This window comes from Mobula hypostoma, chromosome 17 (assembly GCF_963921235.1).
Source record: "Mobula hypostoma chromosome 17, sMobHyp1.1, whole genome shotgun sequence".
In the NCBI taxonomy this organism is placed as follows: domain Eukaryota; kingdom Metazoa; phylum Chordata; class Chondrichthyes; order Myliobatiformes; family Myliobatidae; genus Mobula; species Mobula hypostoma.
In genome coordinates, this window is record NC_086113.1 from 23216102 (window position 1) to 23460713 (window position 244612).

The following is a 244612-nucleotide window of genomic DNA, read 5'->3' on the forward strand; positions in this document are numbered from 1 at the left end:
TTCACTGCCATCACCCATAACGTGATATTACTGCGTCTATACCATAAGGAGCCACATCACGGGCAAGCTTCCCTGGACGATGTGGAACATAATGTGTGGGTACTGTGTCTGATGTCACCATTTACTTTGCCTTTTGGAAAGCCACTTTACACTGCTTTGTCCATTGTCATTTCTTCCCAATCTGTAGTGATGTGTTCAAAAGTGAAAGCACAATAGCCATGTTTGACAGGAACCTATTCTTGCAATTGCCAAATCCTAAAAAAGATCACAACTGTGACATCTCCTTTGACCTTAGGGAACCTGCCATTGGTTGATTTTTTTTCAGCACACTTGTGTATAACTTGTGAGTCAATGGTGTGACCACAGTAGGTGATGCTTGGTTTAAAGAATTGTTACATCGTGCTCTGATCCCATAATCTTCTAATCTCTTTAACACTGTCTTGAGATTTTGGAGGTGATCATTGTCATCATTATTGGCAACAATGATATCATCCAGGTAAAACTGAGTGCCCTGGGCTGCTTGGCAGTACCTGGTCCATAGCTTTCTGCCACTGTGCAGGTGCAGTTGCTACTCCAAACATAAGTCTATTACAATTATATTATAAACCCTTAGTGAGTGTTTATGGTGAGAAACACTTTGGAATGTTTTCTTCCAGAAAGGCTTGCAAAAGATATCCTCTATCCTGGGCAGTGGGTGATGGTGACCTTAAAATCACCATAGATCCTGACAGACCCAGACTTCTTAGCTATTGGGACATCTGCCCTTGCCTATGGGCTCCTCTGAACCTTGGAAAGAATTTCTTCAGACTCCAAGTGATCTCGCTCCGGCTACTTTATCATAATTCCCTCCGGGCTTGACGGAAAGCTCAGAGACTTGGCCTTGACACTGCCTTGTGCAGCTGGATCCTGGACTTTCTATCAGATCGCTGGCAGGTGGTAAGAGTGGGCTCCTTCACCTCTGCCCCTCTGACTCTGAACACAGAAACCCCTCAGGGCTGTGTCCTAAGCCCCCTCCTTTACTCCCTGTATACCTATGACTATGTTGCCACCCACAGCTCTAACCTGCTAATTAAATTTGCTGACAACACTACATTGATTGGCCTGATATCAAACAATAACGAGGTGGCCTACAGAGAAGAAATCATCTCTCTGACACAGTGGTGTCAAGAAAACAACCTCTCCCTCAATGTCATAAAAAAAGGAGCGGGTTGTGGATTACAGGGGGAATGGAGACCGGCTAACCCCTATTGACATCAATGGATCTGGGTTTGAGAGGGTAAACAGCTTTAAGTTCCTTGGCACCCACATCACCGAAGATCTCACGTGGTCTGTACACGCCAGCTGTGTGGTGTAAAAGACACAACAGCGCCTCTTTCACCTCAGACAGTTGAGAAAGTTTGGTATGGGCCCCCAAATATTAAGAACTTTCACAGGGGCACAATTGAGAGCATCTTGACTGGCAGCATCACTGCCTGATATGGCAACTGTACCTCCCTTAATTGCAGGATTCTGCAGAGAGTGGTTCGGACAGCCCAGCACATCTGTAGTTGTGAACTTCTCATGATTCAGGACATTTACAAAGACAGGTGTGAGAAAAGGGCCAGAAGGATTATTGGGGATCCGAGTCACCCCAACCACAATCTATTCCAGGTGCTACCATCGGGGAAATGTTACCACAGCATAAAAACCAGGACAGCTATTTCTACCAGGCCATCAGACTGATTAACTCACACTGATTTGAATGTACATTTCTATGTTACATTGACTGCAGTATTTATTATAAATTATTATAAGTTACTGTGATTCCACATTGCACATTTAGACAGAGATGTAACGTAAAGATTTTTACTCCTCATGTGTGTGAAGAATGTAAGAAATAAAGTCAATTCTGAGAGGAGAAGATGGTGGCGCGACGCAACGCGCAGCGGCCACTCCGGTGATGAATATCTGTTATCTGTCCAGTAGGGTGCCGTGCACAATCCTGATTTGATGAGAGCATGGAGGAACATCTGGAGAAACTTCTGAAATGCCTGCTTTGCTGCCGCTGCTACTGTGTGATCCAGAATCTCCGGAGGGGAAGGCCCCGAGTCCTCGGCTTTGCTTGTTGCTCGGCGGCCGGGGCCGGGGTCAAAGTGCTCGGCAGAAATGGTGCTTGGTGCTCGGTGTCGGCGGGCTGGTCGGAGGCTCGAAGTTTTCGGACGGACTCAAAGTCAGCTGTGGTCTGGTGCTTCCAGGATGCTGCTTCGACAAGTTTGCAGCGCTGGAGGTTCATGGCAGGGACAGTTTCTCCCTTCTACCATCCGCATGAGATGATGGGCTATCGGGACTTTGAGACTTTTTTTTTACCGTGCCCATGGTCTGCTCTTTATCAAATTATGGTATTGCTTTGCACTGTTGTAACTGTATGTTATAATTATGTGGTTTTTGTCAGTTTTAGTCTTGGTCTGTCCTGTGTTTCTGTGATATCATACTGGAATAACATTGTATCATTTCTTAATGCATGCATTTCTAAATGATGATAAGCGAGGGCTGAGTGTCCTCATAATCTAAATCTAAATTCAATTCAATTCAATAAGGAACCAGATGGGCTTTGTAAAACTTGGGTGTGGCATTTTCATTTAACTTTATTTTACCCTTGATATGTTTGAGTTTTCCAATGCCATCTTTGAACATTGCTGTTGCATCATCCCCAGTACCTTTCTTAATTCACTTTCAATTGACTCTATTGCAGTGAATGTGGCATGCAAATGGTATATGAACCTTTAATCAAGTTGTAGTTATCTCAATGCTGGCCCTCCTGTTTTTACCACATACAAGCCATTGTGGCTTATTGGTTGTTGTATTTCACTGATACAAATGTCATCCGCACATGAGTTACATTTTCTCCATTGTAAGTTCTTAGTTGGATATCTGCAGGCTTCAGTTCTGTATCTTTGAAAATCAAACTGATTTTCTGGAATGACTCGAACAGCTGAGCCAGTGGCCAATTCCATTATAATTAATTGTTTGTCTACTTCTGGTGTAAGCTATTTTGCTTGTCCCTTGTTAGTTTTCACATACAGTTCTCAAGGCTGCTCAGTCCTGTGTCACTCTGATCATTAACAGATTTTTCATCAGCAGCAGGCAGATTAGTGCTCTTTTTGAAACTGTAACTTGACTTTTTATCTTTTTCTCTTCACTGTGCAGGCCACTTCATTTTGTCTGCCCAACATGCTCTTTGTATGTGTCTTACTTTGTTGCATTTTCTGCAAGTTTCACCTTTTATTCTGGTGTACCTGAGCCTCCGCCACAATGGCAACATGAGTTTTTCAGCCAGATCGGTTTCTGTTTAGACTTTGCAATTTTGTTCACCCTCACTTTCATTCCCAACTGTATCTCAGTTGCGTCTCTGTCTGATGTGTCCTTTGATACCACAATTTCAACAGCTCTTTTAATTGTGAATTATGCTTCAGGTGTGTCGAAGCCCGGGTCCTAATGCGAGGTACAATACATTTTTTGGACAATCTAAATGCTGGCCCAGATAGACTGGAAGCCAGGGTGTCGAGCAAGGTTAGGTTGCTCTGGGTGCCAAGCTGAATTGGAGAGATCAAGAACGTCTTCTCCAGCAGCAAAATATAAGCCCAGAGTGATTCTCCACAACGGGGCTGGGTCCTAGTGAGAGGTTCAGGCAATTTTAACACCAACCCAGATAGCCTGGAGTTTCCTTGCTCTGTGAGGCTAAGGCCGTAAGACTGCCCCTGGCTGCTATGCTTTGTGTCTGGAAACTTTGTGGTGACTTGCCCTGCTAATATGATGAACTGAATACTGAGCCAAGGAACCTATTCCATGCTCCTCTAGGGACTTGGATCTAAGGATTCAATTTGGTTCGGAATTCTGTTGTTGTTGCTCATTCTAATGTTTGCATGATTTATTTTGTTTTTTTTTCTCTCTTTCTCTGTGGGCACTAGGGGTTGGTCTTATTCTTTGATTGGGTTCTTTCAGGTTCCTTGCTTTGCAATTGTCCATCAGCAAATAAATCTCAAGGTTGTATAATGTACACATTCTTGGGTATTAAATGCATTTTGAATCTTTTGAATCTTTGAGTTAGGAACTGTTTTTGAATGTTTTATTGTAAGATTTCACAAACTAAATGATCTCTCAGAGAACCATCACTGAACTGGCAATCTCATTTTTTCAGCCAAGTATGCTGAAATGGATTCCTCTTCCTTTTGATTCCACTTATGAAACCTAAAGTCTTCTGCAATCAACAATAGTTTTGATTCTAAGTACTCCAACATTATGATCATATCAGCAAAGCTCCTTTCAGCTGATTTGGTGGGAGCAGTCAAACTTCTAAGCAAACTGTATGCTTTTCTACCTATTGCACTGGGCAACACTGCACTCGCTTTATCATGGGCTGTTTCACTTGCGTCGAAAAACTGCTCAATTTTTTCAGTGTATTTCATCCAGTTATCTGTTGTGCAATCGAATGCATCTATCTTTCCAATGTTGCTAGCTATTTCTGCCTTTTAAAAATGTATTTATAATTATCACCTGGCACTCCTTATGTACAATCCTGTGAATTTCATCCATTTTCTGCCTTTTTTTTTAACTTGACTGTTGTTCTCCCCGTTAAAGAGAAAAAATGCTTTGCCTCAGCAGGTAGGTAGTCATCTCGGGTTCACTCTAAAACTACCTCACCACCACTGTTATGTTTTGTAACTTCAAAAAAGTAATCAAAAGGAAACACAGGAGCCAGTATGCCGAATGGTTTCGGCCCGAATCACCGACTACTTTTTTCCACAGATGCTGCCTGGCCTGCTGAGTTCCTCCAGCATTTTGTATGTGTTGCTTGGATTCCCAGCATCTGCAGTTTTTCTCTTGTTTGTAGCCAGTATGAATGTGTCTCTTTGGTTTCTATTCTTTAGTGAGACACGCATAGACGAGGGGTGATTGATAAGTTCGTGGCCTAAGGTAGAAGGAGATGTTTTAATAACTCCAAACTTTCTGCATAATCACTCAGAGTTGAACTGCATGTGTATGTAACGAGAGCGTCTTGGACCTCCAGGTGGTCCACAGCAGGGGTGATTGATAAGTTCGTGGCCCAAGGTAGACGGAGATGAGTTGTTCAGCTCTCGTTACGTGCACATGCAGTTCAACTCTTTGAATGAAAATGCAGAAAGTTTGAAGTTAATAACTCATCTCCTTCTACCTTAGGCCACAAACTTATCAATCACCCCTGCTGTGGACCACTTCTGGAGGTCCAAGACTCCGACTTCTACAAAGAAGGGATCCGTATGCCCTACGACCACTGGACTAACTGTGTAAATGTAGGAAAATTAAATGTGCTAGGTTTTCTAGGTTTTCTAAAATTGACTCCTTCTACCTTAGGCCACAAACTTGTCAATCGCCCCTCGTATGATGTGGTGGTGTAATGACATATGCCATTCATGTATTTTTACATGTAACCTGTAATAAATTATGTAAACAAACTAGGAATGCTTAATCAGACAACATATTTACAATATTATTCAAATATTACTGAAATATTAAATACACTTGTTGCTGTGCAGGATGAATAAGTTTACCTTTATCTTGGTACGCATAGTTTCTTATAAAAGTTGTTCTGGCGATGAGAGGGATCACAAATGACCAATAATCTGTGGAATTAGATCACTTTTCTTTTACTGGAAGGTGCCCAATTTATACTTTATACTTTATACTTTATTGTCGCCAAACAACTGATACTAGAATGTACAATCATCACAGCGATATTTGATTCTGCACTTCCCACTCCCTGGATTACAGGTCGATGGTATATATAAAAAATTTAAATTATAAATCATAAATAGAAAATAGAAAATTGGAAAGTAAGGTAGTGCAAAAAAAACCGAGAGGCAGGTCCAGATATTTAGAGGGTACGGCCCAGATCCGGGTCAGGATCCGTTCAGCAGTAATATCACAGTTGGAAAGAAGCTGTTCCCAAATCTGGCCGTAGGAGTCTTCAAGCTCCTGAGCCTTCTCCCGAAGGGAAGAGGGACAAAAGGTGTGTTGGCTGGGTGGGTCGTGTCCTTGATTATCCTGGCAGCACTGCTCCGACAGCATGCGGTGTAAAGTGAGTCCAAGGACAGAAAGTTGGTTTCTGTGATGTGCTGCGCCGTGTTCATGATCTTCTGCAGCTTCTTCCGGTCTTTTTGAAACAATAACAGAAAATGCAGAGAATATATAGCAAATAAATTTTGATTTCACTGTAAGAAATGAAATGAATGTCAGCTGGATTCTGCAACTCACAGGAAAGGGTAATTACACTATAAACAAGAAGCAATAACAGAAACCTAACAGAGCAATATGCTTTTGTTCATTTAGAAATACAGTATGATAACAGGCCTTTCCAACCCAACAAGCCCAATTACACCAGTGAGACCAATTAACTTACTAATCCGTATGTCTTCGGATTGTGGGAGGAAACCAGATCACTCAGAGGAAACCCACACAGTCATGGGGACAATGTATAAACTCCTCTCAGGTAATGGCAGAAATTGAACTCGGATGGCTGATATGGTTATACGCTACCGTGCCGCTCTATAGATTTATGGATTGCAAAGCTGAACAAGTAGTGGAAGCTGATTTTCTGATGAAATTCAGAAGACTTACGAGCTGTGCAGTAAAATGTTACAGTGAAATAATATGGGGCTGGGACTTACTGAACAGTTCTATCAGAGAAATTCTCCTTCTGTCTTGATAACTTATATGTCATCAGAAAGACAGATTGGTAACCCATGAAAATGTAACGCATTTGCATCTCAGCCCAAATTTCAGAAGTAAATTTCAAATTCATCATGTTCTTTTTTTGTAACATGATTTCTGTTGAATGGTCTATGCAATCATGATCGGTCAATGCAGAAGCCAGCTGTTGTGACATCAATCAAAAGTATCAGAAAGAACTAATGTTAGATTTCTTAGAAAGCTCCAAAGCAAGCATTTTTCAGATATCAGAGGATATTGCTCTGTGCCTGGAGAGATTTTCATTCTCATTATCTTGAAATCTTTCAGTTTTCAGAATTTACCTTTCATCTGATTCACTCCTGTAGTGTTTGCAATCACAAGGAGGTGAAATTTTCGTGAAGTTCACAGCAGATTTTGTTTTTGATTAGATCACATCTGCCATGAGATGACAGCTTCTCCAAATGGAATATCTCCAAACCCAAGGCAAACAGATAAAGAACAATTGCAATTTGATTTGTTTCAAACTCAGAATTAGCATTTTGGACCATCCGACATATATTGCAATTGTACATAATTAATTTCAGTTTACTGGCCAATATATCTAAAGAATGCCTCAAGGTTAGATCAGAACAATTTACCAATTCCCTTTGAAAACAAGAGTGAGAATTGTCTTTAAGATTAAACATTAAACTGAGGTCTCTTCTGTTTATTTGAGGTGAGTACTGTATGAGTCATCTTCCATTTATGCTCTAGGGTACTGGAGGATAGACAGTCATGAGGTTAAGTCGTAATGCATTGTTGACTTGTTCACTGATGCATGCATGAGGATTTTCTTTAAACTCAAAATTCAAAGTAAATTTATTATCTAAGTACATACATGTCACCACATGTAAACCCTGAGATTCATTTCTTTTGTGAGCATTAACAGTAAATACAAGAAACATAATAGAACCAGTGAAAGACTGCGCCCAACAGGACGGACACCAACCAATGTGAAGAAAGTGAACAACAAACCTGTACAAATACAAAAAGAAAGATAAAAAATAGATAATAATAATAACAGCAATATATAAATAAACAACAAACATGGAGAATATGAGTGAAGAGTCCTTGAAAGTGGGTTCACAGGTTATGGGAACAGTTCCATGACAGCAAATGAAGTTGAGTAAAGTTATCCCCACTCATTCAAGGGATTAACTATTCCTGGACCTGGTGCTGTGGACCTGAGGCTCCTGTACCTTCATCCTGAAAGCAGCAGTGAGAAGAGAGTATGGCCTGGATGGTGGAAGTCCTTGATGTTGGATGCTGCTTTCCTGCAACAGTGCTCCGGATAGATGTGATTAGTGATGAAGAGGTCTTTACCTGTGATAGGCTTGGCTGCATCCACCATATTCTGCAGGCTATTACATTCAAGAGCACTGGTGTTTCCATAGCAGGCCATGATGGAACCAGTCAATATACTCTCCACCACACGTCGATAGAAGTTTGTCTATGTTCTAGATGACATGTTGAAGCTTCGCAAACTTCAGAGAAAGTAAAGGTGTTTTCTTAGTAATGGCATTTATGTGAAGGGCCCAGGACAGATCCTCTGAAATGATAACACCGAGGAATTTCAAGTTGCTGACCCTCTCCACCTCTTGTCCCCCCATGGAGATTGTGAAGGAGATGTTGTTGCCAGTCCGAACTGACTGGGGCTTGCAAGTGAGAAAATCAAGGATCCAATTGTACAAGGAAGTACTGAGGCCAAAATCTTGAAGCTCATTGATTAGTTTTGAGGGGGGATGGCATTGAATGCCAAGCTGTAATCGATAGACGGCATCCTTACGTATGCACCTTTGCTGTCCAGATGTTCCAAGGTTCAGCGAAGAGCCAATTAAATGACATCTGCTGTGGGCCTGTTGTTAAATTGGAACAAATCCAAGTTACTTCACCACCAACCTCTCAAGGCACTTCATCACTTTGGATGTAAGTGCTGTTGGACAATAGTCACTGAGGCAGGTTGCTACATTCTTCTGAAGCACTGGTATAATTGAAGCCTGCTTGAAGCAGGTGGGTATCTCATACTGCCGGAACAAAAGGTTAGAGGTATCAGTGAACACTCCAGCCAGTTGATCAGCACAGGTCTTTAGTACTCAGCCAGGTATCCCATCTGGGCCGGATGCTTTCCATGGGTTCATCCTCCTGAAAGATACTCTTACATCAGCCTCAGACACTGAATTGTCAGGGTCATTGGGGGTTGTGGGAGTTTGTGATGGTCAAAGCAAACGTAAAAGGCATTGAGCTCAGCCTTGCTATCACCTATGTCACTTGGTTTCACTAGTTTCACTTTGTGGTAGGTGATAGAATTCAAGCCCCGTCACTGCTATCGAGCATTCTTCAGTGATTCAGGCTTGGTCCAGAATTGACACTTCGCACATGAGGAGGCTTTCTGGAGATCATATCTAGATTTCTTGTATTTAATTTTGTCACCAGACTTGGATGCCACTGATCTGGTCCTCAGCAGATTACAGATTTCATGGTTCATGCAGGGTTTCTGGTTAGGGAGGATTCGGAATGATTTTGTGGTGACGCACTCATCTACAACTGATTTTATAAAGTCCGTGACAACCATGGTGTATTTGTCCAGCTCCTTGAACATAGGCCTGTCTACCGACTCAAAGCAATCCTGTAGCCGCTCCTCAGCCTCCTGCGACAAACTCTTTGTTGCCCTTATCTCTGGGGCCTTGTTCTTTAGCCTCTACCTATTTGCAGGTAGGAGAAAGACAGTTAAGAATCAGCCTGAAATGCATTCTGGACAAAGAATGGAAGGCATTCCTAATTATAGCGTAACAGCGGTTGAGTGTGTTGGGACCTTTGGTGCTGCAGAGGATATGTTGATGATAATTGACAGTATTTTCTTCAAATAAGCCTGACTGAAGTCTCTGACAATGATTTGAAAGACATCAGGGTAGGCTGTTTCTTGTTTGTTAATTGCTGCACTCAATACATTGGGTACTTGCATAACATCTGAACTGGCATGTGAACTGCAGTAGGATTATGGGGGAGAACTCCCTTGATAAGTAGAAGTAGAATGGTCAGAACTTAATCATCAAATGTTCCAGGTCAGGGAAACGAGTGCAACAAGACTGCTATGTCTGAGCACCACAAAGAGTTTGTCATGAAATGCAGACCCCTCCCCCCCCCCACCCTTTTGCCTTCTCAAAATCAGCAGTCTGGTCCATCCATTGTATTGAAGACCTCGGGTCTTATCAACATATCTGGCGCATCTGGGGTGAGGCATGTCTCGGTGAAGTTCAGAACACAGTAAGTCCGCATTTCCCTCCAATACAGCAATCTTGCCCTTGATTCCTTAATCTTGTTCTCCATTTGCTAACAGCCCTGAGATTCATTTTATTGTGGGAATATACAGTAAATCCAAGAAATATAATAGAATCAATGAAAGACCGCACCCAACAGGATGGACAATCAATGTACAAAAGACAACAAAATGTGCAAATACAAAAAGAATTAGTAATAATAATAATAAAAAAGCAATAAATATTAAGAACATGAGATGAGGAGTCCTTGAAAGTGAGTCTATAGGTTCTGGGAAGTTCAGTTCAGTTATGGGGTGGGTGAAGTTGAATGATGTTATCTGCTCTAGGTTGACAGACAATAACTGTTCCCAAACCTGACGGTATGGGTCTTGAGGCTCCTGTACCTTCTTCCTGATGGCAACAATGAGAAGAGAAGAGAGCACGGCCTCGGTGGTGGGGGCCCTTGATGGTGGATGCCGATATCCTGCAACAGTGCTCCATGTCGATGTGTTCAATGGTGAGGATAGCTTTACCCGTGATAGACTGGGCCACATCCACTATTATTTACAGGCTTTTCCCTTCAAGAGCTTTGGTGTTTCTGTACACCAAAACAACATGTACAAATCAAAGATCTTCTAGCAATTTGCCCCGCTAAACCATACTTGCTCTCCAACAATGAATTTCATGACAAAACCCGAGAAAAAATAATTAGAGTTAGATGCGGTTCACTTCTCAAACCTTGGGAGCCACATCTCAGACAAGCAGATATCGATCATGAAAATGATCACTGCCTGGAAATCTCCACTATGGTTTTAATTCAATTCAGTAAAATAGGTCTGAAGATCAACATGTTAGACCTGGCACAAAACTTATGGTCGAACAGGCAGTAGTGGGCCCTGTCCTTACTTATGCTTCTGAGCGTGGAAATCCTACCATCTCAGAGTGCAGGAAAAATACTCCAATGCTGTGTCCAAAATATCCACTAAACTCATTAGAAAGATCAGTGAACCAGTATCCGCATTCTCTCCCAGGCCAATGTCCCTAACATTGAGGCCCAATTTATTTCCAGTGAACAATAATGGGCAGGCCACATTATTTACAGGCCTGACATTATACTCCCGAGAAAGACGCCGTTCCGAGCTCTGCCCTGGAGATTACCAAGTGGCCAGAGAAACAGATTTAAGGATGTACACAAAGCTTCCTTAAAGAAGTACAGCATCCCCAGTGGCTCCTGGGAGCTTCAGACTCACAGTTTCTCAATGAGAAAAGGAAGCCTTTGAAATGGTTTTGAAAATCTCCAAGCCATGCATTGAGAACACATGAAGACCCTGGGTAAATGGAGTAAGGAGCAGACACCTCACATCTGCTTACTCTTCTACCCCCTCAGCCACATTCTGTCGTATTTGCAGAAGAGAATGAGGTCTCTCCTACAAAACCCACAAACCACAGTGAAAATAAGGCAGCTTTGCCCACAGAATTGCCCAGGAAGAAAACGATGACTTGTTTCATTTTTATACACTTCCTTTACATTTGACGGCTTGGTTCAGTGAACATGACACAGTTCTCCTGAGTCAAGCTGAAATATCACTAATATCCCGATATTATTACACCTCAAGGCTGTTCCTCCCATAGAAATGGCCTCATTTGGAATCAGGTATATTGGCACATTCTTGGGGGAGAAACACAGCAGACTTATCCCTGCTTCCTGGATATGTTAATGCAAACTGAAACAGCTGGCACAATCCCTTACATTGCTGATCCTTTACTTCATGCCTCTTCAGTATGAAAGACTCCTCCTACCCGAGACATTCTCTCTTTTCCCCTCTGCCATCAGGCAGGTGAGACAAAAGCCTGAAAGCACATGCCATCAGGCACAAGGACAGCTCCTGTCCCACTTTTCTCAGGCTCTTGCATGGACTTCATGTATGATAAGATGGACCTTTGGCCTCACAATCTACCTCATTATGATCATGCACTTTATCATTTATCTGCACTGCACTTTTCCAATAGCTTTTACACTTTATTCGGCTCAATGCAATGTCGAATTATTTGATCTCGTGAGACCATGGATTTGCGCCTTGGAAGGTTTCCAGGGCGCAGGCCTGAGCAAGGTTGTATGGAAGACCAGCAGTTGCCCATGCTGCAAGTCTCCCCTCTCCACGTCACCAATTTTGTCCAAGGGAAGGGCATTAGGACCCATACAGCTTGGCACCAGTGTCATCGTAGAGCAACGTGTGGTTAAGTGCCTTGCTCAAGGACACAACACGCTGCCTCAGTCGAAACGCGAACCAGCGACCTTCAGATCACTAGACAAACGCCTTAACTACTTGGCTACCTGCCAACACATATCAAAAATACTTATCATGTGCTTTTTAAGGGGAATTGCAGAAATGTAAATCTGCCTTTCTTTACAATCCAACTTTCAACAGTTTAATTATACCTCTGATGTTGAATTGTTTCAATGGCTTCACTTCAGAACCAAATAACGACCAGATACTTGTTGAATCTTGTTGAATGAATATTGCTCACGTATTATTTGATAAGTGAATTTAAAGGTAGAATTTGAATTCCACAGCATACACTGCTTTTTAGTGATGTATTGTGCGTGCTGTCAGTTTGAATAAACATACGAGATTGCTGTAATTACAACAGCTTTAAATGAATGAATCAAATTCCTGTCAACATTTATAACACATTAGAATTAGGTGTTTGATTCGATCACCATATAACGCAATCAGAATGCTCGGAGTATAAAGGAAGCAGTGAATTGCTCTCTAAAGATACGAAAATTAAACATTCATTCAATGTGTATTTTGTGCCTGGTACAAAAGAACAATTATGTTCATGAACAAATTCTTTTTTAAACTCATCTCCTTAGTTTACTGTGAATAGTAGCACAGATTTTAATTATTCTATATGAAAAGATGATGAAAATAAATTCTGTAAACCATCCAAAGGAGTCTGGTATATATTTGAACAGGGAGATTTTTTTATGGGTTATGGTTAAGGTATGTGTGTGAGAAATTGGATTGCCCTTTAAAGGAGGCAGTACAGGTAAAATGGGCTGAATGGCCTCCCTCTATGCTGCATCATTGTATGATTCAAAATATTCCCTTATGACAGAGTGTGCCACCACCTGGCAAGCTATATGAACTACACCTTCTCCTGAAAGCATCAGCTTAAAATATTTTTAGCAACACACATCAAAGTTGCTGGTGAACGCAGCAGGCCAAGCAGCATCTATAGGAAGAGGCGCAGTCGACGTTTCAGGCCGAGACCCTTCGTCAGGACTAACTGAAGGAAGAGTGAGTAAGGGATTTGAAAGCTGGAGGGGGAGGGGGAGATGCAAAATGATAGGAGAAGACAGGAGGGGGAGGGATGGAGCCAAGAGCTGGACAGGTGATTGGCAAAAGGGATATGAGAGGATCATGGGACAGGAGGTCTGGGGAGAAAGACAAGGGGGAGGGGTGACCCAGAAGATGGGCAAGAGGTATATTCAGAGGGACAGAGGGAGAAAAAGGAGAGTGAGAGAAAGAATGTGTGCATAAAAATGAGTAACAGATGGGGTACGAGGGGGAGGTGGGGCCTTAGCGGAAGTTAGAGAAGTCAATGTTCATGCCATCAGGTTGGAGGCTACCCAGACGGAATATAAGGTGTTGTTCCTCCAACCTGAGTGTGGCTTCATCTTTACAGTAGAGGAGGCCGTGGATAGACATGTCAGAATGGGAATGGGATGTGGAATTAAAATGTGTGGCCACTGGGAGATCCTGCTTTCTCTGGCGGGCAGAGCGTAGATGTTCAGCAAAGCGGTCTCCCAGTCTGCGTCGGGTCTCACCAATATATAAAAGGCCACATCGGGAGCACCGGACACAGTATATCACCCCAAATAAAATATTTTTATTCCATTTCTCCAACTTCTGGTAATCTCTCCACCCCCCTTTACACTTTCCCCATTCCTCCTTCTGGTTATGCTATCTCCTCTTCTCTTTGCTTCACCTGCCAGGTTCCCCTCTTCCTTGATTCACTGCCCTCTTTACTAGATTCCTTCTTCTTCAGTCCTTTACCTCTTCTAACTATCATCTCCCAGCTTCTTACTTCATCCCTCCCTCCCCCACACACCCACCTTCCTGCTCACCTGGTCTCATTAATCACCTGTCAGCTTGTACACCCAAAGCCATGATTTTCTGGTGTTTGTCCAGACTACCTATGAGTGAAGCACAAGAATTTTTCAGCATAGTCTGGTCTACCTGTGACCCAAGCACAAGGATTTTTCAGCATTGTCCAGGATATCTATGAACAAACAATCAAGGTCCACTTCACTGAATGCCAAGAACAGAGGTGAACTTACCAGGGATGGAGAAACAGTCAGGGACTACTGGATTTCCTTGACAACAACTTTGTCATTGGTACGAACGGCCTTGACTCCTTTCCCCATCAGACTAGCCAATCGAGCCTTTTTGCCAAACAAAGTTGAAAAAGTTATATGCCAAGTAAATCAATAAGGCCTCGAGCAGAATCAGAATCAGGTTTATTGTCACTGGCATGTGACGTGAAATTTGTTAACTTAGCAGCAGCAGTTCAATGCAATACGTAATCTAGCAGAGAGAGAGAAAAAAATAATAAATAAAATAAAACATAATAATAAATAAACAAGTAAATCAATTAAGTATATTGAATAGATGATTTAAAAATTTGCAAAAACAGAAATACTGTATATTAAAAAAAAGTGAGGTAGTGTCCAAAGCTTCAAAGTCCATTTAGGAATCGGATGGCAGAGGGGAAGAAGCTGTTCCTGAATCGCTGAGTGTGTGCCTTCAGGCTTCTGTATCTCCTACCTAGTGGTAATAGTGAGAAAAGGGCATGCCCTGGGTGCTAATAATGGACACTGCCTTTCTGAGACACCGCTCCCTAAAGATGCCCTGGCTAGTGCCCAAGATGGAGCTGACTAGATTTACAACCTTCTGCAGCTTCTTTCAGTCCTGTGTGGTAGCCCCTCCATACCAGACAGTGATGCAGCCTGTCAGAATGCTCTCCATGGTACAATTATAGAAATTTTTGAGTATATTTGTTGACATGCCAAATTTCTTCAAACTCCTAATATAGTCGCTGTCTTGCCTTCTTTATGACTACATCAATATGTTGGGACCAGGTTAGATCCTCAGAGATCTTGACACCCAAGAACTTGAAGCTGCATCACTCTCTCCACTTCTGATCCCCCTATAAGGATTGGTACGTGTTCCTTCATCTTACCCTTCCTGAAGTCCACAATCCGCTCTTTCGTCTTACTGACGTTGAGTGCCAGGTTGTCGCTGCAGCACCATTCCACTAGTTGGCATATCTCACTCCTGTACACCTCTCGTCACCACCTGAGATTCTACCAACAGTGGTTGTATCATCAGCAAATTTGTAGATGATATTTGAACTATACCTAGCCACACAGGCAGTACCCCTAGAGGAGCTTCAATCATAGATTCACAATCTCATTTTCCACATCTGTGAAGAAGAGTATGGGTCAAGGGATCTTAGAGATTCGTAGACTTGGCCATCTTCAAGAAACGTAACCAATCTGACTGAGATAACTAGGTAAGAACCTCCTCATTGTCTGTCACAGGGTACATTGTCGTCACCCAGTGGCCAAAGAATGACAGTATGGATTTTATCTCTCTAGAGGAACAATGGATATGAGTGAAAACTCCAAGTGATATACAAAATGTAGTACTAACAAGGGCTTTTGTTCCCACAAGTGACTTTTAATCTGTTAATCAAGTGGGATTGATGAGCAGTTTCTCAGCTTTGGCAGCCCAGAGAAAGGTACTTCCATCTTCGATCTGTTTCTTGAAGGTGTGCAAGTTACAATCAGGTTCTATAACAGACCCAAGCTCTGCTCTTCACCCTTGACCTTTCTCAACATAATTCACTCTACTCCAAAAATGAAAGTTGATCAGTTTCCCCCTTGTCATGGAGATTATCTCCATTACCTCCACTCCAACATCCAGATCACTCCCACCTTTCATCAACTTGCCCTGTGCCACCTGATGGTGCTTATTGAGCGTGCATATGCTTGGAGGCAAGCTCGAAGTACATATTGGATTGTACATTGAAATAAGAGAATTGACCTCACATTTCACATCCACAAAACAAAAATTCTCAACCAATCTGCCTCTCTTCTTTCTTAAATATCTGTGGCTTTAGCTGGGATAGAAATCCCAACAAAGATGATCCAATACAATGATACCGCCTCCACCCCCCCCCCCCCCAACCCTTTTGTCACTGCTGGCATCTTGATCTGGTTTTTCAGCTTGCAGTTTGTGCAGTTCAGATTCAGGTTCAGCTTGTAGTTTGCCCAATGTACGCTGACTCCGGATCAAACGGCTAGGATTCAAGATTCATTTATTATTAACGAATGTATAAACCATACCATCTTGATACTTGCCTGCTCACAGGTAGGCCCAAAGCAAGAAAACTAAAAGAACCCCATTTAAAAAGAAATAAGAATAAAAAATAAAAGGCCACCACTCGATGTGCAAGAGAAAGAGAGAAAATAGAGCACAGTAGCCGGGGCAGTCTTCATAATGGAGAGAGGAGTGACCATTGAGGAGAGTGAGTGAAATCGGCTCCAATTATTAAACATAGAAACATAGAAAATAGGTGCAGGAGTAGGCCATTCGGCCCTTCGAGCCTGCATCGCCATTTATTATGATCATGGCTGATCATCCAACTCAGAACCCTGCCCCAGCCTTCCCTCCATACCCCCTGATCCCCATAGCCACAAGGGCCATATCTAACTCCCTCTTAAATATATCAATGAACTGGCCTCAACTGTTTCCTGTGGCAGAGAATTCCACAGATTCACCACTCTCTGTGTGAAGAAGTTTTTCCTAATCTCTGTCCTAAAAGGCTTTCCCTTTATCCTCAAACTGTGACCCCTCATTCTGGACTTCCCCAACATTGGGAACAATCCTCCTGCATCAAGCCTGTCCAATCCCTTTAGGATTTTATACGTTTCAATCAGATCCCCCCTCAATCTTCTAAATTCCAACGAGTACAAGCCCAGTTCATCCAGTCTTTCTTCATATGAAAGTCCTGCCATCCCAGGAATCAATCTGGTGAACCTTCTTTGTACTCCCTCTATGGCAAGGATGTCTTTCCTCAGATTAGGGGACCAAAACTGCACACAATACTCCAGGTGTGGTCTCACCAAGGCCTTGTACAACTGCAGTAGTACCTCCCTGCTCCTGTACTCGAATCCTCTCGCTATAAATGCCAGCATACCGTTCGCCTTTTTCACCGCCTGCTGTACCTGCATGCCCACTTTCAATGACTGGTGTATAATGACACCCAGGTCTCGTTGCACCTCCCCTTTTCCTAATCGGCCACCATTCAGATAATAATCTGTTTTCCTATTTTTGCCACCAAAGTGGATAACTTCACATTTATCCACATTAAATTGCATCTGCTATGAATTTGCCCACTCACCCAACCTGTCCAAGTCACCCTGCATCCTCCTCACAGCTAACACTGCCGCCCAGCTTCCTGTCATCCGCAAACTTGGAGATGCTGCATTTAATTCCCTCATCCAAGTCATTAATATATATTGTAAACAACTGGGGTCCCAGCACTGAGCCTTGCGGTACCCCACTAGTCACTGCCTGCCATTCTGAAAAGGTCCCGTTTATTCCCACTCTTTGCTTCCTGTCTGCTAACCAATTCTCCACCCACACCAATACCTTACCCCCAATACCGTGTGCTTTAAGTTTGTACACTAATCTCCTGTGTGGGACCTTGTCAAAAGCCTTTTGGAAATCCAAATATACCACATCCACTGGTTCTCCCCTATCCACTCTACTAGTTACATCCTCAAAAAATTCTATGAGATTCGTCAGACATGATTTTCCTTTCACAAATCCATGCTGACTTTGTCCGATGATTTCACCACTTTCCAAATGTGCTGTTATCACATCTTTGATAACTGGCTCCAGCAGTTTCCCCACCACCGACGTTAGGCTAACCGGTCTATAATTCCCCAGTTTCTCTCTCCCTCCTTTTTTAAAAAGTGGGGTTACATTAGCCACCCTCCAATCCTCAGGAACTAGTCCAGAATCTAAAGATGTAATTAGTTTATGTAGCGTTGGCAGCATCAGCTGAATCAATGAAGTACCCTGGATCAAAAGACCCACCCCCAGTTTGTTCTGCAGTGTTTAAAAGCAGAGGCTGTATCCAGATTAAATGAAGCACACCAAACTGTTTCTAAATGTCATAAGGTATGCTCAAATACAAGACTTTGATGCATGCGTAAATGGAGCAATTTGATGTACAGTAGCAGCTACGCGATAAATATATTTCCAACACCCTTTTTGTGCACGGTGGGGGAGTTTTTAAACATTATTTCAAATCAGTGTCAATGACTGTCAGTGCTCAAAGTGTAAACAGAACAATGTTAAATTTCGTATCCATAATCATTGGTTTAACTGATGAGAATTAGGATGGAAATATTAATTTCCTTAATTAATTCATGGTACTAAGTGCATATTAACTGCAACAAATCCCCAAGATGACTTAACAGTCAGAACATAAATATATAGTTAAAGCTAATAGCAAAATAATATTTACACACATGAATAATTCTATTTCAATTTTATAAGACAGTCTGATAATAGTAATGTCACTTTATGTTCCAGGCTAATATTTATTGCTGCCTCCTCATTTTTATCATGTTAATTCCTGCAGTATCCATTAGGTTATTATGACATTGTGAATCCACTTTTAATTTCCATAACCATTGAATAAAAAGATGCCTTCAAATATTATGATGAATGTTATGGTGAGGTTGTATAAGGCATTGGTGAGGCCGAATCTGGAGTATTGTGTTCAGTTTTGGTCACCAAATTACAGGAAGGATATAAATAAGGTTGAAAGAGTGCAGAGAAGGTTTACAAGGATGTTGCCGGGACTTGAGAAACTCAGTTACAGAGAAAGGTTGAATAGGTTAGGACTTTATTCCCTGGAGCGTAGAAGAATGAGGGGAGATTTGATAGAAGTATATAAAATTATGATGGGTATAGATAGAGTGAATGCAAGCAGGCTTTTTCCACTGAGGCAAGGGGAGAAAAAAACCAGAGGACATGGGGTAAGGGTGAGGGGGGAAAAGTTTAAAGAGAACATTAGGGGGGGCTTCTTCACGCAGAGAGTGGTGGGAGTATGGAATGAGCTGCCAGACGAGGTGGTAAATGCGGGTTCTTTTTTAACATTTAAGAATAAATTGGACAGATACATGGATGAGAGGTGTATGGAGGGATATGGTCCGTGTGCAGGTCAGTGGGACTAGGCAGAAAATGGTTCGGCACAGCCAAGAAGGGCCAAAGGGCCTGTTTCTGTGCTGTAGTTTCTATAGTTCTAGTTTCTATTTGACAGACCTTTTAAATGCTATAGATATGATTCAAGTCCCTGAGCCATTACTGACTTTTCCTAACTGAACTTCTGTATGTCATTAAAAAAGCACTCAGTAGATTTTTTCACAGCCCATGACCGATGGGAAGACATAACATCTGAGGAGCAGAGTTGCATGGAAAACAGCTCCTTTTTCTATTTCTTTAGTTTGGAGTGACCGCATCAAACCTGTAAGTTTGAGAGTAGTAGGTGGGCCTGAAATATACCCATAGAACATCTCCTCTTGATAACACACAACGGGCTGCCCTACCCAGGCAGGAGGGGATTGGACAATAAAACGATATTCTGACCTTAGAGACTCACAGGAAAACTAGCCAAAAAACCTGCCAGGAGCACTTTAGTATCATATCAGCAATAAAACCTTAGGAGGTTCTGGTCCATGCCCCAACATCCACTATAGAAATTACTATTCATTTCTTTGTTATCTCTAGTAAACTCTTGAATTTACTGTATGTCCCATGTTCAACTTTCCAAAACTCTGCAGGTGTTGCTCTCTATTCTACATTTATTTGAGTTACCTTAGTGTAAAGGTTAAAATGCCAGACTAGTAGCTAGAATGCTGGATCAATAATTCAAAGGCATGAGTTCCAACCCTACTATGGCACCGAGAGAAATTAAAATGATCATGAAAGACTAGGAAATTTCTGCAGATGTACGGTGGAGAACATTGTGACTGGTTGCAACACGGCCCGTAATGGAGACTCCAATGCACAAGGGGGCTCAAGCAGCTTCATCATGGGCATAGCCCTCCTGACTATCGAGGACATCTGCAGAAGGTGATGCCTTAAGAAGGCACATCCATTGTTAAGTGTCCTCACCACCCAGGACATGCCCTCTTCTCATTAGTACCATTAGGGAGGAGGTACAGGAGCTTGAAGACCAAGATTCAACATCTTAGAAACAGCTTCTTCCCCTCTGCTATCAAATTTCTGAGTGGTCCATAAACATTACTTCACTACTCGTCTTTTGCACTGCTCATTTATTTTTTTTTATTGTGCTTTTAACAGTTTTATGTGTCTTGCACTGTACTTCTGGCATGAAACAAATTTCACCACATAGGTGAAATGTATATTCTGATTCTGATTCTCTTTCTAAAATGATTCTGGAATTTTAGAAAAGCTCTTCGGCAGGAGGAGAGCGGGAGGAGAGCGAGCAGCGCGTCGCGTGTGCGCAGCCCTCCAGTGAAAAATGATATCGTATCCTTTAAATAGGGGCCGTGGACAATTCTGATTTGATGGAGATGGACATGAAAGCACAGAGGAACATCTGGAAAAATTTCTGAAACGCTCGTTCGCTGCTGTCGTTACTGCGCAGTCGGGAATCTTTCGGAGGGGAGGCCTCAAAATCCCCGGCTTTACCTGCTGTTGGCGACCGAGATGGAGGTTGAATCGTTCGGATAGAGATGGCGCTCAGTACCCGGTGTCGGAGAGCTGATCAGAGATCGAAGTTTTCGGATGACTCAGAGTCGGACCGTGGTCGGGCATGGCAGGAAGAGTTTTTCTTCCTTCTCCCGTCTGCATGAGATGTGAGACATTTGAGAGACTTTGATCTTTTACTGTGCTCGTGGACTTCTTCATCAAGTTATGGTATTGTTGCACTGTTGTAACTATATGTTATAATAATGTGGTTTTGTTAGTTTTTTCAGTCTTGATCTGTCCTGCGTTTTGTGATATCACACCAGAGGAAATATTGTATCATTTCTTAATGCATGCATTACTAAATGACAATAAAAGAGGACTGCATGTCTTCATAATCTAATCATGAAACAACCAAATAGTAAAAAAAAATTCTGATTCACCAATCTCTTTCAGGGCAGGAAGTCTGTTTTTACTGGGCCTGGTATATAAATGACCCCAACTGACCTATATGACCATAAAATCATAAGATCATAAAAAATAGGAGCAGAATTAGGCAATCGGCCCATTAAGTTTACTCCTCCATTCTATCATGGATGAATTATTATCCCACTCAGCCCCATTCAGCTACCTTTTCCCTGTAACCTTTGGCACCTTTACTACTCAAGAACTTATCAACCTTCTCTTTAAGTATATCCAATGACTTGGCCTCCACAGCTGTCTGTGACAATGAATTCCCTCTAGTTTAAAAAATTCCTTCTCACCTCTGTTTTATGGGAAGTTCTTCTATTCTGAGGCTATGCCCTCTGGTCTAATCCAAATTCTGTCAGACTGTCAATTCTGATTTCTTGCCCCTGCTTGAATTTAGTTGAACTTTAACTGTCAACATCTCCAGTTACCTGACTTAGTTTCTTTATTTGTGTTTTTTTTCTTTTTGGACGTACTCCTGTGAGGTGTCTTTCTGCTGTTTTAAGAGTACTTGTCAGTACCTCCAGCTGAATTTTGTCTTTTTGTGTATTTTCCCTCTAGCCATCAGTCTGTGGTTTTGTATTGCCATGTGCTCTTGTTTGTTTTCATGTCCCATGTGCTCCTGTCCCCACTCCTGCTCTACTCCAGCCCCTGTATTACTGAGTACTCCGCCTCTCACCTGTTTCTCATTATTACCTGTTTTGCTGCCACTTCTGTCTCATTGTGCTCCACCTATCATCTGCCTCTTTGTTTATTGCTCAGTGTATTTTAGTTCTGTGTTTTCACCTGTTTGTTGCTAGATTGTGCCAGTGAGTTTTCCTGAGTCTTGCCAGTGTTTGTATCTGAACTCTGTTCATCTGAATATTGACTCTGCTTGTTTCCTGATTCTGGTTTTTGGATTTCTCTGGAATTTTTGATCTCTGCCTGAACTTTGACACTGACTTTATTGCCCCTATGGATTTGCTACTCAGTAAGTATCACAGTCTGCACAGTACTTGGTCTGTGATAGGGTCCCTGTTTCAGTGCCCTGCCAGTACAATCTGGCCAGAATGGATCTAGCAGACCCTGGTCATCTGAGAGCTGTTCTGGAACAACAGGGAGTGATGCTGGTGAGACACCAGAACCAGCTGGACTCTGTGTTCAGGGCTGTGGAGTCACTTTCTGCAAATATAGCTGATCTTGTGGCCCAGACTCAGTCACTCCAGGTGTCCCAGAGTGCCTATCAATGTTCTGTGACTGCATCTTCTGCCCTTCCCTCTGTGTTCTTGCTTACTCCTCCTGTCCAAGAGCCTGGTCTGCCTCCAGAAAAGTACTCGGGTGAGCCTGGTACCTGCCACTCTTTGCTTTCCCAGTGCATCCATTCTTGATTTACAACCAATAACCTTTCTGACTGATTGAGCTAAGGTGGCCTATGTCAACACCCAACTGTTTGGTCTGGTGAGAGAATGGGGAACAGCTGTCTGGGAGGCAGGCTCACCTTTCTGCATCAGTTCTCAGTTATTTTCTGAGGAGATGAGAAGTATTTGATTGCTCCAAACATAGGAGAGGGGCTGCCTGTGAAATGCTGCACATGCACCAGGAGTGTAGATCTGTGTCAGTTTATGCTGTAGAGTTCTGGACCCTAGCCAGTGGCTCTAACTTGGAGGCACAGTGCATCACCTTCCTGAATGGCCTCCCTGAAGACATCAAAGATGAGCTGCTCACCAGGACTTTTCTACCACCTTTGAGGCTCTGTTGGATTTGGCCATCCGTATTAATGTTTGCCTTCAGCAACACTGCAGAGGGAGGGGTTCCAGAGGGTCCCTGGGGGCACTGGGTGAGTTCCAAGCTCATCAGTCTACATTGCTGTGCCATTTGCCCCCATCTACAATTCCTGTTCCAGAACCTGAAGCTATGAAGGTTGACTGTACCTGCCTGAAAGACAAAGGAGAATCAGCACCTGTTCCTGTCTGTACTGTGGCCAACCAGACCACTTCATCTCCACCTACCCAGTGAAAGCCAAGCGCTCACCAGTAGGATGAGGAGTACTGGTGAATGTGACCCCTGTCCAGCCCTCCTTGACAACACTCATTCTCATACCTTCTTCCCTGGAGTGGTGTGTCCAACGGTGAGCAGTCTCCATCTTGGTCAATTCTGGTGTCGAGGAGTGTTTTATCGATTCTGGCTTGGCTGTCCAGAGGGGATTACCCATGTCTGCTCTCCAGTGACCACCAGTGGCCAATTCCTTGAACAGTTAGACTGGTTAACATCACCCATGTCATGGCCCTGGTGAGTCTCAGATTATCTGGCAATTATCATGAACAGTTATTGACTCTCCTCAAGCTCCCATTGTCCTGGGCTATCCCTGGTTAGTTAAACACAACTCCCACATTGTCTGGCTCAGTCGCAAGATTGTAGGCTGGAGCCCATTCTGTCACTCCCACTGCCTCTGCCATGCTCAGATTCCCTTGTCTCCAAGCCCAGATCCCCACAAAGAATTGCTGGACCTTGGTGCTATCCCTCCTGAATACCTGGACCTCAAGGCTGTGTTCAGCAAGTCCCAGGCCACTTCCCTACTGCCTCATCGTCCATATATGTTTGCACAATTGACCTCTTGCCTGGCACAGCTCCCCTAAGGGGCCGCCTGTATTCCCTGTCCATACTTGAAACAAGCCATGAGTAAGTACATTCAAGAGTCTCTGGCTGCAGGCATCATCTGGCCGAATTCCTCCCTGCTGGTGCAGGTTTTTCCTTTCCTTAAAAAGAAGGACGGCTCATACGTCCATGCATTGATTACCAGGAACTGAATGAAGTTACTGTTAAGAACCATTACCCTCTTCCAATCTTGTCCTTGGCATTTGAACTACTGCAAGGAGCCTCAGCTTTCACCAAGCTTGATCTCCATAACGCCTACTATCTTGTCCACATCCACAAAGGGGACGAGTGGAAGACTGCCTTCAACACCACCTCAGGTCATTGAGTATCTGGTTATGCCATTTGGTCTCACCAATGCCCCCGCTGTCTTCCAAGTCCTGGTAAATGACATTCTCAAGGACATGCTGAACCAATTAGATTTTGTGTATCTCGATGACATTTTAATATTTTTTCTAAGTCCCTTGCTGACCACACAGGTCCCATCTTCAGAGTTCTCCAGTGCCTTCTGGAGAACCAGCTCCTTGTGAAGGCTGAGAAATGTGAGTTTCATCGCAATACCGCCTCCTGCTTGGAGTATGTAATTTCAGGTGGTTCCATTCAGACGGACCAACAGACGGTCAAGGCGGAGGTCGAATGGCCCCAACCTTCGACTCGTCAGGAGTTGCAACGCTTCTTGGGCTTTCCTAACATCAGAAATTACAGTACACTGGCTGCACCACTCACTGCTCTTACCTCATCTGCTGTCAGATTCTCCTGGTCCCCTGCTGCTGAAAAAGCATTCGCTGACCTGAAGGAACCTTTCACTTCTGCCCCCATCCTGATTCAACCTGACATCAACCGGCAGTTCATTGTGGAGGTGGATGCATCTGACAATGGTGTGGGAGCTGTGCTCCCTCTCTCAGCACTCGGCCAAGGATCAGAAGGTACACCCCTGCGCCCCCTTCTCTCACTGCCTCACTCCCATGGAGTGGAATTACAATGTCGGAAACCAGGAGCTGCTGGCTGTGAAGCTAGTTCTGAAGAAGTGGAGGCATTGGCTGGAGGGAGCAAAGGTGCTAATTCTTAGTCTGGAATGATCACAAAAATCTGGAATATATCCGTACGGCCAAGTGTCTCAACCGTTATGAAATACCTTGAGGTGCATTACAAGATAGGCCGAAGCCAGCATAGTTTCATGAAGGGAAGATCCTGTCCCACCAACCTATTGGAATTTTTTGAGATAATCTCGAATAAGGTTGACAAGGGAGAGGCTGTGGATGTTGTGTATTTGGATTTTCAAAAGGCCTTCGATAAGGTGCCGCATATGAGGCTGCTTAATAAGATGAGAGCCCATGGAATTATAGGAAAGATATTGAAATGGGTGGAGCATTGGCTGATAGGTGGAAAGCAAAGGGTGGGAATAAAGGGATCCTATTCTGATTGGTTGCCGGTTACTAGTGGTGTTCCGCAGGGGTCGGTGTTGGGGCTGCTTTTTACGATGTATATCGATGATTTAGATTATGGATTAAATGGTTTTGTAGTTAAGTTTGCGGATGACACCAAGATAGGTGGAGGAGCAGGAAATGTTGAAGAAACGGAAAGGTTGCAGAGAGACTTAGTCAGTTTAGGAGAGTGTGCAAAGAAATGGCAGATGAGATATAACGTTGACAAATGTACGGTTGTACATTTTGGAAGAAGAAAAAATTGGGCAGATTATTGTTTAGATGGGGAGAAAATTCAAAAATCAAAAGTGCAAAGGGACTTGGAGGTCCTTGTGCAGGATACCCTAAAGGTTAACTACCAAGTTGGATTGGCGGTAAGGAAAGCAAATGCTATGTTGGCATTCATTTCAAGAGGAATAGTGTATAAGAGTAAGGAGGTGTTGGTGAGGCTCTATGGGGCATTAGTGAGACCTCATTTGGAATACTGTGTGCAGTTTTGGACCCCCTATCTTAGAAAGGATGTACTGATGTTGGAGAGAGTTCAGAAAAGATTTACGAGGATGATTCCTGGAATGCAGGGGCCAACATATGAGGAGCGTTTATTAGCTCTTGGATTGTATTCATTAGAGTATAGAAGAATAAGAGGGGATCTCAGAAACATTTCAAATGTTGAAAGGGTTGGACAGAGTAGATGTGGAAAGATTGTTTCCCTTGGTGAGTGAGTCCAGGACAAGAGGCCATAGTCTTAGAATTAGAGGGTACCCAGTTAAAACAGAGATGAGGAGAAATTTTTTAGCCAGAGGGTCGTGGGTTTGTGGAATTCATTGCCACATACAGCTGTGGAGGCCCGATCATTGAGGGTGTTTAAGGAGGAGATTGACAGGTATCTAATTAGTCAAGGTATCAAGGGATATGGGGAAAAAGCCGGAAATTGGAACTAGATGGGTGAATGGTTTAGCTGATGGGGGAGCTGCGGAGCACTCGATGGGCCGAATGGCCTACTTCTGCTCCTTTGTCTTGTGATCTTGTGAACTCCTGTCAAGCTCGTTGGTCCCTATTTTTCTCAAGATTCAATTTTACTCTGTCCTTCCACCCTGGTTCCAAGAATGGAAAACGTGATGCCCACTCCCAAAGATATCCTTCCTCTGAGACCCCTGAGGTACCTGATGTCATCCTCCCTGCTCACTGTCTTGTGGGTGCAGCACAATAGGACTTTGAAGCCATGGTGCAAGCTGTTCAACAGAGCAAGGCAGCCCCTAGTCAATGTCCCACTAACAGTGTTTATGTTCCCAGCTCTGTCTGCTCGCAGGTATTGCAGTGGGGTCATTCTTCCCAGTTATCCTGTCACCCTGGAACCAAGCGTACCTTGGCCTTCATCAATTTGTGGTTCTCGTGGCCCTCCATGGGAGATGACATCCGCAACTTTGTCTCAGCCTGCTCGGTCTGTGCTCAAGGCAAGAACTCTAACCGGTCACCTGCAGGTCTGTTACAACCCCTGTCTATCCCCAAAAGACCCTGGTCCCACATTGCCCTGGATTTTGTCACCAGTCTTCTCCCATCGGATGATAACACCACCATTTTCACAGTAGTTGATCGTTTCTCCAAGTCTGTACACTTCATTCCTTTACCTAAACTCCCCTCTGCCAAAGAAACAGTCAAATTACTAGTACTGCATGTTTTTAAATTACATGGTTTACCTGTAGATGTTGTGTCAGACAAGGGCTCAATTCACATCCAACTTCTGGAGGGCATTCTGTAATCTTCTGGGTGCCTCTGAGCCTGTCTTCAGGATTCCACCCACAGACCGAGTGAGCTAAACAACAGCTAGAGATTGTATTGTGGTGTCTGGTCCCCCAGAACCCCTCTGCATGGAGTTAGCAGCTACCTTGGGTCGAGTACACCATAAACTCTCATCTGTCCTCATCCGCTGGTCTGTCCCCTTTCGAGTGCTGCCTTGGCTACCAACCTGCACTGTTTACTGCCCGGGAGAAGAAGGTTGGCCTTCCATTTGCTGAGGTATTCATCCGCCATTGTTCGTGAATGTGGAGGCACACTCACTCTGCCATTCTGTCTCTGCTAGGATCAAGAGTCAGGCTGACCGCCTGTTTCCTGATTCCAGTTTTTGGATTTCTCTGGAATTTTTGATCTCCGTCTGGACTTTGACGCCGACTTTGTTGCCCCTCTGAATTTGCTACTCAGTAAATATCACAGTGCACACAGTACTTGGTCTGTGATTGGGTACCTGCTTCAGCGCCCTGACAGTACTAGATAATGATAAATATAATTATCATTGCGTATTGTGTTAAATCGGGCTGTTAGAGAAAGAGCTTGCACTTATTAGGTGGCTGATTAATAGACAAAGGCAGGCCAGATTGCTTCCATCCAAGGAATCACTTTTCAAGGCATCTTTGCTTAAACAAATACAGCAACCAGACTAAACATGGAGTTCTCCACAGGCAGCAAACAAGAACATTGAGTATCTGTATTGGTAGTGGGGAGTGTGTTGGCAAGAACCACTCTTTTCTTTGGATGGTTAATTGCTCTTATCATCAACAGCACATCTGATATTCAACACTCCCTCACTGAGTCTTGAAATGGAAACCTCAGACTGCAGGATAGAAACAGCAGGGTGCTGGGCCCTCAAGCCTGCTCTGTGATTCAGTAGCATCATGGGTGACCCTTCCTAACATCCACTCTCCTATCTAATGTCATATCCCTTAATTCCCTGAATACCCAAAAAATCTGTTAATTTCAGTCTTAGCATCCATGTCCTTCTGAGTTAGAGAATCAGGCTGACTGTGGTTAAGAAGGCATATGGTTTATTGGCTTTATCAACCGTGGGTTTGAGTTCAAGAGCTGAGAGGTAATATTACAGCTATATAGGATCCTGGTCAGACTGTGCTCAGCTCTGGTTACCTCACTACAGGAAGGATGTGAAAGCCATAGAAAGGGTGCAGAGGAGATTTACAAGGATGTTGCCTGGATTGGGGAGCATGCCTTATGAGAATAGGTTGAGTGAACTTGGCCTTTTCTCCTTGGAGCGACAGAGGATGAGAGATGACCTGATAGAGGCGTATAAGATGATAAGAGGCATTGATCGTGTGGATAGTCAGAGGCTTTTTCCCAGGGCTGAAATGGCTAACATGAGAGGGCACAGTTTTAAGATGCTTGGAAGTAGGCACAGAGGAGATATCAGGGGTAAATTTTTTTTCTGCAGAGAGTGGTGAGTACATGGAATGGGCTGCCGGTGACAGTGGTGAAGACATATACAATAGGGTCTTTCAAGAGGCTCTTGGACAGGTATATAGAGCATAGAAAAACAGAGGGCTATGGGTAACCCTAGGTAACTTCTAAAGTAAATATAGTTTGGCATAGCATTGTGGGCTGAAGTTTTGTGCTGTAGTTTTTCTATGTCGGCTGGTGGCGCAGTGACGTCAGTGACGGACTTTGGAACAGAGGTTCCCGGGTTCGAATTCAGTCGGACCGTTCTCGAGTACACTTTCTATCCATGCCGGGTTGAGTGTTGAGCTCGCAACTCGACCTCGTAAAATAAAGAAAAATACTGTACCGCAAAATGTCTGTGCAAGGAGTGACACCCCACACAGCCTTCCGATCTACACCTTGTAAGGCATGAAAATGCCCGACACTGGCCTCTCAGGCCTGAGTCGACATCATCATCATTTACTATGCTGTTTCTAATCCCAAATCTTTTAGATTAAGAAACATTCCTCATGTCAGTTCAACCCATTGCCCTGAGATTAAGTCTCTGATTAGAGTCTTCACATTACCAGAAGAAGCCACCTTTGCATTTTCCTGTCATTCCTACTCAGAATCTTGTAAGATAAATCCAGAGAGTTACTCAGCCCTTCTATGCATGAGACTATCCCTTCATTAGTTGGGGTTCTAGGGAGTCCTCAATTCATCCCCTCTTAAAAATTAGTATCTTGTATACACTACTGATATTAACTTGAATTCCAATTCCACAGATGTAAAGATGTGACTTGAACTCGTATCTCTGTAATGCTAATATAAGCCTTTGTCTGCTAAGTTACCTTCTCTCATCACAACACTGAACACAACCTATGGACTTGCTTTCAAGGACTCTGCAACTCATATGACTTGTATTTATTAATTATTTGTATTTGCACAGATTATTTTCTTTTGCACATTAGTTGCATGTCAGTCTGTCTTTGTGTGCAGTTTTCACTGATTCTATTGTATTTCTTCTACTGTGAATGTCTGCAGGAAATTGAATCTTGGTAGTATATGCTGACGTATATGTACTTTGACATATATGTGTTTGGCACGTGGCCAAGTGGTTAAGGCGTCGGTGTAGTGATTTGAAGGTTGCTTGTTCGAGCCTCAGCTGAGGCAGCGTGTTGTGCCCTTGAGCAAGGCACTTAACCACACATTGCTCTGCGACGACATCGGTGCCAAGCTGTATCAGCCCTAGTCCCTTTCCCTTGGACAAGATCAGTGGTGTGGAGAGGGGAGACTTGCAGCATGGGCAACTGCTGGTCTTCCATACAACCTTGCCCAGGCCTGTATATATACACACACACTTTGATAATGTTTACTTTGAACTAACATGCTACTGGTTTGGTGGAACATAAATGCTAATATGAATAGTGGGCAGGTTGACCTGCCCCTGTGCTGTGTGGTCCATGAAATTATGATAAAACATCCTTTATAAAACAGGTAAATGCTGGAAATACCCATCAGGCCAAGCAGCATCAGTGGAGAAAGGAAGCTGAATAAACTTACAGGTCAATAACTCATTAGCAGAATGAAAAATAAATTGAATAAGCAAGTCTTAAGATGGAAACAAAAGTCTGGAGGATGTGAAGAGAAAGGGAGAACAAAAGAAAAGATATGGGATGGAAGTCAGGAATGAGTCACTGTAAAAGGGAATGATGTTTCAAAACAAGGTTTTAGGCATTCTGTGCTTCTATTGCATATTTTCAATATCTACAGAGATTATTTTTAGAAAGACGTTAAGTCAGTACTGTGGAGACTAAGCTATCTGATGAAGCTATTATCAAAGCTCCAGGGTGCTAAAACTGAGGTCTAGCATCATGCTGAATTATAGTTACAGCTCTGCAAAATGTTACTGTCATTGCTGTCTATTTGTGTCTCTGATGCTATTCTGATGTCATATCACAGTTAAGTGACTCTCAAGAGGGTATGTGGAGTATGCCAATTTGAAGCTAACTTTACTTCTGAATGTCATTAAAAACTTGGTTAGATTTTGTGTCCTCAGACGATTAGACAAAACACTGATAACATACCAATCTTTTCATTGCTATTTTGATATTTCAGGGAAGATATAATTCAGTTTGAATAGTCAACCTGAGCATTGAGTTTGTGAAATATGCTAAGAGGGCATCTTTGTATTTCAACTACATTAACAATCATTTGTCTCTGTGGACGGTTATTGCCAAGCACAATGTGGCATCAAACAATTCTTGATATGACAAAAAAATGGTCATAAAGGGTATGTTTTAAAGATTGTCAACAGCGAAGAAATAGAAGTGGAGGAGGAAGAGGTGGAGAGAAGAGTTTTTGGAAGAATATTCCTAAGTTTCATGCCTTACAACTGAAGGCATGAACGTTAGTACTGGAAGAATGGATGTGATGTGCAGTTTGGAATTCAATCAAATAATCTAACCATCTGGTGTCCCCAGAGAGGACTGAGAGCATGAGCTGCCTTGCGGAGAAGACCAGGGATGAGGTGCAGGGTCATGAACAGCTCCATTTCAAAGTGTCGAGGAAGATCAAAGCATCTGGGCAAAAGTGGAGGAGATGAGCAGTAACTCTTCATGGAGGCCACCGGATTGACAGCGGTCAGTAGCTGGATCAGCAGCAGACGGTCACTCTTCACAGAACTGAGTTTATGCAGCCACTCCTTGATGCTGACAGGAGGTGTTTTCGAAGTTTGGAAATTATGTGATTAGTGGATTGTACTTTCCTTCAGTTTTTGGTGTTTTCTTTCTTGATGCCGATTTACACAGGCAGGCGATTTATTACTTTTTGTGCAAGGGAGGAGTTGGAGATTTGGGATCTGATGTTCTTATTGACGTTTTTCTGTGTGGGTGACCTGTTAGCTTTTGTGTGTGAGAGAGGGGATTATGCTATTATTGTTTATTTTGTGAGGAAGGAGTTGGAATTTGGGGTTTTGACGTTTCAGCTGCCATTTACTGTGTGGGTGATATCAGTTTTTCATGCACGGGAGGGGTGGGGGATTTGTGGTTTGCGAGTTCTGTTTCCTTTTTCATGCAGGGTTGGGGGTTGATGTCTTTTCTTTCAACATCTCCCATGGTTTTTCTATATTTCATGGCTATTGAGCAAAGACGAATAGTGGAGTTGTATTGTACACGCACACTTTGACAATAAAATGAAATGTTGAATCTTTGATCATGCATAATGAAGAGGGTTATAGTGATTAGAGATGTGGAGAAAGGAGCCCAACTGGGATCTGACAATGACACTTGGATTTTTTTTAAATTGAGACATTGCCAGTCAAGAACCCAGTGTAAGCTATTGGGTAATGGCTAAATGAGATTAAATGTTAATTGGGATAATTGTGATACATTTTTCTATTGGTTCTTGAAGTTCTGAGTGCAGGAAGATAAGATATACCCACGACTATTTGATTGTCACTGAGCAGTTTTCAGAAGGAGGTATAGCACACCAAATATCTCAGATGCTTTTGAATCCCAATACAGCACCAGGTCTGAGAAGTGTCATCTTAACAAAAGAACCACTTCTTTGCTTTCTGGTGAATGCATTTTTCATCAATACCTGCATGCCAAATTACACTTTAGAAAATGCCAAGGCAGCGTAGATGTGTCACTTTGGTGATGCAATCAGCATTTTTGTAAAGTAGAATTAAATACTGGTTAAAGCAATGCCACATAGATACAGGCCCTTCAGCCCATCTAGTCCATGCCAACCACAGTGCCCATACAGCCAGCTCCAAATTCCTGCTTTTGGCCTATATCTGTCTAAGTCCCCCTCTCCATGTATCTATCGAAACTCTGGAAGAATGCTGAACTTGCCTTTACCACAGATTCAAGTGTATCAGAGGTGCATGTTTAGCAAGGAAGAACAAACCAGAATAAAATAGCAAAAAAACAAGGTTTGTTAACTGCTGCTTATGATTAGTTGATCATTTTAGAGCTGGGATAGAGGGACGAGTACTACAGAGAATAGGTGCTGGGCACACTGGATATATCAGTAACAAGAGTTACGAGCCTCGGTCTGCAGAATGGAGTACTTACGAGTCACAATCGGCTACCTTTACCTCATTCAAATCTGCAAGGCCCAACTTACTTGCCAAGAATGTGCTGTATGCAATCAACAAGATCCTTATGACAAAATCAATCACATGGTTAGGCCAGAACAAACTCCTGCGATGAAATCTTTGACATACAGCAAAGCCATTTTTGTTACATTCAGAAGCACGTAGAAAAAGAATTAAGGGTGAAATAAATGATAAAACAAAGGAAAAATTGTTAAAACACATCAACCATACTTAAATTATGTATAAGTGCTGTTCCATGTCTAAAATAGTCACTGTCAACACAACCTTTTTGTACAGTTTCAGCTAACACACTGTCTCTTTCTGTGTCAGCACTGGCCAGTCCATCTGTGATTTTGTGCTCTTCGGGTTGGAGAAGTCCAGTGGTGATCTGACAGGTTTGCTGACTGGATTCTCTCAGCTGATTTTGGGCTTGTTAATTCGGAAACACGTGCCAGAATACTGTATTACTACAGCTTATCTAGGTGCTTGCTATAAAACTGCTGGCAGTTCTTCATCTAGATCCATCCCTGCGGTAAAATGCTTTGGGCTAACTTCATCCTTGGCCATATATTTTGAACAAGTGGTGCAATAATTAGAGTACATTGAAGATGACTGGACTGAATTTTGCTCTGCTCTACTCTCTCTACACCCACAACTGTGTGGCAGGGCACAGCTCAAACACCATCCATGAATTTGCAGATGACGCAGCCATTGCTGGCAGAGTTTCAGATGGTCACGAGGAAGCGCACAAGAGCAAATGGTGTGGTGTTGCAACAACAACCTGGCACTCAACATCAGTAAGACCAAGGCATTGACTTGGAATGTCACCAAAGATTCTCGCAAATTTCTATAGATGTACCGTGGAGAGCATTCTAACTTGATGCATCACTGGTTTGGAAGGGCCACTACACAAGATCGGGGAAAAAGCTGCAGAAAGTTGTAATCTCAGCCAGGTCCAGCATGGGCACTAGAGTCCCCAGCATCCATCTCCAAGGGCCCCCATCACCCAAGACATGCCCTCTTCTCATGGCTATCGTCAAGGAGGAAATACAATGTTTCAGGAACTGCTTCTTCCCCTCTGCTGTAAAATTTCTGACTGGGCAATTTGTAATTTTTAGTTTTTTATTACATATTGTAATCTACTGCTGTAACAAAACAACAAATTTCGCGACATCTGCCAACGATATTAAACCTTAGTCTAGTATTCTGATTCACACTGTTCATCAACCATAGCTTACTAAGTAGCAGGCTTTGCACAATGGAGGATGAACAGGATAGATAAAGCTGTTTTACAAAAAGGTTCCATGATCTATTGGTATAGTAGCATAGACCTGACAGACTGAATAACCCACCACAGTTCTAAATTTACTGCCTCTCCTACAGCATACCTGGCTGGGCTCAGCACATCGATATTAGAATGTGGAATGTGACTGAGATTCTTGTTGGGGCATGACCCTACTGTAGTTGCTATCTGGATAATCCATGCAGTATTCATGAGTTCTTTGGTGCCGGTAACACACATAAAGCTGGCAACAAAGCACTTTTTACTGCTGGCTGCCAATTTCCAAACAACAGCAGTACCTGATAGAACAATCTAATCTATTAAAAGCCAAAGCACATGAGATACTTAATTTTTAAAGGTGCAGTAATTCATCTAAATCCTAAAATTCACCTCGCATTTGGGTGTTATCCTCAACCTCTGCAAGCTCTAGAGGAAATCTGCTCTTCTGAGTTTCTTGACTACTAACCTAGCCCCTACACCAGCTCTCTCTGCTTGAATACTGGCACTGGGAATTCATGGAAAAAATATGGGTGCACAGTAGTTTAAATTAGTCAAAACTAATAAGGAATCAGTGCAGGCAAGCACATTTTTTTTAAATTTACATAGCTGCTTTCATGCCTCTTGCAGAACTTCCAAAGCTCCAACAGTCAGAGAAGTATTCTTGAAGGCAGGTCACTCTGAAATGTGAGAAAAAAAGTCAGCTAATTTACATGTAGCTAACTCCCACAAACAGTAATATGATAACAACCAGAAATGATGTATTACCATCATTGATCGAGGGATAAGCATCAGTTAGGGACTTGTGCTCATGGGATTTTTTACATCCGCCTGAGAAAACAGAGGCGACATTAATTAATGGCTTATCTATAAGACAAAAACTAAAACGTGCATTGTGTGCCAATAATCTCCTGATACAAATATATGTCATATTTCTCCCTCTATCACGTCCCAGTTTTCACTTCATTAACCCCCCCCCCCAACACCTACCCATCTTCTCCCTCAGCTGCTTTCATCTATCACCTGCCAGCTTGAACTCCTCCCCCTCCTCCCATTTTCTTATTCTGGCTTCTTTCCCCTTCCTTTCCAGTCCCAACGAAGAGTCTCGGCCTGAAACATCGACAGTCTATTCCCTCCATAGCTGCTGCCTGACCTGCAGAGTTCCTCCAGCATTTTGTGTGTGTTGCTCTGGATTTCCAATATCTGCAAAATCTCTTGTGTGTTTTAGGTGTCATATTTTATGAGCATTCACCCAGCCCATTTTCTACACTGACCTGAAAGGTTCCTCTGCTAACAGTGTAGAGTTGTAAAACAATTAAGTCTGCTGACTTCTAGCATGGCTGATAAATATCTTGTAAGCTAATAGGTTGAACATGGTGTAAAGACAGTGCTGTGGTGAATTTATCTGTGTGGGCACGTGGCCAAGTGGTTAAGGTATTCGACTAGAGACCTGAAGGTCGTGAGTTTGAACCCCAGCCGAGGCAGCATGTTGTGTCCTTGAGCACACATTGCTGTGCAACGACACTGGTGCCAAGCTGTATTGGCCCTAGTGCCCTTCCCTTGGACAACATCGGTGTCGTGGAGAGGGGAGACTTGCAGCATGGGCAACTGCTGGTCTTCCATACAACCTTGCCCAGGCCTGCGCCCTGGAGAGTGAAGACATGGTCTTGCAAGACTAACGGATGCCTTTAAAGGTGAATTTATCCATCTTATCTGTTGTTCTGGCATTCATCTCTGCTACTCTTAACAGCATTCTAATTAGCATGTAAAATTTAATATTTTTATGGACTTCTCCCCTGCATCAAGGACATCTTTGAAAGGCAATGCCTCAAAAAGACTGCATCCATCATTAGGTACCCCCACCACCCAGTACATGCCCTCTTTTCATTGCACCCTTCGAGGAGGAGGTACAGGAGCCTGAAAACACACACACAGGTTTTAGAAACAGATTCTCTTCCTCCTCCATCAGATTTCTGAATGGATAGTAAACCCATATACACTAGTGAATTATTCTCTATTGCTCTATTTTTCACTACTTAACTTATACACTACACACACATATATACTGTGTGCGTATGTGTGTGTGTGTATATATATATATATATATACACACACATATATGTGCAGTATGTTAGATTAGATTATGAGGACACTCAGTCCTCGTTTATTGTCATTTAGAAATGCATGCATTAAAAAATGATACAATGTTCCTCCAGAATGATATCACAAGAAACATGTGATATCATATGTTTACATATGTGCATATATATATAAAATGCTGGAGGAACTCAGCAGGTCAGGCAGCATCTCTGGAAATGAATAAACAGTTGATGTTTTGGGCCGAGACCCTTCATCAGGACTGAGAAGGAAGAGGGAAGATACCAGAATAAAAAGGTGGAGGTAGCGGAAGGAGGCGAGCTGGAAGGTGATAAACGAAGCCAGGTGGGTGGGGAAAGTCAAGGGCTGGAGAAGAAGGAATCCGATAGGAGAGGAGAGTGGACCATAGGAGAAAGGGAAGGAGGAGGGGACCCAGGGGGAAGTAATAGGCAGATGAGAAGATGTAAACGGTCAGGGGGAAGAATAGGGGAAGAGGGAAGGTAGTGAAATTTTTTTTTACCTGAAGGAGAAATCCATATTCATGCCTTCAGGTTAGAGGCTACTCAGAAGGGATATAAGATATTACTCCTCCAGGCTGAGGGTGGCCTCATCTTGGCACAAGAGGAGGCTATGGACTGACATGTTGGAACTGGAATAGGAATCAGAATTAAAATGTTTGGCCACCAGGAAGTTCTGCTTGTGGTGGATGGAGCGGAGGTGCTCGACAAAGTGGTCCCCCAATTTACAATGGGTCCCACCAATGTAGAGAAGGCCGCATTGGGAGCACCAGACACAATAGAAAAACCCAGCAGATTTGCAAGTGAAGTGCTTTGCCTCACTTGGAAGGAGTATTTTGGCCCCTGAATAGAGGTGAGGGAGGAGGCGTTTGGGCAGATGTAGCACTTGGGCTGCTCACAGATATAAGTACCTGGAGGGAGATTAGCAGGGAGGAGACCCAAGTGAGGGCAGCATCAATAGCGGAGGGAGGAAAACTCCATTCTTTGAAGAAGGAGGTCATCCCTGATGTCTGAAACAGAAGGGCGCTTCCTGGAAACAGATGCGGTGGTGGTAAAGGAACTGAGATGAGGCAATAGCATTTTTACAGAAGATAGGGTGGGAAGAGGTACAGTCAAGATAATCGTGGGAATCAATAGGTTTGTAAAAGATGTTGTTTGACACTTTGTCTCCAGAGATGGAGACAGAGAGATCAAGAGAGGGGAGGAAGTTGTCAGAAATGGACCAGGTGAATTTAAGGGCAGTGTGGAAGTTAGATGCAAAGTTGATGAAATGATGAGCTCAACGTGGGTGTATGAAGCAGCGCCAATGCAGTTGTCAATGTAATGAGGGAAGAGCTGGGGAGTGTTACTGAGGAAGGCTTTGAGCATGGACTGTTCTACATAGTCGACGAAGCTGGGGCCCATGGCTACCTGTCCTGTCCAGTTTGGAGAAAGTAGGAGGAGCCGAAGGAAAAAATTCTTGAGGGCAGGACCAGTTCTGCCAGATGGTGGACGGTGATGGTGGAGGGGAATTGGTTGTTTTTCTTTGTTAAGTAAGAAGCAGAGAACCTTGAGGCTTCTTGATGAGGGATAGAAGTGTGTAGGGACTAGGGTTTCCTTCCCTCCACTACTGATACTACTACTACTCCACTACCTGCATTTCCTCCATTTCCCAAACATTCCTGCTCACCCCAACTTCCCAACGGCTTAACAGTGGTAGAAATCCATTTGTCCTTAGCTACCACCCCATGAGCCTCTGCATCCAACACATCATCCTCTACAACTTCTGTCACCTCCAGAGAGATGCTCCCACTAAACATATCTTTACCTCCTCCCCCTCTCTGCTTTCTGCAGAGATCCCTCCCTCTGCAATTCCCTTGCCCGTTCATCCCTCCCCACTGATCTCCCTCCAGGTACTTGTCCCTACAGGTGGCCCAAGTGCTGCATTTACCCATACACCTCCTCCCTCACCTCCATTCGATGTCCCAAACAGTCCTTCCAGGTTAGGCAGCAAGTCACCTGTGAATCTTCTGGGGTTGTCTATTGCCTCTGCTGCTCCCGATGCGGCCTCCTCTACATTGCCGAGACCCATCATAAGTTGAGGGACTGCGTCGTAGGTCACCCCCGCTCCATCCGCCACAAGCGGAACTTCCCAGTGGCCAAACATTTTAACTCTGATTCCTATTTCAGTTCCATCATGTAAGTCCATGTCCTCTTCTAGCGCCAAGATGAGGCCACCCTCAGGGAGGAGGAGCAACAGCTGATATTCTGTCTGGGTAGCCTCCAACCTGATGGCATGAACATTGATTTCTCCTCCTAGTAAAAAAAATCCTCCCCCACCCTTCCCCTATTCCCCAATCTGACCTTTTACCTCTTCTCAACTGCCTATCACTTCCACTTGGGTCCTCTCCTCCTTCCCTTTCTCCTATTGTCCGCTCTCCTCTCCTATCAGATTCCTTCTCCTCCAGCCCTTGACCCTCGCCACCCACTTGGTTTCACCTACCACCTTCTAGCTACCCTCTTCCCCCGCCCTTTCATTCTGGCATCTTTCCCCTTCCTTCGCAGTCTCAGCCGGCCCAAAATGTCAGATCTCCCATGCCACAAATTGTGGGATGTTTTACACATTCATAGCATTGAATGGCAACACGCTCAGCATGAGTTTCGTGAGAGAAACCAGCCCATTGAGCATTTTCAGGGGAAAAAATCAATTGTAGTTGCACACATACATCCTTCGTTTTGTATAAGACCGCAGGTCAGAAAAAAAAGATGTACTAAAATTTAATAGGATTTGACAAGTTGATTTCAATGATCTGTTAATAATGCATGCAGTGTTTAAAATTCTATCCCAGATAGGCTGCTGCTATACAATGCAGTCAGTAACTGGGTAAGTCGCTCCTTCAATTGTAACGACCAGCAGTGGTATCAAAAGATTTTGAGAAAGATAATAGGCTATCCCTTTCCCTTCTGAACATGTCTAGGGTGTTATGTTCAATCAATGGAATCAAATTCAGAGGCAGACTGTGCTTAGTTCCATTAGCTCAATCAGCAGGAAAGAAATTTGTAGGCAATCTCAGCTCTATTCTTGAGAGATTTTATACTAAATTTTACACTGAATTTCCCAGTAATCTCCTCAACTAGCAAAAATATTCATCTTTGTCTATCAGAGGATCGTAGAGAGAATACCTATGCAGTTAAACAAGAATACAGTTTAATAAAAACCGGGTGTGGGGCTGGTTTGATGAGAAGAGTCTTTGCAACTCAGGCTACGCCAGGCAGTCTAGGATTGTTATTTTCCTCCCGGTCAACAATGTCATTACCACAACATGGAAGCAGAAAGAAAGGTGCCCCCACTTGTTGGGAACAGCAGAACAGGCACTGCCCATCACCATGGAAACAACTGAACAGCGAGCATGGAGAGAGTTAAGCTGCTGTCGTGGGACAAAGACCAATATGTGTCTGTGGAATTTACAGAACCAATGATTTTACTCAAACATATACAAAGGCGAAGAACTTCAGCACTTCAAACACAGAGTTTGCTTCATATGATTGTAGTTATAATCTTTCTTTTTTTTCATTACAATACATCACAATGGTTACTAATACTAAATGATTATGCAGGCCCAGCAGATGTTATTATATTCCCAACCTGGGCTTGATAATTTTTGTGGTGGCTTTATTGCTCCTGCCTGGCCTTTATTTCCCCTTATTTTTTTCCTCTGTACAACAATGAATTGAGTATTCATGCTGGCTGTTCATCTATCATTGCCAGAGTCATCATCTAGTTACAGATCCCATTGTGTCTAGTATTAACCACAGCACCTACTTTTGAAACCTAATATTGACCATAGTAGTTTAGTTCCTTGGTCCACACTTCACTCCTGTAGAATGGATACTCAGTAAAATGACTACAACTGCTGCCATTCACAAACAGATCAGCAGCATCCATCACCAAGAACCTCCACCATCCAGGAGGTACAGAAGCCTCAGGTCCCACATCAACAGGTTCAGGAACAGTTATTACCCTTCAACCATCAGGCTCCTAAACTAGTGTAGATAACTTCTCTCAGCTCAATACTAAACTGATTCCACAACCTATGAACTCACTTTCAAGGGCTCTGCAACTCATGTCTTAATAATATTTATTTATTGATTGATTTAGTATTTACCATTTGTTGTCTTTTGCACATTGTTTGTTTGTTTGTCTTTATTTATGTGCAGTTTTTGAGGACTGGAAGATTGCAAATGTCACTCCGCTATTTAAGAAGGGGGCAAGGAAGCAAAAAGGAAATTATAGACCTGTTAGCTTGACATCGGTGGTTGGGAAGTTGTTGGAGTCGATTGTCAAGGATGAGGTTACGGAGTACCTGGAGGCATATGACAAGATAGGCAGAACTCAGCATGATTTCCTTAAAGGAAAATCCTGCCTAACAAACCTATTGCAATTTTTTGAGGAAAATACAAGTAGGCTAGACAAGGGACATGCAGTGCATGTTGTATATTTGGATTTTCGGAAGGCCTTTGACAGGGTGCCACACATGAGGCTACTTAACAAGATAAGAGTCCATGGAATTACGGGAAAGTTACATACGTGGATAGAGCGTTGGCTGATTGGCAGGAAACAGAGAGTGGGAATAAAGGGATCCTATTCTGGTTGGCTGCCGGTTACCAGTGGTGTTCCACAGGGGTCAGTGTTGGGGCCGCTTCTTTTTACGTTGTACATCAACGATTTGGATTATGGAATAGATGGCTTTGTGGCTAAGTTTGCTGATGATACAAAGATAGGTGGAGGGGCCGGTAGTGCTGAGGAAACAGAGAGTCTGCAGAGAGACTTGGATAGATTGGAAGAATGGGCAAAGAAGTGGCAAATGAAATACAATGTTGGAAAGTGTATGGTTATGCACTTTGGCAGAAGAAATAAACAGGCAGACTATTATTTAAATAGGGAGAGAATTCAAAGTTCTGAGATGCAACGGGACTTGGGAGTCCTCGTGCAGGATACCCTTAAGGTTAACCTCCAGGTTGAGTCGGTGGTGAAGAAGGCGAATGCAATGTTGGCATTCATTTCTAGAGGAATAGAGTATAGGAGCAGGGATGTAATGTTGAGGCTCTATAAGGCGCTGGTAAGACCTCACTTGGAGTACTGTGAGCAATTTTGGGCTCCTTATTTAAGAAAGGATGTGCTGACATTGGAGAGGGTATAGAGAAGATTCACTAGAATGATTCCGGGAATGAGAGGGTTAACATATGAGGAATGTTTGTCTGCTCTTGGACTGTATTCCTTGGAGTTTAGAAGAATGAGGGGGGACCTCATAGAAACATTTCGAATGTTGAAAGGCATGAACAGAGTGAATGTGGCAAAGTTGTTTCCCATGGTGGGGGAGTCTAGTACGAGAGGGCATGACTTAAGGATTGAAGGGCACCCATTCAGAACAGAGATGCAAAGAAATTTTTTTAGCCAGAGGGTGGTGAATCTATGGAATTTGTTGCCACGGGCGGCAGTGGAGGCCAAGTCATTGGGTGTATGTAAGGCAGAGTTTGATAGGTATCTGAGTCGCTGGGCATCAAAGGTTATGGTGAGAAGGCGGGGCAGTGGGATTAAATGGGAGAATGGATTGGCTCATGATAAAATGGCGGAGCAGACTCGATAGGCTGAATGGCCGACTTCTGCTCCTTTGTCTTATTGTCTTTTTCAGTGATTCTATTGCGTTTCTTTGCATCTACTATGAATGCCCAGAAAAAGTGAATTTCAGGGTAGTATATGTATGTATTTTGATAATAAATTTACTTTGAATTTTGAAATTTGAACTGCAGCCTGACAAAGTGGCTTGACTAATCACAACATTATACTTTGCTTGAAGTAAACGTATCACAAGATATCATATTTGCAAAGCCTGTCACCACATTAGAGAAAAAAAACATGAAAAATTTCAAATAGAATCCAAACTTTTTATTTCTTCCTGTATATGTGAATTATTTCTGTTTTATTTTGTGTGCTCCGTTTGTCACCCCACGTGGTTCTTTCATTTTCAGTCACCTTGCCTACATCTTGCCTCTCTGGTAGAAGTAATTGAACTGATTGCTACTGAGTTGCTATGGGAGCCTCCTGTAACTGCAGTGATCTTGATTCACCTTTACAGTTTCCAGTTGCCAGAACTCTTGCTCAGTTACTGACCTGTCCATTGTTCTGTGTGCGTGCGCTGTTCAACTGGAATGGATGCGACACTGAGACGACAGAACGCAGCCTCATCCTTGTTATCTGCCGCCATTATTTCAGAGTTAATTTGGAATGAGCTTTAAATGCTAACCTTGTCAGTGACATCTACTGTATATCCTATTAATGACTGAATTTCAAAATACAGTACTCATAGATTATGTGAATTTCTCAATTGAATAGACTTGATCATAACTGATAACTTAAAGCAGGAGAATAAGTCAATTTAAGCTGATGGTATCCAATACAAGGTTACCCCAAGGCTATTTATCCTCCTCTTACTATGCAGGTTTAAAGTTGCTTTGAAGTGAAGTGTTTATACTCAATAGCTTTAGATGTTCTTTTGATAGTATTGATCTCTATCTAGCATTCTGAGCAAGAGATACAAGAGCCCTTTCTAAATTTCTCTATTAATTCTATCCTCGTATTAACTCCAATATTCTCATTATCTACCCAAGAGATGATTCAAAAGCAAATGTAAAATTTATTCAGTTGGTTTCTGAAAGCTAAGAATTAGTCCTTAAGGTATATGTGTTATCTTTTCTGGTGTTCTTGAGGTCTTGCAGTGTTTCTGGGGATAGAGCAAAGGTCACAGAAAGAATTTGAGAGGCAGACAATCATTTGGAAGCTAATAATAAGATATCATTTTATCTTCAAAAGCAAAATTCTATGCAGAGCATAACTTTTGCAGTAGTTTGACCTGGGATGGTAAATATAAAAGGTAACATTTGTCAGAAATCTCAAGCTTGGGTATTGGAAACCAGGTGTCATCTACAGGGTGCAGGACAGAAACAATGGCATCCACCACACATGAAAGTCTTATAGATTCTGTTCCAATGTATATGATGACATTAATCATTTCAAAGAGAATTAATCAAAGGGACATTAACCATTCATGTAAATGGAAACTGGGTTAACACAGGAGGGCAAAGCAGGCAGAAGGAATTCCTAACAGTGGGAGGTGTAGTAGGCTAGGAGGAAAATTATGCGGAACATGAACACGGGCCATGATCACTGGGCTGAAGAGAGTTGAGTGGGACTTTGCCGTATATTATACCCACTCACATGCACTGTAATACATTGATGTAGACATAAACTAATATGTGGAGCTGTTAATTAATTATGATGTGGAGTTTCCCATTATTCAATCAAATTGTTGATATAGCTTTTAAGTTCTTATATTTTAATTTCTAACACCTCTCACTCCTTATTTCACACATTGCCATCCTCTTTCACCTTTCAGGCCATCACAGAATATTTCACAGCCAACAAAGAACCTTTGAAATATAACTACGATTGGAAAGTGAGAAATATGGCAGCAATCAATTTCCGCATAGCAAGACCGAACAAACAAAAATGGGACATGACCCTCTCAACCCTTTGGAGCAAAATGGAAATTCCTTTGCTCTTTTAAGTAATAAAAAGGGCTGGATGGTTTGGAGTTTGTAAAATGTGTGCAAGATAGTTTTTGGCAGCAATACATAGAGGTACCAACTAGAGAAGGGGCAGTGTTGGATCTCCTGTTAGGGAATGAGATAGGGCAGGTGACGGAGGTATGTGTTGGGGAGAACTTCGGGTCCAGTGGTCACAAAACCATTAGCTTCAATATAATTATGAAGAAGGATAGGACTGGACCCAGGGTTGAGATTTTTGATTGGAGAAAGGCTAACTTTGAGGAGATGTGAAAGGACTTAGAAGGAGTGGATTGGGACAATTTGTTTTATGGGAAGAAGGTCATTTAAAGGTGAAATTTTGAGGTTTTCAAGGGATATTGCAAACTTGGTTCGGAAAAAGAGAGGGATCTACAATAAATATAGGCAGCTTGGAGTAAGTGAGGTGCTCGAGGAATAAAAAGAATGTAAAAAGAATCTTAAGAAAGAAATTAGAAAAGCTAAATGAAGATATGAGGCTTCTTTGGCAAGTAAGGTGAAAATAAATCCAAAGGGTTTCTACAGTTATATTAATAGCAAAAGGATAGTGAGGGATAAAATTGGTCCCTTGGAGAATCAGAGTGGATGGCTATGTGCGGAGCCAAAAGAGATAGGGCAGATTTTGAACAATTTCTTTTCTTCGGTATTCACTAAGGAGAAGGATATTGAATTGTGTAAGGTAAGGGAAACAAGAAAGGTAGTTATGGAAAGTATGATGATTAAAGAAGAGGAAGTACTGGCGCTTTTTAGGAATATGAAAAAGGATAAGTCTCCGGGTCCTGACAGGATATTCCCTAGGACCTTGAGGGAAGTTAGTGTAGAAATAGCAGGGGCTCTGATAGAAATATCTCAAATGTTATTAGAAACGGGGATGGTGCCGGTGGACTGTCGTATTGCTCATGTTGTTCCATTGTTTAAAAAGGGTTCTATGAGTAAACCTAGCAATTATCGGCCTGTGAGTTTAACGTCAGTGGTGGGTAAATTGATGGAAAGTATTCTTAGAGATGGTATATATAATTATCTGGATAGACAGGGTCTGATTAGGAACAGTCAACATGGATTTGTGCGTGGAAGGTCATGTTTGACAAATCTTATTGAATTTTTTGCTGAGGTTACTAGGAAAGTTGACGACGGTAAAGCAGTGGATGTTGTCTATATGGACTTCAGTAAGGCCTTTGACAAGGTTCCACACGGAAGGTTAGTTGGGAAGGTTCAATCGTTAGGTATTAATATTGAAGTAGTAAAATGGATTCAGCAGTGGCTGGGTGGGAGATGCCAGAGAGTAGTGGTGGATAACTGTTTGTCAGATTGGAGGCCGGTGTCTAGTGGTGTGCCTCAGGGATCTGTACTGGGTCCACTGTTGTTTGTCATATATATTAATGATCTTGGTGATGGGGTGGTAAATTGGATTAGTAAGTATGCAGATGATACTGGAGTTGAGGATAATGAAGCAGGTTTTCAAAGCTTTATACTTATAGGTTATACTTTATTGTCACCAAACAATTGATACTAGAATGTACAATCATCACAGCAATATTTGATTCTGTGCTTCCCGCTTGCAGAGAGATTTAGACCACTTAGAAGAGTGGGCTGAAAGATGGCAGATGGAGCTTAATGCTGATAAATGTGAGGTGCTACATTTTGGTAGGACTAATCAAAATAGGACATACATGGTAAATGGTAGGGCATTGAAGAATGCAGTAGAACAGAGGGATCCAGGAATAATGGTACATAGTTCCCTGAAGGTGGAATCTCATGTGGATAGGGTGGTGAAGAAAGCTTTTGCTATGCTGGCCTTTATAAATCAGAGTATTGAGTATAGGAGTTGGGATGTAATGTTGAAATTGTATAAGGCAATTGGTAAGGCCAAATTTGGAGTATTGTTTACAGTTCTGGTCACTGAATTACAGGAAAGATGTCAATAAAATTGGGAGTGTACAGAGGAGATTTACTGGTATGTTGCCTGGGTTTCATCTCCCAAGTTACAGAGAAGGGTTGAACAAATTGGGTCTTTATCCTTTGAAGCGTAGAAGATTGAGGGGGGACTTGATAGAGGTATTTAAAATTATGAGGGGGATAGATGGAGTTGACGTGGATAGGCTTTTTCCATTGAGAGTGGGGGAGATTCAAACAAGAGGACATGAGGTGAGAGTTAAAAGGCAAAAGTTTAGGGGTAACATGAGGGGGTAGAGAGTGGTAGCTGTCTGGAACGAGCTTCCAGCAGAAGTGGTTGAGGCAGGTTCGATGTTGTCATTTAAAGTTAAATTGGATAGATATATGGACAGGAAAGGAATGAACGGTTATGGGCTGAGTGCAGGTTGGTGGGACTGGGTCAGAGTAAGAGTTTGGCATGGACTAGAAGGGCCGAGATGGCCTGTTTCCATGCTGTAATTGTTATATGGTTATATAATAGCATGGGACATTTTACATCCATTGAAGAGCGCATAGGACTTTAGTTTAGCATCCCATTTGAAGTATCGAGCTACAGCAATGTGGCAGCTAGGGTGAAAAGCTGCAGAGGTTGAAATTTTTAACAAAGACAAACAATACTGGAACAGTGCGATGCATCAGGCAGCTTTGGATGAGGAACACAATCTAAATTTTGGATCAAGGACCCTTCTCAAAATTGGGAAAGAATCAGAATTGGAATCAAGTTTATTATCACTGACATATATGGTGAATTTTAGTGTGGGCATGTGGCCAAATGGTTAAGGCATTGGACTAGCTACCTGAAGGTCGTGAGTTCGAGCTCCAGCCAAGGCAACATGTGTTGTGTCCTTGAGCAAGGCACTTAATCACACATTGCTCTGCGACGACACCGGTGCCAAGCTGTATGGGTCCTAATGCCCTTCCCTTGGACAACATTGGTGTTGTGGAGAGGGGAGACTTGCAGCATGGGCAACTGCCGGTCTTCCATACAACCTTGCCCAGGCCTGCGCCCTGGAGAGTGAAGACTTTTCAGGCGCAGATCCATAGTATCGCAAGACTAACGGATGCCTTTTATATGGTGAATTTTGTAGTTTTGTGGCAGCATTACTAAGTTACAAGGAAAATAAATAAATAGTGCAAAAGGGAACAGCAAAGTAATGTTTGTGAACTGTTCAGAAACCTGATGGCAGAAGGGAAGAAACTATTCCTAAATTGTTAAGTCTGGGCCTTCAGGATCCTTTACCTGCTCCCTGGAAAGTAGTAATGAGAAGGGAGCATGTCCTGAGTGGTGAGTGTCCTTTATGATGGACGCTGCCTTTGGAAGATGTCCTTGATGGTGGGGAGGCTTGTGCCCATTAAAGTGAGAGAACGATCATATTAAGTGCCACGGTAGCATAACAGTTAGCGCATCACTACGACAGCTCGAGGATGCTCCGCAGTTCAGAGTTCAATTTCGGCACTTCCTGTAAGGAGTTTGTATGTTCCCCCCATGAAACGCACGAGTTTCCTTCGGGCGTTCCGGTTTCTTCCCACATTCCAAAGACGTACCGGTTAGTAAGTCAATTGATCATTGTAAATTGTCCTGTGGTCAGGCTAGGGTTAAATGGGTGGGTTTCTGGGCAGCACGGCTACTGAGCTGGAAAGGTCTGTTCTGTACTGTATCTCTAAATGAATAAATAGGTTGCAGAGAAGAGGAGGTTAGATAAAACAGAAAGAATGTCTACAATAGGATACAAATCAACGCTGTCAAGGTGATAATCATTTTTGAAAAAGGCATTTGGAGACAGAAGAGAAGAAAAAAGGAAATTGCAGGTGGAACAAAAATAGAGAAGTTACCTAAAGTTGTTCTATTCACTCCTGAGTCCTGAGGATTGTGATATCCTCAGACAGATAATGAGGTGATGTTCCTTGTCCGAGCAATGCACTGGAAATCAAAGAAGGAGAGCTCAGAGGAGGTGAATAGGAATTAAAATGACAGATGACTAAAAGCTTTAGGTCTCCATCCAGAGTGAATGGAGCTGCTCTGCAAATTGATCACCCAGTCTTGTTTGGTTAAGGAAGCCACGTCATTGGTACCAGATGCATTACACTGAACTAGAATAAGTCTGAATGCTTAGATGGTGGGCAGGGGTGTTGTGTCCTGTACCTGCATAGAACCGTGCCACGGAGAGGGTTGTGGTTGTTGGAGATGGGAGAATGGATAAGGACTTCACACATGGAATTGTCCATTCAGATGCTGAAAGGTGAGGGGAAGGAATGACATCTGGTTGAGGAGTTCTCTTGGATGTGGCAAAAAGTTATGGAGGATGATCTGCAGAAGAATTGGAAAGTACGGGAAATAGTGGAGAATGTGAGGTAGGGGAAAAGGAAGAAATCTTCACAGCACCAGTATGATAACTTTTGTCATCAGTGTGGATACGGAGAAATCTAAGGAGTGGAATGGAGTTCTTCTAGAAGGCAGGATAGGAGGAGGCCTTACAGTGGATATTGGCAGCTTCCTCGTTACCTGAGATGGAGAACTACTGTAGCACTCCTTCAATGCTGCTTTGGATTGTCAGCCTGGATACTTGTGCTCAGCTCTCTGGGGTGATCCACAACTTTTGAAATCAGAAGCAAAGTGCACTGAGCACTATCCTCATCTCTCATAACTTGTAGCCATAATATCATCCACCTCCAGAAGTGAAAATCTAGCATTCCAGATCGATTATCAGTGATGGTAGGGCAAAGAGAAAGGAAAGAAACTGTTCAGCATTTTGCTAGGTTAGGTTGCCCACAGACATAAGCCAATATATTAATTTTGCTAAATTATCAGTTTTCCAATAATATGTAAGCATCCCTGGCTCAAGGATACTTTATTTTTGTAAAGCTCTTCAATGTCCTGCTAACTTTTCCTTTTGAATGCTGTATGTTTGTAATTTTATTTCAGATTCTGATTTTAGAGTTTTCTGCTAGAAATAATGGTTTAATTTGAAACAGGAAAGCAGCCTCAGAAATCACAGGTAAACAATAGGATGTTTACCACGGCTGTGAGTTTTATTCTTCATATAAATTTTACCTTTCAATTAACAATTTTATCATTTGAATATGAAAAGAAATGCCTTGTTCGTGTGATCCGCCTAGTGGCCATGGTAAAAATAGAATTCAATGGAAACATTTGTACATAAAGCAAGTAAAGCCAGCAGTGGATCCTCTCAAATGCTTAGCATAGGTGACCAAAGATGAGTTTCTAAAGTATTGTAGATACAAGAGATTCTGCAGATGCTGGAAATCCAGAGTAACACACACAAAACTCAACAACTCAGGAGGCATCTATGGACAGGAATAAGCAGTCGATGTTTCGGGCCAAGGCTCTTCATCAGGACTGGAATAGAAGGAGGAAGAAGACATTCTAAAGTATCTTCTCCCAGTTTTGCTACACAACAACCTAGGGAAAAGAGAATGAATGCATTTGGAGGAAATCTTATTTGTTCTCTCAGCAGGTGCAAGTAATGGAGCAATGTTGAACACTGGTTTGAAATTATCTAAAAGCATACTTGTGATCTTAAAAAGTTTGCAACTGTTGTGAAAGAAGCTTCGATGATAACTTTCCAAGGGAGTTTACGCAATTACAGCGAATTGCAGTTAATTGAGCTACTGGTTAATCAGGCCAGCTGTTTAATGGGGACATCTCATAATGAACAAAAACAAAATCAAGAAAATTGCCGGCATTCCCTTCATTCATTTTGGACACTATGTCACTTAGTTGGGTAGGAGACCATTGCCGAATAGTTTTTAACTAGTGTCAGTTTTTATGCACTTGCGTGGCAATTAGACACTACTCTGTGCTTAGAATGATCAGTTTTTTTAATAGTGTCAGTTGCGTGTGTTAGAGTTAAAAAATTAGTGATTTTTGTTGCTGGTCATAGGTAATAAATAAGGAATAAAACAATTCAGAACTGTTTCGCCCATTATAGTTTCAAGCATTCAGGCTTGGATACCCCAGAATTGACTGGGAATGAAATTAAATGATTTCACTACTTCAACAAGTTAGGAATTATGAAGGTACAAACAACAATCTTGAATGTTACAATGAAAATTAAGATTTGGAGGATGCAATCATTTAAAATAATTGTATAAAACTAGTTCATTATCTGTACTGGATGTCTCTACTGATTTTATTCACTTACAGAAGAACATGGCAGATGAATACCTCTGTCGATAACTATTCGGAACTAATACATGATTTTATTCACTTACAAAAGAACATGGCAGATGAATACCTCTGTCGATAACTATTTGGAACTAATACACATATTTATAGTACTGCAGAGATATTGATAGTGTTCTAATTTGTACTGTAATTCATTTAAATACATATGTTGTTACCGTGTTAAACAGTACTTTATCTTCTTTTTCCTTTTAGTCATATCCATGAAATTTCAACAATTGGGGCAGCCACTTAATCGGGCCAAAATGTATTGGTCACGATGTGTCCTAATTAACCAGAATCCACTCTACTTGCAGGGACACAGCACAAGACCAGGAAAGTGAATAACTCAGATGGGACTTCCCCAAGCATTGGAGTGTTGAATGGTTTCTTTCTGGATTATTTCATGAAGAAAGTAGTGGACTTTAAGACCTGAGGAGTAAGCAATGCAAAATTTCTGCTGAAATGCACTAAGCTAATTAATGATTCAGTATGTCTGACCATGCGGTGCATTCAGGCCTGAAGCCAGGTAATCCATTAATTTCACATCTATTGCCTTGCTGTGTTCCACTATAGTCCTTTCTCAAAATAACTTATCAATAAAAATTATTGGTCAGGTAAGCTTGGTGAAATTTCAGTTACCATGGAATCAGAATAACATGGCAGGGTTCTGCTTTGTCACAATGAGCTCTGATTCATACAGTTTTTATATTTGAAGTATACGTTTGGGTCAGTGGCAAATCATTATTTATTAACTTACTGACTTAGTCCAACTCTTGGAATAAAATAGTTTTTGAATATTGGGGTCTTTTCAGAGTAACAGGAACTTGCTATCATAAGAAACTACTGTGGTGAATAGTATACATGTATTTAAAGGAAAGGCAGGTTAACACTTGTGAGCAAAGGGAATAGAGACAGACGTAGATGATTAAAGAGGCATGAGAACATCATTAATACTGGCAAGGTCAAATGACTCATTGCTCCACTGTACTGTACACTAATATACAGCACTGTGCAAAGGACTTTGGCACAGTATTGTATTTTTCAACTTGGAGTGAAGAGAAAGTTTGTAAATTTGGTGGGAGAAAAGCTCGGGTGCCTAAAACTTTCGCACAGTACTGTAGTAATTTTAAGTATTGCACTGTACTGCTGCCACACGAAAAAACTAATTTCATGACATATGTGTGTGTGATGATAAACCTGATTCTCATATGGGTCTCTGTTGTGGACTGAGAGTGGGAAAGGGGGACAGGGAGGTGGGAATTATGGTTGGGAAAAGAAGGGAGAGGGAGGGAGCGGGAAGTACCAAAGATACATTCTGTAATGATCAATAAACCAATTGTTTGGAATAAAGTGACCTTGCCTGGTGTCTCAGGGCAGGGTGTGTCTGCACCCATCCCACCCCTGCCCCTGGCACTTCTCCTCTGCCACCTGTCCCACACCCCTCACATGGTGCTCCACCCTCGCTATTTCCAACATCCTTTGCTCCCACCAGATTTACAAACTCACTCTTCTCTCCACTTTGACAAATACAGCACTGTGCAAAAGCCTTGGGCAGTCTAGCTATATATGTACATGCGCCTAAGACTTTTGCATAGTACTTTATCTGAGCATTTTCATTGCAGAAAACAGAACTTTCCCAGTTGATAATATGTGACACTGTACACATAAAGTCTGGATAAAGCAAAGTTCCCTCAGGACGTGAAGAATGATATAGGTGCAGAGCTGGTGGACATTTATAGCCTCAGAGATGATAACAGGTTATGGGATCAACAAAACAAAGTGAAGAAGAAGCATAAACTGAAGACAGTAATGAATAGCTATTCCAGACTTCACTGTGAAAGCAATAATATGATACAGATTAAAAGGGCCATTGATCCTTAAACAATAGCTTCTTATTGTTGAATAATAAAATACAGTCTTCAAACAATAAAACATCATCAGGAAATCTACCAGAACCATGGACCGTAGCTCCTGAACTTCCACATTTGTATGCAATTTCTTAAGATAAGATCATAAGACATAGGAGCAGAATTAGGTCTTTCAGCCCATCGAGTCTGCTCTGCCATTTCATCATGGCTAATCCACTTTCCTTTTCAACCCCATTCTCCTGCCCTCTCCCTGTAACTTTTCATGCTCTGACTAATTAAGAACCTTTCAACCTCTGTTGTAAATACACCCAATGATCCACAGCCACCTGTGGCAATGAATTCCACAGATTCACCACCCTCTGGCTAATGAAATTAATCCTCATCCCCATTTTGAATGGTTGTACTTATATTCTGAAGCTGTGACCTCTGGTCCTGGACTCCCCCACTATAGGAAGCACCCTCCTCACATCCACTCTGTTGAGACCTTTCAATATTCAATAGGTTTCAATGAGATCTTCCCTCATTCATCTAAATTCCAGTGAGCACAGGTCCTTGCCATAAAATTCTCCTCATATGATAACCTATTCTTTCCTGGAATCATTTTCATGAACTTCCTTTGAACCCTCTCCAATGTCAGCACATCCTTTCACAGATAAGGGGTCCAAAACTGCCCACAATGTTCCAAGTGAGGTCTCACCGGTGCTTTATAAAGCTTCATCATTATACCCTTGCTTTTATATTCTTGTCCTCTCGAAATGAATGCTAAAATCGCATGTTTTCCTTACCACTGACTCATTTATTCCTGACTCTATGATCCAGCTGGAACTTCTTTGCCCATTCTCCCAATCTAAGTTCTTCTGCAGTCTCCCTGCTTCTTCACTCTTTGCCTCCTGCTAATCAGCCAATCTTCTATCCATGCTAGTATCCTTCCTGTAATACCATGGGCTCTTATCTTGTTAAGCAGTTTCATGTGAGGCACCTCATTAAAGGCCTTCTGAATATCCAAGTACACAACATCCACAATTACGCAGGAAAACTTCAGCAAGAACGGTGGGAACTCCCAATGTTACTGCACAAAATCTGAGTTTGTGATCAAACATCTATGAGCTACTGATGACTCTTAGACATTCCCACTGGACAGATATTCCTGAATCACATTCAATTATATTAGAGATTGGCGGACCATCAATAGCATTAACCACTAAGTACTGGGCCATTAGAACTTAAGAAATAGAGGGCAGAGTACTACACCCTCCCACCACCTACCCACCCAACCATCCACCCACACCGCTTAGGCAGCTCTAACACTCGTGTTTGATACAAATTTGATCTTAGGTCTATTTTCACACCTGACCCCTATAACTTTGACTCTCCTATAGATCAAATATCTATCTCAACTTTAGATATATTCAATTCCTTGACAAAACTAACCCACCAAGAGCAGAATCTCCACTCTGAAATGATAACCTACAGTTCAAGATTTCTCTTTTGAATGGGAATTATGTTTGCCAGATTAATCTGGGACAGCATGGCCTATTCCTTGCTGTATCTCTAAATAAAAACTAAATAAACAAATAAATAGATTAAAATGAACAAATAAAAAATAAACTGACTTCCATCCAATGAAACGTATGGAAAAGTATTAATCAGCTTGCCATCACTTCCTCAGTCCCTTCCCACTTCCCCCAGTGTAGCAGCATGGGTAGCCTTTTAGGTCAGTTTAATACCAATTTTTGACTGTCAACTATTACACAACCTGGTTAAATTTCATGACCAAACATTTAATTGAAGGACGTGAGTGAACCCGGTGGGTCTTTAGTACTTTCTAATACTTCAATTGGTCACCATTAGAGAGGTTTTAAATGTTTAGAGGTCAACAATCTAGGCCTCTGGACATTAATGACAACAATCACCACTCTGTCATGTTTGACAGGTTTTCCTGGCTTGTTTTTCTTCAATTACACACTCTCTGGACCATCAATTGGTGAAATACTTTTACTGAAGATAAGCAATAACTGTTCCGGTTTAGATCCAAACTAAATCCTAGCAAGAATACTCACCATGGGATAGAGCTTTGAAACTGCTCAGATTTGATTGAAAGGACTTGCAACTTCGGTGTTTATGAATCTCCATCTAGTGGTAGAAACTTACAGCTGCAGTAACACTGATGTGCGGAATACATGGCATAGATTGCCATTATCATCCTTAACCACCTCCTCCCAGTCAACATAGAACATTTCCTCATACAGATTTTTTTCAATATAGTGGTTATCATTTTCACAAGACAACTCCAAAAGAAATGCAGGAAACAGCACCAATTACTGCACTTGGCTTTTCATGACCTCAGTAAAGTCTCTGTCTCTTTTCAGCAGATCAGTGGAGCACCCTCTTCAATTTGGACTGACAACATGCAAACTGTGAACTTCACTTTCTGGTCTAGAAAATACCCAATCTCAGTGAACGTTGCTGTCCAGTGAAGCTACATCATTTCCCAACACATTTTTAATTGTTTCTCATCCTCCCCTCCAATTGCCTATCAACTTGAAAACTGCTGATTTACAATGCAAACTCTTCAACCCAGAACACCAATGTTTCAGCACCAAGGACAGTGCAACCTCAGAGATGGTGCTGCATACATTCAGGTGCCAGACTCCAAGTCAACGTCAACTCACTCACTGAAGCAAATGAGGGAATTGGCTTTCTACCAATTGTCCATAAGACAAAGGTCCACTACACTGCCTTCTGCCAATAAAAGTTCACCGTGACATTCTATAAATGTGGTTTCATTCACAGATCTTAAGTGAGATCACTGAGCAAAGACGTACATCCAAAATGAAAGTCAAGGTTGCCATCTCTGTGTCAGCAGAGACTGTGACTCGCTGATGAAAAAGGTATTTGAATACCAAGACTTCAGACCTGCAAAATTCATGGTCTACTAGGCAATAGTTGCCCTTTTGTCAAGAGGTAGGAAGGACAATAACCTGAGAAAATTTCAAGGGGCAGTATTTATGTAGTAGCATTACAAATAGTAGTGTGCTTCTGAGAATTGGACTACTCTTCGTGGACACCTTAAGAAAGTGGACAGAAACCACCAAATTTGTCTGTGCTAAATCTTCCAAATTCATTGGAATGATAAGAAAACCATTATCACATGTCCTTCCACATCTCCGGCACTAAGGCCCTAGTTACACTCAGTCAATTCTTTTGTGTAAACCACATCATTTACGTGGCTAATATCATACTCAAAAAACAAACACTGGGATGGGAAGAGATTACCATGGAGATGAGGGAAAAGATTCAGAAACACACTCCAGGTTTCCTTCTTTTAGAGCACGCAACACCCTCAGTGATTCCTTGTGATACCTTTACATAACTGGTGAATGTAGAGGAGCAACAATCAGATGTTATCAAGAATCCCAGAGTAAACAGTGGAAGGAGCACACTACCTCACAGATTACCCATCTCCTTGTCTTAGAACACTATAACACAGTACAGGCCCTTCAGCCGCCAACATCATGCTGGAATTTTAACCTACTATAAGATTGGTCTAACCCCTCTCCTGCATAGACCTCCATTTTTCTTGTTAGCCATCTCTGATGGATTTGCAGTGGAGCCTGCAGCTCCCACATTAGCCTCAGCTGTCATATCAGACTCATGGAAAATTGGACTGGATAGATGTCACCCTTGAGCCTGCCTGACAGAAGACCATGAATGTTGCACTGCTGCCTCACTGCAATCTGAGTTCAGTCCTGACGTCCAGTGACATGGGTTTTCTCTCACACCCCAAAGCTATGGTAGTTGGTAGGGCATTTTAGATTCCTTTTGGTGTGTAGAAGTACCTGAAGGGATTTAGTGGGAAGGTGGTGAGAATACATCATAGAGAAATCAGTGGGAAATAGAAATGCTGTGTGAGCCAACACAGACTTGAGGAGTCAAATGGCAGCACTGTAAGGAAATAGGAAATAAGAAATAAGAAAAAGCACCTAGAGCATAAATATTGATAGTCTCCAGTCCACTAAATTAATTTCTCTGTCAGTAACACTGTTTTCTACAGCACCCCATATCACTTGGCTGGATGTACGCTTCCCACAAATCCTTCATTTCATTGAAACAATCACCCAGTGTAACACTCACACAATATTGCACTACAATATCAACCTGGATTTTTATTCTCGAGGTGCCAGGGGAGGGCTTGAACTAAGAATCCTTAAATACACAGTCAATAATGTCAACAGCTGAGTGAAATTCTATGGCATGAAAAATTAAGCACACACGTAGTGGCCACTTTATTCAGTACACCATCTCATTAATATGCTAATCTAATCAGCTAATCATGTTCCAACCACTCATTGCATGAAGACATGCAGACACAGGCAAGAGATTCAGTTGTTCTTCAGACCAAGCATCAGAATGGGGAAAGAAGCGTAAGTGACTTTGACCGTGGACTGATTGTTGGTGCCAGACAAGGGGGATCAAGTATCTCAGAAACAGCCGATCTCCTGGGATTTTCACGCAGAACAGTCTCTAGAGTTTGCAGGGAATGGTGGAAAAACATCCTTGGGAGTGGCCGTTCTGTCCACAAGTATACCTTGTTAGTGAGAGGTCAGAGGAGAATGGACTGGTTCAATGTCAGTAATTCAAATAACCATGCATTACAACAGTGGTGTGCAGAAGAGCATCTCATAATGCACAACACATCAAACCTTGAAGTGGATGGGCTACAGCAGCAGAAGACCACACCGGATTCCACCCTGTACCTAGTAAGGCAGTCACTGAGTGCAATTAGACTTTTTCAGTTTGTTCCGATTAATGGAATATGTCTTGACCCTAGGGTGTACTGGCTCAGAACAGAGGAAGCTGCTGTCTGGAAGGAGTTTGTACGTCTCCCCATGAACGTATGCGTTTCCTCTGACACGTGCTCCAAAGACGTATGGTTAGTAAACTGCGGGTATGTTATGTTGGTGCTGGAAGCACACTGATACTTGCAAGCTGTCCCCAACACATCCTCAGATTGTGTTGGCCGTTCATGCAAGTAACGCATTTCGCTGTATGTTTTGATGTGCATGTGACAAAAAATCTTAAGCAACTGATTTGATCTTTCCAAATATAAGTAAAATTAAAACTATCTTGAGAAACTAAACAAATGCCTTTTGTCATCCACAGCATGTCACTAAGGGCTGCAAAACACGTAAAATCATCTGTCACTTAGAATTCATTATGAATTGCATAGTTGAAGGAAAAGCATCAGAAAAGCATTACACGAGTAGTGGTTGTTAAAAATTAGGATTTATTCTTTAAATAATATTTTGCTCCATCAGTTTAACAGAAATCTGACTCTGGTCATTCTGGCAAGAGTACAGGGAAATCAGACACACTCAGTACTCCAGGTGAACATCTAAAGAGCCATAGCTGGTCTGCAGCACTTTCAACATTCTCTCTTGTATGGAGTCCACCTGCTCAGAAGGACAGTAATCATCCAAGCTGGACCTGAAACAGTAACAATGCATGGGTTATTGAAAGCATCTAATGAATTACAGAAAGGCTGAAGGAGTTACTCACTTAACTATAAATGATCTTAACCCCCCCCCCCCCCTTATAGATGCTGCCAGACCTACTGCTTTCCTCTGGTGCCTTTGTGTATTGCTTCAGATTTCCAGCATCTGCAGTCCCTTGTCTCTGTAAATTATGTACATTTTGCATTAAGGGCAAATATCACCTTAGACATTTGGATTAATGGAGGCTCAAGAGATCGTAAAAGCTGGAATCTACAAGCGAACACAAAATACTGGAGGGACTTAGCAAGTCGAGCAGCATCTGAGGAGGCAAATGGGCAACTGATGTTTCAATAAAATCAATGGCAAAGTAATTATAAAAAGGGACCGCAGGAAGTTGTCAAGAAGTCAGCAGCAACTGTAGAGTGGGAAAAAAAAGTTTTACGTAAAGATTGTCTTGGAGACAAAAGACACTGCAGATGCTGTATCCTGGAGCAACAAATAAACTGCTAGAGGAACTTGGCATGTTGATCAGCATCTGCGGAGCCAATGGGATGGGCAACATTTTGCATTGAGATTCACACCATTTGATATGAGTGCCGAGGGACAGGGCCAGTATTAAGAGGTGAGTAGGGCAAGTCAGGGATTGGCAGTGAATGGTGGAACCAGATGAAGTAGGGGCGATAGGGTGATGGAGCCAGGTAGGGGATGGAGACTAGTGATGGAATTGGAGATGGGAGATGAGAGACAGAGGAAGGGAGAGGGTTAGGCATGGGAATTGATAGGTAGAGACAGGCAGGAGAGGGAAAAATAAAAAGGGTCATAGGAAGTTTGGTGGGGGAGGGTGGAGATGGAGTTAGAGGTTGAAAGGTGATAGTTGAAACACAAGAGGATACAGATGCTGAACTCTGATAGATAGAGTAAGATGAGGGACAGATGATGGACGGGGGAAACACTGGGGATGAGAGAGGAGAGCTGGTAATGAAATGGCAGATGGAACCAGGTGGGGGAGGGGGAAACTTGGATGGATCAGAAGGTGAGATTGTCAAACAATCAATGAGCGAAAGATAAACGGTGCAATTTTTTTAAAAAACAAGTAAATAAATATTATTGAGAACATGTGTTGTAGAGTCCTTGACAGTGAGTTCATAGGTAGTGGAATCATTTCAGAGCTGAGGTGAGTGAAATTATCCCCAATAATTCAGGAATCTGACAGGTTGGAGTGTGAATAGAAATGGGAGCTGAAATAGGAGTTCCTTGTAAGCATGGGCTCAGGATGGTAATTGCAGGGGAAAGATGTGTTGCTGAATGGTTTCCCTGGGTATACCTGGCATTCACTAATGTGGGAGAGATCACATCAAGTGCAGTAGACGAGACTGGTGGAGGCAAATGTGAATCTCTGCCTCACCAGAAAGAGCCATTTAGGTTCCTATGTGGTGGAAGGAGAAATGCTGCACCTCCTTTTCCAGGGGACAGTGCCAGAGGATGAATGAACCAGGGAGAGAGCAGTTCCTATAAAAAGCAGAATGGGGGTAGGAAAGGGAAGATGAAACTGGTGCTGGGATCCTATTGCAGCTGGCAGAAATTAATATTCTTCTTGTCACCTAATCTCACCTTCCATTTTCTCAGACCTCTCCGTAAACTGCCTCTAGAAATCTTTGATAAACTTCAAAGTCTTGTTGCCTACTTTGCCATCTGTCAAAGCTGTCAGTTTCATTCACCCACCCCCTTGCCCAAAGACTTTCAAAAGAATCAATCAAATAATTGAATATAAAGTATACAAGATCGAATAAAAACATTAAAACCCTTAATTAAAAGTTAAATTAAACAAACATCATTAAAATAACCACCTTATTCTTGCTTTTCTTCCCCATGGTCCTGAAATCACCACCTTGCACCCAGTCTGACTTGGTGCAGGATTGAGACTAAATTCTTCAGTGTAACTCTGGGGAATTTCAGTGAGTTCCCGCTCAGTGCTCGACTGCCAAGTTCAGAAGCAGAGAGTAGCCAGGAAATCTCTGGCTTAGTTTAGAAAGTTAAGTTCAGGAGTTCCACGTTTGCACGGGAATCCTTGAATTGTCAGTAATGTCATATGGAAATTTTGGCAGCTCTACATGGAACCTTACAACAGAGCAATATACTTCTGTCAGCATTGGACTGAAGCTCATCTCTGTGAAGAGGAGACAGAGAATTAAGCAATACCACTGACTATCTGGTGTAGTAAATGCATGCTTCTGTGGAAGACAGTTTTATTATATCCCACCAATCCGGGTTCACCCTCTTTAAGACATTGTGCTCACAGACTGAATAAGAGCCAAAATCATAGCATAAATCTCTATGTTTCACACCCTGCTCTGCATTGAAGTAACTTTCATACCGTGCTATTGTTATCAGAGTTGGCTTTGGTAATGTTTCAAGGAGCTGTTTCACAGACGACATGAGATTATCTATCTCTTCCTCTGTGCTAACGTGATGTGGGAGCTCTGAGTAATCACAGGTCAGACCTGCCTGGTGAACCTGAAACCAAGAAGCAGTCAACATGTCAATACAAGCTGAAACAATGAGGCAGAAGGAATAAATTAGATGCAACAGGTGCAAACTTTAATTTGCAACTGAACCATAAACATAACTGCTCCCACCTTGTGAGTAAATGAGGTAGTTACTATTTTACAGGGAGAGGGAAAATGCTCATTTTAAAGTGGAGCGGAGAAAACTCTGAAACTGGTCTTATGATTCATGGGGCAGTGGGGGGGGGGGGGGGTAGATGACGGGCGTTTAATGAGAGACCTAGCAGGGGACAGGGTCAAATTCAGTAGCTCGAAGTTCAAAGTAAATTGATTATCAAAGTACATACGAGGGGTGATTGATAAGTTTGTGGCCTAAGGTGGAAGGAGTCAATTTTAGAAAACCAAGCACATTTATTTTTCAACATAGTCCCCTCCTACATTTACACACTTAGTTCAGTGGTCGTGGAGCATACGGACCTCCAGAAAGTGTCCACAGCAGGGGTGATTGATAAGTTCATGGCCTAAGGTAGAAGGAGATGAGTTATACAGCTCCTGTTACATGCACATGCAGTTCAATTCTCTGAGTGATTATGCAGAAAGTTTGAAGTTAATAACTCATCTCCTACCTTAAGCCACAAACATCAATCACCCCTGATGAGTTATTAACTTCAAACTTTCTGCATAATCACTCAAAGAGTTGACCGACATGTGCATGTAAAGAGAGCCGTATAACTCATCTCCTTCTACTTTAGGCCACAAACTTATCAATCACCCTGCTGTGGACACTTTCTGGAGGTCCAAGATCCATATGCTCCACGACTGCTGGACTAAGTGTGTACCTGTAGGAGGGGACTATGTTGAAAATAAATCTGCTAGGTTTTCTGAAATTGACTCCTTCTACCTTAGGCCACAAATTTATCAATCACCCCTCCTATATGTTGTCATATACTACCCTGAGATTAATTTTTGTGCAGGCATTAACAGTAGAACAAAGAAATATGATAAAATTAACGAAAAATTACACACAAAGACTGAAAAGCAACTGGTGTGGAAAAGAAGATTAACAGTGCAAATACAAAAAGAAACATACTAGTAGTAGTCATGTGATCGCTTGAGCTGTTAAGATTTTCTCCCAAGGAGTTGGGTACTAGTGGGTCCTCAGGTGCTGTAGAGGCCGATCTGGGATCCACATATTCTGGTGCAGTGTGGACACGAATAAATGATGGCTGTGGTTAGTGTTTGGGGGGTTTTAGTTGTTCGTTCTCCCCTTTCGCAGCTGCCACTTGTTCTCTGCGGTACAGCAGAGGTCGCTGTCATGTAGTACTGCTCCCTCTTGAACAGATTTCCTCCAGGTGTCCTCCCAGTTCTCAGATGTAATATTGAATTTCTTCAGGCTGATTTTGATGTCATCTTTGAAGCGTTTCCTTTGCCCACCAGAGGTTCACTGACCTTTGTTCGACTGGGAGTAAAGGATCTGTCTGGGGAGACTTGAATTAGGCATCCGAACGACCTGACCTACCCATCGGAGTTGGTGTTGCTGTATCGTCGTGGAAGTTCTGTCCATGTTGGCCTCCTTCACTATGCTAGTGTTAGTGCGTCGGTCCTTCCAGCTGATCCTCAAAATCTTTCCTAATGTTCTTTGGTGGTGGTGTTGTTCCTGAGATGTCAGGTGTCCACTGTTGTTGGTCCAAGATTCAGCTCCATATCGTAATGTAGGAAGGACAACTACTCTATGGACCAAAAGTTCTGTTTAGACCTGTAGGATGTGGTCTTCAAAGTCTCTTTTCCTTAATCTTGTATAGGCTCCACCAGCACTACTCAGGCAGTGGTTAACCTCTGAGTCAATATCTGCTTTTGAGGAGACAGTGTTGCCAAGGTAGGGAAAAGAATCTACATTTTCAATGGTGATATTGTCAACTTTTATGGAGGGACAGGAAAATGGTTGGTTGGGAGGTGGCTGATAAGGACCTCTGTCTTTTTTATATTTGAAACAAGCCCCAGGGCTCTACATGCCTTGACAAAGGCATTTGGGATACATTGGAGGGCTTCTTCAGAGTGTGCAGCAATGGTGTTGTCATTGCATACTGAAACTCCGTGATAGTGGTGGTACTGGCCTCGTTCTTGGCCTTGAACTGGTCGAGGATGAAAAGCCTGTTATCCATTCTATACACAATTGAGACAGGAAGTAATCAAATAACCTGAATTGAACAGAATATGAAAGTGAGTCCATAGGTTGTGTTTAGTGATCAGTTAATCACACTAGTTCAGGAGCCAGATGGTTGAAGGATAATAACTGTTCCTGAACCTGGTGGTGTGGGACCCAAGTATCTCCTCCCAATTGGCAGCAGAGAGAAGGGAGCATGGCCTGGGTGGTGGGGGTTCTTGGTGATGGGTGCTATGGCAGTGCTCATGTAGATGTGCTCAATGGTGGGAAGGGCTTTTCCAGTGACAGCATCTCTGCTGGCATACATGGCTTGGCATCATTATCACTGAAAAACTACATTTATATAGCACTTCTGACAGACCTTCATGTTAACAGGTGCTTCGCAGGACCAAATAATAATCTGCTCCTGATCCATAATAAACATTAAAATAGATGAGGGTAAAAGCTTGAAAAAAGATGTACATTTTAAAAAGCCAATCAAAAAAATGTGCTTAAATTTTCACTCATATTCCTGCCTTTCAGTTTGGAGTGTCAACAGCCAGGGGCACAACTAAAGGAATTAGCAAAAGGCTCAGAGGTGACGAGCGTTCACTTCAGCTTAAAACACAAGCTGTGATTGGAATGCACTAGACAAAAGGCCGAATCTGAACAAAGCTGAATCTTTCTCAAGACAATATAGGAATGGAAGCTATCTACAGGACTATGGGGAGAGATTCCGGTTCCTGATTAATAACCAATATTCAGCATAGACACGACAGGCTGATGGTTTCCTTCTGTATTGTGTGTGTCGATAGAAATCAATTCAATAGAATGAAAAATTATGCAAAATTTTCAGTCCTGTCAAAATGGATTGTGATCTTACACAAGACCTTTATTATGAAGAGAATAGTTAAATTTAAATGTCTTCTGGTTTCAGTAGTCTTACAACAAGGATGATAAAACAATTATCAGGAAGATGAAGGCAGCCAGCTTTCAATGCTTGTGCCCAGTTGCCTGTTTAACTGCGTGGCTTGCTAAGCCATTTAGAGAACAGTAGAAGAAACAATCACACCCTGATATGGTCTGAAGGCATGTGGGAAATGGATGGGGCAAAGACTGATTTCTTCCCCTGAAGATGTGACTGAACTAGGTGGTATGTTTGTTCCCTAAATGACATTCAGTGCTCCTATCATTTTATTCTCGGTTTCTTTAATTAACCAAAGCTAAGTTCCCTAGCTAGTGAGGTGGGTTTGAAGGTCGATGTGGCTGAACTTACCATTTCATAGTCAGGTGTTCCCATTCTCTCCTTCAGGCTGAACACGAGCTCTCCAAGCTTTTCCATTCTACAAACAAAGCCCAAACTCCAGTGAGACAATGACCGTGACATGCAAGGATGACTTTTTGGAAAACAAATCAAAATAGCGCAATGTTCTGAGAAGCAAGCACAAGCTATGGAAACGGAAGAGTAAACTACACAATATTTTCCTTAAATCCTCTTGTTTGACCTTCATTAACTGAGTTTTGAAGTATTTTCCTTCCCTCTAATAGAATTATAGTTTTATCTAATACTTAAATTCATCTGTTCATCTGATACTAAATTCATAAAGTATTTAGCTCAAATTCAACAACATTTAATTTTTCTTTAATCAATTTTTTTTTTCCAAGAGCATTCACATCATTTCTAAAGTGTGACATTCAGATTTACTACAAGTAAGCAGTTAGGGGTTGACCAGTATTGCATGTTTAACATCATTTCTTATTTTTTTGTGCACTATGCTTCTATGTTTAAACTCAAATTCCTTTATCGATGAGAAAAATCTTGTAAAAGACAATAAGAAGACTAGATTCTAAAAGGACAATGAGAGTATGCGCACTTCCTCTAACATGGTCTGAAATTATGGCACAAATCACTATAAAGTGGTATGATTTAGTAGTCATTACCGAGATGTAGCAGCAGGGTGGTGATGATTGAGAATTAAATGCTAAGTAGCTTCATATATTTTTGAAGAATAAAAAAGGAATGATTTTAAGATGGTGTCGAGCTACAACCTCAATTGAGTTGCAGCTGAGATTTAGATGTTTTTAAAATTGATTTTTAGGTTCACAAGGATAGCTCTCAGGACAAAGAGGAGAGTTAGGGGTCAGGACAAGGATGAGGGGGAATTAGAGGTCAGGAAGAGTCCAAGTCTCCTCTCCACATTCAAATGCAGGTGACGCAAACGTAGGAAATCCATGGTCAGACGTCAGACTTGAGCTGGTAGAGAGTGGACGAAGGCCACCTCAGGTGGGTTCTGGAGTCTAAGTTCCTTGTGGGCAGGAGGAACAAGTGACTCCCTGTGTTTGCCAATTGGTGAAACTGGAGTTTGAGGCCTAGTGTTCACCATCCCTGCACTGGTGAGTCCGGAGCTGAGGCCTACTGTTTGGTGATAATCGTGTCCTGGGGTTGATGCTGAGGATCGAAGGCCGGGTTGGTTCAGAAGTCCGCAAGTCGAGGTCAAATGTGCAGCTCTCTGCGAGTCTGCTGGAGAGGTCAAAGCTCAAAGTCTGCAGGTCCGAGTCCGCTAGAAGCAAGAGGCCTTAAAGCATTGTATATGTGTGTGTGGTTGGAGGAGGGAATGCGGTTTGTTTTGCTGTTGTTGTTTTGTTTCTTGTTGTGTTTTGTGTTGTTCTGCCAAGCATTGTGGGCACCCTATGTTGGTGCTTGGATATGTGACGACACTTGCAGACTGCCCTGAGCACACCCTCAGGTGTGTTAGTTGTTAACGCAAATGACTCATTTCACTGCATGTTTCAATGTATATGACAGAAAAATTTGAATCTTGAGGAAGGTAGAGGAGGTGGACTAGTGCTCTTAATTAAGGATAAGATGAGGGTGATAGTGAGAGATGATACAAGAGTTAAGCAGCAGAATGTTGAATACATCCAGGTAGAGATTAGGAATAGTAAGAGGGAAAAAAAATCACTTCCCCCCTCCCCTTCTCCTGCTCCTATTCTTATGTTCTTAACCAAACTTTTCACTCTTAAAATTGAGTACACCAGTGACATATCTCTTGTGTTCTGGCACTCTTTTAAATTGAACCATCTTGAACAAAATTAGAATAACTAAATTTAAAGAAAAATACCAAGGTGTTCTTTTTCCTGTTTAACAAAATGCTGTTTTTGCTTTATTGCTTGTAAAGGGTTTGGGACATCGCAAAAGGATAACCAAACTTCAAAACAAAAAGACGGTTGCTATATTTCAGAGCAACACACACAAAATACTGGAGGAATTCAGCAGGTCAGGCAGCATCTACGAAAATGAGTAAGCAGTGTACGTTTTGGGCTGGGCCCCTTCATCAGGACTGGAGAGGAAGGGAGAGAATGCCAGAACAAGAAGGTGGGGGGGGGGGAGGGTAAAGAGGACAAGCTAGAAGGTGATAGGTCAAGCCAAGTGGGTGGGGGAAGAGGCACGAAGTAAGAAGGTGGGAAAAGATAGGCGGAAAAGGCAAAAGGGTGGAGACGAAGGAATCCGGTAGGAGAGGAGAGTGGACCATTGGAAAAAGTGAAGGAGGGGCACCTGTGGAGGTGATAGGCAGGTGAGAAGAGGTAACAGGCCAGAGTGGGGAGTTGAAGAAGGAGGATAGGAGGAGGGGGAAAACAATTTACTTGAAGTTAGATAAAATAATGTTCATGTCATCAGGTTGAAGGCCACCTAGAAGGAATTTGAAACGTTGCTCCTCCAACCTGAGCGTGGCCTCATTGTGGTAGAGGTGTAGGCCATGGACCAACATGTCAGAATGGGAATAAGCAAAGCAATTCAAATGATTGGCCATTGGGAAATCCTATATTTCAGATTCTCATGAATAATTGAGAGGTGATTTGATAGAGGCAATAAAATGGTGAGTGGGTTTGGCAGGGTAGACGTAGAGAATGTTTCCATTTGTAAGAAATTCTAGATTTGAGCACAAAATCAAAACAAGAAATTGAAAATAACAGGAAAGAAATGTTGAAAAATCTGTGGTGATGTGGATGGAACAAGAACACATACATCTGGGGCATAAAAGCCTGTACAAATTAACTGCACCAAATTCTCAGTGCCTCATTAAAGCAGCCAACATAATCAAAAATCCCACCCACCCCAGATAGTCTCTCTTCCCCCATTCGGCAGAAGATACAGAAGTGTCAAACCAAGGACAGCTTCTACCCTTGCTGTTATAAGACCATTGAATAGTTCCCTAACACAATAAGATGGACTTGTGACCTCACCATCTATTTGCCTTTCTTTTTGCATTCGAGTAATGGAATGAAATTTGACCACATAACCATCTAACTTAGAGGCAAGAATGCCCCGAGAGCTTGAACTAGAGTTGCACAAGAGAAGGGAAGACTGAATCAGTAATTCTCTGGTTTCTGCACTCATCACAGAAGGTGGGACATATTTGAAGGGGGGTACAATAGGGGACAAGCAGCTGACAACAGGAAACAGAGGGAAAAAGATTCATGGAGGAGAATTAAGAGCAGGCAATAGAATAAAAAGCAATTTAGCTAAATTTGACAGAGAAACAACCACAGGCTGTGCCATAGATAAGAGTTATTTCATTTACCCAGGGATTGCTGACCACTTCTTTATGTTCTCTTCGCTGTCGTCATCACACAAATCTGCAAATGCTGCTTCCATATCTTCCAGTTGCCTTGTCCGGGCTTCCACACAATCAGTTACGGCCTCCTGGACACAATAAATGTGCAGATCTGTATTATTTTAAACTACAGTACTTGAACCTCCAGTCACCTCACTCTCAATGTGAAAAGAATACATCTGGCAAACTGGTACTCTGCAAGGAAAGAAAGGAGCACAACACATAGGGATGGAATTAGGCTCATAGGAGGCCATATCCAATGGCTTGGCCTCCACAGATGTCTGGGACAATAAATTTCACAGATTCACTACCCTCTGGCTAAAGATATTCCTCATCTCTATTCTAGAGTGATGTCCTTCTTTTCTGAGGCTGTGCCCTCTGGTCCTAGTCTCTCTCACTCTCCCACAATAATACATCAACATTCTCCATAAATCCCATAAACTAAGGGCAACTTAATGAGGTGCATCTGAATATTTTCTGAATTAAACAAGAGCTGGTTAAACGTTGCCTTGATGCCATGGCCAACCCTTCTCACCTCACCTCGTGCCAAGAGTACTTGGATATCAATTAAACTCAGTTACAAGTTACACGATTTTAACTTCTGTCCAAACACAGCAAAACTTCTCTTTTATTACCTCCAAGATATAGAAAAATAAAATTTAATATATAATTTATTTGTGATCAGATCATTAAAAATAGAGCAAGACAGCATAAATATTTCAATTCTAGAGTTAAATTATCAACAAATTTACACATTCCATTTGAAAATAACCCTGAATATAGAATAAGTTTAGATTAGGATTTAAATAAAACAGCTTCTGTATTAACTTCATGGTTTATAGACACAAGGCAATGATTGACCTGATATTAAAGTTTAAGACGATTTTTTTTTGCAAAGAACTGACATTTAAGAAAGTAAATTTAAGAAGCTAATTAGAATCTGAAGCAGTTAAGAAAACATTTAATTCAATTTCTTAATCTGGTTCACAGACATAAATTTCATGCTGCCTTTTGTTACAAAATACGGCAGACTACCAAATGAATGGAATATTGGAATATTGATTTGAAGCTCCAATCTAATCATAGCTGCTGGGAATGTGAACTGAAGTAATTAAAAAGCTAGTATCAATAACAATAACCTTGATATAACTGGATCATTGAGGTAAAGAAATCTGTCATCATACCTGGTCTCGCTATTGTGGAACTCCAGAGCCACAACTTGATTAACTCTTAACTGCCCTCTGAAATGGCCAAACAAGTCACAAACTTCAGGGCAACAGGGCAATCAATGTTCTCCCTAGCAAAACTCATATCCTGAGAACAAATAAATAAAAACTAATAGTATCATGCTTTGATCATCATGTACCTCATTTGTCCCTTCCCAGTCAGGCTTGGTAAAACTGTACAATTGCTTGAGAATTTCATATTCATCCTGTTGAGGGAAAAAAATTAAAATGATTCTGGATTTATATACTGGCAAGGATTTCAGCCAAACAAAAAGACATTAGAAATTCTTGAGGTAAAACATTACGTTTACTTGGATGACATTAACATTGACAGAAATAGTTACATTTCTGAAGATTTTTTTCAACACCTGAGAATAGCGTAAGTGCTGTACAGCCAATGAAAGCTTTGATGTGTAGTCACCATAATTTAGAAAACTTGGCCAATTTGCATTCAGCAGGCTCCCATATATACACTACAAACTAATGATAATGTACAGATCAAGTGATGACGATTAACAGATAGGTTCAGCTGAACCTATCTGAACATCAGGGAGAATACCCTGCTCTTCAGTTAGTGTCACGAGATCTTTTAAATCTGAGATGGGCGCTGGCCCATCAGTTTCATTTCTTGCCTGCGAGCAGCCAGTCCAACAGCACAACACTCCCTCAGTACTTGACAGATGGGCCACAGAAACCTTACAGGAAAACTGATCAAAGCTTAAAAAAAAATCACCTTTGTATACATTTCTTTAAAGGGATTTTTAACCGAAAAAAAATCCAAGTCAATATCTAGGATGTAGGCTTTCTGTTTCTCTAATACATGAAGCAGATCCTTAACCGTTTCATCCTGGTGATGCTGTTCAATCTCACAGGTTGGTGCTGCTTTACGTGGCTGACCAGTTTCCAAAAAAGCACTCTCAATGGCAGTGGCTGATCCTGCTCCCGAACAATGATTGCTAAGTTTGTATTTGACCTGCGGAGCATTCACTCTGGAGCTTGTGGGACAGACTGAATCACATAAGTCTTTTCTAGCCGAATGGTCCAGCTTTGGTTTCTTGGCAACAGATTCTCCAGTTTCCCTCCTACAGGCTCTGCTGTTTGGCTCTGTTGGATCTACTCTGATGACCTGCAGACCCAGTGCCTTCTTGTTTTCCAGCAGCTCCTCCGAGACATAGAGACCATCACTCAGGAAGTAGCTCTCCGTACTCGTAACCCTGACCAGATAAAGAACAATCAGTTTAAAAAAGAAACCATCTTGTGCTGCAAAGGTCTCCTTATGTTTATGATTGGAACTGAGTTTAATCTCACACTTTGCTTTTGCTTAATCACATAGTTAAAAACTACATACTGTCAGATATTTTAGGGTTTAAATTTGAGTAGGGTTGGTGACAGAGCGGAGGGGAGAGAGTAGTGGAGGAAGGGGTGGGAAGTGAGAGGTGAGGAAGAGCTGCGAGGGGAGAGGAGGAAGGGGTGCGAGAGGAGGGCAGCAGCTTGGAGGAGGGTGAGTGAGAGTGAGTAGGGCAAGAGGAATTCATATTGGGAATTCCATGATTTGATAACAGAGGTGACTGTAATAATTGTTAAATTAATTTGTAATAATTGTTTATCTGCATTCCCAATTCTGCTTAATCTGCCAAGACAATGCATCTAACTTTCCCACTATTCTCAGCACTGATCACCATACCTGTCTCACAACGCTTGCTGATATAGTGTGATTTCTTAATATGATTTCTGTAATACCTGATTGTTTTTGTTGAGGAATCTTTACCGACAATGAAGTTGTGTTTCCCTTCAGTGATTTGCTCAGCCCAGAATGGGTGAAGCCAAAATACATGCGAGAAGTGGCCAGCATAAACTATAGGCATGATCCAATTCTCAATGCTCAGGTCTCTGGATGAAGAGAAGTGTGGAGAGAAATGGAAATTCCATTACTTGTCCAAAACACAAAATATTTAGAAATAGAACGCTCTATTTTATGAAGAAGAAAATACAAATTGGTTAAATCTTTAAATACAAAGAGATTTGCTTGCATTACCCAAAAAGTATCTCTTTATCAAACACACTGTCAGCTAACATATCGATTGGAATCAGGAGGTCTGGGTGAGAATCCAAGTGAACCAGGGCAATATTTTCAATTGGCAAATGTTTTGAACCAATTGCTCGATAGATGTAAGGCACCACCTGTAAAACATTAACATAATGAAGGTAGAAGACATTTTAGATACAGTAATTTTGATCTATAAATATTTAATTTACATATTTTTGCTGTTACACTATTGACTCTTTGGAGCATGCTTTGATTAATGAAGTTAATTTTCACTTTAATGGAAAAGTACGCCTGATACTGAAAGCCCCAGAGTGCACTATGTCTAGGCACTTGGATTTATATAAGTAAAAAATTATTGTTCAGAAATTGGAAATAGAAGAAACTGCAGATACTGGAAATCTGGAACAACACACAAAAAACTTGGAGGCATTCCATCCATGAAGGGGAATACTCACTAGTGAAGGATCTCAACCTGAAATCTTGACTCTATTTCCCTCCCATAAATGCTACCTTACCCTCAAAGCTACTTCAGATATTTGTGTATTGTTCAGAAATTAACTTCTATATAAAACAAGAAATAGTTTTACTGTAGATTAGCTCATATTTCACCTACACATCATAATCAGACCAGAGTATATATCTCTTATAAACTCCCAAAACTCACTTTGTTAGAGGCAATCTCAGGCTTAAAACTGATAAAAGATAATGATACCTGGATAATACATTATGAGCTTTCTCAACTTAAGCTGATAAACCAAATTCTGACACAAAATTTCCAAGACTTTTCTCTCTCCTACCTTACCCCACTCCCAACACACTCCGATAACATCACTCACATTCATTAAAAAAAGGTTACTATTGTATAGAATTAGCAAATAAAGCAACACAGAATGAAGTTTTTGGTGCTATTGACTCATCAATGCCTCTCGCCTGGTCTCTCCTTATCTCTATAATTTTTTTTCAGAAATCTCTGGTATAATCCTTAAAAATTAACAACACTACTGAGGAACTAACTCACTTTATAACGCTAGATGGCATAGAAAACTGTGGGATGCAAATTCAATTACATCTTCTAAAACAATTAATCCATCAAATATTGGAGGAAGTTACTATTTATGGAAATGTGTAAGCAGCTGCCCTGATTATCGGCGAACTCAAGCAATTGTTTCAGTAAAGTTAAAGTGTAGACTTTGTGGCACTTTGTAACCAGTGAAACACTTAAGTGTAATCACCTATCGTAATGTAGGATACTCTTTTTATGATGCTAATTTAGGGATTTGCCAAAATACTGGATTATCTGCCCTGCTCTTAGTTATAGAAATGCCATCGGATATTTGACGTTTGATATTCAGATGAGAGGCAGACAGCAGCTAGGTGGAAAATTCTGTTTGAAGGATAGCACACTGAACAACGCAACGCTCCTGCAGATCAATATCAGCTTTTTGTTTTCAAGTTATTGGAGTGTCCTCTGGAGTACATCTGCCACCTCTCGACTTAATGGTGAAAGTGCAAGTTGACGAGCAACAACTAATATTTTTTTGTGAACAAGGACACTAGCAGCAAGGTGTCAAATCATAAATTAATGCCGTAAAGATAGCTGCCAGTCGACACCAAGCTGAACGCCTGAACTTTCTGAGCGCTGGCATGTTTTATTTTGACATCCACCTGCAGGAGTCGGAAAGTGGCAGCACAGACAGTGCAAATAATTTCCGAACAACGTGCTTCAGCGTGAGCCTCGGCTGTGTGATCACGGTACACAACAGTTTGTGGAGGTGATAGAGGAGTGACCAAAACATACGGGAGCATTCCGGCCGGAGTTCCATTCCCCCGAGGCATCATTCTGACTGGAATTCCAACATGCCAAATGGAATTTAAATACCCTGGCAAGGTTCGACAGAGTTTCAATGCTACGGGTTCCAGCTCGAAGCTGCGCTTACATCATGATGATCCTCGACTATCCACACGGGCAACTCTTTATAACAACGCAGGCAAGCGGTAGTGCTGCTCATGGCTCTGGTCGCTTGCTTGCAGAGGATAATGTAAAGCTCCGGGCCCGTCCCTCTCTTTGAAACAGTATGGCCGGAGGAAGCAGAAATTGCGACGGACTCCTTTTCCTTTCCTCTGATTGGACAGAAACCGGTCCTGTCCCATAAGCGGCCCGTGCTGATACAAATACAATTATGTGGTGCATCTGTTTGTTTAAAATAGCTTGTGTAAAGATTACATGAAATAAATCTCCTCTGAAACTGGTCTTTTATCATGAGAAATTACTGTGGGTAATTTATACTTATGGAGGCGTTTCCATCTAAATCGTTTCAAGTTTCCCCAATTCAAACCAAAATATATTCAAGTATTTTTCCCGTCCATGCGTCAGAGCAAAATAATATTTCCAACTTGTTGTCCCCATTTATAATTTTAAAAATAAACACTATATTTAAATTTGACAGGAAACCTGAAAACAAATATTGTTTTTTCCTCCCTAAACGGAATTACCGCCTTGCGGCCAATAGGGAGAGACCGTGGGCAGCACTTCCGAGAGATTCAGATGGTTGCGCTTCTGTTTCCTGTGATTGAAGCACCGGAACAGTTGTAGCAATTTTGCACCAGCATGCACTTGCAGGATTATATGTAATTTTTATGCCTTAAAATCCGTTTCATGAGTAATGCATTGATTTGTGGTGCTTAGGAATAAGGAATTCTCTTTAAGGTAAGGGGAACACACAAAGTGATGCAACTACAGGTGGAATAAATGTGGAGAGTGTAAAGCAATTAGACCAGGAGACGACTTATCCCGAGTTCCCTGGCCACGTTTAAAAACAAACTCAAGAACACAGATTTATTTTAAGGAGGCTTAATATTGCATAAACTGCCTGTTGCTTTTGCCCGCTCCTCAAAATAATGCATCATTGTTAAGTAACTGATTTGGCTTTGAGGTCGTAAAATACAATTTACACATGCATGATTGTTTTCTTCCTGTCTCTAGCATAATCATTTTCCCAACCCCGTCCATTCGTAGTAAACGGTCTTTCCTGGGGGTCGGGCAACGTGATTGCCATTTTCTACCATTTATCTCATAGCCGCATGTTTACAACAATCGATTAGTAAACAAATGAAATAGGTATTGCAATCTAACATAACTTATTACTGGCTGATTAGAGCTAAGTCTTATTTTTATTTAGAAAACAGTAATTTTCATATAACATAAAGCTAATCTAATTCCGTTTTGTTCATGCAGTGTCGATTCGTAACTTTGAACAGTGTTTCCTTAAAATAGCTTCATTGTAATTAAGCTATATTTCATTTTTATTTTAGGAAAACTTTGACATTTCTGTGTAGGTCCTGGAAGGAATGGCGTTCAGCAGTAGCTTTTTATAAAAAAAAGAGTATATGTAGCAGGTCATAGTGGGATGTTGTGATGCAAGTTCTCCATGTAAAGTATTAGAGAAGTTGATTTATCCACTGTAGAAAAACTTAAAGGGTAGATTCTTCTGTCCCTAATATGGAAATGGACATCGGACAACAGTACAAAGTTCAGTTCTCAAGTTGTCTCAGCCAGTACTGTTAATTAAAGATACAATCATTTGATCTCCTTCCTTCTCTCAGCCACCACGTGGAGGCTGTTAATTTGGATGTGATGCTTTTGCTAACCGGTACTGCTCTTGGGACATCTGGAAACCATTGGACGTCCATACAAAAGGAGAGAGTCGGTGCTGTCAATTTCATGATAATTAAACAAAAGTAAAGAAATTAAAAAGACAATTATAAACCTATTAATATTCACATTGGGCACAAAACAAAAATTAAGTATTAATAAAATTTTAGTTACTAGGCTGTTCACTCTTAGATTTGGTGGTAGAACACCATCTGACTCGATAGTTTTCTGTTTGTAGTTGGATGTGAAAGATCCTTTGGCACTATTTCAAAGAAATACAAAGGTATTTTTGGTGACTAGTCAATATTACCTCATTCATTATTTGTAAGATGGACCATCTGGTTTTGTCATGTTACTGTTTTTGAGGAAATCGCTGTAAGTCAAAAATTAGCTTCTGTGATTCCCGTACTACAGTAGAAATAGCAACTTGGATGTTCTTCATTGATTATAAAGTGTGGCTGGTATCTGAATGTACTGTCTATAGATATTAATGAAGGCAGATTCCGTTGTCAAAGTCAAAGTAATTTTATTATCAAAGTACGTAGATGTTACCATATAATACCTTGAGGTTCCTTTTCTTGCAGGCATTTACTGGAAAATAAGGAAGTAGAATAGAATTTATGAAAAACTATGCATACACAAAAACTTCAAGCAAGTATTTTGTTATGTATGATGAAGAAAAATATTACAAGGCAATGGAGAAAGGGCCAGGGGATAAAAGTAGTGAGAAGCTCTGGAAGAGGGAACATAGAACGGTACCTCACAGGAACAGGGTCTTTGCCTCACAATTTATGCCGAACCAATTAATAATCAGATGCCAACTGAACTAATCTTTTCTGCCTACGCAGTGTCCATATCCTTCCATTTTCTAAAAAGTCTCTAATGTATCCGTCTCTACCCCGGGCAGCACATTCCAGGCACTCACCACTCTCTGTGTAAAAATAAACTGCCCCTTACATCTACTTTGAATTATCCCCTCTCGCCTTAATTGCATACCCTTTGGTATTAGATACTGTATTTCAACCCGGGAGATAGATATTGTCAGTCTACTCTATGCATATCTCTAATGATCCTATAAACCTCAGTCAAATCTCCCCTCAGCCTTCACCACTCCAGAGAAACCTACCCACGTTTGTTCAACCTCTCGTAATAGCACATGCCTTATAATGGAGGCGGCATTTTCTGCACCCTCTTCAAAGATGGGGCGACCGGTACTGTATGCCATATTCCAAATGCGGTCTTACTAGAGTAGCATAGACATAGTTGGCCAATTGGTATTCCTCTATGCATGGTATTCTGAAAGTCAATGGATTAACAAGAGTGTTCCTTTAAATCATTGTAAATCTTTATTGTAGTGTGGGTCAGTCTCTTCTGTTATTTCTTTAAAGAATTTGTGTGGACTGGATGTAGAAGTATGTTGTGCATGTGGTAAATCAAGATCTGGTTAGTCTTGGTGCATTATGTTTTAATAATTAATTTTGTGTTATTTTGAAGGAAATCATGTCATTTCATTCAGGACGAGCTGGAGTAACGCACACAGGCCATTGCACTGTCCCTAAAGTTGGGGGGCCTCGAGGTAGGGGGACCTCTGGAACCAGAATGCCTCACCAGAGCTACCAATCTCCAAATTTTCAACCTCCCCACCCGCAGCAGCCCCCGCCATTCTTCCCCTATGAGCAGCAGGTCGCCCCTCCAGCACTGCCTCCGCCGCCCCTGCCCCCTCCGCCTCCCCCTCCTCGGTTTCCAAACCCTCCGGGCACGGCTTACGCTCCTCCTAGCTTCATGCCCTACCCTCCCAGCGTTCCCCAGGCCGGCGATGTGGATACGCGCCAGAACACCATCCAGGATCACTCTCCGCACCCGCGGGCTCCTTTTCCCAGCCCGCCGGTGCGCCAGGGCTTCCCCGGGTTGCCGTGTTTTACCCAAGTGCCTCCTTTGCCAAATGCAGCAACCGTGGTCCCGGGAGCACCTGATAGGCAAGCTGGATTCCACCACATGATACCATCACTGCCAACACAGCCCCCTCCACCCCTCGTTCCGCCCCAGCAGATGGGTTATCAGACTCCGTACCCAATGGGCTACTCACAGCACTACCCACCTCAGCAGTATGCAGGCAGCTATCCTCCGACTTCCAGCCCCAGCGGCTATCCGCAGGGCCCCGCGGCCACGGTCTATCCGCAGACCCCTGGCCCCCACCCTCCTGACCACTTTCACCACAAGCAGCCCTACCCTGCCAAAAAGTCATCCGGCAGCCGGCACTCGCCCGAGCGAAGCCGTCACCACGAGCATCACCGCCGGGGCCACGGCGACAGAAGCCACAGCGACAGGCGCAGGTCCTCGTCTCGGGGGGAGCACAGGATGAGGAGCCCGGAGCGGCGGAGGGTGGAGAGCAGTCACCGCAGATCCAGTCGCGAACGGGGACGATCTCCACCTCGGCACAGGAACCGTGATCACAGCAGGTTAGGACTGGGAACTGGACTTTTGTTTTAAAAGAAGGTGCTTCTGCAATGCTGGAAATCGTCGGTGAAGTTTGGCTGCTGTACTTTTTACATTGCAACAATCTCCCAAACGTCATTGGTTCTAAAACAATTTGGGATGTGATAGGGCGTTTGCTGATTATTAGTCGCCCCATGCAGTTAATTAGCTAGTTTCAGAATGAGGTTAAAACTACGATAACAGCATTTTGAAAAAAGCTCCTTTGTAGTCAAGGTCTTACAAATCTTGGTCTTGGTTGCCATGGTAACATAGCGGTTAGCGCAGTGCTATCATGGTTCAAGGGTGTTCCAGAGTTCAATTCCGATGCCATCTGTAGGTTTGCACGTTCTCCCCATGCACTGCGTGGATTTCCTCCGGGTGCTCCAGTTTCCTCCCACACTCCAAAGATGTACTGGTTATTTGGTTAATTGGTCGCTAAGAATTTTCCTGTGATTAGGCAAGGGTTAAATAGGTGGGTTGCTGGGCGCTGCAGCTCGTTGGACCGGAAAGGCCTGATCTGCGCTGGATCTCGAAGCAAAATATAATAAACAAGGAAACTGGCTTAAAAAACAAAAATTAATTAATATATGTACTGAAAAATGGATTATTATTAAACTCGGATTATATAATTCACAGTTTGTAGTATTTGGAGTAGGTTAGGTAATTTATATGTGCAAACTAACACTTAAGAGATACGTCTTTTCATACCATTTTTGAAACCCGTTACTGTACTCCTTTCAGCTATAATTTACTCAGGATGTCCTTGAGATGGTGTCAGATGGTAAGATGCTAAAATCCATATTCCTTAAACATGACTAATCTGTTGACACTTTATTGTGTTACATAGGGAGGTAGGGCAGCCTTTTGATAATATTTACCAGAATGTCTATTTTCTCTCCCTTTTTCAGTTTTGTGTACTGAGATTTTTCACAAAAAAATTGAAGACCTTGGCATTGGATTTTAACCTGATTAAGAGCCTTGTGTTGCAGTTTATTCTGTATGCTCACGGGCAGGGCGCATGGACTTGTTCGTTTGTGGCATCAGAAGGCTTGAAAATATATGCAGCCTCAAAGATGGAGCCATGACCAGAAAGCCTAATCACGATCAAAGTACTTCAGACAAATACTTAGTTCAAATGGCCCACTTTGTGTTTAACTTTAGAATGTACGAAGTTTTGAAAGGGTAACAGATTAATTGAATTTCAAATTGATCTGACCTTGAGCAATGGATGTCGGCATTCTGCATGCTTGGAAGGACATCACAGCTAAGTGTATTCCTGCACTTGGCCCATGCTGACACCAGAGGTTGAGGTTCAAGTTAATTTAGGTTTGATGCTTGCTTGCTGCAAAAGCTGAGTGTCTTTTACGGATCATGTGCTTGATATGTTGGGACTGTGTTTGGATTTTCAGTTAGGAATTCCAAAAAGCTATTGACAATTGAGAAAGAGTGTAATTTTGGAGAATATTTGTGGGTATTAGGAAATTCATTTTAAACTGTTATTATTTTTATTATGATGTGTTATGAAGAGTGGATACCCCTCTGTGTCATTAGTCCCACTTAACTTTAAGGTGAAATAAATATAATGATTAGGTTCAAGAACAGCCATTACTCTAAACCATTATTCACCAAAATTCCAAACTGACTGTGTGACCTACAGCCTCATTTACAACTCCTGTTTATAGTTTTTTATTTGCACATTTTGTCTTTGTTTACACATTGGTTGTTTGTCTGTCTATGTCTTAGAGTCTTAGAAAAGTACAGCACAGAAATAGGCCCTTCGGCTTATCTAGTCCATGCTGAAACCATTTAAACTGTCTACTCCCATCAGCCTGCACTGAGACCATAACCCTCCATAACACTACCATCCGTTAACCTATCCAAACTTAGCTTAAACGTTGAAATCGAGCTTGCTTGCACCACTTGTACTGACAGCCTGTTCCACACTCCCAGGACCCTGAGCGAAGAAATTTCCCCTTATGCTTCCCTTAAACTTTTTACCTTTCACCCTTAACCCATGACCTCTGGTTGTAGTCCCACACAACCTCAATTGAAAAAGCCTGCTTGCACTTACCCTATCTATACCTCTCATAATTTTGTATACCTCTTTCAAATCTCTCCTCTCAATGTTTTACTTCCGAAAGAATAAAATTCCAATCTGTTCAATCTTTCCTTATAACTCAAGTCCTCTTGACCCAGCAACGTCCTTGAAATTTTTCTCTGTAGTCTCTCAACCTTGTTTACATATTTCCTGTAAGTAGGTGGCCAAAACTGCGCATGATACTCCAAATTGGGCCTCACAAACATCTTATACAACTTCAACATGCCATCCCATCTCCTGGACTCAATATTTTGATTTATGAAAGCCAATGTGCCAGTAGCTCTCTTTATGACCCTATCTACTTGTGACACTACATTCAACGAATTATGGGCCTGTATTCCCACATCCCTTTTTGTTCTACCACACTCCTCAGTGTCTTACTGTTCACTGTGTAAGACTGACCCTGGTTGGTCCTCCTGAAGTGCAAAACCCCGCACTTGTCTGCATTAAATTCCATCTGCCATTTTTCTAGCTGGTCCAGATCTCCCTGCAGCTATGGTAGCCTTCCGCACTGTCCACTACACCCCCCAGTCTTGTTATCAGCAAATTTGCTGATCCACTTAACCACATTATCATCCAGATCGTTGATACAGGTGACAAACAACAATGGGTCTTGATTAAGAGTCTCGGCCCGAAATGTCGGCTGAACTCTTTCCCATTGTTGCTGCCTGGCCTGCTGAGTTCCTCCAGCATTTTGTGTGTGTGGCTTGGATTTCCAGCATCTGCAGGTTTTCCCTTGTTTGTGATTGGACCCAGTGTTGATTGCTGAGGTCACATGTATGCTATTTTTGTAAATTCTATTGTGCTTCTTTATTTTTCCTCTAAATGCTTGTAAGAACATGAATCCCATGGTAGTTATGGTAATATATACATACGTGATAATAAATTTACTTTGAACTACTTTGTGTTTCTCAGGGAGAGACATAAACATCGTGATATCTACCGGTCTCCTTCCTATGAAAGGCAGCACAGGAGGGATCGGAAAAGGACACACAGGTAAGATTTTCTTATCTCTTCAATTCTTTCACAGACGTTTTTGATGTTGTTTAATCATATTGTCATCATCAGCCAAGCCCTTGCCTCCCATGGCCAAAAGGCAAACCTTGCTGTCCATCTGCCATAAGATACTTCTCAATAAACAGTTCACAGTTTTCTTTTTAAATGGCTTGACATTTTTTTTGAGAACTCTCCTATGAATCCCTTTGTGGTGTACTTTTGGTAAAGGTGCCTTTACCACCCTCCCGTCCATAAACTCTATCTGTACTTCCTCAGTAAAGTAGCCGGCATAACTAAAGATCCCACCCATCCTGGACAATCTCTCTTCTCCTCTCTTCCATCGGGCAGAAGGCACAAAAGTTAGAAAGCACATACCACCAGCATCAATGATAGCTGCTACCCTGCTGTTATAGGATTATTAAATTGTCCCCTAGTACAATAAGGTAGACTCTTGACTTTATAATCTACCCTGTTATGATCTTGTACCTTATGGTTTTCCTGCTTTATACTTTTTCTGTAGCTGTTACACTTTATTCTGCTTCTGTTAATAGTTTACCTTGTTCTACCTGAAGACACCAGGTCATGATTTTATCTTTATGAACAATATGCAAGACAAGCTTTTCATTGTATCTCAGCACATTGACAATAATAAACCAATTCCAGTTCCGATTTCTTTACCGATGTAAGCTGTTTATTCTAAACCTGCGATGGCGGAAGTCTTCTGTTGCCCTGATCTTGATGGCTGTGTGCCTCCGGGTCATGCTGTTGGTTCTGATGTGGTTCAAAGCACTGTTTAGAAGTTAGTTCCGTATAGTTAGGCTGCTGCACCCACAAGCAGGTTTTGACAGCTGTGGAGACTCCGTCCCCAGGCTCAGTATCTGCTAAAAATATGTATAGTGTTACAACTTTGTGTGTCTTTGACGTTCACAAATAATAACATGTAAAAACTATTGTAAACATTTAGTTCTGATACTGTTCTGGGAGAACATGGTGGCATTCTTTCACTTACCCTACTCCTTTTCTTGGGAACAGATCTCTCCCAATGAGTTGATCATGGACTGCTATGTTTGTGCCAGGTTTAACACAGAATAGATTTTAAGGTCATACAATTATCAAAATAAATTATTGCATTATTAATCGTGAAGCTGCAATATTGTCAGCATTGACGGAAAGACTCAGGTCAGTGCGAGATGACAGTGACATTTTAAACTCCATTGCACTAAGCACTGGTGCCTCCCGGGGCTGTGTGCTCGGCCCGCTGCGGACTCTGAGCTACGCTGCCAGTTCCAGCTCAAACCGCACGTCGAGTTCACTGATGACACAGCAGTGGTTGGCCTCGTCAGCAAAAACGATGAGCCAGCGCACGGAGAGGAGGTGTGAGAACAACAACCTGAGTCTCTGTGCGGACAAGACAAAAGATGATTGTGGACTTCCGGAAGGAGCAGGTTGACCACTCTGCTGTGGAGAGAGTGAGGAGCACGAGGTTCCTTGGTGTGCACATAACAGAGGATCTAATCTGGACTCCTCACTAGTCAAGAAGGCATAGCAGCATCTGTAATTTCTGAGGTGATTGACGCATGCCTTGCTCCCTGCCCCCAGTCTAACAGCTTTTTACAGGAGCACCATCGATATTCTCCTGTCTGGGTGCATCATTGTGTGGTAAGGAACAGACCACAGGTCCCTACAGAAGATCGTATAGGCTGCTGGGAGGACCTCCCGGATCTCACTCCCTCCCATTTGTGACATTTACTGGGAGCATTGTAGATGAAGGGCCCGAAGAATTGTTGAGGATCCCTACCTCCCATCCCACAATCTCTTGGACCCATTACTGTGCGGAAGGAGGTACAGGAGCATCAGGACTGGGACTGCCAGACTGTAACAGTTTCTTCCCTCAAGCTGTGAGACTAATGAATACCCTGCCACCGTCGAGGTCTCGTCACTAGAACAGCGAGCTATACTATTTACTGTTTACTTCTGTAGTGCTCTGTATGCATTTTGAATTATAGTTTATTAATTTATGGTAATATGTTGTTTTATGTGCTTTATGTGGCATACAGTGGGTGTGCTGTGGTCTGGAGGAACATTGTTTGGTTGTATGTATGTACATTCAGAGGGCAATGAACAGAACCTGAACTTGATTCTTGTTTATTCGTTATAATCTCTTGGGCCATGACCTGATGTTATGTTATGCTCCTTTGTCTTTAATATTGTGCCAATGGGATATTCATTGTACTTCAGGGGTCTCCAGCCTTTTTTTGCACCGTGGACCAGTTTAATATTGACAATATTCTTGCGGACTGGGCGGGGGGTGGGGGTGGGGTGATGCGTGTTAATCACGACCAGAGTATAGGTGATAAGTCAACAGGTGATAACTCATAAGTGGCTAATACACTCAATTTTGTTTCTAAAGGGGTTTATCTAACAAATTCAATATTAAACACACAGCACCTATTTTCCTTGCATGAATGTAGTGTTAAGTCAATTATAACAGTGGTCCCAAACCTCCGGGCCGCAGACTGATACATTGCCGCAAAGAATGCAGCGGTACAGCGGTGGCCAGAACGCACCCAACATATTTTTAAGAAAAAAGCCGAAATAAACAAGCTAATTGATCAGGTGCTGCCTGGCACGTAAATGTCGGCCCAGATCAGAGACGATGCAATTGGCAATTGCCTCTGATCTGGGCCGACATTTACGTGCCGGGCAGCACCTAATTAATTAGCTTGTTTATTTCGGCTTTTCCCTTAAAGATGTGCTGGGTGTCTTCTGACTACCACTGTACCGCTGCGTTCTTCACAGCCCGGAGGTTGTGGATCTCTGAATTATAAGTCACTTATACGTCAATATCATCATAACAATTTAAGTAACGTTTGGATAGTAAACACACAGCGCATATTTTCCTCGTATGAACATACAAAATCATTGCAACACACCAATATCGTTGAATCAGTGGGAGCCCTGGGCTTGTTTTCCTGCAACAAGACCTTCCTATTGATGGGTGATGGGAGGCAGCGATACTCGAAGGCGGTTCCTTTTGTCCAGTCTATTCCGCAATTTAGTTTTCGTTGCATTCATTGCAGAAAGCTCTGCTTTGCAGCGATATGATGTTGGAAATGGAAGCAATTTTTTCAGTGCTTTCGTGGCTATCTCAGGATATTCAGTCTTGACTTTGATCCAGAATGCTGGCAGAGATGTTATGTCAAACATACTTTTCAGCCCAGCGTCATTTGCAAGCTCAAGGAGTTGATCTTCTTCCCGCGCTGACATGGATGATTCACCAGGGACATTCACAAATGGGTCACGGACCCATTCCTTTGCATGTCTTGGGTCACTGATGACCTCGCGTGCGTTAAAGTTCAACAGTGGGCATGACAGGGAATGAGGAAAGGTGCAGCTGACTCATATCGTTTCATATGGCCAAATCATATCGTTTCCTCGCGACCCGGTAGCACATGCTTTGCGGCCCGGTGGTTGGGGACCACTGTTGTATCTAACTAGTCAATTCTTCTTAATGTTTTAAACTCAAATGGATCACTCTTTGAATATAGAAAGTGAGCCAAGTTTTCAAAATTGACTCTAAACGTACAGGACGTATAGCTAGGGAGCCTAAGTTGTTTGCACAGTACTGTAGTGATTTTATGTATTGCACTGTACGGCTACTGCAAAAAAAAACAAATTTCATGACATATGTGAGTGATGATAAACCTGAGTCTCTATGTGGAATGAGAGTGGGAAGGGGGCAGGGAAAGGGAAAGGGAGCAGGAAGCATCAGAGAGACACTCTGTAATGACCAATAAACCAATTGTTTGGAATCAGATGCCTGGTGACTTACAGCTGGGTGCACCCTCTTGCCACCCCAGCCATCTGTCCCACACCCCTCCTGCAGCACGTCACCCTCATCATTCCCAACATCCTTTTTTCTCCTGCGGGATTTACAAACTCACTCTCTGCTCCACGTTGACAAATACAATGGTCTGCACAATTCTTAGGCACCTTAGCTATATACGTGTGCCTAAGACTTTTACACAGTACTATGTATTTTTTTTTTGCATGTTTTTCTTCTTAGACAATCGTTTCATTTTTTAGAGAGTGTAATGAATACTTGATTAGAAAGCCAAGGTTTTTCATGTTGCAAGTCTTGAAAGCAAATGAGATCATTCTGTTTTTTGTTGAAGCCGCTCAGGTAGTAGAGAAAAGAAACGACTTCATTGGGAGGCTGAGAGAGACCGAAGGTCTGGCCACAGTTCAAGTAAGGAGAAATCTCTTCCAGCCACTCGAAGCAAAGAGCCAGAAGAGATCACCTTTGCTGAGAAAATTGAAGAAGAGCGAGAGGATGAGGACCTGTTAAATACAAAGCCGGTTTGGATACGCTGCACTCACTCTGAGAATTACTATTCCAGCGATCCCATGGACCAGGTGGTAAGGCACTTGATGCATTAAGTGGGATCACAAAGTGTTAAAGCACAAGTCCGAAGAGGTCAACACATGCATTTGTTCTCTGCCCACTCTCTTCCCAACCTTTTTTTATTGCATCACCACATCCTGCTCTCTTTCTCCATATTGTTCGTTCCAACTTTCTAAATGCATCTATTCGATTCAACTCAACCACTCCTGGTAATGATGAGTTCTGCGGATGCTAATCTCTCTTTGCGTAAAGTTTCTCCCAGATTCCCTGTTGGATCTGCTGGGGATGGTGACCTCTAGTTTTGAATTGTAGCATATGCAAACAACTTCTGTCTGGCTATCTTGTCAATTCTTAAATTTCAGGTCTCAGCCTTTTTTTATAAAGAACAGAAAACAGTTGGTCCAATTTTTATAGTTGAATGTAATTTATCAATTTTGATCAACTACATAAATTTATTTCTATCTTTTTAGTACTTTATTTTTATTATAGAATAAGATAATATTAAAGAATAATAGTGCACAATGCTGTAAGTGTCTTTCAGTGAAAGTTCTTATATGGTTAATATGAAATATAATATTAAACACTGTTAGCATAAGCTAAATTAAATAGTTTTTGCATTGGGCTGGCATATGCATGGTGGGCCAAGTGACCATATTCTCTGCTGTATGGTTTGACTATTTTCTTCATGTTTTGAAATGGCATACAGCACATGCAGTTGTGACAACTCAGAGTATTCCCAAATCCCATCAATTCTATTAGATTAGATTAGATTATGAGAACACTCAATCCTCTTTTGTTGTCATTTAGAAATGCATACATGCATTAAGAAATGATACAATGTTTCTCCGGAGTGATATCACAGAAAACAGGACAAACCAAAGACTGGCACTGACAGAACCACATAATTATAACATATAGTTACAGCAGTGCAAAGCAATACCATAATTTGATGAAGAACAAACCATGGGCACGGTAAATAAAGTCTCAAAGGTCCCCGAGTCCCCGATAGCGGGCAGCAAAAGGGAGAAGCTCCCTCCATAAACCTCCAGGCACCATCAACTTGCCGATGCCTTGGAAGCAGCCGACCACAGCCGACACTGAGTCCATCCGTCCGAAAACTTCGAGCCTCCGACCAGCCTCTCCGATACAGCCTCCCAAGTGCCATCCTCTGCCGAGCACTTTCAACCTCACCCCGGCCGCTGAAACACGCAAAGCCGAGGATTTCAGGGCCTTCCGCTCCGGAGATTCCAGTTACCACACAGTAGCAGCGGCAGTGAAGTGGGCATTTCAGAAGTTTTCCAGATGTTTCTCCGTACTCTCACGTCCGTCTCCATCAAATCAGAATTGTGCACGGTCCCCTACTTGACAGAAAACAGACATCACTACCGAAGTGGCCGCGCGCACTGCCGTCACGCTGCCATCTTCTCCTCATTTTATTTCCCTGAAACCTGTTCTCTCTCACGTGCCCATTTTAGGTTCCCTACCCAACCCCCCCCCACCCCAAGATCCTCCTTCCTGCTTACCAGAGCCATAGGTTATTTACAACAGACAGCTCACAATGAACCAGTACATTTTTGTGCAGTGGAAGGACATGGGATCACCTGGGAGAAATCTATGTGGTCATAGAAAGATTGTGCCATGTCGACATGGTGCCAGAAGTTAGGAAGTGGAGAAAAATTAAAGGTTAACAGTTTTGCAAACATTCTTCTGTATATAGCTATGCAGAAAATGTTTCTCATTTGAGGGCATTGCATTAAAGTAAACATTTAATGTTGCAGGGCGACTCTACTGTTGTTGGCACAAGTAAACTACGAAATCTTTATAAAAGGTTTGAAGAGGAACTTGGACAGAGACAGGAAAAGGCTAAAGCTGCTCGACCTGTATGGGAACCCCCAAAAACCAAACTGGATGAAGAGCCAGGTGAGGAAAAATTGATTGTACGTGTAAATATATAGGCAAGTTCTCAAAAGATGCAAGAGATTTACTTGAATGGTTCCTGAATGTGAGATTAGAGAGAATGGATTGGGTAGTTCTTAGAGCAGAGAAGGCAAAGAAGATTTGAAGATTCAGTTTGAATTGAAGGCAGATAACTTAGGAGGCAATAACAATTTTGTTGTGAGGCAGCTGCCAAAAGGATCTGAAGAAAACTAAGGGAAAGCTTGGAATGCAGTGAGTGGTTGGATTTGGAATACAGTATTCTATAGGTCGTAAAAGTAGGTTCATTGAGAGCCTTGAAGGAGTTGAATTTGTAGGAGAAATAAATGCAGGATTGTAGAGGATATAAGAATATTACAAACATTGTAATATGGAGGATGTTACAAACAAATCAGTGGTGATGGGCTGCTTCTTGCTGTTATTATTATGTTCTTCAATGGTTCAGTGAGTTTTCTAGTAAGTGGATTAACTGTAGGCATCCAGGGCCATTCCCTCATTTTAAAGCAAAATATCCTGGCTGCTGCAAATCCAAAATAAAACATAATTAATTAGTTCTTACTATATTCCTAGAACCTTTGATGAGTACTTCCTAATGCTATGATTTGTTGCTAATCAAACTTCGAAGTAAATTTATTATCAAAGTACATATACGTAACCATATCTAACCCTGTGGACATACTCAACAAATCCATGCTAGAATAACAACCATAATAGAATCAAATGAAAGACTGCTTCAAATTGGGCGTTCAGCCATTGTGCAAGAGACAACAAACCGTGCAAATACAAAAATAAAGAAATAATAAATAAATTGTCAATAAATATGGACTACATGAGATAAAGATTCATGAAAGTGAGTCCATAGGTTGTGGGAACATGTCAGTGATGGGGCGAGTGAAGTTATCCCTTTTGGTTCAAGAGCCTGATGGTTGATGGGTAATAACTGTTCCTGAAGCTATTGGTGTGGCACCTGAGGTTCCTGTATCTTTTCTCTGATGGCAGCAGTGAGAAGAGAGCATGCCCTGGGTGGTGGACGCCCCTGCTGATGGATGCTGTTTTCCTGTGACAACACTTGAAGATGTGCTCAGTGGCTAGGAGTTTTCTACCTGTGATGGCTGGGCTGTATCCACTACTTTTTGTAGGATTTTCTGTTAAAGGGCGTTGGTGTTCCCATACCAGGCTGTGATGCAGCCAGTCAATATACTGTCTACTACACATCTGTAGAAGTTTGTCAAAGTTTTAGATGTCATGCAGAATCTTCGCAAACTCCTAAGGAAATAGAGGTGCTGCCGTGCTTTCTTTGTAATTGCACTTACGACAGCACGTTATTATCAGGGACTCATTCAGATTTATAGTAATTCATATTACTATAAGGGCAACAACATGGAAATGGGGAGGAGGAAGGCATTTTGTGGCGATAGCCCATTTTTGAGGAGTAAGGGCAAGTCAGACGTATATCCCAAAGGAATAACGGTCATAGCACAGTTGGATGTGTTCCCCTGGCAACATTCCAGGACAATATAATATTTTTTTAAAAAGCTTATATGTAGTAAAGAGATCCATATAATTTATTGCTCAGTGTAAAAGAACACATGTATTAACTAGCTCACTAGGATATGGGCATTTGATATAAATCTCAACAGAACTGATGATTCTCCTTACTATGTGTTTGCATCTGGTGTGGACTAAGTTATTGAGATTGTTGAAAAGCAAAATGCTGCAGATGTTGGAAAATTTGAAATAAAAGAAATGGCTGGGGATACTCAGCAAGACAGCATCTGTTTCTCCAGAACACTGTCTGATCTGCTGAGTAGCTATTAACATTTTATTAGGTTTGTTACTATGAATTGGCCATACTGTCATATAATGAGATCAGTGGTAGAAGATCTTGGTCATTTCTATCTGTTTCAAGTTGCTCATCGTGACCTCTTCACAGACAGTGGGAGTGCCATAACCTCATAATGGCAGGAATTTTCTGAGCCATGCAATGTTTTTCCTTTATCCTCAGTCTGTTTTATCTGCTGTGGGATGTGTAGTTCTAGCAGGTTATAGAAGCTGATGCCTGTACCTACTTTTATCTCCATCTATTCTGGACCAGCTTAAAGGAGAGTCTTAATAACCAAACCATTGTACACAACTAAACTTGTCCTTTGTCATAACCTGTGTCTCACTTTAAATATTCTCATTTCTGTAATAATGAAATATTGCCAACCTCCTTTGGTTTAAAAGAGGACAGGCTCTGCCTATCTGTTGCATCTGTTGGATTGCCAACAGCACTTTTGGTGCTTGTGGGAGCTTCCTGCCAGACTTTACAATCTGAAACTGTGACTGGGTTTTAAACGTTCATCATTGTTTATGAACTACCTGGGGGGATAAAGCATAGAAGTTGCTGTGGACACACGCACCTTTTCATTTCTGTATTCGGAGAAACGTTTTGTATTTCTCCATCACCCTAGTGATCTATTATTAATTATAATGTTAATTTGATTTCTGTTACTCAGAGGACAGCTCCAGTGACTCTGGCTGTGATTCGGATGATGACAGCAGTGGAAGTAGTACATGTAGCTCAGATTCCGAGATTATTGATGTCATTGAAGAAATCAAACGTCGAAAGGCACACCCTGACCGACTACATGAGGAGCTGTGGTACAATGATCCAGGCCAGGTTTGTCAGCTAATATTACAGTGCACAGCTGACGTGGATATGCGCTGACAATGACCTCTTTCCATGCTATAGATGTCTATAAATCTGTGAGAAAGAACCCTCTCTCAATGAAATTCTTTTCTTGGATTTAGGATTGTTTTTCATGTGTCATGAATTTTCTGCAAAAATTAAACCAGGCTGCTGAATAAGACAAAAATGAGGGAAAGATTCAGCAAGTCAGTCAGCGTCTGTGGAGAGAGAAAGAGAATAAGTCAGGTTGATGACTTTTCATCAGAACATATCAGAAAATACTAATTCTTTTCCAGATAATATTTATGGTTTCAATAATTTTCCAATTTTTTTCCCCAATAATTTTCCCTAAGAAAAGAATTCTAATTGGCTCATGCTGGGTGTAACATGCCTTGACTGGGCCAGATTTGTAGGGTTATATTTCCAGGCTTTTATTGAGTTGTACTGAGGGGTATGCTGACAAATTAGCAACCTGTGACTGGTATGCTTAACTCAGAAATAATGGTTTTACATTATTTTTGAAAAATTCAGGACATTGTTAATTTTACTAGGTGGGAAAAACTGTTGGTAGAAATCTGCCTCCTTCCACTTTATTTTCTTTGCATGGATTCTACTGGCTCACTGGGTAGTGAGCTTGCCTTTCAGAGGAGTTCCTCATGTCTCTTTTTTCAGATGGCTTGAGCAGAAATGTCCAGTTTGCCATTCCTTGATACTGAGCAGATACTACATTGTCTAGACTGCTACTTATCAGATGAGAATTTAAAATATGGCCCTGTCTGCCTTCTCAGTTGGACATAAACAGCTTATTGAAATGAGTTGCACCCCATTCCATTTGGGAACTAGAAATGTTGAGCTTTATGAGACATTGTCTGTATTCTGTGATTAAAGGAAAACCTCATTAGAATCTTTGATTGCCTTATTAATGTTAAACCAGGATTATTTTATCCTGGTCACATGGGTGTAGATTTTTTTTTAATCTTCTTTGTGCGCACAATAACTTCATGTACCTCTCAGTGTCCCGTCTCTTTGCTTTACTCTGATATTCACTGTTGTACAGAGTTCAGGGAGACTATTCCAAAGATTTAAAGAGCATTTAGTATCAAACAATGTGTAAATTGTACAACCTTGAGATTTGTTTGCTTACAGGCAGTCGCAAAGCAAGGAAGCCGAAAGAACCCAATTTAGAAAAAAAATGTAAGACCAACCCCCGGTGGATACAGAGAAAGAGAACAAAAAGACAAATCGTGCAAACAACAGAAGCGAGCAACAAAAGCAGCATTCTGAACCAAATTGAGTCCTTCGGTCCGAATCCCTGCAGTAGGCCCAAAGCAACATCCATTTCAACACACACTTAACTTCCTGAAGTTTAATCCATAACCTATGAGAAGGAACTCTCTCGTCCCTGAGAGTTGCCTCAAAAACATCCAAACTCTTAAAAACTTGGTGTTTTGCCTCAGTCTGTCCTTGTTTGTCCTCGAAATCATTTTGTTTTTGTGGGAATGAGATCACCACTACTCAGACTTGCTTCACAGGAGTACTTAATATAAGAGTTGGGACATCATGTTGCAGTTGTACGTACAAGATGTCAGCGAGGCGACACTTTGGAGTAATGTTTGCAGTTATGGTAACAACTGATGTGGTAGTGATAGAAAGAGTGCGATAGAGATGCCCGGAGATGTTCCCTGGAATGTAGAGGTTTGGTTATAAGGAGAGATTGGATATCCTAGGGTTGTTTTCACTGGAGCACAGGATGCTGAGGGGTAACCTTATAGATGTTTATAAAATCGTCTGGGCATAGATGGTAACAGACTTTTTCCTGGGTTAATAAGTCTAAAGTTATGATTATACAGGGGTGGTAATGGGGACAAGCTTCCATTGCCTATTAAATGTTCCCAATGGCGTGCCCCTCAAATAGCCTCTGACAACCAAATACAGCTCCTGGCCTTCACAAATGGCTTAGCTACTAAGCCCGGCAGAACCGTTTCTACTGACAGGAGAAGGGGCAAAGGCGGGTTACTGGCGCCTTAAAACCAGTTGCTTTTGGGCAAATGGGGCTCATCAGCTGTGGTTGGCGACTCGTCTAGGGGAAGGAAACTGATTACAAACCTCCGCTGCCTTGCGGCTATACCCACTCATGGGGAAGGCTTTGGGAGTAAACCCCGAGGGGAAAAATCGGGAGCTGGAGTCCCTAAGGCAGTCCTGCGTTGACTTCAACGCTGACTGGCAACTCCTGCGACAGTGCTGGTACCAAATTGTATCGGTCTCTGCCACTCCTTTGAGTTCATCAGATACGTAGAGAGGGGGAGCTTGCTAAATAGGTGACAACTCGCTCTCTGTATCGGACTGCCCAGGCTTGTGTATCTAGACAGCCAGGGTCCATGGCCAACCTTGACCGACTCACTCACTCAAGTGAGTCTAAAACTAGAGGTTTAAAATGAGAGGGGAAATGTTTACAGGAGATCTGAAGGGCAAGTTTTTCCACACAAAGGGTGGTGGTTATGTGGAACAAGTTGCCAGAGTTGGGCTAGAGTCTAACACAATCACAACATTTTAAAAAGCATTTGAGCAGGTGCATGGATAGCAAAGGAATAGAGGGTTATGGACCACATAAAGGAAAATGGCTTTAACAGATTGATGTCTTGGACAATTCAGGCTGAAGAGCCTGTTTCAGAACTGTATGATAATGACTGTAGTGGTTCAAAGAGGACAAGAGTTCAAAGATGAGTGTTAAATGTTGGCTTTGCATGTGATTCCCATATCCCAAAACAAATACCTTGGGCGCTATTGGTAATTGGAGATAACATTCCTCAGGGTTTCCAATGTTGATTTTTATTTAGTTTCTGCTTGTTTGTTTCACAGATGAATGATGGTCCATTATGTAAATGTAGTGCCAAGGCTAAGCGAACTGGGATCAGACATAGCATTTACCCTGGTGAAGAGGTAAGACTGGTTTGCCTTCCCTAATTTAATGGACCTTTGTGCCTTGATCATTATGGAAGCTTTGCTGCCTGTAAATTTAACTTTATTCTAATCATAGATGTGCTTCTGTTGTGTGCTTGTTTAATAGCATCTTTTAGTTTCCTGATGCCTGGAATAATTCTTTGAAATAAGAATTGGAAGTACCTGCGAGAGACGCCACCTCATCCAAAAGATCCCATCCCTGTCAGTGTGGTGCTACACTATAGCTCAACCTAGGTTTCCATGCAACTTTTTCTTGCCTGAAACTTGAACTCCCAACTTTCTGATTCAAAGGGCAAGAGTGCTACTGACTGCTGGCCCCGAGGGAAAAAAGTTAACACCTGGAACCAGAGACCTTGAGATGTGTTATATTTGTATTTCATTACAAAGTGGAAAGAGGCTATTTGATCTACAAGGCTATTTGATCTCACACTTTCAGAACATTCCCAACAGTCCTTTTCCCTACTGACCTCCTGTAATCTTTCTTTTTCTTCACATGTTCATCAACTCCCCTGGTTCTCCTACCATCTGCCCATAACAGGGCAGTAGGCTAACTAATCCAGCGTCACATCCACGAAAACATAGAAGAAGACTGGAGCACCAATGGGGCGGGAGGTGGTTGGTGGAAGATCCCAAACTAGGGACAATGTTCCTGGTCAGAAAGGACCCCAGGTTCCTGGAGCAGTGCAGCAGTAACCCTCACGTCTGTGCCCCTTTGCCACATGTGTACGTTTTTGATGGATCATTAAGCTTGTCCATATTCGAGAGGTGAGAAGCGTCAATGTTGCTGAGTTTGGGTTTACCTTCATTGTAAAAGGGACTTACTTGCACCAAATCTGATTTAAAAAGTAAGAACTTGATAACAGAAATCTGCTCACAACTGCAGTCCATTAAAGGCCAAGAGGATAAGAAAAAAAGTAATTGTGCTATGCTCTTTTTCTGCAATGGTATTAAACTTTGGAATGCTTCTTTGCAGGCAATTGAAGCGTGTCGTCCCATGACGAATAATGCAGGAAGATTATTCCACTATCGAATTACAGTTTCTCCACCTACTAACTTCTTGGTAATTGTATTGTCAGCCTTATAAGAAAATTAGTAAGAACTCTTCAATGGTATCCTCTGAATATCTTACCTTTAACCTTAATTTTCTTCTTTTAGACTGACAGACCAACTGTAATAGAGTATGATGATCATGAGTACATCTTTGAAGGATTTTCCCTCTTTTCTCACGCTCCTCTTAATAATGTGAGTACTGCAGTTGAACGTTATCGGCCATTCCATTACACTGACTGCATTCTCCTCATAAAGATGGTATAGGACCTATCAGATCGTATTGATCCCAAGGCATAAGTGTCACAAAATATGTCATCCAAAAGATTTAACACTCAGTATGCAGTGATTTGTGATGTGCAATGCATTATCTGAAACAGCAGATTTAATAGGAATGCTCAGAAAGAAATTGGATAAGAGCTTGGAGAATAGATTTTGCAGGGTAGTGGAGAAAAGCAGGATGAGTCGACTGATGCAAAATCAACTGTAATCAATAGGGTGGGTGTGGAATCCTGCCGCCTTTTGCTTTCTGTTGTTTTTGATTTTAAAATCACATTTCTCAATTGATCCTATGTAAAGGATCAAGCATCCCATTTCATGCTGAAGTTTTATATGTTGGGGTGATCTGTGCATGTTAATCATTTGGCTTTCCAACCCCTGAATATTGATACAGGTTGAGCATCCCTTAGCCGGAGTGCTTGGGGCAGGAAATTGTTCTGGATTTTGGAGTATTTGCGTCTATATAATGAGATACCTTGGGGATGGGACCCAAGTCTAAAGACAAAATCCATTTCGACTACATATACAGAGCATGTATAGCTGGTGTGATGCTCACAGTGAACGGTCTGCAGTCAGAGCTGAGTCCTCTGCAGACTGAGTTGAGTGACTGCCCCCCGACCATATCTAGTACCGGGTTCCAGCGCTACAGTTGTCTTCATATCCACCATCAATTGCAAATGGCTGCCTGTTCCACAGCAACTACGATGGAAGGAGGGGTCTAGTTTGGAGTTTTAATAATTTTGTGCATGAACCTTCAGTTTGTGGTTCATGGTGATAGATCTCTGCTTGTTTCCTGATCAGCATACTGTTCTGCGCCAGATGTTCACCCTGATGCTGATGAACCCACTCTTTCAATACATGATTGAGATCTTCATTTTTAATTTTTATAGTGTTTTTTAAATTTTTCGGTAAATTTTCTTATGTGAGGTCACTTCTCAGAAATGTCTGTGGTGCGCGGAGGCTTGCGCATCGCCTGGGAACCTTCCCAGTGCTTTGTGGAATTTTAACATTTGTCCTGTCTTGTCAGTGCTAAAATTTTGGAGGTTTTTAGATTTTGGAAGTTTGGATGAGGGGTACTTAACTTGTATTTGTGCCTGAAGTCCTTATTTGATGTGGGTGATGGTGGGGAGGGGTGGATCAGGGATGGAAAAAGTTTGTGGGCAGAGAATTCCAGACACTTCTACCCCATTCAGTCTGACCTCATCCTCTGACTCAACCCTACTGTTTAATTTCTTTTAACAAAACAAATAGTTTTTTCATAGTTTAGATTCTTCTGTATTATAAATAATTTGCATTTTTCTCACAACAGCATCCTAAAATAGCAGAGCTCATTTGTTGAGGGAACACGTTTTGTTTCTTCTGCACCTGGGCATGTTAAATAATAAACTCTAGTTTTTTAGGCAGAATATACCCTAGTCGGTTCCACAAAGAAAATGTTATTGATCTTCAAAATCAGGTTTATTATCACTGACGTATGTTGTGAAATTTATTGTTTTAGTTAAAGCAGTACATCGCAAGACATAAAAATTACTATGTTACAATAAAAAAGAACTGGTAGTGCAAAAGAGGAATAGTGAGGTATGATCGGAAATCTGATGGCAGATGGGAAGAAGTTGTTCCTAAACTGTTCAGTGTTTATCTGCAGGCTGCTGTGCCTCCTTCCTGACGCAGTAATGAGACGAGGGCATATCCTGGAAGGTGAGGGTCCTTAATAGGGTTGCCTACTGTCCCGTCTTAGCCGGGAGATCCCCTATATTGGGCTAAATTAGTTTGTCCCATATGGGACCGCCCTTGTCCCGTATTTCCCCCGCTGAGGTAGAGCATTCCTATGAAACGGTATGTAAGCCAAAATGGCGTAAAGCGAAGAAGCAATTACCATTAATTTATATGGGTAAAATTTTTGAGCGTTCCCAGACCCAAAAAATAACCTACCAAATCATACCAAATAACACATAAAACCTAAAATAACACTAACATATAGTAAAAGCAGAATCGGGAAGATTAAGCCAAAGGCGATTTGTAGAAAAAATCGCCACGTACACACATGCACACACAGGTGCCCGCACAAGGCCTCGTGGTAGTCTTTCTCGGGGCAAACACAAGTGTCCCTTATTTGGGAGTGAGATAGTTGGCAACCCTAGTCCTTAATAATGGATGCCGCCTTCTTGAGGCTTTGCATTTTGAAGATGTTGTTGATGGTGGGCAAAGCTGTGCTCATGATAGGGCTGGTGGAGCTGGCTGAATCTACAGCCATCTGCAGCCACTTTTAATCCTGTGCACTGGAGCCTTGATGCAAGTCAGAATGCTCTCCACCGTACATCTGTAGAAACTCCCTGGGGTCTTTGCTGACATAGCAAATCTCTTCAAGCTCCTTCTGAGTTGTGGCTGAAGGCGTGCCTTCATGATTATTTCAATATGTTGGCCCTAAGGCAGGTGTTGATGCCCAGGAACTTGAAGCTGTTCACCATTTCCATTGCTGACCTCTCAGTAAGGACTGGTCCATGTGCTGTCCATTCCTAAAGTCCATAATAAGTTCCTTGGTCTTGCTGATGTTGAGTGGAAGGTGTGCTGTTGTGCCACCACTAACCAGCCGCTATATCTCACTCCTGCACTCCTTGCTGCCAACCGAAATTCAGCCAACAAAATGGCGTCGTCGGCAGATTTATATATGGCGTTTGAACTGTGCCTAGCCACACAATTATCAGTGTAGAAAGTGGAACAGTGCAGGCATGCATCCTTGAGGTACCCCTGTGTTGATTGTCAGCGAGGAGGAAATGTTACTACAAGTCGACCTTCACTAATCCGGCACCATTGGGACCTGAGGAGTGCTGGATTAGTGAAAGTGCTGAATTACTGAAGGATCACATTAGTGATCCATCATTGTTGGCGCATGGACAAGTGGTTAAGGCATTGGTCTAGTGATCTGAAGGTCACTAGTTCGAGCCTAAGCTGAGGCAGCGTGTTGTGTCCTTGAACAAGATACTTAACCACACATTGCTCTGTGACGACACCAATGCCAAGCTGTATCAGCCCTAGTGCCCTTCCCTTGGACAACATCGGTGGCGTGGGGAGGGGAGACTTGCAGCATGGGCAAGTGCCAGTCTTCCATATGACCTTGCCCAGGCCTGCACCCCGGAAACCTTCCAAGGCGCACATCCATGGTCTCACGAGACTAACGGATGCCTATACATGAAGCAGTAGCTAACCTTCACTAATCCGGCACCTTTGGGACCTGAGGAGTGCTGGATTAGTGAAAATGCCAAATTACGGAAGGATCACATTAAACATAATCAGTGTCGGATCATCGAAGGAACCGGATTACAGGTAGTCGGATTAGTGAAGGTCAACTGTACCGATCTGCATTGACTGTGGTCTCTCGATGGGGGTGTCAAGGATCTAGTTCAAATGGCTGTTTATTATCAGAGAATGTATACAATATACAACCTGAAATACTTGGTCTTTGTAGACTTTCACAACAAACAGGAACACCCCAAAAGAATGAACAACAGAAAAATGTTAGAACCCCAAAGCTGCCTCTCCCCTCCCCACCTGTCCGTTTCAGCAGAAAGCGTCCGTGCTCACCACCCACCAAGCAACAGCAAAGCACGCAAAGAGGGACCACGATCTGCAGGCAAAAAAATCTATTGTTTACCCGGCAGTTCGACATGCCACAGGCTCCCTGCCTCCGTCATTAACAAGGCACAAGGAGATACCACCCATTTTCACAGCGAAAGGGGAGGCTGACTGTTGCTGTTATGACATTACAATCTACTGCAGCGCTTTTCCACACAGCCGCCACAGCGAAATCCTGATGTTCCATCTCCAGCGACGCCTCAGTCGGCAACACCGGCCTGGAATCGGTCATCCACGGGGCCGCACCCCGGAGGCACCATCTTCAAGTCAGTTCACTTTATTTTTCATGAGAAACTCCGAAGCCGAGCCTAGGGAATGTCGGAAAGCGGTTAGCCGACGAGCTCCAGGAACAGGAACTCATCCGCCGTAAAAATAACGCAGTCTGAGTGGCACTTGCAGGTCAGGACCAGTTACAGAGAAAGATACAAACACCCAGGTTTGAAGCTCATTGATTAGTACTGAGGGTATGATAGTGTTGAATGCCAAGCTGTAATCAATAAACAGCAGCCTGACATTGGTGGTCCAAGTTGTGGTAAGCAAATTGCAGTGGGTCCAGGTCCTTGCATCAGAGAGGAGTTAATTCTAGCATTGACTAACCTCTCAACGCACCTTATAGTAGTTGTGAATGTTACCACATACTAGATAAAAAAATGTTATTTTCTAACTGAATGTGTATTGATATTAATTTTGCAGATTCCTTTATGTAAAGTCATACGTTTCAATATCGATTACACTATTCATTTCATAGAAGAAATGATGCCAGAGGTAAGCACAGATTTTATTTTTGTTAAATACCTAATGGTCAAAAGATCTATATTTGTTAATGGTACTCCCATTTAATTCATAAGAATTGGGTACTGTTGGCAAATATAACTGTCCTTTAGAATTTGGTGGTGATGGTGTTTGTAAAGCACTAAGTTCCATCATTAATCCTGAGATAATGAGACTCAAATGCCATCGTACCCAAGCATCTTATTGTTGCAATCACAATAAGTTGATGAGGTGGATGGCAGGCCAAACAAGTAAGTTAATTTGTCCCGGATGGTGTTGGGCTTAATTTATCTCCTTTCAGCTGAACCCATTAAAAGAAGTGTATAGTGTTCCGTGAAACTGGTGCCGTGTGTCTTGGAAATGGTGGTAAATATTTGATGACATAGTTAATCAACGCAAGGCAGTCTTTCCCCTTGCACCGTAGTGTGGCAACACGGCATTTTCTGCCATCGTCTGTAAGGACTTTGTCCATCGTTCCCAGTCCAGAGACAGACTGGTTGGTAGGTTAATTGGTCACTGTAGATAGTCCTGTGATTAGTCCAGGGTTAAATTGGGGGTTGCATGGCAGCACAGCTCAGAGGGCCAGAGGGGCCTATTCTGCACTGTATCTCAATAAATAATTAAAAATTAATTACTGCTGCAGTATTCCTGCGGGTGGCCTCATTAACTGACTGATTGTTAGTGATCTCCTGTAGATGTTTATGCTGGTGGGATTTGACACTCGTAATGCTACTGAATGTCATGGGGATATGGTTAAGCAAATGTTTTGAAGATAGTCATTGCCATGTTTGATTCGAGTGAAACGTTTATAATGGTACATAAGGTCAGGATGAAAAACTTAAAACAGTGATTGGATAATGTCCTCGTTAGTGGGCTCGTCCTGCTTCAAGTCCTACAAAAATTTACATAGGATTAAGAATTGCAGGTTCAGTTATATTAGTTCTTAACACATGTTTTGTTTCTGCAATTAAAATGCAATATTTTCATTTCATGTAAAGAATTAGTGGGGAACAACATGTATCTCAATCACAAGAGGATGTAGTCTTCTGGTGATTTGTAAAGGATTAAGGGAAAGTTGATGATTTCTTTCTTCGCCATTCAAAGAGAGATGGGATCTGGAGTTGATTGTGGAAAGAGGAAACACCATCACAGTTTAAGTAGTAGTGGGGTGAGCACTGGAGGAAAATAACCTGCGGGGGAAGTGTAAACCAGGAAGGATTAACCTAAATAGCTCTTGGTCTGTCTGTTTGAAGATTTGAATTTGATATGCTTGTTCCTGTACTTACTGCTTTGTGTTGTAGTTTAATGTATTCTCATGAATGAATAAAAGTGTAGGTTTCTGATTTTGTAAAAGTTTTTGAAGTTTTATTTTATTGGCTTTTCAAAGACTTGGGATTTTGTTTTTTGTTTTGATTACAGAATTTCTGTGTGAAAGGATTGGAAATGTTTTCCTCATTCTTGTACAAAGATATTTTGGAGCTGTACGACTGGAATATTGTTGGTAATGTGAAATATAATTATTTTTAATTTTCGGAAAAATCAGTTATTTTGCACAGTATATTTGCATTAACTTTTGGCACATGTACTTGCTCATGTTGGTGATTTTGTATTGGCACATGTTCAGAAGAATGGTCCTTTGTATCATTCTCACCCAGGGCACTCTCTTGTAGCTACTTGCATCTCCTCTCGTCAGTCACTTGTGTGTTCCAGTTTCTCTCCAGAAGCCTGAGCATAAAGTTGTAGGTTGACATTTCAATGCAGTATCGCGGGAGTACTGCATGATTGTAAGATGCTGCTTTTGACTGAGACATCAAGCCAAGAGCTCCTCGGTGTTCTCAGATAGACTATTTAGGAGAACATCAGGGGAGCTATCCCTGGCTCGCTACCAATACTACTCTTGGGCTACGTCCACACTAGACTGGATCATTTTGAAAACACCAGTTTCGAGTAAAAACGACAGGCATCCACACTACGCGTTTTTCAAAACATCTCTGTCCACACCAAAACGGATACCTGGTGTGATCTTTGCAGGACGCTGACTCCTGGGGAGAGTAGCAACAGGACTGAATTTCCTCCATTTGTAGATAATTTCTCTTGCTGGGGCTGATGAACACTTAGGCCTTTAGAAATGCTCTTGTAGCCTTTTCCAGCTTCCTGCATCTCCACAATTCTTCTTCTAAAGTGCTCTGAAAATTGTTTTGATCGAGGCATGGTGCACATAAACCGATCTTCCTTGAGAAGAGGCAGGAATGGATTCTCAATATGCCTGGATTTCAGTGCTTTAAAAGGGATAGAGACGGTGGAAAAAGGGGAGGAGGGGTGGCATTACTGGTCAGGGATACTATTACAGCTACAGAAAGGGTGGGTAATGTAGCAGGATCCTCTTTTGAGTCAGTATGGGTGGAAGTCAGGAACAGGAAGGGAGCAGTTACTCTACTGGGGGTATTCTATAGGCCCCCTGGTAGCAGCAGAGATACAGAGGAGCAGATTGGGAGGCAGATTTTGGAAAGGTGCAAAAATAACAGGGTTGTTATCATGGGTGACTTTAACTTCCCTAATATTGATTGGCACCTGATTAGTTCCAAGGGTTTAGATGGGGCAGAATTTGTTAAGTGTGTCCAGGATGGATTCCTGTCACAGTATGTGGACAGGCCGACCAGGGGGAATGCCATACTAGATCTAGTACTAGGTAATGAACCGGATCAGGTCACAGATCTCTCAGTGGGTGAGCATCTGGGGGACAGTGACCACCGCTCCCTGGCCTTTATAATTATCATGGAAAAGGATAGAATCAAAGAGGACAGGAAAATTTTTAATTGGGGAAAGGCAAATTATGAGGCTATAAGGCTAGAACTTGCGGGTGTGAATTGGGATGATGTTTTTGCAGGGAAATGTGGTCGATGTTTAGAGATCTCTTGCGGGATGTAAGGGATAAATTTTTCCCAGTGAGGAAGATAAAGAATGGTAGGGTGAAGGAACCATGGGTGACAAGTGAGGTGGAAAATCTAGTCAGGTGGAAGAAGGCAGCATACATGAGGTTTAGGAAGCAAGGATCAGATGGGTCTATTGAGGAATATAGGGAAGCAAGAAAGGAGCTTAAGAAGGGGCTAAGAAGAGCAAGAAGGGGGCATGACAAGACCTTGGCGAGTAGGGTAAAGGAAAACCCCAAGGCATTCTTCAATTATGTGAAGAAAAAAAAGATGACAGGAGTGAAGGTAGGACCGATTAGAGATAAAGGTGGGAAGATGTGCCTGGAGGCTGTGGAAGTGAGCGAGGTCCTCAATGAATACTTCTCTTCGGTATTCACCAATGAGAGGGAACTTGATGATGGTGAGGACAATATGAGTGAGGTTGATGTTCTGGAGCATGCTGATATTAAGGGAGAGGAGGTGTTGGAGTTGTTAAAATACATTAGGACAGATAAGTCCCCGGGGCTTGACTGAATATTCCTCAGGCTGCTCCACGAGGCGAGAGAAGAGATTGCTGAGCCTCTGGCTAGGATCTTTATGTCCTTGTTGTCCACGGGAATGGTGCCGGAGGATTGGAGGGAGGCGAATGTTGTTCCCTTGTTCAAAAAAGGTAGTAGGGATAGTCCGGGTAATTATAGACCAGTGAGCCTTACGTCTGTGGTGGGAAAGCTGTCGGAAAAGATTCTTAGAGATAGGATCTATAGGCATTTAGAGAATCATGGTCTGATCAGGGACAGTCAGCATGGCTTTGTGAAGGGCAGATCGTGTCTAACAAGCCTGATAGAGTTCTTTGAGGAGGTGACCAGGCATATAGATGAGGGTAGTGCAGTGGATGTGATCTATATGGATTTTATTAAGGCATTTGACAAGGTTCCACATGGTATGCTTATTCAGAAAGTTAGAAGGCATGGGATCCAGGGAATTTTGGCCAGGTGGATTCAGAATTGGCTTGCCTGCAGAAGGCAGAGGGTGGTGGTGGAGGGCGTACATTCAGATTGGAGGATTGTGACTAGTGGTGTCCCACAAGGATCTGTTCTGGGACCTCTACTTTTCGTGATTTTTATTAACGACCTGGATGTGGGGGTAGAAGGGTGGGTTGGCAAGTTTGTAGACAACACAAAGGTTGGTGGTGTTGTAGATAGTGTAGAGGATTGTCAAAGATTACAGAGAGACATTGATAGGATGCAGAAGTGGGCTGAGAAGTGGCAGATGGAGTTCAGCCCAGAGAAGTGTGAGGTGGTACACTTTGGAAGGACAAACTCCAAGGCAGAGTACAAAGTAAATGGCAGGATACTTGGTAGTGTGGAGGAGCAGAGGGATCTGGGGGTACATGTCCACAGATCCCTGAAAGTTGCCTCACAGGTGGATAGGGTAGTTAAGAAAGCTTATGGGATGCTAGCTTTCATAAGTCGAGGGATAGAGTTTAAGAGTCGTGATGTAATGATGCAGCTCTATAAAACTCTGGTTAGGCCACAATTGGAGTATTGTGTCCAGTTCTGGTCACCTTACTATAGGAAGGATGTGGAAGCATTGGAAAGGGTACAGAGGAGATTTACCATGATACTGCCTGGTTTAGAGAGTATGCATTATGATCAGAGATGAAGGGAGCTAGGGCTTTACTCTTTGGAGAGAAGGAGGATGAGAGGAGACATGATAGAGGTGTACAAGATAGTAAGAGGAATAGATAGAGTGGACAGCCAGCGCCTCTTCCCCAGGGCACCACTGCTCAATACAAGAGGACATGGCTTTAAGGTAAGGGGTGGGAAGTTCATGGGGGATATTAGAGGAAGGTTTTTTACTCAGAGAGTGGTTGGTGCGTGGAATGCACTGCCTGAGTCAGTGGTGGAGGCAGATACACTAGTGAAGTTTAAGAGACTACTAGACAGGTATATGGAGGAATCTAAGGTGGGGGCTTATATGGGAGGCAGGGTTTTGAGGGTCGGCACAACATTGTGGGCCGAAGGGCCTGTACTGTGCTGTACTATTCTGTGTTCTATGCTCTATTAAGAGCAGGCTCTGACAGTAACCTGACTTTGTCTGTTATTTTTATAGGCCAGGACACCTCCAATCTAATCTCATTGATTGGAAAACCTGACTCCAAACATCTTTCGTAGAAGGCATTACCCCAGAGTTTCACATACTTTTTTGAACCTAGACTGTGATTGTTTAAATGGTGTACTCAGTATAGATGAGAATAAGTCCAATTTTTTGTGTGTTATTAGTTTAAGCAGATTGTGATTGTCTATTGTTGTGACTTAGATGAAGATCAGATCACATTTTATGAGTAATTAATGCAAAGGGTGCCAAAATTTCTCTTGCAGCTGTATCTGGGTTAAATTGCTTTGCTCCGTTTGGCAGTTCTAGTCACAAGTCACCTGCCGATGTGGTGATCCCTGCATTAGTTACTGAGCAGGGTGTGTGTTCAACATTTCTACGTACAGTAGCCGCCTGGATCAGGTGCTAGTCCCTATGCTGGCAATCTGGTCCAGAGAAGCCCCTTTTTAGAGTTTTAATATAACTTCTTGGGGCAGGGGAGTTCAGAGCACATTACTCCTCTTCCCCCTCCCCTCTACTCAGTACTGTCCCTGTCACAAATATGCCAACCCCTGCAACAATTCCAGCTCCTTGTGACATCCCAAATGATCAGCTTATCACCTCATCAATCCTTGGTTTGCCTCAACTGCTGGCCATCTTTCCTCTGCTCCCGAAGACAAATTTACTTCTGTGCTTTCTTCAGTGCACAGAGAATGATATATCCAGGGGATTGGTGATATATCTCAGACAGTTGCAGGCCCATGACTGAAACAGGTATTTTATTGCCCTCTCATCAGCAGAGAAGAATTGCTGTTTTCACTAGTGGCTGAATCTGCAATCGAAGGCCGTAAAAATAAGAATAGTCACTGGTAAAAGTAGTATATCAAATAAAGTCACTTTTCCTAGAGAGTGATTAACGCATAGTTGATGCAGAAAGCACAAGCGCATTTCAGGGAAAACATAAAGAAAGGAATAGATGAAAAGAATCATGGATATTGGCTATTTTAGAACAGTTATATCTTGAGACATATATGTTATTAAAAATAAACTTAGTGAAAATTAAATTATCTCCTTTGGCAAAAGTTTTGCAATTAAGTTTAAAAAGAAGTGCCAGAGTTGGATCTGAACTGAGCTTCAAGTTCAAGTTTATAGTCACTCATCCATACACATGTATACAGCTAAATTAAACAATGTTCCTGTGGGACCAAGGTGCATAACATAGTACATATATTACATTAACTGATATTAAAAAAAAATTGGTGGAGGGGGGGAATCTCTGATGATTCTCTCAGCAATCCTCTCAATCGGTTGCAGGGTCTTGCTTTTTCAATCACATACCGAATCAGGAGTCATTTCTGACTGCATAAGACCATAAGACAAAGGAGCAGAAGTAGGCCATTCGGCCCATTGAGTCTGCTCCGCCATTTTATCATGAGCTGATCCATTTTATCCTATTTAGTCCCACTGCCCTGCCTTCTCACCATAACCTTTGATGCCCTGGCTACTCAGATACCTATCAATCTCTGCCTTAAAGACACCCAATGACTTGGCCTCCACTGCTGCCCGTGGCAACAAGTTCCATAGATTCACCACCCTCTGACTAAAAAAATTTTTTCGCATTTCTGTTCTGAAAGGGCGCCCTTCAATCCTGAAGTCATGCCCTCTCGTACTAGACTTAACTTTGCCACATCCACTCTGTCCATGCCTTTTAACATTCGAAATGTTTCTATGAGGTCTCCCCTCATTCTTCTAAACTCCAAGGAATACAGTCCAAGAGCAGACAAACGTTCCTCATATGTTAACCCTCTCATTCCCAGAATCATTCTAGTGAATCTTCTCTGTACCCTCTCCAACGTCAGCACATCCTTTCTTAAATAAGGAGACCAAAACTGCCCACAGTACTCCAAGTGAGGTCTCACCAGCGCCTTATAGAGCCTCAACATCACATCCCTGCTCCTATACTCTATTCCTCTACAAATGAATGCCAACATCGCATTCGCCTTCTTCACTACCGACTCAACCTGGAGGTTAACTTTAAGGGAATCGTGTACGAGGACTCCCAAGTCCCATTGCATCTCAGAACTTTGAATTCTTTCCCCATTTAAATAATAGTCTGCCCGATTATTTTTTCTGCCAAAGTGCATAACCATACACTTTCCAACATTGTACTTCATTTGCCACTTCTCTGCCCATTCTTCCAATCTATCCAAGTCTCTCTGCTGACTCTCCGTTTCCTCAGCACTACCGGCCCCTCCACCTATCTTCGCATCGTCAGCAAACTTAGCCACAAAGCCCTCTATTCCATAATCCAAATCGTTGATGTACAATGTAAAAAGAAGCGGTCCCAACACTGATCCCTGTGGAACACCACTGGTAACCAGCAGCCAACCAGAATAGGATCCCTTTATTCCCACTCTCTGTTTCCTGCCAATCAGCCAACGCTCTATCCAAGTATGTAACTTTCCTGTAATTCCATGGGCTCTTATCTTGTTAAGCAGCCTCATGTGTGGCACCTTGTCAAAGGCCTTCTGAAAATCCAAATATACAACATCCACTGCATCTCCCTTGTCTAGCCTACTGGTAATTTCCTCAAGAAATTGTAATAGGTTTGTCAGGCAGGATTTTCCTTTAAGGAATCCATGCTGAGTTCTGCCTATCTTGTCATATGCCTCCAGGTACTCTGTAACCTCATCCTTGACAATCGACTCCATGGTAAAGCCCATTCTGTTGTACTGAAGGTACACCATAATTGCTTGATGGAAGCTGTAAATCTGTTGGAAAGCTCATTTTGTGTATGATTTGTTGATTCTTCATACTGGATTTAAACACCAGCACTCTTTTCCATTATGCCTTCAGAGTTAACATCCTTCTCGATCGTGTCTAATGGAAAGACAGTGCAGTTACAGAATTCCAAATTTACTTCAGGGAAATTCCATTAAAGAATGTGAAGATCAGTATTTATAATGGAAATTGAAAAGTAAGGACAGGATGAGGTTTGAATACATCCTATGTTCACTGAATGAAATAGTCAGAGACATTTCACTCATTTAAATGGTCTTCTCTCTCCTGATTCCCTGTCCATAGTCGCATTGCAAGTTGTCTGGTCCAAAATATCTAATGGCTATAAATTTGGTCTTTCTTTTCCATTCTCCCTCATGTATTTTTGACTCGGTAAAATGTGCTATACTATCCATGTCAAGATTCATTATGGTCATATGTTCTACATTCCAACCAATCTGGGGAAAGAGGTTTCCGCTGAATTTTCTATTGGATTTACTAGTGACCATTTTTATTCCCATGGCCTGTGCAAGTGTGTGTACCTGCATGTATGTTTCTAAAACTTGCTGTTTTCTAGGTCCAGTATTTGAGAATGGAGCTGCATCCTGTCCAAGGTTTCATTTCTTCCCCCGTTTTGTTAGATCGATACCTGGTGAGTAATGATGATGTTACTGTCAAATTACGGGAGTACGGTTTTAACAAGCAATACACTGTGCAGCTTGCACGTTGTGATACAAAAAAAGATAACTCTCATAGTCAAAAGCTCAAAACCAGAACAGCCTATTTAATAATCAATACTTATTTATTACCTATTTATATTAGGATGGGTTTTCTCATACACTAGGACTCTGGAATTAACTTTAAGATCTTATGGCAGTGTTTCCTTATCCCCAATAAGATAAGCTGCCTTGTCCAATCTTCCTGCACCTTTGTTCTTTTTAAGTAAACAGCAGTCCACCACTTCATGTTTTAATCATAACTAAAATTCAAAACTGAGGCCATTGTCAGTTTGCCTTAAAGACTTTTTTTTCAGTTTCAACCAAATTAATGTCTTTCCATAATTAAGTAAAGGTGCCATTTTACTTCTAGCAGAGGGAATTAAGATAGTTTACTGTTATTTCCAGTACACAAGTGTAAAAGAGAACAAAGTTATTATTACTCCATATCTGATCCACAGTCCTCCACAACATCTGCTCCACAGTTCCTGTTAGCACCTGTGCACCACAAGGCTGTGTGCTGAACCCCTGGCTCTACTCACTTTGTACTTACGACTGTGAGGCTAAGCACAGCTCCAATGCCATATTTAAGTTTGCTGCCGACACTGCTGTCATTGGCCAAGTCATAGGTGGTGATGAATCAGCATATGGGGGAGGGGGGGAGATTAATAATAAATATACTGTGAACTTTGAACTCTGCCAAATTTTCGAAGTGTGTATATATCATACAACCTTGAGATCTGTTACAGGCAGCCACAAAAGAAGAAACGCAAAAGAACCATTAAAAAAAAGAAGACAGACAAGCATCCAATGTGCAAAGAGAGAAAAGCAAAATAAATCATGCAAACAATGAGAGTAAGCAAGTAGCATTTAGAACAAAACTGAGTCCTCAGACCCGAAACCCGGAGCAGGCCACACCTTCATCCTCAGACACGAAGCCCAGAGCAGGCCATTGCCTCAGCCTCAGACCCGAAGCCCGGAGCAGGCCACACCATCAGCCTCAGACCTGCCTGAAGCCTGGAGCAGGCCACACCTTCAGCCTCAGACACGAAGCCCAGAGCAGGCCATTGCCTCAGCCTCAGACCCGAAGGTTGGAGCAGGCCACACCTTCAGCCTCAGACCCGAAGCCTGGAGCAGGCCACACCTTCAACCTCAGACATGAAGCCCAGAGCAGACCATTGCCTCAGCCTCAGACATGAAGCCCAGAGCAGGCCATTGTCTCAGCCTCAGACATGAAGCCCAGAGCAGGCCATTGCCTCAGCCTCAGACACTAAGCCCGGAGCAGGCCATTGCCTCAGCCTCAGACACTAAGCCCGGAGCAGGCCATCGCCTCAGCCTCAGACCTGAAGCCCAGAGCAGGCCATACCTTCAGCCTCAGACACGAAGCCCAGAGCAGGCCATTGCCTCAGCCTCAGACATGAAGCCCAGAGCAGGCCATTGTCTCAGCCTCAGACATGAAGCCCAGAGCAGGCCATTGCCTCAGCCTCAGACACTAAGCCCGGAGCAGGCCATTGCCTCAGCCTCAGACACTAAGCCCGGAGCAGGCCATCGCCTCAGCCTCAGACCTGAAGCCCAGAGCAGGCCATACCTTCAGCCTCAGACACGAAGCCCAGAGCAGGCCATTGCCTCAGCATCAGACATGAAGCCCAGAGCAGGCCATTGCCTCAGCCTCAGACACTAAGCCCGGAGCAGGCCATTGCCTCAGCCTCAGACGCTAAGCCCGGAGCAGGCCATTGCCTCAGCCTCAGACCTGAAGCCCAGAGCAGGCCATACCTTCAGCCTCAGACACGAAGCCCAGAGCAGGCCATTGCCTCAGCATCAGACACTAAGCCCGGAGCAGGCCACGCCTTCAGCCTCAGACATGAAGCCCAGAGCAGGCCATTGCCTCAGCCTCAGACACTAAGCCCGGAGCAGGCCATTGCCTCAGCCTCAGTGTAGCGAAGACTGGAGTAAACATTGCGGAGCAGTGAGCAGAACTGGCCTGACCGACGCCTCTGGTTTCGACACCCTGCCTTTTCACAACAACCTCTCACGCAAAGTCAGCAAGACCATGGAGCTGATTATTGTCTTCAGAAGCAGGGAACTGTAGGTCTAAAGCCAGTCCTCATCTGGGATTCAGAGGCGGAGAACTGATAAATTCCTCAGGGTTATCATTTCAGAGGATCTGTCCTGGGCCCAGAACATAAGTGTCAAAGAAAATACAGCAGCACCTTTACTACCTGAGAAGCTTGTGTAGATTCGACAGGACATCTTAAACGTTGACAAACCTCTATAGGTCTGTGGTGGAGAGTATATTGACTGGCTGCATCACTGCCTGGTCTGAAAACACCAAATCCCTTGAATGGAAAATTCTACAAGAGGTAGTGAATATGGCCCAGACTATCATAGGTAAAGTCCTCCCCACAATTGAGTACATCTGCACGAAATGCTGTCGCAGGAAAGCAGGATCCATCATCAGGGACCCCCACGACTCAGGCCATGTTCTGTGATGCCATCAGGAAGAAGGCACAGGAGCCTCAGCACTCACATCACCAGGCTCAGGAACAGTTATTACCATTCAACCATCAGACTCTTCAACCAGTGGGGATAACCTCACTCATCTTCACTCACCCCAACACTGAACTGTTCCTATAACCTACACTCACAACATGCTGGAGGAACTCAGCAGGTCAAGCAGCATCCGTGGAAACGATCAGTCGACGTTTCGGGCTGGAACCCTTCGTCAGGACTGAAGAGGGAAGGGGCAGAGGCCCTATAAAGAAGGTGGGGGGAGGGTGGGAATGAGAAGGCTGGTAGGTTCCAGGTGAAAAACCAGTAAGGAGAAAGATAAAGGAGTGGGGGAGGTGAAGAAGGAATAGGGGAAAACACAATGGGTAGTAGAAGGAGGCGGAACCAAGAGGGAGGTGGTAGGCAGCTGGGGAAGGGGGCAGAATGAAATAGGGATAGGGGGAGGGAATTACCGGAAGTTGGAGAATTCTATGTTCATACTAAGGGGCTAGAGACTACCTAGACGGTATATGAGGTGTTGCTCCTCCAACCTATACGACTCACTTTCAAGAACTCTTCATCTCATGTTCTCAATATATTGCTTGTTTATTTATTATCATCATCATTATTATTATTATTTCTTTTTTTTTTGTATTTGCACAGTTTGTTGTCTTTTGCACATTGGTTATTTGTCCGTCCTCTTGGGTGCAGTCCTTCATTGACTCTATTATGTTTCTTGGATTTACTGAGTATGCCCACAAGAAAACAAATTGTTTATGGTAACTCACATGTACTTTGATAATAAATTTACTTTGAACTTTGAAGCACAGAAACATGATAGGATAAAGAAGACAATAAATATAAACACATAAAATAGCTTAGATACATAGATTGATTGTATGTCCATAAATTGATGCTAGGCAAGGGATGTCTGTATATAAGGTGACTGACATGAAATAGTAAAGTAGGGGTGGTGGGGTTGTGGAGGAGTGGATCAGCTGGTGGAGGCATTGATCAGCTTTACTGCTTGAGGAAAGTAATTATTTTTGAGTCTGGTGTGGATGCTTTATAGCCTCCTCCTGATGGGGGTAGGACAGCAGTCCTGGAGCAGGGGGGTGGGATCCTTCACGATGCTTCTGGCCCTTTTCGGGCACCTTTCTGTATATTTGTCCTTGATGGTGGGTAGGCCGGTGCCAGTGATGCATTGGGCATTTTGCACTACTTCCGATCTGCTGCAGTACAGCTTCTGAAACAGCAGATAGGATGAAATTTCTTCCTTAGACTGTTTTGCAAATCTTTGGAACTCCATAGCTGAGAGTACTGGAGACTGAGGAATGATTCTACAGTGTTGTATAAAGTCACAGGAGTATTGAAAGGGTGAATATACACACTCTTTTACCTTGGGCTGGGGAGTCAAAAACTAGAGGGCATGGGTTTAAGGTGAGACGCGAAACAATCAGGGGTTGAGGGGCAACTTTTTCATCCAGGGACTGGTAAGTTAATGAATGGTCAGAGGAAGTAGTCAAGGCAGCTATAAAAACAACATTTAAAAGACAAGAAGGCTACATTCAAAGGAAATGTTTATAGGAATATTGATCAAACACAGGCAAATGGGACTAACTAAGAAGGGTGTTTAGCTCAGAATAGATGAGTTCGGGTGAGGGGTGTGTTTCCATGCCGTGTGTCTATGGTTGGACAAGGTCAGTTGCTTAGAGCAGTGGTCCCCAACCTCCAGGCCGCATGCTGATACCGGGCTGCGAAGCATGCGGGGGTGCAGCGGTAGCTGGAACGCACCCAGCACACCTTTAAGAAAAAAGCCAAAATAAACAAGCTAATTAATTAGGTGCCGCCCGGGGATCTGGGCCGACATTTACGTGCTGGGTGGCACCTAATTAATTAGCTTGCTTATTTCGGCTTTTTTCATAATGATCTGCTGGATGCGTTCCGGCCACCGCTGTACAGCTGCATTCTTCACGGCCCAGTATCGGTCCGCGGCCCGGAGGTTGGGGACCACTGGCTCAGAGAACTGAGAAATCGGTGGATATTTGGATATAAGGAAATCCAGGGTTAACGCAGAAAAATGGGTCTGGGGTGAAAGATCGACAATGCTCGTTGAGCACAAAGAGGATGACTTTCCATGATCTCGCGTTTAATATATGGTTACTCCCGTCATGCTTACTTTATGCTGCTCACGCCCTTGTGTTCTGTTTTCTTGTCTTCAGACAGCGGGAAAGAAGTGCTGTCAATGCACCAGGTGTTGCTTTACCTGCTGCGCAGCAATAAGCCCCTCGTTCCTGAGGAGGAGATTGCCAACATGCTGCAGTGGGAGGAGCTGGAGTGGCAGAAGTATGCTGAAGAGTGTAAGGGTATGATCGTCACGTATCCTGGCATGGTACGTATTAAGATGGGAGTGAAAGTGTGCTGACAACTTTGTGCGCCACAGTTGTGATAACTACATTGACGCACAAACTACGCACAAACACTGACAGCCAATGAGCAAAAGACAAACTGAAAATACAAAAACTAATTATAATAATAAATATGCAAATCGATAATGCATATTATAGGGTCGTTGAAAGTGAGTCCATAGGTTGTGGAATCAGTTCACTGTTGAAATGAGTGACGTTATCCAGACTGATTCAGGAGCCTGATGTTTGAAGGGTAATAATTGTTCCTGAGCCCGTTGGTGGTTTCCCTTGCTAAAAGCGTATTTATTGTGTAAAATCATCCAAGATATATCTTGATTATTGCCAGAAAATGATGCTGAACTATATTTGGAGATATTAGGCCAGTTTATCATGAATTGGGACGAAGAGCCGCTTTAAGGTGAAACTACGGTGAAAAAAGGAGTCAGACAGTGGAAATGGTTAGGGAGAGAGTTCCAGAGCTCTATTCAGGAAAAGCTGCAAGCGGTTGTACACTCACCTAGTTCCAGCATGAGCACTAGCCTCCCCAGCATCAAGGACATCTTCGAAAGGCATTGTCTCAGAAAGGTGGCATCAATTATTAAGGACCCGGGACATGACCTCTCCTCACTATTACTGTCTGAGAGGAGGCACATACTCCGTTCTTTAGGAACAGCTTCTTCCCCTCCACCATCACACAATGAACCCATGAACACTGCCTCACTAGATTTGCTCTCCTTCTGCACTACTTATTTAATTTTTTTAATAATATATTAAAATTTATAGTATATTTTGTGTATTGCATTGTACTGCTGCCTCAAAACAACATGACACAAGTCAGTGGTAATAAACCTGATTCTGAGTTCAGGCAGTCGATAGCGAGGAGATACCATTTGGAGATGAGTTGATTTGAAGCAAAAATTTCTCATGAAAATCAGCAATAGTTTGAAGGTTTAATTTTGGTTAAAACACCTGGGATAACACCCACCTTCTTTGAAATGGCAGATGTGGGACTTTTTTTTCTCTCGTCATCTTTGCATCTTCAGGGTGCAGGAGTTAGAAATGGCTTCAGTGAAGTGCACTGGAGTGTCAGCTGAAAATAGTTTTGTGCGCTGGTGTGGCTGTAAAAATCCACAGTTTTTTGATTGAGAAGTCAGCGTGCCACCCATCAAGCAACAGCTGATGTTAAGAGGGCAGAATGGTGTGAAGCATGCTGATGCCATGGATGCTGTCAACTGATTTTGTCTGGAAGGTGTTGCTTCTCCCTTGACTCACAGCTGGGTAATGCGAACTGACGTGTGCTGTGAAATGTGTCCTATGGTGTTGATTTTGTTGTGGCATCTCTTTTGCTGCAGCTAAATCCCCACCTTGAATAAGATGCTCTAATTGTGGCATGGCTGCTGGTTTCTGCTTCAGTTGTGGTCATTTCTGACCAGGCCCCACCAGGAAAGAAAACCTTCAAGTTTTCTTACGGAATTCAGCAGTGATGTTTTGAACTTGGTACCATCAGCACCACGAAAGGAATAGATCACAGAGAGAATTTGTTTCATATTTAAATGAGATAAAGGCAGATTTTTGATCTGTGTATTCATGTCTTCTTCATATCCCGAATTGATTAATAAGATCTATCCATCTCAACTGGAGCAACATCTATTATTGTTTGTGGAAGAAAGTTCCAAATTTCTACCATCCTCTGCATGGAAATTTCTTTTGAAACTCCTGAAGCAGATTTCTGGACGATAACCTAATATTTCAGACATCCAAACCAAAAGAAATAGTTTCTCTCAATCTTACAGCTCAATTGCTTGACGTTGTAAATAAAATGAATATTTGAAGCCTGCACGGTAGTGCAGTGGTTAGCGCAAACCTTTACAGTGCAGTGACCTGGGTTTAATTCCCACTGCTGCCTGTAAGGAGTTTGTACGTTCTCCGTGTGACCACGTGGGTTTCGTCCTTCTACGCCGGTTTCCTCCCACAGTCCAAAGACATGCTGGTTGGTAGGCTTCTTGGTCATTATAAATTGGGGGAGTTGCTGGGCGGTATGGTGCGAAGGGCCAGAGGGCCTGTTCCGCGTTGAATCTCAATAAATAAGTAATGAGGGTGGCTCTCGGAAAATATTATTCATTTTTCAAAGATCGGAGCCTTTTTGAGGTACATCTTGTTTGGGGCACACATTCCGATCAGGAAGTGGAACAGAAACTAACTCAGTCAATAAGAGACTTGAATGTGAGACTTGCTACTGCACCGAGAGATTGAAACGAATAGATCTTTAAGCAAAGTTAGACAAGTACACAAGGAGGTAATAACTACATTACTAGAATCCGGTCAAGAGGGCGTTGAGAGAAAGTCTAAATAATACCTCAGTATCAGTACAGATTTTTTTAAATATTTATTTGTTATGAGATGTGAACATTACTGGCAATATTGTCGTTTATTGTCTGAGCATGAAGGTATTTACCTGTCAAGGATATTGGGTGGAGTGTCCTGCATTTAATTACAGAATGCATGCAAATTATTTATGTAATCATTTTTCTTTTCAAGATTCTATTGTCATTTATGTTCAAGAATGAGAACTTATTTGCAAAGGTGTTTTAGTTTTGAGGTATTAAATGTGTTGAATAAACTCTTCCCAGGCTTCCAGCCAGGTATAGATTTTGATTGTAACCAATGTTTTGATGACAAACTCTGCCATCTTCATCATCAGTTATAATTAAAACTTATATCCGGCTAGAAGCCCAAGAAAAGTTTATTCATCATGTATACCAGGAAAGCATTAGATCCTTTTTTGTATTAAATGTATGTTCTTTTGCAGAACTGGTGTATGTGTTTGTTTTCATAAAAATATTTCCATAATTTTTCTAAAAAGGACTTCAAACTGGCTCACTCTCGTCATAATCAATTGGACGTTACTCATGTCAAACAAAAATACCACTCCAGATTTCCTTTTGAGGAGGTTAGGTTGAGCACATGCCTAATGTATGAAGTGGGGGAAATTTTGCTTTGCATTTTTAAAGGTATGTTTCGGTTACAGCTGGAGAACTGTATACAGTTCCGAATGCTGACCCTCAAGTAGTTCATAATTGCCCAGGAATGAGTGAAACACCTGAACCCCCAGGGGTTACACAATGACAAAAGTTTACATAAATCAGTCTGATACTCTCTGCAATATGGAAAGTTCAGTTGGTTATGTTTTTCAGCGCATTGAAAAAATCGATAAGGGAAATAGGATCTGGGATTCAAGGACAGGGTAAAATAAGCTCAGTCTGGCCATTTGGAAGAGAAGCTGGGAAGTGCTTCTTTAGCCAAAGTACGTTAGAAGTGTGGAGATCTTCCATAAAGTGCACCAGATACATAAGGAAATGATTGCTTGTATTTCATTGGCTATATATATAAATATTCCCATTGTTTTGCCTTAATGTATCCAATAATGTAATACAGTGAGTGCTATGGTTTGGGATATTGTATACAACAGCAACAGTTTGCACTTGTATAGCACTAAAGTGCTCTACAGGAGTGTTATCAAATTTAACGTTCAGTCATATAAGAAGGTATTAAAGAAAATGACCAAGAGATTGGTTTGAGAGTGGGTTTAAAGAGTGCCTTGAGAAGATTGAGAGACAGTGGTTGAGGGAGGGAGAGAAGGCCTTGGTAGCTGAGGCAAAAGGCTCAAATTTCAGCACTGCAGTTACCCTAGAGGGTTAAAAGGCTCAAAGTGACTCATGAGACATGCAGGGATTTGTAAACCAGAGTGAGTTTTTTAAACGGGTAACTCAAGGGGTGAAGTATGCACTGTTAATAGTGTGAATTTGAACAAGACAGAGTTTTTAGTCACAAGTGAAGGTAGGGAAGAATGAGGTTTACCGTATAGTAACATAGATTACACAGACTAGTGTTTCAATAACCAGGTAAATCACGTACTAAAGCACGTCCTACAAAGAAAAGTAACTCCAGATATGGCTCCTTGTTAGACTTGAGTGAGTCATTTTCTGTGCTAAATCATTTTATGTCAGCTGTAAGATTACTAAGCAACATAATTTTGTGAAGTTTACATTTATGAATTTTTGTTATTTACCAAATGATTGTTTAATCTTGGCTCTGTTAACAGAAGCCCAGCTCTGTTCGCATTGACCAGTTGGACCGGGAGCAGTTTAACCCTGAAGTCATCACTTTTCCAATCATAGTGCATTTTGGGATTCGGCCTGCTCAGCTTAGTTATGCCGGGGACCCACAGTAAGTTGAACTCTTTGCACAAAACGCAGAATGCATGTGGTGTGTGTCCTGAAAATCTGAAGTAATAGTATTTTTGGGGAGGATGACATGAACTAAAAATTCAGTTCTGTCATGAAGTCAGGCAGTCTGTACTTTTAGAAGATTCTCCAATATTGTGCAACTAATCAAGGATGAATTTTTAATCATCTGGAAATGGGGAGAATGGCTATTCAGCTTGTTACACCTGTTCAGGCTCTTCTGATCAGCAGTCTGTCAAACCATATCCCAGCACTGATTTTACTTTTCTTCAAGTACTTACTGAGTTCCTTTTTGAAGGCTGCCATTGAATATAAAATCACTCTGTCAGTTGGTATGCTTCAAATTCAAGCTATACCTTGCATTTAGAATAGTTTTCTCTCCCTGTCGCCACAGTTGCTTGCCTAGAGCAGGGGTCCCCAACTTGTTTTGCACCACGGACCGGTTTAATATTGACAATATTCTTGCGGACCGGCTGACCCGGGGGTGGGGGGGGGGAGTGTTCAAGTAGGGTTAAACTCACTTCAACATGTCTTTTACAGTTAGGGTTGCCACCTTTCTCACTCCCAAATAAGGGACAAAAGTAGCAGTCAAATCCTGGGACACTTTACCCCAGGAAAGACTACCATGACCATGAAGCCCGGCGACTGCGCACGCGATGTGCGCATGTGATGTGCGCGTACGTGCCTATTCTTTTTCTCACAAATCGGTTTTGCCTTCATCTTCCCAACTATGCTGTACATACATTATTTCTACTTTGTATAGGCTGAGTATTTATCATATCATTCCTGCTTTTACAATATGTTAGTGTTATTTATTTTTGGTTTTATGTGTTATTTGGTATGATTTGTTAGTTATTTTTTGGGTCTGGGAACGCTCAAAAATTTTTCCCATATAAATTAATGGTAATTGCTTCTTCACTTCATGCTATTTCAGCACGAAAGGTTTCATAGGAACGCTCTACCTTAGTGGGGGAAATACGGGACAAAGGCGGTCCCATATGGGACAAAGCAATTTAGCCCAATATACAGGATGTCCCGGCAAATACGGGACAGTTGGCAACCCTATGTTCAAGTTCAACAGTGCGTGACAGGGAATGAGGAAAGGTGCAGCTGACTCGTATCGTTTCCTTGCAGCCCGGTGGCACATGCTTTGTGGCCTGGTACCGGTCCGCGGCCCGGTGGTTGGATACCGCTGGCCTAAAGTACACTGGCAGCAACTCCAATACCTGTACCTCTGCAATCAAGAAAAACATACATACGTTAGCAAGACCATTGATAAGGTCCTGTATGGCAGGCTTGTCTGGAAGGTCAGGTCACATGGAATCCTGGGAGAGTGAGCTCACCATTGGTTCAGTGGTGTGAGCAAAGCAAAGGGTGACAGTGGAAGGATGTTTCTTGAACTGGAAGCCTGAGACTAGTATCTGTGGTAGAATCTTTATTTTTGGTTATTATATAAATGATTTAGGTGAAAATGTGCAAGGCACGGTTCATAAGTTTGCAGATGACACGAGAGTAGGTTGTATCTTACATAGTGAAGAAAGTTATCAAACATTACAGAGGGATCTTGATTAGCTACTGTAGGTAAGTGAGCAGAAGATTCGGAAATGACTTTCAATTTGAAGAAGTGCAAGGTTAGGCATTTCAGGAAGGGTAGAACGTATAGTACTGTGTAAGAGTATTAGGCATCCAAGCACACATGAATCAGTGACAAGGGCATTGTCTGCATGGGAATACTATCCTTTGTAGGTCCAGTCCCACACAACTTCTTGATTTGGAACTATATCATGGCCCTTCATCATCACAGGACCTAAATCCTGGAAATCCCTGCCCAACACCACCATGACAGTCTCCTCACCATGAGAATGGCAGTGGTTCAAGAACGCAGTTGACCAGCATCACTGAAGGACAACTAGAAATAGTCAGTAAATGCTGACCATCCCAGCACTGTCCGAATTACTAAACATGAGGGAAAGGAAAATGTACTTCTGCTTAGTCTATTTCTGTGCCTTCACATTATCTCTTCTTCCCTGGGTGTTTCTCTTACTTATAGTATCTGAATTTTCATGATGTTAGACAGTAAGTCAATTCACCTCTAAGGAAAAGAACTAGAGCTCTTTCCCCTCGTTCTCCAGAAGCATAATTGCAAACCTGTTCTCAGCAAAACTGTCTACTCCCTTCTGTATGGAAGGAGGTAACAGAGAAGCTTGAGATTGGTGGTGTTTGGAACAATGAAGGCCAACGGTTGATTGAGCTGATTTCTGCTGCTGTATGTTGTTGACCAGAAAAACAATGATCGAACAATTATGATAGAAATTCAATCCTGGTTAATGCTAACCGCTGGAGGATTGGCTACTAATCTGTACTTTCTCAATCACATCTGGATTCACTGATAGCAGTGTAAGAAAATATCAAGAGATGATGATATCTGGTAACAAATGGGAGTAAAGAGTAATTTCTCACCCACCAAGCGTTTATGGCATCACTGATGCACCTATTTTAGCAATTGATTTATTAACGAAGAGCTGCCACCTAACTAGGGACTCCTGAAGAAGACTCAGTAGCAATCAATAGAGTAGTGGTCGAGAAGGAAGGAGATCTTAGCTTTTGTTAGCTTAAGTGCAAGTTTGCTTACTCAGCCTATTAGTGTAAAAGTTAAGGATTCTTGGACTGGTTATAAGCAATAGCAATAGGTACTTTAATAGAACAATATCGTGAAGCCAATTTGATAGTCATCAGTCTGGCACAGTCACCCAGGTACAAACTGAGTGGGCTGCAGTGTCCACTGTGCTATTATTTATTGGTGAACTAGATGCCCATTGATTACTTGTGTTCTTACAGGACCTACCATTCAGGGGAAGCTCCCAAATGTAGATGACTTCCAGCTTTTTATTTAGGCTTCTGTAGGCATGCCCGTTCTTAGACATTATAATCAGTTCCTGTGTGCCGATGGACATGGGTTTCAGGAAATTACAGGAAATCTCTTGAATACTTTCATTAAAGTGATTCTCATTGGCGGCTGCTGAAGTTGTTCAAGAGGATATTGGAAGTTTAATTTGAAATGGGTTCCCTCATTTTTCCTTTAGTCTGTGAACTTCAAGTGTAATGCATTAGGAGGTCGGGTTTCAACTCTGCCACCTTCAGTCGACGAGAAGGAAACTAATGACCAAGGCTTGAGAAGTAAATAGATGGTGCAGCCTTCAATGGGTAACATTTCAGAGTCAGGAGGCTGTCATTTCGAGTTACACTTAGGTGGCTTAGGCAAAAAAAACAATCAACACTATGCCTCCATTGCAGTACTGAGCGAAAAGTGCTTCCCTGTTGCAGATGAACGCAGCAGGCCAAGCAGCATCTATAGGAAGAGGCGCAGTCGACGTTTCAGGCCGAGACCCTTCGTCAGGACTAACTTCCCATCACTGTTAGTCCTGACGAAGGGTCTCGGCCTGAAACGTCGACTGCGCCTCTTCCTACAGATGCTGCTTGGCCTGCTGCGTTCACCAGCAACTTTGATGTATGTTGCTTGAATTTCCAGCATCTGCAGAATTCCTGTTGTTCCCTGTTGCAGATCCTGTTTAGGATTAAGAGCCACATTAAGACCCCGCTTGGTAGACGTAGAAACAGTCTTGTGGCACCATTTCAAAGAAGAGCAGTGGTGTTTTCCCTGCTGCTCTAGCCAACATTTAAAACCGATTATCTGGGTATTAACTTCAAAGACGCTATATAAAGCAAGTCATATTTTTTCCTCTGTCACTTGCCCTTCCTTCCTTTCTCTCCCTCCTCTACGGCATTCTACCCTCCCATTAAATCCTCTATGCTAATTGACAATAGCTGTTTTTAAGCCATATCCTTGAATGTTATTTGAAGCCTCCTCTGTATCTCAACTATTTTCATTCTTGCACCATCAAATTTTCCTCATCGTACTTGCATTCCTCAATGCCCAGCAGTTTTCCCATTTCCCAGGTTAAACTTCCCATCACTGAAGTATTCGCCTCTGTCTTACTGTCCTGACTACTGTATTTCAGTATCACATCTGCCTTCAAAGCTGACAGTCATGCCTTAAATTTAGTGCATGGCTTTGTTGTATTGCTCTTATCTGCAATGTATTTTAAATGTGTCTTATCGGCATGTGTAACTTTTCTCTTTAATATGCCCTCACTGGCCACTTTTATCAGGTATACCTGCTCATTATTGCAAATATCTAATCAGCCAGTCATGTAGCATCAACTCATGGCATTAAAACATGCAGACATGATCAAGAGGTTGAGTTATTCTTCAGACCAAACTTCAGAATGAGGCAGAAATGTGATCTTAGTGACTTTAACCATGTAATGGTTGTTTGTGCCAGACAGGGTGGTTTGAGTATCTCAGAAACTGTGGATTTCCTGAGATTTTCATGCATAACAGTCTAGATTTTTTATACAGAATGATGTGAAAAACAAAAATAAAACATCCTTGTTAATGAGAGAAGTCAGGAAAATGGCCAGACTGGGTCCGCTGACAGGAAGGCAACAGGAACTCAAATAACCGCGTGTTTCAACAGTGCTGTGCAAAAGATCAATTCTGAGCGCACACTTGTCGAACCTTGATGTGGATGGGCTACAGCAGCAGGTTTCCACGAACATACCTCCTGTACCTAGTGAAGTAGCCATTGAATGTAATTTTCTTTACTTACCGTCATTTGTGCAACTTTGCCTTCCAACTCGCACCCTTCATTAACGTGGGCTTACACTTCTGGGTGCACCATTATAAGCAGTGTCTCAGTCATCTCCTCTACTTATTGACATGCAGAAGTTTCAGATCAGGTGGCATCCCTATAATTCTTATCATTTGCGAATCCTTTTTTGACTTTGCCTCCGTGGAGCTCCAAATATAATCTCCTCCAGCCCAATATCATACCACGATCTCGGATCTCTTCCAGTGGCTATTTCGTCCTGTTTTAATTACAGGTGTCCCCCGCTTTTCGAAAGTTCACTTTACAAAACCTCACTGTTACGAAAGACCTACATTAGTACCCTGTTTTTGCTTTCAGAAGGTGTTTTCACTGTTACGAAGAAAGGCAGTGCGCAATAAAAGGCAGCGCGTGCCCCGGGCAGCCGCTCTGCCCCGGATTCGGAACGGCTTTGCTTAAACACGGTGCATCGAGCAGCCGTTTGCAAGATGAGTTCTAAGGTGTCGGAAAAGCCTGAAAGAGTAAGGGTGTTACACTTAGCGTAAAACTATACATAATTAAGCGTTTCGATCGTGGTGAGCGAAGCAAGGACAAAGTGAGTTTGGCTTGTGGAAGTTGACGAAGATGATGTTGAAGAGGTTTTGGCATCCCATGACCAAGAACTGATAGATGAAGAGCTGATGCAATTGGAAGAGGAAAGGATAACAATTGAAACCGAATGCAGAAAGTGAAGCAACTGCATGAGATTTTCGCTGCAATGATAAAGTACGACTTTAATTTTGAAAGGGTACGTAGGTTTAGGGGTTATTTGCAGGATGGTTTGAGTGCTTGCAAACAACTGTGTGATAGAAAAATGCTCGAGGCTCAGCAGTCAGGCAAGCCTTCCACATCAGCCACAGCAGACGACGAACCTCGACCTTCGACATCGAGGCGGGCAGTCATAGGAGAAGCTGAGCTGCCTGCCCTGATCGACGATGAGATGACACCCCCGTGTCCCACCACCCCAACACCCGGGCCCTGGACAGATACTGTACCAATTTGCGAAGAATGCAGCAGTAGCCGGGGGGCACACAGCACATCTTAAAGAAAAAGCCGAAATAAACATGCTAATTAATTAGGTGCCGCCTAGCACGTAATTGTCGGCCCAGATCAGAGGCGATGCAATCGGCAATCGCCTCTGATCTGCGCCGACATTTACGTGCCGGGCAGCACCTAAATAATTAGCATGTTTATTTTGGCTTTTTTCTTAATGATGTGCTGTGTGCCTCCAGGCTACCGCTGTGTTCTTCGTGGCAATGTATCGGGTCGGTGGCCCGGAGGGTGGGGGCCACTGCACCACCCAGCCTGCGATGACTCAGTCTAACACACCATCATCAGTGTGCTCGGCGCTGTTTTCCCAATTCCGGTAAGTGATACTACACTGTACGTACATTATTTCTACTTTATATAGGCTGTGTATTTTTACGTGTTATTTGGTAGATTTGGTAGCTTAGTAGTTTAAAGGTTGCTGGAGAGCGCGTGTATGCCAACAGCGCTTGCGTGAGATTTTCGCTACGGAGATCTGTGCAGGCAATCGTTGTAGAGAAGTATTTCTACTTTATATAGGCTGTGTATTTATCATATCATTCCTGCTTTTACTATATGTTACTGTTATTTTAGGTTTCATGTGTTATTTGGCATGATTTGGTAGGTTATTTTTGGGTCTGCGAACGCTCACAAAATTTTCCCATATAAATAAATGGTAATTGCTTCTTCGCTTTACGACATTTCGGCTTACGAACCGTTTCATAGGAACGCTCTACCTTCGGATGGCGGGGGAAACCTGTATTCCGGCATTGTTGGGTGTACCTTCATCAGACTCAGTGCTCAGCTTTGGAAAACCCTCACTAAACCCCTCTAACTCTTTTACAACTAAAATATTGTGTGTAAGATTTAATAATGTACATGCCTTTGAGCAATTTCATTTCCAAAAGAAAAAAAAAATCTGCCTTTCTTAGTTTGGGAGTCAAGCAAAAAAAAATTCTTGAAGTTAATTTGCCTTAAGTATTTGTGCTCCCTTCACTCAGACATTTTTTAGAGTCATAGTGGATCGTTGTACCAAGTAGAGAAGTATTCCTTCAGGTACTATTACAATCAAAGCATAGATGTTCTCTATAAAGTGCCAACTACACTCTGTGTGAGAACATGTAAGAAAAAGGATTGCCATTAGAAAACTGAGCGTCATATATTCCTATTTTTAAAGGAACAAAACACCAAATGGTGCAAAAAATGACTTATTTCTAATATGGGCAGTGTGGGCATGCTATGTTGGCCCTGGAACGTGTGGCAACACTTGCACTCTGCCCCCAGAACATCCTTAGGTGTGTTTGTTGTTAACGCAAACAACACATTTCGTTGGATGTTAACATGTAGATGTGATAAATAAATCTGAATGTGTTGTTAGGATTAATATATTTTTAAAATCCTATTAACTATGTTTGACAGCAGGGAATCACAAGCCTCTTTGTGGTGATTCGGTTTATCTCTTGAAATGAATTCACAATTGGTTTAAGATATATACAGATTTAGTGAGGTTTAGGCGGGCTTTACACAGACAAATAAAACTTCTGTTAAATGTAATGTGCGTTCAAAAGTCCCACTTAGTAATTGTGTTACTTCACCCAAAGGTGGCAGCAGTGTTTCAGAAAGTCCAAAGAACATCTTTATGTTATGCAATTGTCAGTGAATTCACGGTTAATCTTTAGATAACTAAAACTTGTTTGGAATTCATGATGGTAATTTATAGTACAATTTGATACCCATTGCTTCATTTCCCAATCCACCCATCCACTTCACCACGCAATTGGACTTCATCTTTGCAAACCATTCCCATTTGATATTTTCTACAATGTAAATAATCTTGTTCCCAACTCCTTAACTACCAAGTTGTATTCAAAAAATATGAGGTATTAAGGCATTAATTTTCTGTTCCTTTTAGTAATTGATCATGTAATTAAGTGCATTCAGAGTAACAAAAACGGAGGTTGCAAGTCTGCTAATTGAATATTGTAAGTGTATCTTTCCTGAAAGTCAAAACTTGGTAATCAGCTCGTTCATGTTTTGGAACTTGTAGTTCATTTGCTTGGAAGTTGCAAAGTTAACATTGCAAAAAAAAAGCACGTTTATTTACTTGGCAAGTTCACCCAAAAGATTTCACAGAAAACTTTTTGAAACAAAAATTGATGTCGAGGTTCTGAACAGTTTATTAAAAGGGAGCTAAGTCTCAAAGAGGGCCGAAAGAGAACCTGAGAGCTTTTGGGAAAGAATTTCAGGGGTTAGGACCCAGAAAATCCAGAATTAGAGCACAAAGACCACCAGGGTATTTAAGGCTGAAGGAAATTGTGCAGATAAGAAAGTCAAGGATGGATCTCAAGTGGAGTGACATTCTCTCTCTGAGGCATTGAAGTTCACAAAGTTGACCTACCAATAAGATTTCCATTTCAAATCGCTGAAGAACAACCACTTTGACCTGCAGAAAAGAATAAAAAGACAATTTATGGACCATTACAAGTCTTTCATTGACTTTTTGCATGTGTGCAAGTAATCCAAACAGCAAAAGGTAACAAAATAATCAGCCAAGTTAGTTCATTGCAAATAAAGTGATTTATATGAGAAAGGAGAGCAGAAATAATATTTAAGTAATAGCATTGTATTTTAATGAGCAAGAAGATTTGAGGATTGGGAAGCGGACACTGGAGGAGGCAAATGGATGGGCTGCATTCTCATGTTTATTCATTTATTTTTTTCACTTTATTTTATTTATTAAAACATAAATCTTGGAGTGCAAAACCCGTGAGACTTCAATGACCAAGTCTTATTTACTACCTCCTCCCAAAATCTGATGTGAGAACTCATCAAGGCATCATGTCTGGTGAAGGAAAGATCAAAATATCTTTTAACTGTCCATAATTGCCAGAACTGACTCGCAGCCGTCTGACAGGATAGATTGGGATTGAAATGAAGTTTGGGGTTGGGAGAGAGGTGAATAAAAAGGGCAGTAGGCTGCTGTGTTTTTTTGGGAGTTGGAATCACACACATTCAGGAGTACCAGTGTTTCTTCTTGATGTATCTCTGTGGATTGGCTGGTTAGGCTCCTCCAGATGAGGGAAGAGTAATCCAGAGGTGCTATGTTGTGTCTGTCACTCAACAGGCTCTTAAAATTTACTACTGTGCCTAACTTAAGACCATAAGATATAGGAGCAGAATTAGGCCATTTGGTTCATCGATTCTGCTCTGCCATCCCACCATGGCTGGTCCAGTTTTCCTCAGTCCCTATCTCCTGCCTTTTCCCCATATACCTTTATACCCTGACCAATCAATAATCTATCAAACGCTGCCATAAATATACATAAAGACTTGGGCTCCACAGCTGCCTGTGCCAAAGAATTCCACAGATTCACCACTCTCTGGCTAAAGAAATAACTCCTCATCTCTGTTCTAAAAAGATGCCCCTCTATTCTGAGGCTGTGTCCTCTGGTCTTAGGCTCTCCCACCATAGGAAACATCCTCTCCACATCCACTCTGTCAATGCCTTTCACCATTCATATAACCATATAACAATTACAGCACGGAAACAGGCCATCTCGGCCCTTCTCTTACTCTCACCTAGTCCCACCGACCTGCACTCAGCCCATAACCCTCTATTCCTTTCCTGTCCATATATCTATCCAATTTAACTTTAAATGACAACATTGAACCTGCCTCAACCACTTCTGCTGGAAGCTCGTTCCACACAGCTAACACACTCTGAGTAAAGAAGTTCCCCCTCATGTTACCCCTAAACTTTTGCCCCTTAACTCTCAACTCATGTCCTCTTGTTTGAATCTCCCCCACTCTCAATGGAGAAAGCCTATCCACGTCAACTCTATCGGCGGGTGCTGCCAAGGCGGCCAGCGAGAACAAACTGGAGGAGAGGCTGTACTCGGTGCTGTCGCAAGATCGAAGAAGATGGAAGTGCATAGCCGCCAACCCCGGATTCGGGACGGCACCCACTGACTGGGTTCCCACAAAAGTAGTGGATACAGCCCAGTTCATCACGTGTAAATCATCCTACATCATTGAGCACATTTACTCAGAGTGCCGTTGCAGGAAAGCAACATCCATCATCAAGGACCTCCCACCATCCAGGCCGTGCTCTCTTCTCGTTACTGCTGTCAGGATGAAGATACAAGACCCTCAGAACCCGCACCACCAGGTTCAGGGATAGTTATTACCCCTCAACCTTCAGGCTCTTGTACCAGAGGGGATAACTTCACTCACCTCAACACTGAACTGTTCCCACAACCCATGGACTCGCTTTCAAGTACTCTTCTTTCACGTTCTTGATATTTATTTTTTATTTTATTATTGACCTGTTATTATTATTTCTATCTTTATCTCTTTGTATTTGCAGAGTTTTTATTTTGCACATTGGTTGTCGTGTGTCCTGTGGGTGTGGTGTTTCATTGATTCTGTTGTATTACTTGTATTTACTGTGATTGCCCACGATAAAATTAAGTTCAGGGTCGTTTATAGTGACGTGTATGTACTTTGATAATAAATTTACTTTGAACTGTCTACCTGTGATGTTACTGTCAGTGAACTATGCACTTGCATTCCCAGGTCCTTCTGTTTGATAAGCCACCCCAAGATTGTTGCACATCATTGTGTAAGTGTGGCAGTTCTGTGGGCAAAAACGCTTTGCTATTGAGAGAGGTCAGGTTAGAATGGCCAAATTGGTTCAAGATGACAGTAACTCATCTAACCTTGTGTTACAACAATGGTGTGCTGAAGTATATAGCAGCAGAAGACCATGAAAGTACACTCAGTGGCCACTTTATTAGATTCAAGTCGTACCTAATAAATTGGCCACTAGGTGGATGCCTTCTATTGTGAGAGTAATAAATGGTTCCCTTGTGCGATAAAATGAACGCCTGACCTCACAACCTACCTTTTTATGATCTTGCGCTTCGTTGTTTTCATGACCTGCACTTTCTCTGTAGCTGTTACACTTTAGTCTGCATTGTTATTTTGCCTTGTACTACCTGGATACGCTGTGTAATGATCCGATCTATATGAAGAGAATGCAAGACAAGCTTTTCACTGTACCTCAGTACACGTGATGATAGTAAACCAATTCTAATCCCATCGGTGGAATGCTCTAAGGAACCTGGAACTCGCAGGTACAAAGTTGATGTAACTTGGCTGGGTGAAGAATACTTTTATATAATTAGTTCTCATCTTTCTGTCTGCTGTTGCATTCTGTGGATCATATCTAGATCTTGCTCTTCTTCGCCCTCCCTTTGCTCCTTGACCAGCTGCCACTAGTCATTGTGAGTTGAGCTTGAATTTCTCAGTTACTCATTTCCCTGCTGCTACTAATCAAAATCTTCCTGATTTGTGCAGTTGCCTTGTATCCTGATTGCCTGGCTAGGTTTTGCTGTTGACACGTTCACTTGTCAACAATGCCTAAATGCTTTGTACGAAGTCCCTTGTAAACTTCGAATCGTAAGACCTTTGTGGCTTCCTGTCTAGTTGTTGAGAGCATTGGTCCGACAGTGTAGCCAGTTTATGCTCAATGTATTTCATTCCTCATCAAGCAGTTGCTGCAGATATACACTCAGTGCTCACTTTATTAGGTACACCTGTACACCTACTGGTTAATGCAAATATCTAATCAGCCAATCATGTAACAGCAACCCAGTGCATAAAAGCATGCAGCCATGGTCAAGAGGTTCATTTCCTCAGACTGAATATCAGAATGGGGAAAAATATGATCTAAGTGACTTTGACTTTAGAGTGATTGTTGGTGTCAGATGGGGTGGTTTCAGTATCTCAGGAACTGCTGATCTCATGGGGTTTTCACACACAGCATTCTCTAGAATTTACAAAGAATGGTGTGAGAAACAAAAAAAAACTTCCAGTGAGCCTTAGTTCTGTGGGCGAAAAAGCCTTGTTAGTGAGAGCGGTCAGAGGAGAATGGCCAAACTAGTTCAAGCTGACAGGGAAGATGGCAGTAACTCAAATAACCACGTGCTACAATAGTGGTATGCAGAAGAGCATCTCTGAACACACATCATATCAAACCTTGAAGTGAATAGGCAGCAGAAGTCTACAAACATGCACTGAGGTTGAGATATTGATGTGCATTGAAATTCCTAAACTTAGAGTTGCCAGTGCTGCCACATATCACAGTGCAAGTTAGGATAACTAATGATTTGAGGACTTCTTTGGAAATAATAGGGCAGAATATGCAATTATTGATAAAGCAATGATACCTACCACTGACCTTGAATGCTTTCTGCAACAAAGTAGACCAGAGGAGGTCTTCACTACTTCCAACATTCGTTGGTGTTGTCTTGGTCTCTAACACATGGGACATCAGCAAATCTGGCTGAGGATTTGACCATATTGAAGAGAGAAAAAAAAAACTTTTTTATTTTTCTCTTTAAACATCATATAGGGGAAGTAAAGTTTAGAAAATACACAGCAGGTTGAAAAAATTAAAACCTTTCTTTGGCATGTTTATGTAAGGGAATTAACAAAATATATCTTTAAAACATGTACGTAGACTTAAGACCATCTATGTTGCTAAGCAAGAGTTGTCCACCATAATGACCACTGACATCACATAATAAAACATGAGGTACCTGGTAGGATTAAATTTGTGTCGGTTCAAATGAACCCGTGTAATTTCTCTCTGTATATTTTTTCTTCTTTTGCTCTTTTGCAGTCCTTATTTATTTTCTTTAAATATATATATTCTAATTTTAATGTATAGTTTTTTATTAATATGGATTTCCCTGTACAACTGCTGCAAAACCACAAAATTTATGTCATATGCCAGTGATATTAAACCTGATTCTGATTTTCTTCTATTCCTGGGCTTCTTGATTAGCCAGGGCATCAAAGGGTATGGGGTGAAAGCAGGGGAGTGGAGATGACTGGAAGAATTGGATCAGCCCATGATTGAATGGTAGAGCAGAGTTGATGGGCCGAATGGCGTACTTCTGTTCCGACATCTTATGGTCTTATGGAGGAGAGACGGTATCATTTGATGCCATCTCTGAAGTTCTGTGTTGCACTATCTCATTTACTGCCAGCTTCATGAACTGATGGATGCAATGCCAGTAGTTTCAGTGTCATTACTGCTGTAAAATACAGGCCATTACTTTTGACAGAATTCTTATTTATCATGCGCTGCAATTAAATGAATGAATTTATTTCACGTTCTCATTGGTTGTGATTTCATCTGAAATACTCGCTCTAATTATTTCTAATTTTCTCATTGCAGCTTTTGAACAGACCAGTCATTACTAATTGTGCAAAAGAGCCTTTTTATTACTTTCCACTTTACTGGTCAGATTTGTCCATATCTTTATATGTGCTAATTGTTGCTTATCAAAATAGACCTCCTTTAAAAAAAATGTATGTGTTTTGTAATTCCCTTAAGAAATTTGAAATAATGTTTTAAAATTCATTACTTCTCACCGGCTCAGTAGGGTAGCCGACATAATCCAAGACCCCTATTATCTAGGGCATTCTCTCTCCTTCCAGCCCTCGCATCGGGCAGAAGAAACAAAGAGCCTGAAAGCATGTACCACGAGGCTCAAGGACGACTTCCACCTACCGTTATGAGACTGTTGAGTGGTCCTTGAGCGCAATGAGGTGGACTCTTGTCCTTGCAATCACTTCCATCATCACGGCCATGCAACCTTTTTGTTTGCCTGCATTATGTTTTCTCTAAAACTCATGTTTTATTTTGTATTCTGTTGCTGATTTCTCCCCTTTGTACTACCTTGTACGGATGTGATAAAACCTGAATAGATGACGCGCAAAAGAAGATTTTCACTGCACCTCGATTCGCGAAACGGTAATAATCCAATTAATATTGCTCTTTGAAAGTTTAAAAATGCTTTTGAATTCTAGCTGCTAAAAAATATAAGGAATAAATGTAGTTGTGGCCCGTACTGCACCTTAAGCTTATCTATTTTTTAAATCAAAGTGAGAAGATCTTAACTTAATTAAACTGATTGTCCAGAATGCCTGTGTCTGGTTGGGCTGTAATATAGGAAGGTGCCTCAGATTTACTCACTGAGCCAAGGGCCAAGTTCCTTTCTGGGTTTAACTCAGCTACGAGCCTCCTTCTATTTAGCTATCGAGTTATTTTGAGAAATATTGTTGAATGGAGGGGCCTGCTTATCAGTGAAAGGGCAGAGGATTCTGCCTTACAGTGAGGAATTTAGGGATGTCTCCATCAGCAGGTAGACATGATCTTGTGTTCTTTATGGCATGCCGCATATTTGACTGCCATCGGATTGCTGTAAGCACTTACTCCTGCAATATATGATTGTTAAGTCAGATGTTCTGGTCTGTCACTGTCTTCTCTGCCTCATCCCCTTATTCATTAACCTTTGACATCAGTGAAATCTGTTTATCTGCACCTTGATAAGAAATGTGGCAGACTGGCCCTCCACAACCACATTCACTTTCCACTCAACCAGTTCCAAGTAACAGCTGATACGTGAGGTACAGACTCTGGGATGAGGAAATGCATCGTTTTTCTGCGACCACGGGGAAATACTTGTTGCTGGAAGCAGTGGGATTGCAGCTAGTTTTCCTCCAGTCTTAGTTCGAGTCATGGAAAGAGGCTTTTCGGCCCAGCAGTTAGTTTAGAATAAGCAAATTCCTGAATTAAACCAGTATGCTTTTACACTCAAACTACCAAACATGGGTCTGTCTTGTATTTAATTGGAGAACATGGTGCTTTTCCAGTCGTTGAGCGTTAAGTGGTGTCAGCTGGAGGTACACAGGAGCTTTGGGTTTACCTGTGAACCCAAAATGAGTTAATAGTAAACAGTTTTACCTATCATCTCCTGTGTTCTACTCCTTCCCCAACCTCTTCCTTATTCTGACTTATGCCCCCTTCTTTTCTAGTGCTGATGAAGCACCTTGGCCCAAAACATTGACTGTAACAGATGCTGCCTGACCTTCTGAGTTCCTCCAGCACTTTGTGTGTGTTGCTAGTGGGAAGCCAGTCAGTCCAGGTGCTGACCTGCTCTTGTGCAGTAAAAGGAATATTTTGCACTTCACTTCCTTTTAGAGTTTTCCAAATCCTCTCATACGGCTTTGAGTTGTAGCAGTGCTGAACTAAAGAAAATACAGCAGCCATTTTGCGTAGATTCGATTTTCCCCAAAAAGAGCAATTAAACAATGACCAGATTACCTGATTTAGTAATGTTGATGGAGGGATAATTATTGACCATGATGCCGGGGAGAACTTCTTGCCTTTCTCAGAGATGTTCACTTAAGAAAACAGATGGAGGCTTTGTTTTAGCATGTAGCATGTACTGAAAGCTCATGCCTCCTTGGTGCTGCAGTAGAGTATCTGCATAGAATTTTGTACTCCAGTCCCTGGGCTGGGACTTGAACCAACAGCCTTCCAAGTCAAATATTTGGGTGCTGCTAATTGTACTGATGCTAACGCTGTATTTTTTTTTTGTTCAGCATTCTATGTAAATATAGCAGAATACTCTGTAACTTGTGTGCAGTTTCTACTTCCAGAAAGAGGTCAAACTAATATATCCACGAAGTGCTCCCCACTGATAGCTGAATGTGTCCTACTAAAAAAGGCTGGCATTAAATTCCCTGCAGATTTTGTTTTCAATGGTTGCTTTTAGAGTTGAACTAGATATGGAGGTGAAACCGAATTTGTAGGTCATTAGTGGCGCTACATTATTGTGAATGTAATCTTGTTGCAGCTGCTGTGCTATTATGGAAATTGTGAGATCCCTCACTGGAATTCTTCTCTGTAAGTTGCCTGAAGGTTGATTGAAGGTACAATTATAGGTGAAAAGTATATCTGGAATTTGGAAGAATGAATCTGATTGTAGCTTCAGGGTATTGCAGTTTTGAAAACTGCAAGAAATAATGGTGCATAAAGCTTAGCATATGAAGGATGATGATCAAGGTAGCAAACCCAGCAGGGTATACCAGACACAAGAGACTACCAGAGGAGCAGAGCAAGAAAAGCAAGTTAAGGGTGTGTTCTGAAAGACTTTGAAAAAATTGTAGCATCTTCATCACCCTGGGTGTCCTTAGCCCAATGACTGCTCAGAATGGAGAAACATTCATGATGACATTCAGCCCATTAATTGGGAAAACACACTGTAAAAACAATGGAAGACATACCCGCTACCTTGACAGCCACCTCAGTGTTTAAAAGTTCAAAGTAAGATTTATTATCAGAGTACATACATCTCACCGCATACAACCGAGATTCTTTTTCCTGTGGGCATCCTAAGCAAATCTATAGAATAGTAACTGCAAACTGGATCAATGAAAGAGCAAAAACTTGAAAGACAACAAACCGTTCAAATCCAAACATAAATAAATAGCAATAAATAACAAGAGCATGAAATAACAAGATAAAGAGTCCTTAAAGTGAGATCATTGGTTGTGGGAACATCTCTATAGATCCTTTTGTTCAAGAGCCTGATTGTTGATGGGTAGTAACCTCCTGCTGTACCTGTGGCAGAGTCTGCAGGTCCCAAGATGATCTCCTTAGACACCTTAGATCATGTAGAAAAAGAATGGATGCAAATTATCCATAGTCAGTCAAGGAAGATACCAGATACCAGATGCTGGGATCTGGTGCAAAAAGACAATGTAACGGAGGAACTCAACAGGTCAGGCAGCATCTGTGGAGGCAAAGGGATACAAGGTCATGACTGGAAATGTTGATAATCCCTTTACCTCCACAAAGTTTCCCCAGTAGACAGTATTTTTGCTCTACCCCAAGGGACTACCTATGATAATATACCAACAAAAGATAAGTTCTTAGTATTCCTGCCTTAGTGCTGCAATAGCCACAGACGGATTCTAAACAGAACTGTTCAAACTGAAACAAACTTTGATGTTTGACTTTTATTTGATTAAATTTATAGCCTGGCTTGGAACAAAACACTCTGACTGCCCTGTGCTAGGAAGAAGCTACTCATTTGAAGTTATGTAACTGCATTTACGATTTTAGATCGTGATTCTGAGCATTCTCAAATGTCAGATGGTTTTTATCTTGTAAGGCTGGAGGAATGCTGTAGTTGTGTTAAGGAAACAATTTTCCGTTTTAAGTGCCTGACGTCGACTGATTTCGAGATTTGAGTGCAGTAGGAACCTGTCATTGAGCTGGAATCCTAGAATGTGTATACCATTCAACTCATCACTTCCATGTTGGCCAGTGCAAGAGCTGTTTATGCCTATCCCACTTACCAGCTCTCAGTCTATTGCCTGGTAAGTTATGAATTTATCCAAGTGCTCAGGTTTGGAGAGAAGATAGTGGCCATTCTTTTTCTTTCATATGCTGTGGGTTTTGCTGCAGCATTTTATTTCTAATCACCTGTTGCTCTATTAAGCTGTTTTTTTTTGCTGTAAATTCTGGAAATTCTATTAATCAAGTAATCTCATCTCCCTCCTCTGTTGATCTAGCAGCCATGTTATCTGTTCAGACCATTTACTGAGGGGTTGAGTTCCATAATCTGGTTGTGTTCTGACTGAAGATGATTCATTCTTTTCATTTTTGTTAACCATCTTATACTAAGGACTTCTGGTTTCGCTGTTTCCATTTGTGGAAATGCTGTTGAAGGAATTTGATTGCTGAATATGGCATAAATTCTTTCCCTTGTGTAATCTTCTGAAATTTAGTTCTACTGACATCAGGGACTTCACAAAAGCTTATTTCACTCTGGGAATCTTTGCCTATCCTTATCAAACCCTTAGATAATGTAGACCTCAGTTCTACAACGACAAGTTTCTTTGTTCCTGTCCAGCAAAACCGTTATTTACCATAGCAACAAACGTCTGCTGGAAGAACTCTGCGGGGTGAGAGGCATCTGTGGGAGGAAAGGATTTGTTGATGTTTGGGTGCTGTCTTATTGCTGAGTTCCAAACTGAAACATTAACAATTCCTTTCCTCCCACAGATACTGCTTGACCACTAAGTTCTCGCATCAGATTGTTTGTTGCTCCATACTCTAGCATCTGCAGTCTCTTGTGTCTCTGGCAGCCTTCATTGGGTCCTTTGGATATAGTGCTCAAAACATCTCACTTCTCTGAACAGAGGTTGGGCTTGCAGTTCGGACATTAAAATGGCTTGATAGCAAATTAAAGTTTGGTCTTGGACTTCCATTCTTTCAGAGTTTTCCAACAATCAGACACTGCACCTTCTGCATGTAGTGAACACATCAGCCTTGGCTATTGTATTGGACACCTGGGCAACAGCTTTCTGTCTGAAAGAACATAGGACATCATTGCTTTTTTAATTTTTATTTATTTAGAGTTACACCACACTGTCCAGCAATCCCTGAAAACCCTGAATTAACCCTAACGTTATCATGAGACAATTTACAATGCCCAGTTAACCTACCTGGTATATCTTTGGATTGTGGGAGAAAACCAGAGTAACTGAGAAAATCTGTGGGTTCCATGGGGAGGACGTACAGTTTTCTTGCAGGGGATGCTGGGATTGAACTCTGAACTCCAGTGACCCTGAGCTGTAATAGCTTCGTGCTAACCACTACACTACCATGGCACTCCAATCTAATCTTCTCAAGGTTGATATCTCCGACTCAATCCAAAGTGAAACATGCTATCATTTGCTCACTCAAATTCCAGTCTATTTACGTTTAGCAGAAGGATTATGATTAGCTGAATTGAAAGTTGAAATTTATTTTCTTTTCAGGTACCAGAAGCTGTGGAAGAGTTACGTTAAATTGAGGCATCTACTAGCAAATAGTCCAAAGGTCAAGCAAGCAGATAAGCAGAAACTGGCTCAGCGAGAGGTGAGATGTGCTTTCTCTCAGTTTCTCTTAACACTGGTTAACCTCACCTGGTGTATGGCTTCAAATTCCATAGTGTGCAAGTGGGTGCTACAGTTTTATTGAATCTATTTCATGATGAAGATTCTACTTTATAATAAAAGGGTAACGTTGAATAATACTGAACCTGCTGGCAATAAAATTAGATTGCAGTGGGTACTGGTTCCCTTATACATCCCATAGATGCAAATTCTTTGTCTTGAGGGTAGTGGCCTTTTCTCTGTACAGCATTCATCCCACAAGGGTGTGACAATCTTCAAAGATTCGAAGTACATTTGTTAGCAGGGTATGTATGCAATATACAACCCTGAGATTCATCTTCCCCACAGACAGCCATGAAACAAAGAAAACCATGAAACCATTCAAAGAAAAGTATCAAACCCTCTGCCCCATTCGCAAAAATAAAACAAATTGCACAAACGGCAACAAAAAAACAAGCGAAAAACACAGAACCTTAAGATCAATCCCTCCTACGTAACCTTCGAGTTTCTATCATACATGATAGAAAGCTTCAGCTTTCCTAAGCTCTGTCGACTCAGATGAGTAAAGACATACTTTTTCCTACGTTTCACTATTGCAGTGATTTTTAACAATGTAAAGGCCTTGTAAGTTACTGCAAAGAGTAAAGTATAATGTAATGATCTTTGACTGAGGGTGATGTTTGCACTATTGTAAAGCAAAAGAAAGAACATAAAGGCAGAAGCCGTCACTAGCTGGAGCATAAGTACTTCCTTCGCCTTTGTGTCATTGCATGTGGTCTAGATCCAAACAAAGCTGGAAGCTAAGCCGTGGGTTCTCGGACAAGGTTTTTCAGCAGAATGACCAGAATGGATGGAGTTTTCTGTCACGTTCAAAGGAGACAATGCTGAAGGCACTGGAGTAATTGTCAGCTGCAGAATAGCATGGTGTTCAAAGATGATCATTTGGGAGCTTGGCAATTAGATACAGCAAGCAATCAGCAAGGAAAATAATATGTTGGCTTCACTTGCAAAAATATTTGAATACAAGACCAGAGCTGTCTTCCTCTGAATGTCTAGTGACCTGGTGAAACTGCATGGGTATACCGCGTACGGTGCTCCCGATGTGAGTCGGCTGGGGTGATATACTGCGTCCGGTGCTCCTGATGTGGCCTTCTATATATTGCTGAGACCCGACGCAGACTGGGAGATCATTTCGCTGAACACCTACGCTGTATCCGCCAGAGAAAACAGGATCTCCCAGTGACCACATATTTTAATTCCACGTCCCATTCCCATTCTGATATGTCTATCCATGGCCTCCTCTACTGTAAAGATGAAGCCACACTCAGGTTGGAGGAACAACACCTTATGTTCCATCTGGGTAGCCTCCAACCTGATGGCATGAACATTGACTTCTCAAACTTCCGCTAATGCCCCACCTCTCCCTCGTACCCCATCCGTTATTTATTTATATACACACATTCTTTTTCTCTCTCTCCTTTTTCTCCCTCTGTCCCTCTCACTATACCCCTTGCCCATCCTCTGGGTTTTCCCCCCCTCCCCCTTTTCTTTCTCCCTAGGCCTCCTGTCCCATGATCCTCTCATATCCCTTTTGCCAATCAACTGTCCACCTCTTGGCTCCATCCGTCCCCCACCTGTCTTCTCCTATCATTTTGGATCTCCCCCTCCCCCTCCCACTTTCAAATCTCTTACCAGCTCTTCCTTCAGTTAGTCCTGACGAAGGGTCTCGGCCCGAAACGTCGACTGTACCTCTTCCTAGAGATGCTGCCTGGCCTGCTGCGTTCACCAGTGACTTTTATGTGTGCTCCATGGGGAATATTGTCTATAGTTTGATTGCCCTACCTGAGAATGGGTATATTGTCAGTAGAGGACTGCAACAGAAGTTCACCAAATGGATTTCTGGACTGGTAGGCTTGGCACATGAGAAAAAAAATGAAGCAGATTGCATCTGTGTTCTAAAGTTTTGAAAAATGATTTAAAGTTCAAAGTAAATTTCTTATCGCAGATATGTCACCACATGCAACCCTGAGATTCATTTTCTTGCAGGCAATTACAGTAAATCCAAAGAAACACAATAAAATCAATGAAAGGCTGCACCCAACAAGACGGACAAACAACCAATGTGCAAATACAAAAAGAAAATAAACAAAACAGCATAAATAAATAAGCAATAGATTCATTGAAACATGCGAATAAAATCTTACTGGACTTGACACTAGGTGAGAGTTTGATTTTTTCTTCCTGCGGCTGAGGTATCTAGAACTGTGGATTATACTGTCAAAATTAGGGCTGCTGTTGAACATAGGAACATAAGAAATAGGAGCAGGAATAGGCCATCTGGCCCATTGAGCCTGCTCTACCATTCAATAAGGTCATGGCTGATCTGCATGGATTCATCTCCATCTACCTGCCTTTTCCCCATACCCTTTAATTCCCCTACTATGCAAAACTCTATCCAACATTGTCTTAGATATACTTATTGAGGTAGCCTCCACTGCTTCATTGGACAGAGAATTCCACAGATCATTCACCCTCTGGGAAAAGCAGTTCCTCCTCATCTTCATCCTAAATCTTCTCCCCCAAATCTTGAGACTATGTCCCCTAGTTCTAGTCTCACCTATCAGTGGAAACAAATTTCCTGCCTCCATCTTATCGATCCCTTCCATAATTTTATATGTTTCTATAAGATCTCCTCTTATTCCTCTGAATTCCAGTGAGTTCAGCCCGAGGTGACTCAATCTCTCCTCGTAGTCACACCCCCTCATCTCTGGAATCAACCTGGTGAATCTCCTCTGCACCGCCTCCAAAGCCGGTATATCCTTCCTCAAGTAAGGAGACCAGAACTGCACGCAGTACTCGCAGTACCGTGTTTAGTTGCAGCATAACCTCCTTGCTCTTAAATTCAATCCCTCTAGCAGTGAAGGGCACCATCCCATTTGCCTTCTTGATAGCCTGCTGCACCTGCACACCAACCTTTTATGATTCATGCACAAACACTCCCAAATCCCTCTGCACAGCAGCATGGTGCAATTTTTTATAATTTAAATAATAATCTGCTCTTCCATTTTTCTTACCAAAGTGGATGACCTTGCATTTACCAACATTGTACTCCATCTGCCAGACCCTTGCCCACTCACTTAGCCTATCTATATCTCTATGCAGACTCTCCGTATCTTCTGAACCATTCGCTTTTAAATACTGATTTAGTATCATCAGCAACTTCGGTACAGTACACTCGGTCCCCTCTTCGAGATCGTTAATGTTTATCATGAACAGTTGTGGGCCCAGCACCGATCCCTACAGCACACCGCTCATCACTGATTGCCAACCAGAGTAACACCCATGTATCCCAACTCTCTTCTTTCCAATCTTCTTCCTCTATCCATGCATCGCCCCCAACTCTATGCATCCTTATTTTATGGATAAGTCTTTTATGCAGCACCTTATCGAACACCTTCTGGAAATCCAAGTAAATAACGTCCATCTGTTCCCCTCTATCCACTGCGCTCATTACATCCTCAAAAAAGTCCAAAAAGTTTGTCGAACGGGACTTGGCTGAATCCATGGTGCGCCTGCCTGATGGATCCATTTCTTTCCAGATGCCTCGCTATTTCTTCTTTAATGACAACTTCAAGCATTTTCCCAACAGATGTTAAACTAACTGGTCTATAGTTACCTGTCTTTTGCCTGCATCCTTTTTTGAACAGTGGTGTGACATTCGCCATCTTCCAATCTGCTGGGACCTGCCCAGAATCCAGAGACTTTTGGTAAATTATCACCAAAACCTCTACAATAACTTCTACCATTTCTTGAAGTACCTTGGGATGCATTCCATCAGGATTGGGAGACTTATCTATCGTCCGGCCCACAAGTTTGCTCAACACTATCTCTTTAGTGATAGCTATTGTATCGAGGTCCTCACCTCTCATCACAAGGGCATCTCTCTTTGGCATGTTGGACGTGTCTTCCATCGTGAAAACCGACACAAAAATAGTAATTCAAAGCCTTTGCCATTTCATCATTACCCAATATCAATTCTCCCTTCTCGTCCTCCAAGGGACATACATTCACTTTAGCCACCCTTTTCCGCTTTCTATAATGATAAAAACTTTTACTATCTGTTTTCATGTTTTGTGCTGGTTTATTTTCATAATCTATCTTCCCTTTCTTTATTGCTTGCTTAGTGGTTCTTTGTTGCTTTTTAAATTTTTCCCAATCTTCCAGTTTCCCATTACTCTTGGCGACTTAGTACACGTGAGCTTTTAATTTGATGCCTTCTTTTATTTCCTTAGTTATCCAAGGCTGGCTCTCGCCACCCTTATTGGCCTTGCTTTTAATTGGAATATACTTCTGTTGAGCACCATGAAAAATCTCTTTGTAAGTGTTCCATTGTTCCTCAACCGTACACCACCGTAGAGCTTGTGCTCCCAGTCTACACAAGCCAAAACCTCTAATGTGGTCTCCATTATTTAGATAAAGTACACTGGTTTTCGATCGAACTATTGCACCCTCCATTTGTATGAGAAACAATCAGTCAGTCTTTTCAAGAGGATCCCTAACTACAAGATTACTGCTTTTACCTTTCTCATTGCACAGGACCAGATCTAAGGTTGCATATTGATACCGAGGAGGCAGTAAAATTTTGGAGATATCACTTGAAGAGGGCTGTGGAGGCTTGGACACTATTTTCAATGCTATTTTGAATGGTGGAACAACCATGAGGGGACAATGGCCTGTTTTTGCTTTTTCTTAAACTTTTGCATGGGAGATGGGACATGTGAGTGCTGAGGAAGAAAAAAGTGGTCAGAAGTGGCCTCACTAGTCATGGAGGCTGTATTAACAGCTGACATACTAACCCTTTAAGAAGTACAGTTGCCTGATTTATACAATTCTGCTTGAATATATTTATCCTTGGAAGGCAATGAAAAATATATTTTGTTTGTCACAGAAGCCATAAACCTTGTTAGAAAGGAAACTGTTTGCAGGCTGCTCACAGGGGACTAAAATAGATTTGTCGCTTGTTTTATGTTTGAACAAATAATTAAATGTGTAGTAGAGGAAAGCAAGACAATTGCATCTAATTGTACTTTCTAAAATATTGTGCACAGCCCAAGCAGAATATTGTGCACTGCCAGACACTGGGGAGTTCAAAACAAAAGGGAAAAGTCAAATAATTTTTTAATCAAGCTTATTTCACGTCATTTTGGATATATCAGTCCTGTAATTTCTTTAGACTTCATCTATGATGAAAGAGCCATAATATTTGCTGAGAACCTTAATATAACCTTTCAGAAAATAAACTGTTTTTGGAGTCCAAGCTAATGCTTCTGCCAAAATGCAATTTTGCGATGCTTGACATCATCTGTTTTCCATTAGTTTACTGAAGTGATCACTTTAGCATTTTAGTGCATTAACCAGATAAATGAACTTTTACCAAGATACTTTGAATCTCCAAGCAAATTGTAGGGGACAAGATTAGATCATATTGAATTGATGAGAATAGAGAATGAAAAGGCTGCGTGCATCTTAATCATCTGTTGTATTAACTTGCGAGCTTGGTTATTTTTAGAGTCCTGGCTTTAGAGCACCTGAATGGGGCAGTGTTTAAGACATGCATCTTTATCACTATCAACCCTTGCTCATTGTAGAAGCTCAAATGTTCTGCAGGCTAGTTAGCAACTGAAGGGCACATTTGTTGCACAAGCTATGGAGTTTAAATTCATACCAGGTGGCATTGTAATTAGTACTGCATGCAGTCAAAGTCAAAGTAAATTTATTATCGAAGTACGTGTATGTCACCATATCCTTGCTTGAGATTCACATTCTTGCAGGCCTTATAGGAAGTTAAAGAAATTTTAAAAAATTATGAAAATCCATACGCAAAGACAAGCAAGCAACCAATGTGCAGAAAAAGACAAATTGTGAAAATCAGAATAAATAAATAATACTAAGAATGTGAGTTATGGCATGCTTGAATGTGAGTGTGTAGGTTGTGGAATCAGTTCGGTGTTGAGGTGAGTGAAGTAATCCACGCTGGTTCTGAAGGGTAATAACTGTTCCTGAGCCTGGTGGTGTGGGTCCTGAGGCTCCTGTGCCTCCTTCCCGATGGCAGTAGTGAGAAGAGGGCATGACCTGGATGGTGGGGGTCCTTGATGATGGATGCTGGTATCTTGTGGCAGTGCTCCTTGTAAATGTGCTCAATGGCTTTCTTTACTGTGGACGCAAAAATTATTAAAACTTAATGAAAAAATTTCTGTGGAACGTAAAAAGTGCTAAGCTTTGTTTGTTCATTGAAAATATGTAGCCTGCAGATGCATTTGCTTAGCATTATTAATTTAGGTTTGATTTTATGTCTATTCTAAAATATATACTATTGTCCAAATAATGTTTGGTTCAATATGAAATAGCAGTAACATACTTGCTTTCCGAAAAAAGCAGACTTTATTTATATTCAAACAACAGGATTTCTGCGGATGCTGGAAATTCAAGCAACACACATCAAAGTTACTGGTGAACGCAGCAAGCCAGGCAGCATCTGTAGGAAGAGGTGCAGTTGACGTTTCAGGCCGAGACCCTTCGTCAGGACTGATGAAGGGTCTCGGCCTGAAACGTCGACTGCACCTCTTCCTACAGATGCTGCCTGGCCTGCTGCGTTCACCAGCAACTTTGATGTGTGTTGCTTTATTTATATTGCCCTGTTAACATCGCAATTCTCAGTAGTTTACTTTGACTCCTGAGCAACTTATGGAACTTTAATGACAAGGTGACCAGGTTTGCCAGCTAGTTATAAGACCATATGATATAGGAGCAGAAGTAAACCATTTGACCCATTGAGTCTTCTGTGCCATTCAATCATGGGCTGATCCAATTCTTCCAGTCATCCCTACTCCCCTGCCTTCTCCCCATACCCTTTGATGTCCTGGATAATCAAGAACCTATCTATCTCTGTCTTAAATGCACCCAATGACTTGGCCTCCACAGCCGCTTGTGGCAACAAATTTCACAGATTTACCACCCTCTGACTAATTTTTTCGCATCTCTGTTCCAAATGGACGTCCTTCAATCCTGAAGTCGTGCCCTCTTGTCCTAGACTCCCCTACCATGGGAAATAACTTTGCCATATCTGCTCAGGCCTTTTGTATTATGGTATCAGTGAAGGAAGATGATGTAGTAAGTTGGAGAAATTTAAGATTGAAATCTCCAAGTGCAGTTACCTGAAAGGTGAATCAGATTAAAAGATGGGGCTGAAAAATACGCCAGAAACAGACTCTTGCAGAGTTCCTGGGAGATTGTAGTGATGTGGTTTACAGAGAAAGAGACCCAATGCGATGAAAGAATTTGAAATAAGAAAATTTTAAAGTTTCAGTGTAGTCAGACAAAGAGCTTTTGTAGTTTGCTGAGCATATTGGCTGTAGCTGAATGGAGTTAGTGTGAATGCCTCCTGTAAATACAATAGAACATTATAACATTACAGGTCCTTGATGTTGTGCTGACCTTTTAACCTACTCTAAGATCAATCTAACCCTCCCCTCCCACATAGTCCTAAATTTTCCTATGATCTATGTGACTATATAAGAGTTTCTTAAATGCTCCTAATGTACCTGCCTCTACCACCCACCCCTGGCAGGGCGTTCCACGCACACTCCTTTTTGTACAAAATGCAGTTTAGGATTCTGAGAGAGGTGTTACTTTGAACAGTGCGTTTCTCCCCCCCCCCCCCCCACACACACACACACCACCAAGATCTCTACATGCCAAAAATCCTCTTGTATTAATTTCAGGAAGCCTTGCAGAAAATCCGACAGAAGAACACCATGAGGCGTGAGGTGACAGTAGAACTGAGCAGTCAAGGTTTCTGGAAGACTGGTTTGCGATCTGATGTCTGCCAGGTAAGCAGTGCCTCGACTGAAGTGAATGGCTTACTTGGCATTGTAGGCACTGAATTTCTCTGCGTGATGCTTTTGAGCATCTTTAAGTGATTAAGGTTTCCAGAAGAAAGCTGCAGAATTATCAGACCATGAAATCAGCTTTGTCCCTCCATTTGTTCAAGGCTGATTTATCGTGTCTCTCTTTCTTCATGTACCTTTGTTTTCTTAGACATAAGAAATCAATGAATCTCTCTTAAAAAAATTTAACTACCTTTTAAGCAATTGGGTTTTTAATTTCACTTGCCTTTTATGTGGAAAATCCTTGTACTCTGAAGGTTTTGCCTCCTAGTTGTGTATTCCAGTTTCTGTGCAGCCGCTTGTGTTGAATCCTTTTTGAATTTTTAAATACTCTGATAAAATTCTTACTTACTCTTCTAAACTCGGTGTGTTTATAAGAGTGACTGAAAATTGTCTTCCTTATTTTCATTCTTTCAATCCTGATATTCTTTAAATGCTTCTGAATTTGTGCATTTCCATCTCCTAATCCATGCTGCAGTTTGATGCCAATATTGATGGGATTCTCTGCAATTAAAGCACCACTACAATCTTCTGGGGTTGGCACCAACACGCTTTTCTTTTTTTGACTGCCTTTTTGCACCTGCTTCTGGTAATTAATGTGCATGTTCACCTCCAACCTTTCTCTATTACAGCTGTTTGTTTGTCAAAATTAGAAAAGATGTATTCTGATATCTGTCTTATCTTTCTATAATCTCTATCGATATATCTATCTTTCTTACTCTCACTCTGTTTCCCTTTTTCCCTCCCCCTTTCTGTCCCCCTTTTCTCCCACCCTTTCTCCCCTGTATCTCCCCCTTTCTCTCTCCCCTTCCTCTCCCCTTCTTCTCTCCCTTCCTCTCCCTCTTCTCTTCCCCAGACCCTCTTCCCCTCCACATTCGCCTCTCCCTTTCCTCTCCCCGCACTTCTTCTCTCCCCTCACCCTCTCCCCAGAACTTACTCTACCCCACTCCACATCCTTGCCACTCTTCTTTTCCCCTTCTCCCCCACTTTTCCTCCTCCCTTCCCTTTTCCCTCCCTCCTTTTAACTTTCTTTCTCTCTCTCACCCTCACCCTCACCTTCACTCTCTTCCCTCCTCTCCTGTCCCCAGCATATTCCATCTGCTGCACTTTACCTTACTTCCATGATCTGTATCATTAATTTTAACGTTTGCTAACTATGCCTTTGGACAGCATTATCTGTAGCTCTGTTCTTTAATTTCTGTGATTGAATTGTACGTGAAACGTTAACCGCGCTATTCTTTGAGAATTGTCACTTTTGCCACTCACCAACCGCTGAAGGTTTTCAACCAGTTATCTGCCCTGTTTGCTTTTGAATACAAAATGTTAAGAAAAAGAGAGAACAATGCTGGCCTCATGCTCTTTCAGTTTTTGCAAATGTTCTTGTTTTTCTTTTAATCTTATTAAGTTACCTCAATGTTCTAATAGTCAATATTTATAGATGCTCCCTGTATTACTGACGTGCACTATAAAAGGCCTAACCGTGTTTGTAAGGCATGGCCCATGTTTCACCAAGACATTTGTGATCAGATCGGAATTCACAGCTTTACTTTTTCTTATGATGTACGCCACTAACTTGTACGGAATCGACTGCGGCATCCTCAATCATGTTTCTTGGATTCGGGATATTCTGAAGAATGATAATGTACTCTCCTTCAAAGCTCACCCACCACTAGAGGATTATAGAGATTTGCAATGTATGATTTGAACATCTTGAAATATTTAAGTGATGAAATTACAGTTCACATAAATAAAATTAGTTTAATTAAAGCAAGATCACTTGCTGATGAGTAATAATGGTTTCATACACCATTAAAAACTCATTTAGACGTTGTATGATGAACCAGGACTTGTAAATTCACGTCAATGCTATTGGTTTTCCTTGATTGCATTGGAGATAGCTGTCACCAGTAGTGCGTGTGCAGGAGCATTGAATCATTGGCAGCAACTTTGAGATTACTGCATTTAACTATATTTGCATAGGATATCATTTGTTTCTGTCAGTTTTACAGGATCATCATGGCAAACACTGATAGTATTGTCATTATCCCCACTCTAAAATCTGGATTAGAGTTAATGCTAGGTGTCTTATCGAAATTTTCAGATTTTTCCACTTACTAGAAAACATAGAAACATAGAAAACCTACAGCACAATACAGGTCCTTCGGCCCACAAAGCTGTGCCGAACATGTCCTTAGCTGAGAAATTATTATGTTTGAGGACTGTGTTGCTTTGCATAGAGTGCTATGCAATCAGGATGTCTTTCCAACAGAATTACTTTGATATTATATAAGTTTAAGTCCTTTACTGAGCAGAATTATGTCTCTGCATGGGAGCATTTGAAAATTATAAGGATATGTCTGCACAATTTCTTAAATTAGGGTGCCATGAAATGTAGTGATTAGCGTGACTCTATTACAGCTCAGAGTATTCCAGAGTTCAGAGTTCAATTCAGGCACCGTCTATAAGGAGTATGTACGTTCTCCCTGTGAACCGCGTGGGCTTTCTCTGGGTACCCCGGTTTCCTCCCACAGTCTAAAGAACTACCAGTTAGCTTGTAAATTGTCCTGTGATTAGGCCAGTGTTAAATAGGTGGGTTGCTGGGCTGTGTGACTTGTGCCTGAAAGGCCTGTTCCTCACTGTATCTCTAAGTAAATAACATTAATGAGTAATTAATAACAATCACTCAGAACTGTCTGAATTATGATGCAAATCAAATGGCTGCTTATATTTTAATTAAGTGAGTCGGACATTAATCAATATAATTTTATTTAAGCAATAGCCAGGAGGAAGGTGAGAATTTTTTTGAGGAGGTTCAGTCAAGGGCTTCCCTTTCTGACAGTACAGGTGGATTTTCTGGTAATTTCTGTGATTTAACTCTCTTTTAAGCTCATTTTTGTCACTGGAGCCCAGACGTGCAGATATAACGATCGTAGGGGCCGTGGCTAATTGGTACTTGGCAACACGGGAACTAATTATATTTGCTGCGCTATTGTTCTCACCTTGGCTGAGAGCACCTTATCAGCACAGCTTAGAAGCTGACCACTGAATCTTCAAGGATTCAGTTGTTTGATGCACGGGTTTGTGAAAATGAAAGGCTTGCAATCATATAGAGCCCAGAACAGTTCATTGACAGCAAATGTTTTCTGAGTGTAGAAATTGTTTTGTAGGAAACAGAAGAGGTTTTTATGTGCCAGTTTTCCTCCCATTGTCCCCCACCCTCTTAATATTGACTCCAACAAGGTACAGTGGTAGAAATGACAAAAATCTGAACCCAGGCTGTCTGGTGTCAACTGGGCAACGCTGATAAAAAATGGAGTCAAGGCAGTTGGGCACGGTAGGAGCAGTTGACCATTTGCTGGAGGAGCTTAAGGAGGACGTCATTTTACAATGTAACATTAGAGCTGCACTCAGCTGGGAGCCAGTGTATGCTGATAAGCACGACACAAATGCATGAAGGGGATCGGTGTGTCGGGATACAGAGTGTCAGGTGAGCTTAAGCTTGTTGAATATTGAGCTTGGAAATCATCCTGTGCTGGAGTATAATGACATTTCAGAGTCCCATCTACCGGAAAGTGAACTAAAGATGAGCAAAGGAAACTGCACCCTGGTACAGCACAGGAGCAGGGCTTTCCATCTGCGATGTTGTGTTGAACTAATAAAGATAATAATGCTTAATTATATTAGTATCTTCTGTGTGCACATGATCCGTATCCCTCTATTCTCTGCATATTTATGTGCCTATCCTAGATCCACTTAAGTGCCTATTTATCTATTGTGTCTTCCTCCCCAACAACTCCTGGCAGTGCATTTAAAGCACTCACCACTCTGTGTTAAAAAAAAATAATAAATTTGCCCTGCACTTCTCATTGATCACATTTCTTCTCCATGCTGATGTTTGGCCCGAACAACAACTGAACCTCTTGACCATGTCTGCATGCTTTTATGCATTGAGTGGCTGCCACCTGATTAGATATTTGCATTAATGAGCAGGTGTAAAGGTGTACCTAAGCAAATAGCCTCTGAGTAAGCAGCCCGATGAACAGATGGAAGGGTCAACGAACTTTACAAACCAATAGAATAGATTGGCGAGATTGCCTCCTCCTGAGCTCGAGATATTTATGATTATTGGCATGTGGATTGTGTGTGTGTGTTTCATATAATGATACCCAGACAAACATGTTTGAGTTGATTTTTTATTTACTTAGAGATGCAGCGCGGAATAGACCCTTCCGGTCCAACAAGCCACACCACCCAGCAACCACCGATTAACACTAGCCTAGTCGCTGGACAACTTAACTGCTGGAAGTGAACTCCGAGCTCCAGAGGGCCCCGAGCTTTAATAGCGTCGTACTAACTGCTGCACTACCGTGGCGCCATTCCTCTTAACTAGCGGAACATCTTAACAGCATTGTGCATACAAAGGAGATCTTCTGACAACAATAGGTTAAAACAAATAGGATGGAACAGCCTTGAAAACAAGCTGGTTCCTAGTGTTTAACTTGGTCTGTTTCGCACATGAGCACAAATTAATGGAAGCACCTCAAGTGGGCCAGCATGGTTAAAAGAGAAACCGTCATTGCTGTCAAAGCACTTACCATGTTATCTTGTTTCTTCCAGCATGCCATGATGTTGCCAGTATTGACACACCATATCCGATACCATCAGTGTCTTATGCACTTGGATAAGCTGATTGGTTACACCTTTAAAGAACGCTGTTTACTACAGGTAAGTATACTTTATCCCATCTTTTCCCCACTGTAGAAATTTACTAGCAGACCTATGTCTTCTGGGGTTCATATTTTTGAGTGGGGCACAGAATTAAGGTCAGAAAACAGTCAACTGCTTCCCTGTTTGGTTTGGTGAGATTGCGGTGTGGGTGTAAAATGGGTGCACTGTGCAAAATTCCCTTGTCCAACATTCTAACTGTTGTCCCTTGTCACCCAAAAAAGCATGGCGATGGTCTTACATTGGAGAGCACATGACAAATGCGCTGTTTTGTCTGTTTTAGTGTAAGCTAGCATTTTTAAAGCTTGAGCCTGTAGTAAGAGCCAAGACAGGTTATAAACTATTTGAAGGTTTCCCAATTACTGGAGAAAGCATTCCATTTTATCTCAACAGAGAATCAATTAGCATTGGAAGGGTTGTGGGGATTTCAATGTGCTGCCCTACTTGACCCCCTGTTTTCTCTGTGGAATATGTTGAGCGCATTCAGTAGATTTGTTGTAATATTGTGAAGATGTGTTCATTCTTTACTCTTTCTCTCACTTCAGTGGTGTCTTTAATGTTGAAAAGACTTGTGACCCACCATTTTTATCATGTACTGAAAGGTGTGACCTTTCCGTTAGGAGCTAGTCCCTTTGCCATAGACGATTTGTATTCTGCATTGGAATTTGGCGGGTCAGCTGAACTATCTCTTCATGTGCTGGCGCCTTTTTGTCAGTTATTTCCAGTTACTTCTGCTTCAGCAGTACTGTTGAGACTGAAGATTCAAATAAAAGGAAATTCTGTTCTCTCTTCCCATTTCCCTGGTCTTTAAATCTTAATATTCCATGAATACAGAATGAAAGAATTATAGTTACTGCTATCCTGCTTTTAATAGGGAATGGTGGCGGAAGAATTACATTGCAAGCGCTGTTGCCTCTAAACTGCCCGAGCGCACAGCCACAGAGTAACTGAAATGCTCCCGCGCACATAATCTTTGTTGCCACGCAGCTAGAATTGTCTTTTATACAATGTTTAAATTAAATTAAAGTACCGGGCAGTTTTCAGGGCATGTAAAACTTTCCTGTTCAGAGCAATGGTTGGTCCATGCAGCTGTAAAAGAAATTAGAAGAAACATTGGCTACAGGCCTGGTGCACTAATGCACCAAAGACACAAGCTCAAATCCCACTGCTGCACTGGGAGAATAGGAATTTAGTTGGTTATTTCAAAAATAACTGAAATGAAAAGCTGGTATACAACAGGAATTCTGCAGATGCTGGAAATTCAAGCAACGCACATCAAAGTTGCTGGTGAACGCAGCAGGCCAGGCAGCATCTCTAGGAAGAGGTGCAGTCGACGTTTCAGGCCGAGACCCTTCGTCAGGCCAAGGGTCTCGGCCTGAAACGTCGACTGCACCTTTTCCTAGAGATGCTGCCTGGCCTGCTGCGTTCACCAGCAACTTTGATGTGTGTTGCTTGAAAAGCTGGTATAATTTGTTAAGCCTGTATTTTCCAAGAATAAGGTTCTGCAGATGCGGAAAATCTGAAACAAAAGCAAAGTATGTTAAAAGAGTTCATGACCTGAAATAGTAACTGCTTCTCCCACCTTATCCACCAACAATTAATTTTTTCTTCATAAAAATCAGTCTAAATCAAGGCCCCTTTGGGGATGTGTGCTGTACCTCACCTGATTGACGTAAAACATGGAGCAGTGCGGTTAACTCAACCATACACAGTGCGGTTAACTTAACCACACACAAGAAGAGTCAACTTTCTCGCCAGCTGAACTGAGCTGTTTAACAAAGGCAGTGCCTTGCTACCATTTGGGATAAGGCATGGTAGTCAATATCCTACTCGGGACTTTGGCTTCCACACGTTAGCTAAAAGGTCTAAATCTTTGGCAGGTTTATATTGTGCGGATACTTCAGCCCCCCCATTGAGGAAACATGAGGGCAACATTATTTTACATAAGGTGTTGAACTAAGCCCGCTTTTGTCCTTTCACCTTGATGCTAAAGATCCTGTGGCTCTGCTCTGAATAAGTGCATGAAGATGCTATTTCTTCATCGTCCATATACTTGTTCAGAAGAGTTCCACAGAATCTGAATGTTTTGCAGTCTAAAATTGTTCTCATTACAGAAGAAATGATAAATTAATTAGTTCATTACACCTCTGATGGTATTAGTCGAATATAAATTTGTATATTTTTAATGATTGCGCATTACATTGCATATATCTTTACATTTGAAGACCAGAGCCATTTTGAATGTGTTTATTCATCGAATGTTTAAATTGAAGTCAAATTCTTGAATGATGGAATTTGAAATCATGTACTCTGCTTTATTATCCCAGACCTCTGAATTAGTTGTCCAATAAATACCATTAAACTGTTGTGACCAATTTGCCGTCAGGTAGTAGCTGACAGATAAAGAACTTGAGTGAATCAGAGAGAGCACTAGTAGTCGTTAAGGCATTGACATTTTATGGAAAATCGGTCGTTAAAGTTAGCTCGCTGAAAGCATCTGCATCTTTGATATATTCTTAGCTTGCCATGACCCATCCAAGCCACCATCTGAATTTTGGAATGAATCCGGACCATGCGAGAAACTCTTTGTCAAATTGTGGTATCCGGCAGCCCAAATACGGAGACAGGAAGGTTCACCACATGTACATGAGGAAGAAAGGTGAGTAGGAACCTCCTCACAATGGTGGTTGAGTTTGCGATTTGGAGGAGAGTTTGCAAGCTTTTTTAATTTCCAGTCATCATCGTGGTTGGTTGGAATGTCCAGGAGGAGAGCTGCTCCTGAATATCCAATGCCTTCAATGTGATGAGTGCATTTGGAACTCTTTGAAACCCCTTCTGGTGGGCAAAGTTCCAGATAGGGGTTGCAAACCTGCACATTTAAGTAAGATTATGAATTGTGGCTTTCTGGGTAAAGTGGCTCAAAACATAGAATCTGTGATAGAAATTCTGGACTCTTTGGAAATAAAAACAAAGCTCCTCCTCATCAGTTGTGGTATCACTTGCTGCGGCAAACCACACACACTGATGATAGGCTTTGGGAACTTGTGTGGAAATTGGGCTAGAGAGCGCTATATAGTGTCGCACAGTGGACCTCATCTGTTGTATTAATATTCTCCTTCCCTAGATTAGGTGTTTCAAAGCCACTTTGTACTCCATTATCTTGTGTATATATAGAAGAAAATCTATATCCATGGCCTATCTTTTTCTCTGCATTCTACACCCTTCACCTGATTTTTCCAGCCCTACGACTCTGAGGACTCCATACTCCTTCAAGTGTGCCCTCTGTCATGTCCTCAAATATAATCACTCCATCATTAGCACTGTTTTTCAGCTGTCAAGTTCTGGAACCTTTGACCTATCTAGTCTTCCATTTCTCCTTAAATCTTATCTCTCTGAGAAAGATATTGGTCATTTGCTTGAACAGATTCTTTTCTGGTTTGGAATCAAATTTTGTTCAGCAACACCACTGCAAAACACCTTGATTAAATGAATGATGTAAGTCCAAGTTGTTAATATGATTTTTCATTGGGTTGCCTTTATGTGTGGGCCTCCACCACATTCGCTGTTGCTATGTTCCTTTTTAACAGGCATAAACACCTTAATAAATATCATGTCACGCCTTGGCCAAGATGATCCGGCTCCGTCAAGGTATGTGTTTGATTTTTATCGTTTTTTTTTCTTCAGCCAAAGCACACACCCCCTTCTCACCACACACCCAGAGTTATATGTACATGTGTAACCTGAAGTTGGCATGAATGAGCACGCAGTGTGCTCTTCAAATCTGATAGATTTGAATTCTTAAGCAGATCCCTGGCTGCTGCCATTGTTTAATTGTCAAAGGTAAAAGAAAGTCCGACTGTTAAAGAGTGAGTAAATAGTAAATCTTTGTCAGCCAGAGCTCAGTTTGTAGTTGTCACCCCTTATAAGTCAGATAAAGACACTTCGAAAGAGCACAGTCAAGAAATATTTTTCTTAGGTACGAAGAAGGGAAAGTCTCTTAATTGTCCTGGCTAATGTTTTCTCCATCCACCCTCCTAAAAAATAGTTGATAGTTTAGTCATTAGGGCTTTTTACATTAGAACATGGGTTCAACTCCAAAATGACTTAATTGATTATGAAAGCCTTTGTGGTGCTGCAGTGCTATCTACATGTAATTCCTGAAGTTATTTTGTGGTTGTTCAGCGAGCATCTTGTAGTAATTGAAAATACTACAAATTTGGTTGATGTGCCCTTTAATGTTGCATTAAGGAATTTTGTGTGCCTTTTAAGAAAAGTGTTTTGCAGAAGATACAAAATACTTCAAGGCCTACTGTAAAATATTAGACCAGCTGCTTAACCGGTAAATAGAAATGACTAACAATGAAACCTAGTGTATTTCAGAATGTTAACACAAGAGCTTGCAGGTGTTAGAGTCTGGATAGACATAGACATAGAAATCTACAGCACGTTACAGGCCCTTCGGCCCACAATGTTGTGCCGATCATGTAACCTACTCTAGAAACTGCCCAGAATTTATATTAAAAAAAAAAGAAATCCAGCTGTTAAATGGTAGCTCCGGGAGGCAAAGGGATAGTCAGCTGTCAGGTTGAGAGCCTGTGTCAGGACGGAGAGTGTAGAGGGAAGGTAGTCAGTATAAAAAGGTGAGAGGGAGATATGGATACAGGAGGGATGATGGGCAGATGGAACAAGATTTGGAGGAGTTAGAAAGGGTAGACCAGGGAGGATGAAGAAACCCAAGTGGCTTTTCGTATGGATGATGGGCAGATAGAACCAGGTGGGGGAAAGTGACTGATCTAGGTAGTGTGGAGCAGGGTGGGAACGGAGAAGGAGAACAGAAATAGAAGCAAGTAAACTAGTAGGAATGGAAAAGGAGTACGGGATGTGGGGTACTTTAATTTTGAAAATTTAATGTCTGTACCATTGAGCTGCAGTCTACCAAATGGAATTGCTATAAACCTACTGTCTATACCACTATAAAGCCACTGATTCTCACAGCTGTCTTGCCTACAGCTCCTGCCAACCTGCCTCTGTAGAGGCGCCATTCCTTTCTCTTAGTTTCTCTGCCTCTACTGCACCAGTTTTCCAGATGACGTGTTTCATTCCGGGAATTCTGAAATGTCTGTTTTCAACATACTCGGCTTTCCCTTCATCATAGTTGATTCAAAGTTTCAAAGGTACAATTTAATGTTAGATATACAACGTACATCCTGAAATGCATTTTCCTCGCAACCATCCACAAAAACAGAGGAGTGCCCCAAAGAGTGAATGACACAGTTATATGTTAAAACCCTAAAGTCCGCCCCCCCCCAGCTCCCTCCTGCCGCGCGTAAATGGCAGCGAGGAACAACCCCCCTCCCTCCACCGGCAGAAAAGAAGCAAGTGTTGACACCGCCACGGAATACTCAAGCGTGAGCAAAGCAATAGCAAAGACACAGGACTTACAGTTACCCCAAAGACTTCGCATTTTACCCGGTATTCGACATACAGCAGGCTTTCTCTCTCCCTAACAAGGGAGAAGGAGGTGCCTCCATTTTCCCTGCAAGCGGGGAGACATAACAATCATCTCGCAGGTTTACAATGTTAGAAGTCCGTTATGTCGCTTTTTTCGAGCTCTGTGCCTGAAGATCGCAAAGATCCTGGGTCTCCAGGCACACAGCAGATATCCCGACTCCCCCAACGACACAAAGGTCTCCTGTTGTGACATTGACCCTCGATCTGCCCGTCTCCAGAGCCCCAAGATCCTAGGCTTCTGAATCCGAGCCGGACTCTTAGGCCGAGCCTTTGTCGTGCCGAACAACAGCCAGTTATGGAACCCTGAGAGCGGATCCTGTTTCCGCAAAGAACGGTAGTCAGCATGTAACTCCAGGTTAGGGTCTTCAAAAGAACCCTGAAAGGGAAAAATAAAGATATTAAAGATGGAAATAGAGCTGTTTCCAAAGATGCAAGCAAAGGAGTTGCCATTAGGTGCCATTAACCGTCCTAAGTTCCGCCTTCCTAGCATTTCCTCCATTTCTCACACACCTACGATCACATCCCCCTTCCTGACACGGAACAGGGATGGAGTTCTCTTTTTCCTCATTTTTCACTCTCCTGGCCTCCATATCCTTTGCCATTTCCACCTGCTGTATCAGCATTACTCCACCAGTCACATGTTCCTCTCTCCACACCTTTCTGCTTTTGACAGAGCTCATTTTCTTATTGATTGCTTGGTCCTTCCATTTGTTCCCTGGCACTTTTCCCTTAACCACAGCAGCTGCAACACTTGTTCCTATAGAATCATCTATAGACTAAACCAGTCCAGAGATTCATGTGCACCACCTCCAAAGTGATCTCAGTGTGCCCCCTTCAACATTGGCGAGACCAGTGACCATTTTATGTGCTCGGCCTGCAGCAGCCATTTTGAGCTTCCAATTGCATTTCATTTCAGCTCGTCTTCCCATTCCCACAAAGAACTGTAAATCATCAGCTTCACCACTACCGTGATTAGAGCACACACAAACTAGAACAACAACTCCTTATAATCCACTTGGATAGTCTGCAACTCAATTGTATGAACATTGTATTCTCCAGTTTTAGGTAAGCCTTACCTCTATGTTTTCCACTCCTAGAAGGTCTACCAGGTTTCTCATCCTGTGTTTGCCTTGATCTTCCTCAGACACCATTCCCACCCCACCCCCAGCCCAGATTACCTAGATACATACTCAAATGGTTCCATCTTCCACCACAGTTCTATCCACCTGGATTTCTGCTCCCTTGTCCTACCCTCCATATCCCCTTAGCCATCTAGTTCCATATGGCCAATGTCCCTCCCTTAAGTGGTTGCACTGATTATCGTCTAGCCTCCATCTCTCCCTCTCCCACCTGGCTCTATCTGATATTATCCCACTCCTCACTTGGCCCCACCTGACACTTACTAGCTCCACCTCACCCCTCTCACTCACCACTGTACACTGGCTTTCTTCCCTCCTTATGATTGGTCTCGAACAAAATCTTCAACCATACTTTTGCCTGCACAGATGCTACACGCCCACTGGCTTCCTCCAGCAGTTTTTTTTAAATCTCTGTATGTTTTTATTGTAGTTTAATTTAGGCAGACATTTCGACTCTTCAGACACACTTTTCCAATCTAAGCTCTTTGGTTTCTGCACAGCCCCTATGTAGACGGACAGGACTGTACCCATGAAATATATCAGATGTCTTTCTGTGCAACCTGAGCTGCTGGTTCAAAGAGTGAACAATAGACTGGATAATTGCTATAAGATTATTAAGACAAAGGAACAGAATTGGCTATTCAGCCCACTGAGTCTGCTCTACCATACCATCGTGGCTGGTTTACTTTTCCCCTTAACCCCATTCTTCTGTCCTCTCCCCATAACCTTTGACACCCTTACTAAACAAGAACCTATTTACCTCCACCTGAAGTATACCCAGTCAATCGGCCTCCACTGTCATCTGTGGCAATGAATTCTACAGGTTCACCACCCTGTGGCTTAGAAATTCCTCCTCATCTCTGTTCTAAAGGGATGTACATGCTTGAATTCTGAAGCTGTGCCTTATGATCCTAGATTCCCCCACTACAGGAAAATTTTCTCCACTTCTACTCTACCTAGGCCTCTCTAAGTATCAGCATGCGTTTACAATATAAACAGCATTATTAAGTGTGGTTTAAAGTGTTTACAGTACAGTAATAGAGGGGAGTGAGAGGGGGCTAACTAGTAGGATGTACTGACATGGGAGAGGATCCAAAAGAGGAATATGAGAATGAACCCTGGAATGAAAGGGTTAACGTATGATTATACAAATGCTTTCCTATCATCAGCATGGTACTCTCACCTCAACATCAACCTTGTTGAACACAGCTTATATACTCACTTTTAAAGACTAAACAACTTAAGTTCTCATTACTATTTAGTTACTTACTATTATTACTGTTATTACTTGTTTCGTTTTGTATTTGCTCAATTTGTCAGTTATTGCATGTAGTTTTGCATTGATTCCATTGTACTTCTTTGTTCTACTGTGAATGCCTGCAAGAAAATGAGTCTCAGGGTAGTATTTGGTGAGATAAGACCATGAGATAGGAGCACAATTAGGGCTTTTGGAAATTGAATATTGCAAGGCCTAGGTAGAGTGGGTATGGAGAGGATGTCTCCTATAGGGGCTGAGTTTTGGACCTGAGGATACAGAAGGACAGCTGTGGAGGCCAAGTCATTGAGTGTATTTAAAATGGAGGTTGATAGGTTCTTGATTAGTTAGGGCATCAGGGGTCACAGGGAAAAAGCAGGAGAATATATTTGTGAGGGATAATAAAATAGAATAACAGAGCAGACTCGATGGGCTGAGTGGCCTAATTCTACTCCTATCTTTTATGGTCTTATGAATGTGCGTGCTATGGGATTTGCAGGGCTTTTCTTCAGGACCACAGTATCTGGAAAAGGCAGCTGTACACTTCGTTGTGGGTATGGGATAACCCAATTTTCTGATTTCTATTGAATCCTGGTGTGAGCTGGGACTTGCAATTCCTCTCGTTTGGATTGCTATTTTTATTCGTGTTTTAAATCAAAAATTCATCCTTTCCACCTCCTCGATCCCCTGTTCCCAGATAAGTTCTGTATAAGGTTTGTACACTGATGCCCCTTGTCTGAGAGTCACAGTTATGTTGGGTTTGACTTGGTAGAAGAGGAAAGAACATGCTTGAAAGTTAAGATCAATCAGGACATATAAATTAAATTAAGTCTACTTGTTTAAAGGATGATAAATTTCTTTCCTTAAAGGTTGCTGGTAAACCTAGTGGGGTTTCACAGCATTTGGATGGTTTTGTTGTCAGTTTAACTGAGCTACAGCACTTCCGTGCCCTCCCCACTCCCAGTTTATTTAATTGAATAAATTTTGATGTTCTGTGATTATTTGCCCGTTGGTAATTGGTAATCATACAAATTACCCCTCCACTTTGTTTGCAGGATGTACTGAGGCGTTTTATATTGCTTTACCAATTAGTGAATATTGAGGCCTTGTAGCAATGGGAAATGCCTAATTGCAGTCCCACGAAAGTTTTGGATCCAGCTTAGAGACAAACGATTTATCTCGTGACAATGAATCAAAGTCATGATAATATTTACAGAAATTAACATTTAAGTAGCTCTCAAATTGACTCCTTTTGTATTTCTAATGTTAGCGTGATGCTGATTTAACACTTCCCTTCTGCTTCAGAGTTTTACTGCCAGCTGCCAGTTAAAACAGCCACCAAGCCAGTGAGGAAATGCGTATGTGTTTGTGTGGAGCTCTGTTCTTGATTGCAGAGTAAACTTTATTCTGCCAACTTTCACCCTTACCCTCCAATGGAGCTTTTAAAAGATGCCTTTGATTTAGCAAATGGTAATGATGCAGCCATCATCCCTACTGGGATATAACTTATTAAGATAGTTTGATTGCATTCAATAGTCATGCCTGTATATTTCAATGAAATGAAATTGATTTTGATTTATAAGGCCAGACAACTGAATTTCTAATTAATTGTAAATTTTATAATGTTTTAAATTAGTAGCTATATTACAATCATTTACTTTCATCTTTCTGAAGGATTAACCACAACGAACGACTAGAATTTTTGGGAGATGCAGTGGTTGAATTTTTAACAAGGTACGAGCTTAATGTCCATACATTTGTCATAAGTTTGTAGTAGTTTTAATTTTTAATATTGTTATCCATTTTTAATGAATGCATGTAGCAAAAAGCAGTGGAAACTTAGTGCAGAGTGCCAAGACATGATAGGTTGGGGTGTTGATTTCATGCTCTTACCCAATGGACAATCAGTCTCCAACACAGTGTCAGCTGGGAGAACATGGTAAGAATGGAAGCCCTGTGGAAAGGAAGAGAAGGTCAGTCTAAGGGTCAATGGGAATAAGTTCCAAAATCCAGCTGATTCCTAGTCAAGGCCAGTGTTATGTGGGGGAATGTCAACGAAGTGAATAATCTTGATGTTCACTATTGCTAGCATTTGTATTTTATTTTCACATTTCATATTTTCATAGAACGCATCATGAGAGTCTGTGTTGGCTCCCTGAGCAACCTCACCAACTTCATACTTCAAGTTGTTTCCTTGTAATCTGTTTTCTCTCACATATGCATCACCTCTCTGTGATTCTCCTGCCAACCAACCACCTACATTAAGTGGTGATTTACATCAGTCAATTAACCATCCAGAAACTTGTGTGCAAACTGGAATGTGCTGTTATGGGGAAGATACGTGAGTTGTACAATTGTTAGCTGATGTCAGGAATGAACTCTGGTTGCTGAGTTCTATGACAGCAGCACTACTTACAATGATACTCATGTGCATTTTAGACTTCCTTCCTAAACTTTAGACTCCTTACCATTCTGGGTAGTCCTGGGTAGGTCTGTGGTCTAGTGTAGTTTTGTGTTGTTTTACGTAGTTCAGTGTAGTTTTTGTAGCACCATGGTCCTGAAAAACGTCGTCTCGTTTTTACTGTGTACTGGTACCAGCAGTTATGGTTGAAATGACAATAAAAAGTGACTTGACTTGACTTCTGTAAGGCATTATTTAAAATCTACCATATGGTATAACCTAAGGTTATAGACCCCTGCAGTAGTTAGCTTAGTCATATTTGATAGTATTTCTATGATTTGCTCTGGGATGTTAGATTTGAATAGGAAGTATTCACAATTATGAAATATTAGTAGAATTCCTGTGGAAGAGAAGTATTTCAGAAATGTTAATCATTATTGAATTAATTAAGGACGTTGTGGGCATGCTATGTTGGTGCTGAAATGTGTGGTGACACTTGCACACTACCCCAAGCAGAGCCTTAGATTGTGTAGGTTGTTAATACAAACAGCTCATTTCACTGTATGTTTCATTGTACCTGTGATAAATAATTGTAACTGAATCTGAAGATTTGCATTTGTGATATTCCAAATAACAGATTCGAAGGCACGGTTATTTGTTCTCTTGTTGCTGATGGTGTATGTGAAATAATAGCAATAACTCTCGTACCCCACATTGTGCATTTGAAGTTTGGGAGCAGAGTTTATTTAGTGCTAGCAGCAGAGACAGCTTTACTATTATTATGTATTTTGAAGGAACTGAAATCAAGTGTGAAGCTTAGCTGCTGCAGGAAACATTTTATCGAATGCATCCTGTTTACGTTCCCTTTGTTTGCTTTCAGTGTCCACTTGTACTTTCTATTCCCGAATCTGGAAGAAGGTGGGTTAGCTACGTACCGCACTGCGATTGTGCAGAACCAACACCTTGCTATGTTGGCCAAGGTCAGTATTGTGATTTGCACAAGGTTCTTAGTGATTTTATTTTACTGCACACTTCTTTCTCCCCGCAAAGCCTTGTAATTGTTTCTGCTAATGTTGAATGAGCGAGCAGGAAGAGTAATGCTTGAGCTCCATAGTAGTCCTTCAGACTGAGGATCATTTCAACTAAATGGGAATTTGCACAATATGAGGAGAGCCAGAGGAGTTGGCCTCGGTGCCCTGAGCCGTCTCAGCCATTCAGTAAGGTCATGACTGAATGATGGCATCACTTTCCTTTTTCCACCTGAACTCTTGTGTCTCTGGAAATGTATTGATCTGGGTGATGGATGATCCTGGTTCGTGACCCATTAATGTCCTAGTGATCCTGTAAACAATGCCGAAATTAAAAATATCATCTAGCCATTGATGTACCCCGTGTTTAAATTTTGGCAGCATTTGAGAAGCACTTCGCTGCCTGTTAAATGCTTTGTGTTGCTGTAAAGTAGTATTGAAATTCAGTTTTATTTAAATCTATTAAATTGTTTGCTTTGATCATGGCTGATGACCATGAATTAATTATTATAATGAAGTTAGAAATAAGGGAGCGTGAGTAAAGCATTAGAACAAAAGGCAAAACTTCTTGGGAAGGAATTGTTGTGAGGTTTAGGTTTAGCATATTTATAGCCCATCATGAAATGCTCTGTGTAAGTAGGATGTTCCTTGATTTGCTGCTCACCTTCTACAATAAAGTGGTCTATTTCAGAGGTCCAAAAGCAACCATTACATGCAAGGCTAAGTGCACATTTTGGTCAGAATGGGCAGCACTCTCAATTTCTCTCTCCTGGTTCATGGAATTTCTTCAGCAACCTAACAGCATTCTTCATTATTCCCCAGAAATCAAGTGCAACTGAATGCATTTTTTTTTGTATTCACAGGCTGCTGTGTTGTGATTTGATCTCATGACCTTTTGGGTTGCTATTGCTGTGCCAGAAACACTGCCAGTTCTTAATGGATGCGCTTTTGGAATAAATGTATTGATTTTGATTTTGATTTCTTCTTATAGAAACTCGAATTGGATCGTTTTATGCTGTACGCCCATGGACCTGACCTCTGCAGGGAATCAGATCTACGTCATGCCATGGCTAATTGCTTTGAAGCCCTAATGGGTAATTTTGAAAGAGTTGTACCATTCAACAGAGCAGTGTGTGAACACTGAGGTTAGAGCTGCAGCTTAGCCTAAAGAATTCAATTGCAACATGACCTTTAGGGTCATTGTTGATGTGTTCCTTGCATGATCAAATCAGCTGTCTCCTGTATATCGCAAGGTTGCTATGAAATTATACTTAGCTTAGCCATGCAGGGAAGTTGTTGTTCCTCTCCACGCCTCGTGGTGCATCAGGCAGCAACCTTGCCACTTCTTCAGCATTTGTCTACTTTTTATGAGGCTGAGTTGCTAGCTCGACACCCAACCCAGCATGGGTGGAATATGTGCGAGGGGCTGACCAGAACCCGGGACCACTAGCCTCAAAGTGTGGTGCAGATGCCACTAAACCACAGGTTCACCAGTTTTTCCCATACCCTCCCCAGTCCATCACCCTACACCATGAAAAGTGTTGGCGCATGGCCAAGTGGTTAAGGTGTTGGACCAGTGATCTGAAGGTCGCGAGTTCGAGCCTCAGCTGAGGCAGCATGTTGTCTCCTTGGGCAAGGCACTTAACCACACATTGCTCCTGAATGTTTATAGCCCAGCGGCGGCAGTTGGTGCAGTATGGACAAGACGAGACAAAAGCCTATGCCATAAGAAAGCTGTAGTTAAACTGTGGAACAATAATGTTACAGCCTCATCTCTGAGCAACAGTGCATTAAAATCTAGTTCTGCTGTGGATTTCTGGAACTGATGAATGTACTGTTAGGCGTAGAAATTTATGAGTTAGATTTTCATTAGCTCTGCAATATAAAACAGGATTACTGGAAACAATTGCCAGCTTACGCAGCACCTGTGGAAAAAGAAACATAACACTGGACAACAATTTTTTTCAAAAGTGTTGCTTGCTCAGAAATTTTTTTGTCTATGATAGACCACTTGATGCAGAACATAAGGATAATTTCAGACTACTCGTATCACCTAGGAATTTGGAGAAACATGAAATTAACTTTTATTGAATGTAATGATTTAATTGCATGATGTTGCTGAGACTTTGCAATAGTTCAACTAAGCTAAAAATGTTTTGTTGATGATTTTCATTTGTATTCAGTGTCTGAAGCTTCTGGCTTAAGTGTCCAACAATAATCAGCCAGCATTGATAGATTTAAATTAGCCTGATACCGTTTCTCCAGGACCACCATCCTCAGCGCTGATAGCACTAGAATTTGCAGGGAAGAAATCTAAATGGGAACACAGAAAGTGAGTCTTTAATGACATGTTGTGCTTCATGGTTTTGTATGGTTGAAGCATGTTCTCAGCACTCTGCATGCAGTTTGGTGCTCTGCAGTTGCCAAGAGATTTTTCAACAGCATCCTGGAATGTCTGCCATGCAGTTTACTTTGGTCCCACTCGAAGTTCTTAGAATCGCCTGTCACGATGTCCTGTTTGATTTGTAGACCAACAAAAATGCCTTCATTAATCTTGGCATCAGCTTTTCTGACTTGAATTATGAATTGAAATAATAAATATAGGCAACTTCAAACAAATGATGAGCGATAGGGAAATTCTATGGTGATTTTCTTTATCAGCAGCCCAGTATTTAGGAAGCAAAATCTTTGTTGTCTAGTGTAGTTAATGATTCAGGTCGAAACTGAATCTTCACAGTTTAATGTGAACTGCTTATTTTACTGCTGTTTCTGCCTGATCTGCCAATCAGGGTTTCCAGCATTTCATGATTTTGTTTCAGATTTTCAGCATCCGCAGTTTTATTTATCCACAAGCCACAGTCCACCATCAAAGATCCTCACCGCCCAGGCCATGCTCTTTTTTTGCTGCTGCCATCAGGTAAAAGGTACAAGTGCCTTAGGACTCGCACTACCAGGTTCAAGAACAGTTCCTACCTCTCAACCATCAAGGCTCTTGAACAAAAGAGGGTAACTATCCACTCATCTATTGAGATGTCCCCTCAGCCAATGACCTCACGTTAGGAACTTTATCTTGTTATTTCGTGCTCTCGCTTATTTATTGCTATTTACTTACAGGTTTATTTGCATTTGTGCAGTTTGTTGTCTTTTGTGCTGTTGCTCTTTCATTGACCCTGTTTACAGTTAATAATCTATAGCAGGGGTAGACAACCTTAAGCCAAGTGATTTTCTAGCATGTGTTATTCATTAATCTGTGGCAAAACATAACTAGATGATTTTAAATGTATAATTCCCATATTTCAAGTTTTTTATGGCATTTATCTGACCCACCGTCCTCTCATTAATATGCGATCCGGCCCACAGAGGCAAAAAGGTTGCCGACTCCGATCTATAGATTTACTGAGTATACTCACAGGAGAAAGAACCTCAGGGTTGTATGTGGTGACATACTCTGATATGTACTCTGATAATGAATTTCACTTTGAACTTTGGAAGCTTACAATGGTCAAAAGATTTATAGGACATTTATTCACAATTTCCCAGTCACCATTTTTCGTTAGCCTAGATCTTTGCTATGGTTGAGGACTTCCATTATTGATCAAGGAGAACTTAGACAACTGAACGAGGTATTCCTAAACATTCACAAAACTGATATTTACCTGTATGGTGGATATTATTGAGAACATATGTTAACCTTGATACAAATATGTAACAACTTAAAACTTTGGTTAGCCCTGCATTTGGAGTATTCAGGTTATTCCTTTACAGGAAGGGTATGAAGGCTTTGGAGTTGGTGCAGAAGAGGTTTATCAGGATGCTGCCTGGATTAGAGAGTAGTAACTATAAGGAGAGACTGGATGAACTTCGGTTGATTTATCTTGAGCGTCAAATGCTGAAGAGATATCTGATTATGTTTTATAAAATTATGACAGAAAAAAAGATGGAGTAACAACCTCAAAGCTTTTTTCCCAGTGTAGTACCAGAAGACTTGATGTAAAGCAAAGTTTTTTGCTGTGTCTTGGTACATAGGATGATATACAGGTGAACAGGAGAAAATTTAAGGGAGATGCGCAGGGCACATCTTTTGTTTGTAAAGAAAGTAGTTATTACCTGGAACAGGCTATTCCAGGTAATGGTGGAATAGGTAGGATAGTTGTTTTTAAAGGGCTTTTAGGTAGGTACATGTACAGGCAGAAGGGATTTGTTTTATTTGTCATTATGAATGGTGCAAGCACTATGTGCTGAAGACCCTGTACCTGTCCTATACTGTATTTTTCTCATTCAAAGACTTACTCCTTGGCTTCTGCTGATGCCTCATGGATTCCTACAATACCCAGAATGTGAAAATGGATTGGATAGTTGTCCACAATGTGCCGTGTTGGCTGAATTTCTTTCCACATAAGTCTGTAGATCTGCTCTTTATCTTCTGTATTGTATAATCTGTTTAGATTTACTGTGGATCAGCTAAAGTGACACTACATATGTCTACTGGTGAGAGAAGTGTGATGAACACAATAATGATACCAGGAGGCCATTCTACACACAGTTAATTACTTCTGGCAAGAAAGCAATTAGTGGGAACAATGTGTTTTTACTCAGATTTTACTTTTAAGAAAAGGAAGTGTTTGTATTTTAGTTTGAAAAAGAATAAAAATACCAGTGGTTGTCTTCCACTTTTCATTATTCACTCATGAGATGTGCGGATAGACAATCCTTATTTATCCAAATAAGCTGAGTAACTCCCTTAGTCATTTGAAAGGACAGTTCCGATTTCAACCATTGTTATCAATGGATCTGGAGTCAAGTGAGCAGCTGATCTAGTAAGTGTGGCAAAACTCCTTCCTTTAAGGACAGTGAACCAAGGTTTTACAACAGCCCTAAAAGTTTCATTGTCTTTCTTTCTTTTTAAATCTTTTTATTAGTTTTTTCAAAATTATAAACTCAATAACAAAGTTGGTACAAAGAGATTGGAAAAATGTTCATCAGCATATATAAAATGAATTTTAAGTAACATAGGAATAAAAGACTTCCAAACTCATAATGAGATTAAACATTGACAAAGAAATAAAAAGAAAAAAAATATATATAAACAAAAAAACCCCAAAAGAAAAAGAGAAAAAAACCCCCCAAAAAAGGGCAAAACTGGGCTAGACCAACAACTTGTATCAGACACGATCAATAATGTCGTTAACTCCGCTCCTCTCATCATATAATTTTAGAAAAAAGATTCGGAAAGGTCAGATTATATCATATGAAAATGTTGCATAAAAGGTTTCCAAGTATCTTCAAATTTAACTGAAGGGTCAAAAATATCACTTCTAATTTTTTCTAAATTTAAACTTAATATGGTTTGAGAAAACCATTGGAATGTAGTTGGAGGATTAGTTTCCTTCCAGTTCAACAAAATAGATCTTCTTGCCTTTAAAGTAACAAAAGCTATCATTCAAGAGGCTGAAGAAGACAAAGATCTGTGTTCTACCATTGGCAATCCAAAGATTGCCGTAATAGGATGGGGTTTTAAATCAAAGCATAGAACTGTTGAAATAATATCAAAAATGGCTTTCCAATATTTTTCCAAAAGAGGACAGGGCCAAAACATACGAGTTAAAGAAGCCATTTCAGAGTGCCATCTATCACAAGTAGGGTTTATACGGGAATAAAAACGAGCTAGTTTATCTTTGGACATATGAGTTCTGTGTACTATAAATTGTATTAAAGTATGTTTAGCACATATAGAAGAAGTACTAACTAATTGAAAAATTTTATCCCATTTCTCTGTAGGTAGGGAAAGTTGAAGTTCCCTTTCCCATTCATTTTTAATTTTATCAGATATATCTGGCTGTAATTTCATAATTATATCATAAATTGTTGCTATTAATCCCTTCTGCAAAGGATTAAAACCTAACATTTTATCAAAAATGCCAGAAGGATTTGAAGTCGGAAAGGTAGGCAACATAGTATTTAAAAAATTTCTTATTTGTAAGTATCTAAAAAAATGGGATCTAGGCAAATCAAATTTCTCAGATAACTGCTCAAAAGACATAAAGCAGTTATCCAGAAATAGATCACGAAAACATATTATACCTTTCGTTTTCCATATCAAAAAGGCTTGGTCCATTACCGAGGGTTGGAAAAAGAAATTAGATATAATAGGGCTTGATAACATAAATTCATTCAGGCCAAAAAATTTATGAAATTGAAACCATATTCGCAATGTATGTTTAACTGTAGGGTTGAAAATTTGTTTATTCAATTTAGATAATGCAAAAGGCAGTGAAGTTCCTAAAATGGAAGCTAAAGAAAACCCTTGTACAGAATGGCCTTCAAGGTTTGCCCTAAAGTTTCATTGTCATTATTATCAAAACCATTATGTTGCAGATTTAGATAACGAGTGTGATTTAAAATTGCCAACAAATGGCACAGTAGCACAGTTGCTAGCACAACACTTTTAACAGTCCAGGAGACCCGGGTTCAATTCCCACTGCTGTCTTTAAAGAGTTCGTACGTTCTCCCCATGACTCTGTGGGTTTCCTCAGGGTGCTCCAGTTTCCCTCCACAGTCCAAAGACGTACTGGTTGGTAGGTTAATTGCTTGTTGTAAATTGCCCCATGATTAGGCTAGTGTTAAATCAGGGGTTGCTCAGAGGTGTGGCTCAAAGCCCTTGAAGGGCTGTAACTCAATAAATAAATTAAAGGTAAATAACTCATTAGGATTCAAATGTCTCTTTCCAAAATTCACTGAGACAGTAATTTAACCTTTTCTCCACTATTTTCTTGATCTTTGCCAGGAACATTAAAGAACATTTTAAAAGGCATGGCCTGTGAGAACTAAATGCCATGGAGTCAGTCATTGGATTGAGCTGTGCAGTTGGCTGAAGCAGTTTAGGATGCTCCTCCCACCAACTTTCCTGTCGGAATTTAGGGAGATCTGATCGGCAAGACCCTTGGGTAATCTGGTTTAATCATGAGACTAAATTGTGTTCTACCCTGTTAGGTGAACTGTGCAAACACTCATTGTGCAAAGCAAATTAGTAATGTTTATGCAATTGACAGAAGTTATTTTGCATTGGTGTCAGATCTTGGGACCCTTCTCTCTCCGGCTGCCTCAAGACAAGGAGGTCAAAGCAGTAGCTTCTGACTCCTTTGCCCTATGTGTATGCATTTTAAATGAATGTAGAATGACTGTGTACATTTGCATTATCATCTGTGCAAGAATTTAAGTGAAATGTCACTCACTGGGCTTTCATGCTGGTTGTATTTTATTGATATGTGAGGGACAGTTTTTGGGACTGAAAAGAAACATTTAGAAAAGGTGAATCTGAGATTATGGCCAAGTTTGCGGATGATACAAAGGTAGGTGGAGGGGCAGGTAGTGTTGAGGAAACAGGGAGTCTGCAAAGAACTTGGGCAGATTAGAAGAATGGGCAAGTAAGTGACAAATGAAATACAGTCTAGGGAAGTGTACGGTCATGCACTTTGGTAGAAGGAATAAAGGTGTAGACTATTCTAAATGGGGACAAAATTCAAAAATCAGAAGCGCAAAGGTGCATGGGAGTCTTTGTGTTCAATTCCCAAAAGGCTAACTTGCAGGTTCAAAGGTTTCGAAGGTTGAACCTGTAATAAGAAAGGCAAATGCAATGTTGGCATTTATTTTGAGAGGACCAGAGCTTAAAAGCAAGGATGTAATGCTGAGACTTTAGAAGGCATTGGTCAGACCTTATTGGAGTGTTGTAAGCAGTTCTGGGCCCCTTATCTCAGAAACGATGTGGTGGCAATGGAAAGGGTCCAGAGGAGGTTCACGAAAATCATCCCGGGAATGAAAGGGTTGGTGTATGAGGAACGTTTGATGGCTCTGGGCCTGTACTCGCTGGAGTTCAGAGGAATGAGATGGGATCTCATTGAAATCTATCAAATATTGTAAGGTCTAGATGGAGTGGGTGTGAAGGAGATGTTTCCTATAATGTGGTAGTCCAGCACCAGAGAGCACAGCTTCACAATAGAAGGACACTCCCTTTAGAACAGGAATGAGGGGGAATTTCTTTAGCCAGAGAGTGGTGACTCTGTAGAATTCATTCCCTCAGATGGCTGTGGAGGCCAAGTCATTGGTTATATTTAAAGCAGAGGTTAGTAGGTTCTTTATTAGTAAGGGCGCTAAACGTTCTGGAGAAGAAGACAGGAGAATGGGATTGAGAGGAATAATAAATCAGCCATGATCAAATGCAGAGTAGTCTCGATGGGCCGAAGGGCCTGTTTCTGCCCCTATGTCTTATTGCACTTATTGTACTGTAAGTGCAAACGTTGATGACAGAAGGGGCAGAATGCTTAAAGATGTGCTGAACCTTTTTGCTGCATATTCTTTAATATACATTTGCTTGGAAGACTGGCATTTATTGACCCTTCATGATGACTGCTCAGGAGGTAGTGATGGCTGCTTGTGTAGTTCTGCGATCTCTTTGTGGTGCAGATGCTCTGGAGTGCTGCTTGAAGTTTCAGGATTTAAACCAAGTAGTGATGAGGGGACAGCAATTAATTGGGGGACTGCTTCATTGAGCACCACCACTCCATCTGCCAAAAGCGGGACCTCCTGGTGGCCAAACAGTTTAGTTCTGATTCCCATTCCTGTACTGACATGTTGGTCCAAGGCCACCTTTTGTGCCAAGATGAAGCCACCGTCAGGGTGGAGGAGCAACATCTTATATTCCGTCTGGGTAGCCTCCAACCTGATGTCATGAATATTGGTTTCTCCTTTCGGTAAAAAAAAATTCCCTCCCCATCTCCTCTTCTATTCCCCACTCTGGTCTCTTACCTGTTCTCACCTGGCTGTCACTTTCCCCAGGCTCCTCTCCTCCTTACCTTTCTCGTCAGGTCCACTCTCCTCTCCTATCAGATTCCTTCCTCTCCAGCCCTTTTTACCTTTCCTACTCACCTGGCTTCACCTATCACCTTCTAGCTATCCTCCTTCCCCTCACCCACACTTTTTTATTCTGCCATCTTCCCCCCTTCCTTCCCATTCCTGATAAAGGGTCTCGGCCTGAAACGTTGACTGTTTATTCATTTCCACAGATGCTATCTAACCTGCTGAGTTCCTCCAGCATTTTGTGTGTGTTGCTTTGGATTTCCATGTTCAGATAGTGTGCAATTGGAAGGACAGTGCAGGTGGTAACTTGCTTTGCACCTGTTGCCCTTATCCTTTACAGGATGTGGACATCACTGGTCCTTCACCATCAGTAATAGCCTCTGGCGAAAGTGGAAGCAGGCTGCCACTTTCAATTATTGCATTCCAGCTGGTGAAATAACTGTCAGAGGGGCTACTGCTTTGATATCATTAAACTATTTCTGATCACGGTTAAGATTCTGATGTATTTCACTGAGCACCCATCCGATATAATATTCTTTCTTATCATTTGTGTGTTTTGATCTCCTGTGCTGACGTGTATACTGTTGTGTCCTTTTAACCACCAACGTAGACATCGAGAGTTATTCCAATAACGTTACCTGCTGAGATTAACTGTGATTATTGAACACTGGTTTCGGCTTGGCCATCTTTGTTCTCTGCATCGACTTGTTATCCTCCCCACACAGATTTACAAAGTAGTACACCACCTTTTCCATCTACACTTGCATCCACCTGATTTTAAAAAATATTCAAAAACACAAACACGAGGAATTCTGCAGATGCTGGAAATTCAAGCAACACACATCAAAGTTGCTGGTGACCGCAGCAGGCCAGGCAGCATCTCTAGAAAGAGGTACAGTCGATGTTTCAGGCCGAGACCCTTCTGTGTGTTGCTTTAAAAATATGCATTCCTGTTTTCAAATCTCTATGTTCTAATATTCTTTGGCTCCATGTCCTTAAGCGGAGTTACCTACACCACTCCAATATAGGTCTCTTGATCTTTCCCAAACTTAATTGCTGCGTGATTACATGACTTCAGCTACCCCCAGGTTCTGGGCTTTCCTTACTAAATTCTTCACATCGCTTTCTGGTTTTTTTTTGCCCCAGTGGTGTTCCTTAAAGTGTACCTTGCTTAAAGAAAAACCTTTGATCATCTGCACTCATCTTCATATGCATGAACAACATTCCTGTATGAACCGTATCAGATTGCATGGTAAATCGATTGGGATTCCTACAAGTGGACAGCACTCTCTTTTGGGCGAGGGCTTTCAAGTGCGCATGTTTTTGTCTAGGCAGGCCTGGTCTATCGCTCCCACACTGTAAGTTGCCAGCATGTACCGTACTAACATGACTCTGAAAAATTTTTAATCATTTTGTCTCATTTTCATTCTTGCTCTGCGCATACGTAACACAATACAAATAAATATCAGCCTGACTCGTTTACTAATTAATATAAAATATGTTTCAACTTGTTACAATGTTTTGGCCACTGGACAAAATGTCTTTTATTTACTCATAAAATTTAACACCTCTTAATCTCTCTTTAACCTTCCGTCAGATAAGAAGGGCATACTCACCTTTTGCAGTCACTGCATTTTTCCATTGTTCCATTCAAATAATTTTCTGAACCCCCCCCAAAGCTTAACACTGTCACTGATAAGGTGCACAGACATGATTCAAAACTCCAGCTCCGATAGGATTGATGACTTAATATATCTTAAACATGAGAAAATCTGCAGATGCTGGAAATCCAAAGCAACACACGCAAAATGCTGGAGGAACTCAGCAGGCTGGGCGATATCTATGGCAAAGAGTAAACAGTCAACATTTTGGGCCGAGACCCTTTGTCAGGACTCTGATGTAACCAGGAGTCCTGATGAAGGGTCTCAACCTGAAATGTTGACTGTTTACTCTTTTCCATAGACGCTGCCTGACTTGCTGAATTCCTCCAGCATTTTGTATGTATTATTAGGTATATCTTGTTACCTTTTATTTTCTGCAGTTCACAGCATTGGCCATTTACTGAAATATATGGAAATAATTGAGACTCAAATCATCTATTTTACACAGATGATACAATTTCACAGCTATAGATTTAGATCTGGGGCTCCCAACTTTTTTCTGCCATGGACTACGACCATTAGCCAAAGGCACTGAGGACCCCTGGTTTAGATTTGTTTTGATGAAGTTTATGAGAGAAGGCATGTGGCTGGTGATCTGAATGGTCACCTCCTGCGTGCAGGTCACGAGGAAAATTGGTGTTGAGGATAGCAGGAGAGGTAGGGTATCAATCACTTGGGAAGTTTGACAGAGCAGAGGCAAACAAAATTTAATTCCAACAACTGAGGTGATGCAGTTTGGGAAGGCAAATAAGGAGACCCAACAATGTTCAAAGTAATTTATTATCTAAGTACATATTTGTCACCATATGCAACCCTGCGATTCATTTTCTTGCGGGCATACTCAATAAATCCATAATAGAATAATAACCAGTATCAATGAAAGACCACAGCAACTTGGGTGCTCAACCAGTGTGCAACAAACTGCAAATAGAAAAATAATTGAATAATAATAAATAAATAAGCAATAAATGTCAAGAACATGAGATGAAGAGTCCTTGAAAGTGAATCCATAGTTGTGGGAACATTTCAGTGATGGGGCAAATTGAGTGTGTTTATCCTCTTTGGTTCAAGAGCTTGATGGCTGAGGGGTAATAACTGTTCCTGAACCTGTTGCTGTGAAGCCTGAGGCTCCTGTCCCTGATGGCAGTAGCAAAAGGGATTGGTGTCCCTGACCCTCACATAATCCTTTTTCCCCCAGGGAGGGGGTGCTCAAAACATGAGGGCATAGGTGTAAGGTCAGAGGTGAGATATTTAAAAGAGACATCCAGGGCAACTTCTCCACACAAAAAATGGTACGTATTCGGAATGAGCTGCCAGAAATAAAGGTAGATGCAGGCACATTGGTAATGTTTAAAAGCCATCTAGGTACGACATGGACAAGTGTGGAGAGCTATAGACCAAATACATATAGATGGGACTCACTCCCTGGACAACACAGTGGCATAGATGAGTTGAACCGAACGGCCTGTTTCTATGCTGTATGACTAATACACCTTTTTGTTTATTATTATTCTTGTGACGGTTCTCTGTTACATTTTTCTGTATTAAAAAGCATGAAATGAAATCCGTTATGGAGGAATATCAAGGATCAACTGTTGCCATAAACATTTACATGTATTAGGAATCTGCTGTGGTGTGTTGGTCAGGGTGTGATTTGCAACTGAAAAACAACAACATTTCAGCAATTATAAAGATAAACAATTATATAAAAATAAAGTCAGATGTATAAGTATGGATTCAGAATAAAATGTGCATAAAAACCAGCATGTATTTACAATGGCAGAATTTAAATGGCTGAAGAAAATTTCATACAGTCATAATACATGGCAAGAACTGTTAATGCCCTCGAGACTTCTAGTATTTGTAGCTGACACCATGGGCAGTGACTGAAAACGTCTCTACAGTGGGTAATGTTAAGTTCTTGCCAGAAGCAGAACCATTGCTGGAGAAGTTGACCTTCATTGAGAGGAGGTAAAGTTAAATGGTATTTTTCTTTTCACACTGCATTTCACTGGTGTAGAACTTTCTGATACAGATTGTAAATTTATCTTTTGCCATTTTGAGTGAAAGAGGTCTGAGAATTAAATTTGTGCTAGATTAACTGGTAGGACAGGCTACCAGGTAATGCAGCAAATGCAAATAAAACTGTTTCAGGAGATAATTTTTGACAAGTGATTCAACTGATAGGACCCCGGGTTTTGGGGTGAATCTTGTACACCAGTGTACCTGATTGTGAATGTTTATTTTCGTTTGATGGATTGTCAATCTATCAAGGAAAAAATGGAATTGCATCAGCTGCCGTACTTTTGTTCTTTTACATAGATTAATTGTTGTGATTCTGAGGTAATTAATCAGTTTGGAGCAGATACAACCATCTGCCCACTGGGATTAGTTGGGTGTTCTAGATTGTGTTTGATTTTGGATATTAATTTTGCAGGTGCTGTGTACTTGGAGGGTGGCCTAGAAGAAGGCAAAAACTTATTTGGTCGACTGCTGTTCAATGGCACGGTAATGTATGCAAAACCCTTTGAATGCCTTCCTCACTTGCTTTTAATAGCCTGTTTTCTTAGAATCATTGTGCAAAGTTAGAATACATTACCTAGGCCCGATAGTACTTTCATGGTACTATGTTTCCCAAGAGAAAACTAATAGTTATTTTTTGGACTGCTGGCTACCTATCTTAGCAAAAATTTGTTTTCAAGTAATCCTTCTCAGTGGACTTTTGTTTAATAGTAGTTCTGATAAACAAATAGGCAGTGTTTTAAAGTGGCACAATCTCTGTAATTAGTCTCTGCTTCGTTGCTACCGTGGCAACAAATAGGCCTCCGCTTTAATTTCAGGCTCATGGCAGCAAATTCATTATGAGGTAAAAGAGAGACAGAATGAAAGCTGTAGAGATGTCCTGTGCAAATGTAAACTGAAGTTGTAGATGTTAATTGATTGCTAATTCTGCTTAGCCTTCTCTTCTATTTATTCATCTTACGGGACATGGGCTTCATTGGAAAGGCCAGCGTCTATTACCCATGCAAAGGTGGTGGTGCGTTGCAGTGATGAACCGTTGATTGCTGTCCGTCCACCCCAGTGCAGCGTTGCAATATTTGCTGCAGCACCAATGAAGTATGTTGATGTTGATTAGTGCATTAAATGAAGAAATGGGGGCAACTGTCAGGAAGGACTTGGATGTTCTGGGATGATTTCCCATATCTTGGTGGAGAGAAGTTATAGATTCCTAGTTCCATAAAGCATGGAAGCAGGCCCTTCTGCCTATTTCATCCGTGCCACCAAAGATGTCAATCTAAGCTACTCGACTTTGCCTGCACCTCCCTCGAACCTTCTCATCCCTATACTTGTCCAAGGGTTTTTTTAAATGTTGTAATTGTACCAACCTCTTATACCCCCTCTGCAGCTCATACCATTCCAAAAACAAGCCCCTCCGCTCCCCTTTAAATCATTCCCCTCTTATTTTAGACCTACGCCCTCGAGATTTAAGTACCCTTGCCCTGGGTGAAAGGTTGGAGATATCTCTCTACCAAAGGTGCTCCTTCCCTCTGCTGGCTTGCAGGTTAACTTTGGGCAAGGTGTAGCATCTGCTTAGCAACCCCCACCCCCCCATCACAGATCAGGGTTATATGAAGCAATGAGAGCAGCTGACAAGAGGCTGCAGGAGCAGCTGGTACTTATCACAGCTCCTGGTTATGCGATCACTGAGGCCAGGCTGACAATCTCTGAAGAGTATTGATAATGACTGGGGTCACCCTTCTTGCAAAGAGGCTGCCCAGAAGAAGGCAATGGCAAACCATTTCTGTAGGAAAATTTACCAAGAACAATCATGGTCATGGATAAGACCATGTTCACCCATGTCAGCACAACATGGCACAGAATGAAGATGATGACCATGGGGCAAAGACTGACTGTTGAGCTTATCTCTCATAATTTTACAGACTTCTCTCCTCACCCTCCTTTGCTCCAGAGAAGACTACCTAAACCTATCCAATGTCCCCTGATAACTCGAGCCCTCTAGTCTAGGCAATATCCTTTTTCTTTTTCTTTTTCCAATATTTGTTATTGATTTCTATGTAGAAGAATAGAGTCCAAGAGAAAACAAAAGAAAAAATATAATAATACCAGATACAGTATACTGAATCACATTAAAGAACTCCTTACTCTATATTCATATAGATTAGATTAATTTGTACATTAGAATATAAACAATTTTATTAAATAAAAAGATCTACACCCACTACCAAAATCGAAGCTGTTTGGGGAGAAAAAAAAGAAAAAAAACTTATCAGATAATAAAATATGCTATTAACCAACTTCTCTACTTTAACAAGAGGTCAAAGATTATGAAAATAACCTCGTGAATTCATCCAGGCAATACCCTTGTGAATTTTTTATCCACCCCCCTCTCGCATAATCGCATTCATCTTGTGGTGACCAGAACTCTACACAATGCTTCCAGTGTTGTCAAAATGTTTTGAAATGGAGCTTAACATCTAAACTCTGTACTCAGTTTACCTGGGTGGTCACTTTCAGAGAACTGTGTACCTGTAACCCATTTGCACACTGCTTGCTTGTCAGTCTTTGTGTGTAGTTTTTCATTGATTATATTGTATTAATTTGATCTACTGAAAATGACTGCAAGTAAATGAATCTCAAGGTAGTATATGGTGACATACACATTCTTCAATAATAAATTAACTTTGAACTTGAAGATTTTCTGTTCATTAACACTCCCCAGGACCCTTCGGTTAATTGTGTATGTCCTGGCCTGGTTTAACTTCACAAAATTCATCATTTTGCTCTTTTATCTTCCATTCCCTTGCACGCTTTCCCAGTTGATCAGAACCTGTTGTAACCTTATACGTTCAATGCAATCATCTCATCCAAATTCCTCATCAAGCTTCAAGGCCTGGGCTTGTGTACCTCCTGCTGCAACTGGATACACAGCTTCCTCATCAGCAAGTCTCAAACAGCGAGGATGGTATCAATATCTCATCCTTGCTGACCATCAACACAGGAGCACTTCGAGGCAGTGTACTTAGCCCCCTGCTCTGCTGCCTATACACAAATGACCGTGTGGCTAAGCACAGCTCCAGTGCCTTCTTCGCATTTGCCGGCAGTATCACTGTTGGACAAATCACTAGTGGTGATGCGTCAGCTTACCGGGGCGAGGTAGGTCACCTGGGTATGTGGTGCTGCAACAATAACCTCTCGCTCTACTAAAGAGCTGATTGTTGACCCTTAGGAAAGGAAAGGAGGGTGAACGTGTGCCAGTCTACATTAGGGGATCAGCAGTGGAAAGTGCAACATTAAATTCCTGCGTGTTAGCTTATCAAATGACCTGTCTTAGGCCTAGCAGTAGAAGTAATCATCAGGAAACTGTCCTAGCGTCTTTAGTTTTTTAGGAGGTTTGGTTTATCATTCAATTTTCCATATGCTATTTTTCCCCATTCTCCTAATCTAATTCCTTCTGCAGCCTCTCTTTTTCCTCAAAACTACTTGCCCCTCCGCCTATCTTCATATCATAAGATATAGGACCATAATTAGGCCGTTTGGCCCATCGAGTTTGCTCCACTATTTCATCACGGTCGATCCAATTTTCCTCTCAGCCTCAATCTTCTATTTTCCCCCACCATATTCCTTCATGCCCTGACCAATCAAGAATCTATCAACCTCTGCCTTAAATATACATTAAAAACTTGGCCTCCACAACTGACGGTGGCAAAGAATTCCACAGGTTCACCACACTCTGGCTAAAGAAATTCCTCTTCGTCTCTGTTCCAAAAGGACATCCCTCTATTCTAAGGCTGTATCCTCTGGTCTTAGACTCTCCACAGCTACTCCATCAAGACTTTTCACGATTTGATAGTTTTCAATGAGGTCACCACTCATTCTTATGAATTCTAGAGCATACAGGCCCAGAGTCATCAAATGCTATCTTGGAATCATTTTTGTGCACCTCCTTCGAACCCTCTCCAGTTTCAGCACATCCTTTCTATGATAATGGCCCCAAAACGGCTCAGAATTCTCCAAGTGAGGCCTTACCAGTGCTTTAGAAAGTCTCAACATTGCGCCCTTGCTTTTGCATGAATTATAACATCGCATTTCCTTCCTCACCATAAACTCAACTTGCAACTTAACCTTTAGGAAATCCTGCAAAAGGACTCTCAAGTCCCTTTGCACCTCAGTTTTTTGTATTTTCTCTCCATTTAGAAAATAGTCCACCCTTTCATTTCTTCTACCAAAGTGCATGACACATTATTGTAACAAATTTGTACAGATTACTGTTGAACTTATCCTGACTGGTTGCAGTATGGTCTGGGGTTATGGCAATTCAAATGCACAGAAATGTAAGAGGTTGCAGAGAGTCGTGGATTTTGCCCAATTTATCTGCAGGAAGTGCTGTCTCAAGAAGGCAATATCCATCACCAAAGGTCCCTACCATCTTTTGCAGCTACCACTGGGGCAGGAGATACAGAAGTCTGAAGTCCCATACCTACAGTTTCAAATACAGCTGCTTTCTTTGAACCATTGGCAAAACTCGAATCACTACAGTTTAGCAACAGTATGAACACTTTGACCTCTTTGTGCTAAAATGGACTTTGATTTTTATGTTATAATAGTGTTTACTTATAAAAACAATGTATGTAATTTATCTTTCTCCTGTGAATGATGCTTATATGTGCCCATAATGTAACGAAAGGTAAGTTTTCACTGTACCTGTGCAGACATGTAAGTGTGCAAATGATAATAAACTCGACTTTGATGATGTTCTCCACTGTCCACTATTCCACCAATATTGGTAAGAACAGCAAACTTAATAGCCATTGCAACTACATTCTTGTCCAAATCATTAATATACTGTATATGACAATCAACAGGGTTCCCAGCAATCCCTCTGGCTCACCACTGCTCACAGTTCTTCAATATGAAAAATAACTCTCAGTTACCACCCTGTGCCTCCTACCGCCTCGCCAACTTTGTATCCAAATGGCTAGGACACCCTGGATTCCATGTATTCCTTCCAGTCCAGGCTACCATATGGACCTTGTCAAAGACCGTGCTAAAGTTCATGTAGACAACGTCCTTTGCCTTGCCCTGATCAATCCTCTCGGTCACTCCTTCAAAAAATACCCAAATCAAATTTGTGAAGCATGATTTTCCTGAACAAAGCCACACTGACTAAACCTAATCAGTTCTTGCCTTTCCAAATGTTGGTAGATCCAAACGCAGAATCCAGTCTAGTATCTTTCCCACTACTAATGTTAGGCTTGCTGGACAGTGGTTCTCTGGTTTATCCTGGTAGCCCTCCTTAAATATAGGGACAATGTCAACTATCCTCTAGTCAAAATGTTTAGCACTTGTGTTAAGGTTCAGGATAAGGGATCTCAAGTCGAAGGGAATCACTAATAATTCTCCACAGGACTTTAAAAGACTCTGCACCTCATGTTCTCAGTGTTAATTATTTACTTGTTATTTGCACGCTTTTTCTTGTTTTACACATTGACTGTTCCTCGGTCTTTCTTATGAATAGATTTTCATAACTTCTATTGTACTTCTTTATTTTTTTGTAAATGCCTGCAGAAAAGTGAATGTCAAGGTGACATATGCATACTCGGATAATAACTGTACTTTGAACTACTTCTCTACAGACATCAGGTTCTGAACCAATCTTCACATAACCCTAATCCTACCTCAGTAACAAAGGGCCACTTCTTGTCCGGACTTGTCTCTCTGCTTTTTTTTTTGCACTAATGTCCTGCTTTGCACAATCTTTTACATAATTGATATTTCATGTGTTGATGACCCCCCCCCCGCCGTACTTGTCCACATGACAATGAATTCAGTGGAATTTGGGAAATTGAAAGTAAATGCAATCATCAGAGTGTGGTGAAGAATGTGGAACAGACCTTTACAGGGAACGAATAGCAGAGATGTATTCAGTGGGAAGCTGAGTTAGTTCACGCCAGGGGATCGAACAGGAGAATGTGTTGATTGGCTTGGATGAGTGAGGCTTATATAGAACTAAAACAGGCTGAATAAGTTAAGCCAATAGGTCCTTTGAGTGGTTCGAAGTACTTTGTAACCTCTGCAATTACTTGTCATTGAGTTGCAGTTCGTTTCTTTCCTTCAGTACAATTACTTTTGCCCCGTATATTGACATTCCTGTAACAAATAAACTCTAGGTTAATTGGTTCTGATTTTAATTCATATTTTACTCTGCCTTTATTTTAACAGGAGTATTGAATTTTTAGGAGTGGGTCAACATTAAAAATGGTGGTGTAACCTTTTATATTGCAATATGTCTATTGAGCAATGTAAGTCTTTGTGATCCATTCTCACAATAATGACAAGATCTTTTCTATCCCTACAGGATCTACGAGATGTGTGGCTTAATTACCCGCTTCATCCTTTGCAAGTAAGAGCCAGCTTCCATCATTGTTCACTGAGTAGCTTGTTTATTAGGGTGGATGTTTGACTTAGAACATAGAACATAGAAATCTACGGCACATTACAGGCCCACAATGTTGTAACCCACTCCAGAAGCTGCCTAGAATTTCCCTACTGCATAGCCCTTTATTTTTCTAAGCTCCATGTACCTACATAAGATTCTCTTAAAAGACCCTATTGTATCCGCCTCTACCACCTTCGCTGGCAGTGCATTCCACGCACCCACCACTCTGTGAAAAACTTATCTCGGACATCCCCCTTGTAACTACTTCCAAGCATCTTAAAACTATCCCCCTCATGTTAACCATTTCAGCCCTGGGAAAAAAGCCTCTGGCTATCCACACGATCAATGCTTCTTATACACATCTATCAGGTCACTTCGCATCCTCCGTCACTCCAAGGAGAAGAGGCCAAGTTCACTCAACCTATTCTCATAAGATATGCTCTCCAATCCAGGCAACATCCTTGTAAATCTTTGCACTCTCTCTATAGCATCTACATCCTTCCTGTAATGAGGTGATCAACACTGAACACAGTACTCCAAAAAGGGTCTAACTAAGGTCTTGTATCGCTGTAACATCACCTCATGGCTCTTGAACTCAATCCCACAGTTGATGAAGGCCAACACACCATACGCTTTCTTAACAACACTGTCAACCTGCGTAGCAACTTTGAGTGTCCTATGGACATGGACCCCAAGATCTTGCTGATCCCCCACACTGCCAAGACTTCTTTAAACTCTTAACTTGTTTTGTTGGGAATATTGCTGTGTAATCTTGAACATGCACTTAAAATGTTATTCCATAAATATCAGTGAGTTTCTGTAAACCATATCAGAAGGAACATATTTTATAAAGGTGTTAAGCTGATGCTGTTAATACAGAGCCAATTACACTTCTATTCCCCTCCCCCCTCAATCAAGAAGGCCTTAAAACTCTCTGCTTCCTTCTCAATGAAAGAACCAACCAGTTCCCTTCCACCATCACCCTCCTCTCTCTAGCAGAACTGGTCCTCACCCTCAACAATTTTCCTTTGGCTCCTGCCACATTCTCCAGACTCGAGAGGTAGCCATGGGCACCCACATGGGCCCCAGCTATGCCTGCCTCTTCGTTGGCTATGTAGAACAGTCCATGTTCCAAGCCTTCCCTGGTAATACTCCCCAACTTTTTCTCCTCTACGTTGATGACTGTACTGGTGCTGCTTCATGTGCTCATGCTGAACGTAGCAGCAAAGCTAATCCAAAATTTAAACAAAACAATTGCTGCTTGCCTGCGACCATACGAACTTTTAAACTTACGTGACACACGCACAGCTTCAAAGATTGCTTCAAAAGTTGAACCTTTTATTCAATCCTTTATTAGCAGTTAGCAAGCATACAATTAAGCATTTTTGAGCGTTATCTCAGAGATATCTCAGTGGTCAGTAAAAGATACAACCTCTGCCAGTCCCAAGCTACAATCTGCCGCGAAATAAGCAAGAATACGTAACTTTTCCCCTTCACTTTTACCACACCCCCACTCATGTGACTAGTTATCTTAATAAACATAATAAACATGCAACACAAAGTACAAAGCAGATAGAAATCAGATGCATGGCCTCTACACTGAACTCATCAGCTACATCAACTTTGCATCTACCTTACACCTTGCCCTTAAATTCATGGTCCATTTCTGACGCCTTCCTCCCATTTCTCGATCTGTCTTCATCTCTGGAATTAAACTATTGACCAAAGTCTTTTATAAATCTTCTGATTCCCATGGTTATCTTGACTGTTCCTCGCTCCACCTTATCTTCTGTAAAAATGCAATTCCCTTTTCTTAGTTCCTGTGTCTCTGCCGCATCTGTTCCCAAGATGCGGCTTTCCTTTCCAGGACACAGGAGATGTCCTCCTTCTTCAAAGAATGGGGTTTCTCTTCCTCCACAATTGATGCTGCCCTCACCCACATCTCCTCCATTTCCCAATCATCCACTCTCACCCTGTCTTCCTGCTTGCTTAACAGTGATAAAGCTGCTCTTGTCCTTACCTACAACTCCATGAGCCTCCACGTCCAACACGTCATCTTCCTCAACTTCTGCCATCTTCAGAGGGATCCTACCACCAAACATATATTTAATCTCTCCATTCTCCGCTTCCTGCAGGGATCACCCCCTCCGTGATTCCCTTGCCACTAATCTCCCTTCTGGCACTTATCCCTGCAAGTGGCCAAAGTGCTACACCTTCACATTCATCTCCTCCCTCACCTTCATTCAGGGCCTGAAACCATCTTTCCAGGTGAGGCAACACTTCACCTGCGAATCTGCTGGGATTCCCTATTGTTTTCGGTGCTCCTGATGTGGCCTCCTCTGTATCGGTGAGATCCGTTGTAAATTGGGAGACTACTCCATTGAGCATCTCTGCTCCATCTGCCAAAAGTGGAACTTCCCGGTGGCCAAAGGTTTTTATTCCGATTCCCATTCCTGTTCCAACAGGTCTTATTTGATAAGGCTTTGCTTGGCAAGACCAATATTTTTTTTCCATCCAGGATGACTGCTCAGGAGGTGGTAATGGCTGTTTTTGAAGTTCTGCGATCTCTTTGTGGTGTAGATGCTCTGGAGTGCTGCTTAGAGTTTCAGGATTTAAACCAGTAGTGATAAGGGGACAACAATTAATTGGCGGATAACTTCACTGAGCACCTCCGCTCCATCTGTCTCAGCCCAAAATGTCGACTGTTCATTTCTTTTCATAGATACTACCTGACCTGCTGAGTTCCTTCAACATTTTGTGTGCGTTGCGTTGGTTTTCCAGTATCAATAGGATTCCTCCTGTTTGTTAGTGTGTGAGATGTGACTGATAGGACATAGAACATAGAAATGTACAGCACATTACAGGCCCTTCAGCCCACAATGTTGTGCCGACCATGTAACCTATTCCAGAGACTGCCTAGAATTTCCCTACTGCATAGCCCTCTATTTTTCTAAGCCGTGTCCTCAATTTGGCCTTCTGAAAGGATGAAGTAATACCTGATTAACATGTTGTGAAATCTACTGAATTTTCAACTTAACCTGCCTTGGAAATTACTAAAACTGATTTATTTTGAAACCTATATTATACATTATCTAATATATGTAAGTCTTTTTAAAAAATATGTATTTTATACATTTTTGTGAAATTTTGTTCTTCTTACTCCTCTTGTTAGCTTTTATATTTTTTCTCTTTTTACTTTTGCTTTTGAAATCTTGCCAAGGAGTTGTCACTTGTTTTTTCTTGCTGCCAGTTCCTTTTTTTGCTACCACTGTGTGTGGGAGTTGCCAATTTTCGGTTAAGACTTCAAACCTAGCTTGCTGATAATAGATCCTATGGGACTACTTTGTAGTAAAGGAGTGGTGTTCTGCAACGGTGTTCAAAGGGGCTTCATTGGCTGCAAGTAGCTTTGAAATATTCTGAAAGGGGTAAGAAATACCAAAAATGCAAAGTATTAGAGATACTCAGAAGGTCAGGCAGTGTCTGCTGAGTGAGGACCAAGATTAATGTGTCAGGTCAGCCTCCCTTCACTGTTCTGAGTTCTTCATAGCTGTGGTTGTCTTTCCACAGGTGCTGTCTGACCTGCGGAATATTTTCAGGACTTTGTTTTTATTTCAGACCTTCAACGTCCACAGTCCAAGGAAATGCAATCGTTTAACTTGCTTGGCTGTAATAGCATCTCTTGGTCCCTAGGTGGTGCTCTGCAGCAGCAAAACAAATAACATGGTCTTCATCACTTCACCCAGCACTGAAAACTGCAAGATAGTCCTCTCAGTTAAAGAAAAGTAATATTCCCTGGGGTTCAAAGGAGAATTTCCTGCAGACCACCAACCAAAAAGAGACTCGTGAGCTAATGCGTTTCTTTTATTGATTGCCAGGCAACAACAAAAGGCTCCTGATGCCATTCAGTCTAAGTAAAGGGCAAAGCAGTAGCTAGCTGTTTTAATAAGTGCATCATCTTGTCCATCTTTGGGGCTTAAGAGTAGGATCTGCACAAGAATTGCCCAGGCATGAAACAATGAAAGAAAAGTGTGCTTCAATATATTTTCTTTTTCTTTCACCATCTGTTGGGAGAGTACTGTGAATTCTCCATGGATTATTGCTCAGGAATAAAAAAAAATTCAATCCCTGATGTTCCTTCTATAGTGTTACGTGGTTAAAAAGCAAATATGTTTTGAAATTCCACCAGGGATGTCTTTATATCCATTCTCTAAACACAGAAATGGGCATATAAGGTAAATTCTGCCCCTTCCCCTTCCTTTGCCATGTGCCAGTGACTCTGAGCAATTTTGTTAGATGTTGGAGTTTCACATGTGTGCAGGTAGAAGGGAAACCATAGGGGGTTGTTCGTACAGAAGGAGGTCAGGTGAAAATCAGAATCAGGTTTATTATCACCAGCATGTGATGTGAAATTTGTAAACTTAGCAGCAGCAGTTCAATGCAATACATAATACAGAAGAGAGAAAAAATAAATAAAATAAAATAGTAATAATTACCAAAGTAGATCAATTACAGTATACGTATATTGAATGGATTTTAAAACCGTGCAAAACTACAAATGTTTGTATATTAAAAAAAGTGAGGCAGTGTCGAAGGGTTCAATGTCCATTTAGGAATCAGATGGCAGAAAGGAAGAAACTGTTCCTGAATCGCTGAGTATTTCAAGGGGAGCAAACAGTCAACATTTTGGTCTGAGGCTCTTCATCAGGGCAAGAAAAGAGGGGGTAGAAGCCAGAATAAGAAGGTGGGAGGGTTGGGAAGGAACACAAGCTGGTAGGTGATAGGTGAGACCAGCTGAGGGGGAGTGGGGACGTGAGGGTGGGGTATGAAGCAAGAAACTGGGAGGTGACAGGTGGAAGAGATAAAGGGCTGCAGAAGAAGGAATTTGATAGGAAAGGACAGTGGATCATGGGAAAAAGGGAAAGAGGGAACCAGAGGGAGATGATGGGCAGGTGTGAAAAAGAGAAGGGATGAGATGCTAACCAGAATGGAGAATGGAGGAAAAGCAAAGGAGGGAGGGGGAAGAAATCAGCATGTTGGAGAAATTGATGTTCTTGCCATCAGGTTGGAGGCCACCCAGATTGAATGAGAGGCGTTGTTCCTGCAACCTGAGTGCGGCCTCAACTTGACAGCAGAGGAGGGCGTTGAGAGACATGTCACAATGGGAATGAGAAGTCGAATTGAAATGAGTAGCCACTGGGACATCCTGCCATTTGCAGCAGATGGAATGAAATATGGGTCGCTGGCTTTTGTGCTTGACAAAGCATTGTTCTTTGTGCTTGGCTTCAAGTCGCAGCTCTGAGCCAGTGAACTGCAGCACAGTGCACGTTTGCAGCGTGCCAGTTCCCTGTCAGTGAAACTTCATCTTGAAAAGTGCAGCCACCCTTGTGTCTATGAGCTCAGCAGTCAGTCACCTGCATCATCTGTGCTGGAGTTAAAATGTTGCACTGTGGTCACTGAGAACTGTGCACTGATGATAATATCACAATTAATTATTTATGTTTCAATTGTACAAATTGACCCCGTCTTTGATATTCTCTCTGTAGCATACCATTTATCCCTTTGCACTTTCTATTTAGATCACGACTACTTTCGAAATGCCTGTGTAATGAATTTCTGAGCTGACCATCATGGTCTAGGAAAATTAACATGAGCTAATCGCTTGATGAGATTAATGAAACATTTCTGGGTAATAAGTACATTCAAAATGTTAATCCAACTCCTCCACGCGCCTTGCATGCAGTAATGCCTCCTGGTGACTCTCCAGCCTTAGTGGTATGGCTCGAAAATACAAAAAAAAGACAAAAATCAATTGCAGTTATACCAAAACGGGAGTAAAGGTTTTCAGGGATAATTGTAAATGTTTTGTAAATATTTAATTTTTGAATGAGACACCAAGAAGATAAGTTTTATGGTGCACCTTTTGTGTGGAGGTCAATGCATATCGCGCTTTAAAATTAGAATTGAATGTTTTGCATTGTACTCCTTCTCTTGAGGATGTAAGTAATAGTCCGGAGTTGTGGATTTTCCCATCTGCTGACAATTTGCAAAAATACTGCTGCTGGTTTTTATCACTGCATAAGCAATTGTGCTCTGAATCTATATTTCAAGTGCACTCTCTTTTCCTTTCCAAACAATTTAGAACATATGTACATGATAGACAATAATCACACAGGCAGATTGAAAAGATCTGAGGAAATCTCCTATTTGGCATCATCTTTAGACTTTGCCAACATAGTGTTTATTTGTTTTTGTTCTTTTTATCAAGAGCTTTGGAGCCTGTTTTTGTGGTTTCTTCCACTTCATGGAAATTGAAAGTTGAGGTTCTGTTTCTGTCCCCTTCAGGAGAAGTGAAATAAACTCACATGTTTGGAATAAAATAGCCAGTGACCTTTAGGGTTGTATTCAGTACTAATGACATAGTAGGTTGTCAGCTGGGCATGTCAGTTCCAGTGGAGATTGCTACTAAGGTACAGTGGAGTGTCTCTGGTAGGAGATGTGAAGACTAATGAAAGAATGCAAAGAGTGAAGATTTTGCACGTTGACTGCTGTCATTGAGTTGGATGAGGTACTGGTAGAGCAACCACTTGGTGGCTTATAGTAAGTTGGGAAAGTTCAGTTGTATTTTTTACGGAGAGTTCCCATTTGGACTTACTGTTGAGCTAGATTGGTCAGACAATCACCAGCTGAAATTCGTGATACATATTAGCTTTGTCTTTCTGAAAGGATGTTGAGGTTGCTATGGACTAGTTAGGCTGCAGGGTCTGCCTCCATACTGTATCAATTAACTCCAATTATATCTCGGATCTTGACCTCTGCTAATGATGCAAAGATAGGTGGAGGTGTAGGTAGTGTTGAGGAAGCATTGAGTCCGCAGAAGTACTTGGGCAGGCTGGGAAAATGGGCAAAGAAGTGGCAGGTGGAATACAGTGTAGAGAAATGTCTGGTCGTGCACTTTGCTACAAGGAATAAGGGCAATGATTATTTCCTAAATAGGGAACAAATTCAGAAATCAGAGGTACAAAAGTTCTAGAGGTCCTAGTGGAGGATTTCCTAAATTTTGAGGGAGCTAGGATGAGCATTTAATAGGATGTTGGTCAGACTGCTTCTGGAATATTGTGTGCAGCTTTGGGCCCCATATCTAAGAAAGTTGTGCTGGCATTGGAGATGGTCCAGAGGGGGTTTATGAGAATAATCCCAGGAATGAAAGGGTTAAGCTATGAGGGGTGTTTGATCTCCTGGGCTGTTACTTGCTGAAGTTTAGAAGTATTGGGGGCGGGGGGGGGGAGGATTTCATTGAAACCTACTAGATATCTGAGACAGAGTGGACATGAGGGTGATGTTTCTGATGGTGAAGAGTCTGCAACCAGAGGGCACAACCTCAGAATAAAAAGACACCCTTTAGATTGGAGCTAAGGAGCAATTTCTTTAGCCAGAGGGTAGTGAATTTGTGGAATTCATTGCTATAGACAGGTAGGTCATTGGCTATATTTAAAGAAGAGGTTGATAGTTTCTTGATTAGTAAGGGCATTAGAGATTATGGGGAGAAGGTTTTGAGAGAGAATAATGAATCTGCCATGATTGAATGGTGGAGCAGACTTGATGGGTTTAATGGCCTAATTCTGCCCCTATGGTCTGTGGTTGTCTAATGACTCAGCAATGATGTGTAACTGACTGGATGAGGGCGGGTAACAGTCCTGAAGGCACCCCTGTGATAAAGGTAGTGGACCGCAGCCCTTGGTAGTGGATATTGGGGTTCACTTTGTCAGGTCCATATTTATTTTTCTGCAGATGATTGACTCGTTGGCCTGGCTCACCTGCAAGACCACATAGGGACAGTCCCCATAAAATATTCCCCAATTCCTCCCAAAGATTGTTTGTTGGATATACAAAGCAGATTTTATGGTTAAAATGATACTGAAGGAAACTGAATCCATGAAAGTGTCTTTGAAATTTCAGTCTCCCTCTTCCCTCAACATGCATCAGGCACATACTTATTCAAAACTAGCATACCAGTCTAGTTTAAAGTGAAGAGAGTTGGTCAATATCTCAGTTAAAAATATTTACTAAATATGTTTAATAAAAATGTGATTAGATTGGTGAGATTGTGAATAGAAATTAACTAAAATAATTTTGTCCCTTTGTATCAGTTACAGGAGTCGAATACAGATAGGCCCCTGATTGACACATCTCCTGTTCTGAAGAAGCTGACAGATTTTGAAGAGACAATTGGAGTGAATTTTATCCACATCCGTCTCCTGGCTCGAGCCTTCACTTTGCGCACTGTTGGATATAATCATCTGACCCTGTGAGTTGAGTGAATTCTGCTTCACCTCCACAGTGGGGTCAATAGCTGTATTAGTGATGAGTTTTTGAATTAAGCTTTTGAATTGTCCAATTTGATATACTCATTCAAAGTAATTCTAACAATGAGCCTATTCTGAACTCAGCTTCATGTCAAACAATTCGGTCATTTAAACAGAACTCAAAGGTCATTCGCACAGGAGATTCTGCAGATGCTGGAGTCCTGGAGGAGCTGAGCATGTCAGGCAGCGTTTCTGGGGAGGAAATCTCGATGAAGGGAGTCGGCCCAAAACGTTATTGCTCTCCAAAGACGATGCCTGACCTGCTGAGTTCCACCAACGTTTTGTGTGTGCTGCTGAAAGATCGTTCTCCTCTACCCCTCCCCCTGTAAGCACATGCTCGGCCTTCCCCCTTTCTCCTGCCTGGCCACGTTTGGTCTTTCTCCTCCGCCCCTTCTCCCCCCCTCCTCCCCTACTGGCTGTCTTGTTTGTAGTACAATTTCTGGCATGTGGTCAGCCTAGCAACGTTGGTGGTCTTATCTTCAGTTGTTGCCCCTTTGAGAAGCAATTCTTGCTATAATTAAAGTTAGGGTGGCCCAGTTGCTACCTCACAGTTGTAATGATGTGAATTTGGTCTGGGGAGTCCGCATGTCCATCTGTGATCGCTGGTTTCTTTTCTTCACCCCACAGGCATGGTAGTTAAATTATCCCTGTAAATTAGCTCCAAGTGTGAGTAAGTGGCAAAACAAAGGAGAGTTGATGGTCTTGTGAGAGGGAATAACCTGCAGGGCGACAGAGAAATGGGAATGGGACTGATGAGATTGCTCTGCTGGAAGCTGGTATGGATTCTGTGGGCAGAATGGCCTTCAGTGGCATAATGTTAATATTGCAAATGCAGTATGAAAAAAAAAATGAAAGAAGTGATCTATGGAAGGGAACGAACAGTCAATGTATCAGGCCGAGACCCTTCATCAGAGCTGTCTTGGCCCAAAACGTGACTATTCATTCCTTTCCATAGATACATGCTAAGTTCATCCAGCATTTTGTGTGTGTTACTCTGGATTTCTGGCATCTGCAGAATCTTTTGTGTGCACAATTGAAATAGTGTTAATTTCTTTCTGTATTATTTTATGAACTTTAATTTCTTGAGTTATATTATTGAACTAAGTAGTTGAGCAGCCAGGATAAAGAGAGTTTATGGTTGTTTGAAAAATCATAGGCTTAGGAGTTGTGCTGTGCTGTTTAAAGTACTCTGAAGACCCAGGACTGTTATGCCATGGATTGGTTTGATTGTAAGCCTGCTGTTACAAGTGTCTGTTGTGTCTCTGAATCGCTGATTGCACACTTGCCCTCCTAAAGGGAAGTATGGCAGGATATAAGGACACAAGAACATAAGAAATAGGAGCAGGAGTAGGCCATCAGGTCCGTTGAACCTGCTCCACCATTCTATAAGATCATGGCTGATCTGGTCACAGATTCATCTCCACCTACCTGCCTTTTCCCCACAACCCTTAATTCCCCTGCTATGCAAAAATCTATCCAACCTTGTCTTAAATATACTTACTGAGGTAGCCTCCACTGCTTCATTGGGCAGAGAATTCCACAGATTCACCACTCCCTGGGAAAAGCAGTTCCTCCTCATCTCTGTCCTAAATCTACTCCCCCGAATCTTGAGGCCATGTCCTCTAGTTCTAGTCTCGCCTACCAGTAAAAGCAACTTTCTTGTCTCTATCTATCCCTTTCATAATTTTATGTTTCCATAGATCTCTCATTTGATTGAAAGTGCCTTAAATAAGGAGTTGAAACAGCCAGAGTTTTTCAGAATAATGGGACCAGTTCATGAGTGTCAGGGTTGGGGGAGGGGAGAGAAAGTTGGAGATTAGCCTGCTGAATCTCATTTGCACCTCCTCCAGGAAGCATTTAAAATGGAAATGGATAAATATTTAATAGATCAGGAGAAAGCGTTGTGGAGAAACGCTGCAGAAGAGGAGTTGATGCCAGCATAGATCAGCCAAGATCATAATCCTATTGATGTTCCTATTTTCTTGATTTCTTATGAGAGGGACCATATGAGAATCAGAAATCAGGTTTTATATCACCAGCCTATGTCGTGAAATTTGTTGACTTTGAGCCAGCAGTGCAATGCGATACATAATAATAGAAAAAAATCATGAATTACGGTAAGAATATGTAAACTAAATAAGTAGTGCAAAAATGGAGATTAAAAAAATAAGTGACGTAGTGTTCATGGGTTCAATGTCCATTTCGGAAATCGGATGGCAGAGGGGAAGAAGTTGTTCCTGAATCATTGAGTGTGTGCCTTCAGGCTTCTGTACCTCCTTCCTGAAGGTAGCAATGAGAACAAGGCATGACCTGTGTGATGGGGTCCTTAATGATGGACTCTGCCTTTTGAGACATCGCTTCCTGAAGATGTCCTGGATTCTACAGAGGCTAGTGTCCATGATGGAACTGACTAAGTTTACAACTCTCTGCAGCTTACTTCGATCCTGTGCAGTAGCCCCCTCCCCATACAGCCAGTGATGCAGCCAGTTAGAATGCTCTCCATTGTACAACTGTAGGTATTTAAGGTTGTTTTAGGTGACAAACCAACTCTTCGCAAACTCCTAAAGAAGTGTAGCTGCTGTCGTGCCTACTTTTTAGCTGCATCTTGTAGAGTGGGAATCTTTAGAGATTAACAAATAGGGTTGAAGGTTAATAAAAGGTTAGCTTTATTTATCACGCGTACATTGAAACACAGAGTGAAATACAGCCAACCAACACAATCTGAGATGTGCTGGGGGGCAGCCCATGCTTCCAGCACCCACATAGCATTGCCCATAACTTACCCGAACTCATACATCTTTGGAATGAGGGCAGAAACTGGGACACCCAGAGGAAACCCACGCGGTCATGGGGAGAACGTAGAAATTCCTTTCAGACAGCGGTGGGATCTGAACCCTGATCTTATACGAGCTGCAATGCTACCTTGCAGGCTTTCTGGCCCTTTGAGCTTCCTCTGCCATTCAGTCCTGGCTGATCTTCTACCTCAGTGCCATTTTCCAGCATGGCCCTATTTTGCTTAGTTTCCTTGGTAACCACAAATCTATCAATCTCTGTGTAAGGGGTTTCTTCTTTTATGTTACTGCGTAGGCTAATTAAAATGGCTTCTTTGTTATGTTAACTGCTGAGAAAGTTCTGCTAGCAGCTTGTTTGAGTTATATTATTGATAAGAGAGCGAACGAACCAATTGGGATAGATGTTATTCTTTCTTGTGTGTCTGTAAGCTATTGTGATGCGCGGGTTTTTGGGGCAGAAGGCGCGATGGGGAGAGGGAGAGTGGACGCGGTGCTGTGAGCTGGCTAACGGGGTCGGGCCCCGAGCAGGAGTCCGAGGTCCAGGGTCTTCAGCGAGGAAAGTGGAGACAGAGACAGACTCGTGTGGAGCGTCTGGTCGACCACCGTGGTTGGTCCCAGGCGGCGGGTCGAGGTGGTCAGAGGGGATCGAGTGGTGAAGAGAGGATCGTCATTAGAGCTCCAACTGTTTGTGCATGAAGAGATTGAACTTTGATAAGTTTGGCGCCTTTTATATTTTATCTCTATTAATTACTTAGTTCCAGTAATATCTATAAGTTGTAATTCATTTAATCGTAGATGGTGTATTGTCTGTTACTTGGCGGGGTGGGGTACATCACACAGCATCCACACAAACTTAATTACCCAGTTTGGTGGGGCGGAGGGCTGCTTCCCCTAGACAACAGCAAGTTGAGCGACCCTGAGGCTTAGCATGGGGGCTACGTCTGTTTTGAGTGGGCACAGAGAGCATCCACAACCCTTTTAAAGAATTCTAAAGGTTCAACACCTCCCCTCCCCCAAGTTGGTGGACCTGCTTGTAGATTGAGAATTTGTACACTCACTAATCCTGTAAGGAATTTGTCCTCTGTCACCCCGTGTGATCAACAAAGTCTCTGCAAGGCTGTTTGTGAATTCCTTACTGATTTGACCCGTTCTTTTAGAGATACACCATGGTAACAGGTCCACAGGCCCTTCCAGCCCAACAAGCCCACGCTGTCTAATTACCACCATGTGACCAATTAGCGTACCAGCCCGTGCACCTTTGGAATTTGGAAGGAAGCCAGAGCACCAGAGGTTCAATTCAACCCATTTCTTGAATTCTTATCCTGAGCTGTCCTTTTCTCAAAACTTTTACCCATTAAATCTGATCAATAAGAACTGGCAGACACGTTCAACGGCTTGATTGTCACCAGCACACACTTAAAGGTTAAACGTGGACACAGCACTGTGACGTAGCGGTTTACAGTGACAATGATCAGAAAATAGTTCAATTCCTGCCGCTGTCTGTTCAGCGTTTGTATGTTCTCTCCTTGACCTCATGGGTTTCTTCCAGCTGCTCCAGTTTCCGCCCCCATTCCAAAAGATGTACGGGTTAGTTTTATTAATTATGGTCTTGCCAGGTTGGTACAGGAAGCACGGCAAAACTTGAGGACTACCTGCAGCGCATAGGGTTATGTTGGTTGTTGACACAAATAATGCATTTTCCTGTATGTTTCAATGTATATATGACAAGTAAAGCTAATCTTTTTCTTTTAAAAATGGTTTGCTGAACTTTGAGAGAAGGGCAGCAATGTGAGACTAATGGAATGGCTCTGCCAAAGAACACATTGGGCCTAATAGTCTCTTTCCATGCTGCACCTCTCCAAGATTCTTAGCAATCAGTTCACAATAATACACTTGATCTATCTATACGATTCCAGATCTCCCCCCTCCCCCATTATTCATTCTTAGAAGTTCATCATCTAGAAGTTAGATTGAGCAATGTTCATTTGCTATCAGGTAGATCTATTCACCTTTACAGAGTATTGCCCTGTAACTAGAGGTTACAGCAGTAGAACACTTGGATTTTCTACTGACATTACTTTAAGTTTTTACATTATTCCACATGCTCCCTGATCCCCTTGAGAATAAAAAAAGTATCTGTCTCTTAAGTAAGCATTGATGATTGGTTAACAACTCTTGTCACCGGTTTTGATGTCCAAACTGTTAGAAATGATTAATTTTACCCTCATAATTAATATATAACCATCCTTCAGTGACTAATTTCTATGCAATATTAATGCTGCTTTTGTTGGAAAATGTTTCAGTAGTATCTTTCTCTCTGCTCTAAGTATTTACTGGTTTCTGACTAGGAGACAGTTCTAGTGTCTGATCCTGAGTTTATTTATCTATTTATTTATTTACTGAGATACAACATGAAGTAGACCCCTCTGGCCCTTCGAACCGCACCACCCAACGATCCCCTGATTTAACCCTAGTCTAATCACGGGACAATTTACAACGACCAATTAAACTACCAGCTGGTACGTCTTCGGACTGTGGGAGGAAACCGGAGCACTCGGAGGAAACCCATGCACTCACAGGGAGAGAATGTACAAACTTCTTACAGGCAGTGGCAAGAATTTCAGGCAGACATTTACAACTATCATGACTGTTCACACTGCAGTAGTTTAAGTCAATGGGAGGCAAAATTCTTTCCCTGATTCTTCCCCACCACACCATCCCTTCCAACTTCAAGCACGTTTATTAACTTCAGTCCAGAACCATTAAGCAGTGAGTAAATGCAGGAGGTGGAATGTGCAGATTTATTTTGAAAAGTCAATTTAATTTATGTTTTGGATCCATTAGAAAATATATTTCTGTATCTCAGTAATTCCACTGAAATCAGTAATAAATCATTCAGGGCTATCATACATAATCCTGATGACAGGTTCTGACTGCTTATTTTATTGTCAAATAATCTTAATAGTATTGAAATGAATTCAAAAATTCTACTGATTTTTGTACGTTAGGTATCATTCTGAACATATTGCTGAATGTTTTTTCTTTGGGAATTATGGTTTGATGCATTAATAATACGGAACTAAAAAGGATCCATTTCCTTGTCTGAAGGGCTTGAATGAGATTGTTTGCTGAAGCTGATTTGATGTCAGTGACTTTGAATAGCTTTTCCATTGAAATAACAAGCTATTGCTGCCTCATTAGAGGAAGGCGTGTCCTCTCTCACAAAGCTTTTTTTCTCACTAAAATAATCTCCCGGTTGAAGGTGAAGACTGGAGACTGGTTTCAATGGAAGGTGAAGGGGTGGGTGGGTTTTTAAAATGAGCAAAATGTCCATGGTGTGGGAAGTGCATCTCAGATTGAACTTGGAAATGAGCCCTTATTCTTTATTGGCTGGCTGTGACTCTAAAATGTGAAATATTGGCTATGTCAACTCTTACTTACAAGTAACTCTTATCAATGTATGGGAAGTGACTGAGCCTGCACACTTGAAACTTTACTAAATGGTGGCTGTTTGCTTAGTTTCCTTGCTTTGTTTGTGCTCGCTGTTTTGTACAATAAAATTAATCTCTGGAGCATGTTAATTCAGTCTACCCTGACTTGACAGAAATGCTGCAGCTGGTTATGTCTCAATCGACACTGCTTTCTTGTAGTTGTAGTACTGCCCTTTAGGGGTTCTCTTTTGATGGTTTAGCACCATTTAAATATTTTAAAAAAGCCATAGCAAAATCCATGAGATTCAACAGTTTGAAACCCCCATTTCTGCAATTTGTGTCTAGAAATCTGTGCTTATGCACCAGTGGAGGACATACCAGACATTAAAATGAAGTCCATGTGCTCTTTCTTAGGTGGATGTAGGAGGTCCATTGGCATTTGGAAGGAACGCGGGTGTGTTTCATGACAACTTACTCCCCCTCCATTATTCTTCCCTCAGCCAACATCACAAAAAGAAATTACCTTGTCATGGGCACATTGATATTTTGTGGGAGTGTGCGTACAAACTAGCTACAGCATTTCCTACATTGCAACAATGAATTTTCTTTGTTAAGTGCATCATTAGCTATAAAATGTTTTGGGATGCAGTGAACTGAATGTAAAGGCACTATATGATTGTACGTGGTATACTGGTTAGCACAACGCTTTACAGTACAGGTGACCCGGGTTCAATTCCCGCTGCTGCCAGTAAGGAGTTTGTACGTTTTCCCCGTGACTGCGTGGGTTCCTCCGGGTGCTCTAGTTTTCTCCCATAATCCAAAGGCGTACATACCGGTTGGCAGATTAATTGGTCATTGTAAATTGTCCCTTGATTAGGCTAGGATTAAATCAGTGTTTCCTGGGTGGCGTTGTTCGAAGTGTGCTGTATCTCAGTAAATAAATAAATAAAAGTCTGTCTTCAGCATACAGTTGGCTTTTGTTAGATGTTTTTCCATAATTTGTATTGACACAGGCTTCACAGTAGCTCTACATATAAACTCTTATAAAGTATTTAATCCTAGATATGTCATAATGTCCTTAAGAGTGCTTTTAATCTGCACAATAGTTTGCTCTGTTCATTTACAAGAATGTCAGATAAAGGAAAATAAATTGAACTTTATGAATAGAGCTGTACAACACAAGATTCTGCTTTAATCAGAGATGTAAAGAACAGTCTTTGGATGTTTATGAAGCTAGTCAACAGTCATTTTTAATCGTGCCCTAAAAGCTCTTTGGTCCATGTAATTACAGAGACCCAGCATAATTTGAGTGCTTTTCAATTTAATTTGTTGTTTGCTTAGCACTCATTGATTTTCTCAGTATTGATCTTTCTTTTGCAGGGGTCACAATCAGAGGATGGAATTCCTTGGAGACTCTATAATGCAATTGGTAGCTACTGAATACTTATTCATACACTTCCCAGACCACCACGAGGGCCACTTAACGGTGAGACACACTCAAGCCATTATTATTTAAATTAATATCTTATTAGGATCTAAGCGTTGTGCCAGGCCTCTGTAACTTTCCTCATAGGTACTTATTTATGCCCCGGGCTTGGGGTTGCTCGTCCCTTGCCCAACCCTCCTTTCACAGCTGGGCTAGGGAACGTCCATGGTGGAGTTATCTTTTCTCACCTTGGCATAAATTAACAACTTCTATCAAAGCTCCTCGCACTTTTTGTAGCATTGAAATGTTTTGTAAATCTTCTAAAATAGGTCAATAAAAGTAGTTATGAAGCGATGTAAAGTTTTAACATCGACTTATTTGAAAATTCTTATGATGGGTGACCACTTCCATTTACTTTATCTTCTATTTCCTGTTTTATCACACTGTTTGCATTTCCATTATCAATTCTTAGTCTGGGATTTTTATTGAACTTCTTGCTCTGCCACTGGCCTCTCCCATCAGGGATGATGAAGTGGTGTGTCTGTCCAATTTTCCCTGCTCTCTCTGTTTTTGTTCCTTGCCCTCAGTGATGTGATTCTTCATTTTTGATATTCAGTTTTCGGCTTTGCTGTTCAGTTAACAGCGGAGTGCAATGAAAGAGATCATTAAAAGATAATTACTGGATGAATGTTTATAATTGAAAAGGCACATCATATCTCAGGCTTTTGTTTATTTCTTCAGTATCACCCTGTATCAGAACTACAGTGGATCCTAATAAGCCATGTGTCATGCCAAAGAGCATGCCTTATTTCTAACCAGCATCTTTGGGTTTGCAGTTCCATTATATCCACAATCATTTTTTAAAAATGGGTACAATGTGGTACTTGTAGTTATTTTTTGTTATTTTCTTTATATTTTGTTTGTCAGTTAGCTTTCTTCCCCACCCTTTGTTTTGCTCTCTACTCCTGATTTTACCAGAACTTTGTCTGTTCTTAGACATTTTCTGGTTCAGATTCTGCTCACTTCAGTCAGCTTGCTGTGTAACTTCGGGGGCAATTTGCTGTGTCCTGGTTACTGGATGTTGTGGGTTTGCTGCAAGAGTCCTGGTAAGTTGTGGCAGTGCGCTTTTACGATGGTACAGACAGAAACCATGACGAGTACTTAGCGTGGTATCGTTCCTTTGGGTTCATTTGTTCCAGAACCACAGTAGTCTTGCGAAAAAATCTGAAGGGAAGGTCAAAAATACTGGAAGCAGACTGCAGGTCACTGACCTGAAACATGAACCCGGTTTCTAGGCATCAAACCTACCAGGATTTTTCATTTCTCAATAAGGGATGACATTATGTACAAGAAACTACAGCCATTCAGAAATTGCTAAGAATGTTTTGATGAAAGAATTTCAATTCGAAATGCCCTCTTTCTATACAGATGCTGGCAGACATACTGAGTGTTTCCAGCATTTCCTGTTCTACTTTGCTTTTACATTACCTTGCTTTAGCTTAATACTGAATGTTGGAAGGAGGTGGTTGTAACTGTGTTCCTGCTGGGATTGTTGTCGTTGTAGTTGCTGCGAAGCTCCCTGGTCAACAACCGCACGCAAGCCAAAGTAGCAGAAGAACTGGGCATGCAGGACTTTGCTATCACAAATGATAAAACCAAAAGACCTGTAGCGCTCCGAACCAAGACCCTCGCTGACCTTTTAGAATGTGAGTGCTTAGTGTGCATTGTGTTACATAAGCAGAACACCGCTTTCTGATCTCATACAAGTTTATACTAAATAATTTATTTTTGTTTCATTCAAATGCTCATTGAAAGCTATTGAATGTTGAAAGACCTCAACAGAGTGGATGTGGAGTAGATGTTTCCTACCAACCCCACCCTATTTCTGCAATTTTTGGTTTACCAATGATAGAACTAAATCTTTTAACATCTTCAGCTTATCGGATGATTGCATTTCTTACACTAATGTCCAGAAGATCCATTTTGCTGAATTGGAAAGAGATCAATCCCCCCACCACATTTCATTGGTTCTCTCAAACTATGTTGTGTTTAAAATTTAGAAAAAATAAGACGTGTTATGTATGATCCCTCTAGTAAATTTGAAAAGACTCGGAGGCCATTTATTCATGATATAATTTGACCTTTTCCAAACCTACTCTATTTCTTTTTAGTATATGTTGAGGGGAGTAGTGTCAACGACACTAATGATTCTTTTTTATGTTTCACAACAGCCCATGTCTTTTTTTTTCTGTAGTTTAGTTGGTTTATCTTCGAAGATTCATTTTTTTGGGGGGGTATATTTTTTTTTCTTTTTTCCTTTTTCATGTTAATTTGTCTATATATAATATTCGTATCCTGTAAGATTGGGAGGTTCGATATCCATGTAATAACTGGGTTTATATTTATATATGATAATTACAACAATGTAATCCCAATAACTCTGTATGATTACTATGTTATGTTAATCTTTATCATTATGATACTAATAAAAAGATTGAAAAAGAAAAGGATGTTTCCTACAGTGGGGGAGTCTAGAATCAGAGGGCACAGCCTCAGAGTGAAAGGACGTCCCTTTAGAGCAGAAATGAGGAAGAATTTCCCAATCTGGGGTCTGTGGACCCCTTGCTCAATGGTATTGGTCCATGGCAAAATAAATGTGTGGAACCCGTGAGCTAGATGCTGGTGAATCTGTCCAATTTGTTGCTACAGGTGGCTGTGCGGGGCAAGCCATTGGATATACTGTATTTAAAGTCGAGTTTGGTTGGCTCTTGATTAGTAAGGACGTCAAAGGTTACAGTGAGAAGGAAGAAGAATGGAGTTCTGATAAAGCAAGAACGTAGGAATGACAGAACAGACTCAGTGGGCCGAATTGCCTAATTCTGCTCCTGTGTCTTATGGCTTAGTGGATGACAGTCCTTCCTCTGTGTTGGAAGGATAGAGATTTGCTTCTCACTCCAGAATGCAAAAATCCAGGCTGATGTTCCATTGGTCTGCAGCTGGAGATGTCTTCCTTCATGTAAGGAGTTAAACCCAGGCCCATTCTTGCCTCATGGGATGACCATAAAAGACCTTGTGACAACACTGAAGGAGAACGGTGAGGATATCTCCAGTGTCTAGGCCAATATTCATCTCTCTCTCTCTCTCCATATCACCAAATTAGATTATCTGTTTGCTACTTATGGGAGCTTACTGTGTTCTACTCAAACATACTGCCCCATTTCATACATTGCAATAATGGCTGTACCCCACTGTCTGCAAAGGTGACAGGAGGAGTGCTGTTGAAGGCGTATTTTTTTCCCTGTATCTCTTTTAATTCATAAATATATGCTGATTCCTGAAGCCATGCCCAACTTGTAGTATTAGATGCACAGTAATTTGAGAAAAATCGTGCAGAACGTTAGGCTGTTCACAGTAAAGTAAAAGCTTTATGACTCTCCGCCTGTGGCACATGCAAGTTATGATGTGAGAAATCTACCATCTTCCATTTCAAAGTACATTTGCAGCCAAAGTTTGCTTGATAATGCTCCTTTGAAGCATCTTAGTGTGTTTAACAGTGTTAAGGGTGCTATATAGATGTTGTTAAATAACCAGCTTAAATTTTAAAGGAAGGTACTGTATCTAATCCAGAGAGAGGATTCAAGGAAATAACTGCTTTCACACAGCCATCTCTTGTGATCTTACTTGCACTGCCTATAAAGGTAGTGGAAGCAGCTTCATTCATCACTGTCAAAAGAGAATTGGATGCATACTTAGTTGCACAGGAAAAGAAAACAGGGCTCTGCTGAGGAACGAGTGGCGTAGGAGTGGGATTAATTGGCTCTCTCTCTCAAAGCACTGGCATGTGTGATGGGCTAAGCAGGTGCTGTGTGTTGCCATGGTTTCTGCAATACAAAAAGGGCATTCTGATACCATCGCAAGGGCATATTTAGGATGCCACCGGTTGAGTGTGGAGTTGAAGGAGGGAATGGGGTCAGGAGGCAGTAAGTCGCAACTGAAATACAGAGGCCAATGATCTCATGGGAAATCTAGGCTCTTGCCGTAGCTAAATTCTGCATTTTCATGGTTGTTAAATTAGTGAAATTGTTCTATTATTGTCACATGACTGAGGTACAGTGGGTGGGGAAAATGGCTTGCATACCATCCATATGTTCATTGAGGTTAAACAATAGCAGAGTGCAGAATAAAGTGCTATAGGTAGATAGTAAGGGGCAAGGTCACAACCACGTAGATTGTGAGGTCAACAGTACGTCAAATTGTACGAGGGAACCATTTGATTGTCTTTATGATAGTCAGATAGAAGCTGTCCTTGAGCCTGTGGTACATTCTCTGAGGATTTTGTATCTTTGGCCCGATGGGAGGGGGGAGAAGTGGGAATGTTTGTGGTGTGTGGGGCTTTTGATGATGGTGGCTGCTTTACCAAAGCAGTGAGAAGTGTAGACAGGGTCCATTGAGGGGAAGCTTGTTTCCCTGACGTACCGAACTATGTTCACAACTCTAGATTTTGTAGTCACGAGCAGAGCAGTTGTCATACCAAAGCATGATGCATACAGATAGGATGCTTTCTGTGATATATCTATAAGCATTGGTGAGGGTCAAAGAGGACATAGGGTCATGGAGAGGTACAACACAGAAACAGGCTCTTTGGCTCATCTAGTCCACACCGAAATGATTTAAACTGCCTACTCCCCATCAACTTGCACCAGGACCATAGCTCTCCATATACCATTACTATCCATGTACCTATCCAAACTTCTCTTAAATATTAAAATCGAGCTCGGATGCACCTCTTGTGCTGGCAGCTCATTCCACACTCTCACGAGCCTCTGAGTGAAGAAGTTTCCCCTCATGTTCCCTTAAACTTCTCACCTTTCACCCTTAACCCATACCTCTGGTTGTAGACTCACACAAACTCAGTGGAAAAAGCTTGCTTGCATGAACCCTATCTATACCCCTCATAGTTTTATATACCTCTATCAAATCTCTCAATCTTCTATATTCTAAAGAATATATAGTCCTAACCTATTAAACCTTACCCTAAGCTCATAACTTTCCTATAACTGCCAAATTTCTTTAGCCTCCCAAGGAAGTAGAGGCGCTGGTGAGTTTTCTTGGCAATGGAGTCAGTGTGGTTAACCAGGACAAGCAATTGGTGACGTTCACCCCAAGAAACTAGATACCTTCAACCCTCTCAACCTCAGCACCGTTGATGTACAGTAAACAAGAGCATGTGTACCACCACCTCCCACTCTCCTCTTTCCTGAAGTCAATTACCAGCTCTTTTGTTTTGAAAGGTTGTTGTCATGACGCCATGCTCTTTAATTACTTCCTCTTCTCTGACTCATCATTATTTGAAACACGGCCCTCTATAGCGGTGTCACCTACAAAATTTGACGGAGGTCTACTCTAAAGAGCATGTTTGGTTAAAATTTACATTTTATGCTGGAGACGAAGTCGTTTTAAAACGATAGAACACTGACACGCAGGGTAAAGACTGTCATCGGTTGCTGGTGTTGGTCAGCAGTTGTATTTAACCTGGAGACCATTTGATTCCGTTGGAGGTGATAGAATCAAATGTATGGGAATGATTTGAGGCAGATAAAGAGTGTACACACTTAATGTTGGTGACCAGTGACCAGTTTCAACTCTATTGAAGCTCTACTTTCTATCCACTACTGCCCACCCCCTATTTCCCCTTCTCCCAACCCAGTCCCCCTGCTCCATACCATCTGTTGTAGTTACAAGGTCCTGGGGTTGGTATATAAGAGGCTGCCACTTTTCACACTGTCAGCAATGATCATGTTGAGCCCAACCCGTGCTTCAGGTTCACCTCTCATGGAGTGTCTTCACAGCTTCCACTGCCTGCCACCAGCCCTGCCAGGGCCATCCACAAAGTGTCAGGGGCTTCTTTCATAGTTTTCAAATGTGTCTGATAATCTGGGGTATTGAAAATAATAGTAACATATTTAAATACTTAACATGAGTATAGAATTAATACATTTATTTAAAACTACATTCAGCATGTTAATTAATTATAACATTAAGAGCATTTCAGATATTTTTTAATATAAAACAAACTGCTTCCTTTCTGGTGCCTTTTTTATCTAGGTTGGTGACACTGTTAACTGAATGGGGCCAGGCTAAGTGCCCCAGCTAGGCGTGGCCTAAAACTGAGGGGACTGATGTGACGTGTACTCACCCCCTCGCTCGGTGCATTATGGAGCTGCTGCTAGATTTGCTGCTGTGAGGACAGTCTGCCTCAGTATATTGGCACTCGAGCAATGGCTACTGTTAAAGGACACATGTTCAGTAAGGGCATGAGGTGGCAGATTGTCTTTCAACAGGATGTTCTTGAGGGGTTTCCCCACACACTTAAAGGTGTGCCTGAAACTGATTCAACATTTTTTTTGAAAATAGACGTTTCTTTAATCTTTGAATGCTGGCAGATAGAACAGTAACTTAAGAGGTCATAGGTCCTTGGATCTTTAACAGGTTTTAGTAAGACGCAGGGACATAGATTTGAGTAGTTGTACTCTTTAGACAGGGAGTGTGAATCTGTGGAATTCTTTGCTACAGGCAGCTGTGGAGGCCAAATCTTTATGTATATCTAAGGCAGAAATAGATAGATTCTTGATTGGTCAGGGCATGAAGGGATATGGGGAGAAGTCAGGAGATTGGGGCTGAGAGGAAAATTGGATTAGCCGTGATGAAATGGCAGAGCATTCTCGATGGGCCAAATGGCCTAATTCTGCTGCTATATCTTAATACATTATGATCTTATGATTGGAAGGAAACTGTTTTAACTTGGAGTGTCGTTGAGATCTGGAACTCACAAAGTGAAAAGGTGGTAAAGGTAAAAATCCTCATTGTTTTGCAAACGCTCCTGCACAAAGACTTGATGTGCTGAAACTTGTAGAACTGTACACTGTGAGCAAGGAAGTGGCTTGAGACTATCGATGCTTTCATACATCAAGGACACAAACTGAATGGGCTCATTCAGTGCTGAATACAGTATATCTGTGACTGGGGAATTCAACAGATGCAATATGGTCAACATTAATAATGCGTCATTGCTAAAACTTAATTTTCCCTTTTACTTAGCATTCATAGCTGCACTTTATATCGACCAGGACCTGGATTATGTCCGCACCTTCATGAATGTATGTTTTTTCCCAAGACTGAAGGTCAGTACATTTCAATGTAACTCTTCTTACTGTTGTGGAAATCTTTACATCTGATATTGCAGATCAATTTCAATCTGATATTGGAAATATTCTTTCCTTTCTTTTTAAATCTTTTTATTGAGTAAGTATACAAAAAAGGTAAGCCATATAAACATTAATACAATGTTAAAGTATAATAAAATTCCAAAAGATAACAATACCAAAAAGAAAATACTACAAACAATGTAATTTAAGCATAAGAAACCAAGATAACATAATAGTATACTAGATTTTATATATATCAATGGAAAAAAAGAAAAAAAAACCCCAAAAAAAAAACCCACCGTGCAACTAACTAAAAGCAAAGCAAAGCAATGGGCTAACTTGAAACCAAACAGAGTTAAACTTAAAATCACGTCCTCAATCCCGACCTCCATTAAAACAGTGAAAAAAAAACAAGAAGGGTAAATATTACATTAAATGAAAATATCGAATAAAAGGTCCCCAAATCTGTTCAAATTTAAATGAAGAATCATAAAGGTTACTTCTAATTTTCTCCAGATTCAAACATAAAATCGTCTGAGAAAACCAAAAAAAGGTAGTTGGAGCATTAAGCTCTTTCCAATGTTGTAAAATACATCTTTTCGCCATTAAAGTAAGAAATGCAATCATTCTACGGGCTGAAGGGGAAAGATTACTAGAAATTTTAGGTAGTCCAAAGATAGCAGTAATAGGGTGAGGAGAGATATCTATATTTAATACCTTAGAAATAATATTGAAAATATCTCTCCAAAAAGTTTCCAAAGTAGGGCAAGACCAAAACATATGAGTTAAAGAGGCTATCTGCCCCGAACATCTATCACAGAAAGGATTAATATGCGAGTAAAAACGCGCTAACTTATCTTTGGACATATGTGCTCTATGCACCACTTTAAATTGAATTAGGGAATGTTTAGCACAAATAGAAGAAGTATTAACTAATTGTAAAATCTGCCCCCAATCATCCACAGAAATGGTAAGCCCCAATTCCTGTTCCCAATCTACCCTAATCTTATCAAATGGAGCTTTCCTAAGTTTCATAATAATATTATAAATCATAGCCGATGCACCTTTCTGACATGGATTAAGGTTAATTATCGAATCTAAAATATATATAGGAGGAAGCATTGGAAAGGAAGAAAGTATAGTACTTAGGAAATTTCTAACTTGTAAATATCTAAAAAAATGTATTCTTGATAAGTTATATTTATTAGATAATTGTTCAAAAGACATAAGGGAACCATCTAAAAATAAATCCAAAAACCGTAAAATACCCTTAGTCTTCCAAGTTTGAAAAGCGCGATCCGTAAAAGAGGGAGGAAAAAATATGTTACCTAAAATAGGAATCGCTAACCCGAATTGATTAAGATCAAAAAATTTTCTGAATTGAAACCAAATACGCAAAGCATATTTAACGATCGGGTTAGAGACCTGCTTAAGGCGTTTCGAATCAAAAGGAAGAGATGAACCTAAAATAGAACCAAGTGTATAACCCTGAACAGATTGTAATTCCAATGCTACCCATTTAGGAATAGATAGTATATCCCGGTCAAGTAACCAAAATTTCATATGTCGAATATTAATAGCCCAATAATAAAATCTAAAGTTAGGTAATGCTAAACCTCCATCTCTCTTAGCTTTCTGTAAATGTATTTTACCCAGTCTCGGATTCTTATTCTGCCAAATAAATGAAGAAATTTTAGAGTCGACTTTATCAAAAAAAGATTTAGGAACGAAAATTGGTAATGCCTGAAACACATATAAAAATTTTGGCAAAAAAAACATCTTAACTGCATTAATACGACCAATCAAAGTTAAATATAAGGGAAACCATTTAGATGAAAGTTGAGTAATATGGTCTATTAATGGTAAAAAGTTAGTCTTAAATAAATCTTTATGTTTACAAGTAATTTTAATCCCAAGATATGAAAGGTAATTATTAATCAATTTAAATGGAAATTTATAATATAAGGGAAGATGTTTATTAATCGGAAAAAGTTCACTCTTACTAAGATTTAATTTATAACCTGAGAAAAGACCAAATTGTGCTAATAACTCTAAAACAGCAGGAATAGATCTCTCAGGATTAGAAATATATAAAAGTAAATCATCAGCATAGAGTGATAATTTATGGGACTTTAATCCCCGAGTTATCCCAGTAATATTTGAAGATTCTCGAATAGCAATTGCAAGAGGTTCTAATGCAATATCAAATAATAGGGGACTAAGAGGACAGCCTTGTCGAGTACCACGAAAGAGAGGAAAAAAAGGTGAATTTAAAGAGTTAGTACGAACCGAGGCTAGAGGGGAGTGATATAACAGTTTAATCCAGGATATAAATTTCAAGCTAAAATTAAACATTTCAAGCACCTTAAATAAATAAGGCCATTCTACTCTATCAAAAGCTTTCTCGGCATCTAAAGAAATAACACACTCAGGAACATTTTGTGAGGGAGTATAAACGATATTTAACAATGTACGAATATTATAAAAAGAGTAACGACCTTTAATAAAACCCGTTTGGTCTTCCGAAATAATAGAAGGGAGTACTTTTTCTAGTCTATTTGCTAATAACTTAGAAAAAACTTTAGAATCAACATTTAATAAAGATATTGGTCTATAAGATGCACATTGAGCAGGGTCTTTATCCTTCTTTAGTATTAAAGAAATTGATGCTCTATTAAAAGATTCCGGAAGTTTACCAAGTTTCAAAGAAGCCTCAAAAACCTTATCGAGCCAAGGAATCAATAAAGAAGCAAAACATTTATAAAATTCAACAGTAAACCCATCAGGGCCAGGAGCTTTCCCCAGATTCACAGAAAAAATAACATTCTTAATCTCATCCATTGTAATGGAAGTATCTAATAAAGAAGACATATCCTGTGAAATCTGAGGAAAGTCTAACTTATCTAAAAAATCATTCATATATTTAGAATCTCGAGGAGACTCTGATTGATATAAAGAAGAATAAAAATCACAAAAGGTTTGATTAATCCCCACATGATCCAATATCAATCGATCATTTTGGTTATAAATCTGATTGATTTGAGATTTAACATAATTAGATTTCAATTGATTAGCCAGCAGCTTGCCAATTTTATCACTGTGAACATAAAAATCACTTCTTGTTTTCTTTAATTGGTTTACAATCGAGGACGAGAGTAGTAAACTGTGTTCCATTTGAAGTTCAGTTCTTTGTTTGTATAGCTCCTCAGAAGGAGCCATAACATATTTCTTATCAATTTCTTTAATCTTGTCCACAATTGCCATCTCCTCCTGCTTCTGTTTCTTCCTCAAAGCAACGGAATACGAAATAATCTGACCCCGAATATAGGCTTTAAAAGTGTCCCAAAGAGTGTTAACCGAAATATCTTCTGTAAGGTTAATTGTAAAAAAAAGCTCAATCTGTTCATTCATAAAATTAACAAAGTCCGAGTCCTGAAGCAACAGCGAATTAAAACGCCATTGTCTATTGTTCGGTATATTGGCCATAATTTTAATAGAAAGCTTAAGTGGAGCATGATCCGAAATGGTTATAGAATCATAATCACATTTAATCACTGAAGGAATGAGACGAGAATCAATAAAAAAATAGTCAATTCTTGAATAGGAATGATGAACATGTGAAAAAAAGGAAAAATCTTTTTCCTGAGGATGCAGAAAACGCCAAATGTCCGTCGACCCAGAATCAGAAAGGAAAAAATTAATCAAATTTGCAGATTTATTAGGTAAAGTCCGTAAAGGAGCCGAACGGTCCAAAGCTGGAGATAAACAGGTATTAAGATCTCCGCCCCAAATCAATGAAAACTCGTTCAAATTCGGAAACTGATCAAACAATGATTTATAAAATTCCGGACAATCCATATTAGGAGCATAAACATTAACCAAAACTACTTTTTTATTAAATAGTAAACCACTAACCAATAAAAATCTACCATTCGGATCAGAGATAATATCCTGTTGTATAAAAGTAACTGAGGAATCTATAAAAATAGAGACGCCTCGAATCTTAGCATTGGAGTTCGAATGAAATTGTTGTCCCTTCCAGAATTTGAAAAAACGTAGTCTGTCCCCCCTCCGTACATGGGTCTCTTGTAAAAATAAAATTTGTACTTTAAGTCTCCGGAACACTTTAAAAACTTTTTTTCTTTTAATAGGATGATTAAGACCATTAGTATTCCAGGAGACAAAATTAATAATAGACTCCATAAATCCTAAAGTCAACCCACAACAAGGAGGATTGACAATAGGCGCGACCCACAAACCCGGAGAGGAAACAGAACATACAAAAGATACCGGGGAAAAGGACGCAACCAGTACTTCAATAATGTATATAGCCCAAAGAAAAACAAACTAAAACGTGAAGCCCCTCCCGCCACCCCCCAGCCCAAGACCCCAAGGCAAAATCTAAAGCAGACCCGCCAGAAAGAAGCAAGCGCTAAAACTACCCCCATGACTTCCGGTATACGCTCCCTAAAAAAAAGGTATAAATATGAAAAGGATCAGCTAATTGTAAAACAGTAAAAAAATAAGTAAAAAAAAGTTAGCTCAATTAGAATACACACAGAACAGAACAAAAGCCGGAAAATATATATTAAAAAAAAACCACAATAAACCTCAAACTCATGAATAGACACAGCAACAAAAAAAAAATAGGATTATTAACATAAAGTGATTATAAAAAGCAAAACAGAATAAAATTTAAAAAAAACTACAAAATTTAAGGCCGCACAGGAAATACGTAAGATGACAAAAGGGAAGTAACCACCCAGAATCCCCTGGGAAAAGAAAGAAATGACGCAGTTAAAAAGAAAGTTTAGCAGCCATATTAAGAAATCGAAAGTAAACTTTTCTGCCCGAATAGGGCACAGAAAAGTTAAAACCAACCAATTCACAGCCTCCGATCAACGGAGAAAATTAAAAAGAAGGCAATTAAGATGTTGGAGATGAAAGTTGATCCAGATAACTCTGGGCATCCGATGGAGAATCAAAAAAACGAAGGGCTCCATCTAACATGCGAATCCTTAGACGTGCAGGGTACAGCAGCGCTGGTCTTAAATCCATCTTATAGAATTCCGACATCACGGATCTGTAACGGACCCGTTGGTCCCAGATTGGTTTACTGAAATCTTCCACGAATCGGAACTTAAGATCCGAAAAATCAATGAAACCTTTAGATCGAGCGAATCGAAACAGTCTCTCCTTGTCTTGAAAGTAATGAAAACGTAAGATAACATGCCTAGGTCTATCTGACCTAGACGAGTATGATGGGATTCTGTGAACACGATCCAGTAGCGGTGGTTGGTCAGGAAATACAGTAGGGAATGCATCTTTTAAAAGTTGGGAGAAATATTTCATGGGGTTGTTAGCTTCAACGGCTTCCCTGACGCCAATCATTCGTAAATTCTGCCGTCGCATTCTAGATTCCAAGTCAGAGTTTTTAAAAGTCAAAAAGTCAAGTTTCTTCTTCATTACATTAACTGTTTCTTCGATTTTCCCCATCTTAAGCTCACTTTGTTGCGCGGATTTTTGAAGATCAGATATAGCCGACTGATGTTCCGCAATACATGTTTGCATCTTATCAATTAAATCGGCAATTTTCTGGAAATTAGTTGAGATTTCCGTATGAATCAGGTCTTTAACAAAGCCCGCAATTTCCGTACGAATCATCTCCCTAACAGAGGTTGAAATTTCCCTCTGAATTAACTCCGATATCGCTTTCAAAGTCACCGGTGATTCAGTCGGAGGGAGATCCGTAGCTTTCGGTTTAACCGGAGGTTTACCATCCTTGCCGTCTTTCCCGTTCTTAGACATAGCAGATCTAAGTATCATCCAATTGTCAGAGAATTCAGTTTAATTCAAAGTATTGTAAAAATTGATGCCTTAATAGTTAATTAAAGTATAGCTGACCATAGAGAAAAAAACTCAGAGGTAATGGAGCGAGTCTGATATTGGAAATATTGCAGATCAATTTCAAACTTGTGCATCAGTATTTGGAACTCTAATTGAAAAAAGATTTTATCACCATATATGAACTTCAGAATTGTGCATCTCATTTTAATACCAACCAGTGATGTTTTCTGACAATTTGCAAATGTCAATGCTGCTGTCAGTGGAACATAACAATAATACTTGTAAACCAGCATTTTCTTCAGTGTACTTGTGCTTTTTATTTCCCTGTGGTGTAGTTTGTGGCAAGGCTCCCAAACAGATGCATGTAAAGCTATATAGAATTGGTCTGACTCCTAGACTGTTTTGGTGCTACTGTGTTACCTATGTCCTATCACTTGTTTGCTTCAGAAGATAAAAGCTTATATGTTAAGTATGCAAAGGTTATGTTTGATGGAAAAGATAAAGTGAACAAGTTAATTCAGTCGACATGCACAGGTTTTAATTTTTAATGGCCTTTCTTCTATGTTGCTGCAGGAGTTTATACTGAACCAGGATTGGAATGACCCCAAGTCTCAACTACAACAATGTTGCCTGACCCTCAGAACAGAGGGGAAAGAGCCCGACATCCCTCTGTACAAGTGAGTTTTATTATGTGGAGCGAATGCAAATGCTTTTGTTTTGTGAAGATCATTAACTGCAAGCCGAGATTATAAATTTTCTTCTGTGCCTGTCTGCATCACCAGAATTATTGCGTTCCTCTCTGGTCTCATATACTTCAGATTCAAAGAGGATTGTTGGAGCATAACTAAATTGTTATTCAATTATTTGTAATCAGAACACTTAGTAGTGTGATTATTCTGCAATATTTTGGAATGCAATGCTGAGATGGGTAGCCTCCATAGACTATGTATTTCTCACATCAAATTTAGCAGACGAAGATACGAGGAAAATTATTGTGTTCCCAGAATTAAGCACCAACTAACCATTGCGAATGTTTTAATGCAATTTTGAGAATTTTTATCCTCTAAAAACAAATTAACATCGAAAAATTATTAGGCAGTTTGTTTTTCTTTTCCTATTAAGGCCTCACTGGAGTCATTAATGGCAAATTGATATAGTATTCCACAGTTGTACTGTCAAAACAAGAGTAAATATTTTACTCCAAGTCTGGCTTTATGCAAGGTTTTGCAGCAAAGAGTAAAGTATTTAAATAGTGCAGATTTTGGTCTGGAATTGCAGATCTTGTCAAAACTATGGACCATGTATTACCAGCGTCCCACCTTTTATTCACTACAGCCACATGAGGATCTACATGTTTCCACTTTACCACTCACAGTTAATTGTAACAAGTTCAATTTTCATAAGATTTGTTCTCCAAAGCTTAGCCTTGACTGAACTGTAAATCAAATCATTAAGTTGGACTCAGTTACATGGAAATAAAGTGTGTCTTCAGGGACTGTGTTCGGCTGTAGTCTGATGAATCACTCTGAAATATTTGCCTTCTCATTATTAGCTAAAACGTTGTCTGACTGGAAACCATTTTAATAACTGAACATTGCTAATAGGAGATCATTTTAAAAGTTAAACCTGATGAAAAAAAATTAACTATTTCCTGACTGTAGGACGACTTAAGTGCTTACGTTCCAATACAGTGTTGATCAAATCTGAGGTCAGCCTGTAATGTTTAGATAGGCACATGAATGTGAAGGAAATGGTAAGATACAGACATTGTGTAGGCAGAAGTGATTAGTTTAGTTGGCTATTTGATTACTAATTTAATTGGTTCAGTATAACATGATGGGCCGAAGGGCCTATTCCTGTGATATACTGTTCTATGTTCTATATAACCAGCGATCTAACAACATATGATCTAACTCTGCATCCAAAGCCGTCACATGTCTTCACATAGCTACGTCTAGATGTGCCTGCCTCATTATTCTCAAGGCGGGCTTCAAAATATATCTTAATTAACACTGGTCCATTCATCCCGTCACCCCCTGTGCTGTCTCCATTGATGCACCGTCCAGCAGCACTTTGAGTTTAACTCTTTCTTCCTTGTTTTTCAAATGCTTTGTTTTAGCTGTCCTTCTGCATGGGGAACCTCTCAGCTGTTTAAATCCCTCCCTTCTCACCTACCGATCACCTCTCAGTCTGAAGCTGTTTGAAACTGTCTTGGCCATATTCGGAATATTATATTCAGTTCTGCTCGTTCTGTTATGGAAGGGTGTGCGGAGAGAGTGCAGATATGGTTCAGTAGGGTCCTGCCTGGGTTAGGGAGTGTTAGCGAGAAGGAGGGCTTGGACAGATTTGGATTGTTTTCTTTGAAATATCTCAGGGAAGACCTGGTTTGATTGTTAAATTATGAGGGGCGTAGATCAGGTGATTGTGATTATGGTTATGATTATGAGGACATGCAGTCCCCTTTTATTGTCATTTAGTAGTGCATGCATTAAGAAATGATAATCAAAGCCACTTTCCCAGGGCGGATGGGAAATACTAGAGGACATAACCAAGGTGAGAGGAGGGGAGGTTTCAGGGAGGTTTGTGGAGCTGATTTTTCTTAAGCAAAGAGTGGTAGTTAGCTGGAATGCAGGGGTGCTGGAAGCAGACACAATTTAAGAGAACCCCAGACAGAAGCATGAATATGAAGGGAATGGAGGGATAAGAATCATGTGCAGGCAGATAGGATAATTTTCATTTGGCTTCATGGTTGGCACAGTCATTCTGGGCCAAAGGGCCTGTTCCGGCACTATACTGTTCTATCTGTATGTTCTTTAACATTTTATAATTGGCTTCCGTGTCTTTGATTTAACATTCTAAGCTGTAATTCCTTTACTCTTTCTCTCAACCTTGAGCTCTCTCCTCTGTAAAGCCACTTTAAAGGCACCATTTTAAATTATATGTGATAATATTCCTGTGAAGTGCCTTGGGAAATTTTTACTGTGTTCAAGGAAGTACGGTGATTGACTCTTAACTGCCTGCTGAAGTGACACAGCAAGGCACTCAGTTGTATCATTAGAATAAGAATAAAGCTGAACCAAACACCCAGCTTTCACTTAGAAGCTGACTCTGGACATAGCAGGCTGCTCCCAACCTTGTCGACTCGCAGAATCCTTCTCGCGAACGCTTGGTGACTGATCACTAATTGGGAAGCTGTCCCGCAGACTTGTCGAGCAACAGCCTGACAATCACACTCACAGACTCTGCCTTAGCAGACAAGGTACCGGATTTCCCATCACAATTCCAGATCTGTTGCTTCTGTACTGATGACAAAGTTGGTTTCAAGGCTTATCACATTTCAAATCCTTCTTTCTGTGTTTCTATAAAGCTGTAAATTGCATGCAAAAATGAGCATTTAATCCATTGATCGAGGCGAATATAGACTTTTAATTTTTTTTTCCCAGTTGTCATGTTCCTTGTCATTTTTAAAATATATAAGTCAGTCCTACTGCCTCTACATCAATAGATACACATTTTTTTCTGATTTTTATCTCTCTCTTTGCTGTAGGTTGAAATAACTCAGTGCTTAGTTCAGTGTTCACCAAACTTTCTGTAATGCCCCACTTCAGGGGTTTATTTTATGCCCTTTCTTCATGATTCTGTACTTGAATTCTTTACAAGGCTCTCCCAAATCTAATAGGGTGATAGATTCAAAGAATTTTACAGCAAGAAAGTAGGCCCTTCGGCCTAACTCATCCATACTGACCAAAGTACTTAGCTGAGCTGTTGCCTGCATGGCCCATATCCCTCTAAGCCTTTCCTGTACGTGTATCTCTTTGAATGTCTTCTAATGGTTGTAATTGTACCTGCCTCACCACTTCCCCTGGCATTTCACTCTGTATACCCCCTGGTCAGCTGTGTGGAAAACCTGCTCATCTGATCTCCTTTAAATCATTCCCCTCACTTTGCTTTCTAATTTTAGACATCCCTACCCTGGGAAAAAGACTGTGATCATCCTCCTTCTTTAGGCCTGTCATGATCTATTAAACCCTGATGAGGTCACTTTACAGCCTGTTGTGGTCCCTGGAAAGTAGACCCAACCTATCCAATCTCTCCTTCTACCTCAGGCGGCACAGTAGCGCTGCGTTTAATGCAATCACTTTACAGCACCAGAGATCGCCGATTGGAGTTCGATTCCCGCTGTCTGTAAAGTGCTCATATGTTCTCCTCATGACCTCTTGAGTGCTCTAGTTCCATAAGACACAGGAGCAGAATTAGGCCACTCGGCCCATCCAGTCTGCTCCACCTTTCCCTCATGGCTGATTTATTAACCCTCTCATGCCCATTCTCCTGTCCTCTCCCTGCAACCTTTGATGCCCTTACTGATCAACCTCAGGTTTAACTATACCCAATGACTTGGCCTCCACAATTCAAAGATGTAGGGTTAGAGTTAAAGCAACAGGCACAACACACTGGAGGAACTCAGCTGGTTGGGCAGCATCCATGGAAACGAACAGTCAATGTTTCGGGCCAAGACCCTTCGTCAAGACTGAAGAGGGAGGAGGCAGGGGCCCTATAAAGAAGGTGGGGGGAGGGTGAGAAGGAGAAGGCTGGTAGGTGCCAGGTGAAAAACCAGTAAGAGGAAAGATAAAGGGGTGGGGGAGGGGAAGCAGGGAGGGGATAGTCAGGAATGGTGAAGAACGAATAGGGGAAAGCACAATGGGTCGTAGAAGGAGGCGGAACCATGAGGGAGATGATAGGCAGCTGGGGGAGGGGGCAGAGTGAAATAGAGATAGAGGAAGGGAGGGGGAGGGAATTACCGGAAGTTGGAAAATTCAATGTTTATGCTGGAAACTACCTAGACATTATATGAGATGTTGCTCCACCAACCTGAGTTTGGCCTCATCATGGCAGTAGAGGAGGCCATGTATGGACATATCCGAATGGGAATGGGAAGCAGAGTTGAAGTGGGTGGCAACCGGGAGATCCTGTCTGTTGTGGTGGACGGAGCGGAGGTGCTCAACGAAGCAGTCCCCCAATCTGCGTTGGGTTTCACCGATGTAGAGGAGGCTGCACTGGGAGCACCAGATGCAATAGATGACCCCAGCAGACTCACGAGTGAAGTGTTGCCTCACCTGGAAGGACTGTTTGGAGCCCTGAATGGTGGTGAGAGAGGAGGTGTAGGGACAGGTGTAGCAGTTACGCTTACAGGGATAAGTGCTGGGTGGGAGATCCGTGGGGAGGGATGTGTGGACCAGGGAGTCGCGGAGGGAACGATCCCTGCAGAAAGCGGAGAGGGGTGGAGAGGGAAGGATGTGCTTAGTGGTGGGGTCCTGTTGAAGGTGGCGGTTAGGATTAGTAAGTTGTGGGCATGCTATGTTGATGCCAGAAGTATTGCAACATTTGCGGCACAATCCTTGATGATTTGATTTGATGCTAGTGCACATTTCACTGTATACTTTGATGCACGTGTGACAAAGCTAATCTTTTTCTTGAAACTCTGCAGTCCCAGCAACATCCTTATGAATCTTTTCAGCACCTTCTCTAGTTTAATCACATTTTTCTTAATTGCTTGCCAACCAGAACTTTGCATAATACACCAAGTGTGGTCTCACCAGCTGTAATATATTCAAGCGTGTCATACATCTTCACTCCCCTGTCTAACTGTGTTGCCAATGTCAGGAAACTAAGTTCTGTTCCCCTAGTTCTCCCAGTTCTGCAACATTCTCAATGGCCCTGTCTTTTACCTGTAAGTCCTGCCTTGGCTTCACTTCACACTTGTGCTAAATTCCCTCTGCCTATTTTCCCAATTGATCCTGATCCTGTTTCAGCCTCCTTTGTTGTCCATTACACTGCCAATTCCTTATACTCTGGGGATTCCTGGTATTCCCAGCTGATTTATGCCTCTTTATTTTTCCTGTCCAGACCATCAGTATCCCTCATTAACTGGAGTTTTCTTAATTGGAACTGGAATTAGTTTGTTGTTATGCTGAGCTACAGTGAAAAGCTTGTCTTGTATACTGTTCATACGGACCAATTCAGTACTCAGTGCATTGAGGTAATGTGAGGTTAAAAACAATAATAGAATGCAGAATAAAGTGTTACAATCACAGAGAAAATGCAGTGCAGGTAGACAAATAGATGCAAGTTCATAACGAGGTAGATTGTGAGATACAGAGTCCATTTTATAGTATTAGGGAACCATTTTATAGTCTTATAATAGTGGGGTAGAAATTTAGCAGAAGCTTCCCTCAAAGTTCATAGTAATTTATTATCTTAATATATGTCACTGTAGTGGCACGGAAACGCACTACTAAAACATACGGAGGCAGAGAGAGCTGAACTCAGAATGCCTTAACTGATTCAAAATCGCGCGCTTAAATCTCCCCTCCCATGGGCCCCTGGGACCCGCGGGGCGGATGTGACCTCAGACTGTCCCCGGAAGGTCCGGCCCGAGCGGGTAGTTCCAAACGCGCTACCGCGTGTCTGCCCGCGGCTCCCGATGGCGGTTCGAGTCCCACGTGTGCGGGCCGCCACATCACCATATACTACCCTGAGGTTCATTTTCTTGCAGGCATTCACAGTAGAACAAGGAAATACAATAGAATCAATTAAAAACGTAAATACTGACAAGGAACTAATGTGCAAAAGAAGATAAATTGTGCAATTAATAATAATAAATAAGTAAATATACAGTATAATACCGAGAACATAAGTTGTAGAGTCCTTGAAGGTGAGTCCATACGTTGTGTTGAGTGATCAGTTCAGTATTGAAGTGAACAACTGGCCAGATGTCCTTTTACCTGCTAGCAGCTTCTGCAGTCAGTCTTTGCATGTACCTGTCTAATGCCAACAAAGTTAGCCTTGCCTCAATTTAGGACTTTTACCTGTGGACCAGCTTAATTCTTTTAGCATGACCTAAGAACTTGCTGAGGTCTACTTAGTGGTTGCATGGGTTTAATTGTGTAGATGCACTGCTTGTGTGTGGGGATGCTTCTGATTTATTAAGTCGGTGTTCTCAAATGTGCAATGAATGATCTGCTTGGCTTTCCCAAGCTGTCGAAAGTTTTATTTTAAAATGTTTCATTGCTTTTATGCACAAGATATAGTTATTTTTGTTGAGAGCTATTAAGATTATATATTGTTTTCTCAGGATTCTTCAGACAGTGGGACCATCTCATGCCAGGACATACACTGTAGCTGTATATTTCAAAGGAGAGCGGATTGGCTGCGGTACAGGTCCAAGGTATGTCTTTATAAATACTGAGGCATTACTTGGATCGTCTTTTATTCAGCAGGGATGCTAACACGGTAATCATTGACTTGCAGAGCAATAAACCAAAGGTCAATGGAATACTTATGAACTCACCATGATCAGAAGATTATTCAGTCTGTCAGCCCTGCTAGTTCCTAGCAGAACAGTCCCATCAAACCCATTGTCCCTGCTCCTTATTTCCATGTGGCTCTGCAATATATTCTGTATCACATGTACACCTGTTAAAGATCCGGCCTGAATGCTGGGTCGAAGGGCCTCTGCTGGTAGCTCTGGATCATGACGGTCTTTAATTTCTGTTTTCTTTCACCTGGCCATGTGGGTTCTCGTCCAGCCCCTTTCCTTTTTGGACTTGCTCCAATTACCTGCTTGTCTCCTCATTTGCACCCACCTGTTTCTAATTTTCACTCATTACCCTGTCCATTTGAACCCTGCCTTAACTAGCATCCTCTGCCAGTTCATCCCAGTTCTGACCTGTGTCATTCTAGCCCGTCATTGCAACTTCTGCCAACCAATTTTGCCTGATTCTGTGTTTTGGATTTTGCCCATTCTTAGACCTGATTTTTGCCTGTGCGCTCTGGATTGTCTGCCCTCGCCTGACTGCCTTTCCTGGTTAAGACCTCTGCCTGCCATTTTGGATTCGTGCCTGCCTTCTGTTTTTGAAAGACTGTTGCCTTCGTTCTCCCTAATAAATCCTGGTGAAAAAGTATTCATTGGTCTGCACTTGAGTCCCACCAAAACCCGACAGCACCAACTCATCTTTGATTCTTTTACCACTTATCTATTCTAAGGAAATTAAACTACCAGTATTTCTTTGGAATGTGGGAGGAATCCCAGTCAGTCACAGAATATGCACTGGAGGAGCCATGCATCTGATCTCTATCTGCATTGTACTCTGTGTTGCATGTTTATTATGTTTATAGTGGTAACTAGTCATATGAGTGGAGCCGTGGTAAAAGCGAAGGAAATAAGTTACGTCTCCATGATTTGTTCTTGGCAGCTTGTAGTAGCTTGCATCCGTTGGTCAGGGGTCAACCGTGGATGTTGCATCCTAGGTATCTAGATACACACGCCTGGGTAGTACGATATGGACAGCAAGCTGTTGCCTATGTAGCAAGCTCCCCCTCTCCACACATCTAATGAACCCAAAGGAACGGCAGAGACCAATACAGGAGCCGCCAGTCAGCATTGAACTCAACGCAGGACTGTGTTAGGGACTCCAGCTCCGGATTTTTCCCTCAGTGTATACTCCCGAAGCCTTCCCCGTGAGAGGGTGTAGCCACAAGGCAGTGGAGGTTTGAAATCAAGAGTTTTCCTTCTCCTAGGTGAGCTGCCAACCACGGCCTGAAGCAACTGGTTTTAAGTAACCAGTAACCTGCCTTTGCCCCTTTTCCTGTCAGTAGAAGGGGTTCCGCTGGGTTTAGTAGCGAAGCCACACCTGGAAACCAGGAGCTGGACTTGGTTGTCAGAGGCTATTTGAGGCGCACGCCATCGGGAGTATTTAGTAGGTAGTGGGAACTTGTCCCCATTACCACCCCTGGCTTTAACAACCTTAAGGTAAAACTGTATATTTTCTAATTGCTAATGAAGGATCGAATAATTGATTCAACTTTTGGAACAATCCCTACCAAAGTGAGGGCACATTATGCAGGTATAACAAATCCGTAGGGTCACGGGCAGCGGCAATTGTTTTGTTTTGACCACTACATGCAGGCTTCACTGCTGAGGTCAGGGTTGCACTGGGGTCTCTGGGGCTGTGAGGCAGCAACACCGACTAGTGGTCACTCTACCTGAGTTTTGAATTGCATTAGCTCTGTTGATTGGGGTAGTTGGCCAATTTGCTTTGCTTCAGCTAAGGATGGCCATCACCAGCGTCACTTCACATCACAGTGAAGAATTCCAAAACGCCATCCTCATACATCTCCTCACCACTGTTCAATGCTCAGTTTTTGGATCCTACAGAAAACTTGTCAAAGTTATGGGACAAATTTGTTCACTAAAATCAAAGATTAGAACAATAAAGTGGTGAACTCAAGAACTGTGTTTTTGAAGGGAGGAACAGCTCAGAGTCTTTATTCATGATCCAGTCTCTCCAAGCAGTTGAACGACACCTGGGCTGTCCAGTTGTGTTTGTACCGTGGCAAGATGATCCGATTTGTGATACCCAGTGTCTTTAGCGATGCATGACCTGTACATGCTTGAAATGCAAGTCCGTTTGTGTCTAATGGAAAATGTGGATAAGAATCATGGGAAGATCAAGATGGAGCTGCTTTTCGTTATGAAGGTTGATTGCTCTGGAGCTAACTAGTGCAGAGGTGAAGCTAAAAGCAGGTAGTACTGTTACAATTAACTTTGATCCAGTGATACAGTGACATATTTTTGAATCTGGTGTCGATATTAATGCCACAGCTTTTCTGATTATGTGAACACTGTCCAGAGAAAGAAAGAATAAACTGAAAAGCTTTTCAAAAACTTTGAAGGGAGTCTAGTATTAAATACATGAGAGTTAGAGATAAACCTATTGCATGCTCTTTTATCTCAGTTCTACAATTACCTTAATAGTGCTATTGTTAATGGAAGTTTGCGTGGTATACTTTTACCTATTATTAAAATGTGTGTGTTACTGAATTATCCATAGTCTGTAAACATTTAATTCCAGTGGAGTAACAGCATAGACCCCTGTAAAATCTGCTGAGACCATTTGCCCATTGTACTGGGCAGGTCTGTTGACTGGGGATGCATTTTTATTCCTGTTGATGTGAAATGCCATTTTGGCATTAGTTGGACTAAAGGCTGATTTATACTTGTGCGTACTAGCTTACGCCGTAGCCTACGCAAGTGGGCTATACCGTTGTGAGCATTTATACTTGTGTGTTGGTGTGTCTGCGTTGCTCTGCAATTCACTGCCAAAACACTAGTTGGTGGTGGGGTTTCTATGCCACTGTGTTGAGTTTCTTTGTGTTGAAACTCAACACGAAGGAACTCAAACTTCAAACAATGGCAACTGAAACTGAAGGAGGGTGAATTTTCTGGGCTTATCCAGCCACTGAGAGACATGGACGAGGAAATGAATTTCAAATATTTTCGGATGTCGGCAGGTAGATTTGACGATTTGGTTCATCTTCTCCAACCATTTATTTCGCATCAGTGTTTGCACAGTATACTCAGAGACTGGCAATCACCATTTGAGTTTTAGTTTCAGGTGGAAGTCAACAGGCTGTAGCAGCTAGCTACAAGCTGGCGTCAAGCACAGGGTCCTCCATAATTTCGGAGGTCTGTACAGCTTTATGGAAAACATTGCAGCCAAAGCTCCTTCCCTGCCCTTCAGTCGCCCAATGGGAAGCTATTGCAGCGTAGGAGGAAATGCGATGCTACCAAGCGGACCAATCACAGTTGTTGCGGTCTGCGTCGCAGTGATGCTTAGTTATATTTTTGCGGATGTGCACGTCAGGCTACGGCGTAGGGTACGGTGTACACCGTACCTATGGCATCGATTTGATGCACAAGTATAAATTAGTCTTAAGTCTGGCCATGTGTTCCAGGCTGCCGCCTGCAAGTAGTCAGAAACAGCCACAGCTTTCCTCTGTGATTGTGTTTAATTAGTGTAGGTGTGAGGTTTGAAAGTTCCCAAGGGACTCCCACAGCTCAACAGGAATGTGTTTATCTTCATTCTCACCTTTTTAATAGCATTACATTAACTCTGCCCTCATTGCTTTGTTAAGAATAGTTTACTTGAAAGGAATGAGTTGTAATCCTGGCCTAGTGACTCTTCATATCTCGTATAAAATCCCACCTTCTACCTACTTTGGACCTTTTCCAGTTCGCCTGCCACTCAAACTGGTCTGCGAATGGAGACCATTCCACCGGTCCGCCGGGGAGAGCATTCTAAACTGGCCGGATCACCGTCTGCTACTGCACGGGATTGATATTAGCTGCAGAAAGTTGTGAACTCTGTCGGCTCGATCTTGGGACTATCCTCTGCGGCATCGAGGACATCTTCAAGGAGCAGTGCTTCGAAAAGGCAGCATCCATCATTAAGGAGCCCATCACCCAGGACATGTCCTCTTCTTATTGCTGCCTTCAGAGCGGAGGTACAGAAGCCTGAAGACATACACTCAACATTTCAGGAATAGCTTCTTCCCCTCTGCCAACAGATTTCTGAAAGGGCATTGAACCCATAAACGCTCCCCCTTTTCTTTTCTATTTTTCTCTCTTTTTGCACTACTTAATTAATTTAACTTTTAAAAAACACAATTATTACTGTAATTTATGGTTATTATAATGTATTGCAATGTACTGCTGCTTCATGACAACAAATTTCACAACATATGCCAGTGATAATAAACCTGATTCTGATTCTGGTTTTGATGATGCCATTGCCTCGGCCCTCCACTCTGTCCCGTCCCACACAGAAAATGATGCCTCATACAGCAGGATGTTGTTCATTGATTTCAAAACAGGACTTAACACAGGTTGTTGTGTAAGCTGTCTTTGTCGGGAATCAGCACCCCTCTCTGTAACCGAATCTTGGACTTCCTAGCGGAAAGACCCCAGTCGGTCTGAGTTGGCTGCAACATCTCAAGCTGAGCACTAGTGCTCCCCATGGTCTGCTGTTTACGCTGCTGACTCATGATTCCACTGCCAGATTCAGCTCAAAAAACAGCATCATCAAGTTCGCTGCTGATGCAACAGTGGTTTGTCCTCATCAGAACAATGATGAGGAGGCAGAGAGGCTTGTCGAATGGTGCGAGAACAGCAACTGGACAGTTCAAAAGAAATGATTTTGGACTTCAGGAGGGCATAGGTTGACCCAGCCTCCATTGCACATCAATGGCTCTTATGGAGAGAGTGAAGAGCACAAAGTTCCTTGGTGTACACATATCGGATGAACTTTCTGGACCCGCAACACCTCCTCACTACTCAAGAAGGTGCAGCAGCTTCTACTCTTACTGAGGGGATTGAGGTGTGCAAGGCTCCCTGTCCCCATTCTAACAACTTCCTACAGGAGCACCGTCGAGAATGTCCCATCTGGCTGCATCATTATGTGACAAGGAAGCTGCAAGGCATCAGACCACGAAAACCTGCAGTAGATAGTAAAAACTGCCCGGAGGATAATTGGGGGCTCCCTCTCTTGTGTTTGTGACATTTACTGGGAGCATTGCGGATGAAAGGCCCAAAGCATTGTTGAGGATCCCTATCAGCCATCCCACAATCTCTTTGACCCACTACCATCGGGAGGGAAGTACAGAAGCATCAGGATTAGGACTGCTCGACTGTGTAACAGCTTCTTGCCTCAAGTTGTGAGACTGATGAATACCCTACCCCTACCGAAGTCTTGTCACAAGGGCAGTGAGCTGTTTACTGTTTACCTGTGCCTCACTTTGTGCATTTGGAATTATATTTTATTAACTTATGTCCGGAGGAACATTGTTGTGTGTATGTACAATCAGATGACAATAAACTTGAACTTGAACTTCATTCCCCCGGGATCAATAAAGTATGACTATGACTATTCTTCTGAAACCAAGAAATTCCGCAGATGCTGAAAATCCAAAGCAACACACACAAAATGCTGGAGGAACTCAGCAGGTCAGACAGCATCTACAGAAACGAATAAACAGTCAACGTTTCAGGCCAAGACCCTTCCTTAGAACTGGAAAGGAAAGGGGAAGATGACAGAATAAACAGGTGGGGGAGAAGAAGGAAGATAGCTAGAAGGTGATAGATGAAGCCAGGTGAGTGGGAAAAGTAAAGGGATGGAGAGAAAGGAATCTGAAAGGAGAGGAGAGTGGACCATAGGAGGAAGGGCACCAGGGGGGAGGTGATAGGCACGTGAGAACAGGTAAGGTGCCAGAGTGGGGAATAGATTAAGAAAGGAGAGGGAGGGAATTTTGATTTTAACCGGAAGGAGAAATCGATATTCATGCCATTAGGTTGGAGGCTACCCAGATGGAATATAAGGTGTTGCTCCTCCACCCTGAGGGTAGCATTGTGTTGGCACAAGAGGAAGCCATGGACGGACATGTTGGAACAGAAGTGGGAATGAGAAAGTGTTTGGTCAACGGGAAGTTTGTTTTTGGTGGTGGAGTGGAGTTGCTCAATGAAGCAGTCCCCCAATTTACAACAATGTGGTTCTCATCGATGTAGAGGAGGCTGCATCGGGGGCACCGGGCACAATAGATGACCCAGCAGATCAGCAGGTGAAGTGTTGCGTCACCTGGAAGGACTGTTTGGGGCCATGAATGGAGGTGAGGGTGAATGGGCAGGTGTGACACTTTGGGTTGCTTGCAGAGATAATTCTTCTGAGCAGATACCAGTTGCAAATCTGTCATTCAACCATACACATCAATACAGCCAAGCAAAACAGCGTTCCCCTAGGGCCAAGTTCCAAAACAGAACACAGCCCATATAATTATGATTTCAGAAAACATAAAAATTTAATAAGTAAAAGATAGCCCAAGTCCCTGAGTGTCATTGCGTGTAGATTGGTGGTGCTGTAGCGATGTGCTACACACAGAGTTAGAAATAACGACACGCAGTCTGTAAGTCGCACTCGAGACTAGTTTATTCAAACTTTGCAGCACTGGCTTTTAAGCAGTTCCCTTCCAGCCCTCTCCCTGCGTGTCCGAATCACGTCGGGGTCACCAGTGTAGCAATGTGCTACACACAGAGCTAGAAATAACAACACGCATTCTGTAAGTCGCACTTGAGACTAATTTATTCAAATTTCGTGGCACTGGCTTTTAAGCAGTTCCCTTCCAACCCTCTCTGGGTGGAAAATGATGTCAAACATGCATTACAAAAGTCTCTCCCCGCGCACGGGCTATTTTGTGAGCCGATTCGCTTGGGTAGAAAGTGGGTCACCACAGTGCCATGTTTCTACAAGAACAGCCGCAGTAGTTCCTCATAGCCACAGTCAAATGCAGTCCAGCTTCTCTTCCACCGAGCGAACACTGGAGGGCAGCACGGATGGGAGGGGCCAGCGCAAGAGTCCGGCAGCACACAGCCAGCTCTGGTGTCTCCTTCCTTGGCTGCCGCAGCAGGTGACACTGAGGCATTAATGAAGCCTAGTCTGCGCCACAACCAAGGTTATAGTAAAATAAGAAATTAAATCTGAGTAGAATAAATCTGAAATCACCTTGAAGTCCTAGTTTTGCACAGAAGATGCTGTAAAAATATCTATAAGGCCTGTTGAACATTCTTAATGAAAGAATAGAATGTGTTATTTTTCTTTATTATAATCCATTTGTGAACTTTGATTGTAATCACTATTGTGGCTGACAGCATGCACTGGCACTGTGAGGCAGTAACAAAATAATTGACCTTTTGAATGAATGTAATTCCTGTGCAGTTTAATTTTCTTTGACAATACTTATTGATCCGTGAGAAGTTGCTATTGTTGAACAGGTTTGTGAAAGTATTAATGCATGCAAAAGAATCTCAGGGTTGTATATTGTGACGTGTATGTACGTTGACAATAAATTTCCTTTGGATTTGGAAAGGAGTTTTCTCCTACTACATGCTTGGTCTTGTTTAGCCTTTCTTCGGACAGCAAGTATTAGGACCTTTCTTCAGTGACTGTGGAGAAAGAGAAAGGGGTCTATGTTTTTGCATAAAATTGAAAACGCTTGAATTCTCAGGTGAAAATAATGGGGGAAACTACAAGTGTTTCATGTCATTATTACCTGAAACTGACAACAATTTCTGGTACATTACATATGTAGTGAAACGTGAATGCTGTCCTATTCCTCCAGAGGTATAATCAAGGCAAATCAATGACTTGACGAAACTTATTTGCCAACTAATTAACTGTGAAATATCTTGAAGGTGTTATATTTTGTTGTATGAGTGATACTTGTAAGGTTCAAAGGTCATGTTCTTTGCTTGGTTACCCCTTTAAGGCTGATTTATACTTGTGCGTCAAATGGATGCCGTAACCTACGCAAGTGGCCTACGTGCGTTGTGAGCATTTATACTTGTGTGTTGGTGTGTCTGCGTCATTCTGCAATTCTGGCACGCCGCGCACGCGCACACACCTGCCCATGCAAGGCTTCATGGTCATGGTAGTCTTTCTCGGGGTAAACAAGTTTAAAGCAAGCGTCTTTTTTTGTAAAAGCGAAATGTGTCCTCCATAATTTCGGAGGTCTGTAAAACTTTATGGAAAGCATTGTAGCCAGAGTTCCTTCCCTGCCCTTCAGTCGCCCAATGGGAAGCTATTGCAGTGTAGGAGGAAATGCGATGCTACCAAGCAGACCAATCACAGTTGTTGCGGTCTGCATTGCCGCGACGCATAGTAACATTTTGGGAGAGGTGTGTGTCAGGCTACGGCGTAGGGATCTGAGTTGGCTCTGCGTGGGGTTCGCAGCGACGCCGTACCTACAGCGTCGATTTGACGCAGTTGTATAAATTAGCCTTTAGTTGCCATATCATAATTTTATGTATAAGGGCTATAATTCCCTCATATTCCTCTTCAGAATAAATTTTAAATTGATTTTCCCATTTAAAGGTATTTGTGCATGATACCTGAGCAGCTTTTTTCATCCTATGTATGTGTTCCATTCTATATTTTGTACATGGTGAAATATTGAAAAATAGTTAATAGTTATGCATTTTTGACCTGGTTTACTGTAAGAGAATTCTTCAATTTTGTTGGTTCTCCTTTTGATTGATGACATCACTATTGCTGGTTACCAGAGCATTCAAGACTCGATGCAGATAGCAATTGACTTTCGGAAAGGGGAAGATTTTGACATTGATAATGGATTTAATTCCCCACTACTCTGAACTGATTCTATGACCTACAAACTCATTTTCAAGGGCTCTTTACAACACATGTTCTCAGTATTCTTTTTATTTGCACAGTTTGCCTTTTTTTCTTTTGCACATTGGTTGTTTGTCAGTTTTTGTCTTTTTATGTATTTATTTTTCCCCTTAAGTGCCTGTAAAAAATGTATCTCGAGGTAGTGCATATACATACTTCTGTAATAATTTTACTTTGTAGTATGAATTTGACAGGTTTTTGTGGGTTGTTTTCTTTGAGACCACAGTGGGTGTCGTTGCTCTAGCACTGATTAAAGTATCTAGTGAGATATATTGAAAATTATCCGCAGCTCGGGCACAGAGCGCACAGAGAGAGACAGCGAGCAAAGGGGGGAGAGAGAGAGAGAATGAGGAGGGAGAGAGACAGAGTGGTAATATTTCAGGTCAGTGAGAACATTTTCCATTATTCTCTCCCTAATACATATTGTGTCTGTTGAAATGTCTGTCAAAGAATTTTTGCATGAGAACTGTTAGGGTAAATCGAGAGTTTTTCATTCAGTGTCACCATTCAGAGAGTTTGGCCAGTATTCAGATAATCTAACTCATAAGCATTTGGGTTTGCTTTGGGAGTTGAATATTGTTCAATCTGTAAAGCAATGCACATGAAAGTTTCGTGTGAACATTGCCTTGTGGGAGTAAATAGAAGACCCCTGAATCAGTGCACTTCATTCTTTGGCACATTTTAGATCCACAGATGATAAGCATGATAGGGCAGCGCTCCATCTGTGCTGCCAGTCAAGAAACGGTACATTATTAGGACATATGCCAAGGATGGAGGAATTCTTCTGAAAGGAGGCTGGGGCCTACATCCCATGGCAAAAATGGGAGGTGATCTCATTGACACATAATAGTTTTAAACGATTTGGAGTTATAATTGCTGTGAGACTGTTTGCTTTGTTGGTGAATTAGAGACTTCGGTGTCATTGCCTCAGAAAAAGAAGGCAGGGCTGAGTTGAGAAAAGACTTAAAGGTTTCAGGTCTTTGTTCCTCCGGCATTTTGTGTGCTGCTGTATGCAGCTGCAGAACCTCTTGTGGTTATGTTGTGGATCTTTGGATTTGTTTACCTCTCGAGATGATTTTGGATTTAATGAATGCAGAGATCAGTGGATCCTTGAAGGCCAAAGGAATATGGGAAGAATGCAGAATGATCAACCATGACACTGCAATGAAAGTGTGGTGTCACCTGTGGGCTGTCCCCAGTAAATCCTTAGGCTGTGTTGGTTGTTATCACAAACAACGCATTTCATCATATTCTTCAATACACATGCGGTAAGTCACTGAATCTGAATCTGAAGGCCAGCTAACCACTGTCTCTGCTAATGTCTGTGGAAAGACAGGTAAAATCAGCACAATATATTACAAAGACTGCCATTGTTCCTTGTCCAATATGGTATTTTTAAAACAAACTTGGATTAATTGTATCATTTTGCACAGTCTTCCAATAATTCCTGTGGCCTCTGGAGAGGGGAAGGGGGAGGAATGACTAAGTTATGTTGCAAGCCCCTTCAGCTGCAGAGCAGTGGAGGAAATTATCATTGAAAAATTTGAATTGCAGTTTCACATTTCCTAACACTGCTGGCCTCATGAATTCTGCATTCAGCACTGAAATTATTTGCTGTGCCGTACGAGCCTTATGTGATCATAAAAGGAAATTTGCTCACTAGATAGATTACTGAAGAAGTGTGTAGGAGATAGAGCTAAAGGATTAGCTGTACTCCCTGCACCTTACATTTGGGAGCCATGATTTAAACCCAGTGCCAGTAAAAGCAATAAAGGGCATCACTTTAATGATAGTTGGCTACTTCTGTAGGTGAATCAAAATCTGGTAGTTTAGCGTGTTCTGTAAAGATTATAATTAAAGAGTGCAAAGTCATTTGCATATGCATTCTTGGAACTTCAAGTTTTTAATCATTTTGTCAGAAGGGCAAACTCAGTGTTGAATTTTTTTTTGCTCTAAATGGCTGCAGAATAAAATCTGCTTTTGAAAACGACTTGAGGACTGTCCAGAGTCCTTGTGGGTAAAACACAAAATCCTAAACTGCTGATCAGTGTTCTTCAATATTCAAAAGTTCAATGTAATTTTATTATCAAAGTACATATTTGTCGTCATATACTTTTCTAATGGAGGAAATGCAGCACCCAGTTGTTAAACACCGCCTCCCATAAAGAGTAATATGATGATGTCCAGTTAAACAGCGATATCAAATGAAGAATAAATATTAACCAGAACACGGTTTAACTCCGTAGCTGTCTGTAAGATAGTGTTTGGTATCTTTTGCCTTCATCTGAAGGAGCAGATGGGGGCCTTGGTTTATCACATTAAGCAAGAGGCTGAAAGCAGCATATAGAGACAAATAGTCATAAATCAGGAGGGATGGTCGATGTCAGAGAGTCTCGGAGCACCACAGCACAGAGGCAAGCCCTGTGGCCCATCTAGTCCATGCTGGTGTGGTTTTCTGCCCAGCCCAGTTCCCTGCACCCGGACTACAGCCTTACATTCCCCAGTCCTCCATATCCTTATCCAAACTTCTGCTAAATGGAACCTGCATCTACTATTTCCGCAGGCAGCTTGTGCCACGCTTCCATCACCTCTGAGTGAGGTATTTCCCCCCTCAGCTTCCTCTTAAATATTTCACATTTCACCCTGAACCTTTGACTTTTAGTTCTAGGCTCTGCCAACCTGTGGGAAAAAGTCTGCACACATTCGCTTTATCCGTACTCCTCATAATTCTTTATACTAATATCAGATCTCTCCTCATTTTCCTGCACTCCAGGGAATAAACTCCTCACCCAGTCCATTTTTCCCTGTAACACAGGCCCTCAAGTCCCAGCAACATCTCTCAATTTTTCAAGCTTATTGATATCTTCCTTGTAGGCGGGTGACCAGAACTGCGCACACTATGCCAAATTAGGGATTGTACCAATGTCTTACACACCATCCCCGTTCCAGTATTCAGTGCTAACTCATTACGACCCTACCTGCCTGTGATGCCAGGTAGATAGGGTAATAGTAAATAATTGCTATTGTGGTTTTCTTCCATTTGCTGAGGAACCATAGCATCTGCCTCGGCACATAGCTGCCATCTCATTTGTGCAGTGCTAAATGAGAAATAGGTCAGCATTTATAAGGAGTATTTTCCATTGAAGCTAACGAGGCTGTCAATGAGTTATGGGAAACAGATAGGGAGGATGGAAAATCCAGAAGGGAAGTGTTGAGTAAGGGAGGGCTGGGATGACAGTGTGTTGGGGAATACGCAGTACCCAGGTTTTCCAATCTTTTCCAAAGCTGCCTGTCTACAAAAACACGATACTTGTAAATAAATGGAGATGAGTCAGTAACAATAAATGTCCCATTTGGAGCTTTTGTGGTCCCCTGCATTTACTTGATTATTCCAAGTGAGTGAACGGCAGAAAACAACAAGCTTGAACCATTCTCTTTGATAGGGAATGCACAAAAGATGACGAGGAACTTGGGTGTTGTGCTTCAGATGAATTATGACAGGAAGTGCCAATTTCCAGACAGTTGGCACTTCTGCTGGAAATGTGCTCAGACAATTCAAAACATCTGAATAACGCCCATTATGTTTGATTTCCTTGCAAAGCATGCACAATTTACTTTTTCCAATCCAATTTCTAAGCACGTCTCTTTGCTCCTGCATGTCTGTTTATTTCTATTCACATTGTGCATTATCTTACAAAGTACTTTTTCCTTTTTTTTCTCTCAGCTTATTTTCAAGATCTCAGAATAACCTCTGGCTCACTGTACATATATAATGGTAGTAGAGCTCTACTGCTGATAGCAATCTTCAGAAAATATATTTCCATTGAGCAAACAATAACTGATAAGTGACCATTTTGATATTTTTGCAAATTTTCAAATACCTGGTGGAGTCAATTCAAATTATGTTGTTTCCATTTTTCGTGCTTCATTTTCGTGGAGAATCACTTGTGTTGTCTTTTTGCAATTAAGTTATAGGATTTTAAATCATTTGTAATTGTGCCCAATCCTATGTGTGCAATTTTATAGTCAAGTGTGTCAGTCTTCATTCTACACAATTCATGATGTTGATAATTTGTGTTCTATTATTTTCCCATCCCTAAACTACCACTTGATCCTGTGAGAAGCAAAGAAAATCTAATTCTGATGACGAATCTGATAGCTTAATAATGTCCAATTCTCTGATCTTAGTCTGTGCATTACCTTGCCATCCTTAGAACTGTTTTCTCTTTCGAATAGCATTCAACAAGCAGAAATGGGAGCTGCCATGGATGCATTGGAAAAATGTAAGTAAATTGTTTTTATTACTTTTATTGTCATTGTTCTGCTCCCAAAGTCCATAATTTTTACAGTTGGACATTCGACCATAAGATGTAGGAACAGAGCCAGTCTGCTCCACCATTTCATCATGGCTGATTCATTTTTCTTCTCAGCCCCAATCTCCTGCCTTCTCCCTGTATCCCTTCATGCCCTGACTAATCGGAATCCATCAACCTCTGCCTTTAAATGTACACAATGACTTGGCTTCCACAGCTGTCTGTGGCAACAAACTCCACAGATTCACCACACTCTGGCTAAAGAAATTCCTCCTCATCTCCATGGCGTCCTTGTCTGGTCTGGGGTACGCGGTGGGCGGGGTGGAGGAGGTCACTGCACAGGGTCAAAAGAAGCTACAGAAAGTTCATTGGGTAGTGGCTTCCATAGTATCCAAGACACCTTCAAGGAGCGGTGTCTCAGAAAGGCAGGGTCCATTATTAAGGACTCCCACTATGCAGGATGTGCCCTGTTCTCATTGTTACCATCAGGACTGAGGTACAGAAGCCTAAATGCACACATTCTGTGATGCAGAAACAGCTTCTTCCCCTCTGCCATCTGAATTCTGAATGGACATTGAATCCATGAACACTACCTCACTTTTTTTTATTATTTCTGTTTTTGTGCTATTTTTAGTTTAACTACTTAATGTACACTTATATACTTACTGTAATTAATTACTGTAATTAATTACTGTAATTAATTACTGTAATTAATTACTGTAATTATTTTTTCCTCTATGTTATCATGTATTGAATTGTACTGCTACTGCTAAGTTCACAAATTTCATGACATATACCGGTGATATTAAAACTGATCCTGATTCTGATTCTAAAAGGATGCCCCTCTATTCTGAGGCTGTGTCCTCTGGTCTTAGACTTCCCCACCATAGGAAACAGCCTCTCTACATCCACTATATCGAGGCCTTGAACTGATGTTGGACTTGAACTGATAAAAGATATGACTAAGGTGCTTAGCAAGCTCCGTGGACTGTGTAAAGCTCTCCTCGTTTGACACGAGTTTCATTCTTGTATTTCCTTTGCCAGTGATCTGTAGAAACAGATTATGTTAATCATAGACTTGATTACCTGTCTAAGAAGTATATACAAGTAACTCACACTGTTACTAATCATCGATTAACCACTTGTCATTAACTTTAAGTTAAATGGATATTCTGGAAGCAGTATCCTGATGCCTGAAGCTTAAGATCAGAAAATGTTGAGGTATCAAATAAATTAGCTAAAAAGAACATAAGAGGCTGCCCAAGGAACATCAGTGTTATATTAATATATGAGAAAATTGCCAGTTCCCTGATTTGCTTACTTGATTAATCTTTCAATTGTTTATATTCAGTCAAAATAAATATTAATGACTGTGTTGGCTCACTACACTATTAATAAATTATAATGGACTGTTATTTTTAGTCACTGCACTAACTTTTGTAGATAAGAGCCTAAACTTCACTTCTGATATTTGACCTGATTGAAGCCAGTGTTGCTATTTTGTGCATTTATTGAATGCAGCTCCAAATTAATTTCTAGCCCGAGGTTTGTTGTTGGTTGGACCATGTGTTACACCTATTTGTGCTGTAGGCCTTCTTGCCCTCTTTTTTTTTTGCAAGAGGAAAATGTCAGTGTAAATGGACCTCTTCAGAAGCCTAATAACGTTGCTTCCCTAAAATGATTTTCCTCCCTCTCACATTTGCAGTTCTCAGACTGCCTTGCATTTATTTTTTCTTGATGTGGCTGAGTACCACAGTACAAGGTTAGTTATATTACCAGACAGGTTATCCAGAAGTTTGAACTAAAAATCTAGATATGTGTGTTCAAATCCTTACTACAGTAGTTAGGGAACTTTCAACCCAGAAGAGTATGATTCACTTTGGAAGATCAAATTTGAAGGCAGGATATGGGGTTGATGGCAGGATTTTTAACAGTGTGAGGGAACAGAGGGACCCTGGGGTGCATGTTCATGGATTCCTCAAAGTTGTATCGCTAGTTGATAGGGTTGTTAAGATGGTGTATGATGTGTTGGCCATTATTAGTTTTAAGTTCAAGCCCTGTGTAATGTTGCAGCTCTATAAAACCCTGGTTAGACCACACTTGGAATATTGCTTTCAGTTCAGATCTTCTCATCACCAACAATGATGAGACAGTCTACGGAGAAGAGGTGGAATGGCGTGAGGCCTGGTGCCAGGCAGATAACCTCTTCCTCATTGTCAATAAGATAAAGGAAATGGCTATCAACTTCGGGAGAATTCACACCACTCACACCCCTCTTTACATCGGTGGCACAGCAGTGGAAGCTGCAAGAAGTTTCAAACTCCTGGGGGTGCACGTCTCGCACAACCTCTCGTGTTCGGTCCCAGAACACATAATACAAGAAAGCTCACCAATACCTCAACTTTCTAAGGAGGCTGAAGAGATCTGGATTATGCACGTCTATACTCATGTCATTCTACGGAGAGCATCCTAACAAACTGCATCACTGCTTGGTATGGAAACTGCATTGCGGCGGACAGAAAGTCTCTATAAAGAGTAGTTAATACTGCCCAACATATCACTGGCACCAGTCTATCCTTCATCAAGGACATATATATGCAGAAAGGTGCCAGAGAAAGGCCAGGGAAGTATCCCACCCACCCTGCTCATGGCCTGTTTGTCCCACTCCCATCAGGAGGAGGCTATCTAGCATCCTCACTGGGACTACCAGATTCAAAAACAGACACTTTCCCCAAGCAATCAGGCTGATCAAACCATAATCCACTAACCCATCCCTCCATATCCCAACCACCACTATTCTATCATTTCCTGTCAGTCATCATATGTACAGGCACTTCTGTGCTGAGTGTCACTTTATAGACATACAATCAGTCTAAGTATAGAAACTATCATAAGCATTTATACCTATGTGTTTGTTTTATTATTGTGTTCTTTATCTTTCTTTTGTGCTGCATCAGATCCAGAGTAGCAATATTTTTGATTCTCCGTTACACTTATGTACTGGAAATAACATTAAGTAATCTTGTATCCTGAATTTTGTTAAATGGCAGGCAGGCTTGAGAGGCTGATGACTGCTTCTGGTCGTGTGGCTTCTCCCAAGGTTACGACTGGTTCCACTCATGTGAGGTGTTCATAACCCAAGTAGTTCACAAGTCCGAAATGTGGCTGCAGACCAAGTTCCCAGGCAGCTGAAGAGTCCTGTGGCTCTGCAGCTGTTGTCAAGTTCATACTTCTGGCTCTCCCAACACTCGTTCGTGTCTATGGGATGTACATAGATCAGATATCATAAGCTGAGGAGGAAGTGGTCAAACAGAGCACTTAGTTCAATGGCATTTAGGATTGTTCTATCATGGTCACCCATGTATACTGAACATTTAAAATCATTTGAATATTTCTTTCAGATTTTTTTTTCCTTCTCCATGGCTAATGTCACAGTGGAGAACCTGCTGTATCATTTCAATTGCCCTCAGGTTATAAAGTCCTAATTTTTAAAAAAACATCTTATTTATTCATTTATGGGATGTGGGTGTCACCAGCTAAGCCAGCATTTATTGCCCATCCCTAGTTGTCCTGGGGAAGGTGGTGTTGAGCTGCCTTCTTGAACCGCTGCAGTCCCCGAGGTGTAGGTACACCCACAGTGCAGTTAGTGAGGGAATTCCATGATTTTGACTCAACGACAAAGAAGGAATGGCGATTTCTTTCCAAGGCAGGATGGTGTGTGATGGAAGGGTATTTCCAACTGGTGGTGTTCCCAGGTATCTGCTGTGCTCGTCCTTCTGGATGGTAGTGGTCGTGGGTCTGGAGGCTGCAGCCTTAGGAACTTTGGTGTGTTGTCGCAGTGCATCTTGTAGATAGTACACACTGCTGAAACTGTTCATTGATGGTGGAGGGACTGGATGCTTGTGGAAGGGGTACCAATCCAGTGGGCTGCCTTGTACTGGATGGTGTTGAGCTTCTTGTGTGTTGATGGAGCTGCAATCACCCAGGTGGGTGGTGAGTATTCCATTACACTCCTGACCTGAGCCTTGTAGATGGTGAACAGGCTTTGGGGAGTCAGGAGGTGAGTTATACCCCACAGGATTCCTAGCCTTTGACCTGCTCTGGTAGCCATGGTGTTTATATGGCTAGACCAGTTCAGTTTCCTGTCAGTGGTAACCCTCAGGATGTTGATAGTGGGGGATTCAGTGATGGTGATGCCACTGAATGTCAGGGGACGATGGTTAGAGCCTCTCTTGTTGGAGGTGGTCATTGCCTGGCACTTGCATGGCTCGAATGTTGCATGCCTCTTGTCAGCCCAAGCCTGGATATTGTCCTGACGGTTATGGTGACTGAGCCTAGGCTGTGTGTAGTCCAACCGCCAAAATCTCCATTGGCAGATCAGACAGAGGAGGACACTGAAATTACAACTATGGATTGTCCGTGGCCTGGACAATTCAGTAGTTGTTACTGTGACTGAATGACCTTTTAGGATCAACTTGTGCTATTTGCATTTCCTGTGACTCCCAGATCAGATCACCGAGTTATTCCAGATTCTGTCAGTAATTCATTGAAGAGATGATTTTCAAATCAAAGGATCATCGAAGGTGAATTTTCTTGCAGATAAACCTTTGCCTCTTGATTCATAATATTTTTCATAACTTTAACAAAAGTTTAGCCTTCCTTTAAACATTTTCATTGAGCTAAAGTGTACCACTGAAGAGCCTTTAGTCTTTGCAATTTTAAAAAATGTTTTCTACATTTAATGTTACGTAAGCATGTCATGCTTTTGGTTTTATGATCTAATTTGTTTTAAGTGATAAAAGTGTTCTTATTATGATCCAGTTGCAACACACTAACAAGCAACAGTAAACCAGTATCAGCTGCTCATTATCAAACACAATATAAAGCTTGAGTCGCATCGGGAGGGTTTGGGGCAGGTGACAAGAACAGAGTCAAAGAGAAGATGTTAGAGTGTACAATATAGGTATGAGAGCTGGAGAGACAGAGGTTTGTGAAAAGAATTCTTAAAGATTAAAGGCCTTGGCAGACAAAGCCATCCTGAGCCATTTGTCAGAACGTAGAAGCATAGCAGACTTAATTTTTGGTAGTCTGGAGATGCTTCGAGATGAGGCGGCACCATGGATGAATATCCAGATTAGAATATTTGTGTATTTGTTAATATAAAAATATTATACACCACATTGTTTACAACCCACAAGGATACGGACTGAGGGATTGCGGCAAGTAGATTTATTAATAATTTTCTCAGGAGAATTGGGTAAATGCATGAAGGGGGATGATTGCAGGATTTTATGAAAGAGCATGTTAGCTGGGACTAAAATGGATAACTCAACCAAACTGAAAACAAAAATTATACCTGAGGGAACAAAAGAAAAGTGGTTGGCCATTTATCCCCTTGACTTTATTTGGCTATTCACTCAGTTCGTTGTCACTCTCTGACCTACTCCATATACTCATTCTTGGCTTTATGTAATCTTGATACAGCTGGCTGACATTAAAAATTTATCAGCCTCTTTATGCAGGTAACTTTCAGTCTACTACTGTACCTTCCACATCTGATTGCCTTCTCTGTAATTTTTTTCAATTTTGCCTTCCCCTTTCTTGACAATTCAGTCATCAGAAATTCTTGCTTTTTCTACCCATGCTGATGGAATGAAGATGTGAAGGAAACAATTTTATGCAGAGTGGTTGTAAACTGGAGCTCATTCTTTGAAGGGTGTGGAAACAGAGTTTTAAAATAAAAAAAATTGTACAGGCATTTTGGAAAAATACTTTTATAGTACATGGAAAGAATGGGGGAAAGTCAGTGTCCAAATTGCTCCATAAATTGACTGCACAGATTCAATAGGCTGAAAGGCCTCCTTCTGTGCCATTTTGTTGGATGACACAGTACGGCAGCTGGAACTGTTGCCTCAGTGCTTGAGACCAGGGCTTAATCCTGACCTTGGATGCTGTCTAACTGGTGTTCACATATTCTCCCAGTGACTATGGCTTTCTTCAGCTGCTGTGGTTTCCTCGCGCATCGTAAAAATGTGCATGTTGGTCGGTTTAACAGGACCTGAAGCTGAGTGTTAGAATCTGGGTTAATTTATTGAGAATGTGGGGAGAATAAAACGAGATTCGTGGAGGATTAGTGTAAATGGGTTGTTGATAGCACAGACACAGTGGGCTGAAGGACCTTTTTTGTGGTGTAGCTCTCTATGACAATTCTGTGAAGCCCAATTCCATACAATCCAAAAAGTTGTGTAACATGGCGGAATAACTTGAGCAGAGAGATACTGAATTTTGAAATCTAGTGTGCAGGAGAAGAAAGGGAAAACAGGAGCAAATGTCTCTGTAAAGCTGACTACAAAAACAGAAACTTCTGAGGACTCTGAGTGAAGTCCAGAAGCTATCACACATCAATAAAGTGCAAAAAGCAACAGCCCAAACTTTTATCTCCAGAGCAATAAAGTAGAAATATAGATAAAGTTTGCTAATTCTGCATTAAACCCCTCTTGGAGTTCTGCATATGGCTCTCTTCACCTCATCTTACACATGGAGGGAAGAGAGAGAGAATCCAGAAAAGATTTGAAATGATAATAGGACAATGAGATTTTACCAATCAGCAAAGTATGTTTGGGCTGAGTGTTTTGTTTTAAAAGGGCTGAGAAGTGATCAAACACTGGTCTTAAAAATTATGAGAATTTTCCTCGAACACAGTGTTTCTCCAGCATTGAGGCCCAAATTGCAGTTAGTTCTGATGCCTAGGCCACCTCATGCATATGTTTGACACCAACTTTGCAAAACAGACACTGTATACCAAGTTTTGTCAGAGCAAGAGTTTACCATATGGACAGAGGAAAAATATTCAAGAATGCTTCCAAAGTCGTCTTTAGAGAGTGTAACATCTCTAGTGACTCTTGGAGCCCAAAGTCAATAATTGCTCAAATTGGAGAAGTAGTATTTGGGATGGCATTGAGAACCTCAAGACCATTTTCTTAGACAAATTAACCCAGCATAAGTGTCATAAATGAAGTTACCACAATTCCTCCCCTCTCCACCTAATCCCAGTAGACCACTAGACCCACATGCACTGGAGTCTTCTGGTCCCATATTAGCCATTAATCACCTCGGAACTGGGGGGTAAGCAAATCATCCTCAATCTCAAAAGGCTGCCTAAGAAGGAGAAGAACTTACTTCAGAGCAGTCTGTCCATCTTCCCCTCAAATAACATGAGGCTAAACTGAAAGCAGTTTATAGTTAAATTGAGAAGGGTTCTTTTAAATACAGTAAAGGGCAGATTAGAAGGCCATTTATATTCAACTTCCACTTATCAATGACCCTAACTTTTTCATTCATGGATTACTCGTTTGTCATTAAATAAATATTTGTTGTTGCAGTGGCTTTCTTTACATATTTATCATCTCCTTTTTGTGTGTTTGACAAATTGAAAGCGACAGTGTGCATGAGATGGGAATAATTGTTTCATTCTTGCATGCTGAATTCAGTCTTCCCTTCTCTTCTCTCGCCACCCCCATTTCTCCACTGCATTCTCAATGAACCAATTTGCAGTAACGTTATAATTAAGTAAATTAATTGCTCATTGTTCAGTGACTGCTGCTGTGATTTTGTGACGATTTCAATTACGTTGCCCATTTAGTGCAAGATTGAACATTGCAATCTGCAACGGGAAGATGGTAATGTATTTGTGTGTATCTGCGGAGATATATTTGAACAGGTAACCAACAATAGGTTGAAATTAAGTGTATTGCTAACGAAATTACAGTCATAAAATATTAATGAGCACAAACATTTGGATTTTAAAACTAAAGGGAGCCAGCAATAAAGCAGTACCCTTTAATAAACTATGCAGTAATACAAAAATGGCACTTCAATAACATAATTTTACAGCCATGCATTGTAGTGATTAGCAAATCCACGAATAGATTCAGTTCAGTGAAGCCTTTTATAAAAGCTACTTTGCAGTATAAAAATCAAATTAAAGAAAATAATTTAAATTAAAATAAATCTTCTGCATGTTGCAGTTATTGATATTTTTCAGATATTTACAATGACAAAAGCCTTTGATACTTCAGTGTTTTAATCGTCCCAGAGTGCCAGCATTATTCTCTTCTACCTATTGGGTAGTCCCTCAGGATTGAGGCTGACTTGCTTCCATTCTGGTTTTGTGGGTCTGGGGTGCCTAATGAAGCCATAATAGAAATAATGAATTTGATTTTTTTTAAATTTTATTGAGGTAGAGCAAGGAGTAAGCCCTTCCAGCCTTTCAAGCCACACCGTCCAGCAATCACTAATCCTGGCCTCATGTCGGGACAATTTAGAATGCCCAATTAACCTACCACCCAGTACATCTTTGGACTGTGGGAGGAAACCAGAGCACACGGAGGAAACCCACGCAGTCACGAGGAGAATGTGCAAGCTCCTTACATGCAGTGGTGGGAATTGAACCTTGGTCGCCTGTGCTATAGCGTTGAATTCTTCTATGTATGAGGCAGGTGGAGCCGGATGCGGTGGGTACGTAGGTGGGCAGTCTGTGCTCCTGATGCACAGGTTGATGGTTCGCAATTGCAGCCCAAAGCCTTTATCTCAAACTGATCGTATGGAAACAACAGCTGAAACACAGAACCAAACTTCAATGATTTCAAATCATCTAAATGTGTGTTTAGAGGAAACTATAGGTGAATTGTTTCACCTTATTCAAACAATATTTACCCCTCTACTTAAACAAGACTACCATGGACTTTTTTTTACTAAGCTGGAAGATCTCAGAAAACTTTGTGCGAAAGCAAAATACTGCAATTGCTGGAAATCTGAAGGAGAAACAAAAACTACTGGAAAAAACTCAACAGTTCACACTACAGTTGCAGTGGGTGAATTGCCTTTTATCAGAAAGCATCAGGTAATATTATTAGTTTTGTATGCTGAACTAGGACAAAGTGCCAGACTATCAATCTTGGCATCTAATATTATTCATCTTAGTCAGTCTATTTCTTGAAATTGAAGCTTTCAGGAATCAATATTTCATATATTTTTTGCATTGTAAGCAGGCTATGTTGGCAGCAGATGTGTGGCAACACTCGCAGACTGCCTCCAGTACATCCCTATGTGTGTTGGTTGTCAATGCAAATGACGCAATTTCACTTTATGTTTCAGTATACATCTGATAAATAAATCTGATTATAACATTGGATTATTTCTATTTCAAGTCGCATTTCTGATAAGCTTATCCATTTTCAACATTAACTGTGAAATCCTTCCAACCTTGATTGAGATCTTGCTAGTTTTACCTATTGGTGCCTTCCAAAATTATCCATCTGCATTATGAGAGTAGATGAACAGGAGGAGATTGTCCACTCTCAAGTCCATTCCACTGTTCTGTGAAATCACAATTCTATCCAAATCCCTTACCTCCAAATTATCTATTTATTTCAATATTTTAAAGAATTAGGGTTAATTTTCTGTCACTAAAATCTTTAGGAGGATAAGCAATCTGTGAGCTGCTCTTAATGTCTCCTCCGTTTTACTGTGAAGATGGTTTTGAGTAACATTATTTTGGCAAAGAGGAATTGAACAGAAGTTTGTCTCGTTCTGATCAATCTTTGTACTTAAATGGAATTCACTTTCTGATCAAGTAATAATGTATTCTTCCTGTAATATCTGTAATGCTTTGGAATATTGTCAGACTTGATAAAGAACTATCTCTTATGCACTTCATTTCCTTCCAAGCACGTACGCGATGTCTGAATCCTGTTTCTTGGCTTGATAATTATGTAGAAGAGCCCTTCACATCTCTTTCAGGATGCCTTAAAGCTCTCTTTTCTGAAAATAAATTAATTTTCTATTAATCCCAATGTAACAGAAGGAATATTGCAGCCAATTTATATAGAGCAAGTCCCCACATCAAATTACAATTTGTTTATCACGAAATCATCAGTTTTTGTTTAGAAATGCTGATGGGGGCAATCAGATGGATATAGTTTATAAGCTCTTTTTTGAAGTACAGTGGATTTTGGTTAATGAGACACATGGGGACCAGTACATTTTGGCCCAATTAAGCAGCTACCCCATTAGCTGAAGTTTCATGAAAATAGTTAAAAAGGTATAAAAAATAATTTAAAAATACAAACTGTCATTTAACTGAGTACCAAATTATGTCTTTAAACTAATCAGAACATTATCAGTACTACTAAGGTACTACTAAAATTGTGTATTGGTTCGTAGTAGTTATTGACAGAAGAATTCATCCAGTGTATGTTGCTGTGTCCTTTTGACTGGAGATGAACAAAATCAGCGCAGACACCGATTGCATACAATACTGTTGACGATTGCATCCTTCAATCTTCATTTTCATTGTAGCATTCAGGATGATTGTTGATACCTTCAAATTCCTCATAGTTCTTAACTTGTTGAAGTAGTGAAATCATTTCATTTTCACTTCTGGCCATTTCTGGGCTTCTCCAAACCAGAATGCTTGAAACTGCAGTGAACAAAACAGCTCTGAATTGTCTTACCAATTATCAGTGACAAAAATCACTTTTTTTTAATGCAAAGACACGCCACTGACACTACTTCAAAATTTTGCTCTAAGCACGTTGTAGTATCTAACATCCACGCAAGTAGATGTGACTTACACTAGTTAGAAACGGTTCAGCAACAGTTGCCTGTCCCAATTAAATAAAGGGAATCCTGGCCAATTTCTCAATTAGTTTTTGTTCTTTAAGAGTTGTCCCAAATAAGCAGCTGCCCTGATTAGCCGATGGCACAATTAACTCGAATCCACTGTTATATTTAAGAGAACAAGTCAGAGATTGGTTTCAATGTCTCATCCAAAAGGTGGCATTTCCAACAGTCCCACTCAGTAATGCTTAACTTGCTGGCATAGATTTTTGTACCCTTGTTACAGGATTGGAGCTTGAAATTAAAGATAAAAGCAGGAAATGCTAGAAGTACTCAACAAGTAAGCCATGAAATTACAAACTTGACCCAGTGTGACTGAATCAAATACCTTTTAAAACTAAGCTTATTGATCCTTTATAGATGGATGGACTGGGGGCTTGTCTTTTGGTTGAAATGTGGAAATAATGTCCACGAAATTGGTTTTAACTGACTGATGTGGACTCCTCTTCTTTCATCTTACCAGTTTCCCCCGAACCCCGTGCTTCCTTGAAAACATGGATTCTTTGCTGGGCCATTTGCCCACTGTCTTCTGTGTGAACCTTAAGCGACTGTTTGTTAGGATGTCTTTGTCCCTCATGTGAGCATCAAGCTGAGCCCAATTCTGTCACAGCTTGATATCTTCAAATTCCAGTATAACTTTAAAACTATGTTATTAAAAGAAACTGCAACAGGATTCTCACAGCATCCTGTTCATCATGTCCTTGTGTGACGCAGCTTCATACTTTACTGGCACATCAGTTTAGAACAAAGAATCTTTTTTTGTTAAGTTTGTGGGTTGTCAGCACTTGCTGTTCCTGTAGGTCAGTCTGTGGAGGGTGTGCATTTAAAGCTATTCTGGGAATCTAGCATTCTCTAAACACCATAACAGAGCAGGAAAGTTTGCTATTTTGAATCTGAGTTTTTAGGTGATTTGCACATTGGATCGAGCTGAGGCTCCCGCTTGCCACTGGCAATCTTGGCACAGCTCTGTGTAACAGATTGAAGGAAGCTGAGCAAGTGTAACATACAACCAAATATATCTTTCAGCTCTCACTTTAAAAAAACAAGTCCTGGTATTTAAATCATTGAAAACACAAGCCGTGCTGAAGGATCACACTGGAGTGAGCCACCTCGACTAAAAGTAAAGGCAAAACTCTATGGAGGATGTAAATTTGAATTAAACTCAGAAACTGCTGGAGACACTTGACAGCTCTGCCAGAGTTAGAAAGGAAGAGAGATTATTATTGATCACATGTGCATCAAAACATACAGTGAAAGGCATAATTTGCTTCAACGATCAGCACAGTCCAGGGATGTGCTGGGGGAAGGTCACCGTGCTTCTGACACCAGCATAGCGTGCCCACAGTTTACTAACCCTAACTTGTACAGTAGAGTTGGTAAAGTTAATAAGTGGGTTTCCTCCCACTTTTGTAATGTGGGAGCGAACTGGACTGCTAGCAGTAAGCCCACACATTCACTGAGAGAGCGTACAAACTCCTCACAGACAACAGTAGGAATTGAACTATGACCTTCCAATCAGTGACACTGTGAAGCATGACAATAATGACAGGAGTAGCGCTGCCACGAGGGCCAAATGGAAGTCACATTAGAGGGTAGGGCAGATTTCTCCAAGGTGGGCATTACTGGAGCAGGTTGATGTTGAATTCAGTGCTGAAGCAAAAAAAGCTGCAGATGTTCAAAAACAAACAAAGGGTGTGCTCCCTGTCATTTGTATCCTTGTATATTGAGACACTCTGTCGCTTTTTTTTCTGCCTTGTGGTTGTCAAGTAACTTATCTTGCAGTCCCTATTTAAAGTTCCTTGCTCTCTAAATAAAATTAAATAATGTTTTAAATATTTGAGCAAATAGCAAGCTGTGTTAAGAGAGAACTAATTGTGGAAATCTCCCAATAGTTGGATCAGCAAATTTGTGGATGTCTGCAAGACTGGGGGTATAGTAGACAGTGGGGAAGGCTGTCATGGCATGTGGAGGGATCTGCATCAGCTGAAAAAATGGCAGATGGAATTCATTTGCACTTCGGTAGAACCAACCAGGGGTAGATCTTACGCGGTGAATGGTAGGACAGTGTGGTAGAACAAAGGGATCGTTGAAAGTTGTGTTACAGGAAGATAGGGTCGTAAAGAAAGTTTTTTGTCACTTTGGCCTTCATAAATCAATGTAAGAGTAAAGGAGTTGGGATGTTATGTTGAAGTTGTATAAGACATTGGTGGGGCCTAATTTGGAGTATTGTGTGCAGTTCTGGTCACCTACTTACAGGAAAGATGTACACAAGGTTGAAAAAGTACAGAGAAAATTTACAAGGATGTTATATAACCATATAACCATTACAGCACAGTAACAGGCCATCTCGGCCCTTCTAGTCCGTGCCGAACGCTTACTCTCATCTAGTCCCATGTACCTGCACTCAGCCCATAACCCTCCATTCCTTTCCTGTCCATATACCTATCCAATTTTTTCTTAAATGACAAAATTGAACCTGCCTCTACCACTTCTACTGTAAGTTCGTTCCACACAGCTACCACTCTCTGAGTAAAGAAGTTCCCCGAGTTACCCCTAAACTTTTGCCCCTTAACTCTCAACTCATGTCCTCTTGTTTGAATCTCCCCTAATCTCAATGGGAAAAGCCTATTCACGTCAACTCTATCTATCCCCCTCATAATTTTAAATACCTCTATCAAGTCCCCCCTCAACCGTCTATGCTCCAAAGAATAAAGACCTAACTTCTTCAACCTTTCTCTGTAACTTAGGTGCTGGAACACAGGTAACATTCTAGTAAATCTCCTCTGTACTCTCTCTATTTTGTTGACATCTTTCCTATAATTCAGGACCAGAACTGTACACAATACTCCAAATTTGGCCTCACCAATGCCTTGTACGATTTTAACATTACATCCCAACTCCTATACTCAATGCTCTGATTTATAAAGGCCAGCATACCAAAAGCTTTCTTCACCACCCTATCCACATGAGATTCCACCTTCAGGGAACTATGCACCATTATTCCTAGATCCCTCTGTTCTACTGCATTCCTCAACGCCCTACCATTTACCATGTATGTCCTATTTTGATTAGTCTTACCAAAATGTAGCACCTCACACTTATCAGCACTAAACTCCATCTGCCATCTTTCAGCCCACTCTTCTAACTGGCCTAAATCTCTCTACAAGCATTAACTTTAATAGGAAACCTTGAGGGAAAATGATGCCAATGTTTGTACATGTACTAAGCATGTGACAATATTATCTCCTTTCTCTAAAGTCTTTTAATCTTAAGAATTGGAAAGCTTCTTGAACCAAATATGCATACGTCCATGCATTGAAGAAAATAATTGTGCCCTGGAAGAATTGTGTACAGTGAGGACTAGAGAAACATGATCCAAGTTTCGAGGTTACCAAATCCAACTGATCACCAGGACATATCACATTTCATGTAACCTTGTTTCCAAAGATTTATTGGTAAAGTTTCATGAAAAGCCTTTTGCTAAATTAAAGCTCCATAAAGTGAAGGGAGACTTGTACAAGGGGCAAAAACAAGCAGGGTACTTTTTTGTTGATTTATCCCCATATTTAAACTTAAGTTCAGTCCGTATGCAGTGTTCCAGAAGTTGATCAAAGAATTAACGAAAAGCAATATTTCACAGCCCTGAAACTTCTCAAAGCATTTTATAGCCAGTGACACACACACAATGCTGGTGGAACTCAGCAGGCCCTACTGAGGGGTCTCAGCCCAAAACGTCGACTGTTCTACTCTTTTCCTTAGATGCTGCCTAGCCGCTGAGTTCCTGCAGCAATTTCTGGATTTCCAGCATCCGCAGATGTTCTCGTGTTGGTTACAGCCAGTGAAATGCCTATCAGGTGTCATCAGTCTTGTAACAGCCACTTTTCAAACAACATGCTCGTACAAACAGCAGTGTGATAAAATGACTAAATCAATTGTTTTTTAATGTTGATTGATGGATAAATATTGGCCAAGACACCAAGAAAAGATGTTGTCGTTTTGAATTGGCATCTCTTCACTACCTGACGAACAGGCGGAGCCTGAGTACAATGGCTTATCTGCAAGAGGGCACTGTTGACAGTGCATCATCCCCCTTGTTCTACAGTGGAGTGGAGTGTCACCTTTGCTCTTCTGCATGGAACATGAAGCCTCAAGCTCTGACTTAGAAGCAGAAGTGTAACCAGTTAAGCCAAAGTTGGCACTCGTTCCCCCCCCCCCCCCCCCCGTATTTTGAAGTGATTATCTTTTTTTCTTACAGTTTCAATGCAACATCCTTGAAATGCTGCAGGGCACAGTTCATTAATAAAATATTTCCTCCTTGCACCAGATAACTTTCCCCAGATGGCTCATCAGAAACGCTTCATTGAGCGGAAATACAGACAGGAGTTGAGAGAAATGAGGCGGGAAAAAGAACGACAGGAGAAGGATCCCACTGAGACTGAGGAAAGCAGAAAATAAACGAGGACATAAAAACCGTGGCATATTTACCTTCTTAAACAACTGCAATTCCAGCCACATATGCCTTTGGGGACATAACCTATTTTTAATGTGAAAGTGAATGAGGAGCTATGAAAGGCGTGTAACAAGACCAAGTCTTAGCTGTAAGATCTCAAATCCATAGATCTGCAGAGGAAGCATTGCAGTGGGGAAGGTGGGTTTATAGTTTTTTGACAAGTCTCATTTTAGTTTTAATTATTGCCTTTGAACCTTGCACATTCATCTTGTGATTTTAATTTCCAAAGCAGTTGAATGTTTTTGTTACTTGTTGCATTCATTACATTGATGCAAAAAAATGGTGGATTTTATCTGTAACTGGAACTCTATTAAAACTTGCTAATAAAATACCTCACTATTAACTAAAAGGCACCTCCATATGCCACTACAGTTATGCCCTGATAAATGCATAATAGTTGCCAAAGGAATATTGTGCTTTGATCAAGGTCTCTTCAAGCCTTTGATAAAATGATATATTGAATCTCAATCTTTGCACCATGTCCTGTTAAAACATTCAGTCCTACTTCGTATAAGCACAGATCGCCTAAGTATCACCTGAATTCTGCACGTTTTACATTGGTAACACCTCAAGGTGTGCTGCTTCATGTAATTAATATTTGACTGTCGCCTGAGTTTAGTATGTGTACCAAGATCATTATGTGATTGAATCTGAACCTGGTATTGTTCAGTGTTACAGGCCTGACATTCAGTGCATTGCGGCAAGGAAGTGATATGTTAAACTGATGTGTTCTTTAATATAATTAAATTAATGCTTGCAATTGCACATAGTTTATGTCTCTTCTTAAAATTTAAAGCTTAGGATTCACCAGATAGATAATTTATTCAATGTTTACTGCATTGTGACTCTGCAACTTTGTGAAGGGATTTCAGATTCAGTGTGTTTTTCTTTACAAACGATTTCACACAAGGCATTGCTTTTGCCTCCACACATGCAATTGTTTTTACACTATTTGTCTTTAATGATATTTCCTGTAAAATGTCTTCCACTCACACAATTAGATCTTCACCAAAACGTGATACTGACTTGTTACGTCTTAATAATCTGTATTGCTTTTTTTTGTAAAGTGATTCCAGAAACGTTGGAAGAAGGGGGAGGATATGTATTCTTCAAGAGGACTGTCTATAAAGAGGATGATAGCGTTTATTTATGGGTTTGTGAGTAAGAGATTAACATTGCAGACTTTGCTCTGGAGAGTCTTGATATTTTGAATTCCAAGCTGAAAATGAAGGGAGAGGGCAGTAGCATTTCAAATCAAAATTCTGATATGTGCCAACTGCATCCTCTCCTAACCTCCTGACTTCGAGTATGATAATTTGGCAATTAGTTGCGAATACTAACAGGCATCTGGCATGATTTTTACTTCAGCACAAAAATACAAGCATGTGTTTCAAGACACGTATTAAACATTCTGACATAGCTGGCATTTCAAACAAACAGGCTTTGCACATTAAGCAGCCAGGTCCAATTGGGGCCAGTTTCTTTTCAAAGTCAGTGACTTCGCCACCTTGACTACATGTTATGGCTGTATGTTAGTTGGGGCAATCGTTGTGTATTGCAGTCATATCCAGGTATTCCACCTGGATGAAGAACTGGCTGATTCGAAGAGAGAAGTGGAAGAGGAGCCAACTTTGAGCTTTTCTTTTTAATTTGCAGAATACAATTTGGTAATTGTGGAGTATAAGCAGTTATGGTGTGGAGCTAACTTCATTCAATGGCGACTTTCATTTATATAACGCTTTTTATATTGTAAAGTGCCACAGCTTGTTTCACAGGACCATTCCCACACAAATGTGATGTTGAGACGCAGATATTAAGATAGGGTCAACAAAGGGTGGCACGGTAGCGTAGTGGTTAGCACAACACTTTACAGTACCAGCGACCCAGGTTCAATTCCCTCCGCTGCCTGTAAGGAGTTTGTACGTTCTCCCCGTGACCACGTGGGTTTCCTGTGTGAGTGCACAGATCAAAGACGCACTGGTTGGTAGGTTAATTAGTCATATGTTGTCCTGTTAGGCTGGGATTAAATTGGGGGATTGCTGAAAGGGTCGAAGGGGCTTACTCTGTGCTAATCTCAGTAAATAAATTAAATATAAAGAAAGGCTTGATGAAAAGAGTTAAGTTTTAAGGAACATGGTTGGGGGAGGGGCACCGTGGGGTGGAACTCTTGAACTTAAGGCTGTGGCAACTGAAGATGTGACCAATCATGATAAAGTTATTGCATCTTGGGTAACTTTCCTTATACGTCCCCATTTCCTGTTTGCCCTGTAGATTCAGTATAGTAATTGTGATGAGAGACCAGGCAAGATTGGATTCAAATGCAAATTAGGAAATGTTGCTGTTATGTGTAGCAGCCAGCTGATGTTGATGCTCAGTGCATTGTGCCATCTAACAGTTTGTCCCTTGGAAGTCTGGTGCAGTAGTTGTACACTTCATGCATAACCGGCTAATTTTCATCACAATCAAGTCAGTGAGGTGAACATTGAGACCATCCACAGGGACGTGGATATACTTGAATGTACCACTGTATTACTGCATACTGGTCATATTTAAACTTTTATTCCAAAACCATTGTCTTTACATCGAGTCAAATTTCCCATAAATTGGACACAGCCTTTTTACTTGCTACTCTAACTCCTGTTGTGTTTTGGTGAATTTGAGAACCCTTTGCAGTCTAATTAGTAGAATAACCTAGCAATAGTTATTTTAATGTCTCTTCATTTTTATTTATATTGAAGCTGAAACAAAACCAGAAGAAAGAAGTGCAAGATGGACTGGTCATCTGCTTTTGCCCACTTTCCACTATTGGCGAAAGTCAAAACACACTCTTATCTGGAACCCCAACCCTCCGCTTCCTTTCGTTGACACAATTTTAAAGAATGACTGCGCAGGCTTTTTGTAGTTTGACTTCGTTAAGCAGACTCTAGCCTGACGGCCATTTGCTGGATGTAGCCTTAATCCTGCATCAGGTGTCTCTGCACCTCGGAGTTGTTGGGTGAGGCCTCATTGGTGGTTGCCCTCGTGGTATTGTTCCAAGACTCCGCCTCCAGGCCGAGGAAGGTGACTTATCATCAATCAAAGACTCTGCGATTTTTAAATGTCTCTGATATTCAATCTGTTTAAAACGTATCACTTAACCATGAAGAAATATTTGTATTATATTATCTATTTGCCCACTATCCTGGACCCCCATCAATTTGCCTATCACACCAACAGGTCAACAGAGGACGCCATCTCCACGGCACTTCACTCTGCCCTGACCCACCTGGACAGCCCCAACTCTTACATCAGAATGCTGTTCATTGATTTTAGTTTGGCATTCAATACCGTGATCCCCTGCAAGCTGTTCGCCAAACTTTTGTCAGCTTAGTATCAGCTTATCCCTCTGCAATTGGACCTTCGACTTTCTGACTAACAGACCCCAATCATTTAAGTCAGACAACTTCTCCTCCTCCACTCTCACCCCGAACACCGGCGTGCCTCAAGGCTGTATGCTGAGCCCTCTTCTGTACTCCCTTTTCACCTATGACTGCATTCCTATACACGGTTCTAACTACATAATCAAGTTCGCAGACGACACCATGGTGGTTGGCCTGATCAGAGGCGATGACGAGACAGCCTACAGGGATGAGGTCCAGCACCTGGCCGCGTGGTGTGCCGACAACAACCTGCCCCTAACACCCAGAAGACCAAGGAGATCATTGTGGACTTCGGGCATGCTAGAAGCCACACTCACGTCCCCATCTACATCAACGGAGCTGTAGTGGAGCGTGTATCAAGCTTCAAATTCCTTGGTGTCCACATTTCTGAGGATCTCAGCTGGTCCCTGAACTCCTCCATCCTGGTCAAAAAGGCATTGAGAATAAGATTGAAAGAGCACAGAGAAAATTTACTAGAATGTTGCCGGAACTTGAGGACTTGAGTGAAAAGGGAAGGTTGAATATGTAAGGACTTTATTCTCTGGAGTATAGGAAAATGAGAGGTGATTTGATAGATGTATACATAATTATTGCAGCTATAGATAGGGTAAATGCAAGCAGGTTTTTTTCCAGTGAGGCTGGAAGTAGAGGCCATAGGTTAAAGATGTAAGTTAAAATATTTAACAGAGAAATACTTCACTCAAAAGGTGGTGTGAGAGTTGAACCAGAAGTCAGCAGAAATGGCGGATGTGGATTCAACTGCAACATTTAAGTAAGTTTGGATCAGTACATGAATGGAAGAGGTTAAAGAGGGCTATGCTGC

The 244612-nt window shown here is 41.6% G+C and overlaps 2 protein-coding genes across 3 annotated transcripts; one reads left to right on the forward strand and one right to left on the reverse strand.

Annotated features, from left to right (window-relative positions):
• Positions 1-56895: 56895 nt before the first annotated feature.
• On the reverse strand, positions 56896-71815 carry c17h5orf22 (chromosome 17 C5orf22 homolog). Of its 2 annotated transcripts, none has more exons than XM_063069326.1 (9): positions 71597-71815; positions 69648-69793; positions 69353-69502; positions 68346-68826; positions 67753-67818; positions 66354-66475; positions 63047-63113; positions 59498-59637; positions 56896-57115 (listed from the first exon to the last, which is right to left on the reverse strand). In XM_063069326.1, the coding sequence occupies exons 1-9, from the start codon at positions 71666-71668 to the stop codon at positions 57004-57006; spliced, it is 1356 nt and encodes a 451-aa protein (XP_062925396.1). In that variant the 5' UTR covers positions 71669-71815; the 3' UTR covers positions 56896-57003. The 2 variants fall into 2 exon arrangements, with proteins under 2 accessions (XP_062925396.1, XP_062925397.1); XM_063069327.1 differs by having other exon boundaries at positions 71458-71796.
• A 407-nt stretch (positions 71816-72222) lies between these two features.
• Positions 72223-241128, forward strand: drosha (drosha ribonuclease III). Its single transcript, XM_063069658.1, has 32 exons — positions 72223-72366; positions 74806-75770; positions 78800-78880; positions 83056-83299; positions 85064-85205; positions 87719-87882; positions 90751-90831; positions 91826-91912; positions 92008-92094; positions 96505-96576; positions 98002-98083; positions 104941-105015; positions 109789-109958; positions 114077-114201; positions 132637-132736; positions 140535-140642; positions 145317-145424; positions 147945-148083; positions 149012-149072; positions 155004-155063; positions 156611-156710; positions 157750-157852; positions 169710-169780; positions 175650-175694; positions 183878-184035; positions 191697-191802; positions 193307-193448; positions 198841-198923; positions 205368-205471; positions 211927-212019; positions 225104-225150; positions 240185-241128. The coding sequence occupies exons 2-32, from the start codon at positions 74812-74814 to the stop codon at positions 240313-240315; spliced, it is 4128 nt and encodes a 1375-aa protein (XP_062925728.1). The 5' UTR covers positions 72223-72366; positions 74806-74811; the 3' UTR covers positions 240316-241128.
• Positions 241129-244612: the final 3484 nt, after the last annotated feature.

Excerpts from the sequence above, each read along its gene's own strand:
- drosha (XM_063069658.1), top strand. The coding sequence starts at position 74,812 with ATGTCATTTCATTCAGGACGAGCTGGAGTAACGCACACAGGCCATTGC. Across the intron at positions 75,771-78,799 it reads AGGAACCGTGATCACAGCAG|GGAGAGACATAAACATCGTG; the intron begins GTTAGGACTGGG and ends TGTGTTTCTCAG. Across the intron at positions 85,206-87,718 it reads CAAACTGGATGAAGAGCCAG|AGGACAGCTCCAGTGACTCT; the intron begins GTGAGGAAAAAT and ends TCTGTTACTCAG.
- c17h5orf22 (XM_063069326.1), bottom strand. The coding sequence starts at position 71,668 with ATGAGCAGCACTACCGCTTGCCTGCGTTGTTATAAAGAGTTGCCCGTG. Across the intron at positions 63,114-66,353 it reads AAGTGGTCAGCAATCCCTGG|AATGGAAAAGCTTGGAGAGC; the intron begins GTAAATGAAATA and ends CTTTGTTTGTAG. Across the intron at positions 59,638-63,046 it reads GAACACCTGACTATGAAATG|GTTCACCAGGCAGGTCTGAC; the intron begins GTAAGTTCAGCC and ends TCTTGGTTTCAG.